Source organism: Myotis myotis, unplaced genomic scaffold, assembly GCF_014108235.1.
Source record: "Myotis myotis isolate mMyoMyo1 unplaced genomic scaffold, mMyoMyo1.p scaffold_m19_p_7, whole genome shotgun sequence".
Classification (NCBI taxonomy): domain Eukaryota; kingdom Metazoa; phylum Chordata; class Mammalia; order Chiroptera; family Vespertilionidae; genus Myotis; species Myotis myotis.
The window spans coordinates 2,153,879-2,442,236 of record NW_023416379.1 but is presented as its reverse complement, the minus strand read 5'-3'; the positions used below and the strand labels follow the sequence as shown (position 1 = coordinate 2,442,236).

The 288,358-nt window shown below is 47.6% G+C and overlaps 2 protein-coding genes, 1 long non-coding RNA gene and 1 other non-coding gene across 17 annotated transcripts in view; 3 read left to right on the top strand and 1 right to left on the bottom strand.

Annotated features, from left to right (window-relative positions):
• The window catches only part of PACRG (parkin coregulated), a 303,333-nt gene extending 273,660 nt beyond the window's left edge, over window positions 1–29,673 (top strand). The window contains exon 5 of the mRNA XM_036316019.1: window positions 29,209–29,673. Coding sequence (XP_036171912.1) covers window positions 29,209–29,369 — 161 coding nt within the window. The 3' untranslated portion in view covers window positions 29,370–29,673. The remainder of the gene's footprint in view (window positions 1–29,208) is intronic.
• A 60,227-nt stretch (window positions 29,674–89,900) lies between these two features.
• Window positions 89,901–95,368, bottom strand: LOC118660575. Its single transcript, XR_004968977.1, has 3 exons — window positions 94,871–95,368; window positions 93,070–93,544; window positions 89,901–90,751 (listed from the first exon to the last, which is right to left on the bottom strand). It is a non-coding gene; the product is annotated as an uncharacterized LOC118660575 (long non-coding RNA).
• A 692-nt stretch (window positions 95,369–96,060) lies between these two features.
• Window positions 96,061–232,958, top strand: QKI (QKI, KH domain containing RNA binding). Of its 14 annotated transcripts, none has more exons than XM_036316015.1 (9): window positions 96,061–96,585; window positions 139,836–139,978; window positions 154,720–154,836; window positions 169,613–169,711; window positions 203,181–203,324; window positions 221,570–221,657; window positions 223,052–223,351; window positions 226,053–226,127; window positions 230,002–232,958. In XM_036316015.1, the coding sequence occupies exons 1-9, from the start codon at window positions 96,444–96,446 to the stop codon at window positions 230,016–230,018; spliced, it is 1,125 nt and encodes a 374-aa protein (XP_036171908.1). In that variant the 5' UTR covers window positions 96,061–96,443; the 3' UTR covers window positions 230,019–232,958. The 14 variants fall into 14 exon arrangements, 12 of the variants coding, with proteins under 12 accessions (XP_036171908.1, XP_036171909.1, XP_036171911.1 ...); XR_004968679.1 differs by having other exon boundaries at window positions 96,306–96,585; window positions 225,278–226,127; XM_036316007.1 differs by having other exon boundaries at window positions 96,306–96,585; window positions 223,076–223,351.
• On the top strand, window positions 166,181–166,287 carry LOC118660936. The gene has a single exon (XR_004969099.1). It is a non-coding gene; the product is annotated as a U6 spliceosomal RNA (small nuclear RNA).
• Window positions 232,959–288,358: the final 55,400 nt, after the last annotated feature.

Here is a 288,358-nt window from a genome sequence, read left to right as displayed (position 1 = left end):
TCCTGTCCCTACACCCTCCATGTGCCCCGTGCGCCTCATTTCCCATTGTGCTCCTCAGCATCCTGCATGGCATCCTCCGGTCCCCTGCACTCTCTGCTGCCCTGCTGGCCCCCGTCTCCGGCCATCCGCAGAGCCTGAGGACCCGGCGGTCAGCACTGCTGGGTCTGGGCTCTGTCTGGGCCTGGGCCTGGCCTTCCGCCATCGGTGCCGCCTCATTTCCTGCCACTGGGAGCCCTCTTCAGCCCCCACGTTGGTCCAAATTGGTTTGGTTCCTATTCAGCTTACAACCAGCTCACAAAGAACAAAGGCCGGTTAGTCTAACTCTGCAATCACTCAAAGTTCAGGCTTTAAAAAGGAGGAGATTTTTCTGCTCCTTCCACCCACAGCTCAGCAACTGGATTTCCACAGCTATTGTTATTCTATTTCTGCTCCTAATTGCTGTTACAGAAGCGCTGAGCCTGCCGAGGCTTCCAGCCTGTGAGCTCCCTTCAGATGTAAATGAATTATGCAAATGTCTCCGGAGGCTGGGAGTGGGGTTCTGTGGTCCCCCCTGATGGAGAAGGGGAAAGAATGCTCTCTGGCCACTGAGAACCCACACCCCACTCCCTCCCGATTTAAATGCGCCCCACACCGCACTGCCCAAGATGCCTCCCTGTCTCCGGCTTCCTCTCCCACTCTGCAGCTGAATGTAAAGTACTCGATGCCAAATGCTGCTTCTTGGGGATCCTGCTGCTTAACTGTTTCCTGTCCCTCCCTGTGGGGACACATGTTCGCCAGCGAACTCCCTTCCCTGGGGGACGCAGGGCGCATTAGGGAAGATTAGATGTTCTTAGAATCTAGGACCTCCTTTTTTTTAATATGGAAAATCACTCCTCTGAATAAGGTACTGAAGAGGCTCAGGGACTGTGTCAGCAAAACCTTAAAACATCAGTACTGCCGGCTGGCAGGGCTCAGTGGTTGAGTATCGACCTATGATCCAGGGGGTCATGGTTCCATTCTGGTCAAGGGCACAGGCCCGGGTTGCAGCTCGATCCCCAGTAGGGGGCATGCAGGAGGCAGCGGATCCATGATTCTCTCTCATCATTGATGTTTCTATCTCTCTCTTCCTCTCCCTTCCTCTCTCTGAAATTAATAAAAAACATCTTTTTTAACTAAAAAACATTAGTGCAGATGGAGCTGTCCCCATCTGGAGCAGTTACAGCCTTCGAAAGGCAGCAGAGAAGTCAATGGAGGCGGCTGATGGCATAGGGACCCATCACCAGAAGTGCCTTCCTCCTTCCCACCTTTGGGGCTCTCGGGGCCCTCAGCCCAGCTGCCCTGTCTGTCTTCTCTTGCCTTCACCTGGGCCTCCCCCACCCCCTGGAGCTGGGCACGCTCCTCCCCGCGTCATCTCTGCACCATCTCCCGCTCACTCACTCCTCTCCTGGCCCGTGGCTGTGGGTGCGCAGGGAGGCCCGGCTCCTGAACTGCCGAGCCCCTCGGGTACCTGACCCCACACTCGCTGCGCCCACAGGTGGGATTTATGCGCCTCCTTGACTGTAGCAGTGGCTGCTCTAGTCCATGCTGCCCTGACACTCCAGCATGTGGGGAAGTCACTGCCAGGGACAGAAATGTCGTCTGTGCGCTCTAAGATGGCCCCTTCCAAACGCCGTGGAAGTGCAGGCCAAGCAGAGGAGTGGGAGCCAGCCGCGCCCCACGTCCGGCTGCTCTTCTCTCCTCCTTCCTCGCTTGATCGCATGACTATCCCGCAGCTTGGCCGCCTCTGAACTTCTGAGGGAAGAGACTGATCCCCGAACAGCGTTTCGGTTCTAAAGGCTGAAAACACTTGGCAGCGCAGTGAGCTCACTTAAGAGGCAGATTCTCTGGTGCTGCGCCCGCCTCCCAGGGTCACCGGGAGGGTCACTGGTGGGGGCAGGGGAGGGGCACAGGGAAGGGTAACGGGTGGGGAGCACGTCAGTGCCGTGAGCCGTGGGAGATCTCGTGCAAAACCGAGGTGGCTGTCATTCCAGCAGGAGCAGCAGACCTGGTCAAAGGGAACGCTCGGATCCCCCCAGTTCCAGCACCGTCTCCTCCTTGGTGGTTCCGGAACAGGCGCGGGCTGACGGGGGTGTGTGAACGGGTGTGGCTCGGTGACATCTCCCGGACGCAGCGCCCCTTCTCTGCCCTGGACCGCCCTTCCGGCCAGGTGTGCCCAGTGGCTCGGGTTCAGAGACAGGCCCAGCCCACCTCTCAGGGAAGAAAGGGATCGCTGACTCACCTCAGCACAGCTTTGCCCAAATCGTGCAGAACAGAAGCATTCACACGCTAAGACTTCCAGGCTCTGCTTTTGACCTTTTACCCCTGGGGCCAGGTACCTGGTCCCCTCCGGGCTCTGTGAGGCCTCCGGGCACGTGGCTTGCCTTGTGCCAGGCCCCAGGAGCCCAGGGAGGATCCTGCAACAGCCTGTGAGCCAATCGGGTTCCACGGGGCGGCTGACCTGGCACCCCAGGAGGTGGAGCTGGCAGGAGCTCCCTTCCAGGCCTGCTGCCTCCGCGGGTGGGGCCAGCCCTGCGCAGCCTCAGCCCCTGTGTACCGGGCCCCCTGTGTACCCCGCCTTCTGTGTACCCAGGCCCCTGTGTACCCCGCCCACTGTGTGACTGCCCCTTGTGTACCCGGCCCCTGTGTACCGGCCCCCTGTGTACCCCTCCTTCTGTGTGCCCGGCCCCTGTATGCCTGCACCCTGTGTACCCAGCCCCTGTGTACCTGCCCCCTGTGTGCCCGGCCCCCTGTGTACCCAGCCCCCTGTGTACCCAGCCCCCTGTGTACCCAGCTCCCTGTGTGCCTGCCCCCTGTGTACCCAGCCCCCTGTGTACCCAGCCCCCTGTGCACCCGCCCCCTGTGCACCCGCCCCCTGTGGGCCAGACCAGAGCCCACTCCAGGGGCAGCTCCCCGAAAGTGCCATGGCCTGGAAGCAGGTTGCCTTCTATCTGGATCACAAAAGCCCTGGACAGCTCCCTGAAGAGGCGGAGAAGCTGCGGGAGCCTCCCTGCGTCAGGCGCACAACTCCTTTGGGCACAGAGCAGGTTACAAATGACACTCGCCGAAGCAATTTATGGAAAGCCTATTACCTGGCAATTTCATATTTGAATGCCATTATGTTAATGTTATTAGTACATTATGAATGGCGCTAATATGATTATTGTTTTGTGTGGTATTACAGGAAATTAATTTAAATGGATTTACATATTTCCAGATAAGGCGCGCTGCTAACACGGATAAATAAGGCCGGTGTTACTGTGAAACAAAAGCAAACACTAAGAGAAGGCCGGTGGCTCCCTGCCCAGCACGAGGGCCGCATTATGGGGGGCTGTTCACGCCAACAGTTGCGATTTTGAGTGTTTTTCCTGTTTAAAGCGACGAGCTGGATGGACCCCGGCCCCTCTGAGGGCTCCTGGAGCTGCACGTTGTGGCTGTGGAGTTGACAGGGAATGAAAGGGCTAGTCCCCGATCACACTGAGTCTCAGCTGCGCGGTGTTGGAACTCGGATCGCCTGGAGCTCAGCTCCTGCACGGAGGTCACTGCGAACCCGGCTGTCACCTCAAATCATTCCCAGCTCTGATGACACGAGGCCTAAGGCCTAAGGCCGGGCCTGCGGGTCTCCTACCAGGACTGGCGCTGCATTCCGCAGGCTGGGACCAGACAGGGACAGGACACCAGCTACTGCCTGATTCCCTGTGCACGCTTGACCAGCGCAGTCGGTGCTGAGGTCATCCAAGGGCAAGAGAGAGAGAGAGAGAGAGAGAGAGAGAGAGAGAGAGAGAGAGAGAGAGAGAGGAGGGAGAGGGAGAGAGGTCACTGCAGGTGGTGGGGAAACGCTGCCAGAGGCGGGACCTGGGCTGGGCCTGGACAGAGGAGCCCACGGGCGCACAAGGAGCCGGGCATGTGAGGTCAGGGAGGCTGTGGGTGCAACAGGCAGAGGCGGGAACACACTGGGCACATCGAGGTGAACGAGTGGGGGTAAGAGCAAGTGGTGACGAATTACAGGTGACGGGCACACATGGTGGGGAGGGCTGCTCCGGCTCTTACAAGCATGACATTGACAAAGGGGAAAGCTGCGTTTGGGAAATGAATCTGGCAGCGGCTGGCCTGGGGTGATAGGGCCTGGCCATCGGGGAGCAGGGACCCGGCCCCCGGCCCAGGGACGTGTTTAATCTGATGGAGTATCCACATTTGTATGGGAACAAGGGCTAATGATGGGCAATTTGCTTTTAAACTGGAAGGTCTTGGCGAACCAGGACTCTAACATCTGTGTCTATGTGTGTATCTCAGTGGGAAGTAATTAGGCTCCCAATACAGTGCTGAATGAATGAATGATGACTGGGTGACTGAATGAATGGTGAATGAATGAATGAATGCGCGCACGCATTTCTGCAGGTGTGTGTGGTGAGTGGACTGCAGTTCAGGCCTGGTGGAGGTAACTTCCTGACTGACATAGGCCTTCCAGGCATCCTGGGAATGAGCCTGGGAGGGAGCTGGGGTTGACCTGGTTCTCGGCACCTGCAGGGCTGAGCTCAGGCCAGGGGGCCCCCGGGCTTTGCAGGGACGCGCAGACTTCTCCCCGGTGCGGCAGGGACACTTGCAGCCATGAGTATTCTTTTAATAGTCTGGAGAAATGTAACCAACAGAATCTCCAGCCCGGCTGGCATGGCTCAATGGTTGAGGGTTGACCTGTGAACCTGGAGGTCATAGTTCAATTCCCCGTCAGGGCACTTGCCCGGGTTGTGAGCCGGATCCCTGCCGGGTGGGACATGCAGGAGGCAGCCGGTCAATGACTCTCACTCATCATTGATGTTCCTACCTCTCTCTCCCTCTCCCTTCCTTCCTGAAATCAATACAAATATTTTTTAAAGTTTTTAATATATTTTAAAATAAATAGTTTCCAAGCACAGAATGAAATGAAAGTGACACTATTAAGTTCTACTTTGTAGGTGAGGATCAAATGAGCTAATAGATTTTAAAAATGTAGGGTAGTCACCAACTTGTGAGAAGCATACATACGTATTGGCTGTTGTAATCATATTTTTATTATTAACCTAACAAGTAGCCACACCTATTAAATTCTAAATATTTCCCTTCGAGGTTTAGGCTACATAAAAATAATTACTTCTTTTTTTTCCCAGCCATACAAACTTTCTTACTTTCCCCTAAATCAACAGCTGATTTCCTACGTAGCTAATTGGTAAGTTGGTGATTAAGGTTAAATATACCACCGGGGTTTTGTTTTATTTTAGTGGTTAAAAAGAAAAAAAAAAAACCTAAATTTTTATAATTAGCATTTATCATAATCGCATATTTCTCAATTCTGATTTAAATATTAATATCATAATATTTTGAATACTATACAATTTACTCTGCAAATAATAATTGGATCCATAAATTTAAATGGATATTGGTGTCTCTGTAATTATTCAGCATTAAAATGATTCTATCATCATTTTTCAATTATCTTTTCATGGAAAAAAAATAGTAACATACCAATTCCTATACTCATTTGTGTTGAATTGAATTAGGTAGTTATCTTTGGTTAAAACACCCTAAAGCCATTATAACATTCACTTCTTGCATATCCCATATTGGTGGGGTTTTACCTGTGCGATCAGCATGGCTGGAAATAGCTCTCGGGTTCAGAAGCGGGAGATGAACAGGGCCCATCCACTCCTTCAGAGCAGCGGGGGGGGCGTCCTATCCAGTCGGAATGTAGCCTTCGATGGTAACGGTGTTAGCAACAGCCCTGCTGGTAAACGGGCTATTTTCCAAGGGGATGCCCAGCGTTAGGAGGTTAATGCATGTGAGCGGAGGGTACCGTTGGGTCGGGTTAGGGTTTCACCCTTGCTATTCAGCGGGGAGTGTGGGGCAAGTTACTTATTTGCTGTGAAACCAAGTGTCTTGGTCACCGTCGTGAGGACGGGACGGAACTCTGGGGAGAGGAGTTGGACGGGTGCCTGGGAGGAGCCAGAGGGGACAGGAGGCGTGTGCAGGGCCAGGACCGCGGCCAGGGCTGGTAGCATCTTGGGTCTAGAGCAGCGGTTCTCAACCTGTGGGTCGCGACCCCTTTGGCAGTCGAACGACCCTTTCACAGGGGTCGCCTAAGACCATCCTGCATATCAGATATTTACATGACGATTCATCACAGTAGCAACATTACCGTTATGAAGTAGCGACGAAAATGATTTTATGGCTGGGTCACAACATGAGGAGCTGTATTAAAGGGCCAGAAGGTTGAGAACCACTGGTCTGGAGCGTTCTGCAACCTCCCTACTCCCATATGTTCCCCGGCCCGAGACCCCTGCCGTACGGCTTAGCTTTAAAGAGAAAATGTCTGTAACGGAGAAGACCGAATGCCTAGAACCTGGCCAGAGACCCAGAGGTCAGAGGTCACAGAAGCCAGAACACCAGAGGGTACCAATGACCAAGCAAGTGGTGGCCGTGGGCACTTGGAGAGGCAGGAGGAAGGTCTGGGAGGGGCGCCAGGGGTACTGCCCCGCAGACTCACTTCCCGTCCTTGTGTCCGTGCCCGCCATGGGTGTACCCAGGAGCGCCATGGAGCCATGGGGCCACTCGCCGCACACTGCTCCGGCCCCGCGTGGCGTGGAGACGGTGAAAAGCCCGGAACTCGCCACTATGGAATTCTGCTTCCTCTGCTTTGTTTGTTTCTTACAAATGAAGGAATGCCGCTCAGAGGTTAGGCCTCCAGCCTCTTTCTTTCCTCCCTACGGAGCTCAGATTCATCCGAATAACATTCATTTTGTATCATCTTTATAGAGTGGTTTTTTCAAAACAGGAGAGATTCGGCCTGTGATGATGGCCATTTGTAGAATTTCAGGTCACCCCACCCCCCCTTGGAGTGCAATTTCATCTTCTTCCCTGAAAATTCCAGGCACCCTGTCAGCCCCAGGATTTTGGACTGGTCACTTCCGGCTTCTCAGCCTCAGTTTCTCCATCCGAGCAGTGAGCATACCGAGCTCGGTCACGTGGGGTTGTGGGGAGACCTAGACTCAGTGTGTGGAGGGCCCATCTCTGTAACTCACGGCGGTTATGAGCACGGCTCCACCTCTGTAGCTTAAAGTGGGTGTGAGGGGCTGGAGTAGTATCGCACCTCTGAGTGGCAACTGAAAAAGCTAAAATTTCCATGTTGCCAGCTGGATGGTGGCGAATCGTTTCATTAGCACGTTTCATTAGCACCTGAAATTTGCACATCAAATTAGTTCTCGATCATCTAAGAAAAGTAATGCATAAGGAACGTTGTGTCACAAAGCAAGCACCCATCGGTAGCACCAAACGCTGTGAATGCCTTTCCCCCGTTACCTTCCCTGAATCCGCGGGGAGCATCCATACGTTTTCCATGAAACCGAAAATAACTACAATGTGGTGGGTGCCCACGTCATCACATGCATTCCAAAGAGGAACCCAGGGAACTGAGGACTCTGTGCCCCCTCGGGGTGACCTGCTCAGCGGCTCCCTGCATTAGTGCAATTAACTGCGAATTGCCAGGGAAGCTCAAAGGACCGTGACCAGTACAGTTGGGAGCGAGTGATAACAGCAGGCCTCCGCCGGGAGGGCAGGCGTCAAGGTCGGCCCCTCGCTGGCCACTGTGATATCAGGCTGTGGCCCGCGGAGGAGCTGAGGATTGGCGCTGGACACCTGCTTGCGCTGACAGCTGGGAATCTCTGTGCTGTGTCCACCGCGCGAGGCGAGGCGAGGCGAGGCAGGTTCCGGCGCGGGCTGACCTCTGCTGCCCGGGGCTGACCTTGCCTGCGCTCTGATTTCCTTTTCATTCACTAACTTTTCTGACTTGGTGTCAGGTGCATTAGGGCAGTGATGGCGAACCTTTTGAGCTCGGCATATCAGCATTTTGAAAAACCCTAACTTAACTCTGGTGCCGTGTCACATATAGAAATTTTTTGATATTTGAAACCATAGTAAAACAAAGACTTATATTTTTGATATTTATTTTATATATTTAAATGCCATTTAACAAAGAAAAATCAACCCAAAAAATGAGTTCGTGTGTCACCTCTGACACGCGTGTCATAGGTTCACCATCACTGCATTAGGGCCAAACCATTTTAAAAATGTGTTTCTTTGTGCAATTCCTTTTCTTATTCCCAAAACACTAGACTTAGGATGTCACACATTTTAAGAGTCGTTACAGTTCTCTTGTTCATCTTGTGTCAATTTTTGTAAATATCTCCTAATGTTTTTTCCATTGACTCCCTCAGCATTTATGTTCACAAATGGGTTTAATTTTTTAAACACTTAGGATTATATTTGAAATAGAATTAGATGAAATCTGAGAAAGCCCTGTAATTAATTTAGTTTCTTGATGCTCTATTAAATAATTCCCTGATGACTCCAGTCTAAACACCAACAATGACATTAATATAGCCATATGCTGCCCGGCCTTGAGCATCAGCCTAGGAACCAGGAAGTCACAGTTCAATTCCCAGTCAAGAACATATGCCTGGGTTGTGAGCTGATCCCCAAGGTGGGGTGCGCAGGAGGCAGCTGACCAATGATTCCCTCTCATCATTGATGTTTCTTTCCCTCTCTCCTTCTCCCTTCCTCTCTGAAATCAATAAAAATATTTTAAAAATAATCCTATATAATAAAAGGCTAATATGCAAATCTACCGAACAGCGGAACAACCGGTCACTATGACGTGCACTGACCACCAGGGGGCAGACACTCAATGCAAGAGCTGCCCCCTGGTGGTCAGTGTGCTCCCACAGGGGGCGCGCTGCTCAGTCAGAAGCTGGCTCATGACTGGCGAGCACAGCAGCAGTGGCGGGAGCCTCTCCTGCCTCTGCGTCAGCATGAAGGATGTCTGACTGACGGCTTAGGCCCGGGAGTCCTTGGGGGATGTCATTCAGACATCCCCCTAGGACTCCTGGACTGCGAGAGTGTGCAGGCTGGGCTAAGGGATGCCCACCCCACCCCCCAGTGCACAAATTTCATGCACTGGGCCTCTAGTAATAATAATAATACAAGCATGTGCCATTGAACGTCGAGTATATCCTGAGAAATGAGTCATTAGGCAACTTCATTGTTGTGTGACTCACAGAGTGCATTGCTCAGACCTAGGTATACCGCCTCTGGCTGCGTATGTAGGTGCTGTGCATGTAGGCACTGCATGTATACATGCTGCACGTGTATGTCCTGTGCTTCTCTACGACTAGCAGCAGGGTTGTCTACACCAGCGTCATCACAAACACATGAGGAATGCATTGTGCTGGAATGTTCCATGGACTATAGCGTTACTAGGTGATAGGAGTTTTTCAGCAACATTCTAATCTCAATGGGACTTCTGTCGTAGATCTGCTCCGTCATTGACCAAAACATTGTGACAGGCTGTGTGGTGCATGTCAGTCAACTGAGTAGACACTTGTTGGTGCCTTACTCATGCTGACATTGTCCCCCTGGCCCTGTGATCCAACCATCCGGCGCAGCAGGCGGGCAGCCCCTCCGTCCTGAGCAGCATTACTCCGTCATACTCCTTCTCCCAACATTTCCTAAACACCCACCGTGTTAGGATGGATACCAGGGTTCAAGGGACCTAATTCTTACGAACGAGATATGTCTATTCTGCCTGTAAAATGGGCGGTGGGGTGATACAGCCTGCAGGAGGAGCATAAGCCCGCGTCAGTGGTTAAAGGACGGTCTTCATGGACCAGATGACCTTCCCAGACGTTGGTGAGCAGAGGCGGGGAAGGGCCCAGCGTGACGGACTGGCGTGAGGAGAAGGGAGAAGGTGAGGAGCCCTCACTGTGGTGTGGGGACCACTGCGCTGGGCCTGGAGCCTAATGCTGCCGTGGGAGGGGTCTGGGAGATAGGATTGGCCTCGAGCCCATTAAAAAAGGCTGAAGCCAGGCCAAGGAAGTCGAAATTTATTTAACAGAAAATGCTGAATTTTTGAAGGGCTTTATCAGTGGAGAAAAGCAACACAGGTGAGTTAATGAAGGCCTAATGAGGTGGCTGCAGAGGATGAGGGCGGGGGCAGAGGACAGAGGCAGGAGGACTCTTTGGCGGCAGATCCTACGGGGGCAAGCGTGGTGGCGGCGATAGAAGCGGAAAGGGCGCCCGGCCTGGCCCGCAGTCGGGGTGTGGAGGGTGGGATGCTCCCGCGTCATCCCTCTCACACTCTACAGTGGCAAGTCCGAGTGTTGATAACATCACCCAGTGTCTAGCATTTTGCTTAGAACAGCATTTCATAAAATACAGCAAAATACATTCAGCGTGAAGAAGGAAACGTTAGGGAACTATCGCTGGGCCAGTGTTTGTCTTGGTGCGTAAGTCAAAGCTGCCCCTGCTCCCTCATGGGCTGTCTGAATATTCTTCACCGACAGTGAGGAACCGGCCCCCGATTAAGTCCAAGCCCTGCTTCCTCCAGGGCCTCGAAGCACATTTCTCTCCTTCCTGTGGAGTCCACTTTCATAGAAGAGGGCTGTTTCCGCGCACCAGGGCTCATCCAAATGACTGCGATCGCATAGCCTTGCAAGGATGTTCTCAAAGCCAGACGCAGATAGAGATCGAATGCAAAGTCAGACCTAGAGCTGGTATTTATTAGCCATCTTCCCAGTGTGTCAGTGAATTATTCAAGTTGCTGGAAAAGATTTCCCGTGACTTCCCTTTATCCTCAGTATGAAAGCTTTGAGAGCGACTGAAGTTTCTAGGAAATCCGAGGAGCCGTGCAGTTCTTTGGAGATCTTACTGACACTTAGGTCATGAACAGCAGTCAACAGTGGACGTTGATTTCCGCTCCAATGACAGAATGGAAGGGCCTTGTGCCTTCCCGCCGGCGACCACAGCATCACACACACACTAACATGCACATGTACATGGGCGCACACGTGCAAGCACACATGCAAGCACACGCCAGGGCAGGCTAGTGTGGGGGCACTGACGTTGCCTCCGTGGTTGGGAACAGCTAGAGGCCCAAAGCCAGCGCTGGTGTCCGTCCTGGCAGGCCGGCAGGCCTCACAAAGAGCAACGAGCAAAGTCCCACAGAACTCAGCCTATCACGTCAGCCTGGGTAACTCACAGCAACGGTCTGACCAGCACAACACAGCTCCTCAGTCCGACTGCTGAGCGGGTGACAGTTACATCAGGAGTTATGGAAACACTGTAATTTTGGGTAATTTCCATTGTTGCTTATATGCACAGCCCATGAGATAAGAAAGATGTATAACTAAAATGCTTATTTACCTCATAAAGAGTTAGGGAATTAAGAAGGTGCTAGAACAACAAGACACACATACATAATGACAGTCCACATGACCATTAGAGAAAGTTAACACAAATATTCAAAGTATTGCATTGGATGTGCGTTAGGTCTAGATATATAAGGAATATGGACTTGCAGTGTTGTAAAGATTTATAAAGGAAGCGTCAATCATATTTAAAAACTAAATTACTCTAGAAAATTGTTTTTTTCTCATCATCAATGAAGATAAAAGAGATAACTCTGAAAAAAAATAATTAGTACTCTAGTATTAATACCTTCTAGCACTTTCCTAATTTCCCATTCCAACCCAGATCGATACCTAGTCTCATACCTCCAACAGCAATGGCAGAATATTACCCCAATTATTTCTTTAAGAAAAAAAAAAGTGTTTTTTGTTAGGAAGCAAGATATTTTAATGAAAATGATCTGAAACAAAAAAAATGCAATTGTAGCAAAATAGATGAGGAAATTGTACTTCTTGTATTAAAATATTTTTCATAAAACATTAGAAATATATTAATGAGAATTTAATCTCATATAAGAACGTTAATCTGCTATAATGTTGCTTTATGTGTGCTTATATGAAATTGCATGGGTGTAAAACAAATCATGTCATCATAATATTGTTTCATTTTCCCTGCGGAAATACTTTTATAAAACAGTTTAAAAAGCATATTACAAAGGGAAAAATCTTAGACTTCGTGAGAATGGTACCTTTAAACAAGTTATTTTTATGGAAAAGCAAGGAAAATTTCTAAGAACAAAACTTACATGTAAAATTAGTAGTGAAAGCCATGTTGTCAACATTGATCTCAGTTTCTCCAAATGTAAAGTGGCAGCCCCAGGAAGGAGAACCACTGGGGGAAGCTGGGAAGGAAGGAAATACTTGCAAGGACCCGGTATAAACTTTTCACTTGACGGTGAATTTGCTGGCAACCACATCTATCCTCACATTTATTTTCATCAGTCATGGTGATTCAAATGACAATGTGAACACTATTAATGTCATAGATAACTCCACAGCTCTCTATACGGGGGAAAGCCGTTTTTATTTAGTAGAATAATATGTCCACTGCTAAAATTTTGTTTAATTTGACATTTTATTTTGTTTTCATATATGACAAAACTTGCTTAAAATATCTATAAAGACATTTGGTTATTTTGCATATGGTAGTTAAATTTTTATGCGTGGAAGTCAGACCTAACCTTTCCGTATCACACGCTCCTTATCTGGTTAATAGTATTACACTGATTAATAGTATTACCAACTTCACAAAGTTGTTGACAAAATTAAATAAGCTAAATGTATAAAAAATGCTTAACACATCTAGTGCCTAACACATGCAGCTGAGAAAACTAGCTCCATGCCAAAGAATGTAACCAGACCACTATCTTACACCACACACAGACATTAACTAAAAATGGATTAAAGATTTGAATGTAAGACCTGAAATCATAAAACTCCTAGAAGAAAACCTAAGTAGTAATCTCTCTGACATAGGTCTTGGAGATTATTTTCTTAATTTGACACCAAAAGCAAAAATAGACAAGTAGAACTACACTAAACTAAACAGCTTCTGCACAGCAAAGAGGCAACAAATTGTAAAGGCAGCCTACTGAGTGGGAGAGAATAATTGCATCTCACACATCTGATAAGGGGCTAATATACACATTTCGTGAAGAACCCATTCGACTCATTAGCAGAAAAATAAAAAGCAATAGGCAGAAGATCTGAGGAGACATTTTTCCAAAGAAGACATATGGGTGGCCAACAGGCACATGAAAAAAATGCTCAACATCACCCATCATCATGAAAATGCAAATCAAACCCCAATAGGATATCACCTCCCATATATTACGATGGCTATTATTAAGAAGACAAGAAATGGCCAGTGTTGGTGGGATTGTAAATTGGTGCAACCACTACGGAAAACAGTATGGAGATTTCTCAAAATATTAAAAATATAATCCAGAAATTCCACTCTGGCTACTTATCTAAAGGAAACAAAGACACTAATTCAAAAATATATATGCACCTCCACTATCTATGCAAATCCAAAGGAAGCAAAAAGCGCCTCCCTCACCCCACAGCCCCTGGGCTACAGGACACACTGAGAGCCGTGTGGGTGGATTTCCAGTTTCACTCTGCAGGAAAAACAGCCCCAAGGTCTCTCCCTGTCCCTACATTCTGATTTGCCATTTTATACTTGTTGGGGTATTTAAGGGGACCAGCAGCACAAATTAAAATGTGAATCAATTTAGCCTCTTCAATTGTAACAGGACTTAGAGGAACTTAGAATTGTGAGTAGTATTTTTTACCATCCGTCTTTTTATATCGGTAACATTTGGGGTCCTCGTTCTGTAGGTTTTTAACACTAGAAAGACGGAAACTTAGTATGTACCTATATTGCCCAGAAGCAGTCAGAATGACTGCATTGTGAAAGAATGATATCGGAGCACTCTTCACTCATGTTCCTTAGCTTTTCCAGTAACTCACTTCTAGTCGACATTTCTTTCACGAATTTAGGGCGCAAAAGAAATACAATAAACAACCTATTAGAACAAGTATCACTGCATAAAGATTCGAATAACAAGTACTAGTTTAGCTTATTGAGCAACTGCAACTTATCAAGTATCGACAATTTATCATGTACTTGTATGTTATGTGACGGTAATCGAAAAAAAATGAAAACTGTTATTTCAATACAGAGCCGAACTGGTCATATAAGAAATTTACTCAATTCAATAATAAGAGTCTAAAATTTCCCCAAGCAGTCAAAATGACTGCTTTTGGGCAATATAGGTATAACACATATATATATATACCGGAAATGAAGGAGGGGGAGGTAACTACAATTATTAATAAACGCATTTATATGTTGTACAAAAAGTCACAAAATTCTAAGACATTGTGTCCTTATATACATAATTGTTTTTCTAATTGAAATTAAAAAGCAGTCAAAATGACTTCCTTGGGCAATCTAGTGTTAATAGGAATTATCAGCGGTTTCCTAACAGACTCAATCATTACTTGAGCAATGACTGTGGCAGGGGGTGTGTATCTTATTTTACCTTGTTTCGCAATCTCATGCTACTGTCTATGGGGTCTCATCCTACCATGTATGGGGTCTCATCCTACCATGTATGGGGTCTCATGCTACTGTGTATGGGATCTCATGCTACTGTGTATGGGGTCTCATCCTACCATGTATGGGGTCTCATGCTACTGTGTATGGGATCTCATGCTACTGTGTATGGGGTCTCATCCTACCATGTATGGGGTCTCATGCTACTGTGTATGGGGTCTCATGCTACTGTGTATGGGGTCTCATCCTACCATGTATGGGGTCTCATCCTACCATGTATGGGGTCTCATGCTACTGTGTATGGGATCTCATCCTACCATGTATGGGGTCTCATGCTACTGTGTATGGGGTCTCATTTTACCATGTATGGGGTCTCATCCTACCATGTATGGGGTCTCATCCTACCATGTATGGGGTCTCATCCTACCATGTATGGGGTCTCATGCTACTGTGTATGGGGTCTCATCCTACCTTGCTCCTTCAGGTAGGGCCATTCTCAGAACCGCCGTGGCTTTTCAATACGAGAAAAATAACCTTAAATGCTTCACGCTGATCTCTGTAAGGAGTTTGCTTTTTCTTAATTTATAACACCACGTCGTATACCAGGCTGTAGCTACATAAAAGAAGCGACAAAGATAAAGAAATGCCCAGATAATTCAGAATTAAAGTTCACACGTACTGAACTATCTACCCAAATAATTATATTTCCCTTCATTAAAAGGCGTGTCCATTAGCAGCCTGACCTTGCCATAGCTCCGCGCCAATCGGAAATTCCAAATCCTTTGGTAATGTTTGTTTTCATCTTAAAGTGCTGCTGTCAGTGTCACACGCAGCTTTCCTCCCACTCCAAAGCTTTGTTTTGTTAGTTAAGTGAAATAAGAAAATACAAAATTATCATCATTATTAATTACTAACTAAAGAGGGCGGGCAAGGTCACCATCTGACCTCGAAGCAACGTGGACACACCTTGCTTGTTTGTGCCTGCAGGAGTGGTCACTGAAACTTGTCTCCGAGTGGAGGTCACGGCTAAGGTGACGGGCTGGGAGTACAGGGGCTCGTGTTGCCGCTGTCTGCACTGGCCGCAGCCTGGAGATGGATAGCAGACCAGTGTCCACCGCGCTGGGCTCTTAACCTTCAGGCAGAACAAAAGCTCTGGCTCGGCCCGTCTGCGAGCTCAGTGTCTTCGCTGTCCGCACCCCACACCGGCGCTTCCTGGGGGCCAGGGTTCCGCCGCTTTCATTTGGGGGCGGGGGGGAGCGGGAAGCTCCAAATATTTTAAAATGTAGAAATGCCAACACAGGTTAAATCCATCACAGAACATCACAAATGTTTACAGTAACGCTTTTCACACACAAACCAAAATAATGATTTTGTATATTATTTGTAAGTAAGCCAATTTGAGGGTAACCCCCAAAATCTTGATTTAAGGCGCTTGGTAAACATGAGGGCTGGACCAACCAGAGCCCCGGGTCTTGCTGGGACGAGCCTGGCAGGTAACAGTGAGGCCTCCTGGGATGAGTGAACTGAGGAATGGTGGGGGGGGGTGGTATGGGGGGGGGGGGTGGTATGGGGGGAGGGGGTGGTATGGGGGGGAGGGGTGGTATGGGGGGGAGGGGTGTTATGGGGGGAGGGGGGGTGGTATGGGGGGAGGGGTGGTATGGGGGGGAGGGGGTGGTATGGGGGAGGGGTGGTATGGGGGAGGGGTGGTATGGGGGGTGGTATGGGGGAGGGGTGGTGTGGGGGGGGAGGGGTGGTATGCGGGGGAGGGGTGGTTTGGGGGGAGGGGGTGTTATGGGGGGGGGAGGGGTGGTATGGCGGGGGGTGGTATTGGGGGGGGTGCAGTCACAAGGAAAGGACGTCAGGAAAGCTTTTTAGAAACCTAAGCACTTGCAAGTGTTCTTCCTACTGGAAGTGATCAATTTCTCTAAGTAATTTATTGATTATGGATTTCCTCCGCATTTCCTAAGAGCCCCTCGGGGTCTTCCAGTTCCCAGGGACGGCGGCCCAGGGGAACCTGGAGAGATCCCAGCAGCTCCCAGGCCACCCCCGGCTCTGAGGCGGCTCGCTGAGTCGTAGGAAGAAGCCGGGCTGCGTGTCTTGTGCTGCAGAAAACTCGCTCCCAAACCGCCTGCGCCGGCTTCCAGGGCACAGAGCTGTTTCTCTTATAGAAACGACCCAACAGATAGACAAATAGGCTACAGCTCGGAACACCCCCTTCTCCTAGGAAAGAACAACCCACAGAGCCACAAAAAAAAAGGATTGAAAAACGTTACTCCTCCTCAGGAATTAAGAAACGCGAACTAAAGCAGCGTTTCAGAACCCGGCTCCTGATTTCCCCTGTGGATCTCCCACCTCATTCCCCTCGTCCTCCAGCTGGGAAGCCAGTGTGCAAACATCCCGAAGATGGGGCTCCCGGTGTGTGGGGTGAACCAGGTAATAAACTCCCCCTCCTGCGTGACTTGAAGACAAAGGGCTCGACCTGCTCTGGTTCCGAGGCTGTAGAGTGAGCCATTTTATTCAACAACTAGATGCCCGATGCACGAAATTCCTGCAAGAGTAGACCTTCCTTCCCCTGGCTGCTGGCACCGGCTTCCCTCTGGCCACCGGCAGAAACCTGGGACCCAGACTTCCCTCACAGCCCCAGCTTCGTCCAGAAGAACATCCAGTCTAATTAGCATATTATGCTTTTATGGATAAAGCAGAAAGCTTGCTCATGGTGTCCTGTGGGCAATGCTGCTTGTCTGTCGGAGGAGAGTGCAGTCGGGGACAGGCTGGGGTGCTGATCAGAGTGGCTGCAGTGGTCACAGTTGCTGCCGGAATTTACCAGCGGCGTGTCATGGTCATGAGACATAACATGTTCTCTTACTTCACCCTTGCCCTGTCCCTCCAGGCAGGGGCGATGGCACCTGTTTCCATCAGAGATTCAACAACGGGCGAGGCCCCCTGAGCTGGAGGCAGCGCTGTTTGCATTCCACAGGGAGCCTGTGCCCAGGCCGGCCCTGGGGGTACAGCGCTTCCTTCCCACGCGGCCCTGGGCTGAGCTCGCCTCCTCTTCAAACCCTGAGGCAGGGAAAGCAACTGTGTGCACTAAACACTAAACGGAGGAATTTCAGTGATAAAAATGTAACTCCGGCAAATAAACACCCTTTATTCAAAAGTATCCACCGTCAGCACATTTCTCCTATCGGCATTTGCAAAAGCTTTAGTTTCAATTCTTGTGCAAACCCAATTTTGCTGCTCCGGCAAATTACTGGACCACGTTTTCATCTTCCGCCCACAATTTAAACACCTCTCTCTCTCTCTCTCTCTCTCTCTCTCTCTCCCCTCCCCCACCCCCCCCCACCCCCCCACTCTTCACCATGTGGTAAGAATTTGATTGGACTTCAGCAAAGCCCTGGGCGTTCTCGGGCAGGCTCGAGTCTTTCCGGATTGTGTCGGCTCTAATGGGCTTGGTGGCCACGAGGCTGTCCCTGGCCACATTCGGCTCCCCAGCGTAGAAGCTGGTAAGAAGTGGCCGTCGGGGCTTGGAAAGCTACCGCGCGGCTGTTCTCAGCTGAAACGTTGAGAAAGGTTTCTCCGCCGTCACTTTGACACAGTGAACTCAGGTCAGCCCGGCCGATAGCTTTGACTTGTTCATCAAATATATTATTTTTGCGTTCATCGGGCTCATTTGACGGGAGAGGTTCCCGCTCTGTAGAACGTCCAGCTAACTGCTTGGAAATGTGTTCCCATTTCCCACCCAATAATTCATTTTAGAAACGTCAAAGGGCAGACAGCTCCGGCAAGCTGGGGTGTCTCCCTGAAGCGGGGGGCTGGTCTGCGGAGACTGTGCATTGCGCTCCTTCATCGGAAGCAGCACTGGAGAGTGTATCTATTTATTTATGTTCTGCAGTAGAATAGACGTACGCGGAGGCCGTGTGGTCCCCGCCCCTGTGGCTCCACGCCCCTCGGTGCAGGCTGTCAATCACTTTCTGCTATGACGGCATGGCCAGTGGACGCACCAGCTTCTCAGTCCTGAGTTCACCACGTCGATGAAATTCCAGATTCCACTAGAGATCATTTGAGGAGTACATTTCCCCATAGTTTACTGCATTTGCTGACGACACTTGTTAGAAATCTGACATTTCGCCCTGGCCGGTGTGGGTCAGTGGATAGAGCATCAGCCTGCAAACCAAAGGGTCCTGGGTTCAATTCTGGTCAAGGGCATATACCTCAGTTGCAGGCTCCACCCTGGCCCGGGCCCTGGTTGGGGTTCATGCAGGAGGCAACTAGATGTGTTTCTCGCACATCGATGTTTCTCTTTCTCTTTCCCTCTCTCTTCCACTCGCTCTAAAAACCAATGGAAAAATACCCTCAGGTGAGGGTTTTTTTTAAAAAGAAAGAAAGAAACCTGACATGGCTCTTTTCATTTTGGTGCCTTAGTCACACACAACATGAAATCAGAGCTGAACATAGGCCGTATCATTAATGTTTCCTGAAAACGGAAACCTGTGCCAACAGCTGTCATTCTGGCTCATTTTTTAGTTTTCAGCATCAGCCTCAAGTAGCGAAATTACTTCCAACAAGTTTGCATCTCTCCTGAAAGCAGACATCAATATTTCCTTTCCAGCAGAAATCATTATTTGGCTATTTCTTGCGTTGGCTGGAAAGTACCATGTAGCTCCATAAGAAATTATATTCACCCAAATTTAGATATTCAGTGAAGACACGATTTTAAAAATCCAGTATTTTTTTTTTTTTTTTCATCTTAGAGCAAAGGCTGCTCATATAGTGAATGGGATAATCTGGTTTTTCATTTTGGAAAGAGAAAATTTTTCCTCTCAAATTTAAGGGTGACTCGGGTAAACCTCACTTTAAACCAAGGTGGACTTTGGAAAAGAGAGGAGGCTATTTAACCGCCAGCCCCTCTATGTGCTTAAACTCACCTGTTCAAATTCACAGAAATACTATTGCTGAGGGTGAGAACTCATAAGTATGTGAATAGCAAATAAAGAATAAGAATTAGTTTAATTACAGTCATCACATTTAACATACAATGTATTTAGAACTGAATTTACTTATATAATACTAGAGGCCCGGTGCACAAAATTCATGCACTGGGCAGGTGGGTGGGATGGGGGTGTTCCTAAGCCTGGCCTGTGCCCTCTTGAAGTCTGGGAGCCCCACAACCAATGCCCCATGGAGGGAGGCCCTGCCCCATCTGCCACAGCCCGCTGGCCAGTTGCCTGAGCCTCCCTCTGTGGCATGATCATGGGGCAATGGCGGGGCCCCCGACCAATGGCACCCGCCTTGGCTGGCCTGGCGCCAGTGGGTGTCATAGCGTGGTCATCTGGGTGGTTGTTCCACTATTTGGCCATTCAGTCGATTTGCATATTACTCTTTTATTACTATAGATCTGGATTCAGAAACCCCATGACGTGGGCATTAGTTTATTCATGTATCCCTTTCACAGTTGTCTCGTTTGCACTTGATGCCAGCACGTGAGGTTTACACCTCGTGTGATCCGCCTCTCAAGAGGTGGGGAAGTGTCGGAAAACTGCACAAACATAAAACACGGCCCCAGGTCTAGAGCAGGGTGGGGAGCGGTTTTCCTGCCAAGGGCCATGTGGATATTTATAACATCATTCGCTGAACATAATTCACGTCATATAAATTTATGTTGCTACGAGGAAAGCTCCTAGAGTTTTTTAATTTGTAGTCCTGCCTGCGGTTGCCTTGGCAGGGCCAGACCAAATGATTTCACAGGCCCGACACAGCCCATGGGCCGGACGCTCCCCACCCCTGGCCTGGAGTGGCGTGTGCACGAGGCAGGTGGGGGTTGCTGACTACGGCTCCAGGAATTCAAAGGAAGGAAAGAGGATTGTGGGGTCAGCTCCACAGAGGAAATAAATTCCAAACCAGCCTTGAGAGCGGTCGGCTTCGACTGCCCAGGAGCGGGAGGGCAGTGTATTCCTACGCGGAATTTTAAAGACCTGAATAGAAATCTCACACCTCGGGGCTGGGGAGAAATCCATTCGGAGCGGAGAGGAAGGTCCTGCTGGGAAGAAGCAAAATACAAGACCGGTCTCAGAAGGGAGGGCAGGTGACAGAGGCCCCAGGGGACGGCGTTTGAACCTGATCTGTCCCGCGACAGGGCGACGCTGCTTGTTAATCAGGAGGAAGTGTGGTTGGGAACATTGATCTGCAGGAAACTAGGAAGAGGAGAGCGCGAAGGTGGGAAGCTCAGGTAGGCGACGACCTACATCGGGCGGGCTGGGGGGCCAACTGGAATCCGATCTATGGGACCGTCCACGGTGCTCCACACAACAGCCAACCGAACAGAGCGAAGGCGGAGACAAAGAGGACCTGAACCTCTTAGCGCATCCCGGGCTCCTCACGGCATCGGGCTCCTTCAGGTTCCACGCAGGAGTCCAGAGAAACCGTTTCCTGAAGGGACATAGAGACCCACCACTCTTCCTGGAGGCTGGGAAGCTGGACTCAGATTCAAAAACTGCCCCAACATCTGTGGCTTGAATTGGGCATGTTTTTGGGTTTTTTTTAAGGACAAAGACCATTCAGATGCCTCCAGGACGTCTCCTTTTCACCACCTCCGCCCCTTCCCGCGATCCTGCAGAGGCAGGTTCTCCCAGCGCCTCGGGCCTCACTCTACCAGGCATCCCTCCACCTGGACAGCGGCTCTCAGCCGCCGCTCCGTCTCGCGCACATTAAAGCCCTATCACTTCCCCATCCGAACACCATGAAACTCATACCCAGAGATCTAGAAACAGCACGTAAGCCCTCATGAAGACTGGAGGGACGGGATGTGAAATTAATCCTCGAGTCGCCCATGTTCCTGGTGTGTTCTATGAAAAAGTCCTTGAAATCAGGCAGCCTTGACTTGTGTCTTTCTGCTTACATCTCTGCAAAAGATGTCATGGCTTTAAGGATATACAACGAAGCAAAGAGAGCGTAATAGTCTGTATATAAAGGGAAGTTAAGATGAACCAGTTCATTGGCTGCAGGTGGCGGGCTTTCTCCCCCACATCTCACACCTAGGCCCTCTCTCCTAAAGATATTCCTTCTCTACGGGGTTCAAGTTCTTCTTCCAGGTACCAAGGCCACGTTACTGCTCCCTGGCTCACTCTCTGTGTTGACTCGGACGTTCCCGTTACCCTCCTGTCACACGTCAGCAGACCCCCAGTCTCTCTGTTTCCGCCACCCCGGCCTCAGGTCGTGCCTGGGTCATGTACCAAGGGCTCTCACCTCTCCACACCTCCGCTTGCCCCTCTGAGCAGGGGAGCCGACCATAACACTCAGCTCCTAGGGCTAGTCTTAGTTTCAGGTGGCGTTGTGCTGGCATTTCTGTTGTTGTTATGATGACCCGCCAGGAGATAAGCCAGGGGGAATAGGTTGAAGACGAGAGTTGGACCCAGAACTCTCTCTTCCTTTTCAGACCCGGGCTTCCCAGTGAACCATGTTGGCCAAGTCCTTACCCAGAGAGGAGCGTAACCCACCTGTCCGGAGTCTGGACCAGACTTCCGTCAGCTGAATCTATTTTAAAAATCAATGTGTACATTTGATTTTTATTCTAAGGAATCAGAGTCTACACAGGCCTATTGAAATAGCAGACGAGAGTACTGTTGGGTGGTGTGTCAGCAAATACTTTGAGGCTTTGACAGCGTTCTCTTCCTTAACGAACTAATTACATAAACGTTGGTCCTTTCGGGTTTTCTTGGAACTTGATTTGAAAGCTGGATTTGATGCGCACGAGATTTGTGACTTGCTCTGCAGAATTATACCGTTGCTTTGTGAACACTTTCAGTTCAAAATACATTGAATAATCATCATTTCCAAAGCGCGTTTCAAAGTTATATTGTGATATAAAACGTGATGTTGGGAGGGGCAGGAGCCAGAAACCACCCAAAATTTAGTCCCTTCTTTGTACAGGGGAGGTGACTGAGATTCAGAGAAGGTAAGACACCTGTCTATAGTTAGACTGCTAGTAAGCTATTGAACATTGCAGCTACTAAATTATTGAAATATTATATGACAGGTTATGTGCCTCAAAGTCCAGTTTTCCCCGCTATACCAGTACACTCCCGTGTTATCATTGCTACTGTCTACTTTGCAGTTGGAAAATGGCAGTTGTTTAGAAATTTTCATTGTGTAGCTGATGGGAAATTTAAATATTTCATTGACAATTGGGCCAAGATGATCATCTTCAGTTTCACAAGTGATCAATGCCCCCGTTCGGAAGGGGCAACCCTTTCCCTGAGCTTTCAAATCTACGGTGGCTTGGCAGCCTCTTGCTTTAGTCACCTGCCTCCTGTGTCAGAGAAGGAAGAAGCAAGGGAGACATCCGGCTAGGAATCGGGGTCTTGCTTCAAAGCTTTTATCTTCAGAGGAAAGAAACCCTGTGAATCCCATTCATGTCAACAAGACCTGAGGGGATTTGAGGTACTGAAGCCCGCGGGCACCTCTGCATGCCAGATGCTGCGGTTATAAGTTTTTGGTTACAAAACCATCACAACGTTGATTCGCACCACCCCGCCATGAACCAAGGCGTTGGCACCGCCCATCGTAAAGTCGTGCTGAAGAGTCTGTTGGAAACGGTCACTTCACAAGAGGATATGAGGTCACCGGGAAGTGCGGGCTGTGTAGGCCAAACACGGGAACACCCGAGCTCTGAATGGGATGTCACGTTATGGTTAAGAAGATAAAAAGAAAGAGGGGAAAAAAGGTCAGTTCCCTCAAAGTATGGACAGCAAAGCCAAAAGCAGAAAGTGAAGCCTTTGTTCAGGATTCTAAAGGGGTCTAACCTCAACACATCTCCCAGAAGGCTCGCCCCTTAGAGTGCAGAAGAAGGAACCCAGGCCTTGGTTTTCTTCCCGTCTCCCCTTTCGCTTCTGTTCTCTCATCTCCAGAGACGACCACAGGGGAATTCATAGTTGTTGCTACTGTAATTTTCCAGACTTTATGGGAGAAAGGCTTTTATTCCAAAACAGATAACACTGTTTCTATAAAGTAAATTGAGTTCAAACTAACTCCAAATAAACAGACATTTCCAACAAAACAAATGTTGACAATTTAATCTAGGTCTTGAGTTGAACATTTCTTACAAGATCAAATATCTCCGTGCCTCTCTTTTCTCCCTATCTTAATTCTGATTAAATAGGAAAACAAACTCAAAAGCAACCATTTCCAAACTCATAAATATCATGAGTTATCTTTTTAATGACATCTTGTTAGATGAGTCATCTTTTTAATACTTCGATCTCAGAAAATGTCAGCTTATGTGCAAACGGGGAATGAGTTTGGGTCATCGCAATCTCATAACTGCGAGGCCTGCTAAACCCAAAGGGGGAATGTGCTGAGTCATCCAACAGGAAGTCTGCGATGGTTTAATGGCACCAAGACATAATAACAGCACTTGCTGCAGGCTCCACCTGCACACACCTGCCAGGACCTGAACCCAGGCCCCACGGGCTCCCCCTCTCTCCAGCGATGTGGGCAGGGGCGGCTCCAGCTGTGGCTGATGCCGCGAGGCTGCAGGTCTTGGCAGGTGAAACTCCCTCAGCTGGCTCTGAGTGCTGGACATTTTTTAGCTCAGCGTTTGAGGAAACCAAAAATGCCTTTTCTGATCCAAAAAGAAACAATTCGGTGCGTCCTGTGAGTATTTTATAAACTTCCGCTCGGCATTGCTTCATGGGGACTGTCCGGCCCAGGTGGGCACGCACCAGAGGACCCAGGCCCTCCGGGCACACGAGCGTGCCACCAGCCCTCGGTCCCCTGGGGACATGCGGGGGGGAGGGGGGGGGACAGCGTGCGTGCTGTCTGCCGGCTGCTCTGTCCCAGGGACACTCTTCTCCCAAGAAGAGCTTCCGGCCGGACTTGGCCTGGGTTCTCTCCAGATGCCCTGTGTGCAGAGTGGCCCAAGGACAGCCCCCCCGAGGGACAGCGACAGGCTCCCGGAGGGTGCAGCCGCCGCCCCGCAGCGGCCACGGATGTCAGAGCCCGGCTCTGCGGCGGTTCAGCCTCAGGGGCGGGACGCGCGGGACGGTGGGTGTTGGCGGATGTGAGTCATTAAGTGTGTTGCACGCGGGGGCGCACAGGAGCCGCTGCTGTGGAGCGTGGCGGGGACAAGCGGGGCTGGCAGGTCCGCGTTCGTGCGGGGCAGAGCGGTCCCGACCGGCCGGACATCCTGTGACCATCCCTTCTTTCCTGAGTCACGGGGGTTTCCATCGAGCTTCCCACGCTCGCGTTTTCTTTAAGAATGTTCGGTCCGCCCGCTCCTCCCCCGCCCAGGTGGGGAGCGGGCCAGGCTGACAGGTGGAGGGGTGCCCGGCGCTCCCCTCCTGGGGCCCTGCCCTGCCCCGGGCCCCCCTGCGCCCCTCCGAGGGCGAGGCTGTGCTTCCGGGGCAGATTCGCAGTCAACGAAAGCGCTTCTCCTCCCGAAATCACACTGAGTGGCCTCCCTATGGGGGCCGATTCCCCCCGTCGCTTCCTCCGTGAGCGAGGTGCGTCCGCGGCAGGTCTGCGGGAGGAAGCCTGGAGCAGGCAGGCGCGCGTTGGCGGTTCCGACGCCCTGAACGATGCTCTCGTTTCCAGACAGCCAGTGTGCGTCCCCTTTCCCACAGCATGTGTGTGACGTGTGACGTTTAACGTGAGAGGCAGATCCAAACTGCAGTGCACGCTCCTCGGGGCCCCGGGGCCACCGGTCAGTGCTGCCCTTCCCGTCTCTGAGGTGGAGGAGCCGAGGGCCCCGCCGACTGCACCTCACACACATCTGGTTCGGACGCAGGTGCTGGAGGCAGCGGAGGCACCAGGGGCCGCAGCCGGGCTCCGGGCTCCGGGGGCACCATCCGTCCTGGTTCATGGCGGGTGCGAGTGACCACTGTGTCCTAAGTCCTAAGTTAGGCTTCCCCGGCGAGAGGACACCCCCCCCCCGCCGCCGTCCCCCCCAAGCAGGGGCCTTTCCCTCGGGCGCCCGCCGTTGCCCGCAGCGCCTGGCTGGGTGCGTGGGCTGCAGGCGGACAGCAGGCCACAGCGACTGCCACGGACGCTGCCAGCGGAGGTGCCATGTGCCCGGGTGGGAAGTCCTTGCTCTGGCCGCCCACATTGTCCCTTTTTCAGTTTTTCCCTTTTTCCTGTAATAGTCATAACTTTAAAAAGAAAAAGAATAAAAGCTTCTACACAGCTCAGAAATTGCAGAAAAGCTCAGAGGACATTTCATCAAAACCCTACGTGACACATGTCTGCCGCCTGCCCACGTGTGCTGCCTAGCAGACGTCCTGTGACGTGCGTGTGCGTGTGTCTGTCACCTCCCTCTGCCGTGACCCTGGTTGACGACATGTCATGGCAGCCACTTCCCCCATGAGCCGTGTTCATGCCCAGGAGGATGCCACCGCCAGCCCCGAGAGGGGCAGGGGCCCGTCCCAGCACGCCCACTTCGGCCCAAGTGGCATCTAGGGAGAGACGGTCCCCGGTGGGGACAGATTAAAGAGGGCGAGGCAGAGAGCGTGCCAGGGTGTTAGCCGTAGCGCCTGCGTCATCAGAAACCATCTCGGAGGAACGAATGCGCTTACAGCAATGCCCATGCGGGAGCAGCGGCCCAGCGCTGGGCACATGCTCCCGCAGGCGGGAGTCTGAGCGGCGCCAGCCCCGCTCCGCACCTTCTCCCTTTGGCAGCGCACTGTCCCCTCCCCCTGCTGCAGGCCGGCGGGTTGGCTTCTAAAGAAAACGCAGCTTTTGCATCATCGATGTGTCTTTTTAGCCGCGGGACGTGAAGCAGGCTCCTAGCTTCCCACACTGCACTGTCATCTTCCTCCTCAGAACGGACGATTGTAAATACCCACCCCTTCCACGCGCCCGATCCTGGCGGCGTCCTTTCCCCCAAAAGTGCAGACACACACTTAGAATGACGATAAAGGCAGTGTTTACTCAAATCCATTCCGTTTTCAAAATTGAGCTCTCAGCTGTTGAAGGGTGTATACATTTGGGGGACGGGGGGACACCCTGTATTGAACATGGTGAGCTCACACGAATCCCCTCAAGTTCAGATTCTCAAAGACCCGGACCCTCTTGCCCGTTTGAAAGGGGGGCCCCCCTTGCTCCCCACCTCTCCCTGAGCTGTCCCCCCATCGTCTGCTTGGGGACACAGAGGGACGTGTTCCTTCTGCCTGTCTCCCGCCCAGCGACGCTTCTGCAGCCACAGAGCCGTTCAACTCCAACCCACTTTCTGAACAAGCAGCTTCCATTCTGCTCTGCTCTTTTTATCACTTGGACGGACACACTGTGGAGGAACAGAAAAGCTACACGGTTTGCTCACTCCTACAGTTAAATGTTTTCTGAAAAGTAAGAATGGGTTATTATTGAACGAAGGGGGTGCTCGTCAGGGCGGCATTCTGCAAGGCCGTGGAAAACAGGGTGGGTGAAGCTGCCTTTGTGTGCGGACTTTCCAAGCCCCTCGCCTCCGCCGGGAAAATATGCCACATGGTCTATTCAGTGCTTGACCTTTGCCTAATGCGCCAACAAAAGGCACCATTTATTCGTGATCGGTTTGCGTCGCTTTGTCCGTAAGGAACTGGCTCAAGCCTGTCACGACTCAGCACCGTCACCGATGACATTCCCCGTGCGCCCACCCGGACATCTGTGCCCTGGGCTTGGCTGTCCTGTGCCCACGTAGGTCCTGCCACCTGCCCCGCAAGTTCATCAGGAGTGTCACCTGGGGGGTGGGGGGGGGAAGCCCTTGAAGATCAGCCCCTCTGATTGGAACCCTGGGACGACGAAGCTGTTTCTAATAGATAGCTCTCCAATGTCCACCTCCCTGGTCACACGGGGCCCCGTCTGTCCCTGTCCCTCCTGCCCCTTCCTGGCACCTGTCCTGCTTCTGTCCCCTCTCTTTTGGACTTTCTTCTCTAACATGTTTTCTCTCCACACACACCCCAACCTCTTCCTCCTCTCAACTCAACCCAAAGACCTCCAATTGCAAAGTCCCCCAAATGGACCAAGACCACTTGCCTTCGCTGAGGAAGGGACTCACTTAGACCACCGTGTACATCTTTAAAAAAAGGAGAGAGAGACAGACAGGAAGGGAGGGAGAGAGGGAGGGAGGGAGGGAGGGAGGGAGGGAGGGAGGGAGGGAGGGAGGGAGGGAGGGGAAAGCCTTCTTGCTTTAAGAGTGTATTGGTCTGCTTTTTTTTTAAGTTTATCTTTTGCTCAAAAACAATCGGGCATGAGCCCTTGGGTCAAGCATTGTCTCTTCTGCGTGTTCTTGGTAACTGTCGCCTGTGGGTAGTTTAGCCCATCAGCTGCTCTGTAACTCAGACTTCCACCCCCCCACCCCCACCCCCCAGCTCCCCATGGGAGAGCAGAAAACCCGCCTCCTTGCCAGGCTGTGGGAGCCGCTCTGAGCTCCCTGTGCCGAACCTGATGGGCGCTATAGCGTGAGACTCCTGTCTCCTCTCTGCCTGCAAACCGGTCCTGATTCCGCTGCCCTGACCCCCGCCCGAGGAAGTGAATCAGGGACGATCTGTGTGCGCTGTGCCGTGGAGACGGCGATAAGAACTGCTAATGCATGCCGTGTGGGGTTGTAATTGTCGCTGTATTTCTGATCTGAGCCATTACTCAATCTCTTTTCAAATGTCCCAAAAAACCAGGGAGAAAAGGCTTAAAATCCCATTTTTCCCTCCTTAACAGTATTTTCATATATGGCTCCAGAATGCTTATCTTGCTGGGATATGAAATAGTTTATCGCATAAAACGCACACATTCCAGGGGCTCTTCCCGCCCAGCCTCCTCACTCTCATCACAGCTAAGAGGAGCCTGTGAGCAGAGGTGCAGTGACCACTCGCCCACTGGGAGAGTCCGCGTGGACGTCCTGGGACCCTGAGTGACATCCCGCGAATGTGGGCAGTGACTGTGACTGTGACTGTGACTAGAGAACAGAGCCGTGGAGGTGTCAGCCTCTGGACTGAAGCGAAGGTCCCCGTGTCTGTCAGGTGCCCGTGCACTTGGGTTCCCAGCCCAGGCCTCTCCCGGGCCGGGCGGCCACATGCTTGCTCCCAGCGAGTGAGAGTGAGGGCCCTGTGAGGCCTGGGGAACGTCCACGCCGGGTCCCCCTCGCAGGCCAGCCCGAGGGGTCCCTGCCTTGGGCCGGCTGCAGCGGCCACGGGGAGGCTGGGCCCCCGTGGGGACCTCCGGGCACCCGCCCCGGGCTGACCGCCCGCCTGGGCTTAGAGAGACTCCCAAACCAGCAGAAACTCCACGTGAAGCCGTCACTGGAACTGCCATCCAGATGGTAGGGATCAGTTGGGAGCCGTCACAGCGGCAAAGACACGTCCCCTAGCCCCCTGCACCCAGAGGGTGGGACCCACTCGAAAAGAGCTCTTGGGTTAGGGACACGGCCCTGGGGACAGAGATAAAAGCTGTACAAAAGCCACGCCGACACGGGGAGGCCCAGCCTCTCCCTCCAGAGACCATCCGGTGAGCCGCACGGGCCACACTACCCTGCCCGAGGCTGCTCCTTCCAGGCCCCGTCGGGGCTTTGAAGGACTCAAGGCCCAAGAGGACGGTCTCCGTGTCACTGTTGATTCGAGGAAGAGGTGCCCCGACCCCTGAGCTGTGCTGTCGCCATGACGACCCACAGGGCCTCCCGTTTCTTTAGATGAATTCGCATCCGCTCCCGCCTGGGACGTGGTGCTTTTGTACGTCTGTCTGTCACCTCTCCCCAAACCCCGCAAGGTCGCGTGCAAATGTGCAAGCAGGCGATGCTGGCGTCCCCTAACCAGCCCCCAGAGGCGGCGCCCAGGCTGGTAGGCTGGTGTGCGGGGCACCGCGGGGGCCGCAGGGCAGTAACGGCTCTCTGTGTGTTTCCCGACCCAGTGAACTCCGGGGACGGCATCGACTACAGCCAGCAGAGGAGGGAGAACGTGGGCGACCTGATCCAGGAGACGCTGGGGGCCTTCGAGCGCTACGGGGGAGAAGAGGCGTTCATCAACATCAAGTACATGGTGCCCACCTACGAGTCCTGCCTGCTCAACTAGCCGCCGGCCGCCGGGCGGGGCCGCCGGGGGAGGGTCCCCGTGCTCCGGTCACGGGTCTGCGTGGGGCTCCTCTCCTTCTCCGACTCCTCCAGCCGCTGGGACAGTGGCCTCGGCCGGGCGCTCGCCCGCTGGGAGCAAGGCTTCCCGATACATAAATTGTGCCTGTTTCTTAGATTACAATAGTGTCCTGTGCTCATTTGTCCCCGAGGAGCAGTGCCCCTTTCTGCAGCCCGGACAGCACAGGTGTCCCAGCTCAGCCTCCACTGTATGGACAATAAACAACAATTTCCATACGCGACCCAGCCATGGCCCTTGTGTGTCCGCCGGCCCCGGGGGTGGTGTCCGGGCTGGAAGGAGCGGTTATGCCGACTGCTTACAGGTGTTTGTCACAGAGACACGCACCAGCTAGCAGCACCTCTGGGACCACCGATAAACCCGAGAGCCCGACCGGCAGGGCTCAGTGGTTGAGCGTCGACCTATGACCCAGGAGGTCACGGTTCCATTCCCGTCAGGGCACAGGCCCAGGTTGTGGGCTCGATCCCCAGTGTGGGGCCTGCAGGAGGCAGCCGATCTAGGGTTCTCTCTCATCATTGATGCTTCTTTCTATCTCTCTCTCACCCTATCCCTTCTCTGGATCAATAAAAACATATTTAAAACAAACAAAACCCCCAAAAAGGTAACTCTGTGTCCCAGGGACACAGCCCTGAGCCTCGGCTGGAACCGTAACCCAACCTTCCAGCCCAGAGTCGGGGCTGGCAGGAGCTCCGGGCCGTGTGGGGCGGGGGAGGGAGGAGCCTGGGTGCGGGGGGCGCAGGGTGAGGTGTGAAAGGTAGCCCGGAATACGTGACTTCGGACAGTGCCGGTCTGGACGCTTGTCCCTCCATGTGGGGCAGGCATGCTGCTGACAGATGTGGTCCAGCGGCTTGTTTAGGGCTTGTCTTCACATGGGGTAGTGACTTCTATGCGTTGTAATCATTTGATTGTCATGAACAGGCCCTGCAGCAAACAAATCAGCTTCCTTCCTCGGCACTTCGCCTGCCCTTCCTCCTCCCGCCGCCTGCATGGTTCTCCGGCCACGCTCTGGAGGTCCGATGGCAGGATCTGGGAATTTTATTGAGACCCCAAAAATAGACAAAGAACATGCACTTTTCCCTTCAACTGGAAAAGGAAAAAGGGCCCGAGAGGAGGGCCCACCGGGAGGCACTCAGCCCTGACCGCGGCCGCTCAGCTGGCCCGGCGGGAGCTCGGGCGTTGGAAACTCCGCCCAGGAAGCCGCCTTCTGCAGCCATTTCTGCATGAAAGTGGGTCTAGGAGATGCGAACCCCACCCACTGAGCACGGCCTAGAGGTCATGGTCACTCGTTGGTTGAGACCAGTTTCCGAAGGCAGACACCGCACTTGACCCCTTGCTCCTGGCCCATGCTCCTGGGTCCCTGCTGGGTGCAGGAGGGCCCGCCAGCGTCCGGGTGGCCACGGCACAGCTCCTGTGAGCACTTTTGCGGGTGAACAGAGATGCCTGACTAGGTAGGACACGTTGGCCGTGGTGTGTAATGTTTTGAAAAGGCCTCGCTGGAGCCAGCGCCAACAGGTCACGGCAGGTTTTCCTTAAACGATGCTACTCGGTGGCGCCCATCAGCGCGCCTCTGGCGTCGGGATGTGGGCGAGGGCACCGTGTCCGTGTGCTGCGGGGAGATGGGGGCTTGCCGGTGCCTTTGGCTGTTCCTGCAGGAATTTCCCACGTGGCTCTGTCAGGGCTCAGGAGCGAGCCTGGCCTCGCGCTCTGGGCCACACTCACAAAAACTGCCTGGCGTGGGAGTGAGAGGACCCCCCCCCACACACACACACACACACGCGCGCGCGCATGCACACACACACATGCACACACATGCACACATGCACACACGCATGCACACTTAGCCAAGAGCCTCGCCTTGGTTTGGGATTAAAGCCTCGGGGTTCACTTCCCAGCTCTGTGACTGTAGCTACGCTGCCCTGGGCGAGCTATTGAACCCCCTGAGCCTCTGGCTCCCGGCCCGGCCGACAGCGATGACGCCGGCCTGCAGGAATGCTGCCCGGCCCGTGGTGGAGCGAGCGCCGGTGCGGTTCCTCATGCCCGCGGGCCCTGATTTCAGAGAGAAACAGCAGAGCCACCATGGCTCCCCTCCTCCCCGCAAAGCCATACCCACCTGGGAACTCTTCCGGCCACACGGGCTCCCTCCAGGACAACGAGGGGGCTTCGGCAGCGACAGGTCATCTGGCAGGAAGCCCAACTGCCTGCCAGGCAAGGCTGGGTTTTCTGGAGACTTTGAGGCAAACACTCTCCCAGCAGGAAGCAGGGGCGGCCTGGCCTCTGCCTCTCCACCCCCAGGTACCGTCTCATCAGCTCCGCTCAGCCCCTCGCCAAGCGGGGACGGGGTCAGGCTGCCCGCTGAGCCCACGGGAGAGGGCGCCGCCCTGCTGCGCTTTTACCTGGAAACTTCCTTTCAAAGGGACGGAGAAGTGGGCGCGCCCGTGGGAGCAGGTCTCTGTCCTGTGGGACCGTCTTCTCTGCGGGAGGCCACCGGCCAGGTGCGGGTGTCTGGATGGGCCCAGACCCCGTGACTCAGGTGCTTCAGAGCCCGGAGCTGGTCACTGAGACCCGGCCTCCCCGCTGGGCAGCCTCGCTCCCGAGCGGCTGCCAGGCCCAGGGCCGAGCCAGGAGGGGGACCCACAGAACTGGCTTTGAGGTCTCTTTCCGCAGAGTAGCTGCCCTGTGACCTTGAGCTCATTATGGAAACTCTAAAACTCAAATCCCTCACCCCGATGGCTCAGCCACGTCAGCCTTCAGGTCTGTGACAGGCCTCCCAGCACAAAGGCCTGTGAGGAGAGGGCTCGGCGGGGAGCCCAGCGGAGAAATGGAAACATGGGGGGCAGCGGGGTCCCCTGTGACAGCAGCTAGCCTGGCGCCTGGAGCAGAGAGGTGCTGCCTCATTGTGTGACACGGGGGGCAGGGGGCTGGTCCAGTGAGGCTCCACAAGCTGGGTGTGGTCCCTGGCCCCACCAGGTGTAGGTCTTGGCTCTAGCATGGGGCCTGCTGAGGAAGATGTCAGGTCTCTCAGCAGCCTCCCTGCCCCCCTGGAGGGCGCCCCTCGGGCACTGCCTCATCTGTGAAGGCTTCCCGCCCATCACTGGAAGGACCGCGCCGTTTCCATGGGCTGAGTGCGCGCAGAAATGGGACGTTCAGAAACTCTGCGACATGGTGGCAGGCTGGGGTGCGGAGTGGGGCTTTTAAGTGGGAGGTTTCTTAAACCAGCACACACACCCTTAGGCCCTCGGGGGCTCCCAGGGAGCCCTCCAGGAAGCCTGGGTGTGGGCCGCGGACCTGTCGGGGCGCCGTCCTGCAGAGAAGCGGACACCAAGCAATTTGAAGTCTACTCCAATGCCCCTGCGTCGCTCGCTGCGTTTAGCTATTTTGACATGTTTATCGTGAGGCCTTTGCGCACAAAGTCCGGTCTCATTGTGCAAAAGGGATAGACTGGGAGATGGAGTCAGAAGATCCCAATGTTTGTGAACGGTTCCCTCCACTGGGTCCTGTCCCAGGCCATTCGCTCCGGGCTCGCCCCCACTGCAGCAAAATGCCTGTCCCCACCCCGTCCACGCCCCGTGAGGCTCTGTGCCTGTGCCCACCCCGTCCACGCCCCGTCAGAGGCTCTGTGCCTGTCCCACCCCGTCCACGCCCCAGCCGGAGGCTCTGTGCCTGTGCCCACACCGTCCACGCCCCGTCAGAGGCTCTGTGCCTGTCCCCACCCCGTCCACACCCCGTCAGAGGCTCTGTGCCTGTGCTCACACCGTCCACACCCCATCAGAGGCTCTGTGCCTGTGCCCACCCCGTCCACACCCCGTGAGGCTCTGTGCCTGTGCTCACACTGTCCATGCTCCGGCCAGAGGCTCTGCCTGCAGCCAGAACTATGTCCTCGCTCAGCAAGGCCTGTGTCGCTGGATTCAATTCGCTGCATAATAGGAGCATTTTAGAACCAGAGCTCTGAATGGCCCTTTTGTCTCCTCCCTCATGCATCTGGGGCAGCAAACATGACATTGAAATGCAGCAAGAAACATGCCCCATAAAGAACTTGATTGATAAAAAGGTAAATTTTTAATAACCCCTTGTAGGCCCCATTCGAGAGGGGGGCGGAGCCGTCTGAGCCGGGCCTGTCCAGCTCTCCCAGGAACTCCCGCAGTAAAAGGACGTTTTGGGGGCAAGGGCACCCCCACTGCCAAGCATGCTGCACTGGGACAACCTCGGCCCCTGATCTAACCTCCCGGGGGACCTTTGCTGAGCAGGGCGTCAATACCCGCCCCCCAGCGTGCTTTTCCCCGTCACTCAGAGCAGCAAAAATGACCCCGACGACAACACGCACGGACATTCTTTACAGGAGGCGGTAGAAGGGTCCTTCGGACTTGCCTGAATTTCTGATAGCGCCGCTGACGCAGCAGTGGCTGCTCCGCTAGTAAATCCACGGCAGTGGCTGCTCCGCTAGTAAATCCACGGCGCTGCAGGGTCCCGACCGAATGCAGCCTTTTTCCGGAAAATCGCCGTCAGCATCGGCAAAGCCAGACAGGGCAGAGGGCTTCTGCTTCCCGGGCAGCGAGAGGGGCCACCCCAGCCCCCCCTCCCGGGCTCATCATCAGGGGCCCTAATGGGACGATGCGTGTGACACTCAGGGCCCTGGGCGGCCTGGGGATGGGGATGCTGCTCTCAGTGAGGGTCAGACGTGGTGCTGGCTCCCCGAGCAGAGCTGCGGACACGCAGACCAGGACGTCAGGGCCTGGGACACCTCGGTGGGCATCCTTGGAACTGCGAGGGCTGTGGGTGTAGGCACAGACACTCCGGGCTGGCCTGAAAAGAGAGAATCTGGTCCCAACCTGAATCATAAAATTAAGTCTGGGGGGTGGGGGTGGGGAAGGGAGAGCTAGAAGTGGGTGAGAGACGGTGACTCGGGATTTGGCTGGGACTCAGGCCAAGGCCAGGGTTTGAATGGCAGCTCCACCACCATGCGACGATGTTCGCCTTCCCGCACACCCTCCCAGCCTCAGCTTCCCCATCTGAAGAATGGGCGGAAAGCACACTTCAGAAGGCCCTGAGGAGTAAATGAGGTATTTTGTGAAAATCAAATAAAACTGAGACTTAGTCTTTCCACGGAAGGCCTCTGGCCTGTCTCACTATGAATATTTGATAAATGCAAAACCAGTAGCATGAACATGAACCCACACACAGAGACCCTCACCCGCACCTGGAGCATGCGGCCGTCTGGTCACAATGACCGTGTGGGTTGTGCTATGAGGTGCAGGTGTGACTTCAGGGCTGTGTGAGTGTTTCGTCACCCCCGCGCCCCGCCTTCCCCCCATCCGCCCCTTCGTGGACAGGCCCGTGTGCTCCTGGCTGAAAGGACCAAGGCCTGAAACTACATGTTGTGTCCACGTTTCGCACCTGGCGGTGGCTGCCGTGTCCCTGCGAAGCGGCAAGCACTGCCCTTAGCCGTGGTGAGCCCAACGCCCCGACGGACAGAGGGACAGTGTCACACCCAAAGACGGCCCCGCCCGACTCCTCATGGCCGTGTCTCGGTGTCCCCCACCTTCCTACGTCGCGTTTCTCCGGAGCTTTCAGCCCCTCCTGGTCTTTAAAACCCGCTCCACGGTCTGTGGCTGGACAAACACATTTTACTGTCTGAGAGCCACAGGCACAGGCGGGGGAGCGGGAGCGGGGGGAGCGCAGTGAGCTGTGATTCTCCCCTCAGAGCTGCTCCTTTGGTGCCCTCGCTCCCTCCCGTGTCCGGGGCCTGGAGGGGGGGCCTCGGATGGACGCTCCCTCTGCAGAGGTGCACGGGGGTCCCTGGGGGGGAGGAGCAGGGGCTCCCGGGGCCTGTGCTCGTGTTGACCTGGGGCCTTTGCTTTATGCACGGGCCACGGCCACTCTGCTCCGTCACCCAAGGCTGCTTCGTGGAGGGGGGTCTGGGCCTTGGGTGACCTCCGACCTTCTCCTTGGCTGAGGCTGTGCCCCGGCTGCTCACGGCGCCTCCACCCCCGGGCAGGCCCAGAAGAGCCATAAGTGACATCAAGGGCACGAGGAACAGGACACGTGGCCTGAAAGTCCCTGGGCACCGCCCACTGCTGACACTCCCAGCCCCCCGGCAGCGGGGCACGGGGAAATGGGGTTCAAAGACACACGTTGGTCCAGGGCCACCCAGCTAGCCACAGTGAAGCCCAGGGGCCAGCGTGACTCCAGGCCCCGTCACCACCCGGCTCCGGTGTGTCTGAGGAGGTCATGGGGACCGTGGTCAGGCTCCCCGGCTCCAAAGAACAAAATCCCCCGAGCTGGCGCCCCGGGGGACACCGAGGCCCGGGCCACACTTAACCTGCCCCGCGGCTGCGGCGGCCCAGGGCCTGCAGACCCGCCTTCCCCTGGAAGCTCAGGGCGCGGCGGGGCCCCGCGGAGACGGTCCGGCAGGGTCGCCGGGCACGTGGGGCCACGGACACTCAGAGGTCCTCCCTGCCCAGCACTCCCGGAGTCCTCGCCCTGAAGTTAACCCTTCGAGAAGTTGGTGACACAGTGAAGAGCGTTCACCTGAAGGACACGGCACAAAGGTGTGTGTCTGCCCGGAGGCCCGCCCCCCACTCCCCACGTGGGCATCCCTTCCTGCTGCCTTCGCCCCGGCCTGGCCACCGGTCTAGCCAGGACTTTCCTCCTGGGGTTCGGGCCTGGGCGGCACCGCTAACTGGTTCAGGAACTCCCCACCTCCATGTCTTCCTCCCTTTCGAGTGGACGGGATCAGCCCCAAACCGCTGGGAGCTCTTGGCCCAGGAACGGCCGTGCGGGGGGCTGTTCCCCTCCTGTGCTCTGAGGGGTGAAGGCCAGCTCTGGACCGCAGGGTTCCTTCCAGGAGTAGACTCCAGGGTCCAATCGGGACGACGAGGCCCCTGGCCACACAGCACCTCCCCCGCATGGGCCTGGGAAGAGGCCACATAAAGCCCGACCATCGAGTCAGCTCTGCAGGGAGCAGCCGGGCTCCCAAGATGCTGCGGCCCCTGCCTCCTGCAAGGGGCAAGCTTTGCCCGGGAGGAAGTGGGGCTTGGCCCGAGGTTGTGCCAGGGCCTGGGAACCGCCCTCCCAGGGAGGGCAGGCGAGCTTCCTGGCCAGCCCGCGGCCTCCCAGGCTCCGGGCCCCTTTCTCCAGGCGGAGGGGCGGGCTCGCTTTCTCACAGTCCTCTCTGCCGGAGGCACTTGCCATGGCGGTCACGCCAGGAAGCCGCTTTGTGCTCACTCGGCCGCTCTTTGTCCCCCGGCCTTTCTGCTCCCTCTAATCCTTTCTGGCCGGTGCGGGCATCCCCGGGGGCTGGGTCCAGCCTCAGTGACCTCTCTGGCAGGGCCCACACTGGGTCCTCACACCCCGCAGCCTCCTTCCCCCCTCCTTGTTGTCCCTGAGTTTTCCAACCTCTTTTCTCTCGTGAATCCTAACGGCCTGGGCGCAGTGGGAGGCCCGGGGAAGCTGAGACAGGGCACCCGGTTCTACCGGGACAAGCACCATGGTTTGGTCCCAGCACAAACGGGCCCGTCCCGGGAAGCAGGTCGTGTTTCCACACCGCAGGTCCCCGCCTGTGAGACAGGACGTGGTGCAGCAGGTCTCCTTGGGTTGCAAACTCATGTCCTCCTCATGTCCATCCACCCATCGGCCGGCACCCCTTAGAACTGCTGCGGAAAGTCAGGCCACACGACCACAGAGCCGATCGCCACGCTTGAGGCGGCCCGACCACGTGCTGATCATTCGCCGAACACTGCCCACCAGCGGTCACTCTTGGGTAAATGCAGACGATAACTGTCGCTATGTGATGATGATTTATGTCGGCAAAATTACTACGTGTTTTTTCCAACCTATGGCCCATGCACTGAAATTTGTTCAAAATAACAGTGAGTCAATACCAAAAAACCAAAAACCTTTGTTACTTTAATTTTAAGCAGATTTTGGTTAAAAGCCTTTTAGAATTAACAGGGTGTTCATTGTCACATATGACACAGGGGCCGGAAACTGTGTCCCTTTAGTCTGAAGTCCCTTAACTCAAGGTCCACAGAATCGAGGGTTTACTGTGTAGAAATGTGAACGTGGCTTCTCTCTTTGGGGCTGGTCTCCATTGTCTGATGTCTACAATGTGCGTGTCCCACTCCTGGTGGGGGTTGCTTGTGCCCCGCCCCCCATCCCCCCTCCCGCCCCCATTTCCTGGTGAAGCCGACCCCGCAGGAACCGAGAAGGTGACCTGCTGGGAAGTGGTCATCGCGCGTCAGTAGGTTAGGATGAGCTCACCCCGCGGCAGGGGGGCCCATGCCAAGGTCAGGGCTCCTTATGGAAAGAGGAAATGTGCACCCGGAGACGCACACAGGGAGGACACGTGAGGAGGAGGGCGGGGATCGGGGCCGGGGAATGCCCAGGGCCGCCAGCAGCACACCCAGAGCGGGAGAGGCCTGGGCAGGGCCGCCCGCACAGCCCGCGGCAGGGACAGCCCTGGTGACACCCTGTCCTGAACTTCTAGCCTCCAGACTGTGCGACATTCATCGCCGTGTTCTCGGGCCCCGGTTTGTAGCACTCTTTGCTGCAGGCTTTCCAAGGAATACAGCATCTATCATAAATAAGAGATGACTTAAATTTAAAAATTAAAATAGGATTACGGGGGGGTGGGGGGCGGCTGAGGGGGAGGGGGCCCCCGGATACGCCAGTGGGAGCTCTCGGCGCCTCAGGAGCCTCTGTCTCCCAGGGCAGTAGGTGCCATTTCATAAACAGCTTTAATTACGAGAACATTCTTCCTCCGCTAAGCCCAGGGCTGCCTCTCTGGCTGTGCCACCTCCCGCCCGGGATCTCATGAGTCACTCCCTGTGAGTCATGGCTCCCGGAGCTGAGCAGAGGACGGCCCGCTCCTGGGAGCCACGGCGCTCAGCCGCACCCTCCTCACTCAGCCTCCCCTTCTCCCGCCCCAGCACCCCAGCACCCCAGCACCGGCCCAGCACGGAGCCCCCAAGGGCACCTGGGCGGACAGGGGTCCCGGCCCAAGCGGTGCCACGCCGCCTCCATGAGCTGGGAGTCTATTATTGTAATGAAACGCCTCGTCCTCCGGGGACGCGAGGATGTGCACAGAAACCTGAGCCGCTGGGGCCGGCGGGTCGGAACTGCTTCCCAGAATAACCGCGCTGCTCCGTGCCCGGCCCTGGAGGCCGCCGCTTCCTGTGCGCAGGCCCGGGAGTGAGGCGATGGTGTCTCACACACTGAAATGCAATCACCCGGACAATCGGAGGAAGTGTGGGCTCCCTCCTCGCGGCCAGCGCTGCGGAACCTGCTGATGGAAGGGACGAGATTCACTCCTCCGTTGCTGCAAAGGCCCCAAGACTTCCTTTCCCCAAAGGAAGGCCGGGAGGAAGGCCGTGGCACCATCTGCTTCGCTTCAGGCCACTCCATAGGCAGAAGCCCAGCCCCCAGCCCTCCTGCTCCCAGACCCAGGGCCACGGAGGGAGCTCCCATCAGTCCAGAGGGTCAGGGGAGGGAGACAACCTCCTGAGGGAAGAGGAGGGAAAGGCAGATAAAGGGGGATAGAGAGAGGAGGAAGGGCCTGGGGGTCTGGGCGGGGGGGGGGGGTGGATGGCCAGGCCCCCCAGCAGCCTCTGTGACCCCCTCTGTAAAGACCCAGCCCAAGCCCCACATTCTCCACGTGGTTCTCCCTGCCTCTGGGCTCCCCCTGGCCCTACGGTCCTGCTCCGATGCCTTCCCTGTGCTGCAGTCTATCAGTCAATCAGCTGATCAATCAATATCTACTGAACACCCTCTGCAGAGATCTTGGAGGTGGGGGAGCTCAGATCCATCTGTCATCTCATGAAGACATGTTCCAGCGGACGCCATCCCCTGGATCTGGGCAGGCCCTCGTGGTCCCAGGCCCCTCCCCTGCCATGCCCTGTCCTCTCCTCGTCCGGGTGGCCAGGCAGAGCCTCCTGACAGCCTCACGGAGCCCAGGCCTCTGCCCCAGGCTCCCTGTGCCCTTCCATTTGGATGTGGTTAACCTTGCATTCCACACCCTCCCACGGGCATCCAGGTGAGCAGAGAGCACCCCAGAGCTGGGTGTGACTGGAGCAGCCCCGCCCTAGCCAGACCCCCAACTGTGACCATAGTAGAAGGGGCATCCCTTTGATCTGCACCAGGAACTGGGCCCTGAGGCACTTCCCCACGGCCCCTGGGCAGAGGAGGCCCGCACTGGGGCGAAGCTGGTCCCTCATGCACAAGGTGCGTGGAAGTGATGTCTGAAGCACGCAGCTGGGCAAGGCCTCACCCTTCTCCTGGCTCTGGAAAGACTCTCGTCCGCGCCCTCTGAGGACGAGGCTGCCGGGGTAGGCGGGAATCGGTTTGCCCAGACCGAGCAGCGAGCCTGAGGCCGGTCTATTGGTGTCCACGGAGGTGGAATCGCACCTTCCCGCTTCCTGCAGGACACGGCCTGGGAAACACATCCTTTTCCCACAGAGAAGTACCTCGAAGGAGGCCGGCCTCTCTCAAGAGACACGTGAAGCCACTCTTGATGGCCTCGGCTCTGAGGGACTCCCTGAGTTTCTTGATCCGAAAGCCGAGACCCGGGCCCGACCCCTGAAGGGCAAGTACCTGGCACGAAGGCACCGCTTCCCTTCATTTGTGTGTGCGGGAGACGGAAGCAAAAGTCAAGCTTCATGTAGACCCAGCATCAGCACCGTCTCCACACAACAGGCCAATCAGAACTGGCCTGTAAGCTGATGTCTGTGGGCCCTACATGCTCTCGGGGAGGACTCTACCGTGTCTACCTTCCAGTGGTGGTCCCCAAGCCCACTGGTCCTCGCTCGCATGTCTCTGAGGGCTGCACCCAAAGACCCCCCCACCCCTTGCTCTAACTCCTAGGCCCCTCTGTTTCTCTCTCCCATGGCCTGGCAGCGCTAAGCAGTGGGCTTGAGCATGGGAATGGCTAGCTCCAGCCAGCAACGTCCTCTAAACACGATCGGCAAGTTCCCATGGCACCTGGATAACCCGGACGCATGTCCAGAGCTTCTCTGTGCTGCAGTCTATCAATCAATCAGCTGATCAATCAATATCTACTGAACACCCTCTGCGGAGATCTTGGAGGTGGGGGAGCTCAGATCCATCTGTCATCTCATGAAGACTTAACGGCCGCATCTACACTACGGGTATCAGAGACGGGACCAGAGAAGATGCCATTAAAAGTACCCTGAGAAATGGCATGTGTGGTGTCGCACAAGCTCGGAGTCAGGCACCCAGGACAGGTGTGAGGTGATGGCTCGTTGTCGTTTTAATTTGCATCTCTCCGATGATCAGGGACTTTGAGCACTTTTTCATATGTCTCTTGCCATCTGTATGTCCTCTTCAGAGAAGTGTCTATTTAGGTCCTTTGCCCATTTTTCAATTTGTCTTCCTTTGTTGAGTCCGTTGCATGAGCTCTTTACACATTGTGGAGATTAACCCCTCTCTGGTGTGTCGTTGGCAAATACGTTCTCCCACACAGAGGGCCGCCTTTGCAGTGTGTTGCTGGTTTATTTGCCTGTGCAGAAGCTTGTTAGTTTGATGTGGTCCCATTTGTTTAGTTTTTTCCTTTGTTTCTCTTGCCCTAGGAGATGTTTATGTGAAAATTCTGCTACCTGAGATGTCTAAGGTTTTGCTGCCTGTGGTTTCACAACTTACAATTTTTATCCCTTTTTTGTGTATGGTGTCAGTTGGTGGCCTAGTTTCTTTTTTTTTTTTTTTACAATTACCTGTCCAATTTTCTCAACACCATTTATCGAAAGGACTGTCTTCACTCCGTTGTATGCTCTTGCCTCCTTTGTCAAATATTAATTGAGCGTAATGGCTTGGGTCGATTTCTGGGGTCTCTGTTCTGTTTCATCGATCTAGACGCCTGTTCCTGTGCCGATACCAGGCTGACATGGGTATTTTAAGCCCCAGTGGCCAGTCCCATTCCTCCTCTATGGAGGGCTTTTAACATCTAGTCATCTCTTGAAGACTATCCCCGGACGTGGAGATCTTTTTGTTACATACGGAGTTTTGAATTAGAGGGACTTTTTAAAAAAATCGTAACTCAAGTCCACCCTTCTTCATCTTAAAGTCAGCATGAGTAATATCATTGTCCCGGTGGGAGACGGAAGACGAGGCCGTAAACAGTTGTGCTTTGGTCCGAGAGGGGAAGTGCGTGGAGTGTGGAGAGCGACATGGTTGTCCCTCGCCATCGTGCGGGTCACTGTGCCAGGGCCGGGCGTAGGCCCCAGGCCTGGGGGTGGACGGTGACCCTGGGCCCTCTGGGGCAGCCCCGCAGTCACAGCATTGAGAGGACGAGTCCCCAAACCCCTCCTTGGCTCCTGCGTCCTGGCTGCTGTTTACCTCTGGCCAAGTTCAGACACAAGCCTCTGGAACCGTCTCATCTAATGCCAACCAGGCCCCCGGCTCTGGCTTGGCACATGCCCCGCCCTGGTGAGCTGCCCGCATCTCGCCGCCGGCCAAGCTCCCCCCGGAGCCCCCTTCTGCAGCCCGAGCTGGCGGCTCACACTGACCACAGGCCATGAGAACCGCGGCCCCGGCCCGTCTCCGCGGTGACAGGGGGATTCCTGAGCCGCACGGGCTGTCGCTTTGGGATACAGACCCTTTGATGGCCGCACACGGGCTGCTCTGTCATCCCCGGCAATTCTGGGACAGAGGTGCTATCACAGACCCCGATCCTGCAACTGTCTGACCAGACGTCCAAGTCCCGACGGGTGGCTCACGCTCCTGCTGCTGGGGGTAGCGGGCGGCAGGGAACCCCACGTGACCCCCCGGGCCTGCTCGCCCCACTGCACGGTCCCGCAGGCTTGGAGCCCGGCTGCCACGGCACACCAGCCTCTGCTGGGACTTCCTGGACCCCAGCGAGGCCTGCCTCTCCTCCCGACCCCCACTTCTCAGAGCGTGTCTTCTGCAGCTCTCCAGGCCTCGCTCGCTCCTCCCGTCTCTGTCATTGCTGCGCGCATCTCCCTGGCCGTCCATGGCCACTCCCACTGCAGGGCCATGGCATCCTCCGTGGTGCACTTGCGGGGTGAGCGCCAGGCAGTGTGCTCGGCCTGCCCCCCTAGTCCCTGCAGCTGAGGTACGTGCCCTTGACCGGAATCGAACCCAGGACCCTTCCGATAGCAGGCCGGCACTCTATCCGCTGAGCCAAACTGGCGAGGGCCATCCCTCCCTTCTGACCTGAGCTGCCTTGGACACTCTCACCTGTCTGGCCAGCAGATCCACCCTCCGCCCCGGCGGACTCGGCCTCTGCCAATGTGAGCCCACGCCCCAAACCCCGCTTGGGAGGCAGGGCCCCGTGCCCGTGCCGACCCCGACTGTGTGGCAGTGGGAGCGGAGTGCGCTGCTCCGGGTGACTTGTTGGCTGGAAGGCAGCGGTTGGCTTGGGGCTCACTCCCCCTCCCCCCGTGCCCCCCCCCCCAGGCCAGGCCTGGTCCCATAAAGGCTGCCCTATGACTGGCGTGCGTCGGGCGGGGAGGAAACCTGCCCTGTGCCCGTCCGTCCTCGGGAAGCAGCCCCTGCACAGCGGAGAGGGCGGGAGACGCGTTGGGGGACCAGGCCCAGAAAGGGGGGGGAGCGGGGTTGGCAGGGTCTGCTCCACCTCGCAGCAGCGGTGACCACGTCCCGCTCCGAGGCAGGAGCTGGGCTGGGGGAGGCTGTGCAGACCTCCCAGGCAAGGGTGACAGGTCCAAGCCTCACTGCTCCAGCTCCGGGGAGTGGCAGCCCGGAGAGGACTGGGCGGGCAGCTGTCTCACCTCACAGCCCAGTGTGTCCTGGGGTGTGTGGGGGGTGTGTGTGGGGGGCGGGGGGGGCTGTGCTGCTTCATCGAGGTTCTTCCTATAAAGGAACCATCGCACCCGTTCCCTGACCTTGACCGTTAATGGGGCCACAGGCTTATCCAGGTCCCTCTCTGCCCTGTGTCCGTGTCTAAGGCGCCTTGTGACGTCACCGAGGTAACATCCGGCCTCCGCAGGACAGAGAGCCTCAAGCCGCCTCGAGGACTCAGACCTGGGAGCCCAAAGGTGCCCTTCGTGCCTTTGCTGGGACTTTTCTTACGGTGACAACGTGGCCAGCAACATACAAGCACCTGCACACGGATGCAGGTGGGGGGGCCAGGGCGGGCGGGCCGGCCGTCACGGCACCTGGAACCAGAGAGAGTGGCTGCTGCGGGCCTGTGGGGCCCTGGAGCCAGCCTAGCCGCCCCCCTGCCCTCCCTGCCCCCCCCTCCGCCCTCAGGAGCCCTGGTGGCTCCCGCCCAGGCCCCCAAAGGCCCCCAATGGCTCCGGCCCCCAGGACAGGCAGCAGCTCTCAGCTCCAGTGCCCTTGGCTGCCCCTGCCACAGGCTCCGATCTCAGCAACCTGTTCAACATGTCACATCAAAACATCCTAAAAATAAGGGCTGATGTCAGGGGGCTGGCCGCGGAGAGGGAGGGGGTGGAGGGAGGACAGAAACAAAGAGCAACCCCAGGGGTGCTTTTCACTCCTGAGTTTCTCTTCTAGGGGGACCCCAAGAAAACCATCGTAAACCAACGGTGCCCTCCAGCTTCAGAAATTCCCTGACAACCTTACTTTCCACTTAAAACTGTACAACAGGAAACTTTCAAAATGTCTTTCTTCTGATTTGAACTCAGCACACGGGTGTCCCTTCTCCGGGGGCCACACACTTCCCTCCTCCCCCCGTACTCCTCCCTTCCCCCCCCCCCCCCCCCACGCCCCAGCTGTCAGGCCCTGTGGGTTTGGACCGGCACCAGCGCTGCTCCTGACTCCGGGGCCGGCCAGCCCTGCTGTTATCTCCAAAGTGTCCTCCCAGAGGCTGCCCAGCAGCCCAAGCAGCAGCCGAAGTCTGACCAGGACAGAGGCCCAGTGGCAGGAGCAGGGCCGGGCCCAGGCGGCCTGCGCGGACCTGGCCCCGGTCCGGCACCGAGGAGGAAGCTTCCGGGGGAATGGACCGGACCGCCTGGGAACCTGAGCGCCCGCCTCGGACTGCTCTTATTTTACAAATGTTAACACGCTAGAAGCTCATGACACAGCCAAGTGGTTCCGAGCTCAAAAGCTTTGTGGGAGATTTTCTCTGAGGACTCGCTAATATGGTCCTTGGATGGAATACTTCCAACTCCGAATCCCTCGCCGGAGCTATAAACAGGCCGATAAGTGCTCGACGGAGAAGCGGTCCCCGCCTCCAGCCCTCCTGGTCCAGGGCTCCGCTCGCAAAGACGGTGGAAGGAGACGGGACGGAGTGGAGGGGACATAGGCCGCGCTGGGACATGTGTGTCTTGGCATTAGAACACACAGGAGCCCGCCGGCTGGCTCAGCTGTTGAGCGTCGACCTATGAACCAGGAGGCCATGGTTCGATTCCCGGTCAGGGCACAGGCCCAGGTTGTGGGCTCCATCCCCAGGGCAGGGCGTGCAGGAGGCAGCCGACCCGTGATTCTTTCTCATCGTTGATGTTTCTCTCTCTCTCTCTCCCTCTGCCTTCCTCTCTGAAATCAATAGAAATATATTTTTCTAAAAAGAACTCGCAGGAGCCGGGCAGGATGGCACTGCACCCGGCAGCGGTGTAATGGGGAGCTTTGAGGCACCATGGGGTTGCCTCCCGGCTCTGCCGCGAACTTGGAAAAACTCCATAAATTCACCCAGCGATGAACAGCGCTGCCCATGCCGCCTGCTCCCCAACCCCAAGGCCTCGAATATTCAGGCATCACTTGCCCAGTGACTCACAGTGCACCTCCCGCTCCACCCTCCGCCGATAGCCCTGCTTCCTGTGACCTTCCTGACCTCCACTCAGCGGAGGGAGATTCTGGGGGTGTTTTGGGGAGGCAGCTGTTTGTGGTTCTAGCCAGATTCCGAGTGACATTGGCAGAGGGGCTGGGCAGGGGACTGGGGCTGGTGAAGGCGGCGGGGAGAATGTGGGTGTGGGGTCCCCTGCTGATGGGGGGGGGTGGTGTAGGGAAGGGGAGAGAGGATGAATGAAGAAGAAAGGACTGACTTCTCATCTGCCCTGAGGGCGAAGTTCAGGTCGACCCCATCCTAGGCGGACATCTGCAAGATGGAATTTCAGATGGTAAATGAGGAACCCGCTTCCCCACACAGAGCATGCGGGGGAGGGCGGGGTCCTGCAGAGAGGGAGAGCGTGATCCCTGTGAAATCACGGTCCGACAAGAGCCTCCTTGGGGACCTGTCTTCCCGACTGGGCTGCACTGTTCCTCCTGAGCCCGTTCCCCCTTCATCCTGAAATGTTTTCCATGGAAAAGGGAGGGTCCCTGGTCAGACAAGTTTGGGAAATGCTGCATCCTAAACAAAATTCTTCCTTTTTCTTGGATTCTACAAAATGCATTAGCCTATTAAAACCTCCATAGAGTTCTGCAATAAAAGCAAACCGATGCCCATTTAACGTTCTTAACCCAACATTTCCAAAATTTGTTTAAAAAGAACGTTTTTTATTTTACTTATTTTATTTATTTATTTATTTATTGCTGTGTGTGGTAGACAGAACCATGCCCCGCCCCCAAGCAAAGACGTCCACCTCCTTGTCCCTGAACCCGAGAATATCTCCCCCCGGGGCGGGGCGGGGGGTTCTGCTGGCCCGGTGAAGAACCTGGAGATGAGAGGATCCGGGGTAACCCAGGGGCAGCATCTCATCCCCAGGGTCTGGATGACAGAGGCCGAAAGGTCCCAGTCACAGGAGAAGGGACCACAGAGCAGAAGCTGAAGCAAAGCTTTTGAAGACGAAGGAGGGACCCACACGCCAAGGAATGTGGGCGCCTCCGGCTGCTCTTTTTTAAACCAGCCCGCCAGTGTGGCTCAGTGGTGAGCGGCGACCTATGAACCAGGAGGTCATAGCCGATTCCTGGTCACAGCACGTACCCAGGTTGCGGGCTCCATCCCCAGTGCGGGGCGTGCAGGAGGCAGCCGATCCATGATTCTCCCTCATCATTGATGTTCCCATCTCTCTCTCCCTCTCCCTTCCTCTCTGAAATCAATAATAAAATACATATATGAGCTGTGAAAGTCTATGCCCCAGTGAGACCTCCCCCCCCACCAGTGGGGCTGGAGGACGGAGCACCGGCAGGTTCCGTGAGGAGGGATGGGTGACGGGTCGGCCGCTCAGAACCTCTGGCGCCTCGTGCTGCTTCCCCAGCGCCTCTCCCTGGAGGGGCACGGAGACACTCCCGGCTCCTCCTCCGGGAATGTTCTGGGAAGGACCCTCCCGGGCTCTTTCGGGAACCAGTGCTGCGTCAGCGTTAGGCCGAGAGTGAACGTGCCTGAGGGGCTGAGCCGGGCCCTGATGGCTGGGTGGAAAGGAAGGTCCGTGGGGCTGCAGAAAGGGTGCTGAAGCATCAACCCACTCCGCCCCCCGTTGTGCAAAGGAAATGTTTACGAAAGTGAAATTGCTGAGATAGAAGAATAGCTCCCATTCTCCACTTTTCATGTGCGGGGTCTTTTGTGCAAGAATTCAGCCAATTTTGTGCAGGAATGGCCGCCGGCAGCCTCGGCAGTTCCACACAGGGACCCATTGTGTGCTGCCTCCGGCCCTTGTCCATTGTTCCCTGTAGGTTCTCCCCCGGCTCCAGGCAGCCGAGTCCCACGTCCTCAAGGCCTGGCTCCTCCGAGCCGTCCCTGACCCGAAGCAATCTTTCCCTCCCTGGAACGGGCGCGCCTGTCCGTGGCCCTGCGCCACGTCGAGTATCAGAATGACACCCGTCCCTGGGCGCCCTGAACCACCAGGTCATGGAGGGTCCCCTCTCCATCAGGCTGTTCAGTTCGCAGGCCCCAGGAACCCCTGCGCCCAGCTTCCTTGGAGAAGGAGCTGCCACAGCCTAAGGCGCGGGGCTCAGACTTCCTTCCCCTGGAAATGCCTGTGGTGAAAGAATTCTTACAAATGACATCGTCAGCGCCCTGGGGCTCATCATAGCCATTAACGCCACTGCCGGGCATGGCCTTGGGGAAGGAGGGATCGTTTTTTTTCTAACGAAAATAAACAAATTTCAGGCCACCCCTTCCCTGTGACTCCCTCGGAGCAAAAGTGAGGCGCACACACATCCCAAAACCCTATTAGCAAAACCCAGGTGAGAAAAATCAAGGGAACATTTGGTAAACGGGACCCCAGGCCCTTTCTACGCCTCCTCCACCAGGAATTCCAGCCTGGACTTCTCCCTCTTTTCCCAGAAGAGCTCCAAGGTGTGGGATTTGGGGGGAGGTCGTGGGGGGGGAGGGCGGAGAAAAGAGCAGGATGCAGCCTCGTGGGGCAGCAGGAGGCAGGCACCGTCTGAGCACCTGAAGCCAGACGTGAGCTGCCCCGAGCCCGGGAGCAAGGCGCCCGCGGCTTCATCCCCACAGCTGCGGAGGCCGGCGCCTGTGGGAATGTGCATAGCTCATCTGCTGCAATTTGCATAGAAATGTCTGGAATGTGAGGGTGTGAAATATTAACAACTCTTTATATAATTATTAAGGGATTTTTTTTTTCAGAGTAAAAAAATGGTTATGGAGCCTAAATGAAGCCTGGGAAGAACATTTCATTCATTTCTAAGTTTCCTTTAGGCCAGCAGGAAGCAGAATTTATAATAACGGAGGTCTCCTTGGTGAAGGGTGATGAGGCGGAGTTTCTGATTATGGCCACGGAGGCCTTAAGTAGCTGCCATAGGTAATTATTCGAGGAGGGGCCTTCTTCCCCACACAGGAGGCTGACATGGTCGGAAGAGAAAACGTGAGGTGTCGCACGTGGTCTTTGGGGGCACAGGAGCTGAGGATGGCCTCAGCCTTCGGCGTCGCAGGATGGGGGGCCCCTTTGAGGAAGTGTCTCCGGGCCGGGATTTTGCCCCCGAGAAGCGCTGGTGCTGCTCCACTGGTGCTGCTCCGCGCGGGGCCAAGGGGGCGCAGACACTCACGCCCGTGTCCCCGCCCCGTGGCTCACAGACGAGGGTCTGATGGGCAGAAGACATGGGCCAGAGGCAGGAGCTTGTCTTGCAGCAGCCCGCCAGGGTGCAGACGGTGCCTGGGGGCAGCACGCCCCGTGCGGAGGGTGAGGAAAGGGGCGCAGCTTGCTAGATTCATTTCCTTTTTTCTCATTCTTGGGAAGCCGACTTTCATTTCCCCAAAGTGCACGCAGAACTGGCATGGAGCGCCCAGCCTGGCAGCCCCGCAGGAGCCAGGGACAGACCCTGAGATTCGGAGCCAAGTGCTCAGGAGCACGGGGCACTGCGAGCTCCTCCAGACCTGGTGGCACCGAGAGTGGGGGCCGCTCACTCCTGGAAACGCGGTGGGGGGAGGGCTGAGTAACAAAGCCGGCCTCGGGCTCGCGCGTGCATGTCGCATGCACCACCTCGCATCTGTGTGTGGTCATGTGTGCATGTGGCGAGCACCAGCTCACATCTGTGTGTGGTCATGTGTGCATGCAGCAGGCACCACCTCGCATCTGTGTGTGGTCACGTGTGCATGTGGCGAGCACCAGCTCACATCTGTGTGTGGTCATGTGTGCATGCAGCAGGCACCACCTCGCATCTGTGTGTGGTCATGTGTGCATGCGGCGAGCACCACCTCACATCTGTGTGTGGTCATGTGTGCATGTGGCGAGCACCACCTCACATCTGTGTGTGGTCATGTGTGCATGCGGCGAGCACCACCTCACATCAGTGTGTGGTCATGTGTGCATGCGGCGAGCACCACCTCGCATCTGTGTGTGGTCATGTGTGCATGCGGCGAGCACCACCTCACATCTGTGTGTGGTCACGTGTGCATGCGGCGAGCACCAGCTCACATCCGTGTGTGGTCATGTGTGCATGCGGCGAGCACCAGCTCACATCCGTGTGTGGTCATGTGTGCATGTGGCGAGCACCAGCTAGTATCCGTGTGTGGTCATGTGTGCATGTGGCGAGCACCAGCTCACATCTGTGTGTGGTCATGTGTGCATGTGGCGAGCACCAGCTCACATCTGTGTGTGGTCATGTGTGCATGTGGCGAGCACCAGCTCACATCTGTGTGTGGTCATGTGTGCATGTGGCGAGCACCAGCTCGCATCTGTGTGTGGTCATGTGTGCATGTGGCGAGCACCAGCTCACATCTGTGTGTGGTGCGTGTGCATGCAGCAGGCACCACCTCGCATCTGTGTGTGGTCATGTGTGCATGTGGCGAGCACCAGCTCGTATCCGTGTGTGGTGCGTGCGCGCTGTACACTGTGCGCAAGAACCTTCACCATCAGGGCACTGGGAGGCTTCAGTGTGACGTGCAGCTCCCTTGTATTTATTTATCGTATTTATTATTTTTAACCTCCTGCCTGGCACCAGCGTCGGGAGGAAGTGAGTCTCCACTTGCTGATGACCCGTCTCCACCGTTTCTCAACCATGGACATGGCCAGGAGGAGGCTTACTCAGCCGGCCCGCGGGCGGAGGGCAGCGGAAGAGGCCAGAGGCACGGACTGCAGCCAGCGTCCTCCCTTCCGCTCCGCCTCGCACACAGGCCCACCCCGCAGCCCCCCACCCCCCATGAGGAGCAATTGGCAAAGTCATCGCCAAGATGGCGCGTTCAGGTGACCGTCGCGCCCGAGTAATGAAGAGCCAGGTGGACAGGATCCCGCTGACGGGAGCGCCGTTCGTCATGTGCAGAGACCGGAGCCGGGACAGGGACAGGCCTCCTGTGACTGCGCCATGGGAGTGACTCACCCCCAGAACCAGCAAGACATCTGTTATCGATGACATTAGCCAAACTGCAGATAAATTGGTGCTTTATCCTGACCCAGTGGCAGTGATGAATGACTGTTATTAAATCGATAGATCAATCCAAAGCCAATAAGTCAAGATATCCAGAGGCGAATCAGAGCAATGCGCTGCCCCCGGAGCCCAGAGGTCAGCTGGCCTGGAAGAGGGAGCTAGGGATGCAGCGAGCCAGCCTAGCACCGGCAGACAGCTAAACCCCAGGCCTGCCTTCCTCTGCCCATGTCTTCCCTTCCACGGAGACAGAAGCAGCCCGTCTGCAGTTCCACACGTGGTATCCACGAGGCACAGGAGGGTACAGACGCCGCAGGACCCACAAGACCGCTCCCCAGTGTTCAAGCCCTTTGGCCACAGCGCACGCACCTGCTCCTACCCTCTCCTCCAGGCCTCGTACAGGCTGTGCCCGCTCTGTGGTGGCAGTGTCACCATTCTACACGTGAGAATCTCAAGGCTCCCGGGGGGAGGTGGCCGTGCTGCCGACAGGAGGGAGAGGGTAAAGCCTGTGTGGGTGCGGGGCCACATTCCCGACCACGGCCAAGCCTCAGCCGGGCAGTTCCCCTGTGTGGCCGCCGTGAAAGGAAGTGTGCGCGTCTGCAGACGGCAGCCCAGCCCTCTCCACCGCCTCACTCTGCACCACCGCCACCCTCTGCCCCTGGCTGGGAGCGAGGCCTCTGGGACTGGGGCTGATTCTCTACATGCAGCACACGCACATGCACAGCACACACACACACACACACACACACACACACACACACAGGACATGCACACACACACGCACACACAGCATGCGTGCACACACAGCCCATGCGCGCGCGCACACACACACACACAGGACATGCACACACACACGCACACACAGCATGTGCGCACACAGCACACGTGCACACACAGCCCATGCACACACAGCACATGTATATACACAGTCCATGCACACATAGCACATGCACGCACACAGCACATGCACACACAGCACATGCACACACAAACATACCACTCATACCTATAAACACACATCACAAGTGCACACAACACACATACATAGCACACATACCTTCACACAAACTTACCACTCACACATACACACACACTCACAAATGCACACTCACAAACCTACTCTCACACGTGCACACACGCACACACGCACACGCAGGACAGCACGGCCGTCCCTGGCGGCACCGTGCAGGCCGGAGGTGGCTGGGCTCCCTTCCCACTCCTGCCCAGGAGGCGCAGCCCAGGCGGGCGGTGGGGAAAGACCGTGGCTGGTCCACGTGGACACTGGAGAGGGACAGACAGGCGGGAGGACAGGAGGGCGATGCTGCAGTAGGAGAGCAGATGGGGTCTGGCAGGAAGGAGACTGGTTGGCGCTTCCTTCCGTGCGGAGAGGAGGGTTCTGAATGGGGTTGGGTTGGCCGAGTGCACACTGTGCTGGGGAATTACAGCTCTGCGGTGGCGCCAGGGACTCGCAGTCATGTGGACCCTGCGTCTCCGCTTCAGGGAGCAGCTCGGGGGCCCAGGCGTCTCTGTGGCAGTGACTCAGGCTGACGGGGGTCTCAGGCGGGTGGACTCGGCCCCGATGAGGCTGGGCGACCGAGGCCACGCAGGGACAAGCCCCCTGGCGGGGTGGGCAGAGGGCTCCCCCGCCAGGGAGGGCAGGGTAAAGAGCCACACGGTGTGTTTCATCGGGCGCGCATATGTCCAACCAACACTTCCCCCGTCTGCACACACAGGGACAGAAAGAACCTGTGCAAATGACACTTTCCCTAACGCCATGTATTTAAACAAAATAAGAACTTCTTAAAGGACCCAGAGCCTGAACCCGAAATGCTTAGCTTCAAGCCCAGCGAGCAGGAGTCACTGAGCAGAAGAATGCAGATACGTTCTGTAGCTGCTCACACATGTGCGGCGTCGCTGCGCCCGCCGGGGGGCTGGCGTCCTGCAGGGACTGACTCAGACACTCAGAGGCGGTGTGAGTGTGGGAGGAATGTGGGTGGGTGTCCAGCAGGGAGACGCCCGGCCCAGGAACACGCTGCAGGGAACCGCTGGGCCTGCACATGCGTGGACCTGCGGGGACACTGAGCAGCCGGGTGGCCCTCCGGGTGGAAGGGACCCTTGGGTGGGGCCGGGGGTGGGGGGAGGAGGGAGCTGTGAAGATCGTAATTAAGAGTTGTATGTTTCTTTTCAACGGAGATGAGAGACACTGAGGCTTCCGAGGACAATGGTCCGTTGGCCTGGCAGGTCTGCGGGTGCAGGATGGGGAGGGCGAGGGGCGCATCTAGAAGTTTGGACCACCCACCTTGTGGATGGAGATGAAAGGAGATGGAATATGATCACTGAGAAAGAGGAACAATTGTAACGAGGGAAATAAGGCGGATCTTGACTTTAGTGATGTTTGGCTTGAAATACTAGTGGAATTTCTTGCCCGGCCGGCATGGCTCAGTGGTTGAGCATCAAGCAGGAGGTCATGGTTTGATTCCCAGTCAGGGCACATGCCCAGGTTGCAGGCTTGGTCCCCAATAGGGGGGCGTGCAGGAGGCAGCCGATCAATGATTACCTCTCATCATTGATGTGTCTGTCTCTCTCTCTCCTGCTCCCTTCCTCTCTGAAATCAATAAAAATGTATTTTTAAAAAGAAAAAGAAGTGCTGATTATTGGGCTGAGATTAACGGGCAGAGGCCACTGGTAGAAAACCACAGATGTCTCGTTCTTGTCTCCTGAACATTACTTTCGATGTTACGGATCTTCCTTTGCCTTATTTTTTAATAACTTGGGACAGGAATCACCTTATACAGAAAAGTTGCAAAGATGGTACCATTGGGTTGTCAGGATTCCTCCTTAGCCTCCTCTGCTGTCAGTTTCCCAGGGTGGCCTGAGGGCTTGACCGTTTGGAGGACTGCTGGTCAGTTACTTGTAAACTGCCCCTTAGTTTTGTTTTTCCTGAAACTTTTCTCGTGATCACAGTTAATGGCTGAGGGGGTAGCAGGAAGACCACAGACATGTAAAGACCACACACTATCTACATGACATATCAATGATGACATTCACTTGATCACCTGACCAAGGTCATGTTTAACTGGTTTATCCAGTGTAAAGTTCCTCCCTGTCCATGCACACATGCCAACACACACACACACACACACACACACTATTCTTCAGAAGCAAGTCCAGCCACACTCAAGGGCAGATGGGGTGGGGGTGGGGAGGTTCTACATAAATTATTTGGGATTCTTCTGGAAGAAATATTAGTCTCTTTTCTTCCATTTGCGTATTCATGTATGTCAGCAAGGACGCGTGGAGCTTTATGTGACACTCAGAGCTATAATACAGTTACTGACTTCTTTGCCCCAACATCACACCTCTGGCCGCTGAGAGCGTCTTCGGGTGGCTCTGTGTCCCTCTGACCTGCCCCACCCTTAGGTTACTTGGGCACCTCCTCGCTTTTTGCGACTACAAGGTGCTCCAGGCTCGTCCTATATTTTCCCTGACCCAGTCCTAGAACGAGCCATTCCTCCAAGGAGCCCCAGTCCCTTTTATAGGAGAATTGCATTTAGAATTGATGCCACTGGACTGCCCCTGCTCCTAGGCCCACTCAGCAGGCAGAGGCAGGAAAGGTGTGTGTGTGTACTGACTCGGAGACACACGCCTGTAATCATCTCCGTGTCCATCTCTCACGAAGCTGAGCCTAAGTCCACAGGTGAGTCTCACTCTAATCTAGCCTCCCCTCCCCTGTGTGTGTCTAACTCTCCGGCGCTGAAACCTGGCTCCCACCAGCCATTCACCTATTTGCACACGTGAAGCTACCGCAGCGCCGCAGCGCCGCAGCGCCCCGCTGAACACTTCCATCGAGGCTGTTTCACAAGGCATCGACCCGTCGACCTTGTGCACAGTGAAAGTTTGGGGAAATGCAAAGACACACGAAAGAATAGGGATTCAACGGGAATAAGGAACCCAAGCGAAAACATGAATTAACAGGATACACAGGGGCTTGAAAATAAATCAGAACCATAAGCAGAGAAAGGCAGAGGTGAGGCTTCGCCGCAATTTGTGGGGAAGGGGGGCGGGATGGATGCGTCGACCACAAGCTCCGGTATGGCCGTGCTAACAAGCAAAACCGGTGCAGAGAGCGCGCGCGAAGGCAGATAGAATATTCCAGCCAAGGCGGGGGTGCACGGCGGCCCATGGACAGTCAGACCCCAACTCTGCAGGCACCGGCGTCTGCGTCCATCTTCCCACAGAGAGCGGGAGTGAAGCAGGGCGTGCGAGAGGGATGGGCGCACACTCCCGCAGTACAGCAGGGTTAGCCGCGCCAGAGACAGGGCTAAGGCCTGGAGCGCCCCCAGACCGATGGGCGCAGCGAGGGAGGGGCAGGCACGGGCCCCACGTGCTCCCAACTGGGGACAGCAAACAGCATAGTCAAGGTGCAGGCGAAGGGAGGGCAATGCTTGAGGTCGGACCCTAGAGACACCTCCAAGGACGAGCTAAAAGGATGTCCAACTGGGTTTCTAATGACAAGGCTTCGGTGAAAAGGGCCAATAGAAGGAGGAACCACATGACGAGGTCAGGGCCCTGGAAGTCAAAGAGCTGGAGGCCGAGGGCCCGGACCCTCCACAGGATAAATGCCCTCTCGGCCCGGCCCAGCAGACCTGCAGGCCCGTCCGGTGGGAGAGCGCAGAGCAGACGGGCCGTGAGGACAGGAGGAGGAAGGGACACTCCCTAACCATCAGAATTGACTTGTCCAAAAACAAAGCCCCATCCTGATCCAGAGCCTCCCGGCAGTCGGCGGACAGCATAGCGCGCGGGGCCGATGGCAGATGAAGGCAGACACGCCACAGCTGTGAGGTGAGCAGGTGCTGGGAAGAGCGCCCCGGGCTGTCGGGTGGGAGGGCCACTGAAGTGGGGTGAACTGACGGGCTCCCCGGAAGTGGTGACGCCACTCGGAGGTTCGAGATGCCTGGGATGCAACAGCGTGTTGCTGCGCAGAGCCCTGGGCACCTGCTTGATTTGATGTGGACCAGGAGTTGATGAAGTTCTTTCTTATTTATACATAATCTTAAAACACACACACACACACACACACACACACACACACACACACACACACACAGAGTCCCCCACGAAACTGAGTCGGGAGGCCAGGACTCACGCCGGCCAGGAGAGCGTGGGCCAGTCCCAGGTGCCCTGCACCATGACCCCAACCCGGGCAGGAGCGGGCTGGCAGGAGCCCTCCCAGGTCTCATCCAGCTCTGATGTTTCTTTCTTCCTTTTTTTTTTTTTTTTTTTTTTTAGAAAAGAGTGCGTTATTTAAAGTGAAACTACGTAAGTCCTGACTCTCCAGGAATGTAGCCGCCCCTGTCCCACCCCCAGGCGTGGTTCCTCTGACATCTTCGTTAGCAGAAGGAAAATGGGTCGAAACCCACACGTGCCTGACTTCCCACCCGGGATGCAGTTCCAACAGTGGCGAGGAGGGGAAATGTGAATGGGCCCAAAACTTACAAATAAGGTGCACAGGGTCACCGAGGTCTCAGCAGCACTGCCGGTTCCGCCACGTGTGCCATATGGCGGCCAAAACGGGCGGCAGGTGAGGCTGGCCAGCGGGCCAGCAGGGGTTTGGAAGGGACTCAGCCCGCGGGGGCCAGCGCTGTTTGGTTTGCACGTGGAAAGACGCCGTTCTGGGACATTGGGTGCTGTGTGGGCACCTCAGGGCGCGGAGCCGAGGCCTTCCTAAGGGAGGGCCAGAAGACGCCAAGCTGAGAGCTGGCCCAGGAGCTGAGGTGAGTGGCATGGCCCAGCGTCCCCCGGGAGCCCCGCAGACGCGGGGGGAATGGCTCACTCAGACACGAACGGCAGCATGGAGGGGTGGGCAGAGGAAGGACTGTTGAACCTGTGAATGTGAATAAATAAATGACTGTGCGCCGCGGCTAACCCAATCTACTTGCATTGACATTTGCATATTGCTGTTTGCAGTCGTTTGTGCACAGGCGGACGCTGAGCCCAGATGCTGAGTGTGAACATTGCAGACAGAGCCAGTGCGTGCGGATCACACCCAGGCAGTGTGCACGGCTCCCGGGACTGCGACGTGATTTCCCGGACGGAGCAGGGCGGCCAGAGCACAGTCAGAACCAGCCCAGAAAACCCCACGTCCACCTGTGGGCCGGCCCGGACGTCTGTCTTCTCCAGGAAGAGGCCAGAGCCATCTCCTGGTCCTTGCTGTGTCTCCGCAGGCCACACCCTCTAGCACTGAGTATCCCGCGGCACACCTGGGCCCCGGGCCTTTGGGAGGGAGAGGGAGGGGGTGATCTCAGAGGTCCCGCCAGACCCTGCAATTCTGGGGTTCGGGGGAGACAGTGTGAGCAATTTAGAATGAAAGAATGGGCTTGGGTGTGGGACCTTTTGCTCACTCTATGAGTCTCTCAGCAAACTCCCTGAGCTTCCAGGGTGGATGAAATCCTGAATTGATAAGGGAGTTGAAAAAGGAAAACATGTCCTTTTAGAACTCAAATCACCATGTACTCGCATGGGGAAGAAAAAAAACATAAAATTTATTAAAATTTGGCAGCTTTATTTAATAAACGCTAAAATAACAAAACAACAAAAATATTTTTAAAACAATTAAGAAAATAATAACACAAGAAAAGGATGTATGGACAGGATTTGCAAATAAGATCAAATGATGATTGGGCATTTGGGGATGACCAAGGCCAGTGAGTTCAAACACAGCTGAAGACCTTGTCCCTGGGGGCTGAGGGCGGGGGACCTGGTCGAGCACCGGCCAGGACCAGACCTGCTGGTGTCACCCCCTCTGACCCCACCTGCCCTTCTTGCCAAAGATTCGGCCTGTACATCAGAGACCGGAGCCTAGGAGCAGAAATCTAAGAAAGATTGGCTTTCCATCTGTACGTTGCCTTGACTTTGTTAGCTTGGAACTAGAAACGCCATCAAACTCCACAGATGGCCTCCTGAGTGGGACCCCCACCCACGGCCAGAGACCGCGGCTGCTGGTCGGGGCTGGTCTCCTCTCTGCGGCTCCATTTTGTTGTGTGTCGCCTTTTCCCTTCCCCCTGGAGAGCAGGGCTTCATGGACAATTAACCCTAAAGGGGAGCAGCTTCTCTTCTCCGCGTGGCATTTGCTGCCCGCGTCAGGTGGCACTGAAGTCAGTTCTGCAGGCAATGTCATGTTTAACAGCCGGGAGGTTCTGATAGCGCCATAGGAGCCTTCCCCAGGAAACACCACGTTCTGGCGGTAAGCAGGCCAGAAGCACTCTGCGTGGTCACGTTCCCAGGATGATGCTATGTATTGGCTCCACATGCCTTTATACTTTGGTCAGAGGCCTGGCCCGGGGGTCAGACCTGATTGCCTGTATTTTTTTTTAATTGATGAGAGAGAGAGAGAGAGAGAGAGAGAGAGTTGTTGTTCCACTTATTTATGCATTCATTGGTTGATTCTTGCATGTGCCCTGACCAGGGATCAAACCCAAAACTCTGGCGTATCAGGACAACACATTGCTCTAACCAACTGAGCCACCTGGCCAGGGCCTCGATGCCCACTCGCCTACCTGGTGCAAGGTGCTGTGGGACAAGCCACCTACAGTCTACGTGCCTTCCTTCCAGCTCTCAGATCTAGAAACTCCATGACTCCATCTTCAGAGCCTGGGCTACAATGCCTTTATACGGCGTTCTGCACAGCACACGCACACAGGTAATTAAATATCTCATTACTTATATGTCGAATGAAGGAACGAGTGAACGCCTGCCAGGGCTCTGAAACATTTTCTTGCAAACTTTGAAAAGACAATCAAAGGCAAAGTTGAGCAACGAAAGACTAGAGGCTCCAATTTCCTGTCACCCAACAGGTTGGAAACTCTCAGTGAGAGAGGTTGGAACCTTTTAAGTATCATCTTGTGATTAGAATGGCCTCGCATGCATATTTATGCCCCTGGCTTTATAACAACCACTTGGAAGTCTAGCCTCCCTCCCCCCCCCCCCCACCCGGGGAATGCAGTTATGTGAAGTGGGACAAAGTATTCCAAGTTCAAAGTTCCAAATACGTAAAATACTAAAGGGTTGGCACTTCTCCCACAGGTAGAAGCACCTGAGGGACTATTGACTGGGGCAGCTTTGGGACACTCAACTCATCCTTGAAAGCCATGGAATGGGTGCCCCTCCTTCAACTCAGCATTCCTTCCGAGGAACACGGGCTGGCCGGCCGGGCGCGGGCCTGTAGTCTGGCTCATGACAGGTAACGTTCGGAGCTGCAGAGAGCCGGTTGGCTGCCGACCCAGAAGATCAGGCCGTGCAGCCAGGGTTGCCGTGCCGTGCCGAGCCGGCTCGTTCCCTTGCTCAGTGCCATTCGTTACCCTCGCAAAGTAAAACCATGCGGCCCGTTTCCTCAGGAAGCTAATTGTTTCATTTCATTGTATGAGACAAAACACTACTTTGATCGCTAATTAATACGCTAAAATTAGCTTATTCCGTTCTGAACATGCGACATTGAATTCAGTATATTCAAATAAATGTTGTAAAAGCTGGTTTACAAGAAATGCCTTCAATGCCTGTCTTTTTCCCACCGAGCACACATGTCCTTCCCGTGACGTCGCAGCTATCCCTGCTGTTACACATGACCTGCCGCTGGTTTTCCAAGAGGGTGGGGGAGGGTAATAGTGATGAGACAGTCAGTGAGCATTTGGAAATTCGGATACTTAATCATTGAGGGAAAAAGGGGGGGGAGGAGAATGCAACAAGAAAGAAGTAATCATCCATGGATTTCAGGACCAAAATAAATGAAAAGAAAAAGAGAGAATTCTTCATTTGGGGAGTGACTTCAGGCACTTAAGATTTTTCTTATCTTCTTTCCTGTCCCATGGGTGGAAGTGGAGATACAACAGGAAATGGAGGAGAGACGAGAAGTAACACGCCCATCTGAGGAAAGCCAGCATGGAGCTCCACGGACGGACAGCTGGACACAGTGACACCCCACTCTGCTGCTCTCACTGGATTCCAGCTGCTCCAGCACCTCTGCTAATCACTCCCTGTCACTTAGCAGCCCGGAGGGGAAGGCAGTCAGCTCCCAGGACTGTTTGCCTCCTATGCTAAGCAGACGACATTCCACATTCCTATCCCGTGAGGTTTATCTCATAGCCTTGACAATTGGTGCTCCCTGGGCCCCATTCAACCAGGGCTGGGGGGTTGTTTGTTTGTTTGAATCTCTGCAAAAGGTTGATAGTTCTTATGAGTCAATTAACTGATACCGGGCATTCTCTGCTGTCAGCCTGCTTCTCTTCCCCCGGAAAGTGATGGGAAGGACTAACTGGAGGGTTTAGGAGGCGGGAGGGTTCTGGGCTGTGATGTGTAATGTGCTCTTAGGAGTACACCCTGCCCTGTCTTCCGGGACGCAAGCAAGAGTGAGTGCACATCCGAATGGCGCTGGAGCCCGAAGCCTGTGCCCGCTGTTCCCCTGCACCAGGCTGCCGCCGAGCAAACCTGTGAGCTGCGCCGCCTCACCGCCTGCCTTCCTTCATCACCTGGGTCCTGTGGGGTCAGCTCAGAGGAAAGCAGTTCTTAAGGCAAACGGAGAGAAGCACACATCCATGAGCGCAAGAACAGCCCAGACGCCCCCCAAGCAGCGAGTTCCGAGCTGGAGGGGCAGAGTCAGAGTCAGATGCAAGTCTAGAACTTTGAGTTGCGACCTGACACAGTGACCACGCGTCCCCGCTGTTCCCATCCAGGCCGGCCCAGGCCCTGGCCAGGGGCACCTCCTTGTAGCCCCTCCGGGCCGGCCCTCTGGCCACAGGCCTGGCCGCTGCCCTTCCCACTGGGTCACCAGGAAAGTAAACAAAGAGGTCTCGCAGGGGATCTAAGAGCGAGGCTTCTCTCTCTCTCCCTCTGTGATTCTGCGATCTCTCTTAGCGCTCGTAGCTCTCCAAGGAAAAAAAGGCTAGTCTCTCCTTTCTCTCTCTTCTCTCGCCTGCTCGCGGTTCCGTCTTCTCGCTCTCTCTATCTCTCTTCTCTCTCTCTCTCTCCATCTATCTATATCTTCTCCTTCTATCCATCTCTCTATCCTCTCTCTCTCTCTCTTCTCTCTCTCTCCCTCTCTCTCTGCTCTCTCCTCTCCTCTCTCTCTCCCTCTCTCTCTCTCTCTCTCTCTCTCTCTCTCTCGGCTGGAATCGAACCTCAGGCCCTTCAATCTCCAGGCCAACGCTCTATCCACTAAGGCAAACCAATCTGCACTCTTCTCCTCTCTTTTTTTTAGGGCCTAACGTAGAGGGTTTCAATCACCTTCTTTTTTCTGTAGATTCAACTAAGACCACTTGTTGAGGTGAGAGAGCTGAGGCACTCACATTTGCCTCTTGTTGATCCCTGAGAGAGAAAGAGTTCGACAGGGCCCTAGTTACGTTGTGAAATCCCTCCATGAGGAGAGACAAAAGGAGAATATGTCATTTCTTTCCATGTCTCTATTATTCAGAAATATTCCCCTGAGAAAATGGGGGAGAACAGGCAGGGAATGAGGTGATGTGTGCCTAGCTCCTGAGAAGCCTTCTCAAACTCTGTGAAAGAATCACGGGAGAACTCCCTGTGGGCTAAAAGGCGTCTCTGCTCAGCCTCGGTCTTGAAGGAAGTCTTGGCTTAGTGGTCCTTTTCCAGAGAGCGGGTTGCCTCACTTAGTGAAGAAGTTGCACCGTGGGTCTGTTTTCCATCCCCTTCCTCTGACCTCATCCTCTTAGGTTTCTTCTCCGCAAAGCCAATTGAACAGTCGTATCTCAGACTCAGGCTCAAAAACCACTCGGATGAGTTGTCACACCTGTACCCTGCTCTCACCTCACCCTGGCATAACCACGTGCACATGTTAATGTAATTAACAGATGATGAGAACATCAAGAGACAGTATTGGGAGAGAGATGGGTATATTGACTACTTATTATCTCATTCTAATCTCTAATTTATTACTACAGTTCTTCCAGAACACTAGTATTTTGCTGTGCTTTTCTCTGAAGTTTTCCCTGCCCCTGGACTTCACCATGGACTGCACCCACTCTACAGGGACTGTCATGTGTTCAAAGCACAGTGTAACTAAGAGAAATAAACAGTACAATGCCCTCTCCCCTAAGGGACTCCTTCTACATGGAGTCTCTCACGGATGGTCAAAGACAAACAACGGGGTAGATGGGTGGTAGAGGGTTCAGTGGGAATGGGTAGCAATTGGAGAAACAAAACCTGAAAAGAATGGTTCTTTCTCTTGTTCTTTTCCCTTTCTCGCTTTGGAATGACCCACCTGTTGCAACTCCAGTGTGACTGGTTGAATGAGAAGGGACTGGGATCTTCTTCCACCTGTAAGAATGAGCTTCCCTTCGGAAATGCTCATCGACTAAGACTTTATGAAACGCTGACGGTGGGGTGGGAGGGAGAAGACTGCTGAGACCTGCCAGCAGGGGAGGGAAATCATGTGGAAAGGGAGAGGAAGGTGACGTTATGTCCTTCTTGTGAAACAGTCAGCTCTTCCTTAGATTCTGAGAATATGGGGTCCTCTTAACAGAAACAGGGTGGGTGAACAGCTTGGAAAGAAAGTTCTGAGTTGGATTATAGATATGTTGATTTTATTAATCTTTTTGCTGGACATAAGTAGGTGGATTGTTGGTTCCCAGTAAACTTCTCATTGAAAATACCCTTAATAACTCACCCCTTTCTCTGGGGAATCCTTTTTCTTCCCCCCACCTTCCCCTCACACCTACACATAAAGCAAAAATGCAGTCATGTGATTTGTCTGGAAGCAGCCATTCTCTTACTTGACCCTGTCTTCTTGACTTAAAAAAAAAAAAAAAAAAAAAAAAGAAGCATTTCCTGGCTCATCAGGGCCCCACAGTGACGCCTGGCCCCCCGTTCATGGGCACTTAGGAAGCCCTGCCCCCCATCCTTACCAGCTCGTACTTGCTTGGAAAACAGGCGTCCCATGTCCTACCAGACAGGGTCCTGGTGCCACAGCCTGTGACCCCAGAAAGGGAACGAGGACCCCAAAGCATCAACCTGGAAGCCCCAGGGCGGGTCCGCTGATGACCCACTCTCCTTCCTCCCTCCTCCCTCCGGTGGGGCCCGGCCTCCTGGCTGCCACTCCCCAGCCAGGCCTTCTCCCTGCTGCAGGGCTGGCCCCGGCCCCCGGGCTCTACGACCAAGTCTGTCTCCATAGCATCCAGCCAGGCCTCTGGGAGAAGGGAGGGCAAGGGCCCTCCCAGACCCCCTTCTCCCGGCCGACCCCACCCACCTCCATCCCCTCCAGCTCAGACGGTCCGTGTGCTCATCACCTCCTCGCGGAGTGCTCCTGCTGCGAGGCCTGGATCAGATGCTCTCTCTTCTCCCGGTGGGAGAGTCAATTACGCGTCCGAGTCTATTAATCTTACAAACAGTTATGGAGCTGAAGAGGCTGGATCGAACAGCTGAGTTTTAAAGAAGCCAGCGCCGTGGCCGTTATTATAATGAAGTCCCTGATGTATGAGGTGTCTCTGGGTGACCCACATGACTCTGTAAGTCTGAGGAATTGTAAAGGGTGTGAGGGTGCTTTTTACATGTACAGAGCAGCCCCCGAAGGGTGTGCTCATGGCCAACATCCCCAGGTCCCCTGTTGGGGGCGGGAGCACTGGCTCTTCGCGGGATGGGCAGGCCTTCGCAGGCTTCCCTAAGCTGGCACACCCTCGGGCTCCAGGCACCCCCCCCCGCCCCTCCCTGCCCCCGCGAGGCCAGGGAGACAGGACACCCAGCCTGGGAAGAGGGATGCGCTGCTTCCCCTTCTATGAAGACCTGTGTGTTTGTCTGTCTCTTAAATTTGGTTTCAGTGGCATAAAAAGGGGAATTTATCTGCCTCCCCAGATGCAACAAACAGATGCTGGGACCAGAAACCTTGCATAGTCAATAAAAGGAAAGTTATAAAAATCTATAAAACTGCTGAGGGAAATCAGAATTTCAGCAAATTCCAGGGTTTTCTCCAGGCTGTTCCTGTGACGGGCTCCGGGCGAGGGGAAGCCAGTGGTGCAGCCGCGGCTGGGACAGCGTGAGGGGGGCGGCCATGCGAGCCGTGACAATGACGAAGGGGACACGGCACATGCTGCCCGTCATAGAGACAGCGCTGCCACAATCAATCACCATGTAGCTTTTTGTAAAGATCCCCCAGGCGATGGGCTCTTTAGATTGTAATGTGCATCTTCAAAGTGATCTTGTAAGCTCCTTAAACGATGCTCCCTTTTTACAGGGCCCCATCATTGGATTATACAAACCATCCTCTCATACTTGGAGATGCAGATGCCGCATCAGAACGATTCTCCCCATACTCTGATGGAATTCAACGTTGGCCGCAGTGATGAGAAGTGACACCGCTTGCCGCCGGGTGTCGGCACCCACTCATCTGGCGCCCTGAGGACATCCCGATTTTAAACGGCCACTTTTCAAGAGACGCCCTTAAGGATGAAAATTTGAAAATGTAAGACAGCACAGTGACGGAGTTTGAGGTCAAATCCCAGGGTGCTGGGTGTGCGCGTTGAGCTCTCAGGGCCTCGGTTTCCCCTCCGTAAAATGGAAGTCCTGACGCGTGGCTTACGGAGATGTGAGAAGGGTTAGCAATCCGAGCAACGAGCAAGGACACTCCCCTGGCAGCAGCTGCCGCCATGGCTCCAGCACTGCCACCGCCTCTACTGGGCACATCTGGGCCATTCCTGCGGCAAAGCGGTCTTCCAGCGAGGACCAAGCGACGCAGGGACGCAGGCGGCCTTCGCCGAGGACAGAGTTGCGGTGCTTCCCGAGGAGTCATCCCAGGAGGCGCCAGGTGGCCCGCTCCGCTCCTTTCCTGGGTCAGACATGGTGCCAGGGGCTCGGGGTTGAAGGCTATGGGTTTGGAGGCACCCAGCTGGGGCCTCTCGGAGTTCGCAGCCTTCCCGGGGGAGGAGAAGACACTCAAGCAATTGCGCTGCCCCAGAAGCACCAAGTGGGGTGCAAACCCATAAGGCTTCGGAGTCCACATTAAAAGGACACCCCACCCTGCCGGCAGCTACAGGGGCTCCGCGATAGAGATGACGTTGGGGTTGAGACCTGGAGGAGTATTTGCTACAAAGACCAGGTCCAGAAGCCGTTCCCCTAGAGAAGTGGTTAAGGACCAGGGCACATCTGGCAAAGTCTGGAGACATTTTCGATGGTCAGGACGTGGGGTGCGGTGGAGATGCTGCTACAATGCATGGAAAGCCCCCCACACCAAGAAAGCATCCGCCCCAGTGTCACAGTGCCCAGGCGGAGGCCCTGAGCTGAGGTCGCCCGGGAGCCGGCAGGAGGGCCGGAGGGCGCTCGGCGTGCCTGGGAAAGGCCGGAGACGCTCACCTTTTGCGGAGAAAGTGGGGAGTCTGGTGGGCAGGGCGGGCTGGAATCCCGAAGGTCTCGAAGGTCATCAGGAGCTGAGGTGTCGTCCCGAGTCTGCGCTCCTTAAACCTCCCCCGAAGTGGCCCGGCGTCAGAGCAAACTGAACTCAGCACCCATCTTGGCAGCAGTCGCCCGAAAGGCCCAGTATCTGCATCATCCTGAAAAGTCAAGTACATTTTGCTTCTTTCCTAATTGAAATTTGAAGAATAGCGCTGTGGTCTTTTCCTCCCAGAGGCCTGAAGTGGGTGTCTGGGGAAGGCCAGCGCATGTGTGGCCAGGACGGGGCGCTGGCATGGGCAGGGCTTGGAGGATTTTGAGCCAGGACACCCTGAGCACAGGGGTGGGAGTGGGTCCTGTCACAGGGGCTGCCCCAGGGTGGGTCAGTGAGCAGTGCTGACTGATGAAGCCAGGCCCCAAAGGCCTGAGTCACATATGGTGCCATGGGAGTCCGAGGTCACAGCTGAGCGTGAAGTGTCCCCCAGGAGGAAGCAGGCGGGGCTGAGACACCAGGGCCTCCTGCCATCATAAGCTGTGTGACCAAAAGGACACGACCTCACCTTCCCAGCCCAGGTGACAAGAACCACCTGAGTAAGGAATGCTCCTGGGCCGGTGCCCTGTGCCTGACTCCCACCTCCCCACCTCCCCACTTCCCACCTCCCCACCTCCCACATCCCCGCCTCTGGCCGCAGGGAAAGCTGTTGGGCCTGGTGGTCACAGGACGGTGTGAGCTGGGAAGTCACCTGTGCCCGCTGGCCCTTGCACGTGAGCACAGCCCAGCCGTGGGCCGGGGGGAGGGGACTGCAGCAGCAGCAGCTCTGACTCCCCACTTTCATAACTTCATTCCGGGGAGTGCCGAGAGCCCTTCTCATTGCACAAACCTCCCGGATCCCTTATCAGCTGGCGCCTGGCTTCAGAGGACCCTTCACCCTGTTACCAGGAATGAGGCAGAGAACAGGAGAGAGATGCCACCGTGGGTGAAAGAGCATCAGTACCTGCCCGGCTGGGGTGACTCAGTGGTTGGGTGTCGACCTATGAACCTGGAGGTCATGGTTCAATTCCCAGTCAGGGCACGTGCCTGGGTTGCTGGCTCCATCCCCAGTCGGGGGCGTGCAGGAGGCAGCCAATCAATGGTTCTCTCTCTCCATTAATGTTTCTATCCCTCTCCTTCTCCCTCTCCCTTCCTCTCTCAAATCGATAAAAATATATTTTTTAAAAAGAGTGTAAGTACCTTCCACGTCTTCTCAAGCACCCCTGCTCACCTGCTCACCGGCTCACCTGCTCACCTATTTCCTTAGGTGCCGCAGAGCATTTGACAGCGAGAGGTGCGGCTTGCGGATCTGCCCAAAGGCCCCACGTTGGGTGCAGGAAGAGAGAGGAGGGGCGCGCCCGTGCGCAGAAGCCACCTGGCGCCCTGTCCCCGCACGAGGTCAGGCTCCGTGATGTCCTCCCGTTACCCACTAGACGTGAGAGACTCCAACTCGTCATCTGCAAGCAAAGGCGCTGGGATGAATGGCTCTCCTCGCCTGCCATGACTGTGGGAGGTGAGCGTGGCTCCAGGCACTGCGTGGGAACCAGGGGTTAGCCAACCCCAGGCCTCTGGGTATGGGGGGAGGTGAGGGTGCTCCGAGGGTTGGACCTGGACCAGGACCGAGAGGCCCAGGCGAGGCAGGCGGGGGGGGGGGGGGACGGGGTACAGAACCTGCCTCCGGGGCTCGACCCAGCTGAACCCACAACCTGGGGAGGATTCAGGAGGTAGGCGCTTATGGACGGACACTGAAATCATTTCTTAAAATTTATCTGTATTGTTGAATGTATTACAGACGTCCCCCTCTTTCCCCTTACGGACCCCCCTCCACCCCGCCCCCTCCTCAGGCCTTCATCGCACTGTTGTCTGTGTCCAGGGGTTATGCTTATATGCATTGAAGTTCTTTGGTTACTCTCTTCCTGCCCACCCCCCATTTAAATCAGTTTTGAGCATTACAAACTTAGATTTGTCACATATGAAATATTCATAAATTGGCCCAATTCACATTTGTATCGATTGCTGCGGAGAAGTAATGGGGCTCAGCAATACAAGTCATGGGTGCCAGACAAAAAGGTTTTGTTTTTGAGAACTGTCCCTGCTGAGCCCACGGCCCGTCACTTCTCCCCTGTGGAGAATGAGACCCCCGTTGAGTCTGGGTCCCAAGGCCTGTCCTCCAGCCCCAGTCCCGCCATCGGCCCGGACCTGGTGGCCTGGGGGTGGCCTTGTGTTCCTCGAACCAGGAGGTCGAGGTTCAATTCTCGGTCAGGACACATGCCCCAGCTGCAGCCTCGATCCCCAGTGGGGGGCGTGCAAGAGGCAGCCGATCAATGATTCTCTCTCATCATTGATGTTTCTATCTCTCTCCCTTCCTCTCTGAAATCAATAAAAATATATTTTAAAAAAACAAAAAAATTAATAAAAAATAAGCAACCCCCGGCGGGCTCGACTCCCCAACCCTGTGTGCTTCCAGCCACCCCCCCCCCCCCCCAGGCTGGGTTGAGCAGCCTCAGGAAGAGCTGCCGCTCCTCACGTGATGGAAACATGCCCGCTCTGCTCTCCCACCCGCAGGTCGTCCCCACCTTCGTCCCTTCACCTGTAGGCACACGGGGAACAGGCCACCGTGGCCCGAGCCCTCCAGGCCCCTCCCGCACGGGCGGCTTTCAGTCTCGGATGACCTGCCAGCCCACCCGCCAGGGACTCTGTGTCACTCCCCTCCCCGCGCACAGGAAAGAGGCCCAGCGTGGGGAGCCGTCCTGGCTGACCACAGGTCACGGACGTGGGCATTCCTGATGCCTGCGGCCCCTCAGCGGGGAAGTACTCTGGCTTTGTGTCTAGGTGGATGCGTGTAGCTGAATGTGCAACACAAAACGTAAAATCCAAGTTCCCGAGGAAGCGAGAAAAGCAAAAACAGTGAACAGGGAAAATGGGAGCCCGGTGCCCGTGGCCACCCAGGTGGGACGCTGGGAGTTGCGCCCTGGGCGTGGCTGGTCCTGTGGTTGGCCCCCAGGGCCAGGGGAGCTGGAAAGTGCCCCACGCCAAGGGCAGAGCGCCCCGAAGTGAATAATGAAGAACCCCAGCTTAGTCCTGGTTGGATCGGGATAAATAACATCAAAATTGGGGAATTGGTTTTAAATCGGTTGTTAATTGCTGTTGATCTTAAAATATTTGAGCTTATTAATTTCTCTCTCACCCCCTGAATTATATTTCAGCAACATCCCCCGTTATTAAATCAGACGTAGCAAAAAAGGAAGCATTTATTTATATCTTCAGAGTCGTGTACATCTAATTAAGATCGTGTTACTGCGCGTATTTTATATTAGGCAAATGCCGCCTGCGGTTCCCGTCTCCTCAGCTCTGACGGCCTTAGGGAGCGTTGGGGAGATCTGACTTGAGCTGCAAGAGCAAGACGCAGCCCTGTCTCTCTGTGAGCAGGGGTTTCTTCAGATCCTCCGCCCTGAGGCCGTGGTTGGTCCGAGATGTCGCAAAGCCCCCTCTTACCGAATCCCAGTGGCAACCGCCAGAAAACAAGAGATTTGAAAATGGGCTGCAGAATGCTTCTGTGTTAATAAAAATGATGCAAGTGGCCAACAGTATTCATAACCTTCCTCGTGTCACCCTCACACCGGGGGGTTGGGGGGGAAATTTTTACCCCCATTTTACAGAAAAGCAAAACTGAGGCTTAAAAAGATGAAGGAATGTGCCCAGGGGCGGAGCCAGCACTAACACTGCCTCCCCCCCCCCCCCCCACAGGCCTTTGACACTTGGCCTCCCTTCCCTGCCCAGACGAGTTCGTCCATTCTAGAATATTCATAACCGGGGGCATCGCCCCTTCTCCCTGCAAGGGGACGGGAATGAGTTCTGGGGCGAAGGACCCCATGCTCTTTCTGTGTGAAGCACAGGCACTCATGCAGATCAGCAGCTCGTGGTGCTAAAGCTTCACACGAGGTCACAGGAGAGATGTCTGAACCTGAGGATGGGAAGGTAGAGAGGGACTGCTTTAGGGCAGCGGCAGTCACGTGACGCCCCACAGGCCCCTCATCCTGTGCCTCCTGCATCCCATGGCTCTCGCCGTCTTATTTCAACACCTCGGCTGCAGGGGTGGACCTGACGGCCCCCGTGATGGCGGGCGCAGCACGGCTGCGGGCTGCAGGCTCCTTACAGCAGAACACCTCCTCCTGCAGCCCAGACTTATCCCTTCCAGCGCATCCGTCCTCGGGCAACAGTTAACTTTAAAGAATCCGTTTCCTCGTTGGTAAACCCAGGTTCTCACTGCACGTCAAGCATTTTATTCCTGCCTCTCCCTAGACGCACACTGCCCAGCATGGCAGCCATTCGTCACATGTGACCATTTCAAATGAGATTCATTCAAATTAAGTAACATGCACAGTTTAGCTCTTCAGCCACACTCAACAGCCGCCGGAGGCACCGACAGGACAGGGAGGATAATGAACGTCTCCCTCATCGCAGACTTCTGGCCTCAGACGGCAGCACCTAGAACACAGGCCTGGTCGGCCAACGCATGGTTCCTCTCCACTGGGCAAGTTTTCAATGAAAACCACCTCAGGACGCCGAAACCGGTTTGGCTCAGTGGATAGAGCGTCAGCCTGCAGACTGAAAGGTCCCAGGTTCGATTCCGGTCAAGGGCATGTACCTGGGTTGCTCACATCCCCAGTAGGAGATGTGCGGGAGGCAGCTGGTTGATGTTTCTCTCTCATCGATGTTTCTAACTCTCTCTCTCTCTCTCCCTTTCTCTCTGTAAAAAATCAATGAAATATATTAAAAAAAGAAAAAGAAAAAGAAAACCACCTCAGGACGGCCGGGTTCTCGGTACAAGAGAGGAGGTGTGATCAGACCCGAGTTCCTGCACTTCAGCAAGTATCGCTATTACTTTTATCACAGGTTTTGCGATGTCCCAGTGAAGGGGCACCAAGTGTTTAAGAATGTTTGCATGGGTCAGAGTGGCAGGGCCTTGAGTCTGAGTGGAGTTACTCGTTCTCTGTGAGAGGCTTTGTCTCCCCGTCTGTAAAATGGGCGTAAGCTTCACAGTGCAGTCGGCAGCTAGAGAGGCGTGCGCAGCGGAGGAACGATGGGCGGGTGCGGAGGGGGACGGGGGGGGGGGGGGGTGGTCAGCGCCAGCAACGGGTAAACCACAAGCCCGTGCAGGACCCTCCCGCAGCCTGAGCCCCTGGGAGGACAGCTAGGCCGCAGCTGTGTGTCAGCGCCTGGCCCAGCACAGCAGCAACAGCAGACGGAGGGATGCCATGGCTGACCTCAGGACCAGCTGCCTTGCCTGATGACCCCCAGGCTCTGGCCAATCCGTGGAGACCACGAGGGGGCACACCTGAAGCTGGTGAGGGTTCTATTGGGCCCGCCTCCGAGGCCTCCAGGTAAAAGACCTCAGACGGAGGGGCCAGTGAGGGTCTCTTTCTGGAGTAAACGCCTGTCTTTCCCCAGCCCCATTCTTTCCCCAGGGTGAGCTCGGTCTCCCTCCTCTCCCTCCCCCCCTCCCTTCCCCTCCTCTCCCTCCCCACCTTCCCTCTCCCCCACCCTCCCTCCTCAGCTCCCAGGGCCCTTCTTTTGCTGCTTGTCTGTGAAGCTCCAAGGCTGCTGACCCTGGATTGCTCCTGGGCCACCTGGACGTTCCCACCTCCAGCGACAAGGTGGGTCTCTACCTAACTCCCCAGTTCAGGCGCTGAGGGCTAGGGCTGGGGCCTGCTTCCCTCTCCTCCCTCCCCTCCGCAGGACAGGGGGAGGGGGAGGAGCAAAGAGAGGCCCTTTCCTTGAACTGGAAGACAAGGGGGAGCCTCAGCCTTTCCAACCCAAATTCCATAGAAACAAATAGCCCGTCACCAAACGGGTGGAACCGCCAATGTGTGCGGGCTTCTGATCGCCACCTGTGTTCCGTGTTCTTCTGTCCAAAATGTTTTTAAAAAATTCAACAATTTAGTGTCTGAGTAATAGGACCAGCCTAGGTTTGCCTGTGTATGAGCCAGGTTCATAGTTACAGGTCATTGGCATTGTAGAGGCGATTCGATTCTACCTGGGTTCTGAAAATAACTTTTTAAGGAGGATGGTCAGTGTTGACGGTGATTGAACGGCCACAGCAAGCCTGGCCTCGCAGCGGCCGCTGATTTGGGTCAGCCCGCAGGGCTCACACTTCCTCTGGAATCTATGGCACTGCTGGGTGCGCACAACACGTCCCACAGGAAGGGGAGGGAAGAGGAGGAAGTGTATGGATGGTTAGATAAAGCCCGGAAGCTGTCACCAGATAGCAGCCCCCGACCCTCACACAGGCAGAGCGAGCGAGCGAGCGATCACAGACGCAGGTGTCCGTGGTCCGGCTGCAGGAGCACCTTGACCCGTGGCCTTCCTCTAAAGGCCCCTGGATGCCCTTCAGGGCGACACGATGGGTTCTATTTGGGTAGAAGTGACGGGATTAAGCCTGGAATCGGCTCTGTGTGTAGCACGGCTTGTTTGGGATTCAAATGACCACAGAGTGGAAACTCCCTCCCGTCTGTGAAGAGCTTCCACTGGAGTTCACTGGGGGGGGGGGGGGGGGGGGTCCCACAGGGGGCAGGCGGGCTTCTGCCCACCGCGCCCGCAGACCCAGAGGCCCCCGCCCGCCAGCCTGCCCGCAGCACGCCTCGCGGGCCACCTGACCTCTGACAGCGGGGCCTGCCACTCTTCTCCCCCGCCCGGCTCTTGGATGGCTCTGTGGCTCAGCACCATTCATTTTGGCTTCGTAACTCGGCTCCCAGTTTTCCAATAGGCACTTAATTTATGGCCTGGTTTGGACACACTCGCCGGCCATGACCTTGGCCCTCGCCCCAGAATATTATTTTCGGCATTTATCCTGTAGCTCTCATTGCACCCGGGGGGGTGGGGGGGGGCCTCCACCCTGTCCTGTCGTGGCCCCACATCCCAGGCCAGAGGGACAGAGGCCAGGGCGATCCTGCTCCGGTTCCCACAGAGTCCTATGGGCAGTCAGGTCGGGGACCCCAAAGTGTGTGTGGCGGGGAGACGGGATGAGGCTCAGGCTGTCTGCTGTGGCCCTGCTTTCCGGCTGAGACGCCAGCACGCCCGGCAGCACTGACGGCCCCTGCACTCCTCCTGCCCAGCATTAGGGGCGCCAGGCTTTCCCTGTGGAGACAAAACACACACAGGTGGTTACCTGAGAAGGCGCACAGAGCTGTGCCTGAGAGGTGCCAATGGCTGCACTCACCCTCTGAGCAGATCCATTTAAGAAACACTAAGATCAGGGCTGACTGTCTCGTCCAGGCTGTTCCAAAGGCTTGTCGCAGCCGTCAAAGAAGATAGGGCACGCGGAGCTTCACTAATGACGCAGATCGCGCCCTAAACACATGCATGGTGTGTGGCATCGCCGCCCCATGAAGAAGCGCTCCCCAAGGGAGAGGCCGGAGGTTGGGTGTCTAGAGCCATACGTTCAACCCAGTCTTAAGGGACAGGATGGACACAGCCCACCAGTGGGTGGGGAGACGTGCGCCCCAGGTAGGCAGCACCCACCGAGCCAGTGCAGAGGTGGGTCCGGGTGACGCTGCCGTGACTGACTGAAGCCTGGGATGCCAGGCCCCCCTCACACAGAACCAGGTTCCCTCACAGACAAGAGCCACCCCAGAGAAAACGGGTCCAGAGCCCTAGAAGGAGGGGGGAGCAGTGGAAACGGCTGCGACAGGAAAGCGTCTGCGTCGGCGTTATTCTCCTGCTGTTTCTTCACGTGACCCCCTCAGACATCGTCGGCTATGTGTACCTTATAAATAATGCATTTTGTAATTTGCATTTTTCTAATTGAAAAAATGTCCACAATGGCCCCAAGTCAATCGCATGCATGATTTAACAGGAGATGAATAAAATGTTCACTATGGGAAAGAAACCCTCTGAAATAATGCGGGTCCCTAACGAAACAGCTTAGAGAGTGGCTGTGACCCTGGGTTCTGCACTTTTATAAGATTACAAACCGGAACCATTGAGGTGGTGACCTCAATGCAGACAGGGACTGAGGGTAACTGGTCTACCTCTCGTGGTGGCTCTTTGAACTTGGAAGGCACCTCTCTGTATATGCTGTGGCTTGTCCTCCCATCGGCCATGAAGCAGGAGGGGGTTTGTTTGTCCATGTGACAGACGTTCCCAGGAGGGGCAGGAAGGCCACGGCTGGGCCAGCCCTCTCCGCTTCTGCGTGAGCATTTATGGCTCCCACTGCCTCGGACCTGTCCTCATTCCTGGGGACGCCATCTCTCTTCTCAGGGGAAACTGCTTCTCTCTTGCTCCCACCTTCTGGCCCAAGAGAGGGCTACCTGTTCCACTCCCATCAGGACCCCTGACCCGACCCGAGACTGCTAGACTCCTTCCCGGGACTTTGCAACCGTGTCAGGCTTCAGGGTGAGAGGTGGGCAACTTTAGTCAAGTTTTTCCTTCTTGTAGCAAAATCGTGAGTGGTGCTGCCGGGGGCTGAGTGTCCAGCCACGTGAAGGAAGTCTGAGGAAATAATAGCATCTGCAGTGAGAAGGGAGAAGGTCTCCTTAGCATTCAACGTCCTGGCGCCAGTGGTATTTGAGGCTCAGCTGCTGTTTTGCCATGGTTACTGGAGACTTTCAAGAAACACTTCTTTTTTGCTTAAACTATTTCCAGTTGAGTTTATGTTCCTTAAAAAAAAAAAAAAAGGAGCCATAGCTAATTCTCTTTCCTCAATGTCACCCTTCTATCCCCATGAATCCATGAGAGCCCTCTCTCACGTGAGAAGAACTGAGGCACGTCGAAGGGTCGCCCCAAATCCTATATTGAGTCATTGGCGTAGTGATGCCATGCTCTTAGGACAGTATCTGTGTCATTAATAAAGTTTCACATCCCCTACCTCCTTTGATGGCTGTGACAGCCTTAGAAGCAGACCGGACATGCATCCTTAGCCCTCATTTTAGACAACAAGACTGAGGTTCAGATACGGCAGGTGGCTTCCCTACTGTCAGACCAGCAGCGAGGGGCGGCATGGGCCTGGAGATCATTTCAATGGAAACTGAATTCAGCAAAGTACCTGTTGCTGTTAGGATGAGTTTTAAACAGGATTTCCAGGTCTTGCTGCCCATGATGATCTGTGCTTCTATTGCCTGCCAGAACATTGGTTTTCTGTAGACCCAACGGTGATAGCATATTTTTCATTATCTTGAGAGCCGATAAAATATCAATAAGCGCGTACGTTGTCTCTCTTGGTTTTGATACCCAGTGAGACGGGAAAGGCGAGACGACACATAAAAGAAAAGCAGATCACCAGGCAGATTCAGTCGGGGGAGCTCCCCAGTTAGATCGTGTGATTAGTCCGCCGTTTAGGAGCCTTTGGTGGAATCAGATTTATGCAAACAAGTCCGTTCACACAGTTTCGGAAGACCGACAGATTTGACAGGTGAGCTATGCTTAAACTCGAGGATTCCGTAAGTCTCGTTCCCCCTTTTCTCTCTGATGTCACTACTGGGTTTTTGACAACCCAGAACCCCAGGAGCGGGCGCTACATCGCTCCCTGGAGCCATCCATGGCGGACAGTGGACTGGTGAGCGGACGGCGGCCACCAGCTGCATTGCAGCCACTCTTTGAAAAGGTCACACACATTCCTCGCAGGCGAGGGGCCAAGGTTGGTAGCTTCCACGTTTGATCTGCTCTGGCGTTCCCGTCTGTGTGTAATTCTGTACAGGGGTGAAATCAGAGGCTAGGCCGGATCCCTGGCTTTTACGTTATATTTTTATTGTTGTTGTTTCTGGAAATTCAACATTAAAAAACAGTCAAAGGTGAAGCTGCCGTCCTGGTGGGGGTCAGGGAAGGACACAGAGGCCGAGGGCCCTTGGGCCGCCACTGGCCACACACTCTTGGCGTCTTTCCCATCAGCACGTGTGTGACTGCATTTCAGCGGCACTTACCCGTGTGCTGAGGTGGTGATTATAGTCGTGGGGTCACAACTCAGAACACATTGCTCAGTGGGAGTTTCCCCTCAGATGATGGAAATGCAGGTTTAAGGTTCAGTTATGTAGATAACTCCATAGCTAATTCATATAAAAGAAAAACCCATGCAATTGAATAAGCCCACTCATCAAATATTAAAAAGAAAATGTTTGCTCTTTTTTCCCCATCGAGTTGACCGGTTGTTTGTCTTATAGACGAAACAAGGCGTTTATTTCTTGTGCGAATACAGCTTGGACCAATTCCGCCCTATTTGCACACTGGCTATTTTCAGACGAGTCGGGACACGCACAGCCTGTCAGAGAATGGGGAAGACAGGTCAGGGACGAGCTGAAGCTGGTGTTTAGCCAGAAAACTTTTCCATTGAATTTGGATTCGGGCTCAGCTGTGAAAAGGGTGTTGCCGGGTGGGACGAGGAGAGTGTTGGGTTGGAAAAACATCCTGAGCTGTGCCCACAGCCCGTGTTGCCAGGAGAACGGCCGGCTGTGTGTGAGAGCTCAGTGCAGGCATTCCGGAGCAGGCAGCATTTTTACGCTTTGCTGTGAGTTGGGTGAAGGTTCAGGATCAAATATTTGAGAATGTTTGAGAAACAAACATCAGACCAGGAGCCGACCCCGCATGAAAATGAGACGGAGCGCTAAACTGTTGTTTTTAATATTTCAGTTCTGAGTTCACACTTCCTACAGACATTTCTATTTCTTCCTTGCTGTTTCGATGCAAATTTCGATCAGTTCTGGTTTGAGAAAAGATCGGTTCTGCCACGCTTGCCTATGTGCACGAAACTCGGCGGGAGTGAAGTTGCACCAGGAAAAGCCGAGGTCGGAGAGAAGGAGACCTCCAGGGCTTGGGGAGCGGAAACGCCAGCTGCTGCCTGTATGTCGTGTGTACTTATTTAGTGGCATTTTAAGAAGCAAATGAGAAATTATAAGCCACTTTCAGAAGTACATATATTTGAGTTAGTTAAATTTTCCAAGTTTGTCTGCACTTTTTGAAACGTGACCATTTCACTGACGTGTTGCATGTTTGTGTCGCTGTCCGGAGAGGCAGCGTGTCAGCATTGGCAGCCGCGCTCCGTGGGGCTGGGGGCTGAGCGCCGCTCCGACCCCGAGGAGCTCGCCGTCCGGGAGGGCCTCTCAGGCAACAGCCACTAACGGGGTGCGCTGACCACACCCCAACTTGCTTCTTAACAAATTTATTGCTGATTTCATATTACATAATTAATTAATTTTTAGTATAGAAAACATAGCTCGGCAATAATAATAACAAAAGTAACATCTTCTCCTGAGTCTTCCATACGAGAAATAATAACATTGCTATGTCTTTGTCCATCTCATAGTATTTCTACAAAATGAATGTTCAGAATGGAAAGTATAGCCCAAAGGCTCTCACATTTCTAAGTCTTTTGTCATGTGTCATCAAATTTATAGTATTTTCATCAGTGGATGAGGATGTGTGTTTCCTCGATTTAAAAGTGGATTATATCATGGAGACATATTTTTCAATTTTGTAGATAAAAAATAGTTTTTATATTTAGAAACGAACTTCTACATGGTACAAAGTTAGACCTCAGCTTTCTCGACCCTGCTAGAGGCCTCCTTAATGTCTAGTCTCCAGGCAACTGCAAAAACGTGCCTCAGTTTCCCAGGGTGCCCTGTTCTAGTACATTCTAGTGCATTCTAGTATGTTCCTCTTTGTTTCAAAGACCTGAACTTTTCCTCCTTTAGTGTATTCTGTGTTTTAAAATACAGATTTCCCCCCCCTCTGCCAAAGTGAATCCACTATAATAATTTCAGTCAGAACTTGATGAAGCCATCCTCCCCAAATAAATGCACGTTCTTTAAGACTTGTAATTAATAAGAAGTTTAAGAAGTGACTTTTACCAGTGAGGGAAATCCTTCTCAAAGACCCTCAACTTGCTCCGTGCAGGTCATGGGCTGTCGTGCGGTGTTGTAAACAGCCAGCTCTCCTGTTTCCTGTCCCCTGTCCAAGCACAGGATGAGCAGGGCGAGGGGGCTCCCCAACCCGAGGCCGACGTAGAGCCATGCCACGCCGCCCACAGCGCCTCCAGCAGCTCGAAGCCCGGGGCATACACTGGGCTTGAGCGATCACCATCACTAGGGGTAATGGTTCTGCTTACGTATACTCATTTATGCATGAATTGATGACATAATTCACGTGCATTTAATTTTTCTATCAAAGCCATGCACCTTCATTTAAAACCATGTACAGGGGGGTTGGGGGGGCAGGGGGGATCAATGGGGCAAAAGAGACATGTGCTACTATTTGTAATACTTTAAACAATAAAACACAAAACCATTTACTGACAGTACACACTGATTTCCCAAGTTTTGTACAAAACGCCCTTCTGAAAAATCTTCCAATTATATATATATATATAATTTATTTCTGGGAGAATTTGAGACAACTTGGTGAACTCTCCACTACATTTTTCTTTCAACACGTAGATACAGTTTCTTTCCACTTCTGTCTGGACAAGTGCCCGCTCACTCAGGCAAGCGAGTAAGAAACGGCCCGGGAATAGTGCTGAGCTCAGACAATGCTTTGTCAGCGCGGCAGGCGAGGGGCTCAAGAACTTCCGTGTGAACACTGTGTCTGCTTGTCACTGATGAAACCGATGTGGAGACACTCTGCTTGTAAGCTAAGCGTATGCGGTGCTCAGATGTTAACCACAGCTACGTGAACAGACTCTAGTCAGTTATTAGCGGGACTTCCAATAACTAAGAATCAAGTGAACAGATTTTATTGTGGGGGTGGGGGGGCGTTAGGAGAGTCGGTTCTGTATTTTATTCTAATGTAAAAAAAAGAAATAATAGTAACAACCGACAACTAATTGTCAGTGTGTCACAAAAACATGTCGGGAAGCCCTCGGTGTGTTTGAAGAGATGCTGGAGGGAGGCTTCTTTTCGGCTGTGGGTGAAAGAGAGGCCACGCGCTGAGCAGGACAAGCTCAGGGAGGCCCGCGTGGGGGCCTGACAGACTCAGAGGCAGAAGGTAACCACACAGGATGGGCGGAACCAAAGCATGCCTCACGGAGAGCGGGTCGCGGCAGGTAGTCATGTGCTAGGCCTGCAGCCTCCTTGACAAAGGTCAGCCTGGACCCTGAGTGAGCCTGCCGGTGGCCTTCGTGCATCTAAGAGAACACATGCTCGGGGCACAGAGCCCCTGATTATTACCTTTTAAAAAAAAATACATTTTTATTGATTTCAGGGAGGAAGGGAGAGGGGGTGAGAGAGAGAAACATCAATGATGAGAGAGAATCATGGATCAGTTGCCTCCTACACACCCCACACTGGGGATGGAGCCCTGACCACAACCTGGGCCTGTGCCCTGGCCGGGAATCAACATGACCTCCTGGTTCATAGGTCGATGCTCAGCCACTGAGCCACACCGGGTGGGCCCCCTAATTGTTATCTTGTTCCCCCAATACCATCTGTATGTGCTGTAAATGTTAACTCTTGGCCATTCTGGACCCCTCCTTGTGAAAGAAGTGTGTGTCTCTCCCTTTTACCCTTCAGCCAACCTCAGAGGTTTCCCCACTTTGCTGCCTCCCGCCTCCTTAATCCTCCACCAATGGATTCCCTGTACCCCTCCTTCCTTACGTCCCTCCTTTGATGCTAATCCTATATAATAAAAGGCTAATATGCAAATTGTCCCCTCAACCGGGAGTTCGACTGAGAGTTCAACCAGAAGTTTGACCAGGGGGTGGTGCCGGCGGGCCCCTCCCCTGGCCAGCCCTGCCCCTGACCACCCCCCCCCCTGCCACCCCAATCAGGGATGAGGCCAGCCCGCCAACCACCCGCAGCCCCTCCCCCCAGCCAGCCAGGACCCCACCCATGCATGAATTCGTGCACCGGGCCTCTAGTGTATAAAATAAGCTGTAAAGCGGCCATTCTCAGGAGCTTTTTCTCAAACCCTAGAGATTGTTGCTTCTTGGCAAACTGCTGTCAGTTTGGCTCAAGTGAACTCACAGGAATTCTCCACGGGTTTTCCTGCTTCTTCCACGGACATTGTTCTCCCCACTTCAGCCGGAGGGGCACGTCTTGCTGTGTGGGGTCTGAGGCGGGGCCCCTGCATCTCTTTTGTGCCCTGTGAACACAGGTGAGGCAAGCCAGCTCCCAGATTTCTTGAATCCAGCAAGAATCTGCCAAACTTACAAACACAGCCTTAATCTCTTTGTATGTTACAACTTGCAAACGAGGGGGGATCTTTTCTCAAGTACAATTTCCACCCTACTGTCCTGCCACACGGACAGGAAGATCCCTGCAGAGCCTGCCTCCTTCCCTCGCGGGCCCTGACCCACGGCCCCGCATTCTGTGCTCACGGGAACCAGGAAGGGAGTCGAGGGACATGGTCAGGGTTGGAAAGATGGCTTTTGGTGGGGTGACATTCAGGCCATGAACATGTCTGCGTTCACAGCTAGTGTGTGAATATATTATTCTGTCTGTTAAAATATCCCAAAGATGGCCTGTCATTAAAGATGATTTACACCCCAAGCCATAACTAGGTATAACTCCAGGCAACAGATTTAGGGCAGATTCACTTCTTAGCCAGCCTACTGCAAGCAGTGTCCACGAGGCACGGAAAAGACGGGGAGAGACAGGAGTGCAATCCAACCCCCAACAAGCGAGTCATGGATTCATACCTGAAAAGTCTCTGTCGAAGGCACATGTGTGAGGCGCTGCTGGAAGGACCTCGGTCTGTTCTTTGTGTCCTAAAGAAGGACTCATCGCCCTAACTGGTGTGGCTCAGTGGATAGAGCATCGCCCTGCAGACTGAAGGGTCCCAGGTTCAATTCCGGTCAAGGGCATGTACCTTGGTTGCGGGCACATCCCCAGTGGGAGCGTGCAGGAGGCAGCTGATCGATGTTTCTCTCTCATCGATGTTTCTAACTCTCTATCCCTCTCCCTTCCTCTCTGTAAAAAATCAATTAAATATATTTAAAAAAAAAAAAAAAAAGAATGACTCATCAGCAGCATGGAGCCTGCCTGGGTCCCTCCTCCCTGGGGAGAGCCGGGTGGCCAGTGCTCGGTGCCCAGCCCCATGTTTCATTTCACATTTGTACCGGCTGGAACAACAGTTGCATTTGCAACTCCAGAAAGCAAAGATGAAACTTTGTTCTTGCTTTTGTGTTGAGCTGTACACTTTCTTCTCTCCTGGCAACAGATTTTACATCTTGCTTCCCCCCACCCCTCTCTTTTCTTCCTGCCCCTGGGAACTGTTCGGTGAGTGCCGTGCCCACAAAGCTCTCTGTGTGCGTTTCCCCCTTGGCCGGGTTTCTGCGTGGGGTGTGCAGGCACGCATTCATTAACGCAATCCCTCCACCTCCAACAAGGGTGCATCCTAAACCCGGGGAAAAAGCCTCATAAATATTTAGCTGCTCCTTCCACCTTCCAATCTGGAGTGAGAAAGCCCAGCGTTTAGCGAGGAGCTGCTCTGGCTTCATCTGCATGTGAATCAGGAAGGGGACAAAAGGTGATGGAAACTCACACACGAACCCTGGGGTCTCCAGGGGGCCATTCATCTTGTTCTCCCCAATGCCAGGCGGCTTGGCTGTCCTCTGCGCATGAGCAAACAGAGTGGCTTCCCAAAGACCGCTGGCAAAGGCTGTGTGTGCTTTGTTCGGCTGCTCCATTCTCCGCCGTTGCTGCGATCCACGGGAGCGGGCGTCTGTGTTAGTGCCGCGCACAGACATACAGGGCAGGGAGCGGGAGCGAGATCTGGGTGCTGTGCTGGAACACGCGTGCGACTTGCCGTTTTCACCAGTGTTAAGAGTAGGACTCAGGGGCGTTCACGTCCTTCACCAGGTTGTGTAACCCTCACCACATTCCATCTCTAGAACCTTCTCCTCGTCCCTAACAGAAGTCCTGCCGAGGCGAAACAGTAACCCTCGACTCTCCCCTCCCCCCAGCACCAACTCCACTGTGTAAAATTCCATTCCTACGGACTCTCCATGGAGTCCGACCTCCCCTCACTCGATTTTGGAGGGGCAGGAGGTGGGGGGGGGGGGGCGGGCAGAGCAAGTCCCAGCAACCAGGGGCAAAGATAGAAATGCATCGAGCTAGAATGGCCTGCTCCCCTGAGCGTGGCTGCATGGGGCTCATGAGCTCAGAGCGGGGAAAGAATCTGGGAAAGGAAACTCGCATGCCTCATGGCCAGCCTGGCGTTCGCCAGACGAAAGAAAACGACAGCAAAGCTTTTAGAGCCTTTAAGAAATTGTCCATTTCCATGAGAATTTTAAATGAAAGTTCAAAGATAAAGCCTTGTAATGCTGGTATTTTCTGAGACAGAACAAGTGGACGATAGTTTTCTGGAACATTTCCACCAAGGCCTGGCGGGTACTGGGTCGCCTACGTGGCCAGAAGGCTGAAGGGACCCGGGAGGGTGGGCTGTACACCTGTGAACAGCAGTTTACGGTGTGAGCGCCCACGTGCAAACCTCTGGGGTTGCAACTCTGTTGCTTTAAATGAAAAACATACCCAAGAGTTATCATGGATGAAGTCCATTACACAGCCACATGAGCTAGAGCAAGCATGCACTCCCAGCCCCCAAGTTTATCATGACCTTCAGAAGCCTGTGAGGATAAAAGCGCAGCGCCCTGGGGCTGGGGAAGGGCCCTGCTGCCCCTGTGGTCTGGTCGGAGAATTTAAGCAACGCGCAGCAGGTGACTGGGACAAAATAAAGCTGCAATACCTTTGCGTTTTGAATTCACGCCCGCATGGAAAATTCCCAAGGCGGTGAGGCAACATTGGGAGAGAGGCATATGACATTTTGGGCAAAGGAGAAAAAAGGGGGGACAGGGACTTAGAGTTCAGAAGTGAGGAGGGGCGGTTTACAGGCGGTTGAGGAAGCGGGGAGCTCACCTGGCAGGCCGCCCCTTGCTGGGCAGCTCAGAAACCAGGCCCGGGGTATCTGGGACGCACGCTGGGAGCCCCCTGACTGCCTGGGCGGATGTGCGTGAGGTGCCTGTGCCGAGGCTCCCCCCTGAAGCAGGTCTTTGCACTGAAACTCTAAGGAACGGGAGTAGAACCTCTCCCTGAGTTTGGGGGGCTTTCCTAGATTCCAGTTTGAAATAATCTGCAGGCCAGGCTGGCGCGTTCCTGGGACTCTCCGCCAGCCCCCACAAGTGCAGTGAAAAGCAGGGGGGCTGTCCTAGGGAGTGTGTTTGCGTGGATCTTTCTCCAGCACATGCAGCCAGGCCCCTCCCTGCAAGTGAGTGTTATCAGCCCAGACCACCTGTGGTGACTCACACCCTTCTCCCTCCCTGGAAGCCATGCCTGTTACTGTCACTGGTTGTTTAAGAAATGTTAAGCCCTGGCCGGGTGGCTCAGTGGAGAGAGCATTGGCCCTTGGACTGAAGGGTCCCTGGTTCGATGCCGGTCAAGGGCACGTACGTCGGTTGCAGCTCCATCCCAGGCTCTGGCTGGGGCGCGTGAGGGAGGCAACCAATGGCTGTGTCTCTCTCACATCCATGTTTCTCTCTGTGTGTCTCTCCCCCTCCTTTCCACTCTCTCTAAAAATCAGTGGGAAAATGTCCTCGGGTGAGGATTAACAAAACAAAACAAAAAGACATTTTAATAGTTTAAATCATGGGATTATGGCTTCTGGGGCAGGTGCTGGCAGAGGAGGGCCTGTGAGGAGCCAGAGGCCCCAGGGAACTAGGGGAAGGGGTGAAGTTCCCAATAAAGGGAAACCAGCTCTAATCAGTTTCACCCAAAAGGAGGCTCGCTGGCCAACGTGATTTCGAAATAGGAATCAGACATTAGCAAATGCAAGCCTTCGACGACGGCGGGCGTCCGAGAGGCCCTTCCACCTTGAAGCTGCTCTGCTGGTGCTGGCTTCTCCATCGGGACATTAGCACGCTGCCCAGGTGTCCTTAAAACAGCTCCGTCCTCTCAGTCCAGCAAGCTCATTACAAAAGAGAGAAAGCTGGCGTGGCGCAGTGGTTGGGGTGTGCAGGAGGCAGCCAACCAATGATTCTTGCTCATCATTGATGTTTCTCTCTCTCTCTCCCTTTCCCTTCCTCTCTGAAATCAATAAAAATATGTTAGAGAGAGAGAGAGAGAGAGAGAGAGAGAGAGAGAGAGAGAGAGAGAGACACTGTTTTGCTGGAGTGTCAGTGGGAGTGGAAGCAGGATTGTCAGGTGGCATCAGGAGGGCCCGGAGTTGGGCTCCCTGCCTGCAGGTGAGGTGGAGGCGTTCACTGCACCAGGGTCACGCTAGATTTCACACCGAACAGGAGAGTGTTAAGGAGAGGAGGAGGAGAAAGGGGAGATGCACTGGGTGGACCCCTATAGCTCCGACAGCTCACTACAAAATTGATCCTTCATTGAGCTCGTGCATTTGAGTCGCACGGGTAAGGGTTGGCTAGTCAGCTAGCCGAATGCAGGCTAGTTCAAATGCAATGGAAGCGTGTTTCTTAGTTAGTAGAAGAGGTCTGCAAAGTGACCTGTTCCCGGCAGGCCTTCAGAGACCCACCTCCTCAACAAGTCCCCATTCCCTTGGCCCCTGGAGCAGGATGGCGGAGGACCCCGGAGGCTCTTCTGGGCGGGGCCTGGAAGGGGGCGCATCACTTTGTTCTTATTCTACGGATGAGAATCCAGGCACATGGCCACGCCTGGGCTCTGAGAGGTGGGACATGAAGGATAGCCGGTGGCCGGGAAGAAGAGGAAGTGTCTCTGGGTAACCACTCGCAGGCTTTGCTCCTCCGCCAGCACCTTCTGCAGATGGTGGGAAACGCAGGCCCCGTGGTGGCATAACACCAACAGGGCCTGCCCCGAGGGTTTGCGGGCATGGCCTCACAGGCTCCTCTCACCAACCCCGGGGAGGGGGGCGGGGGAGCAGGCGGAGGTGGTGGCAACAGGTATCCTCAGTGGAAGATGAAGAAACAGAGGCAGAGGCAGAGAGTGGTCACCGCACTTGCCCGAAGCTGCAGAACCAGCAATCGCTGGAGCCAGGCTTTGGTACAAGGCCCGAGGGCTCGCGGGGCTGTTGGGGGCACACTGAGATGATGTTTGTCAGGCCTGGGCCGGGCGGCCTTAGGGGTCATTCCCCTGTTCCTCTGGGAAGCCTCCTCTGGAGGCCTAGCTTGAGGCTGAGGGGTGCGGGGGGGGGGTGCGGGGTGGAGGGCGGGGGGTGTCCACAGAGGCAGCCTCCTGGACGCTCCTTCCTCCTGAGGCCGAAGGGCCGCTGGGGAGCGGGGGCCGCTCTCTGCATGAGCGCAGTTGCTGAACCGCGGTTCGTGCTCGGGCAGGACAGCCACACGCACCCGAGCAGGTGCCGCACGAGCAGCAGCATGTTTCCCCTGGGACACCCGCCCTGCGCTGCCTGGGGCGCCCTGCCTCCGCCGGCGTTCCCGGGACTGAACGTGCCGTGCCGTCAAAGGACCTTCCGCTGCTCTGTCCTTTGGGGCGGACTGGCCTTCTTTGCCAGGGACAGTGACCCACTTTGTATTCCTGCTGCCCCACAATGTGCCGGCGCAGAGTAGGCCGTCTCAAAGTGGTACAGGGACGCCAACCATCATAGCCAATGCTCCCTGAGCAGTCGCTAAGCTCCAGGCAGAGTCGGGGCCTCATCCTCACTGCCGAATGTCGTGCGCGCAGGAGCCCTGTGCAGTGACTGTAAGCAGTAGCCCCATTTTGCAGCTGGGAACACTGAGGATTGCTGGGATCAAGTCGTCTGCCCAACATCACGGCAGAGCCAGAGCTTCTCATCGCCGGCTCGCCTGGCTGGGCCGGCTGGGCCACCACCAGAGGCCCCCACCCCGCACCCTTCCAGAGGCACGGGCACCGCCGGGGTTTGCAGGGAAGCGCCTACACGTTGCGTGGCGGATGGCCTGGTGGGGACGTGTCTGGCGTGAGAGGAGGGGCAATAGGATACGTCCCCGAGCCTTCAACCGGGCGCTGCTCCATTAGGGGCCATGGTGGCAAACGGAAGGTCAGAGTGAGAAGCCTGAAGCCCAAGGGGGAAGCCGTGGAGGGGAGGGGAGGGGTTCCTTGGTCAAAGGTCAGAGATTGGGCCTGGATGCCCCTCCATGAGCGAGGGCAGCACACCCCAGGGACAGAGAAGGTGCCCCAGGACCTCCAGTTACAGAGAATGCCGGTCAGACCGGTGGGAAGTCTCTGAAATGGTTGCCTGGTCTCCACCGACATGTCACCGAGGGCCCCGGCTGGATGTCTCTGCGGTTCTTCAGCAGCCCCGTCATTCCCCCAGCGTTTGCCATTTTAGAGACTGGCCTTTCTAACACTGAGATCCGAGGGCTCTTTTCTCACTGTGATGTGTGGGAGGGAGAGGGGACGAGGAGAGGCTGCGGAAGCTGTGTCCGGCCCGCCGTGGCCCTGGGCAGAGGACGTGGGGCGAGGGAAACCGAGGCATAGCTGGAAGGGAGACGTGGGCACTGAGGCCGGGTTTGGCGCTGGCCCGGGGTGCAGGGGGTGGAGGGCTTGACACAGTCCCGGGGATAATTCTAGGACTTGACTCTCAGCCCCCAGAGGATCTGTGTGGCACAGAGGCTCATGCCAGCCTTCGCGGGAGGCCAGGGCACGCGCTTACCTCTTTATTACAAGTGCAGCTTGAATTAAATTAGGAGGGAAGACGACAAGCTTTGCAAATCTCCTTTGCACAGATCTGGGGATCAGAGGCGCTTGACGGCTGGAATCGCTGGAGGCTTCTCCTAGCGCACGGTGCATGCGGCTCCCGAGCGACGCGGGGGAACTGCTGGGCCATGGAAGCTTCTGGCTGCTGCGCAGACGAGGCCCAGATGGAGCAAGCTGTGAGGCTTAATTAGCGGGAAGGTTTTCTCCCCGGATCTGAGGCCTCCTTTTGACTCCGAAGGAGGGAAAATAAGGAGCGGGTGACGGCGTTTTCTAGTTTTGTGAAGCTGACCACTAATTTAGTTCGATTCTAATAAAAAATAAATACATGGCAGGTCCTAGGACTCTTACTGTTTTCTTCTCTGACAGGCTTTCTAATATTTTCCTACGGTTGACATGTTACAGAAAGCAGGCTCTTGGCTTCAACAATGCAGATCTTATCTTGCAAACAATTTCAAACAGAGCGCAGAGTCCTCCTCCGGGCACCTGGGGCCAAGCGGAACTTCAGGACACAGAGGAGGACCGAGCCGTGCGCACAGGGCGGGGTTGGGAGGCAGGGGCGCGAAACCCTGAGCTAGCTAGCTCGAGGAGTGAGAGTTTGTGTTTGGGGGCCTGAAAAATGAAAGTGCTCTTAAGCCCCTTCCTGGGAAGTGTGGCCCCTGGGATGTCTTCCTGCTGGCCTTCCCTTCCCCGTGCGCCCCCCAGCCTTCCTGTGCGGAGGGACGGGTTGAGGGATGCTGCACAACGTTGAGGCAGCTGGATAGAGTGTCGAGGAGGGATCAGTCCTGGTAAACCTTGTGACGAGTCGCTTCTATAAAACTTTACTAAAATGCCAGCAAGGTTCGCCCCGGACGCGTGACGATGGACATCAGGACAGAGGTCAGGGATGCGCCTGTCATGGTGCTGGCAGGCATGCATCACATTATGAAGCAAAAATGCTGTCACCTCACACCAGCAACTGTCCAGACCGCAGTGGCTCCGGGCGCCTCTGGGACTGAGCACAGAGGCTGCTGGGCTGCTGGACCGTGACCCTGGTCCAAGATGACTGAGGAGACGGGAAAAGGCAGAGGCAGAGGAGAGCTATTGAACTTGAGACCGGCTGGGGGAGGGCCGAGCCCTGAGCTCACACGTGGTCACTCACGCGACCGCTCGGCGACATGACCAAGGCGTTGCCTTGGGGGAACCTGGCATAAAAATAGGCGGCGTGCTTTGCTGTGACCTCTGACGTGACCATCATCGTGCGGCGTTGTTGTGTGTGTTATGATCAGCCACTTCAGTAAAAATAGATATCGAGAAGATTCTGCCCAAGCCCTGACCGTGTCAGGGACTCGGACCGAACCACCCCAGGCGTCCAGTGGTAATGCGAGGCCCTGTTTGTACGAGAAAGCATGACGCTAATAGAAATCGTGCTCAACATGCGTATTGTAACGGGGTATGTGGTTCTCCGTGAAGCCGCTCACAGTGATAAACTGTTTATGACAAGATCCTCTTTCGCTGCTTCAGTTTCGCTGTGTGTTCCAGACTCGCTTTGAAATGGGGCTGGGAAACCACCGGGAGCCCCGAGAGCCACTGGGAGCCGGTGTGGGCGCCCGAGTGAGTGTGGCCTGGCGGCAGGGTGGTGGCGACGGGGCGGTGGTGGATGTTGGGGACGCAGAGGGCTCGCTTCGCTGGAGGTGGAGGCCTCTGGGGGCTCAGCCTGGGGCGGGGAACCTGGAGCTGTCTTTGCTTCGTGTGTGACCCAGCAACGGAGCGCAGAGCCAAGGTGAGGGTGTGCGCCTGGGTAACCTCCCGGCCGCTTTCTGGCTTACACTCCTCACAGCATGGCCTGGTTCCCCCCAAGTAGCTGATTTGAAAGGGGGAGGGGGCTCCCTGCTTTGCTCACCGTAGGCCCGCGGCCCTCGGAAGACAGCATGGCTTTAGGGAGGGCAGGTCCCTCACCTGTGCCGCTGGCTGTAGGTGCCGTGCCGGGCGCCGCGGGGAGCCCAGGCCCTGGCGTGATGCTGGGTTCAACACATGACATCACACGGACAGCCCCCGACTGTCAGAGCTGGAACACAGAGTGGGCGCCATGCAGGGGTCCTGGCGCGCCTGCGAGGCCTGCAGGCGGGTGCCTGGCCCCCCGGCCCTGGTCCTCCCGGAAGAGGCGCTCTTCCCAGGACCCCTCAGTAACCGCCAGCTCAGGGGTTTACGGGGCAGGGGTGAGGAGGGCAGGCTCTCCTTCTCACACCTACTCACAGCTCAGAACTGTCCTACTGTGCGCAGCTGAGTGCAGGCTCTAGGGGGGAGCTGTGGGGGCCGGGCCCGCTGCAGGTAAACCGGGGCCCTGCCCACAGCGCGGCCAGCCTGGCCAGCTCCTCACCACCAGGCTGCCTGTCCTTCACTTCCCAGTGTCAGCAGTCCTGGGAACAGGAAACGGCTTATGCAACAGGAAGCGGGGGAACTGATGACTGACTGCTTTTGAGCCTGTGGATACATTTTCAGCTCCAGCAGAGATATGCACACATCCCCAAACACATGTGCACTGGTATGCGTGAGCTAGTCCCAGGCCTCACTCCCTTGAGTTTTTCAAACAGTACCGTGCACTGAAGGTGGGCTGTGTGCCAGGGGGTCGCTGGGCACCTCACGCCCACTCACTCCCGTGTCCTGACCGCAGCCTTAGGCTGCGTGATCGCCTTCACAGGGGAGGAGAGAGAGGCACAGGAGGTTGCTGGCAGGACCGAGATCAAACCCAGGACTTCTGAGCCGCTACCCCGGAACCCTGTGCTCAGCTGCCTCCCCCAGGACCAGCAAACTCTCCAGGGTCAATGTTTAGGACTTGGTTTCACCCCTTGGGGTTTAAAGATAATCCGTCCATGTCATCGGTAAGAATAGCATTTCTAGGCCTGAGGTATCACTCCATCTTCTCCCGGGGCAGAAGGAAGCACTTAGACCAGGGGTCTGAGCCTCCTTCCCCCAGGCTCGGGCTCAGCGCCCTGACCCCAGACAGGGGGCCGCTGCTGCCCGCGCAGCGACAGGGCCTGGTGGAGCGATCAGGCGCCGACCCAGCGGGATGTGGAAACCTGGTGGCGGAGAGAGAGGGGACAGTCAGGTCTGGTTGTGGGGCCCTGGAGGCCACGGGCCTGGCGCAGAGAAGGGCTGCGCCACTGCTCACTGGCACCGGCGGTGGCGTGGGTACTGGAGGCGCGGGGTATGGCTGGCTCAGAGGCCTGTCTTTGAGCTCAGTGACCCCAAATCTGTTTTCCTTCATTTCACAATTTAACACTGAGTGTGTCTGCTTCTCGCCTCTCGGTCTTGCTGCTCCTGTGAACTCACCTGGACAGAGACAGGGTTCCGGCACCAGTGGGGCCATCCCACCATCTGTCACAGCTCGGGGTGCGGTCCCCCCCACCCCAACTCCAGGCTGGCACTATCAATAGCACTGCTACACAAACAGCGTTACTCCCACCCAGCCCAGACGTGTTAACAGAAGTGTTACTCATTTCACTGTACATTTTATTTCCATCTAAAGAAGCGATGCTTAACCACCAGTGAATATTGAGGAAAACAGAGTGTAATTAAGGCCGCTGTGTCACGTTGGTGGCCCTTTGGAGATCTGTGAAATGTGACCGTAACATCCTCGCAGATGGGCTGGGATGGAGGATTGGGGAACAGGAGGTGCTGGCGTCAGCAGTGTGGCTTGTGGGGTTCCGCAGAGGAGCGTGAATGGTGTGGAGCGGGGGAGGGAGCGGCGGTGGACTTGCTTGGTGTGAGATATAAAGCGTTTACTTAAGGAGGAGTAACCGTGTTGCAGCTCTGGCAGCAACCTGACTATGAAAACTTTATTAAAATACAAAATAGTGAAGCTGGAGAGTTGGTATTTTGATGTAACTGGGTAGGCATGATTTGCAGAAATCTTTCTGAATTTGGTTACATGCCCAAAGAACCTGTGCCTATTTTAGACAAAAATAATAATAATAACCATGTTAGTTGCAATTAGAAAAAACTAGTCAGTTCAGGTTTAATAGACAAGAAATAAACAGCTTCCTGAACGTGTGCGTGAGCTGCAGCCGGAGGTCACGGTCAGGGTGGCTTTCAGCTGGCGTGGCAGGGACACGCGGCCGACCGGGGCTGCAGCCGGGGGGGGGGGGGGGGGGCGGGGGGGGGGGAGCAGGCTGGCCGTCGCTGGGTCAGGCGATTCTGGAGGCTCGAGGGGGGGGGGCTGGGCCTGTGGCTGAGTGGTCACTGCGCCGGGGGCCGGGGGGGGGGCGGGAATGCTGCCAAATCCAAAAGCTGATGAAGCTGTGTGTGTGTGTGGCTGACCACCAGGGCGGTGAGGAGGCCCTTTCACTCTTCAGCCCACGCAGGTGATGCGGCCACAGTGATGGGGACACGCCCCACCGCTGGGAGCCCTCACTGTGCTGAGAGCGCTGGCTTTCAGACCGTTACAGGCTCGGGACGATGGGTGCTCTGGGCCTGTTGCCCCAAAAGGCGTGCTTCCTGTGGAGGGAGACAGACCTGGCATCGCAAGCACTTCTCAGGAACCACCGAGTCACACAGCAAGCCGGTTCCCAGGCTCCCGGGGGCCCGGCCCGACCCTCCTCCTGCTCTGCCCCTGTCCGGAGGCCGGGTCCCAGAGGCCCCTGTTTACTCAGCTCCGTGTCCTGGGCTGTGAGCCGCTTGCACAGCTGCTTGCCCGTCCTACAGCCCGCGCATGTCTGTGTGCTGCTTTCTTTGTTTTTGTCGCTCGTTCAAACACGGGGTTATTGAAAGTAATTATTTATAAGGCCACTTGTAAAGCGTTTTTAAAGCGAGGGCAGAAGAGAGGAGCCTGGACACTGCCCTCCAGGAATGTCTGCTCTCCCGGAGGCGAGTTTCCCCCCAGGCGCGCTAGCTGCAGGGTTTTAGTGCCCTGCTTTTTATTAAGTTGTAATATGGTGTGTGTTCTTAAGGATTTGATTTAATCCTTTCAAAGTTATAAAAATGTAACATCTTTCAGTCAAATTTATTGTTCAAGGGAAACAAAAATGCGTTAACAAATGTTTTATTTTAATAAGGAGTACAAAGTCGAACACAGACCATTTTTTAACACATTTCTTATTGCCGCGACATCACCATGTGGACAAGTGGCTATCCCAGACACAGGAATTAAATCACAGCCCGGTCTACTTGCCGACAGGATGAGAACATCTTATTCAGAATCACAGGCTTAGAAAGATTTCCATGACCGCTGTGTTTGAACCTCAGAGAGACCGAGGGATTTACTCAGTGTTGCACGGCTCACTGGGATGGGACTCTCCTAGTGCCGTGGTCGGCAAGCTGCGGCTCGCGAGCCACCTGCGGCTCCTTGGCCCCTTGAGTGTGGCTCTTCCTAAGCCTTAGGAGTACCTGAATTAAGTTAACAACAATGTACCTGCCTATATAGTTTCAGTTTAAAAAATTTGGCTCTCAAAAGAAATTTCAGTCGTTGTACTGTTGATATTTGGCTCTGTTGACTCATGCGTTTGCCGAACACTGTGACCTAGTGGACTAATAAGGCCTTTTTATACCCAGCCCAGCATCTTTTCCCGATCTGACACCAGCAGTATTCCAATTAGCGCACAGAGCTTCATGTTGGAAAAGATTCAACATCACCACGGGTTAGAGTCCTGAAAAAAGAAAAGACTCAAAGGTAACAGCTCTTGGGGTGCACAGAGGTCACTTACAGGAAGGCCAGCATCGTGCCAGCCACCACTCAGGGCTCGGAAGGTCTGGTGTCCATCTTGTCCCCAGGGTTTACTAGCTGTGTCACGAGAGTCACGTCACTTCGCTAACTCTCTGAGCCTCGACTTCACTGTAAATGGGGGTAATCATTAACTCGGAGCTGCTGTGCATGCAGTGGGGGTAATTAATAACTGAAGTGCCCGGCAGTTTGTAGGGACTCCCAAATGGCAGCCCTCTTTTGTCTCTCCTGCCCCACGCGGAAGTCTGTTTAGAAAGCAAGAATATAGAGAAACTACTGGAAAAATGCACGTTCAGGTATAAGTTAAATTTTAGTAAAGGATAAAGGCACTTGATTAAATGCCTAGGACATGAGTAGACAATTCCTTTGCTCCTGAAATGTTTCCTTGCCTTACTTATTTAAAATGAACACAGAGATTATGAACCAAACAGTTTCTCTTTAACGTGTGAAAAAAAATCCAGGCACAGGTTCACCCTGAAGGCACCAGATCCCGAAGGAAATAAACGGGTCAGCCCCGTCCAGGGACACGCTGGGCACTGGTCTGCAATCATAAACTATAGATCGCCTGGCAGCCGATCAAAACAAAATGCATTCTCAGTGCTCTCTGATTCATATAATAACAGACCATTATTCCTAGCTAATGTTTCTGTTTAAATGTGGGATGAAGGTTGGATTACACGCACAGGAGCCCGCCTCTCGGCCGAGAAGCTTTTTGCCTCTAACGTTTCATTTAGGGTCAAATGTGTGGAACCCGACCCGGTCAGTTAACGTTTAACCGCTGTGCCGTGGTGTAAGCTCCATGTTAGTATCACACCGGCAGCCATGTAGTGGTTTACAAGCAGCACAGCCGGCATCAGGATGGCGGAGGGAGCGCCTCCCATTTGACCAGGCTTGTACTTGCGCTATCAGGTATCGGCGTGCTCACTCAACAGAGCCCATCTGACTGTTTTATTAACTTCCTTGTATCAAAAAAATTCCTATTGTCAACGGCGGGGGAAAAAAGGAGACATATGTAATACTCTTTGTAATACTTTAAACAATAAAACAATAAAAAAAAATTCCTACGTCTTCTCTCCATGAACACTTTAGCTTGGCATTCGAGGCCGAACAAAACCTGGCATCTACTACTCTCAGAGGAGATTCCTGCCCGAAGCCCGCACGTCCCCCTTCCCGCATTTCCGCCACCCGCCCTACGCTTTCCTCCCTGGGAACCTGGGCTGTTGCTCAGGCCTGAGTTGGACGTGTCCTGAGCAGTCTGGCCTCGGCTCCCCGCCTGGAATGCAGTGTTCATTTCCATTCCCACAGCATTTTGTCTTTAGCATTTACTGTTACCAGTTAACTTTTTAAAAATACATGTTTTTATTATTGATAGTATTACAGATACCTCCCACTTGCCCCCCTCCCCTCCCTCCATCCCCTAACTAGTTAACTACTTTTCATCTGTGTAGGACATTAATGCTCAGCTTAGCCCCAGCGAGCTGTGGGGTTAATGACGGGTACTTCAATATTTCCTGATGAAGATATTCACACTTACAATGTGCCATTTCAGCTTTTTAAATAGACCTATGAGCCCTATCATAATTTAAAAGAAGCCTCCAGAAATCTATGAAGGCAATAAACAAAGATTTACTTTACAGAGACTGGGAATGCCCTATTCCCTTTTAGAAAAAGCTAAGGATTGTGATTTTTTGAAAGAACGTTTGAGACAAAAAGCCATCAAATGTTGATTCTTAAGTCCAAGGAACATGTGAGTTCCTGTAAGAACTTCACGGTGATGGAAACACAATGTTTGGAAAGACTGTAATGTTATGTTTGAAATGTGAAGAATAGCAATAAGCAAAGAGAGTCAAATGGAAGAGAACCTGTGAATTACTGATGTCAGGAATGGAACCATTTTTAGGGTCAACATATTAGAGGACGTCCTTTTTCACAAAAAACGTTGTTATACGGATTTTCAACTGGAAGCTCACCCATAGACATGTTCTGCGTACATTGTAACTTGTCAATATCGTAATAAGATGATGTTTGTATAAAGAAGTGACGTGGGGAAGGACTCTGCATGGCTCCTGGTGCACGACCAGCACCTGACACCATCTTGGAACGTATTTTTAATGGTCCCTACACGAACCACATGCCGGCCTAGGCGCTGGGAGTTACGCATAGAACAGAATTAAGTCCTGGCTCTCAGGGAGCTGACAGTGGGGGCGGGGATGGGGGTGGGAGGGTGGTGACAGACAAACTTACCCGTAGACAGAATGTGTCAGGAGGAAATAAATGTTATAAAAGCAACTAGAAGGAGGGTAAGGCGACAATAAGGAGGCCGTGTGTTCCCTCCGGTGTGGCTCACTGCGGTGGCAGAACACCTGGAGCGGCCTTGCCGGCCTGTGGGCAAGGAGAGGAAACACCAAGTGCAGAGCCCAGCTAAGTCAGGAGGAGTTCTTACTTCCCCTTTTCCTTGAGATTCAGACAGAAAGAGCTGCTGCGGAAGGGAAGCTTGGCATAAGCTCGTGCCCTGGAAATCCCGGGTCCCCCTGCTCGCCTGTTTCGGGGTGGGAGAGGGGCTCCAGCCACCTTGACAGGGGAGGCAGTGGACATCAGGTCAGCAAGGGGTCAGCGGGTCGGAGCACCCTGGGGCTCCAGGCCTTGCTGAGGTCCGGGTTTTTCATTGGAGGGGGAGCCAAAGAACGGTGAGCAGAGCGGTGAGGCGATCCATCTGAATCTGAAAAGGGAATACACAGTAACCCGTCAAATGCAGTTCCCGTCAGAGTTTTAATACACGGGAAGTGAATACTGCCTAACATGTTCTTTTTTTTTTTTTAAATATATATTTTATTGATTTTTTTTAAAGAGAGGAAGGGAGAGGGATAGAGAGAAACATCAATGAGAGAGAAACATCGATCAGCTGCCTCCTGCACACTCCCCAAAGGGGATGTGCCCGCAACCAAGGTGCATGCCCTTGACCGGAATCGAACCTGGGACCCTTCAGTCTGCAGGCCGACGCTCTATCCACTGAGCCAAACCGGTTAGGGCCTGCCTAACATGTTCTTAACATAGAGCGGGTGAGCTATGTGACATCCCAGTTTCCATGGGTCAGACGCGGTCAAACACTGTCCACAGTTCAGTGCGACTTACTGGACAGGGCGAGCAGAAGGGCAAAGAATGAGGGCTCTGAATAAAATATGAGTGGTTCTGAATCCCAGATCCAGGACTCATGAGCTGTGTAGTCTTGGGCCGGTGATTTAACCCCCTTCTGCTTGGGTTTCCTGTTGTGTGAAAGGGGGATACAGCGTGCCCCAAGCCACAGGCTGAACTGAAGGTTAAGAGTTAAACATGTACAGCATTGATTTAGCACAGGGCCTAGGAGGTTAGTGTAAGAAGTGAACCCAGTAAGAAGGCCGGTGGAATCTTTGACACTCGCAGCTCAAATGAATACCTTACCACCTGAACCCTTCAAACGACCCACCATGTTGCCAGGTACTGAAGAAGCATACCCACTTTAGAGACAAACGCTTTCAGATATAATTATTATTTCTTATATCCACCCAATCGGTCCTTTAAGCAGGCAATTAGCACCCGAATATCCTATGGCTCTTAGCGACGGATGGCTGTCGGACAACTTAAAACAGTTGAGTGCAATGGTTTAACTCCGCCTGCCAAGGCAATTCCATTTCCTCCATCAAACCTGGCTTAATTTAGAAAGCGAGCTCAGTGTTTTCCAGACGAGCAGGCCAGAAGTTACTCGCCACTCAGAGCATGTCTGAGATTCGCTTAGGAGCTTAATGCAACTCAACCTCAACAGCGTTCCTAGGAATGTGCGGGAAGCAAGTTCGCAGTTAAACACGGCAGAGACGATTACCAGCCATCTCCGGGGGGCGTGACCCTCACAGGGTCCATGGGGGTGGTAAGCAGCTCGGGTCTACGCGGTCAATGGCACGCGTCCTAAGGGGCTGGCAGGACACGCACACCCAGCAGCTGATGGCATCCGGGGAGACCTGTTCGCGGCAGCTGGGAAGGCTCCCCCACCAACAGGGCTGCCGGAACCCACCTGGCTGCGGGGAACCCGCCTGCCCGCCACGCGTGTATATATCCCCGCAAGTTCGCACATGCAAATGGTGGCTTTCGCGGGGCCGGAAACCGGGCACGGGCGCTTTCCTTCTTTCTTTTCTACGCGGCGGCTGCATTTTGTGGCTGGACACCGAGCCGCCACGGAGCAGAACCCTGCAAGCGCCATTCGGGACCCTCCGGGTTTCGTGCGCACTCCGGGCCCGGGCTGTGGCTTTCGGGATACCGGGCGGCGGCCGCCCAGCACGCCCCGTGCCCGGCCAGGTCGCGGCATGCGCGGCGGCGACGCCGTCGGGGCGACCAGGCGCGCCCACGCGGGACCCGCTGCTGCTCCGGGAGCCGGAGGACGGGGTTGGGGGACGGGGTCGTCGCGCGCTCCCACCCACGACCCGCGGCAGCCGGCGCCCCCCGCGATCCAGTCGGAGGCGACCAGGCCCGCAGACACGTCCCAGCCGCGGCCTGGGAGCTAGGACCCCCCCGCCTCCCGGCCCCGCCCCTCGGGGTCCCTTGGGCTCCGCACCCCGCGCCCCGCTCGGGGCGCCCCCTCCGGCCCCGGCCCGGCCCCTCCCGGCCCCACGCAGGCGCGCCAGGCCCCTCCCATCCCCCACCGCGCGGGGCCCGGGTGGGGGCGGGGCGACCCTCGGAAGGGGCGTGGCCTCCGGCCCCGACGCGCGCACGCGCTCTCGCCCCTCACGGCTACGTGTCGGGCCACGTGACGACCACCCCTCAAGTCCCCCGTGAAGCAACAGGACGTTAAAAAAAATCAAAAGAGGGTTTTTTTGTGGGGCGGCGGGGAGGGCGGGAGAGGCTCTTCCACACGGTCGCGCGGGAGGGGCATGCGGCCGGGCGGCGGCGTCCGGGGGCGCGTCCTGCGGGGAGTCCCCGTCCCCTAGCGCCCGCCCGCCCGCGGCAGCCCCCCCCGCCCTCCGCGCCCGCCCGCGGCGGCGACCCCGGCGCGGCCCAGCGCCCACCCGCGGGAGGAGCCGGCCGGCGGCCCGGGCGGGCGGGGCGGGGGAGGAGCGAGCCGCCGGCCCCGCTAACGGCCGCCCTGCGCGGCCCCGCCCGCCGCCCGCCCCCGGCCGCCCCTCCCCCCGCCGCCGCGGGCAGCGCCGCCTGAACTGAGGCGAACTCCGCCGCCAAGTGAGTGAGGAGGCGGCGGCGGGAGGAGGAGGAAGAGGAGGAGCGCGGTCGGAGCGCGGCGGCAGCGGCACAGCGGCGCCCGGCGAGACCCCGACCCGCGGCGCAGGCGGCGGCCGAGCGGGCGCGACCGGCCAGCGAGCGGCGGCGGCGGCGGCGGCGGCCGGTCTTCCTCGTCCGGCGCCGAGCGGCCCGCGGAGACCCGCCTCCCCGCCGCCTCGAGAGGGAGCCGCGCCGAGCGGGCGGGCGGGCGGGCGGCCCGGAGCCGCGGCGGAAAGTGCCTGCGGGGCGGGGGCGCGCGGTCCGGCCGCCCGGCGCGGGAGCAGCGGAGCGGGACGCCGAGTCCCGAGCGGCCGGCGGCCGGGGCTCCCCGCCCCTCCCTCCTCGCGGGCGGCGGCGTGCGCGGCGGAGCCTGGAACATGGTCGGGGAGATGGAAGCCAAGGAGAAGCCCAAGCCCACGCCGGATTACCTGATGCAGCTCATGAACGACAAGAAGCTCATGAGCAGCCTCCCCAACTTCTGCGGCATCTTCAACCACCTCGAGCGGCTGCTGGACGAGGGTGAGCGGCGGGGGCCGGGGCCGGGGCCGGGCGGGCGGGAGGCGGCGCGGGGCCGGGGCCGGGCGGGCGGGCGGGACTCGCGGCGGGACGCCACCCGGACCCCGCGCCGGGACCCCGCGCCCCCCGGTGGGCGCCGGCGAGCTGGGCGGGCCGCCCGGGGAGGAGCCCGGCCCGCGCCCCCGGGCGCCTGAAGGACACGGCGCGGGCCGCTCCCGGGGGCTCCCCGGGGACGCGGGGCTCCGGCGCGGGCCGGCGGCGCTTTGTTGGAGTTTGCGCCGCGCGGACGCCGGAGGGAGCCGCGGGCGGGGCGGGGCGGGCGGCCGCCGGGCGCGGGGGCCTTTGTTTGGGGAAGCGGCGCCGCGGGACGAACTTCCCGGGGCCCGGCCGGGGCGCCGCGCGGGCCGAGTTCCGGCAACTTCGCGGGGGCGCTCGGGACGCGCCCGCGGCTTCGGGACGGGACCCGGCGGCGAAGGGGGCGAGGGAGCCGGGGGCGGGGGGCGCCGCGGGCGGCGGCGGCTCGGGGCTCGGGGCTCGGGGCTCCGGTCCGGCCGCCAGTCCCGCAGCCGCGCCCGAGGGTCCGCTGGGCTCCGGGCCGCGCGCTTCTGCGGGGGTGGCAGCGGGCAGCGGGCGCTCGGCGGGACCGGGAGCTGTTCGGGGTGGGGGACAATGGCTCTGGGTCCCACCGGGCCTGGGCGGGGGCTTCTCCCCGCGGCGCCGGGCCAGGGGCCGAGGCCGAGAGCCGGTGTCAGTGCAGATAAAAGGCCCGACCCGTTCCCGTGATGAACATGGTTCCCGAAGAACCGGAGCCCCGTGGCCGGGAAGCCGGGCCGACAGCCCTGAAAGTGCGAACAGGTCCCGCCGAGCCCTCGCCGCGCTGGCGCCGCGGCCCGAGCGCGACCCTGTTGGACGGCCGCCCGGTCGGCACGGCGAGCCCCTCCCGCGGCCGGAGACCCGCTGTCCCTTTAAGGGGCTGCTGTTCGCGGCACTTGAAGGATCGTGGAGGCAGAAAACTTTCTGGAATGTCAAAAAAAAAAAAAAAAAAAAAAAGCTGGCCGCCGCCGCCGCGGCCTTCCCCGTGCGGGCGCGAGGGGGCGCCCGTCGTCCTGGTCAGCGGGAGGCTGGTCGGAGCCGAGGGCTGGACTCCCCCCGGTCCTTGCGGACGGGACTCCGCGGGCACGCCGCCCGAGTTACACCCGCGCCCGCAGACTCCGATCACACTCAAACTCGGCTCACACTCAGCTCACACTCACACTCACACTCAGACACAGCTACCCTCCTCCCGCCGCGGGTGCGGGGCCGCGGGAGCGGCGGGGCCGGTTCCGTGACGGCGGTTCCTTCCTGGGAGCGGGCAGCCTGTAGGGACGGGAACGTGAACACAGGCCGGGCGATGTTGAGGGTTCAATCCTGTGACGTTGCTCTCCCTGAGTTAAGATCTTGAATTCAGTCTAATGGCATGAGATTATTTTTAAAGCACTTATGCGCATTATGTTAAAAAGTAAAGAACGAGAGCCTCTGATTAGTTCTAAAATGCTTCCATGTTCCTGTGTTGATCTAAAACTTCCGATAATTGGGGTTTGTTCTCTGTTAGGAAGTTGCTAACCTTGGACTAGATCATTTTAACCTCCTAAGTCTAAAATTCTAGTTCTGTCATTGCCTCAAACAAATGTTTGTTCATTTCGCTGTGGCTGGACATAGTGCCTGTTGGAGTGTTAAATGCCGGGCAGGTAGTGGAGGGCGATAGGTCCTAGGGAGCGTGGTTGGTTGGTTTGGTGTGGACGTGGTTAACCGTCAGCGCCGGCAGAAAGGCGCTTCCCCGTGGAGCCGGGCCTCTGAGGCCGAGTGGGAAGCGGGTTTATCAGCACAAACGCAGGAAAGGGGCTGTTTCTCGGGTGGATCAGCTGCTTCCCGTCATTGTTGGCCTCACTGTCAACTCCATTGGCCTCAAGGAAAAGCTGGTTTCTGAAGCATCACTTTTGTTTTCGTGCCGGTTATTTCGTTCTGAAATTTGGCCAGGGGGGCTTCCCCCCTTTGTGGCCTGTCACTGTCCAAAACAAATTCATCAGGACTTCTGTTTGGGATTAGGGGTTACATTTTCCTTTGGCTGGAAAATTCTTTTTCAATTTAGATAAAACTGTGAATTTTACTTGAGTGATTATTTTAATCACGGTACTGTACTTAGTTCCGTTAGGTGTAGTTTCTGGTAATTAGACATTTTGAGAATTTTGCATTTTTGAAGTTACATTTTAAAACATTTTTCAAAAGTAAGCTTTAAAGATTTTTGCTTGTCAGTGTGAGAATGCTTATTTGGCGAGTTCCACATTTGAGATTGAGGCTCTGGATTTCCTTCGTGGATTCACGCCGGGATGCTTTAGACAAGGGTTTTAATTCCAGGCCAGGTTAGCCTTCGCCTGCGCTTGGACTGTGGACCCTCTTTTGGGGGAGGGGGGAGGGGTGTCAGACCTTCCTCCCAGGCTCTTCAGCATGGTTGCTTTTTAAAGTTGTGAGCACATTCTAAGTTGGAACCGTCATATAAATGTCATATAAATATAAAGGGTGTACCTTAGTTGATAATTCTAGTACTTAAGAATCTTTTATTGAAGATAGGGATGATGACAGATAAAACCCAGGCCTTAAAATCTAAACTACTCCCTCTTCCGGGAGTTTTCAACTGAACTTTGGGAATATCCATGGGAAAGAGCAGTTATTATGAGGTTGTGTATTGTTTGATTTTTGCTTTTTTAAACATTTGTCAGGAAAATGAAACTTAAGCAGTAACAGTACCTGAATGAAAATTCGGTTTTTATAAACTATTGCAATTTACAATTGAGAAGAATTTTATTGAAAAATTAAATCAATTTGACTTAAAAATTCCAAATAGGGGAAAATGGAGAGCTAGGGATTTTAAAACCAGATTTTGAGTTTTTTATTTTTTAGGCAGAGGGGATGTTAAAGCTGCTGGTAATGAGAATTAACATGTATAATGTGGTTTATGAGGAAGGCCAGCCTAAATCTTTTTATTGTGAATATCTGAAAAATTTGTGTGTGGCTTAGAAAAAGAGCAAATGTGTTAGATTAGATTCTGCCATTACTGGTTTGGAAAATGCATTTTCATTTTCTCATGCTCTTTTTTTGGCGGGGGTGGGGGGGTGGGCATTATACATTCCCTTTTTTACCTCAACTTACTCGGCTCTCCCTTAAAAGTGGGGGGGCAAAAGTATTTTAAATTAAAACCTGCTTTGCCAGTTAACATTTTTCCATGCTGATGTTTACTTCCACTTATTATGCATTCATTGTTGAGTGTATTAAACCCTTAATTTTCTAACATCATTTTTAATTTTTTTTTTTTTTAAATTTTGCTTCTCTACAATAATTTTAGTTTAAAATTTAAGTGGCTAATAGTTGGTATTGCGAGGCCTCTTGCTGTATACATTTATACTTAAGGTTTAGGGTTTTCTTTCCAGATGGATTGTTGACAGTAATCAGTATCTGTGACAAACAGATTTTACTTAAGTTAAAGCAATTAATGTATATTTTTAATCAGTCTGTTTTTCAGGAGCAAAGATTTTGCTTTTGTACACAGTTCTTTGAATTAGTAGTAATAAGAAGGAAGCCAATATTTATAATCAGTTCTTTCCATTGTCCTTTTTTCTCCTCACCCAGGAGGTGTCACCAAATGTATAAAATAATAATGGGAGTAATTTCTATCATAGACCATTTATTCAACATTCATTCTGTATTTTTGAAGCTTAACTCCCCCACAGGCAGAATATGTATTCAAATACTGTGAGGCAGAAGGTGACTCCTTTTTTAAACTTTATCCAGTTTACATGTTTTGTAGTAAAAAGCTATACTCCCCAGGATATCATGTGATGGAGTTCATAGAAATAGGTCTCTTTGCTAATTGCATTTTCTAGTATGTTTGGTATGAGCATTTTTCTAAAATGGCTTTGGGAATATCAGTGAAAACAAGCCGACTTTTTAAATATTGTGCACACATATTTCTGTTATTAGCTCCTCACTAAATCATTGTCCTGAAGCTGATTGAAGTCATCCTTTTTCCATAAGGACAAGCAGTTTTGATTTGCTTCTTGAGGGATAATAGAGTGCTGCAACAGAAGACTCCAGTATTGCCCTATCCCTATGCTTCGACCTTGTCTTATTGAGGCCCGATACTCCTTTTTGAGGCCAGGATACTTAGATCTGTAAGGTTTTTGTTTTAGAGAATTACACCAGTTTGATCATAGGGACAGCTTTTAATAATCTGGAATGGAACTACATTTTAATTTTCTTGCAGTTCCATGTAGTTAATACAATTTGTTTGATTTATGGTGTACTTACAAGTAAAACTTGCCTTTCTCAGTTGGAGATGGAGAATGCTGTGCCATTGTTGGTTATATTTGTTGATAACATAAACACAGCCCACTGAGCAACTTTCGGTTGTTGGTCTGCCAACTATTGTGAAGGTACCCGAGGTCTGCTTTGGCCAGCGGGTAGGGCTAGTGCGTGGGCCCATGTCAGGAAGTCATAATTGGAATTATGTGTCAATTTTTTACTTACATAGTGACAGGACTTAATTATTCTTGGGCCCCTCTATTTTTTGACATTAAGACAGTTCATTGTGAATTTTAAGTGCAATAAGTTATTTTTCCCTTAATGAGAACTTTTAGGGGATGCTTATACAAACCCTTTTAAAAATTGACATTTCAGTTTTGGGGCCCAGAATAGCTACATTGTTTGATGTCCAAGATTTTTACAGCTTTATTTTCATTTGTCAGCAAAAATAGCATCAAACTTTTCAGTATGAGCACAGTTTGTTAGTGCAATGAAATGTGACTGGGGCGGGGCTAAAAATATTAATACTTTTCCTCTCACTTTCTAAGTTCTAGCTGGGCAAATTAAGCTAAGAGACATTACCAGGAGACAATCAGATTTTAAATACATGTATGTGGGGAATTCACACAAGCATGAGAATTCCAGAGACGGGAGGCCACATTGGGATTCATATTTGGACATTGGGAGGCATTTTGGACAAGAGTAAAGGGGGGAAGACGGGTATTAGGGTTCATAATTTAGAAAGGGCCATTTAGAGGTAGTTGAGGAAGAGCTGAACACAGATGGCAGGGAAATTCTTGTAGGCAACTCAGAAACCATGGCACACAGGACCCGTCCAGCTAACCGGGCCCTGTCTGAAGCCCCTCTGTCCACCGCACTTAATTTAAATGAGGCTCAGGCTGCATCCTGAGATTCCCTCCCTGGAGCAGGTTCTTATACCTGAATCTCTTGGGCAGGAAAGAAGGGAGGGCAAAGGTGCTTTCTCAGTCTTGTTTCTTAATAATCAACTTTGAATCAATATCCTCGAAGGCAGCTACGGGCGGCAAAACGTTGGTTCCTTTCAGCTATAGATACAACCCAAATCTGTGTTGGGTATTACTCTCTATGTAGTTATCCTGCTTTCACATTGTGATATTATCTTTTCTTGTCTGTCTACCCTGTTAAAATTAGTTTCCTGAGGATGCCCACCTCAGCCTGTGACATGTACACTCTCAGATGTTTGTTGAATTAATAAATTAGGTTGACACTTTATGTTCTTTTTTATTTCTAGTTCCTCTAAAAATATGGGACTAAGCAAATTGTATAACAATTGGTGATGGTTTTGGCAATTAGAAAAAAATGACTTTTTTTCTTAGAAGTGACATTTTTTAGAAATCTTACAATATTATTTACAGTAATTGCCCTCAGGAACTTAATTTTACTTTGCTACTATTGGTGTGAATGAGAATTAGAAAGATAAAATCGCATAAGTAGCAGTTTCTAGCCAGTTCTTACACAAAGCATGTCATTCCATAAGTAGAGAAAGGCTCTCAGTGCCCATTTCAGTTCTTGAAAGTTTTGTCATTTATGGAATTACATAGATCAGTGTTTTCCCTAGACAGTTGCCTACAAATGTCAACTTTCAACCGATATGTAGGCCTTGTACTCTGTGCAAAGCACAATAAATAGGAAAGGTGCCCGTCCGTAAGTGCTGCTTTGCTGTGTTCAGGATAAAAAAAGACTATCTGAATGGTTTTAGTTAGAAGAAAGCTGAGTTTAAACTCATGCGGCAGTTACAGTAATTTAACACAGTAGCAATTTTTTAAAGCACAGGTGTTTCAAGCTAATTTGAAACCGTGCCATTACTTAGAAAATAAATTGAAATTTTCAGTTAACTGAAACTTAACCCTTTTAAAAGGAGTATATTTTTCTGCTTTAGTCTTAACAGTGTTTTAAATAAATGTCATGAGTGTTTAACAATATAGATTGTACTAGTTAAGTGATTTGTGCAGAAGTCTTATAATTAACAACTTAATGTTTTCACCATTTCTTCAGTTTCCTGAAGCAGAAAGTCTAGTTTGAAAATCCAACCATCCTATCAAGTCTAACAAAATAAAATGTTGTTTGTTTGTAATGCTGCTTCATACATTGATTCTAACCTAGTTTTATTAAACTAAATTTGGTGACTTGAATCAGTTTGCTGTACCATTTCTATTACATTATTTATGATAAAGCAGAATTTGTCAGTTAGTATGTTTTTCAAGGGTATCAAAGTGTCAGGAAAACAACAAAATGCAAAGATGGGCCCATTTTATATGGCCATGGGAATAAGGAAGAAGGCATGTGTGCAAGCGTACATGTGTGTAATGGGGAACGGGCAGTGGGTGGCACTCATGCTGGCCTTGAAATCCTCGGGAGTGGGTGCTGAGGATGGCGAAGTTCCGAAACAAGGTAGGCTTTGGAAGTGATGAATTATCTGCATGGCCCCAGGATTAAAATGATTATATAGCAACAGTGTAAAGGGGAGTGGATCTTAAGTAAACACCTTGCTTTTTGCTTTTGTGCAGGACAAGGTATTGTAAGGGCATGACCCCTGGTCAGTTACAAATTATTGGGGGAGCCCTTGGCTTTTGAGCTAAATTAACAGATTAAAATATATTGGAAAATTGAATATAAAAAATATGTAAGTGGACATATATTTACTACATTTAAGGGAAATGGGAAAATGCATGGTAAAAGCAAACGCATTACTTGAAACCTGCTTTCATTACCTCTTAATGTCATAATATTTTATGGGTTCTCAAAAGTGTTTTATAAAGAGTACATGAAGAGATGTATATATGAAAACCTGAAAAGTAATAGGAAAGATAACTTTTTAAAGGAAAGTTAAAGTCATGGAAGATCATGGAATTTCAGAACTGCAAGGAACCGGAGAGTCCTGGGATGCTATTCTCATTTCCCAGGTGCAGGACCGAGGTCTAGAGGGGTTGTGACTTGTCTAAATCACAGGGCAAGATAGCGCCAGAGCTGGAGCTAGGTGCTCAGTGCTGCGGTGCGATCTGTTGGGTGAATGTGCCTGCCGCATAGGTGAAGCGAGAAGAAAAGCCCAGAGGGGTTCCATGTGCCAAGAACTGCTGAGGCCTCAGGTTGTGAACATGAAGAAAAGGCAGATGGGGGTTTGCTTCATTCTGTGATATGTGGAACTTGAGCAAATGCTGATCAGATTCTTGGACTAGAATGTAGTTGTTGTTTTTTTAATGGTAAATCTTTATAGTTAAGAGGCTGAAAGTGAGAAAGAAAGTAAAGGCATTTTTAGAGATTTAAACTCATTCACTTAAAAGTTCTTAGTAACCAAAGGATAGAGTCTTAGCTCTTTAAATAATATGGTACAGATAAATCTAGTATGTATTTAGTATTGTTGCTGTTATTACTACAATAACAATTTAATTAACTATGCAAGGAAATTTAACATTCTGACTGGAAGATTTAATGTAGAAGTTTAACATTGATTGCTAGGTGATTCATATCAGTAAGGTATTATACTTGCATCAGTTTAGATTAGTGTAGGGTGATTTATCAGGTAGCAACTTTGAAGAGTGACCGCTAGGAGGTGGATGATGCTGAATTGAGTAGAAATGGGAGCTGCCCTAGGTAGCCACTGCATCCATTCCTGATGCCTGCATCTGAAGCATGGACCGTTTCTTTCAAGTGTGTTCAAAACAAGTATAAAGTACAGTTCTTTGCATGCTGTATTACGGCCATTGTATCCCTCTGATAGAATCGATGCTATGTGATGGCAGGTGAATAAGATTTTTAAGAAGAAATACAAATGTCAAATCAAGGCCAAATACAGTTACTCTGTAATAAACTGCACCTAATCCTCTACTATTGCTATTGCAACTACCATTATTGCAGTTATGCTCCCGTTGTGCTGACGGGCACTCAGGTGTCAGTTCTGTAGATGTGTGTATACATGTGCACACGGGAGCCAGCACACAGATGAAGACGAATTTGTCTTTCTGTCTACAAGGAGCAAAGTGGTAAACGTTTTTTTGACGAGTAGACCTGGGTTCAAATTATGACTTTGCAGTTAGCTAATTATTTGGTCACCTTGGACAAGATATCTAACCTCAGTTGCCCTGCTAACCTCAAATCAAAGTACTCAGAGGCTACAGAGTATCATATGCAGAAGAGTCTCCCACTGTAAGGCAGCATGTTTTGGTAGGGTTGGTAATCAGACACAGGAATTTATAGGGAATAAGAAGAAAACAGAGGCTGTTTTTCCATCTGTGCAGGAGAATCACTCACGACAGTCACTGGGATAGTTCCGAAGTCCCTTTGAGCTGAAGTTTCCAGTAAGGTTTTGTTGGGAAGTGGAACCTGAATTGGTATTAATACTTGGTAGGACTTACTGAGTGACTGGGAGGGTGGCAGGGAAGTGCAGCAGTGTCACACAGTGGTAACGGGAAATTGAAAGACTTTGGGGAATGGCAAATGCATGTGGAGAATTAGAGCCAGAAGGAGGCGAGAGCCCTGTTGCAGTGGACCCTGAGTGCCAGGATGAAGAGTGTACATTTTATTCTAGTTTTGAAAGGAAATGCTGAAGGCTTAGGTTATATCAGGGTGTCATAATGGCTCTGGGGTAAACTAACAACAGTGCATAGAGTAGCTCCAGCTGGGTGGCTCTCTCTGTTGGTTGGAGTATCGTCCCCTACAAAGAATGGTCATAGGTTTGATTCCCAATCAGGGCATCTACCCAGGTTGCAGGTTCAATCCCTGGTCTGCCCCTGCAGGAGGCAACCAATCGATGTTTCACTCGCACATTGATGTTCTTTGCTCTCTCCCTCTCCCTTTTTCTAAAATCAATAAAAGCATGTCCTCTGTGAGGATTAAAAAAAAAAAAAGTAAAACATTATCTTAGAAAAAAAGAGTATAGAATATATGGGTTCAGGGAAGTAGAAATTGGACACTGTGAAGAGCTAAGATAAAATGTTAATAAAAATATATTTTGAGCTTTCTGTATTTTAAGTGTAAACTCTAGAGGTTTTTGAGAGATGTACTTTAAGTAAAAATAAACATACACACATTGTTTATTTCTTACCCACAGATTCTGTCTGTATTCATACTGCAGTATTAAAGATGTCGGGCTCATTTAGCTGTCAGCTCAATTTTTGATTACTTAGATTTGAGCTTTCATTTCTCTGAATTAAAGAGAATTGAAGAAATTCTTCGTTTGAGGGAATTTTAGGAATTCTTAAGTTAGTTGGACTTGGAGAAAATTTTGTCCCAACCTCACTTATCTATTGTGAAATCTGGGTGTTATAAAAGTACAATGTAGACTTTCTGAGAACTTTATACTACACTCATCATCCATTTTACTTTAATTATATTTATTTTTTAATGTTGATTGTTTTAAGTCAATTAGAAATATCTGACATTTCATCTCTAAATGTTTATATATCTTTAAGTGCTAGCATTCTCCTACATAGTGACATCACAGAGCCAAATGGGTTAATCCTACATGTGGTGTAATAGCCAGTCCATACTCAGATTTATGTAGTTTTCCCTAAAAATGTAACTGCCTTGTCCAAACCAGAAGCTGACTGTGGAACTCTCATTTAATCTGGTTCTTAGGACTGTAAGTCTTAAGTCTAGAACCTCCTCTTTTTTTCCGACACTGACTGATAAACTTCCTTGCCATTGGGGCTTGATTCTTTATCCCTGTGTATACAATACTTTGGAAGTTAGGTCTAAAGGAATGAGTAGGTTCAGGTGTCACGTCATAGGTAATCCAAAGTTGGGTATTCAAGAGGTAACATTTTTTTTTGTTGTTTGTTTGTTTTTACCAGCAGGGAATATATTGCTATTCTAAAATAATTTTCCAATGGAAAAGCCAGATCGACGCTTATTCTTATTAATTGTCGGTTGGTTCTCAAAGTAAAGTTGATTTGCTGCTGCCTCAAATGGTGACTAAGGACTTTCCTCTTTCTCTTTCAAGATCATCCTAAGGGCTCCTAGATTTTCATAGACTTACTATGTTCACTAGACCACAGTTACTCTTTTTGATGTGCCAATTGCCAGGACTTTGGCCAGCTGTGATCTACCTGGCTCCTGTGTCTATTGAAATCTGACTTTGTGGAACAGCTTGCTATCCCAACCTCATTGGTACCTTCCCTGCCCCACAGCTAGACTTGGCCATTTCTCCGAAGTTCTTTTTATTGGGAGTGTTGTTAGAGATGGGAGTGTAGGCACTAAACCTGTTCCTTGCTGTCAGGGGAGGTTACTTTTAGGCTACTTTCTGTGGTTGGAGCCAGACAGTATTGATATTAAAATTCATGAATTCATGTTTGTATTTTCAATTCAATTTTAGCATTACATTTTATTTTATAATCCTATCTTTCTACCACCACCATAATAACATGATTTCTGACAGTGACAGTATTACTTAATAAACCTTACCATACAATATGAGGAAAATACTTTTAAAATAATATTAATAGCCCAGTGGTTGAGTGTTGACCCATGAACCAGGAGGTCATGGTTCAGTTACTGGTTAGGGCATTTGTCTGGGTTTCAGGCTCCATCCCCAGTGTGGGGCATGCAGGAGATAGCCAAACCATGATTCTCTCTCATCATTGATGCTTTCTCTCTCTCTCTCTCTCTCTCTCTCTCTCTCTCTCTCTCTCTCTCTCTCTCTCTCTCTCGCCCTTTCTCCCTCTCCCTCTCCCCCTCTCCCTCTCCCTCTCCCTCTCCCTCTCCCTCCCTCCCTCTCCCTCCTCCCCTTTAAAATCAATAAAAATATATTTTAAAATAATATTAATAATAGTAAAATACTGAATATGTTTAAACTTTTAAAATACATTTTAGACACGTTACAAATTATAGATGCAGCCAGTGACCTCTTGTTCTTCTAATTTGATGACATTTAAGAATCAAACTTAAAAATGCATACACAAAATAGGCCTTTGCCTAAAAAAATATAAAATTTAAGAATATTATATTATTTTTGTTGGCCTTACTCTGTCTATACTAAGTGTTTATTTTTTACTGATTTTTTTTTTTTTTTTTTTTTTTTTTACCTTGTGATGTCACTTATTGGCAGAGTTCTTTTGTTGTACTGATTGCTTTTACCCCATGTTCAGCAGGAGTTAGAGGAAATGTACATATATTTTAAAATCAGGACTTAGTGTTTTTTATGGAGATAAAAAAGTTTTGTGTAGACTAGTACTTAGTATCTTCAGCATGATGAATAGAAAAAAGAGAACATAATAGGCCAATTGTTTTAATTTGGTGAATTCTTCTGCAGAATGTTGGTAAAAAAAAAAGTATAGCTGTTGACGCTTTTAAAGTCCTATGAGGTAAGAGAAAATCCCAAGGTAGAAATCAAGTATTAACATTTTGTTTCTAAGTAGTTGTAAAATTTCTACTCGAAAGTTTTTATCCTTAAGAACTTTTAATAGTAAGGAAGTTATGTTCCAGCAGATGGTGATATTAGTACACAAAAGACAGTGTTTAGTGATTAAACTGTATTCAGAAACAGCCCTTCGGCTACAATAGGATTTTTTTCTCCTTTAAATTGTAAGGAGAAGAGTTGATTAGGAATATGACTGATAGCTGTTACTGAGTTTAGTATTTGAGGAGGCATGTAAATCAGTTGTGATACTACTTTAAAGAACTTGTCTTTTTCAGAGACTGTATGTGAGTATGTTGACTTCATAAAATATAACTGGTTTAGGATACTCTTTCTGGTCTTTACAGCTTAGTTTGGAGGGTTTTGTTTGTTTTGGCAGGGGACTGAGTCCAGTCTGCTTAAAGGTATCTTATTTGTATATTATCTTTGCAATTTTAAAGTCTTGAACAGATGATTGATTTCTGTTGAATAATACAAGTCAGAAGATAATGTGTGCCAGAGTTTACTATTACATGTTATTTGAAGAGTAATCTCTTTAGGGGATTATAGTTTTATTGTAGTAATAAAAAATTATCAGCAGTATAAAGGTTATCTTATCTCACTTTATTATAGTTTACAGCATTCCTTGTCAGTTGTTTTAGTTAGGTAAATATTGTATATTTTGCTTTAAAATATGCCTTAACAGTTGTCGAAGAAATTGCTTACTTAAGTTCCTTCTTAGATATGATTTGGAAGTATATGTTTTTGTTAATAACATCTAAGTTATATTTTCCTAGTTTTTGAGCTTTTTAAAATTGCCAAGTCAGATAAATGCCCCCTTTTCCCTCAGTTACTTGGAATTGAATTCAGGCATGGGAGAATATGTATGTCCTCTTTGTTTCTATGTAGAGGACTAGGGGTGAAGACATTCTTTGGATCCCTTTGTAGGACTGCCCCCCCCCCCCCCCCACACATACACACTGTTCTTTTTCTCTTTTTCATTATTACTAAAATGTAGAGAATTGGAGATGCAGACATTTTCAATTCACTTGTGGCAGTAGCATGATTTGTGGTCTCTGAATTCTGGGAAAGGTAGTGGTGAAAGTAGAGAGGTATATTGTCTTTGAACCTTTGAATTTTATATTTTTTTTAGGCAAAGGCCTATTTTGTGTATGCATTTTTAAGTTTGATTCTTAAAGTCTTTTGAGCATTTATAAGAAGTTTAGTTACTCTGAGTAATCATTAAAAAATGTGTTGTAATAAAGAGCTACACACATTTGTTTTATTGTTATCGTTAAGTGTTTTTGATGGAAAAACTCTAAAATGTATTACTTAAAAAATGAAAGTCACCCATAATTCACTGATGATCACTCTTAACATTGTGATGGAATTTTTCTAGTTGCTTTCCCCCCTCTACTTGGGTATATAATAACATTTGGATTCTATTGTACTACTATCTTTGTATTTCTTAAAAAAATAGATTGCATCATGAGCATTCCCATCTGCCATTTCATATTCTTTGACAATATATTTTTATGATAGCATAGTTTTCATCTTAGAGTAATAATTTACTGAACCGTTCTCTATTGGACATACCACTTTGTTTTCAGGAAGCTTGTGTGATATGAAATGGTTTCAGAAGATTATTACTCACTGCAAAGCCTGAAGTCACGAAGTATTGTAACTAGGTCCTGTGACTACCAAGCTCTTTTACTTTTGCAATGCGATTAATTGGAAATAAGCATTCTATGCTGCATTCCAGTGGTGATTACTATTACATGACATGTAAATTTTTTTATTAATGTCAGTTGCATATCTTACATTAGTTTTTAATGACATATTTATTTGAAATTTTTTATGCTATTTGAAAATGTTTGAATGCATGCTGTATTGTATGTCAGGTGTAAGAAATACAACAAAGTTTCAGATTCTTTTCCTGCCTTTCAGTTGTCTGAGTAGTAGAGTAAATAGTACAAAAAGAAAAGTAGTATAAGGTAATATAAACATACCAAGAGAGAGCTGGAGACTGATGCCAGAGGTCACTTGAGGCTGGAGCGGTTATGGCATGTTTCAGAAAAGGTAAAGTTTCATCTGGCTCTTGCGGCGGGGAGATAGGATTGAAGTGGAGAAAGAGGTAAGGAAGTAGGGTTCTAGACACAGGGAACAGTTTCCTTGAATGTGAGAACGTTTCAAGTAGGAAAAGAAAGGCATTCCCTGCTGTAGAAAGCTTTAGATGCCCTGCTGCCTATTGATAATGGCAGACTCATTGATATTTTTCTCTTACTTGACTCCCTGTTTCTGCTTAGTATGTATTGTATAAAATGATAGATTGTTATGGTAACTGCACATTGTCAGTTTTTCTTATTCTTGACTTCCCAACTCCCTGTATTTTGCTACCTAATTTCTATTCTAACTATTTAAAAAATCAGTGTATACTTTGGGTTTTCTATTCTGTTTCCGTACTACATTTGGATTTACTTAACTCTTTATTATGATGCCATTTCTTTTAGTTTTTTTCTCTGTGTATGTTGGTGATGTGTTGGGGTCGGGTGCATGGAAGAAGAGGTACATCTGAATTAGTGAATGTGTGAGTTGCTGCGTATTTTGGTCCATGGGGTATGGCCTGAGTCTAGCCCTATGCCTGCCTTTCATCATCCTCGCCTTTTGCTTTTCCTCTAATGCAGTGGTTCTCAACCTTCCTAAGGCCACGACCCTTTAATACAGTTCCTCATGTTGTGGTGACCCCCAACCATAAAATTATTTTCGTTGCTACTTCATAACTGTGATTTTGCTACTGTTATGAATCGTAATGTAAATATCTGATATGCAGGATGTATTTAGGCGACCCCTGTGAAAGGGTCGTTCGACCCCCAAAGGGGTTGCGACCCACAGGTTGAGAACTGCTGCTCTAATGGCTTGCAAAACTGCAATTTTAGGTTGGAAGGGAGAGATTGAAGTGGCTCATTTAACTCTGAGTTGATGGAGGGTTTAGGAACATGTCTGCTAAGTGTGTTCCGTGCAGTGTTGGCCTCTTGAGGTGGGCTGAGAACCAGGGTTCTGCAGTCCAAGTGCTGCAGCCACCTTTTGTGGAATCAGCATGTGTTGACAGGTGAAAAATATCCAGGATTCTGCAGTAAAGAAAGCGAAGTTGATTTAACTGACTTTTTCTGGAATTACTTGGTAAAAAGGAATGCCTGCCTGCCTGCCTGCCTGCCTGCCTGCCCGCCCGCCCGCCCGCCCTCCCTTCCTTCCTTCCTTCCTTCTTTTTTTTTGGAGCTAATGGTCTAACCCAGGGGTGGGCAAACTTTTTGACTCGAGGGCCACAATGGGTTCTTAAACTGGACCGGAGGGCCGGAACAAAAGAATGGATGGAGTGTTTGTGTGAACTAATATAAATTCAAAGTAAACGTCATTACATAAAAGGGTACGGTCTTTTTTTTTTTTTTAGTTTTATTCATTTCAAATGGGCCGAATTCGGCCCGCGGGCCGTAGTTTGCCCACGGCTGGTCTAAGGATACATTATGGGAAATATTAGAAGGATTATGAAGAGCTGTGGATCCTAGGGGAGGAGGGTTTAAATAATAATTGTTTGGGAATCCTATTTTTTAATGAGAATTCTGGTTCAAGTCAGATCAAAGTACCCTTTGAAAAAAGTAGTTAAATTTCATTTAGTTGGGGATTATTTCAAATTTTATCTAAAAGGAATCAAGAAAAACTGCCCTTTTTGGTTTTAAGTATATAACAGTTCAGGCAAAAGGTTTCAATAGCAACTTCTGTTTTAATTCAGTGTATTGTTATTTAAGTAAAAATTTGAACTTGCTGTTTTAAAACATATGATTCTCCAAATGAAAGAAAGTTAATGTAGAATCCCAACAATGTAAACATAAAATTGAAAATACTTTGAAATAGATATGCATAGAAAAAATACGTTCATGTTCTAGCATATGCCTGACTTAAGCATAAATTTTTTTAAACTTGGGAACTGTTAGGTGAAGAGGAATTGTTAAATTTTGAAAAGAAAACTATTTACATTTGTTAGATTGCAGTAGTTTACAGCTGTTAGTCATAATAAAATGACGTTTTGATGAGATTTAGTTTTCAGCAGCCTTTACAAAGCAGGAAGTACAAGGGTAGATGGTAGAATAACATTTGACCTGGAAGGCGCAAAGGATTTTTATAAAGAATAATTTGTGTCTTTGTTCAAGGAAAAAAAACCTATAATTTTGAGGTTTTACATCTGGAATGGATCTTAGAGATCACAGTTCCATTCTTTCATTGTATATGTCAATGCAGTTTATTTACAAAGGGTATAAAGAAATTTTACATATTAGAAACAGCTTGTTTGAGGAATGGTTGCTCATTTGGCTCTTGTGACAGAAATATACTTGTATGTGATATTAGCCAGTCAGAATATCTCTGGATCTGATCTGCTCTATGGAGAATTATGTCGTGACTGATAATATATGTGATGTGACTACTTTCTGATGTGAGTAGCTTTAATTATTTACATTTTATTTCATTTCTTGAAATACCTAGCCAGGGTATTTTTAACTTTTCTTCTAAATAAGAAAAAATCAAGTATGGAATGCACAGAGTGATAGGTCATTAAATTATACAAGTCAAAGGCAAAAGACTCTCCTAGCTTCATGGTACTCTTCATTAGCCTTCTCCAGCAGGCTGAATCTAGGTCTAGGAGCGGCTTAGTGTACCTTTACATAAGAACTTTCACTGTCCATATTTTACACAACAAATACTTGTTAGCATAAGCTATTCATTTTCCCCAATTCTTCATAGGTTTAGGTCAGTGGTCGGCAAACTCATTAGTCAACAGAGCCAAATATCAGCAGTACAACGATTGAAATTTCTTTTGAGAGCCAAATTTTTTAAACTTAAAACTATATAGGTAGGTACATTGTTATTAACTTATTAACTAAGGCTTAGGAAGAGCCACACTCAAGGGGCCAAAGAGCCGCATGTGGCTCGCGAGCCGCAGTTTGCCGACCACCGGTTTAGGTCATTTGTCCTAGAATAATGTGATAAAAGACTAAGACAAAGATAAGGGAAAGTAGGAAGGCTATTTGTCTTCTAAATATTCAGTTTAGATCCTCATTGGTAGACTAGTAGGTGTTTGTGTTGATGTTCCAAACAGGTTGTAGTTTCATCGGCTAGTGTAGGTCTGTCTAAATTCTGAAGGGTGATTAATTTAGTGGAGATGCCTCTAAAAAAATGCTTGGCTGTTCTAACACTCTTGATTTTCTTATTGAAATATATTAACTGAACATGAGAAGTATATCATAGCAGCAGTTTTATCTTGTTGCATGGTGACTGCCAGATGTGTCTCAGCTGTCCAGATTTGTCTCAAGTTGTCCAAATTTTTAGTTACTTTATTTATGGATGTTTAAAGGTGGATGGGTTGGGGCCTGAGAAGGGAGAAAGAGTAAAAGTATTGAAGCAAGTGGTGATAATTAAGAGGATTCTCAAAGTAGAAGTCTTTGATTTTGAGAATCAGGAGTCTCTTTGATAATATTATTTATTGAATAACAGGTACATACATCCTGACAGTATAAACTAGAAAAATGTTATATATATGATCCAGAAAAAGTATGCATCTTAAATTTTTTAAATACTACCTGTAAAGAATTATATATTATGTACATACACACATATTTAGACTAGAGGCCCGGTGCATGGATTCATGCACTGGTGGGATCCCTTGGCCTGGCCTGTGCCCTCTCACAATCCGGAATCCCTTGGGGGATGTTGGACTGCCGGTTTTGGCCTGATCCCTGTAGGCTAGGCCGAGGGACCCCACTGGTGTGTGAATCTGTGCATCGGGCTAGTTTCGACCCGATCCCCGAAGGCCAGGCTGAGGGCCTCTAGTATGCATATAAGATCTTTGGTTAATCTCTTCTCACTCTCCCCCTCCCCCTTCCCTCTGAGATTCATCAGTCTGTCCCATGTTTCCATGCTTGTGCATTGAACATCTACCCCCTGGTGGTCAGTGTGCGTCATAGTTACCGGTTGAACGGTTGGACACTTAGCATATTAGCCTTTTATATATAAAGACTAGTAGCCTGGTGCACAAAATTCATGCACTGGGGGTGGGGGGGGAGGGGCCCCTCAGTCTGGCCTTCACCCTCTCCAATCTGAGACCCCTCAGGGAATGTCCAACTACCTGTTTGTGCCCACACTTTTAACAGATAACAGCTCCATTGTTGTTTCTTTCTTATACTTAAAACCATTGGAATTAGTAGGTATTCAAAGTGTGTATACATTTTGGGGGGACACCCTGTATATCTCTAGTCAGCGGTGAAAGAAACCAACAGCAGATTTGGAACCCCCAGACAGGGAACCTCGCTCACTCCCCACATGTCTCTCCACTTCACTTTCCACCTTTGTGGGCAGCAGGAGAATCAATGTTTTCTCTCATTAATTCGGAAAAGCACGTCCTGTCACCCGCTGCCCGGCAGGAGTGCGCTAGACCCCAAGCAAGCGAGGCTCAGTCAGGGCAGCCTTCGCTCATGGGTGCTGGCACCCAAAGTGCACATTCCTCCTCTACAGTCGCCCCGACTATCCCACTGTTTCACTGAGAGGACGGAATTCCTCTCAGCCTCTGGGTTCTTGATCTTGAACACTGACCGAAGGCACCTCAGCGAGGGCCGCCCGTGCCCACCAGGTGTGTCTATCTGCACCTGCTCCCGCCTGAGCACCTGCATTAACCCCCCAGAGGTGATCTCGTAGCTGCACTGGCCTCCGTGGGAACAGGGCATCACCACTCCGCCCTCTCACTGTCATCTCACCAGCGCCCACCCTCAGTACCCAGAACACCCAGACACTCTCCAAAGGACGTGAGCGCATCAGAGGGGATGTGTGCACATCCTGTTGGGGGGGTTAGGCGTGCTGGGTTGATGGAAGTGCGGTGGAGAGGCAGGGGGAACTTGTGCACGCCTTGGTTTGCAACTGTTGCAGGCGCGGGTGGGTGACAGTGTTCTGGGGGATGTTCGCACACCAGGGGGGGATGTGCACACCGGAGGCCTCTGGCTTTGCAGATCCGCAAACCCCGTGGTGTGGCCAGGAGGATGTCAGTCTGGCCCGCCACGGTGGCTGTCCCTGCGATCCTGCACCTTCTGGGCCAGGAGGCGGATCTTGTGCAGCCACTCCTGGGCGCTGATGGCCTGCAGGCGCCACTTCAGCTCAGCCTGCAGGCTCCGCTTGATGCGCTCACAGCTGTCACCACTGCCATGTGGGGAGTACAGGCTGCCCTCCGCCGGCCTGCCTCCCCTGTCCAGAGGCTCTCTGCGCTGCTCACCTGCCCAGAGTGACTGGGGCTGGGTGGAAGCCAGGCGTCCTGCCCTGCCCAACTCTGGCCGATCCGGCCCTGTGCGAGCTGCCGCCCCGCCGGGAAGGGTCACGGGTCCGGGTCCCGGGACCGCGGACAGCCTCAAACACTGCCGCCCCGCCCGCCAGGACATGGATCCGGGTCCCAGACCACCGACAGCTTCCCGCGGTGCCCTACGCCCGCCAAGTCACGGATCTGGGTCCCAGACCGCCGACAGCCTCAAGTGCTGCCCCCGCCCGGCAGGGTCACAGATCCAGGTCCCAGGACAGCGGACAGCCTCCTGCGGTGCCCCCCGCCCACCAGGTCACGGATCTGGGTCCGGACCGTGGACAGCCTCAAGCATTGCCGCCCCGCCCGCCAGGTCACGGATCCGGGTCCCAGACAGCGGACAGCCCCAAGCAATGCCCCCCGCCCGGCAGGGTCACAGATCCAGGTCTTGGGACAGCGGACAGCCTCCCGCAGTGCCCCCTGCCCGGCAGGGTCACAGATCCCGTCCCGGACCGTGGACAGCCTTGCCCGCTGCCGCCCGCCTTCAGTATGCAAATTAGCCGCCATTTTGTTGCTTCAGGGTGGGGGTCCCTACTGGGGTGCCTGGCCAGTCTGGGTGAGGGGCTGAAGGCCGTTTTCAGGCTGGTAGGCGACTGAAGCTCCCAATCTCTCCTTTTTTTCTTTTTTTAATTCTGGGATTTATTTACCTTCTATGGCTGTTACTGGAGCTGAGAGTCGGCTTTAGCTCTGAGGCTCGGCTCCAGCTCTGAGACCTCGGCTGCTGAAAGCAGGGATCTGGGTTTGTTTGGCTTCTATAATTGAAACACTGTTGCAACTCCAGCTCTGAGGCCGGGCTGGCTGAAAGCAGGTTTCTGGAGTTTGTTTAGCTTCTATAATTGCCACATAGTTGCCTAGAGTGCAGCTCAGAGGCCTGCAGCGGCAGGCGAGGAACCTTGGCTTCCTCCATCATGGAGCAAGCAAGCCTCCTGTTCGCTTCAGCTGCTTGCTGCTGGCCGCCATCTTGGTTGGCAGTTAATTTGCATATCACCCTGATTAGCCAATGGGAAACATGTTGGAGGTACGGTTAATTATCATGTTTGTCTATTATTAGATAGGATAATGAAACAACTAAAATGGAAGTTTCATGAAATAACATTTGTTTGTATTACCTATGACATAATCTAGTATTTTCTTGTTCTGTTCCATTTAAAAATTGCTGGTTGTGAATATTTTAGATTTAATAGGTTGTGACCTATGTAGTTTTAGCAAAACTGATGTTGACCTCCACTGCAATTTAGGCTTCAGCAAGCATTAAAAAAAAAATTAAAAATCCAGCACTTTGCCAGGTGCTGGGATACAAAGATGAACAGCTTTAGTTCAATCCTTAAGGAGCCATGCAGTTTGGAGAGAAAGGAAATAAAAAATCTCTACAGTGCTTTAACTGCTCTGGCAGGCACACACAGGTTAAGGTGGAAGGGACCACATCATTTTCTAGCAGGAGATGAAAATTCCTCCTAGGTCCACATATTATGTAATCTGATAATTCCTCTGATTACCGGCCTTACTTAATGTGAAATTTCGTTCTTTGTTTCTCCCCCATAAATTCTAAAATGAATACTATCTAGTTTACTTAAAAAGACAAGATTGCTGAACTTTTGGCATTCAGGCCAAGATTGTAGAAGTAAATGTTACATAGATAAATCTTCAATAAATCTAAATCTCACAGATGAGTAATATTGTTTTCCTAAATGTGTCATGGTGACTAGCTTTAATGTCATTTATTTAGGAAATGTTTATTTTCTTGTTTTTCTCTTGGAAGCTACTTATTAAGGATGTAAACTCAGGAAGAAGTGTTATATAAATACAAATATATATATATCTTATAATTAATAATTAACTAGAGGCCCGGTGTACGAATTCATGTTCCAGTGGGGTCCCTCGGCCTGGCTTACAGGATCGGGCCGAAACCGGCTCTCCGACATCCCCCGAGGGGTCCCAGATTGTGAGAAGGCGCAGGCCAGGCAGAGGGACCCCACCAGTACACAGTCGGGGCTGGGGAGGGACATGGAGGTTGGCCAGCCAGGGAGGGACTGTGGGAGGGCTCCAGGGCATGTTCGGCCCATCTCACTTAGTCCCGATCAGCCAGACCCCAGCAGCAAGCTAACCTACCGGCCGGAGCGTCTGCCCCTGGTGGTCAGTGCACGTCATAGCGAGCAGGTGAGCAGCCTTAGCATATCATTAGCATATTACGCTTTGATTGGTTGAACGGATGACTGGACACTTAGCATTTTACCTTTTACCATTGGCTGTTTGCCCAGATAGTGAAAGATAAGCTGCAAAACAAACCATGAACTTTAAAATAATAGAATAAAATATGGATACTTAATTATCCAACATCCAGAAATTATTTTGTCATCTTACTGAAATTTGGAAATATTCTGTGTATTGACCTCTTATCTTGTGGTTAGTTTATTCACAATAACAATGAATATAAAAACTAGGAGTTTGGTTGCATTTTCTCCAAAAAAAACCTGAAAGTTCACATGGCATTTTTATAGAATTTAGTTTCTCTGAGTTACACGATTGTTACAGGTTTTTCCTGTGAGTGATAGGCCACTACATCAGGTTGAGGAAGCTAATGTCTGAGTGGATGTGGTGGCTGCCCTAGAATGATTTTGCCGTTAGCAATGAAAAATGTTTTCCTTATAGTTCTTGTGCAGTAGGCCATGGAGTAAAGCACATTTTTATAATAAAGGTGATGAATTTAATCGCAAACTGGCAGCCAAATGGAAATTGCAGACCTTGATACTGGGAGAAAATTGCCTATAAAGCAACTCTTGAGAGAACAGGCTTTAAATTTATCCACCCATTTCGACATTGAGGAGAAGAACATAGGAATCACAGGATATTTTGCTTGGCCTGCTTAGTTCAGATGAATGACACTTTTGTTTCTATTTAAGAGCTGTAGATGGTTTAAAGTTGCTTATACTTTGTATATAAAGCTGTTAGGACATACATTTTGTATTTTAGTAAATATCTAAAATATATTGCTGCCTTTTTATATTTTAGTACATGATACACCTAAAGAATTGACATCCACTTAATACATTTATGGTCATATGCTATGTAATTTTTTTTCCTGCATTTATATCATGGACTACCATCTTAAGGGATGCAGAATACTCTGGGTTTATAAGGAACATTCAATTGATAGAAGCTCTGCCATAAACTACCAGTCTTTATTGTTTTACATTATATTTAAACAGTTTATAAAATTTAGGTACAGAATGGTAGAATTTCTATTATAGGAAATCTGGACTTTGTTACTTTTTATTCCAAGTGACTAATGGTTGTCACTCCTAGAAATAACCTAATCCTTGATCCAGTATACAGACTTGAGTATTTAACTCTGAATCTTTGTATATTGTAGCATGTATTTGGAGGTGCACTTCCCCCATAATACACATATTTGTTAGCAGATATCTATGTTCAAGTTGAGGATTATTTAGAAAGTGAGACCTATTCGAGGGTGGTAAATGTCTAAAATGTAACAGTACTACTGTAAATGTAAAAATGTTCCTTAGTATACTTATTGAAACTTGGGTTTTGAAGGGAAATAAGGATTACTTCTAGGATGTTATTAGGCTTTGTTTAGACACACGACTCTGATGTGATAGATTATATTTTCTGGGCTGCATGGTACATCTATATCATAAAAGGCCGGTGCGGCTGGGCTCTGCGGCGGGGCGGCCAGCTGAGGCAAGCTGGAGCGAGCTAGCTGGGCCTCTGGTTGTATAATAAGAATGTAGCTGTGCTAAGTCTGTGTTCTTAAGTATAGAATTATTGAAGCATTTAATTTTAAAGTAAATGTGGGAATTTAATACTTGATGGCTGAGAAAGCAAGGATAGAAGGAAGGAAAAACTTGTACAAATTCTCTATTTAGGAAAGAATTTTTTGAGGTTATGTATATGCATGAGATTGCAGGTATGAAAACCAAGAAAAACTAGGAGCATGATATTTTTCTTGTTAAAATATGTATAAGTAACTGTACCTTTGTCAGAAGCTTCATTTAAATTACTTTAAGTGGATTGTATTATATCCATAGGAGAAGTAAGCTTAGTATATAATGTTGAAGATAAATTAGAATGTTTAGCCACCTCTGAAATTCACAAAGTTTAAAATAAATCAACTTCTTTATTCCCATATCAGTGATTAGCTGCTTGGTCATTTGGTTTATTTGGCATAAGGTAAGCTGTGGCAAGTTTAGTATTCAGAGATAGAGTCCAAAAGCTAAGCCTTTGTGAGAGAAATAAAGTATACTAATATTTTAACTAATGCTCCTCATTCAGTAAGTCAACATGTGGAAAGCTTTATTTTCAATTTCAAAAAACACAAAGATTTTATATATCTTAACATAAGATGAAACTAGAAGAAGTATACTGTGGGGTTCTAATGTACAGCTTATTCTGTTGCTTATGAAATTATTCAACTAAAGATGGTAGATATTGCTATATGTAGTCTTCCTAGAAATGTTTGATTTTAAACCACTATTGAGAGATTCAGTGTGAATGACTGGATTTCATTCATTTTCCAAGGTGATGGTAGTGGTGTGGAGTACTGTGTGAAATAAGGTGTTTTTTTTTAGATTTTGTTTAAATCAGTAATATTCTACTTGTCCCTATCAGTTCAGGTCTTGTTGAAGACAGAACTTTGTTCTTATAAATTCTTTTCATTATGAGCTTTCTACTGGGAATATGTAGTGGTTTCAGGGAACAAATACCTAGGTTGAATGGTAATGTGCGTATCTTTAAACCTTAGTCTGGCTACTCTAAAATACACAGCTGTTCATTGGCCTCTGTTTTTGAGTAAATGGAGGAAGTACCTTGAGCAAGGAACACAGTACCACTTTCCTGGATAATCATAGGCATTGCTAAATATATCAGTGTGGTATAGAGATGGGATTAGGAGTCCAAAAGCTAAGGTTTTGGTGAAAAATTTCGAGGGGCCAGCAGCATATATTTTAAGCTTTTTTTTCGTATATCAGTTCTGCCAACGCATTCACGTGTCATCAGTGATAAATAACACATCTATGTTTTTTCCACTTTTATTCTTCTTTCCTTCATAATAATTAAAATGAGGGTTTACATACCTCAATCCAGTTTTCCCTAGCTTGGTCTTTCTTGCTCTGTCTAGTGTTCAGGTCCAGGTATTCATATCCCAGGATACTCGGTCTCATCTATCAATCACTCTAGCCTTCTAGGCTGTTTACATAGAAACCAGTTCCTACTATTAGAGGAGTTGTGATGACAGAGACCATGTTGCTTACTAACTTCTCCCCGGCACCCGGCACCGCGCCTCATACCCTAGAAATTCAGGATTAGCGGACTGTTAATGTGCCAGACAGTCTATAAATATGTGTTACTCAGTGAAGTGATTTATTTCTCTCAGACTCAGAAGTTTAGGTCTAGAGTTATCTTAGATGTCCTTATAGATGAAAGTAAACATAGACCATGGAAAACTTAAATGACTTGTTGAAGGACGCGCAGCAAGTTCCCGATAGATGTTAAATGAGAATCTCATCTGACTTTTCATTCTATGTTTACTTTGGATTATACCATTCTTTTCTTTTTACTTTTTCCTCTTTTTGTTTATCCATATCTTCAATTTCTACTCTCTCCCCCATCTTTTTTCACTTCTCTTTTATTGTCTGCCATCACTGCTTTTCTCACTAGTAAGACCACTTGCTCTAACAGCAACCAAATTTAATTGGGGAGATGGAGCAGTATTGTTGAAGAGGCAGTGTGGTTTGAGTAAACGAATACAACGTTTGGAGTCAGACCTAAGCTTGGATCCTGACTCACAAGTTATGTGGTATTTGGTAAAGTGCATAATCCCAAAATCTCAGTTTCCTAACTATAAAATGGAAAAAAGGAAAGTACTTATCTGTTAGGAAATCCATTTAACCAGACCATGATTAAAGTCTGCAAGGTAGACTTTGAAGGGACTCAATCACTTGGACAGATGTTAGACCTCATTACTCTAAATTCGGCGCTTAAAAGGTGCTTCTCTAACTAATTACCATCACCAGTCTGTCAGCTCTGTTTCATTCCCAGTAATGGGACGCTGTGGCACTTAAATCAGCCTTGGGAAAGGGGTAACAGGAGAAGTAGAGATGGAGTAGCAAGTAGCTGGATATTTGTTTATCAAAGAGAATTCATTTTAAACTGTGTCCTATAGAGATGCCTCCTTGGGCAGTTGTCTGGTTGGCTTGGCCTCCAAGGGGTTTTGACAAACAAGTCTACTCTTAGAAACTCAGTCTCAAGCAGGAATGTGAAATCTAGAGCAGTGGTCGCTAACCAGTCCACTGGTGATCTGTGAGGTCTGAAAGATTGGCGACCGCTGGTCTAGAGGAATCAGGAGCCCTTCTTGGCTTCCTGTCTGAGGACTCAGTTTTCCCTGAATAATTACTTCTCAGATGTCTATATCCTCATCATATAGACAACATAACCACTGAATTCAATATACAACTTTTAGTGTTTTCATAATTCCATAGATTATGTTGTAGGATAACTAGAGGCCCAGTGCACAAAATTTGTGCACGGTGGGAAGAGGTGTTCTTCAGCTCAGCCTGCGCCCTCTCTCAATCCAGGACCCTTTGGGTAGGGTCCCTAGGCCTGGCCAGCGATCAGGGCCTATCGGGGCTTTCCTTCCCCCGGCTGCCAGCAGCTGGCCCTGCCCCTGCTGCTGCCACTGCTTGCCATCTGTGCGGTGCTGCTCCCCCATCCCCCGCCACCGGTTGCCTCCCTCTGTGGGCAACAAGCGTGGGGTGCGATCCTTTGGCTGGCCTGGGGCGATCGATCACAGGGCCCCCAGATGGATTGCCCTGCATAGGGAAGCCCAGCCCACCTGCTGCAGTGCCACCATCTGGGTTGCTTGAGCCTCCCTCTGTTGGCCGCTGGCTGGGTAGCCTGGACCTCCCTCTTTGGGGCGATCGATCACCCAGCAGAGGGAGGCGCTGCCCACCCGACTGGGGCTCTGTGATCGACCGCCATGCAGAGGGTGGCCTGGGCCTCGCTCTTCAGGGCGATCGTGGGGCGATGGCGGGGCTCCCCAACAATCACATTGCACCCATCTTGGCTTGCCTGGCGCCAGTGCGTGTCATAGCATGGTGGTCGGGACGGTCGTTCTGCTGTTCGGTCGTTCGGTCGATTTGCATATTTTGCTTTTATAATTATAGAAAGTGAGGATAGAAATTCCATTTAAGTTAAAATTATCACCGCTTTGCTATATGAAGTATTGTGAGAGGTGCTTCTTTGAGGCCGTACCTTAATACTCTGCTTCAACTATTATTTTTGTTTACTTGGTTTCTGAAAGAGCAGGGACCATGTCTGTTTTTGCACGTGACAACATCCTTAGGACCTCAATCAGTGTCTAGTTCAGTGATGGCAAACCTATGACACGTGTGTCAGAGGTGACACGCGAACTCATTGTTTTGGTTGATTTTTCTTTGTTAAATGACATTTAACTATATAAAATAAATATCAAAAATATAAGTCTTTGTTTTACTATGGTTGCAGATATCAAAAAATTTCTATATGTGACATGGCACCAGAGTTAAGTTAGGGTTTTTCAAAATGCTGACACGCCGAGCTCAAAAGGTTCGCCATCACTGGTCTAGTTCATAGTAAATATACAATACAAATTTGTTGAATGTGTGTATTTTTGAAAAACCATTATATTGTACGATGGATTGACAGTTTTTAGAAAAACTCAGATTATATTTTATTCAGGTCAACCTATTTTATAAACAGTTTGCACATTAGGGAATAAAATCTTACTCTTAAATTTTTACTAAATATGCTTTAAATAAAGAGTTGAACTATGCAGACTGTAAGTATTGAGGTTATACAAAACCTTGAGGAATGACAACCCTTTTGGTGCTATCCCAGCAGGGGCAGGGCAGTCTTTTCCTTAAGATTAGCTGGGTTTTTTTCTTTAAGGGAAAGCCATTCATATTGAGATGCTTGTGCATTTTATCTTCTCATTTAATCTAAAATACATTAGAGAGTTTAACATTGATATAACGAACATATATTATTAACCAAGTGTTTCAGAGTCTCACAAATCCAGAGTAAAGAGAGTCAAGCCCTAATCGGTTTGGCTCAGTGGATAGAGCATTGTCCTGCGGACTGAAGGGTCCCAGGTTCGATTCTGGTCAAGGGCATGTACCTTGGTTGCAGGCACTTCCCCAGTAAGGGAGTGTGCAGGAGGCAGCAGATGGATGTTTCCCTCTCATTGATGTTTCTGGCTCTCTATCCCTCTCCCTTCCTCTCTGTAAAAAAATCAATAAAATATGTTTTAAAAAAGAGAGAGTCAAACCCTTTTGAGGAGGAAGGATTCATTTCTGATACTTCTCAAGGATAAAGGAATGAGGATAGGAACATAGAATCATGGAACAGACTGACAGATTTCAGAGGGAAGGCTGGGGGTGGGAGGGTAAGGGCAGTTGTGGGGAGAGGAGGAGAGATTAACTGGGGAATTCATATGTATATATGCATAGCCCATGGACACTGACCATAGCGTGGTGAAGGCTTGGGAGGGGCGGGTGTGGGGTGGAAGGGGTCACTGGGGATAAAAACACAAAGGGGGCATCTGTAATACTTTCAACAATAAAGATTTATTATTTTTTTAAGATATATTTTAAACTAAAGGAATGAGGAATCAAACAAATAAACCTATTGATGCTTGAGTAAAGTTTTAAGAATGCTTTGTAGCTTTGCATGTTTTTGTGGTAATAGTCCTAATGAGTTTTAAGCGATGTTTTTTTCCCCAAGGATCTAGATGTTGGGAATATAGCAAAAGACAAAAATCAAAGCTATCTGCCATCCGGATTTTACATTCTTATGTAGGAGACAGCAATACACAAGAAATACATTCTGAACCATGTTAGGCATTGTGAATTATGGGAATACATTGAACAGGATAAAGGGGATCAGAGTTTTCTGATGGATTGGGGGCAAGGTGCAGTACTACACAGGGAGGTGTGAGAGGGTCTGTAGGAGAAATTGACATTAGGGCAGAAATTTGAAGGAGGTAATGGAGTGAGCCATACTCCTCTGGGTAATAGCTTTACAAATAGAGGGAATAGTCAATGCAGAACTGGGAGGACAGGGCCTATAATTCCTTGTGTGGCTGTAGCTGTGAACGATCAGGGGCAGAGGGGTTGGGGGAGGGGTAGATTGGTTAGGAGAGAGGGTCAGAAAGATAAGAGCTGCATGGTAAGAGGAAGCCTCTGGATGTTGTGGGTCCTTGCAGATCTTTGTGAGGACCTGGGCATTTACACATGGGAAAGCATTAGAGCAGGTTCTTAAACATGGTCCAGCACCCTTTTAGGGAATCAGAGGCCAAGTGTTTTCATAATAATGTCACTTGACTTTTTCATTCATTCTCACATGAGTATACAGTGCAGTGTTCCTAGAGGCTCTGTGCTGCGTGATATTGCAACAAATTGAATTTAGAGGGAAGACAGATTGAATTCTTTAAGGAAGACAGTTAAAAGATTTGCAAAAATATAAAACAATGTCTCTTCTCACTGTTTTGTTTTGTTGGAAAATAATCTGTTTTCCATAAATTGCTTTGTTAGCATGTAATGGGGTTCACTTTTATTATAAAATGAATCAAAAGTAATTTAAAGTTTTGATTTCTAGTACAATAAATATTAATAGATATAATTCTGACCAATATAAGTTCTTTAAGCTTCCTTGTAGTAATTTTTTTAAAATATATTTTTATTTATTTCAGAGAGGAAGGGAGAGAGAGAGAGAAACAAACATCAGTGATGAGAGAGAACCATTGATCTGCTGGGCTGCCTCCTGCATCCCCCACACTGGGGATCCAGTCTGCAGCCTCCAGGTTCATAGGTCAACACTCAGCTACTGAACCACACCAGCCGGCCCCTTGTTGTAATTTATTAAGTATGGGCTCCTGAGACCAAAAAGTTTGAGAAGAGCTCCATGGGAGAGTTTTGAGCAGAGGAGTGACATATTGCTTGGATTTTAACAGGCTGACTCTGGAGAATACAGACTAGACCAGTGGTTTTCAACCTTCCTAATGCCGCGACCCTTTAATACAGTTCCTCATGTTGTGACCCCCAATTTCATTGTTACAAATTGAACATAATTAAAGCATAGTGATTAATCACAAAAACAATATGTAATTATAGATGTGTTTTCCGATGGTCTTAGGCGACCCCTGTGGGGGTCGCGACCCACAGGTTGAGAACTGCTGTACTTGGCTGACAAGGGGCAGTGGTGGAAACAGGGAGGCAGGCTAGTTAGGTTATCAGTGGTTTAGGTGAAAAATGATAGTGGCTAGAACTAGGGTGGTAGAGGTTAAGGTGGTTGAGAAGTGAGTACATAGTATTTTAAAAGGTGAGTACATAGTATTTGCTGGTGGATTAGAGATGATGTGTGAGAGAATGGACTTGCATTTTCTGGTATCAGTAGGATCAATTTGGGGGACAGATGAGTTTGGTTTTGAATGTATCAAGGTGACATATTTAAAAGACATATGGATATGTTCATTTGAGTTCAAGGAGAAAATTGGTCTGGAATGTCTTTGACCATGGTTTTTTTTGTTGGATTTTGATAATATTTTTATGTAGCAATTAGCTTTCATTCTAATAAATTTCTATGATCTCAACAAGAATGCTGTATTCTGCATTTTAAAACTCATTAAAATCGATTTTCAACAATATTTGAGGCCCTAACCGGTTTGACTTAGTGGATAGAGCCTTGGCCTGTGGACTCAAGGGTCCTGGGTTCGATTCCAGTCAGGGGCACATTCTTGGGTTGCAGGCTCAATCCCCCGTGAGGGGTGTGTGGGAGATAGCCGATCAATGATTCTCTCTCATCATTGATGTTTCTATCGCTCTCCCTCTCCCTTCCTCTCTGAAATCAATAAAAAATTATTTTTTAAAAAGTGATAAAGAATATATGAGAACATATACTTTAAGCGGCAGTAAAAATGTAGTAAGTAGAGTTCTGCCAGTAGCATAACATAGGTGTTCTGAATCTAGCGTTTTTTTTTGTATTGTAAACAAACATTGGCTTACTTAAGGAGATCATATACTTTCGCCATTTAAAAATAATGTTTTTAGTTCCTGTCATGTTGATATCTGTTGCTCTTGTTAAAAAATGGAAGTTTTCTTTTCTAATTTAATCTCAACGCTTGCTATAAAGGACCTTTTGGAATATTGTTTATAGTCGATTATCTATTGTCATTCATTAGCTTTTGTTCATGAAATTAAGGTGATATTCATGTGGAGCATGATTACAGATCTTAGATTTTTCCTCTATTGAGCTTAGGTAGAATTTGGAATACAATTGAAAAGGATAATTAAAAATCAAAGAAATTGTTATCTAAGAAAAGCAAACCACCCCTCTCCTACACAGATATAATTCCTTCAGAAATTTTGGGATTTTTTTCATTCCAAAAAAGAATATGTTTCATTTTTCTGATTTACCAAATGCCTTTGACGCCCTTAGGGATTTGGAGCTTGAAGAGGATAAAATGCACAGGGACAGATCTCTCACTTCCTCAAATACAAATGTGTACAGCATAGTTCTATTAAGATGTAGTGCTTCCCAAGGGTATCAGTGGTTTAAGACATTTTGGAATGTGTGATGCCAAGGAATAGGATTGACCCTATGAGGTTCTCAATTGGTAATGGAGCAAACACAGTCCTTTCCTGTGGGGCATTGACACAGGCGACAGAAACGGGGTCTCTGTGAAGAAAAGGAAGATGCACAGACCAAATATGTGATCTGGTCTAACTTCATTTTACAGAAGAGGAAACAGACCCACAGGGTTAAGTTCAAAGCCACACAACTACATCGTGCAGGGAATCAGGAGTAAAATCTAGAATTATGTAAACTCATGTCCTTTTTCCTTACCACATGCAGTTACTAGATTTGCTTTCTACAAAAAGGTCATTGTTGATGGATTGTAGTTTTTTCTTTATGTTCTTATGGTGGGTTTAAAATATGTGTGTTTTGTAAGCAATGCATGTTAAACATTACATTGCATTAGAGATTATTTTGAATGCTTTTGAGATCCCTAGTTTTACTAAGCAGGCTTTTTTTTCCAAAAACTAGAAAAGACATTTGCATGGCTTTCATTCTTTCCCACTATCTCACCCCCAATTAAATAACTCAGCAGGCCAAAGTGAAAGCTTTTATTTTAGCTTTTTATTTTGAAATAAATATAGGCTTTGATAAAGTAGAAAAAAATAGTTACGGAAGTTAATGTTAACTCATAAAACAGCAATACTACAATTATAGGACCCAGGAAATTAACATTGGTAGAATATTATTAGCTAACTCTGGTGATGTCTTTTTAGTTTCTTCAGTCTGTGATAGTGTCACATTCTTTCATGACACTTTTATTGACAAATTTGAGGATTATTGGTGTGTGATTTTGTGGAATATTCTTCAATTTGGATTTGTGTGGTGTTTGCTCATGTTTAGATTGACATTATGCTTTTTTTGGCAAGGAAATGGCAGAAATACTGTCTGGCCTTTCTCAGTGCATCCTACTAGCGGTATATGTCTCTTTGGTAATACTAACTTCGGTCACCTGGTTAAGGTGGTATCTGCCAGGTTTCTCTACTATACAATCTCTTTTTTCCTTTGTAATTAAATGTCTTGTGGGGAGATACTCTGAAACTGTACCAATATCCTATTTCTCATATTTTTTGTTCACTAATTTTAGCATCTGTTGAATGGCTCTTGCCTGAAACAATTATTACTATGGTTTTCTTTTTCTTTTTTTTAAAAAAATATTTTTATTGATTTCAGAGAGGAAGGAAGAGAGAGAGAAAGAGAGAAAGAGAGAGAAACATCAATGATAAGAAAGAACATTGATTGGCTGCCTCCTGCACGCCCCATACTGGGGATCCAGCCCGCACCTGTGCACGTGCTCTGACTGGGAATCAAACCATGACTTCCTGGCTCATAGGTCAACTCTCAACCACCGAGCCACACCAGCCTGGCTACTATGGTATTCTATTGGTGATTTTCTCTACCCATCTTAAGAGTGACCTGTCCCTTCTCTCCCATATACTTATTTTATTCAGTTTGTGGCATTGTGGTCTTATGAATTATAACCCATTACTATCACTATCATGTTACAAGTAAGAACTTGTAAGAAAAGTATTTTTGAAATGTTCATACATTGTGATTATCAAAAATTCAAATGACCTATAACTATATGCTGAAAAAAGTTTCTCTTCCACTTCTATATCCTGGGTATCCATTTCCATTGTGATGAGTTTATTTTTATTCTTCCAGATATATTAAAAGGGTTCGGAAAAGAGTCATTAATAAAAATCACCAGATTCTCAAGTATTATTTTTACCTGGTTTCTGATGATACCTACTGATTAATTTACTGTTGCATCTTCAGCTATTTTCCATGAGTATTTCTTAACCATCAAATTTTCATGTAAATTTTCATACAGTGCGTATTATATGGAAACAAGGACTGGTTTCCCCTGAGTATTCTAAATGAAATGACTAGAAGGCAAAATTTTTATTAAATTATACTTGATGTTTAATTTACTAACATAGTTTAAAAGTAACTAACCTCCAAACAAAATTCAATTTAAATGAGAAAGAAAACCTATTCCAATTAAATAATAGGTTTTTAGTGTATTCACTTTAAAAATATCCTTTCCTCCATTCTGTTCTTTTTATTTTCTTCTGGTAACCTATTTTCCCTTATATGTACACCAGCAGTGTCCATGTACTCATTCAGGAAGCTGGGAGTGAACGGAGGCTACAAAAACTGGTTTTTGGTGTCACCAGCAAATTGGTGAACTTACTCTAGTACAGCTAGTAATACACCAAAAGTTGGTTTATTCCATTTTTTTCTTTCACATTCTCTAATTATTATCTCTTAAAGTGAATTTTAAGATTCTTATTTCAGGAATTCCTTTATGAAACTGTAAATAAAAGGTGGTTGGACTTACTGTTACCTTGGACCAATTTTTTAAATCTTTGAGCATTATTAGTATTATTAATATTATTACAGTATTCTTCAGATTCTGATGAGGATCAGGTAATAATTCAGATAAATTATTTTAGCATGGTGGAGTTGCTCATACAGTAAAAAATAATTAGCTAGGTCTCTGGGGATTTTCTTTTAGATTTGGGAGTCAATGACTTAATCCTTATTATAATTTTGTATAGGGAATTCAATAATACGTGCAACATTTTGACTTAACACATTGTTTGCGGGTAGTTTTTATCGCGCGCTAACAGGTGGCGCGGGCCATTTTTGCTAATTTTTTGCGCAAATGGCAACATTCAGTAAAATTACGATAACTTTAGTTTACGTATTTATACGTTACCCGCATTCTACCGCTAGTCTATAAAAAACTTATTAATACGTATCCCGCGCTCTACTACACTGGTAGAACGTATAAATACGTAAAACGTGTAAACACGTTTCCTGCATACAATGTGTTAAAGTACTTCCTATTCTCCAAATGAGAATATCTTTATTTTCTAAGTGATAACACAAAAATACTCACATAATAATGTGAAAGCTAAATAGTTCCTGTAAATCCATCTCTCAGAGATGACTGTTAATAGTCATTACATCTTTACAGTTGACATATAACATATTAGTTTCAGGTGTACAGCATAGTGATTAGACATTTATATAACTTACAAAGTGATCACTGGTAAGTCTAGACCAGACTGACATTTTACAAAGTTATTACAACATGATTGACTGTATTCCCTATGCTGAACTTTACATCCCCACTGCAATTTGTACTTGTATTAATTCCTTCACTCCCCCACCCCCCAAGTCTGGCAACCATCTATTTGTTCTCTATATGAATTTGTTTCTGTTTTGTTCATTTATTTTGGTTTTTAGACTCCACATGTAAGTGAAATCACACGGTATTTATCTTTCTTTGTCTGACATTTCACTCAGCATAATATCCTCTAGGTCCATCCATCATGCTGCAAATGGCAAGATTTTATTTACTTTTTACTAGGGGCCCAGTGCATAAATTTGTGCACCTTGAAAGAAACTGTGGGCTGCGAGGCTGCAAGTAGGCACAGGGGCGGGTCTCGGCCCATCCTCCGCGCCCACACCTGGTCCCTCCCGCCACAGCCCCTGGTCCCCTTGTCTGCCGGCAGCCCAGCTCCTGCCGCCGCCACTCCCACGCACTGAAGGTGCCGGCTCCACTCACACCCGCTGACAGTGTGGAACGATCGGGGCTGGCGCCAGCAGCAGGTGCGAGCGGTGGCTGCTGCCTCAATTGCCCCTCAGGAGCAGGGGGAGGTGGAGAAGCCTTCAAGGGCGATCCGAGCCAGCAGCCGCTGCTCTCATCTGCTGATGGCGCCGAGTGAGTGGTGGTCCCGGCTGCGGGTGCGAGCAGGGCCAGAGTTGGCACTAGGTGCGAGTGGCAGCTCCAGTGCCAGCAGCAGGTGCAAGCGGGACCGGGGCTGGCAGCAGGTGTGAGTGCCAGGCGGGATGGCTGCACGCAGGAGCAAAGAATTTTCAGTGACCGCCAGAGGCTCGCCCTTATGACAGCGACTGGCGGAGCCTCTCCTTGGTCTGGCACCCCCACTCACCTGCTCCACCATCCCACTGCGGCCATCACCCGCCATATTCCATGCATGCCCCCTGGTGGTCGGCGCACGTCATAACGACTGGTTTTTGGTTGTTATGCTGTTTGGTCTATTTGCATATTAGCCTTTTATTATATAGGATGTCAGTCATATCCCATTGTATATATGTACCACTTCTTTTTTATGCATTCATTTATTAATGGACACTTAGGTTGTTTCCATATCTTAGCGATTATAAATAATGCTACAGTGAACATAGGCGTGCCTATCTTTTTTAATTAATGTTTTGGATTCCTTCAGATATATACCCAGACATGGAATTGCTGGGTCATATGGTTGTTCTATTTTTAGTTTTTTGAGGTGTAATAGCTTTGTTTGTTTTCTTAATCCTCACCCGAGGATACTTTTTCCATTGCTTTTTACAGAGAGTGGAAGGGGAGGGGGGGGGGGGAGGAAGAGAGAAAGGGGGAAAGAGGTCAATTGGTTGCCTCCTGCACCCCGTGGGGATCAAACTGGCAACCTAGGTGCTTTGGTTGACATTCTAACCACTGAGCAATACCGGCTAGGGCGAGGTGTGATGTCTTTTTTTTTTTTTTAACTTCTCTGTGTCTATCTAAAAATACACATACTTAGTATACATTGAATCATTCATTAGACATTTTTTTCTGTAACTTTTGAAAGAGTTTTTTGTTTTTTTCAGGAAAATGCAGCTACTGTTACATAACTTTCAAAAACATAAAACAGCTCCTGAGAACAGTCATGGAAATAGGATAGACATTTTTATAAGACTTGCTGTTTCACATTTTTTATGTGAAATATATCAACAGTTTTGCACAATTGTTGATTTTGACAATTTAAAGGAGGGTTATGAAGTTGAATTTAACTCTAGTTTTTCTTTTTGTGCTTATAGTTCTGAAGTACAAACACAGTTTAACCTAAAAATAAGGTCCCATCTAGAGATTATTGATAGCTTTTTTTTCCTTGCCACTTTCAATAAGTAGTTACCTCAAAGTTAAATCAGATTTAATTTATTCTGTTGTTTGAGTAAGCAAAACATATTCCACTAAATAGTGCATATTCTCTAATAATCAGCTTTTTAATGCATTTGCTTTCTGTACCTTGTGAATATGGCTTTTTAAAATGAGCACAGTGAAGTTATGTTATTCTATGGGTTTTGCTATGCTCAAAATATCTTTAAAGCTTTTCCCAGTATTTAGTAAACCCTGAATTAGAGGTTTCTTTTAACAGAAGAGAGCTGTGTTGACTAAGGGCATATGACAGCACTATGTAGTGGCAATTGTTCTGTGGTTATAAATACACCCTATATTTTTATGTTAATATTTAATGAATATCTTGTAAATAGAGACTAATACGACTAAACTAACTAAAATCTCACTGTGCTCTTTGTGGAAGTGTGCCAGGTTAGCGTCCAGCGAGAGATGAATTGCAATAGTGAGGAAATAATAGAGCTCATTTAAATTTCAGTGGAAAAGGTAAAAGCTGGCATTTTAACTTTGCTTATAAAATTTACACTATGAACATCAAAGCATAGATATTTTTATAAATAGTTGGCTCTTATTTTATTGCAGAAATTAATGGAAAATGTGAAATTTAAAAACACAATAATGGTCAAATGATACCATAACTTTTTCATTATAGCTCCAGCTGTATTACAGTGATGTAATTTTTTTTATGGATTTAAGTGTAAGGCACAAAGAAATCAGATAGATGCCCAAATATATCTATAACATCAGAATAGCCAGTTGAGCAATTAGAGTTAGCTGCCGTAACATTGAGTACATGACATGTTTTGTATGAAAATTTTTTCAGTTTTATAACAGTCATCGTTTAATTTGGGATGTTGCAAATCCTAAAAATGGTACTTTCATGCATTTTATTTGTATATCATTGATAGTTTTTTATTTATTACTGAGCTAGTTAATATTTTTATTATTTCTCAATTCTTATTTTCTTGATTTAAATTTGTTGAAAAATTCTAAGCCAGAAAGTGAAATAGGGCTATGTTTTATTCTTTTTACCTAGTCTTCCAACATTGCAGTATTGAATTTATGCAGTTATTATCTATGTGGGAAATGACTACTTAATTTTATCAGTTAGATTTCTTACCTTATATTTTCCTATTCTATATTATTCATGTTATCTTGAATTGTGACATTGTACTTTTCCATAGTCTGTTAGTTAATCAATAGTTCATATTTTAAAAGGATGTGTAAAATTTTAAGGTGGCAAAGGGTAGGATACATATACAATAATTCAGAAACAATAGAAGAGTGGTGGTGATAGAAAACCATAGGCAGAAATGAACTTGAGGCTTATGAAATGCAAGAATGATTTTGGAACAAAGCTTTTACTTAAAGTCGTAGTTAGAGGAATTAAGGGGAAGGAAAAAGGCTTACGGCAGGTGATGTATATTAACAGGTCACAAAACAGAACTGTGCAGTGACTGTTTTCCCTTCTATAAACAGAATTTATTTACCGATAATTGAGCTTTAGTTTGCAAAAGGACAAACATCAAGATAATTAAAGCAGAGAAATATGACTAGACAGTAAGTAGCATAAGTGAAACAAAGTTTTAGTCCTAAACAAAAATTTAGTTTTCAGGACATTGAGATTTGAAAAAATGTGATGACTGTTCAAGAAAACATGGAAAAATTAGAGGAGCTGAATGGTGGAAAGGTGACTATTCCCCAAAACTGAAAAATTTATATTCTAAACTTGATGACACAACCTGTATATTCTAAAATAGATTATTTCCTGTTTAAACTGATAGATCTGGAAGGAGGTTCAGGTCCTAGTGTGGCTTCAGATTTTTGTCAGGTAATTCATAAGTTGTGCCTGCATTTTAGCATGCAGGCTAGAGAAGTGTGTGTTCAATGAAATTGCAGTTAGTTGGATCCTAGACTCAGAATAATCATTCCTAAAGAATGTCAACTGATAAGATTAACTTAAGTCTGAAGGGCTATGTCTAGTAGAAAAGAACCACAAAAAATTTTTTAATTGACTCAGTAGGTATGCATCTGTGGAGACAGAATTGTATCGATGGTGGAGGCTTGGATTGGGACCACCACCAGCATGTCAGCAGTGTTATGTGCTCAGCAAAGAGTATAGGTATTCTTGAACGCACGGGAAGGTGGGATATTTGGGACTGGATGGGGAGGGTAGGCAACCTCAGTCTTCATACCTATCAGTTGTTAGGGAAGGCTGTATGGCATACAGGATTTTCTGTATTAAAAGGGACGACAAATTAACCATCTAGATATCTAACCATCTAGGTGTCTAGATGAGTGGGAGGGTATAAAACCATGCTGTTATGCAGGTTAGAGAAGAAGACACTAGGTATTACAGAACTCTTCAAATATTTGTAGGACTGTCATATGAAAGAGGCATTTGACCTATTTTTTTAAAAAATATATTTAATTGATTTTTTACAGAGAGGAAGGGAGAGAGATAGAGAGTTAGAAACATCGATGAGAGAGAAACATCGATCAGCCGCCTTCTGCACATCTCCTACTGGGAATGTGCCCGCAACCAAGGTACATGCCCTTGACCGGAATCGAACCTGGGACCTGTCAGTCCGCAGGCCGATGCTCTATCCACTGAGCCAAACCGGTTTCGGCCATTTGACCTATTTTATGAGCTTTGGAGTATTGGGGTGGGAAGAAAGTTTAGGAAAGATTTTGGTTCTGTAAAATAAATTTGTAACATTTAAGAACTTAAGAGATGCCTAAAACAAAATCGTCTTGATCTTAGAGATATTTTTGGGTCAGTGTAGTGGGAATTTTTACTTATCTATTTTTAAACTTTGGGAAATGCTGATTTATTAATGGGAAAGTTTTTTTTAACTAAAATTTATTGGGGTGTCATTGGTTAATAGGGTCGTATAGGTTTCAGTTGTAGATTTCTATGATACAAGATCTGTATGTTGGTTGCACTGTGTGCACATCACCCAAAGTAAAATCTTCAGTCACCATATATTAGACCCCCTTCAGCACCCCAGCCCCCTTTCCTCTGGCAACCACCATACTGCTGTTTGTGTTCACCAGTTTCAGTTTTATATCTCACGTATTAGTGAAATTATATGGTTCTTAGCTTTTTCTGGCTGGCTTATTTCACTTAGCATAATATTCTCAAGGTCTATTGATGTCACAAATGGCAGAATTTTTATACTAGGTGAGTAAACAAAAGTTTCTGAACTTTCAGTTCTCTGAACCACAGCTGTGGTTTGAAGTAGGTAGTGAGTGTGGAGATGAGGGAACATTTGAGCATTGTCATGTTATGTTTGATGTAACAGAAGAACATATGAAACATACTAATTTTGAAGCACTCCTGTGTTTCATAAAGAAGCATCTGTGAATCCACCACCTATGAAGGAATTAGAGTGTCACCCATACTCATGACATGCCTTTTTGACTGTGATTATATCACTTGATATCAACATAAACCAAAGCTCTGACCACCAGGACTTAATAGAATGAACAATTTTGGAGACAGAACTTTTTATAACATGAGGGTAAATAAATGGAGTACTTGTATACGGAGGTTGGAAACCAGTGGATTCAACTGAGTCACTCAGAAAGCAGCCTCTAATTACTAGTATATGAGGTACAGGCACATAAAGGTTAAATAAGAAACTTGTTTAAAATCACACAAGCAGTTGCTCTTAGAACTCAAACCAAAACTTGTTCTAACTTGAGTGTTATAAATACCATGCCAAGAAGTGCTAATGATTTTCTGGCTAGAAAGTTGCTGTTAATAAAGGGTAGTACTCATTCTCAACTGGTGAGATCCACGATGCATTGGATTGTAAATTCTTTGAGAACTACCACTGTCTTAGTCATCTTTTATGTACTGTTTCATATAGAATTTGTGTTCATTTATTATATTGAGTGATATATTGTAGGAACTGAAAGAAACATGGTAAAAAGACTTTATCTTAAGAAAACAGAATTTTAATTATACCGAGTGTGCTTTTGCTTTACATGACTCCTTGTCATTAGAAAAATATCAGACTTTCTTTCCTCTTGACTTCTTTCTTGACCCTAATACCTGCACTAGTTGATGACTCCTGCTTTTGTGCTACCACTGTCTCTGTACCCTTACTGTTCAGAGGCGTTAGGTTATCTGTTTGTTTATATGCCTTTCATATTACATACCTTTCATATTAGACTAAGTTCTTTGAGAGCTGGAACCTGTGACTTGTTTACTTCAACGCCCTAGAACCTAGCTCATTCCTCCCTTCATTCACCCACCTATCCATCCAATCTACTGAGTAGTAATTGAGGACCTGGCCCACTATGTTCCAGGCAGGATTCTAGAAGCTGGGAAGACAGAGGGTAACAGAGTCTCATGGAACTTTCAGTTATTAATAAAAGAATCACACAAATGTTTATAGAAATATAGCTTAAGTTGGAAATATGTCTTCCATTATATCATCTAGTTGGATATGTGAAGGTTACTGGGTTTTGTATGTTTATGTTTTTAAAAAAATAGGTATTTTTATTGATTTCAGAGAGGAAGGAATGGAAACATTAGTGATGAGAGAATCATTGATTGGCTGCCTCCTGTACGTCCCCTACTGGGGATTGAGCTGGAAACCCATGCAGGTGCCCTGATCAAACTTTGACTTCCTGGTTCATAGGTCAACAATCAACTATTGAGCCACACCGACCGGGCACTTTATGTGTTTTTTAATCTAGGCATCTGAATTTTCTCATTTATAGTTGATTCTCTTGTGTGTGTTTTAATTTGATAAAATGTTTACCTGGAAATCATTCCCCCTCTCAAACTATTGTAGTACTGTGGGCAGTTCAAAAAGAGTATTTAAATGTAATAAACTAATACTGAAGGTGCTTTTGTATAGAGACTGGGACCAAAGGATATATGTTTACTTTTAATTAGATTTAAAAAATTTTAATTCCCTTTGGTTAAATACTTGTTGTAATTACCTAAGCAATATTTATGTTTCACTTGTTACTTGGTTGTTGAAAACTTGATTAGAGAATGACTGTCATATGCTAATTTAAGAAAAACACTAACTTGATACTGACCATCTTTAGGAAAGATTGTATTATGAAACTGGAAATACATAAATAATTGAGATCTTGTCCTTATAATATAGTTCAATCCAGGATACCTTCTTTTGATTTTTTGAAAATTTCATTTGCTTTCAGAAACAAATATTTGTTTAGCTCTGATAGGCAAATTGTTTTTTAAGAGAGAAAATTTGTTATAAAATGAATATTGTCATCATTGAAGTAGAAACTGTATTAGAGTAGTGTTTTCACTAATGAAGACTTAATGACTAAGTAAGAACAGTTTCGATAATGCCTTTTTGCTGTGTTGGATTTTATTTAGCTGAAAGTGATTTTAAATAAAGAAAATTAAAGTGATATTTGATAGTTCCTTAATAACAGTATATTGAAATTCCATGTTTGGAAGACAAAAAAGTACATTTTAAAAATAAATAAAAAGGATTTCATTTTTAAATCCTACTGGACACAAACCTTTTCCCCAAGGAGGTTATAATCTATAGTATGGAGAGATGGTTACAGCTCATTTAATAATGACAACCCTGCCGAAACCGGTTTGGCTCAGTAGATAGAGCGTCGGCCTGCGGACTGAAAGGTCCCAGGTTCGATTCCGGTCAAGGGCATGTACCTGGGTTGCGGGCATATCCCCAGTAGGAGATGTGCAGGAGGCAGCTGATCGATGTTTCTCTCTCATCGATGTTTCTCACTCTCTATCTCTCTCCCTTCCTCTCTGTAAAAAATCAATAAAATATATTTAAAAAAAAATTAATGACAACCCTTATTATCGGGTACCAGTGATCAGGAGCCTCTAGCACAGCGGTTCTCAACCTGTGGGTCGCGACCCCTTTGGAGGTCGAACGACCCTTTCACAGGGGTCGCCTAAGACCATCGGAAAACACATATATAATTACATATTGTTTTTGTAATTAATCACTGTGCTTTAATGTTGTTCAATTTGTAACAATGAAATTGGGGGTCCCCACAACATGAGGAACTGTATTAAAGGGTCGCGGCATTAGGAAAGTTGAGAACCATTGCTCTAGCACAATGTGGAAGCTTAAAGAATTCTTAAAAGAATTAATCAATTTCTTTGTACAGGACTTGACTCATTAAAATAGATTTCTCATACTTTATTTTAAAGAAGTATATTTATACCTGGGATGTAATCATAGTTATCTGTCATTTATTAGGTTCTTTGACACCTCTTCCCTACTTCTATCTACTACGATTTCTTCTTGGTTTCCCTCTTCTCCTTACCCCTTAAATGTTGCTTTTCCAAAGATTCGTTCAGTCCTTCCTTCTCTCTATATACCCTCTCTAACATATCTCTTTTATTCCTAAAGTTTTAAATACTAAATTTGAGTATCAGACTTCTGCTGAACTTAAAAAAATCTGTGTATCTGAAGTAGAAGGCAGCCTTTGGTATTAAGTTTTGTCTGATAGGCATTCTTATGATGCTTATTTGACTGAAGTTATCATTTGGAATTTCTGGCCTCATATATGCATGGAGAATTAGATAAAATAACAGATTTATATCACAGTGGATAAGAACTTGGGCTCTGAGGTTGGTTTTAATAAAATGTATTATTTGGTCTATAAATTTAATTTCTAGTAGAAACAAATTTGAGGCTTTAGTCCTGTAGACTTAATCTAGGGCAGGGGTGGGCAACCTTTTTGTGAGTGTGTGCCAAAACCAGCAGAATCTCTGACTCAAAATTCATTTGCGTGCCAACTCTAATTTTTTGAGAACATGTTATGCCTACTTGATATCTCTTAAGGTGTACGTATGTGAAGAACCTTGAAGAAATAATAAAATTCATTCGAGCGACAAAAAACACAGTATATGATGATGAAAAATACATTTATGTTTTAATGTATACATGTACACTGATAGTCCGACAGAAAACTTTATGACTCCGTTTGATATTATCAATGGGACTTTTGCTGCTGCATCACTGATGACAGAGATTTTACATCAGGTTTCTATTTCGTGATCTTCAGAGATATGCACGCGCTACTACTTTCATCTGTCAGGGTACTCCTATTACGAGACTTAGCAAAATTCATCACTGAGAACAAAGATTCACAAGCGTATGTGGATGAAACCAAAACACTGGTCGGATCTAGGAAGGCAGGGAGAGTTAAGGCAGAGGCATAGAAATTGCTCTTCCCCTCTCTCGTCAATCCATGTCTATGGTCTTTAAGATAACTTGTTATGTAAAATTACTTATCTAAGATGCACCTACACTGAATTTATCTGAAAAATAAAAAAGTCGGTATTAGAAAAAAATTGTGAATGGAAGATTTTAAGAGAGGGTTTTGCGTGCCAGCAAAAGTTACTGGCGAGCCATGTTTGGCACGCGTGCCAGGGGTTGCCCACCCCTGATCTAGAGAATGGTAGGTCAACAATTCTTTACTTCTTTGAATTTTAACACTTTACCAGTGAAATCCCCCTGCCCCCTTTTCTTTCCTGGACTAGCAAGAATATTTTTGTCTAACTCATTTAAAATTTTTACTTTTAACAGAAATTAGCAGAGTACGGAAAGACATGTACAATGACACATTAAATGGCAGTGCAGAGAAGAGGAGTGCGGAATTGCCTGATGCTGTGGGACCTATTGTTCAGTTACAAGAGAAACTTTATGTGCCTGTAAAAGAATACCCAGATGTAAGTATATTTTGTTTTATTCAATATTTTTTCTGTGTACATACTTTGGAATGCGGTATATTTGATGGTAAACACTTTAGCATTGTCAGCCATTTTGAAATAATTTCATGAGAGGACTAGAGGTAAACAATTTGGCATGGATAACTTTAAAAAATTCTAAGTATGTTTTCATCTGAATGCTGCTAGGTCACTTTTGGAAATGCACATGGTAAAGACTTAGTTTTAGATTTCAAATCAAGGCAAGAGTTATGTAAAGAGCTTTGGCCTGAATGTTCGAGAGCACTAAGTACAACTCTCAGCTCATCTGTGACCTGACCTCAAAGAAGCCACAGCCTGGGCCACATTGTCTTTTTAGTAAAATGTGAGTTGGGACCGTGTGACAGCTAAGAGTCTGTTCGGCTCTAAAATTTCTATGATAACAGCTGTTTGCAGCTTATTGTTTGTTCTTTTTAATCCCTTGCTCAGCTGTTCTCTGTAGGCATTTTGTTGCAGATAGCCGCCTTGTTCTGTACAGTTCATTTATAAACAGCTCCAAACTCTGCCTTTTGTTACAAAGCCCTACTTGGTATGGTCCTTTCTATCTTTTTGGCCTTACTGTGAATGACTTCCTCTTTTTCAGTACACTCTGTAGTTACCTTGACTCTTCGAACAAGTTGAGCCTGTTCCCAGCCTGACACCTGTCTGTGAGCTGTGCACTGATGTCTGCTGGCCGGCTTCTTGTCGTTAAGGTTTTAGCTTAAACGTCACTTCAGAGAGGCCTCTCCTGAGCATCCGATCTAGAAGCAATCTGGTTGCTCATTTGTTTCACATTCAGTTTCTTCCTCTGAAATAGCTTTTATTAGCTGATATTTTTCTTGCTTATTTTTCTTTCTCTACCCAGCAAGGTATTTAAAGGTACTTAACTCAAGAACCTGTTTTTGTTATTAATTGCTATTGCAGGTGTGCATGATATTGGACATAATAGGCATCAACTACCTATTGATTAAATAAAGGCAAATTGGTGGCTTTTTGCTAGGTTTTAGAGACTTTTCTGAAATACGAGAAAGAGTTGGCAGTATAAGGTCAGAAATTATGTGTAGTGTACTCTTAAAATTCAGTGGTTATATTTACAATATACTAATCTAGAGTGCCGTAAGTTGGAATAATGGAAAAAAGCTTTGATATTTCACAATTTGCTTTACCAATACAATTTGTTACAAATTTAGCACATTTACTGGTTTTTATAAGTAATTTTGGTTGCAAATATACAAAAATTATTAATGACGTAGGAAAAGAAAGAATTTGGGAGATATTTGGGTGAAGTAAAAAGGATTCGGACGGAATCAGGGCAGCTATGAGAATCTTAGGAAGACTTTGGACCTTCTCTGTTGCAAGCCTTACTCTTAACATAATTTGGAATCAGTGCCTTCCAGACTTTATCTTACTTTAGATTCTTAGAGAATGTGTTTTGGACCAATCTGCCATGATTAGGGACATACCCTAGTTCTTGGAATGATTCCTAGAGATGAGAAATTGTGATTTGGGCAGCTGTCTCAACTGAAGTCAACTATTGGTATTTTATTGTCTCCTAAAAGGGGTCAGCCTTCTTATCTGCTTGTTTAGTCATTAACATAGAATTCTTTTAGACCTTGTTAGAGCATATAACCTTGATCTGCTTGGTCCTCATTTTTCTTTAAAAAAAAGGTGGGGGGGTCATAACATTGTCTAGATGAGTGGTTCTTAAAATGTGGTTCTAGGACTATGGTATCTAGTTGAATCAGAAACCCTGGTCGGGGGAACCCCAGCAGTCTGCCTTCCAGCCCCATAGAGGATTCTGATGCATTCAAGTATGAGCAGCACTGCTTTCATTTTATATCGCCAGAAGGTGGATAAGCCAAGCAGACAGGTGATGACATGTGGTCCTTTTGCCGGGCTTTTTTCCAGGAGGCAGGTAGAGGGCAAACTAAACAATGTCTCTGCTTTTGTGAAACAGGCATTGCATTCACAGAGACAGACAGTAAGCAAATGAATATTTACTTCAGGTGCAGTCAGTGCTGTGGAGAAAAATAAAGTGGGGTAAGCAGATCCATGGTGAGGATGTGTTTATAGTAAAAAATGGGGGAGTGGGCATGAACATCACCTTGGGGGAGAACATTCCAGACAGAGTGAGCAAGTGTAGTGACTCATTGGCCATAGCATGTTGGAAAGGGTGGTAAGTATGAGGTTACAGAGTACGCAGAGGGGCCATACATATTATGTAGGGGCTGAGGGCTCCAGTAGGGATGTCAGCTACTATCCTGAGTAAAAGGAGAAGACATTCAGATGTTTTGAGCCAAGGAGTGAATGAACTTGGTTGGGTTTTAATAGATTCATTCTGGCTGCTGTGTGGAGAAAGGCCTTTGGGTGATGGTGGCAGGAAGGAGACCAACTAGGGAACAGAAGGGAACTTGAACAAGAGAATTTAGAAATGCTTGGATGCTACATAGATTGTTAACTTAAAGCCAAAGGACTTGTTGATTGAATAATGGGGTGTGAAGGAAAGTCATGAGTAGCTCAAAGGTTTTGACCAGTTGAAGTTACAGGAATTGCCAGTTCCTGAGCTAGGAAAGACTGAAGAGGAACAGGTTAAGGAGGTGGGGGTTCAGCAGTTCTGATTTAGAGGTGTTGAGTTTGAAGTCAGATATCCAGGTACAAGCATGTCAAATAGGTGGGTATATGAGTTATAGACAACTCTTAGCACCTCAAAATGTCTATTTTAACAAAGCAGTTTAAATGAGAAAATTAGTATAATTCATAGGAGCAAAAGTTTATTAATATAAAGCTATTTTGGTTCTCCAGGTAACTTTTTTTAATACCTTGATTTTAAATTTGTTAAAAGAATTTAAGTTTGGCCCTGGCCAGTGTGGCTCAGTTGGTTGGGCATCATCCAGTGCACCGGAAGGTTGCTTGGTTGTAGTCCCAGTCTGGGCACGTATCAGTTGCACCTCCATCCCCGGTAGGAGGTGTGTAGGAGGCAGCCTATCACTGTTACCCTTTCACATCAATGTTTCTCACTTTTCTCTTCCCCTCTCTCTAAAAATCAGTAAACTATTCTAAAAAATAAAAAAAGAATTTGAGTTTGGCAAAATTGGGATCTGCATGTAGTTTTTGAGCTTTTCTTCTTTGGGGTTATTAATACACACCAAAAGAGTAGTATTGTTTTGTGGTATATATTAGGAACTTTATCTCACCTCTAAAAAATATAAATATCAAATAAAACAAGGGAGTCTGTCAGATTTTGGCAGTGTGGGAAAAGATTTATTTCAGAATTATGAATTAGATATTGGCCACTTAAATCTTAGAGGTCATCACATATGCTCCCCCATTTGTATATAAGCTTGACTTTGTGAGTGAATTCATTCCACTTGATTAAAAAATGCTTATATTATTATTAAAGTTTAAAGGGGCAGTGCTGCATAGTTGTCAAAAGTACAGACTCAGACCAAGACCTCTGGCTGGCTCTGCTATTTGTTTTCTGACTTTGGGCAAATTACTTACCATTTCTGATCCTCATTTTCCTTACCTCTGTAGTGGAGATAGTAATAGGGTTACTCTTCCACGGGATTATGAAGAGTTAGAGATGAGTTTATGCATGAAAAGCATTTGGAAGATGCCTGTATACTGTATAAGTGTTACCAGAATGTGAGCTCCTTGACGGTGGGGATTTTGTATATTTTCATATCTCCATTTACCTACCAGGTAATGTTAGATGGACAATAAATATTTTTTGTGCATATCTTTGTGACAGCCTCATTCCTTGAAATATTGGTAAATCTTTAAAAGAAACTTCCGTATCTGCACATAGCACCTTGTTTATGGCAGTGTTCATTGGAGCTCTGGTTGTGGGCTTGGCTGTGATAGCTCTGGGGTGACAGGAGAAGAAAGTCTCAGATTCAATGTTTCAGAAAGGAGGTAGTACGTATAATGTCCTTCACAGTGTTTTTAAATCAGTGGCTTGATGTGGGAATGAGAAGGTGGTATCAGTAGCCCATTGAAAATGTACTCTAGAGGAAAACCAAGGTGGTGGCATAGGTAAACACCGGAAATTGCTGCCTCCCACAACAAATTCAAAAATACAACTAAAAGACAAAACGGACATCATTCAGAACCACAGGAAGGCTGGCTGAGTGGAAATTCTACAACTAGAAGGAAAGAGAAAAGCACACAGACTCAGAGGAGGTGCGCAAGTGTACAGGTACGGAGGCGCATGCGGCAAGGGCTGGCAACTGAGGACACCGCTCTCGTTTTGAATCGGGAGGGAGTCACAAGCCCCCGACTGTTCTGAACTCCAGTTCCAGGTGAGTCTTTTGGGACCTAGACTCATATGGGGAGAAACTGGACTGTCTTGCAGCAGGCAGAACTCGGAACTTGAGGACGGCTTTCCCGCTGAGGTGCTTGCAGCGATTACCAGGACACTGAGACACAGGGCCCCTTAGGGCAGGGCTGAGGATCAGCCATAGCTGCTTGCTCCGCCCTGTTGATTCCCTGAGACCCTGCCCCACCCAAGCTGTGGGCAGAGGCTTTTGCATATGAATGCCCTGGTCCTTTGCAATCTGAAAATTACCTAACAAACTGCAGCTGGGCCAGACAGACCCAGAACTTCCAAGAGAAGGCCCAAGGCCCCACAGCAGCTTGCATTGCTTCACAGCTGGGCCTCATTTGGGCACCCCCAAACCCCAAACAAGGAAGGGGAATCTGCAGATCTCCTCGTAGCTCCTGCTGGGTAGCCTCAGGCAGAGGCTAAATTAGCACTCCTTAGATCCAAGAGCCAGTGTACCCAGTGGTCAGAGTGGGACCATCCAATTACAACTCCTCAGATCCATAAGGGACACAACTCAGGGGGCAGACTCAGTGAGCACCAATGCTCCACTGAAGCAAGTCTTGCCTTATAAGAGTGTCTTCAGCACAGAAGTTCTCCCACCATAGACACAGCTGATTCTCACAGCCAATTGGCCTGGAGGTGAATTCCTCCCAGTGATATCTACCACAATCAAGGCTTAACTACAACAAGACTGTGCACAAAGTCCACAAAGGGGTGCACCAAGAGTGTCCACCTCAGGTAATTGGGGAGGCTGAGCCGCTGGGCCCTATAGGACACCTAGCACACAAAGCCACTCTACCAACACAGGGAAGCATAAAAAAATGTGGAGACAAAGAAACAGGTCACAAATGACAGAAATGGAGGAAAGCAAACGACTGGATATAGAGTTCAAAACCACACTTTTAAGGTTTTTCAAGAACTTTCTAGAAACGGCCGATAAATTTAGTAAGACCCTCAAAAAGACTGGTGAGACCGCCGATAAATGTAGTGAGACCCTCGAGGTTATGAAAAAGGACCAACTAGAAATTAAGCATACACTGACTGAAATAAAGGATATTATGCAGAGTTCCAACAGCAGACTAGAGGATCGCAAGAATCAAGTCAAAGATTTGAAATACGAGGAAGTGAAAAACACCCAACCGGAAAAGCAAAATGAAAAAAGAATCCAAAAATACAGAGATAGTGTAAGGAGCCTCTGGGACAGCTTCAAGCGTACCAACATCTGAATTATAGGGGTGCCAGAAGAAGAGAGAGAGCAAGATATTGAACACCTATTTGAAGAAATAATGACAGAAAACTTTCCCTACCTGGTGAAAGAAATAGACTTACAAGTCCAGGAAGAGCAGAGAACCCCAAACAAAAGGAATCCAAGGAGGACCACACCAAGACACATCATAATTAAAATGCCAAGAGCAAAAGACAAAGAGAGAATCTTAAAAGCAGCAAGAGAAAGAAACCCAGTTACCTACAAGGGAATACCCATACGACTGTCAGCTGATTTCTCACCAAAAACTTTGCAGGCCAGAAGGGAGTGGCAAGAAATATTCAAAGTGATGAATAGCAAGAACCTACAACCAAGATTACTCTACCCAGCAAAGCTATCATTCAGAATTGAAGGTCAGATAAAGAGCTTCACAGATAAGGAAAAGCTAAAGGAGTTTACCACCACCAAATCAGTATTATATGAAATGCTGAAAGGTATCCTTTAAGAAGAGGAAGAAGAAGAAAAAGGTAAAGATACAAATTATGAACAACAAATACACATCTATCAACAAGTGAATCTAAAAAGTGAATAAATAATCTGATGAACAGAATGAACTGGTGATTATAATAGAATCAGGGGCATAGAAAGGGAGTGGACTGACTATTCTTGGGGGGTGAAAGGGGTGTTGGGGATACGGGAAGAGACTGGACAAACATAGTGCACCTATGGATGAGGACAGGGGGTTGGGTGAGGGCGGGGGTGGGGTGGGAACCGGGTGGAGGGGAGCTATGGGGGGAAAAAAGAGGAACAACTGTAATAATTTGAAAAATATAGATTTAATTTTTAAAAAAATGTACTCTAGTGTGTACCAATCACATCCTGGGGGTGGGGATATTAATTCAATTGAGAAAGCTTAAACATAGTGGAGATAATAGTGGGTTTTTGAGCTAGACAGGCCTAGATTTAGAATCCTGACTTACCCCCTTACTGGTGTTATTTGTCAACAGGTGCCACAATAATGCTCCATAACAGGCTATCCTAAAACACAGTGCCCTAAAATAACACAAATTGGTTTCTGTGCGCTCGAGTGTGTACTGTATGTTGGCTAAGGCTCTGCTGATGAGGCTGAGCTGAGGTTATCTAGGCCTTGATCTAGGCTGGTTGCTGGTGGGTGTTCCTGTTGGACTCAGCTCCAAGTGCCAGCAGTTCATGGCAGGTCACTGGAGTGCCGGAGACAAGCCAAATTGCTTAAGCACGTGTAAGGCTTCTGCTCTTGTCCCATCTATTAACATTCTCTTAGCTCAGCAATTGTCAGCTAGGTAGGTTTGGCCCCTCTGGAACATTTGGCAATGTCTGGAAATATTTTTGTTTGGCAAAACTTGGAGGAGTTACTAAAGGCATCTAGTGGGTAGAGGCCCGTTATTGCTGCTAAACATCCTACAATTTACAGACCAGTCTCCCACCACAAAGAATTAGCCTGCCTAAGATGTCAGTAGTGCTGAGATGAGAAACAGCATCATCAGGTCCCCCTGTCTACAGTGAGAAGGAAGTGGGGTAGATGTTTGTGAGAATAATCGAGGCTGTCCCGTTGGCTTTGAGCACATGTTCCTTTTCTAGAGTCTGTGTTCTTGTCTATGAAATTAGAAGGTCTGCTCAGAATTGTTTGGAGGCATCAAGATAACAAACATATGGCATCTGATAGAGCACTCAATATGGTTCCCGTGAGTGAGTAAGAAAAGAAATCCTACCCTTGAAAGAGCCCACAGTTTTATATGAAAGATAAAAGATATTGCATTAAATCATTTAATACTTAAGTTTATCATACATTCATAAAGTGACAGACACGAATGAAGATAAAAGCTATACATAGGCCATCAAACGATAGTTTGGCCCCTTAAGTTAGTAAGGACTTGTTTGTGTCCATGGAGCGCTTATAAGCAGTGTGTGAATGGATTTAACTCTGACTGATATAAGTAAAGATTTATATTTCAGTGAGTCAGTAATAATTCTGTCATTAAATGTTCCTAGGTATCAATTTTGAATTATTGAGTAATTGTTTTATAGGACCTACCAGAGTGGTAGATAAGTTTCAAATATGGCAAGGTCTAGCTATTAGATATTAGTTCTTCTGTGTATACCTGAACAGATTAGATTGCTAAACTGTTTGCTTGGGATGTGATATGATGAAATTGTACTGAGACTTTTCTCAGATTTTATATGAAGATATCTGTCTTTTCTGATGTTTGTAAAGTGGGTTTTAATTTTGAATGATTTTAGCCTTGAAAGGTATGTGTTGGATCTAGGCTATTATGATGACATGCATTGTCAAACGTTTATAAGTTGGATACATTTCTGTTGAAGTCTTTTTCAAGCTTATAGGATCCAAGCATGGCAACTGTAGTAATATAGATTTATAATGTTATTCACAGTACTGTTGTTTCATAATAATACTCTTTGTTGATAGTGGAGCAAGAGTTTTATATTCCCTTTTAAAGGGTTTTCCTGGGTTTGCAGAGAAAATTTGGCTAGTTATAGCTTCTGAGTTAGTATAGGTTTATTGCTGTTTTTTGTTTTTGGGGTGGGTTTTTTTTCCCGTTTTTAAAGATTGTCACCTGCAAATTGGCAGATGAATTTAGTGAAGGTCATTTTCATTACTTTTGGTTTTGGTTTTGAAGTTTACTTTTTATATCACTCTGCAAAAGTGTATTGAGAGCCTTCAAAGTTTAATAATGTTAAGAATAATAAGCCTTCTCAGAGTCTTAAATGCTGATACTTTCTTTTTAAAGTAATATATTTTAATATTTAAAAAGCTAGCATTCAGAAGGACAAATTAAAAGATGAGGTTAGTTTTTAGGGAAAAATTATTGCTTATAAGCAAGTGTTTTCAGCCTCAGTTGAGATACAATTATGTCTGATTTTTCTATCCAAAACGTTTGCTAAGATCTGCTTTGTTAAAATTACTGTTGCAAAAGATTTATAAATCAGTTAGATACCTAGTCCCAGGTATCTAACACCCATATTTTTCAGATTCTCACTGAAATAACAAAAGTAATATAATACAAACTTGGAGAGAAACCTGCTTCTCAGTGCTGTTTATATTTTGGAAACATTGAGGTGTTTGTTGGATATTCAGGGGAGGGGAGAGGTGCTGGTCTGCTCTTGGCCCACCTGAGAGAGCAGTGTCTCCTCACTAACAGCCATTCTCCTCTTAGCCCCGCCTCCAGCCCTGGCAGTGACACGGGCTGTGGAGCAGTGGGAGGTGATACCACTCTTAAGTTGACCACCCATCTTGGTGCCCGCTTATATTAGGTGACCTACATTTATTTTGTGAGTGAAAAACTCATCATTTATGCCTTTTCTTGGTTTGAATTTGGTGAGCAGACAACTACCGTAGTTTTTGATAGAACCTGCCTCAGTGCACCCTAGATACATTGAAATCAAACTTCTAAATGAGAATCTTTGGAACTAAATAGTTACTTATTTCTTTGGGAAAGTATATTGTATGTCTTAATAATAAACCCAACTCTTTAGAACAAATAGTTTATGTATAGATTAGGGACTTCTGAAGTCTAGTTTTGACTCCTGTAGAAAACTGCTTTTCCCAAGTCCAAGAACAATAGCGTTAAACAGCCTCCCTAGCATAAGTCTGTCCATCGTTCTGTTTCACATTGGCATGATAATTTTTCTTCATTAATTGGTAAGGAATTTATTGAGCTTAAAATGTGTCTGTTTTATTGTTTGATATTATAGAACAGTGATCGTTTTGATTAGTTTCTTTTTTATTTGTAAAAAAAAAAGCAGTATAAATTTGCAATTTTGAAGGATAGATAAAAAGAAAAATAAATTTGCAAATTTATTAGGATCATGAAGGCTCAAGAAGAGATCTGAGTATAAACCAGTGAAATGTTGGTGTCATTCTTCCAGAAGGTCGTGTGTGGCCTATGATAGGCACCGGGCACCAGAATAAGAGACATAATCCTTGCTCTCATGGTACTGTTATAGCTCCAGGGCCTAATCTAAGGCAGTGGCAGTTGAAATGAAGAAAAGGGGACAGATTAATGAAAATCTTAAGATTTCGTAGTCTGTTACCTGTGGAGGCTAAGAATGAGGGAGGGCCTTACTGGTGGTGCTGTTCATTGAGAATAGAGAATATAGAAGAAGACGGTTTTATAATTAACATTGTAGAGGAATCAAGAGGAAGAGATGATAAGCATACCATAGTAACAATGTCATTTAGTTGGAAGCCACTGAAAACTGAGTTGTATTGAACGAGGGTAACGTAAGACAGTTACCAGGAGGTCAGGTAGGACTAAAATTTGTGCCCAAAACATGTCACTTTCAGAGCTGAATTAATAATTTTGTAGCAATGTGTGAGGCAGGTAATATTTATGCAGCAAAACTTAGGAAATCAATTTCAGAGAGCTTACGCACTATTTAATGAATGGTCAGAACACATATTTCAACTCCTTGACATATTCTGGGTCTGAGGTGACACTTGTAAGCTCAATCTTGAATTAAATAATTATATTCTCCTCTTTCTCTTTTTTGAGGTTATACATATTTGTCATTGAAATATTCATATAAATGGCTCAATTAAGATAAAAAGGATGTATATGATGCTTATGAAGACAGTGATCCCAGTCCATAAAGACAGATGAAAATACTGAGAATGGCACGGTGTAGTTACATAGAAATAGTGTAATGATATGCTATGGGATGTAGGTGAAGAAGACATTACAAAAACAATAACTGAATCTGAAGAGGGTTGGTTTTTTTTCTAGTTCTTTTTTCTAAGAGAAATAGGAACATCAGTGATGAGAGAAAATCATTTGATCGGCTACAGGAGGCCAGGCAAAAGTTTTTATAAGCTTTCTACTAAACATTTTGAATGAGCAACAAGAATGAGAAAACTGAATGTGAGTTCTGATGTGACCAGGGTGTATGTTTAAGGTCTTTAGGAGAAAGGCATTGTACTATGCTGATTAATCTAGGTATTCTAGGATTTGGGCTACTTTTGTAACCTGTCATGTATTAAGTATAGATTATAATGGTAACTGCCTTCCAGGGTTACCCTCATTAAGGGACTTAATGCATGTAGAGTTGCCAAGCATTAGAAGCTGGCTCATACCGGAACACTCATTAATAAAACATACTTCTACATACTCAACACCTAAGAAATAGAGAGTGGCATGGTCTTTGCATTCATGATATTTCTGTATTGAAATAGAAAGTGGAAATTATAGTTTTGTTTTTATGACATTATCTGTCATTTGGAATTTATCCTGAGATCAGTCAGCCAGGCTTAACCATTTGAGAAATTTCTGGAATGTATTAAGAGTTCTTTTGCTGCATATGACTAAGTAAGTGATTTATTACTAGTGGATGAAAAAAAATCTCATGATTTCTGTGGACATTTTCCAAGTTGTATCATTCAACAATTTGAACAAGTATTAGTTTCTTCTATGTGCTGTATGTTGTGTGAGGTACTGTGAAGTGTAAAAATAAAAATAAAAAAATCAGGTGCTGGTTCCTGACTTGGGAATGGCCTGCCGCAGATCATGGCATTCCATGTGATAGGGGTTCTTTGAGGCTGGATGCCAAGCACTCTGCGATGGTCACTGTGGAGGAGGAGAAAAAGGACAGCTGTCTAGAGCAGAGGGCGCCAGCCGGTGGTCCGTGGACCACTGGTGACCTGTGAGGCCCGAAAGGTTGGCGACCGCTCGTCTAGAGGTAAGAATAACAAGAAGTCACAGAAGAAACGTGAGCTCAGTATTGTGTAATGAGAGACATTTGACATGGTTGGTGAGAAGGAAGGACAGAAGAAGGTGTTACAGAGAAAATTTCAAAGTACCTGCCATTTTTAGAGAACAGTGAATTGCTTATGTGTCTGAACAGAAAGGTGGTAGCAAAATAAAGGTTTGAAAAGAAGTTTAGAATCGTTTAAAGGGTTTTGTGTGTAATAAGAGTTTGTATCTTGAGCTGTCATATATATTGTCATATACTTATATCATAAAACTCTTGTTGGCTTTTATTGCCTCATATTTTTATTTTAGTTGTCTAGGTAATTTTTCCCTAAACACTTGTTATATAGCTTCTAGACTAGAGAATATTTTCTTATTCACCTGATTTTTAAAAAAAATGGTTTTAGATTCTTTCCCAATTATGTTTATACTCAAAAGATGATTTGTCATAATTTAGGATATCTAAATTCACAGATGTCAGGTTTTGGTTATTACTGGTTACTGTTTTCCCCCTTTAAGCTGCTGGTGAAAGTGCCTCTTCTTGCATAGCCAACAGAAGATGTGTATAAAGTTCATATATGTGAAAAGTTTTGCAAAATGATTCCTGTACTAATTATTAGGTAGCATAAGAAGACATATTTGGTTGCTTATCTATAATTAATTTGAAGGTAGAAAAGGAATAAGACATTTGTCTCCCCCAGATGAAGACATTTTGATATATTCATTCTGGTACTTTTAATTAAAAACAGTTGAATAGCCCTCACTTAATGTTATCCATAGGTTCTGTGACTTTAAGCAGAATAAGGAATAATGAAACCATTTTTTACCATGGGTTAATTGATACAAAAAAGTGTTAAGTTCCTAAGGTATCTCATCAATGTTACAGAGAAACAACATTGAACAAGATGATGTTATTGGAGGACCTGCGGGTACTGCTGAGTAGTCATAACTCTCTCCCATCTTACACACTCCATGCGATGGGCTCGCTGCGCTGCTGTTGGTTACACTTGAAGTGGTTCTTTTTTTTTTTTTTTTTTTTTTTTTGTCATTTGCTAAAGTAAAAGGCTTCATCAACAAATATACATGTGGTGTTTCATACCTGTTATGTCACTTAAGTGATAGAATGTAAGGTTTGTAAGGTATCTAACTGAAATTCACTTTAGAAATACTAAACACGCTATTTAGAAACATTACTAATCTGTGTAGAAAATAACCCAAAGAAATGCATATTTTTACAGAATATTCCAAAGTTTTAAGCAGAAGTTACTCTTTAACATTTCTTAGAAGTATTTCACTGAATGCTTTTGGTGATCCATTTTTTTATTAGTTACCTGTTTTGATAGCCTGTCACAGGAAGTTTTATCTTAATTGTAGATATCTTAAAAGGTTAATGGAAAAACTTACCATAATGCTTTGTGTATTGTCATTGGTAGAAATCTGTTAATTCTATTTAAAATGAAGTGAGCATCAGTGAATAACATTAGACATAATTGTTGTTAACCTCTTCTTTAGGCATAAATGCAGGTGAGCCTTGGAAAGGTCTGTACTTAAAATGTAGGGCTAATGAGTGTCTTCTTTCTTGCTTGCTCTTTGGGTGTTTAAAGTTGCAGTTAGCCCCGGTTGTATGAAATTATTATTTTTGAATGTGTTGTGACATTGGTTTAATTGCATGAAGCTGCAGAACTAGCATGATAAATCAACACAATGAATTTTAATGCAAGGCAAATGATATTAAATTGGCTGCAGTAGACAAAGCAGCTGCTATGATTAATTTTTTCATTCTCTGCTTAAAATATTCTGAGGATGACCTTGACAGTTTCTACTGTATTAGAATCCCAGTGGTATGCACTTTAATACACTTCAGCTTTGTTGTTCTTGGGTAATAAAGATTGGTTCATTTTTAAGGTTACAAAAATTTTGTGTTATAGATGTAATATGTTGGTTGGTTTTGACTGCTTTTAAAACATTGCTTATTAATAAGTAATAACTGTAAGGATTATTTAGCTGGTGGTGAAGTCTTTTTCTATATAATTCTAATTCCATGGTTCCAGCAGAAGAGGAAATCTTTAAAGTAGCAAGAAGAGGAAAGGGAGGGGGTACCTTCAAGGGAGCAATAGTTAGGTGGATGAGAGTGCAGGGCTTTCGGCTGGTAAAGAGGTGAAGTATTCTCTGCTGGGGAACTAGGAGGGATAAGGGATAGTATGTAGAGGTGGATCAGGCACATTTCAGAATTGGGGAGCTTGTAGAGCTAGATCAAATGCTTAGAGGACAGTCTCAACTTCGGTGGAAAACGTTGTATCAAAATCTGAGGGAAGAGGACTTTCTTCCAGCTGTCCTCATGCACTACCCATCTTTGATTTGTGAGTCACTTAGGATGTGGAGATGCTGGTCAGCAACTTAGTGAGCAGAGTAAGAGCCATTGAGGCACAGAAGACTGAAGAAGTGCCCTAGCTTAAGCCTTGAGCGCAGTGAATTGTAGCATATGACTTTTATGTAATGGCCTGCCAGCAGTGGCTCATATGCAAGGAAAAAATAGGAAGCTGTATGCATAGGAATCATTACCTTTGGATTTTTGTGGAAGTGATGGTATTTTATCTCATATGCAGACTATATGTGAGTGAGGAAAATTTACTTTTCAGTTTTCAGAGTTAATCTGTGTCTTGTTTCCCCCACTCTCCCTTTGAAAGATAAACTTCTGTATATGAAGGCTAGAAGTTTCTGTTGAGGGATGCTAATTCTTTATTTATGCAATTATTTTTATCACTCCCCTGTCCATGAAAAGAGTTAAGCCTCCTTGCAAAAATAGTATAAGTTAAAGGTAGAAATGGGAAAAAGAAAATAAGTGTATAGGTATAAAACTTGTAAGGAATGTGATGAAAAAGCATTTACTTTCAAGACTTAAATGTTTAGTACCGGGTAGAATCCACATTTGGCCACCAGAGCAGAGTTCTGACAGGCAGCCCAAAAATATGGTCTCTGAACAGCTGCTTGAGAGAAAGTATAGCTCGTTAGATAAGTAATAAGAATTTTACCCAAGGATTTTAGTTAAAAAAACAACAACAAATATTATTTAACATAATGAACAGTTCCCTGAACACCATCATTGCAGAGTTTTGTAAAAGACATTCGCATTCTTGTGTGGTATCTAAGATTTTGTTATATGCTTTGGTTTAGATTACATGTTAATGGACAGTTCAGTGTAGTACCTTTTTCAGGCAAATGTATTGTTCCTAATTTATAATTTGTATTAATACATATGAAAATTTATTGCTAAACAATGAGCTATTATAACACCCCTCCCCCAAACTTGGCAAGAAATTTATAAGGACTCTTAATTTATTTCAACTTACTATTAAAAAGTATTTCATTTGCGCAAGTAAATATATATTTTAAAATAATTTTGATATCTATAAATTCAAGCAAGAGAATAATGTATGATGACTTTTTTTCCCCCCAGTTTAATTTTGTTGGGAGAATCCTTGGACCTAGAGGACTTACAGCTAAACAGCTTGAAGCAGAAACGGGATGTAAAATTATGGTCCGGGGCAAAGGCTCAATGAGGGATAAAAAGAAGGTAAGTTTTTAAAAATGGAGGCAAGTCTTTCTGTGAATAATTTAATTAATTAAACTTTTGCATTCTAATAAAATATCAGGTTTTTTTGTGTATAAAGCACTACACATTATTTCATGTCAGAAGCATGAACATTTTAAAGGCGGTGTCATGATTTTGACCTGCTAGTTATCATTTTTCATTTAGCCAACTAAATTATCACTCAGTCCGTCTTGTTAACTTACTTTGGTCTTTATAATTGAGGAGCTTCCAATTTGGGAATTAGTCAAACTGTAATGTTGTATATATAAAAGTATGTAACTAAAACTTTGGGAAAATCTAAAATGTTTGAGATTTATATGAAAACAGTCAAGTAAGTTTGCATGTATGTCAGATCATTTGTAGAATTAGTAAACAGAAAAAGAAGGCTTTTAACTAGCCTCAGTTTGGTTTCATCAACATTCTGTGTTGATCACAAGTTTTCTAGACATTTTACTTTAAAGTATACTGTGTCTGGTTTTTGTTTTTCATTCTACCTCTTGTTTTTCTAGTTTAATTAATAAAGACCTAACTACTGTAAATACTGTTTTTAGAGAGGTTTTATTTGCCTAGTTTCCTTTTGTCGAGTGAATACTTATGACTTTTTATTTGTGTAGAAAATGTTTGACTTGTTTTTTTTAAATAACCTAGATTTTATTGCCAATTGATTAAACTTATTGTTAGGAAGGGTTGTTGTTTTTTGTTATTTTGATTTTTTTAACACATTGCCTCGAGAGGGCTATCAAATGACACCTGTGGTCAGCTTATGTTGCAGCATGTGCATTGAATTGCTTTGTGGAGCTTATGGAACCAACACCAGACCTAAAAGGTATTCTCACTTGATGCTGATATGCTGCTTTTCTGAGCTTCCCACCTCGTTTTGTTAAGCTTTCTCATTGACCAAATCTCAATCACTCTTTTCTCCCTGTAGATAAAATAGTAGCTAAAAAGTTGGGGGTAAAAAAATCCTCATTGATATTATCTTTTAATCTTATAGCTTTTTTTTGTCATCTGAGTTTAAAGATACTTTAGGCAAGCTTGTAAGTTCCTCTTCAGTATATTTAGGTGTATTTAAAACATTTTATTAGGATCTTAAGTATTAGATTCTAGATTCTGATTCAGTTAGGTGACATGCATTTTTGTGTTGCCATGCAGTTTTGGTTCCCACGCTTGCACTTAGGGTTGCATTGGCATTAAGTATTGCTACTTTCATAGCCTGGTCACAAGGAGGTGAAACCTCGACAGCTGAGGACAAATAAATCTTCACCAAAAGATGATTGTTTCTGCTAGTTTAAAAAGCTACTGTTATCAGGCAGTTAACAAAACATGTTTTTTCCTCTTCTCCACTTCTGTTAATTCTGTAGTAATGTCCTGCGCTTATGGCACTGGTGCACACATAGACATTGTGGACAAGAGCTTACAAGTGTTTAGTGAGATGCGATGAGTCTGTGTGACTAGGATTGAACTTGTAGCCTGAAAAGCATTTTCTGCTCTCTTTGGCAGAAGAACAGAATGGTTAGGAGAGTGAGTTCTGCAGCCAGATCACTTAGGTGTGAATCCTGGTTCTGTCACTTTGGTTTTGTTGGACACATTAGTTAATCTCTTCATGGTTTGTAAAGTGGGACTAGTAATGTCACTTACCTCTTATGGTGGTTGTGAGAGTTCAAATAGTTCTAAAACACTAGGAACTGTGTTTCAGTGTATAGTAAGTGATCAATTAATGTTAATCATTGTTCTTAATAAGTTTAGCTAACACTGTTTAATAGTACATTTTGTGTTTAAACTCATAGGTGTAGTTTTTTAAACTCTGGAAATGACAGTACTTGCTGTTTTGTGCCCTTTGAATGTCCTATATTCTCATGGCTTTTCTATTCTGTGTCTCCGGTTGTTGGTGTGTCCATATCCTGTCTTGTCTACTTTGTTCTTAACCTCAAGTAGAAGCAATTCACACATTTTATTTATTTTTAATTTGTACTATTGTCTACTAAAATTTATTAAAGCTTACAGAATGTACATGCAGGATAATATTAAAATAGGACACCAAAAATTGGCTATAGATTACATTTTTAGTTTTATTAAAAGCTACAGGTGAACATACTTTGGGCATATCGAGTTAATTGGAATGGCTTCCATATGTTCGGTATTAGCGTATGTGAATTTTGTGAAGAATTTATAGATTTAGAATACTAGGAGTACTTTATATAATCTTAATTTAAATTGATTACACATAATAAATTAACCAAATCATCTTGGGTTATGCTATAGTTTATTTATTGAGCTGTTAAAAATGTTAGTAAAAGTAAAGTCAAAATGGAAAGTACTACTATTTGTTTGTTGCCTGTTATTTTGAAAAAAGACAATGACAAACAGATGGAGACAAAAAGAGGTATTGATGTAAAGAATAAGCCTGGTTGAGATATATTTCTGGTACTTCAAAGGAAAGTCCATTGATTACTTTTTTTGCTGTAGAGTTGTCAATTTATGCCAAGTGAAGAAAGCTAGAGATTAAATACCATTTTATTTCTTATGATTGAAATGCTATTTACTGATCTGAGTCACAAGGAGATGAAATCCTTTACTCGTCTGGTAAACTCAATTTTTATGGAGTATTTCTCTGGTGTTTGATGAATGCCTGCTACATGGTAGGACCTGGAAAAAACTGTCTGGGAAGGAACACATGTTTCAGTTAGGTAATACATGAAGGCATAGATGCCCTTCTGCCCTGACGCTCCAGGTCCCCATAAAGGATTTTGTAAATAGAGAAAATTATAAACCCTATGTGCTTTAATTCTGTTGGGAAGATAGTACTGTATCTTTCTAAGCTGCTGGTTTGAAGCAATGGAATGAATATGCCACTTCAAACTTTATTCTCTTGGATTGATATTACTTTAGTATTATTGATGGCCACAATAGCATTGATTTTGAATAAAATGGAACTTAAGAGCAGGAACTGCAGTCAGACTTCATGAGTGGCGTGGAAGCTTGTCTGTGCCAGTCAACATAGGGCACTGCTCATCTTCAGCAGGTGGACTGGGCTTGTCTCTGACATTAAGTATATGGTAATGGGGTCTGCAAGTGGAAGCCAGTGTCTTATGGATAGTCCTTTTGAATTATAGTATACTCTGTATCATGAATTATTCTAAGTACTTTACACATATTTAATTGATCCGAGTTTCATTATTTCCATTTTGTAGGTGAGGAAACTGAGGCTCAAGGTGGTTGAGTAATTTGCCAAAGGTCAGCTGCCAAAAGGTAGCAATCATAAACCATTTCTAAGAGTGAAATCAACCTAAGAAATATTAGAAGAACTTAAATATTGAGTCCTCTAAACTTTAACTATGAAGTCAGTGTGGTTCCTTTTTGGGACCACAAATAAGCTTTTTGTTTATTCCCTCAGTGATAATATATTTTGAAAATTTTCTGTGCATCATTCTTTTTATTTCCAGAAATCCTTTCTTTAGACAGGATTTAATCCCTTGTTTACTGATAGGAAACAAATACTGAACAGATTAGAGATGCTAGAGAAGTAATTTTGAGGACAGAATATGATTGATTTTTTTTGGTAGGGTGTTTTTTTTGTTTGTTTGTTTTTTTGTAGTTTTTGCAGGGGCCGCATGAAGGGCTGTGGGAAAATGTCGAAAGAATGGTCACCTTCAAAAAACAGGTGGCAGTCGAAACTAGTGCAGCAGGTAAACACATGGGTCATTAGAATGGAAGAATGATGTGTGCACAGTTAGACCCTGGATGAGTTATTGAGAATAGTTAGTTACTACAGTGGTAAATGAAGTACACCGTTGGAAATCTTTAGGAATGGTCTTCGTCGGGAACACTCTTTGGAGACTTTTCTTATCCACATCCATTAGTTTTCTGAGGCCCCCTGTCATAAACAGGAGCTAAGAAGCCATGCCTGTGTTGGCCAACGGTGTTGATGGGTGAAATGTGTACAGTTGATTAAAGCCAGTTCAGTCAAATGTTGTGTCTTCTGGAAACTCCCAGTGAGACTCAGCAATTCCAGTTAGAGCTCTGTGCTTGAAGTGAAGGAATGTGCACTCAGAGGGTCAGATGGCCCTGCAGGGCTGCTAATCACAGTGCCAGATGGTAGCTGCTGCTGCACCTCGTGCAGTGTCTTATTCACACCATCAGCCGCCTCAGAAGAGAGTTTTACGCTTCCAGCCATGGAGGCGCAAGGAGGAGAAGTAACTTACCCAGCCCCTTGTTTCTAAATAACAACTGCACAAAATTCAAACACATGAGACATTCAAACTGTACAAATTATTCTCATGAGATTATGGGCTTTGAATTTAATTCAGTTTTTAACTTTACATTTGTTTCCTAAATATATTTACCCATAGAGTCTCTTTTTAAAGAGATGTTTCTATAACTTCTTGAGAAACTACATTGTTTTGTGGAATATGATTTATGAAATGTTATTAGAGAAGGCATATTTTATAATTGTAAACATAAGTAGACTTTTTAATATTTTTACATGCTATTTTTCATATATGTATATTACACATTTTCTTAAATATCTCACATTTCTATTTTTTATGGTTAATATTTATTTTGATACGTGATATTTTTAGGAAAGTTTTTTTTTTTAATATATTTTTTATTGATTAAGATATTACATATGTGTCCTTGTCCCCACGTTACCCTCTACACCCCCCCCGCCCCCCCCCCGCTCATGCCCTCACCCCCCCGTTGTCCATGTCCATTGATTAGGCCTATATGCTTGCATATAAGTCCTTTGATTGATCTTTCCCCCTTACCCCCACCCTCCCCTACCTTTCCTCCAAGTCCCGACAGTCCAATCAATGCCTCTCCATCTCTGGATCAGTCCTTGTTCATCAGTTTATGTTGTTCATTATATTCCACAAATGAGTGAGATCCTGTAGTATTTATCCGCTCTCCAGTTCCATCCATGCTGTGGCAAATGGTAAGAGTTCCTTTTTCTTCTTCCTCTTCTTAAAGAATACCTTTCAGCATTTCATATAATGCTGGTTTGGTGGTGATGAACTCCTTTAGCTTTTTCTTATCCGTGAAGCTCTTTATCTGACCTTCTATTCTGAATGATAGCTTTGCTGGATAAAGTAATCTTGGTTGTAGGTTCTTGCTATTCATCACTTTGAATATTTCTTGCCACTCTCTTCTGGCCTGCATGGTTTCTGTTGAGAAATCAGCTGACAGTCGTATGGGTATTCCCTTGTAGGTAACTGACTGTCTTTCTCTTGCTGCTTTTAAGATTCTCTCTTTATCTTTGCTCTTGGCATTTTAATTATGATGTGTCTTGGTGTGGTCCTCTTTGGATTCCTTTTGTTTGGGGTTCTCTGCGCTTCCTGGACTTGTAAGTCCATTTCTTTCACCAGGTAGGGGAAGTTTTCTGTCATTATTTCTTCAAAAAGGTTTTCAATATCTTGCCCTCTCTCTTCTTCTGGTACCCCTATAATTCTGATGTTGGTATGCTTGAAGTTGTCCCACAGGTTCCTTACACTATCTTCATATTTTTGGAATCTCTTTTCTTTTTCGGTTGGGTATTTTTTGTTTCTTTGTATTTCAAATCTTTGACTTGATTCTTGGGATCCTCTTGTCTGCTGTTGGATCTCTGTAAATTATTCTTTATTTCAGTCAGTGTATGCTTAATTTCTAGTTGGTCCTTTTTCATGTCCTCCATGGTCTCACTATACTTATTGAGGGATTCATTAAATTTATCGGCGGTTTCCATAAAATTCTTGAAAAACCTTATAAACGTGGCCTTGAACTCTATATCCAGTCGTTTGCTTTCCTCCATTTCTGCCATTTGTGACCTGTTTCTTTGTCTCCGCATTTTGGCAGCTTCCCTGTGTTGATAGAGTGGCCGTGCGCGCCAGGTGTCCTGTAGGGCCCAGTAGCTCAGCCTCCCCAGTTGCCTGGGGTGGACACTCTTGGTGCACTCTTGGTGCCTTGGTTGTTGTAGGATCACTGGGAGGAATTGACCTCCAGGCCAATTGGCTGTGAGAATCAGCTGTGTCTAAAGTGGGAGAACTTCTGTGCTGAAGACACCCTTCTGGGGCAAGACTTGCTTCAGTGGGGCTTTGGTGCTCACTGAGTCTGCTCCCTGAGTGTGTCCCTTATGGATCTGAGGAGTTGCAATCTGGAAGGTCCCCCTCTGACCACTGGGTACAGTGGCTCCTGGATCTAAGGAGGTGCTAATTCAGCCTCTGCCTGAGGCCACACAGCAGGAGCCACGAAGAGGCTCAGCTGTGAAGCAATGCAAGCCGCTGCGGGGCCTTGGGCCTTCTCTTGGAAGTTCCGGGTCTGCCTGGCTTGGCTGCAGTTAGGTACATTCACATGCAAAAGCCTCTGCCGCAGCCTGGGTGGGGCGGGGTCTCAGGGAATCAAAGGGCGGATCAAGGAGCTATGGCTGATTCTCCGCCCGGAGTCGCGCGTCTCAGTGACCCACTAATTGCTGCAAGCACCTCTGAGGGAAAGCCGCCTTCAAGTTCACCCGCTGCCGACAGACCAGCTTCTCCCCATATGAGTCCTGGGTCCCCAGAGACTTCCTGGAACCAGAGTTCAGAGCAGTCGGGAGCTTGTGATTCAAATTTACAGCCGCGTCCTCATGTGCCACCCCCTTTCCTCGTGCGAACGCGCGGGCGAGCCGCAGTACCTCTGCACTTGTACCTCTGCACTTCACCTCTGCAGCTCCTCTGGCTCTCAGCGTGCTTTTCTTTCCTTCTAGTTGTAGAATTTACACTCAGCCAGCCTTCCTGTTGTTCTGGATGATGTTTGCTCTGTCCTTTGCGGGAATTTTCAATTGTTGTGAGAGGCGGCAATTTCCCGGTGTTTACCTATGCCGCCATCTTAGTTTCTCCAGGAAAGTTTTAAAGTACAAATGATCTGAAAAAAAAATTAACTGTACCTGATCCTCTCTTTCTAGATCAGTGGTTCCCAACCTGTTTTTGCCCATCCCCCACCTAAAATTCCCCCCCCCCCCCCAACATACAATTCTTATTCAAAAAGTGAACTCCTATTCACATGGAGGAAGCCTAAAAGGCCATTAAATTGGTCTAAACAAGCTTCCAAAGAACATGGCATCCATGAAAGAGAAAAATAAAAGAATGAACAGTTGAAGCACTGAGGAAGAAATCACTAAGAAATTGTTAAGAAAAAATAATATGAAATGGTATGAAAAATAGCAAATAGTTTTAAAACATAATAGAGAACTGAAATGCATAAATACATCACAATATATATTTATATGCTGTATATGAGGCCTCTAGAACCATAAGAAATGCAAAAAATTTACTGTTAATAACTCATTCTCAAATTGCCCCCCCCCCCGGGGGGGGGGGCGTGTCCCCATGTTGTGAACCACTGCTCTAGATGCCACTCTTGTTGACTGTTTTGGTATGTCTTCTTGTAGATTGTTCTTCATGAAGTTATATGCATGTTCACATGTGCTATCGGATGTGTATCATATTATACATGATGCTTTATCATTAGCGTTTTCTCCTGCAGCTCTATTCTGTCCTGTGTCAATTCACCAAATAGTTGAGCTTTAGAATGTCTTAAGACTTTGTGCTTGGTGATAGGAAGCACAAGTTTTTGGTGGACATACTAAAGTGGCTGTGATCAATATGGCATAACATCAAGTATAAGCATGTTTCCAAATAGCCTGTTGTATTTATCTCTGAATACTTAGTTTTCTTTTAGCATAGGTATAGTTTGTTTTAAAAACTTTCATCATGGTAAATTTTAAATAGTATTTATTCATCACCGAGTGTCAGCATTGCCTGTCTCTTTCCATGTGTGCCCTCACTCCCCCTTTTATTCCCCCAGTGGAATTGGGGAGTAAATTCCAAACATAATTTCATTTGTAAATATTTTATTAGTTTCTAAAATAGAAAGGCTCTTTGTTATTGTGTTTGTTTTTTTATCACATTTTCTTTATGTCATCAAATACCTAGTCAGTGTTCAGTCTCTTCCTGTCTCATAAATGTGCATTTAAAAAAGTTTGTTTGAATGGCATCCAAATGAGGGCTATAGACATAGCTGTTGATTGATAGGGCTCTTAAATGTCATTCTCCCCCTCAGCCCCATTTCTCTTTGCAGTTTATTTGTAGAGGAGCTGAGCTCTTTGTCCGGAGCTGATTGCATGTTCGTGGTGGTGTTTAACAATGTTCCTGTATTCCTTGTAAATGGTAGTAAGGAAGTTTTCCCCACAGTCAGATCTCCTGCCCTCCCTTCCTCATTTTCTCCCTTTCTGAAGAATATTTCACAAGCAGTGTTGTGGTGTTGGCACATAAGATCCAGTTTCCTCTCTGATTTTAGCAATCATTGGTGATTGTTTCTTAGGCTCTTTTTCAGAAGGAGTTACAAAATAGCTATATCCTGTTTTCTTCATTCCTACCAGCGAGATTTACTTTCATAGGAAAGGCTGAATAAATGCTCAGTTCCTTATTCACTAGTTTTAAAATAGAGAGTTGGTTCCTAGGAACCCTGCAAAGGTGAAAAGAGTGTTTTCTTTTGAGTAACATTCTGAATGCATTGAAACAGGTTTGATGTGTTTCAGTTCTTTGCAGTTAATGTTTTTAACTAATTATGATGTTTGGCCTGTGGGCATCTCTTCCAGTTCACCTCAGTCCTTTTGACACAGTTGTAGTAGTTTGTGGCTGGTAACTTTGCTTTCTGGAGTGCTACCATAGTCCGTACTCGCCTTTTACTATTTCTTCTCCAGAACTAGAGCCAGCCATTTCTTTAAGAAGCCTTGGTACTATTAGTGGAAATAGCATTTAGAGCAGCCGTGGGCAAACTACGGCCCGGATCCGGCCCCTTTGAAATGAATAAAACTATTGAAAAAAAAAGACCGTACCCTTTTATGTAATGATGTTTACTTTGAATTTATATTAGTTCACACAAACACTCCATCCATGCTTTTGTTCCGGCCCTCCGGTCCAGTTTAAGAACCCATTGTGGCCCTCGAGTCAGAAAGTTTGCCCGCCCCTGATTTAGAGGTTGCACTCGGGGCTGTAGCTGTGCTCATTATTTGTAGACCATTGAGCACAGAGAGAGGAGATTCATACACACACAGTCACACACAGGAGTATAGATACATTTCTACACGTTCATTCTTACTCGAAACCAAGTTCACAGTATTTTATTTAAGTGATCTTTTTAATTGTGCTGTCTTTCCATCACACTGAAAACCCTGGTTCCTAATGATTCATTTCCTTTATTCTAAAATACACAAAACATGCCAGAATTACAATAAGGACACTAGCCAACAGCACTGTCAGGGGGAAAATTTCTGCAGTTTTTGTTACTTTCTTTGGTTGTTTTTTCTTTACTTGAATTGAGAGAGAAGTTGGGGGCGGGGGTGGGGGGGAGAGGGACACCTCGATAGGGACGATAGGGACGGAACCTGCAACCCAGGTTTGTGCCCCAACCAGAAATCAGACCCAGGGCCTCTTACTGTACGGAAGCCCAACCAACCAGCACACCAGCCAGGGCAGCAGCTCTTACACTTTGAGGTGTATTTCACATGAGAGACAAATTCCTGTGTTTGAAAACAATAGCTATTGTTGTATAAGTTAGGCCATCGTATGGGCACAGGTAAGCTCATTTGTTGCACCTGGTTTTCAGTTTTAAGAATTGCTTAAATTATTCTTCTATTCCTTGTAACATTTACAATGGTTTCCAAGTCAAACGTATAACGTAGGAAATTTTCAGAGAAGTTTAGCTTTTATTTCTGGTTCCTTTATTTATTTCCCCCTGTGCCGTTTGTGTAAATTTTTAATGTAGTTTTTGGTTTAGCCTTCCATTTCCTTTTTTTTTTTATGTAAAGTTACAGAAGTATGACAATTGTGTATTGTATGTGTGTAGTTTCTCTTTTTTCATAGATCATTATGTATTCTACACTTTCCTACACCTTGCTGAGTATATATTTACTTAATGGTATATTGTTGAGATCACTTAATTGGGAGTATATAAAAATAGTTTTATTCCTTTTAATAAGTTCACCATATCTCATTGTGTGGCTATACCATGAATTATTTCAACATTCCCCTGTTAATGGACATTTGAATTGATTCTAGGCTTTGTTGTTAAACATAGGCAGAGTGCTGCCTTGAATAGCTTCATATGTACATCTTTACCTGTATTTGCTACATTATATTTTGGTTAGAATTCTAGAAGTGCTATTACAATATGTCATTTTGCTAGGTAGGGCTAAATTCCTATTTCTAGGGGCTCTTATTTTGCATTACCATGAGCAATCAATTTAACAGATTCTCCAACAGATTTACACTTTTCTGTTTTATGAGATGTTAAAGACATTGTTTAAGAATCTATTCCATGTGTGTGTGTGTGTGTGTGTGTGTGTGTGTGTGTGTGTGTTACAAGGTCATTGCTCTTGTGAACATTGCAACCATCTCTGGTTTCCCACTTAGTCATTTACTTGCAATATGTTGCTATTTTCCCCATCAAGCCCATTTAAATAATGGTTAGACATAGTTGAAATGGTATTATTGTAACAGGGCTTAAGGTACATTATAATCATAATAAATTTCTAGTTGGGCCTAAGATACTAATTACTATTTAAAATGTTTTCAAGAGGAAAAGTAATATGGTTTTCTATTAGATTACATACTCTTTTTTCAGCTAGGATTCCTCATATGAAACACAGAACTTAGAAATTCTTCAGTTTTACTGAGAGTCGTTCATAATGAGTATCATTATAGAAGTGTAGGAGAGAAGTTTGTCATCTATAATTTATGCCTTGGGCCAGGCATTAAGACTTGATTCTCTTATAACCCTATGAGGAATAGTTTTTTTTCCTCTACTTTATTATTATTTTTTTAAATTGACTTCAGAGAGAGTAAGGGAGAGGGAGAAAGAGATAGAAACATCAGTGATGAGAGAGAATCATGGATCAACTGTCCCCTGCACACCTCCTACCAGGGATCCAGCCCGAAACCCAGGCCTGTGCTCTGACCAGGAATGAAACCATGACCTCCTGGTTTATAGGTCGATGCCCAACCACTGAGCCAAACTGGTGGGCTTTCCCTCTCCTTTCTATTTCTCCCTCGCATCCCCTCCTTTGCAGTCAGAAGAGACTGAATGAAGGCCGCAGGCACTAGGCCAGCGGTGGGCAAACTATGGCCCGCGGGCTGGATCCGGCCAGTTTGAAATGAATAAAACTATTGGAAAAAAAAGACCGTACCCTTTTATGTAATGATGTTTACTTTGAATTTATATTAGTTCACACAAACACTCCATCCATGCTTTTGTTCCGGCCCTCTGGTCCAGTTTAAGAACCCATTGTGGCCCTCGAGTCAAAAAGTTTGCCCACGTGCTCGCATCGGCAGCACATATACTAAAATTGGAACGATACAGAGAAGATTTGCATGGCCCCTGCGCAAGGATGATACGCAAATTCGTGAAGCGTTCCATATTTAAAAAAAAAAAAAATAAAAGTTTGCCCACCCCTGCACTAGGCCTTAGCTTTGTCTAGAGCAGTGGTCGGCAAACTCATTAGTCAACAGAGCCAAATATCAACAGTACAACGATTGAAATTTCTTTTGAGAGCCAGATTTTTTAAACTTAAACTATATAGGTAGGCACATTGTTATTAACTTAATTAGGGTCCTCCTAAGCTGGCCTTTGCTAAAAACGTCCTCAATATGATTGAGGTACGTTCACTGAGGTCGACCCCTTCCAACTCTCCTATCCACACTCGTCTTGTATACTTGTTTCGTCTATCTCCTTTCCGGAAACCGACTTCTGCACAGGGGCCACGAAGTTTCATTCGCACTGTACATGGTATTTTGTGGAAGAGCCACACTCAAGGGGCCAAAGAGCCGCATGTGGCTCACGAGCTGCGATTTGCCGACCACTGATCTAGAAAGTTCTTTGTGTTGAGATTAAATCTTTATCTTGGAAATTTAAATTCTTCGATCTTAATTTTACTTCAAATTCAAAACAAATATATTCTCTTGAACCTTAGAGCCTTTGACGTATTGATTACAGTATTTATGTATTAAAGCATCCTACTGGAGCCATAAACTCATTCCCAAGTAACTTGAGACTTTCTTTTTCACTGTAATGGGATATGACATTTCATTCAACCTCAAGTGATTGATTTGCTTTTGTTGTGTTGTTTTGTTTTGTTGTTGTTTTTTTAAGTGAAAGGAAGGCCTACTTTTCTGGAATAGTTTAAATCGGTGCTTTTCAAATGATCTGAAGTAAAAGACCATCTCAAAAAAATAAAATCTAATAACATTTCTTATCAGAGAAATGGAATTCCTAAAATATGTAAATTTAAACCTATTTAGAACTTTTTATGTCACAGGCAAAATTATCCAGTTAGAATGCTGTAACTGTTTCGCACACAATCCTGATTTCTATACGTGGAAGCTACACTGCCAAGCAGCACTGGCTGGAATGGTTCAGATTCCAGCTTGTCACATGCTCTGCCGGGTTCTCAGAACTGTCAACTAGCCCCGGGGTCCTCTCTTCTGCTTCTGTCCACTCTTCTCACCCTCTTGTTTTTGCTGTGCATATTTTTAAAATAAAATTTATGTTAGAATATTGACATTTTTGTTCATTTGGTTACAAGTTCATGAAAATTCAGTGTTTTTTCAGATTGGATAGTGTTTCCATACCCTTATAGTAGAGTCACTGCCCACATTGATTAACAAAGATATGAAGAATTAGAAATAAACACTGTAGTAGTATTTATTTTAAAGTGCAGTTATTAAATTTTGCGAAACACTCTTTGAGGGGTAAAAAGATGTACCCATTGACAATAAACCTTTGTTTTCATTAGTAAAGTAGCACTTTACGTAACCTGTAAAGCTTGAGCTAATTACTCTGCCACAGATCTAATACCAAGAAGAGTTAATTACCCATGCCTAATGAAATGAGGCATGAGTTTCAGTGAACTGGGAGAGTCCATTTTATCACTAGATGCTGTTAATGATTCTTTTAAAATTAAGACTTGATTGGATTGCAGTCAGTTTAGTTAAGGAATATGTGAGCACCTTGCAGTTGTGTGGTCTGTAACAAATTTTCTTTTTAAAGGGCTCAGTTTTCTGTTGACAGAATTGCTAATGGAATGTTGCTTATGTTATATTATTCTGCATCAATTGATCAGGGAACTTCGATTGGAAAGTTTTTCATACATAAATATTTTTTGGCATCTATCTTTATTGTTAAAAGTATTACAGATGACCCCTTTTCCACCAATTCCCCTCCTCACCCTGCTCCCACTCCCTCCCCAGGCCTTCACCTTCATTAATATGACTGAACGGTCTTATCCATTTCAGTCATATTAATGAAAAATTATTAGACTGAAAAATTCATAAGCCTAGTGACCCATCCTATTCTGTGCTAGTTTATTTTTATATTTACTCCTTTGGTTATGAAAGGTCACTGTTTAAAAATATTACATTGTTTTTCTTTTTATTTTAACCCTTTGCGGTCGTATTAAATTTGGACATGGGTTTCGTACTGGTCGGAATTAATTTCCATTGAAAGAGCCGTGATACATAACATGCAAGATTATGAAGGATCAACAAGATTTATTAATTCTTTTTTGGAACTACGTCACCACTAGTAGAATCACTACAAACGTTATCACTTTCTACGTCAGAGTCAGTATTCAAGGTGCCAAAATAAAACTCTTCATTACTTTCAGATTCGCAGTACACTTCTTTCGGTAACTTTCTTTTTGCCATTTTGGAGTATTATTTTGAAATATCTTAACTAGCGAGAATGCCTAATTACAGTTAAACGTAATTTGTAAAGCTTTATTTGAAATTCTTCGAAGTATCTCCGAAGCTTGTCAATTTCTTCACTCTTAAAAGGCGACTCACTCGCCACGGTGTTTTGCATGGCGAGCGTGGAACGACCGCGTTTGTTTATATTGAGTTTCGATATCTCCGATTTGTCGGGGCAATGTTTTGGTTCGTGACAAGGTCGCTCAGACGCTTAAGAGCTTTCAGAGAAATTATGAACTGATACATGAATGAATAGAGTTAAGATTCGTACGGTTCCTTGCTGTGGTGGCTGAGAGCAGACATACGACCGGAACGGTAAAAAAGCTTTGGTGGCTGATAGACAAACGACCGCAAAGGGTTAAAACATGTTAATTTTTAAAATATATTTTTACTGATTTCAGAGAGGAAGGGAGAGGGAGAGAGAAATAGAAACATCAATGATGAGAGAGAATCACTGATTGGCTGCCTCCTGCATACCCTCTGTGGGGATTTAGCTCGCAACCTGGGCATATGCCCTTGGCTGGAATCGAACCTAGGACCCTTCAGTCCATAGGCCGAAAAAGTTGGAAGAGTGCTACAATGAATTCCTGTATACTCTTCACCAGATTTGCCATTTTAAAAAACATTTGTACAATTCTGAGCCCTGTATGTGCTTTGTCTCTGTTTATACATGTATATGTATATACATATACTTGCACACACTGGCAGATTTCATATTTACAAATTCGCCTACTTGCTAAAATTTATTAGTAATTCCTAAATTAATAAGTGTGGCTCATGATTTCGCAGTCATTTATGGACATGTTCAGATTAGCAGAATGATTTGAGTCACCTAACACTCTTGTTCTCAGCTGAGGTTGAATAAGGTGACACCAGTTTTCTTTCTTCAGCTCTCATACTGTGACTAAGAGTCCCTTTCATTGTGCATTTTGTGCTATGTTGTTGCATATTTGTGCTATTTTTTAGCAATTTCAGTGTTAAAATGCCGCCCCCACCCCCCATAGTGGTGGCTGCTGTCCAGTATTTCCGAGCACAAGAAGGCTGCCATGCACGCGCTGGAGAAGCTTCATTCAGGAGTGGCCTTCAGTGCTGTGGGCTGTGAGGTCAGTGTCATGAATCGATAGTACGGGTTAAATGAGATGTCTTTAAACATAAGCACACAAACAGGGTTATATCGATTGGTTGATGAACGTGTGACTAGAGGCTGGCAGGAGCATAACCTTGTATTTCTTCTAGGAGCAAACCTTGTATTTCCTCAGGAACAGTGGTTCAGTATTCTCTAATTCAGTCTTTGCACTGACTTCATAGAACATCATTAAGGAGAATGGACGTGTGTGTGTGTGTGTGTGTGTGTGTGAGAGAGAGAGAGAGAGAGAGAGAGGGGGGGGGGGGGGATGATTCTGCCCCAGAATCCTGGCCAGATCACACATTGCACTGGTGTCTGATTTGGAATTGTTTCTCAGCTTATAGTCCTTCATGATTTGCACTTTTCTTTCTCAGGGTTAGATACAGGCTATGCATTTTTGGTAAGAATATTTTTTAAAAGTGATGTGTCCTCAGCACATCATATTAGCAGATACGTCAGTTCCTTTTTATATGTTAACTTTGATCATTTGGTTAAAATGGTATCAGTCATATCTTTTTACTGTAGAGTTAACTCCCCTTTTAAATTAATAATCGAAGGGGATACTTTGAAACTTTGTAAATATCCCGTTTCCAACAACATCAATTAGTTGACATTCAGTTGTAATGAAGATACTGCCTGTCATTTCTGATAGGTTAAGATCTCTTTCTATATCACATTATTCCTCCTGCCACCCCCCTTGTTGATTTTAGAATTTCTGTCCCCTGACTGGAATCTGTGATTTCCAGACTGCATTTTTCCTGGGACTTGGTGGAGTGGAGGTGAGGGGGTGGTAATGACAGCAATGCTGTGGTGTTGGTGGTGGTAAGGCTGCAACACACTGAGCACTTACTATGACTTAGGTGCTGCTTTATCAGCCCATGTGAATTAGCCCATTTAATCCTCAGGCAGCCCCGTGAGGCAGCTGCTGTTGCTGTTCTCATTTTATCCATGAGAAAATGGAGGCCTAGGGAGGTTACCCAACTTTTGATAAACTGGCTTGTGAGCTGCCTAATAAGATTTGAACTCAGCCTGGCGTGAGTGTACGAGTTTAATCACTGCATTGTGCTTTTCCTTACTTCTGTTCTTTCTGTGTTTCTCCGGCAGCCAGAGCGAATTTGTAAATAAATAATCCTGCCATGTGTTTCCATGTCTTTAGTAAGAGCCAGCTCTTCAGGCTGCTCTGCAAGGCATCTCTTCCGTTTGTCACTTCAGCGACTGAACTCCTGCCTGTCCATTCTTGAATGTGCTGATGCTGTCAGTGTAGGGCTTTGGTCTCACTAGTCCCTTTGCCTGGAATACTCTTACCCTGGTAGCTGTAACTTGACCCCTACTTTATTCTCCTCCTCATAGTGTTACTAGAGGCCCGGTGCATGACATTTGTGCACTGGAGGGGGAGAGGGTCCCTCATCCCAGCCTGCACCCTTTAGTCGGACATCCTTAGTCGGAGGCAGGAGAGGCTCACGCCATTGCTGCTGCTCTCTCCAGCCGTCAGTCCAGCTTGTGGCTGAGTAGTGCTCCCCCTGTGGGAGCGCACTGACCACCAGGGGACAGCTCCTGCCCCTGGTTGTCCATGCATGTCATAGCGACCAGTTGATTTGCATATTACCCTTTTATTATTTAGGACTAGAGGCACGGTGCACAAAAAGTTGTGCACTGCGGGGGGGCGTCCCTCAGCCCGGCCTGCGCCCATTTGCAGTCCAGGACCCCTTGGGGGATATCCACCTGTCAACTTAGGCCCACTCCTCAGGGGATCAGGCCTAAGCTTGCAGTCAGACATCCTTCTGGCAGCCAGGGAGCCCTCGGGGGATGTCCGACTAAAGGCTTAGGCCCCCAAGGGATCGGGCCTAAACCGTTAGTTGGACATTCTTAGTGCTGCCACGGAGGTAGGAGAGGTTCCTGCCACCACCTCTGCGCCATGTCATGAGCCAGCTTCTGGCTGAGTGGCACTCCGCATATGGAAGTGCAATGACCACCAGGGGGCAGCTCCTGCATTGAGCATCTGCCCCCTGGTGGCCAGTGCGCATCATAGCAACCGGTCATTCTGCCATTCAGTCAGTTTGCACATTAGCCTTTTATTATTATATAGGATGTCCCAATTCCCCCCCGTTTTGCCCCTTCTACCCAGCTCTTGCCCCCCACTTCTCTCTGTCCATCACCATACGGTTGTCTGTGTCCATGGGTTGTGCATATATTTTCTTTGGCTAATCCCTTCTTTAAATTCACTTATTTAAATTTTTATTTTCAGATAAGTGCTTATAACTGCACTATTATATATTTTCTATTATATCATTTAGAATTAAGATATTTTTTAATTGAACCCTTGTAAATTTTAGCACAATTTAATAAATTATGCTAGAAGCAATTAGGAGATTTTTCATGTAATGCAGATATATTTCAATTAATATTTTATTTATTTTTAATATTTTAATTTGAAATAATCTCATACATGTAAAAGAAACTATAAAATACTACAGCATATTATATGTACCCTTCACCCAATTTCTTAGGTGTTAATAATTTAAACATAACCATTATACAACAAAATTTGGAATGTATTTTTCTTATAACCTCTTTAATGTTACTTAATCCATTTACTTTGTTTTTGTTAATCTTCACCCAAGGATATTTTTCCATTGAATTTTAGAGAGAGTGAAGGGAAAGGGAGAGACACATTGATTGGTTGCCTCCTGCACATGCTCTGACAGGGACTGGGGATCAAGCCAGCAACTGAGGTACATGCCCTTGACTGGAATCAAACCTGGGACCCTTCAGTTCACGGGCGAATGCTCTATCCGCTGAGCAAAATATAGGCTGCAGCTTAATTCATTTACTTTTAATCTATATGTATCTTTATATTTAAAGTGGGTTTTGTTTTTAATTCACCTTCATAATCTGTCATTTAATTGGTGCATTTATGCCACTGACTTTCAGAGTGCTTACTGATAGTTACTACCGTATCAGGTGGCTTCTGGGGCCGGCCTGCGACCTGGGATCGGATCTGATCGCAGGCGGTAGGCAGGCAGCTTCTGGGGTCGCACACGGGGGCCTGGATGGCGGCTCACGCTGTCCCGCCCTGCCTGCAGTATGCAAATTTAGCTGCCATCTTTGTTAGTGGTTAATTTGCATATTGTGCTGATTAGCCAATGGGAGGTGTAGCGAAGGTACAGTCAATTACCATGTTTGCCTATTATTACATAGGATAGGATTTTCAAATACCTTCCATGTTGTCAATCCCATCTTATCACCTAAACCATCAGACCATTCTTACTGCCCCTTACACGTGTTATTCACAAGTTTTTTAACACGTAGAATATTTCTTCTACCTTTCGAAGTTTGCTAAGTAATTTAAGTTGTGTGGTTTTTTAAAAAATTTCTTTACTCTGGACCAGACAGAAAACTGGGAGGTTCTTATTCTCGAACTTAACTTAGAAAGGAAGACAGGAAATAAACAGGTAAGGAAATGATCAGGACAGTTTAGATCAGGGGTCCTCAAACTACAGCCCGCGGGCCACATGCGGCCCACCGAAAACATTTATCCGGCCCACCAGGTGTTTTTGCCGCTGCTGTGTGCATAGGAATTTGTTCATAGTTTTTTTTTAAACTATAGTCCGGCCCTCCAACGGTCTGAGGGACAGTGAACTGGCCCCCTGTTTAAAAAGTTTGAGGACCCCTGGTTTAGATAGTGACATAATAAGTGTGGTCATTGTAGGTAGCTGACACGGGAGGCTAAGGGCTGAATGTTTCCGGGTGAGATGAAAACAAGGCAAAGGCACTGAGACAGGAATGAGAACTGTCTCAGGAATGACAAGGGCAGAATGGGTGGGGAGAGTGGGAAGAAAGGTTGGAGAGGGGTCTGGACAGACAACCTCTCTGTACACTTGGAAAGGAGTTTGACTTTTATTGGAAGGCATGGAGGGTTTAAGCCGGAGTGGCATGATCTGACACTTTTTAAAAGCATTGTCTTGAGACAATCAGAATAGATTGTACAAGGGTGTGGGGGTTTGGGTAAGGGTTGAAGCGGTGGGATTTGCCAGTAGGTGCTTGCAGTTATCGAGGTGGGAGAGAGAGTGGTATGATCTAGTCCAGTGATGGCGAACCTATGACGCGGGTCAGAGGTGACACGCGAACTCATTTTTTGGTTGATTTTTCTTTGTTAAATGGCATTTAAATATATAAAATAAATATCAAAAATATAAATCTTTGTTTTACTATGGTTGCAAATATTAAAAAGTTTCTATCTGTGACACGGCACCAGAGTTAAGTTAGGGTTTTTCAAAATGCTGACACGCCGAGCTCAAAGGGTTCGCCATCACTGCCCTAGCAGCTTTCTCCAGATTTATTTCGTTTCAGCACTGGTGGAGTACTTCATTCAGCCTCTGCTAGTCTTCCTTCCTGAATTCCCAAAGCCACTTGTTCCCTAGATACACAATTCAGTCTGTAGTTACATTGTTGCTTCCTGTTTCCTTACCAGGTGCAGAAAAATTTACTTAAATATAAACAACTGATGCATGACTTAAATTACAAAAAAGAGAAAGGCAGGGCATTTTGCAAGAATGTCAGTGGCTATAGCAGTTTTTCAAGTCACACCCATAGACACAGGTAACAGTTTTCATCTTCCTGGGGTGCCTCCCTCCAGAACATACATGGTTCTTCACACGATGCCTGCGAGAAGCGTATAAAGCAAACCCATAAAGTAAGATGAAACGAGTTTCTCAACAAATGGTTGGAACATTCAGAAACAAGAGTTTATATTCTGTTAATAGGTGTCATTTAGCAGAAAGTTTTAAATTGTATATTTAAAAATTTTTTCAACACGTCTGGAAGTAACCCTAAACAATATTAGTTTAGGGTGTGTTCTCTCTTCGTCAATTTACCATGCCTCCCCATCCTGCAAACATGTACTAGGTTGACGAGAGATTTATTCTAAGGATGTGTTTTGAAAGTTTTAACATTTAACAAAACCCAAGGCATTTGAGGTAGAGATGGTTTTTTAGACAATAGTTGCTTAATGAGCTGCTTGTATGTACAAGAGAGGAGAATGGGCCTGATTGCTCACAATCTGATGTTTCGAAGTCTTTTCCCAGATCTTATGCATTTGCTATGTAATTAAAACTAAGTGAACTGTAACTACTGGAAACTCTAAAATGAAAGGCAATCATCTGTACTGGGAGGAGGGGAAACCCCTCTACATGCAAGCTAGCTGAATATTAGCATGATAATCTCCTCGGTGTGATTATAGGTGTCTGACTGCAGTAGCTGTCTGTGCTTGTGCAGTGAAGAGGTGGCTGTGACCTGAACTGCCAGCTCTGCTTTGTCCTAGCCTAGCATTGGCTGTGAGAGAAGTTAGCATTCATTGTGTGTTTTGGTGATAAGGGATTGTGCCAGAGTGGCTGTTAATTATTTGCTTTGTTTGATATGGAAAGTAGTGGTTCCACACTTTTCTTCCTGCCAGTGACACACTCAATTAAAAGGTGTATTAAGCAGCTGTAATGCCCTCCTTTATCTGTTGGGGAGACATGAGGTGAAGAAAATTAACTTGACTTTTTCCAGCTGTTTATTGGCAGCTTTGTTTTTGGTAAATCATTTGAGAATAGAAGACTTCTCCAGGGTGTGTCCTTTATGTCTTTATAGACTTAAAAATGTTATTTTATTATTCCTTGCTGCTTCGTAAAAAGGTTAACTTAAAAAAGATATTATATTCTTAATATTCTTAAATGTCCTTTGAAGTTTTGTAGCCATTAATTAGCAGAGTTTCAAGCTAGCTAAATCTCTTTATTTTTTACTCTTTGGAATGTCTATATCTGACAGGCTTAAAATTCTGGTTTGTTTTTTATTTTAGTTTTCTTATTATCATCAGTAAATTACCCATTTGTTTGCTATTAATTCACCTTCCTGATTTGGGTCTCTAATCTGTGTGATTTGGGTGATTGAATAATGACTGAGAACTGCTATAGGGAGATTACAGGTAATATGTGTAAAGAGTGGAAAAGCATAAACACCCCTCTGTTCTGTGCGGTGCTGCTCTACTCAGTGCCAATTCTTACAGTGTTTGTCTCTGCAATAATTTTTTAAAAGTATTTGTAAGTACATTACAGTAAACTGCCAATATGTATGTTTTCCCGTGCTCTGCCTGCTAGCATACATTCTCAGACAATGACAGTTAGTAGTCACTGTGCATATAATGCAAAACACCTACACCCGTATTTCTCAGTGAGCATAATGCCTTGTATCACTGTACTCCCAGCTAGTGGAGTGTTCTGCACAGTGTTGGGTACTTTGCTCTGCTCACTGCCATTTGTATTTTGTTGTGAAATTAGTTTTGGCCTACAGTATTGAAACAGGACAACCAATGGGTCCAGGCTGCCTGTCACTGCTTGAGCCACTGAAGCAGAGACAGGGTTGAATCCTATATGAGCATTTATTCCAATCCTGTCGGCAGTATGGGAGAGCAGCAGGTCACCCACAAAAATCTGCTCTATCCTGCCCCTGTATAAGCCAGCTGCTTATTGGGTAGAAGGACAAAGATTACATGGGGAAGTAGAAAAAGGAATAAGAATGTGTGTAGTGGTTCCAGGTTCCAGGCAGTGCTGGTGGCCACTCTGGGAGCAGATTGTTTCAGCAACAAGGTTGCTGATCTTTCCATGATGATGGGCAGTTGTTAAAAAAGGAGAATGGACTATATTCCGTGTCCTGGGGCTTACAACTCTCAGCCAGGCTAGAATGTGCTTTCTCTAATCAGAACAATGACAGTTAACAGAGCATGATTAATAATTCCTATAATGATAGCTAGTCCCCACTCTTCTATTTCTGCCCCTAACAAAATGCTGATAAACGATGTGTAAGTTACAGTTTTGGATAGTATACTGAATGAGGAAATGGGTTTTAAGAAGAATCCTGGGTATCTTTGGAGGTAGGGGGAATATACAAAGGCTGTCAGCAGGAATAAGTGTATGGCCTAGAAGAATTGACCAAAGATAGCTGGAAGACAGGATTCAGACAGTACTGAATCATTTTATTAGGTAAAATGGTAGAGGTAGAGAAATATTCTCAGTGTTTTAATAAATACAGTGTATACATTAAACATAAAAGCAATGTACTTTTATGTTTACAGTTAGCCTACATAGAATTTTAGTGGTCAGAGAAGATTTATTGCATTAAAAAAAATTGGACATTAAGCTCCTAAATTTTTAAATAATTTTTGCAGTCATTCTCAAAATATTTATATTACCTACTGTAAAGGTATGGAAGTAGGGTAGACATTATTGGTGTATAGCTATTTAAGTTTTAATTTTGGAAACACAAAGTTAAGTTTGGAATATTTAATGGAATACTAATCTTCGAAAATTTTAGAGACAGTTGGAATTTTTATACATCACTAAGCATAAGTATATAAATCTAAAGTTGCTTCTTGATCATTTAAACTCTGAGACAAGAGAACAAGTTCAGCCGGGGCCAAAGTTAAATTAAAATAAGGTATTTACAATTGGACAATATAAACTATCAAGCACTTAGGTAAAACTTTATGATTTCTTTAAGAACTTATGATATTTGTGCTCTCGCGACGTTTTTGTGCTTAAAAAGGAAGTTCACTGTATTTTGAATTTAATAGAAAAACATGTTCTGTTTAGGGTGAACTTTTAAACATACTGTCATTTTAATTGTAACTTATACATAAATACACATATTTTTCTTCTCTTTTAAAAAAGCTTATTATTTCTGAATATAAACATTCTCCAGCTTCATTTTTAAAATGCTGCCTACTCTTCTTGGCCTTCTGAAAATTCTCTTTCCTAACAATTTGGGAAAAAAGATTTATATTTTAATAAACTTCATTAATTGAGAAAAAGTTATTACAGAGAATTCAGATTTTCTTGTAAGGTTTTCCTAATTGAGTTCACATTTCTGTTGGTCTTGTTATGTAATTAATATACTTGAAGCATTATTTTATAAAACTGTGTAATATGGTTTCACTCATATGTGGCATTTTGTGAATAAACTGAGCTACCAAGCAAAATAGAGACAGACTCCTAGATAGAGAGCATGCTGACAGCTCTGGTAGGGATTGGGGGGGGGGGGGGCCCTTTGGGGGTTGAGTGGGGGGGGGGATTGAGCAAAAAACAGAAGAAAAAGAGGATCGTGTACTTGGACAACAGTATGTGTAGTGAGTGTGGGCAGAGGTGGAAGAGGGCATAGAAGAGATAAGTGGTGATGGAAAAATAAAATAAATTAAAAAAACACTATGTAATTGAGGTATTAATCAGTAAAACCGAATGTATGGGTTTTATGGTTAAAGAAAACTCCTAAACCTTTTGAAGGACAGGTATAGTCTGAATAAGTTTCATTATACAAACAAGGATGAGTACCCGTTAAAAATCACACCATTCATGATCTGCAAAATTTTCAAGTGCCTAATCTACAGTTTGGATCCTATTTGCCTTTTTCAAATTCCTTTTCTAAGTCTTAGACAATATATTCAGACTAAATAAGTTGTTTCCCACTCCGCTGATTCCATATATTCAGATTCCCATTAAAGCACTTAGTATATTTTTTGGTGGATCACAAGTTCTTTAAGAGTGGTCCCTTAGTCTTAATCATCTCTGTAACATGATAGTGCCTGGCACATTGTAGACACTCCGGAATACTTACTATGACCTTTAGTATCTTGTATTTGAGTTAATCACTGGAGTTCTTCATCTCTACTGTTGAATTAATTTTGTTTCTATACATAATTTTAGTTCTCTCAGTGTTCTAAGATTTATACTGCCCAATAGCAATGTTGGATAATATGTATGAATTTTTTCCCCTTGTGAATCAAACACATAGCTATAAGGAAGGACTAAAATGGAAGACTCAGTTCTGGCCAGGAAATGGACTCAGCATGGCTTATGGGCACTGGAGTCAGTTTCACAGAAGTAAACTGGGCTTTGGAGTGGACCCTGCCACCTATGGACAGAGGCTAAAAGCTATGACTGCCACCTAGGAAATGTTTCTGGTGGCAGGAAGAAGGAGAGGTAGAATTGTAACTAGAGCCAGAGCCAAGCTGCCCGCTGATTTGCATATTGGATCATTGTTATCCCTCTGAAAAAAAAATTAGCCTAGAAACAAGAACTTGTGACCTTCTGTTTCCAATAATGAATGAATGAATTACTATTAGACTCACTGACCTGCAGAAAATAACTCTACAATATCTGTACTAATAAGAGGGTAATATGCTAATTAGACCGGGTCAACCAGTCGTCTTCTGGATGTCCGACTTCCCTCCGGGCAAAGCTATGGTGGCGGGAGCCGAGGCAGAAGCGGTTAGGGGCAGTCAGGCCAGCAGAGGAGAGTAGTTAGGAGCGTGATCAGGCCAGTGCGGGGGAGTGAGCAGTTAGGGGCGCAGTCAGGCCGGTGTGGGGGAGCAAGCAGTTAGGGGTGCAATCAGGCCAGCATGGGAGCAGTTAGGGGCAATCAGGCAGGCAGGCAGGTAGGCAGGTAAGCGGCTAGGAGCCAGCGGTCACGGATTGCAAGAGGCATGTCCGACTGCAGGATCGGGCCTAAACCGGCAGTCGGACATCCCCTGAGGGGTCCCGGATTGGAGAGGGTGCAGGCTGGGCTGAGGGTACACCTCCCTGCCCCCCGCACGAATTTCATGCACCGGGCCTCTAGTGTATGTAATAAGGCTGCTTGTATTATTCAAAGCCCAGGGCATTGGGAGGGAATACAAGCAGAGCTAGAATGGAGTTAGCTCTTGGAGTTAGCTCTTGGAGTTGAGAAGTTTATACTTATTTGCCTAGCTTTTAGCCTGGGGCCAAGCACAGTAGGTGCACTAAGTTCTATATAAAGTATTTCATAAAAGATACAGAATGGGATACTTTATTACCACATATTAATAATTACCAGCATTACTGTGATACCACCAAAAAGGAATCAATATTCTTCATAGATGCAGAAATTCTTAACACCGTTTTAGTAAATTGAATCTAATCCATATAACAAAAGCCTAAGCGACCATCATGAGCTGCCCCCTGGTGGTCAGTGCGCTCCCGCAGGGAGCTGGGCTCATCATGGCTGGCAAGCGCAGCAGTGGTGACTGGAGCCTCTCCCACCTCCCTGGCAGCACTAAGGAGCAGTGAGCAGGCAGATGGTAAGGAACGAGGAGTCCCGAGCTAAGAGAGGGATGTCGCCTGCCAGCTTAGGCCCACTCCTGAGAGTGGTGTCCGCCGGCTGGCAGGCGGACATCCCCCGAAGGGTCCCGGACTGCTAGAGGGCGCAGGCTGGGCTGAGGGACCACACACACGCACACGCACAAGCACACGCACACAGTGCACAAATTTCATGCACCAGGCCTCTAGTAATATATAAATAGGAAACTACATTAATACTAAATAGGGTATATCTTGGCCCAGTGCAAGGTTAGTTTAACATCTGGGAATTAATCAGTATAATTCAGTATATCAGAATAAAGGTTAAAAAGAAAACTATGGTTATTTTAATAATTGCATCAAAAAGGAATGGACACTTTCATAATAAATGAAACCAGAAAACTAAGAATAGAAGGAAACTTTCTCAATTTGATAAAAGTTCATCTGTGAAAAATAGTCGTGCATCATTTAATGACATGGAAAGGTCTGAGGAATGTTTCCATAAGCAATTTTGTTGATGTGGCACATCACAGAGTGCACGTACACAAATCTACATGGTATAGTCCACTGCACATCTAGGCTAAATGGTCTAACACTGTCTTTGTTCAGTCTGCCATTGACTGAAACGTCCTTATGCAGCACATGACTGTGTAACATCATACTCAGCAGTGAAAAGCTCAGTGCGTTTCTCCTAAGAGCAAGGATGTTTACAGTCACCATTTTTATTCCAGTTTATATTCAAGGTCTTAGTAAGTGCAATAAGATTAAAAACAGAAAGAAATAGGCATACAGGTTGGAAAGGAAGAAGTAAAAGTCTATTTTCAGAATTCCTGATTTATATAGAAAATTCTAAGTTAGGTAGAAAGTCAGTACACCAAGAAGAGATTATGATCTTAAATTTGTAGATATCAAATACCATAACTTAAATATGTGTAAAGTGAAAATTACCAGAACTTACAGGAGAGAAACACAAATTCACCGTCATAATTTTAAGATAACTCTAAATAACTGGTACAGTAAGTAGACAAAACTCAAGAATGTAGAGGATCGGAACACAACTAGCAGACTTGACCTAATTTCACAAAACAGTACATTGTGTCCAACAATTGTGTAATTTACTCTTCAAGTGCATGTGGAACATTTTGTCAAATTGACTGAGTGTTGGGCCAGTAGAGCCTCAGCAGAGTCCAGAAGTCTGAAACTACTCACAGTGTGCTTCAATCACAGAGGAACTGAGCTGGAAATCAGCTAGCCATTAAAATTAAGGGTTGGTAATAAAATAGGTACATCTATCTATATATATAAAAGGCTAATATGCAAATTGTTCCAACGGGAGTTCGACTGGGAGTTCGGTCACTTGCTATGACATGTGCTGAACACCAGCGGGTGGTATAGAATGAAGGAAGGAAGGACCCGATCGGCCCTGATCGCTGGCCAGGCCTAGGGACCCTACCCGTGCACAAATTTCATGCTCCGGCCTCTAGTTTTAACATCGGATCTAAAAGAAAGCAGATGAAAGCAAAGGGCAAGAAAGAAGTAAAACAAAGCAAAATTTAATAAATAGAAAACATACTGAATATTATTAATGATTTTAAAAAAGATATTTCTTAGAAAATTTACAAAATAAACTTGTATAAAACTGATTAAGAAACAAGGAACTACCTTTCGACCCGTCTACCCCACTTCTAGGAACATATCTGAAGAAAACTGAAACACTAATTTGAAAGAATAATACCCCCCTATGTTCATTGCAGCATTATGCTAGTATATGGTAGCTGAGATTTGGAAGCAGCTCAGGAGCCCATCAGGAGATGAGTGGATCAAAGAAGCTGTGGTGCCTGGCAGGCCTGGCTCAGTGGTTGAGCGTTGACCTACGAACCAGGAGGTCACAGTTCGATTCCTGGTCAGGGTACATGCTCGGATTGTGGGCTTGAGCCCCAGTGTGGGGCATTCAGGAGGCAGCCGATCAGTGATTCTGTCTCATTGGTGTTTCTGTCTCTCTTTCCCTCTGCCTTCCTCTCTAAAATCAATAAAAGTATATTTTTAAAAAACCTGTGGTACATTTACACAGTGGAATACTACTCATTCATAAAAAAGAAGGAAATCTTATCCCCTGAGACAGCATGGAAAGCATTATGCTAAGTGAAATAAGCAAGTCAGAAAAAGACAAGTATATGTCAGCTGAGGGGAGAGGTGTTGAGGGGATTAAGAAAAAACGCTGCATAGATAAGGACAACATTATTTCCACAGGGAAAGGCAGGCTGGTGGGAGGTAGAAGAGGATGTAGGGGGGATAAGTGGTAAGAGAAGGGGAAAAAAAATTTAAAAAGAGCTAATCAGAACTGAATTTGATGTCATTATTTGTAGCACTATTATTTTATGTACCACCACCAAGGGAAAAAAGCAACCAAATAAATAAATAGAAAGCTTGCTATTCACATAAAATTTGCAATTATATGTAGACTTAGTCCTGTCTTTATTATATTGTGTGACATATGTTAAAAGGAAAATATAAGTGACATTAATAAATTCTTAAGACTTTCTCAGAGTTTTTTATACCTTTTTACTTGGTCGTGTTTTTTATGGCACATAATAGTCCATGGTCGCAGGCATGTTGGTGATGTAGCTTTTTTAAGGGAGTAGTCTGTTATTCTTCCCTAGAGTTTTTCCCCTAGCCATCGTAAGTTTTAATACACATCATTGTCAAGTACAGTAAAAGTCTCATTTATCCTGCTTCTAAGCCTACTGTATTAACTGCCACCAGTTGTAAGGATGCTGGTGAAAGACCTGAGACTTGTGTTTTTGAGACCAGACTTTATTATTCACAGCAAAAGCAGTAACAGAATGTGGAGCATATTTTACTGATCTCTGGACCCCAATCCCCGGTTTACTAAACTTTCATTGAACTGCATTGCTGAAGACCATCTAGGGCAGCAGTCGCCAACTGGTGGTCCATGAGGTCCGAAAGGTTGGTGACAGCTGATCTAGGGCCAACGTCCTAGCCCTCGTGAAAAAGCAGACAGTACAGTCTCCTCCCGCAGGGGGACCCTCTTAGTTACCTGTGGCTGACTGCAGGGTTGTGAGGTGGGCAGGGACATTGTGTCCTGCTGCTGCCTACCTCACTGCATTAGTGAGGCACATCAGGTGGCAGAGATGGGATCATGTTATTCTAAAAGTGTCTTAGAATAGGTGACATACTGTAAGAAGATACTAAGAATGGAAATGGGGGCCAAATTAAAAATACTGGACATACTTTTAAACAACGGAAAATGCCATCTAAATTCTGTGTTTTGGAGATATAATATGTTTGTGAATCAATCTCTATAGTCAATAAAATCTATTAAATTCCTTTTATTAGAAAATAATAAAACTTTTTGTTTGTGGAACTGAATTGATTTCAGAATTCTTACAATAGTGAAACTTTCCATTAATAATGGAAACAATTTTAAAAGGAAAAACACATTAGAGGAATGACTTGAGTGCATTTAATAGCATAATTTTATTAATTGTTTATGTTATTGAGGGACAGCAATTAGATCAATGGGAAAAATAAGCTAAGTGATTTCATATAATATTTATGTGTATGTTGTGGAAAGAAGGGGTAAACATGGTGGAATGACAAATGAGACGTGACTTATTCAGTAAGTGATAATTAGGATATTTGGGTTTGCATGTGCAAAAAGAAGTTCCAGATAAATTAAATGCCTAAAAGTGAAAAGCAGAAAATTTAACCATTAGAAGAAACTGTAGGAGAATGTATTTGTGACTTTAGGGCAAGTAAGGATTACTTACTAGGAAACTCATAAAGAAATCTGGATATCTATATAAGCTACATTAGGGGAAAAAACGTGTTATGCAAGACACCATAAATTATTAAAGGGTAAGCCACATAAAATGTTTGTGTTCAAAATATATAAATAGTCACTCAACAGGAAAAAGAAAGTCACAGGTCCAGGAGTGTCTAGGCAACTCACAGAACAGCAAATGAGAACGAACAGTGAACACATGAAAGCTGCTTCACTTCAGTAATACTCAGACATCACTCTTCAGGGACATGCACATTACAGTGAGAGGAATGTACCACTTGATACCACTGAGTTGTCAAAAACAAAAATGCTACCAAGGTCTAGGATGTAAGGGGACATCAACTCCCATACATGAAGGTCAAAAGTGTAAATTGGTACAGCCACCTATTAATAGAATTTTAAAGACATTTTATCTATGCAAATTCCACTATTTGTCAGTTTCCTAAGAAACCCTTACCTATGTGTTTTGGAAGATGGATATAAGCGGTTTCCCTGCAGTATTATTTATAAGTGATAAAAAATTTGAAATAGCATAAATACTCATGGAATTTTGGCTTCTTCATGTAAGAGAATATTATATAGTAACTAGAGGCCCGGTGCACGAAATTCGTGCACTCAGCAGGGTGGGGGGGGTGTAGGGCCTGGATTGTGAGAGGGCGCAGGCCAGGCCAAGGTACCCCCACTGGTGCACGATCAGGGCTGGGAAGGGACGTAGGAGGTTGGCCATCCGGGGAGGGAGGGACCGTGGGAGGGCTCCAGGGCATGTCTGGCCCATCTCGCTCAGTCCTGATAGGCCAGACCCCAGCAGCAAACTAACCTACCGGTCCAAGCGTCTGCCCTCTGGTGGTCAGTGCACATCATAGCGAGTGGTTGTGTGGCCTTAGCACATCATTAGCATATTACGCTTTGATTGGTTGAATGGCCAACTGGACATTTAGCATATTAGGTTTTTATTCTATCTAATAATAGAGAAAGATGGTAATTAGCCGTACGACCGCTACCCTTCCCATTGGCTAATCAGCGAGATATGCAAATTAAATGCCAACTAAGATGGCGATTAACCGCCAACAAAGATGGCAGTTAATTTGCATATGTAGGCACAATGCTGGGAGGCGAAAAGGACGGAAGAAGCCCCCTGCCACTGACGGTGATCGGAAACCCATGTGGGAACTAAGAGCCGGGGGCAGGGCAAAGGCGGCCCTGGGGGCTGCCTTTGTCCTGCCCCCCAGCCGTGATCAGAGAACCGGGCGCCTTTGCCACCCCCGACCAGTGATCCCAGGAAGCAGGGGTGGAGCCGGCGATGGGAGCTGGGCAGGGGTGGAGCCGGCAGTCCGGGGAGCTAGGGGTCCCTTGCCCAGGCCTAAAGCCTTGGCCAAAGACGTTAGGCCTGGGCAGGGGTGGAGCCTGCAATCCGGGGAGCTGGGGGTCCCCTGCACAGACCTAACACCTTGGCCAGAGGCGTTAGGCCTGGGCAGGGGCGGAACCAGCCATCGCAGGGAGCAGGGGCGGAGTCAGTGATCCTGGGCAGAGCGGGAGATCGTGGGGAGCTGGGGGTCCCCTGCCCAGGCCTAATGCCTTGGCCAGAGGCGTTAGGACTGGGCAGGGGCGGAGTCAGCAATCGTGAGCAGCTGGGGGTCCCCTGCCCAGGCCTAACGCCTTGGCCAGAGGCATTAGGCCTGGGCAGGTGCAGAGCCTGCAACCGCGGGGAGCTGGGGGTCCCCTGCCCAGGCCTAAGGCCTCAGCTAGAGGCCTTAGGCCTGGGCAGGGGCAGAGCCTGCAACTGCGGGGAACTGGTGGTCCCCTGCCCAGGCCTAAGGCCTCGGCCAGAGGCCTTAGGTCTGGGCAGGGACGGTGCCAGAGATCGTGGGTAGCAGGGGAGGAGCCGGGGATGGTGGGAGCTGGGGGTCCCCTGCCCAGGCCTGACACCTCTGCCGGAGGCCTCAGGCCTGGGCAAGGGGCGGAGCCAGCTATGGGAGGGAGATGGGGGTCCCCTGCCCAGGCCTTACACCTCTGGTGGAGGCATCAGGCCTGGGCAAGGGGCCAATCTGGCAATCGGAGGGTGATGGGGGTCAATGCCTCTGACCAAGGGGTCAGGCCTGGGCAAGGGTAGAGCCTGTGATCGGGGGAGATGGGGTTCCCCTGCCCAGACCTGAAGCCTGGGGCAGAGGCGTCAAGCCTGGGGCGGGGGTGGGTGGGGTGCCAAGCCGCAGATTGGTGTGAACTACAGAGGAAGCACCTTTTCTGACCGCTCATTGTTTAAGCTCCCTGTATGCCACTGGTAATATTCTTAGTAATTTGGGTAATAAGAATCCAAAACGGTGATCTAGGGTTTTTAACACACTCCTGGTGAAAAAAATGAAGGTCCGCTGCTAGAGGGCTAAGAAATGTCGTATCCTGCCCTAGCCACTTTGGCTCAGTGGATAATGATGCCTTGGCCTGCCGATGGCAGGGTCTGGGTTCAATTCTGACCAAGGGCATGTACCTAGGTTGCAGGCTCCTCCCTTGCCGGTGCCCAGGTCAGGGCTCATGCAAGTGGCAACCAATCAAAGTGTTCCACTCATTTTGATGTTTCTCTCTGCCTTTCCCTTTCTCTTTCACATTATCTAAAAATCAATGGAAACATATCCTAAGGTGAGGATAAAAAAATAATAAAGAAATGTCATATTCTATGAAAGACACATCTTGAAAATGCCTAAAGAAAGTTGTCATTTTTTCATGGTGATGGGACTGGAGTCCGTGTTGATGAAAAAACCTTGCTGGCAGTGGCTGCAGCAATGGGGTGATGGGGCTGGTGCTTTCCCCTGATCAGCCCGGTCACCTCCCACAAAGGGAGGCCAGACTGCGGCTTAGGCCCGCTCCCCAAGGGGAGCTGGGAGAGGGCCTAAGCCGTCAATAGGACATCCCCTGAGGGCTCCCAGTATGTGAGAGGGGGCAGGCTGGGCTGAGGGACACTCTCCCCTCCCCCCCCCCAAGTGCACGAATTTTGTGCACCAGGCCCCTAGTATAGGATAAAAAGGAATACATTTGATCTAATACAATTGATTTAGCATATACTCCATCTTGAAATTGTGATATAAAAGGCACAGTTTAAAAATATGGACACTTTCTGTTCAGTGTAAAAAATATATTGATGTTTTCTTTACACATATAACAATTTGGAAAGGAAACTTTTATTATATGGTGATTTGTTGATGGGTCATGCCATATATGAGATGAATTATAGGAGATTTTATGTCTAATTTATTAAACTACTAAATGCCCAGTGGATTCGTGCACTGTTGGGGTCCCTCCACCTGGCCAGTGGGGATTGGGCCGAAACCAGCTCTCTGACATCCCCTGAGGGATCTCAGATTGCGAGAGAGCAGTTCTCAGGTGATGCAACCCAGAGTCAGAGTCCCTCCTCTCTGGTTCTGGGTGCATCACCCTAGAACTGCAGCTGCTAAGTCACCGCAGCTCGGCAGTTCCTGCTTTGAGTGTCTGCCCCCTGGTGGTTAGTGCGCATCATAGCTACCAGTCGGAGCGTCTGCCCCCTGGTGGTCATTGCATGTCATAGCTACCAGATGGTCAGCTGGTCGCTTAGGCTTTTATATCTAGATTAAGCATCATAAATATTGAATACTTGCCTTTGGGGGTGGGGGGCATAGGTAATTAGCTAGTTTTTTCTTTAAAGTACATATTTAGTTCAGCAATTGATAGTTAATTAATGACCAAATGTTTTCACTTTTTTTCTTTCTCAAATGTGTCACCTCATTCTGATGTAATCTCTTCATTTATGTAGAAAATTGTTTTCAAAGACTGTCCTCTCCTGATTGCATAGTAAAAAACTAAATGCAATTTTATTCTGGAATGTTAAAGTAAAAATGCTGCCCTAGCCGGTTTGGCTCAGTTGGTTGAGCATCATCCCATGCATCCAAAGTCACAAGTTCGATTCTTGGTCAGGACACATGCCCAGGGTGCAGGTTGGACCCCAGTTGGGGTGTGTGTGGGAGAAACATCGCACTGATGTTTCCTCTGTCTCCCAGTCGCTCTCCCTCCCCCCTCCCCTCTCCCCTCTCTCTCAAATCAATAAAAACATTTTAAAGTAAAAAAGCAAATACTATATTTCTGTGGGTTTCTAATGCAGTCTGTAGAAAGTTAAAAATATGTATGTACACTTTCAGCACACATAAATACATTCTATTGAGGGCTCATCTGTTGCTTGCAATTCAGTGACATGGAGAATCTCTTGGCTAAGGCAGAACATTTACAAAATTAATATTAAATTACTTGTTATATCTAGTTAAATTTGGGGTTTATGGTCTTTTTGGTATGCCTTTATGTTCTTGATGACATTTTAAGGAAATCTTTTATTTTCCCATCTTAATTACTTTGTCATGTTTGTTGAATAAGGATTAACCTAACATTTATTAAAGAAGTTGTTTTTCACACCAAAATGAATACCTCTTTCCTTCTTAGCAGTGTTGATTAGGTCCAAATTATTGTACATTCTGGAATAGATTTTAATTTATTTAGCCTAAAAATACTCCTAAACATATTATGACTACTTCAGAACACGCATTAACCAAGGTTAGCCCCTTGCTTTCATGGCATAGGCTATAATTATGGCTTTAGTCACTTAATGAGATACTTTGAATTTTATTTTATAATTTGTATGATGGTGAAACTTTAATGGAAAATGTGTAAGTCAGAGTTCAACTGGAAGAGCAGCAGGAGAGAAACACACAAAGGGGTGTTTTATGAGGCATCGGGCTTTCACAGTTGGGTCTGTGCCCACTCCAGGGTCCCGAGCAGGAGTCAGGTAGGGAAATGCGGGCGGAGGGAGAGCAGCTATAGGCTCACTTGGTGTTTGGAGTAGCTGGAGTCCAGGGAAGGCCTAGTCCCTCTTTTCAAGGCTGCCATTTGAATCAGTGAGGCCCACCCAGGGTCCCCACCCCTTTTGATTAAAGTCAACTGCTTAGTGACTTCAGTGACAACTACCAAATCCTTTCACAGTGGCACCAAATTAGTGTTTGATTCAATAGTGGACAGATGGTGTGTGCATCCTACAAAACAAACACTGTCTCCCTTTGTCCTCCAAATCTTAGGAAGGAATACACCTTGCTGCTCATCTAACTAGAGACACACTGGGATAGAATTCTGGCGCTGTATTGAGTTCAGCTTAAGTTGCCATACCTAGATAACTAACTTTTCTTATGTAGAAGTTTGCATTTTATGAGCTGCAGACTTGGAGAGTTAGGATTTAATGCATTGTGTAATAGTTTCTACTAACTATTTAAAAATCAGTTCTTTTAGCATGGAAAAATTTGAGTAAAATGTTCTGTTTTTCTAAGACAAATTAATTCAGTTTATAAATGCATTTTTCCCCCATAGAATGTCAGTTTTGTATTTTGGCAAGATCCTATAAGGTAAACCTAGGAAGGACCCAATAATTCACCTGCTTCCAGCTTTTCCAAATGCAGCAGGTGTTTACAGAGGCTTGCATGTTCTTTAATGGCTGCATGAAATTACTTAGTATTTTCTCTTGTTAGAGTAGCAGGAAAGTAGCTATCAGGCTTTCTGCTCACTGAGGATTTATTGGTACCAGTTCTGCTCTTTATATAAAACTGGAGAGCTTAATTAGGTATAGAGATGGTATTCATTGAACATGTTATTTTCACTCCCATTACCCATGAGATTCTTTTCATTTCACTAAATATCTGAGTGTGAAGAATATTCTAAAAAGTGTCGGGCAGGAATCCTAACTTTAAGTAGCCTATAGTATAAATGAAAAGATGAGACTTGTGGTTATATAGAGTTACTTTATACAAATGTGTCATTAATAAGAATCAGATGAGGTAGGATTGCTAGAGAAATTCAGGAAGAAAGAGCTCTTGAGATAACTGGACAATAAGGGGACCTGAGAGGTGTCAGGTCTCACCTGGGCCTGAGAAAAGAATGGGTTCAGTTATGATGCTTGTGTTGTGTCTCAGTGGAGAGGACATGAGAGATTCAGATTTGCTTTTAGTTTCTGGGTCAAGTACTTAGTGGTTGACGGACTTAAGACAAGTTGGTTTCTCTGTCTAAATCTCATCTGTAAAACAGGGTTAATGCCATCTGCCATTAAGGACTACTAAATACTAAAGGATTGTCTTCAGTATTTCTTACATTTATTGTTTCAGAATATAGGTAATGATAGTTCCTTAAGCATCATAACGGTGGCCATTTTTCTGTTACATCTGTTTCTTTGTTAATTAAGAGGAGGCGGAGCCAAGGGAATTGAGAGAGTCCCGCCCACGCGCACCTGTGTGTGAGGCGGAAGGTGCCTTTACTCACTAGTGGACAGGAAGGCACTGTTACTCCTTGGGCGTTGCAAACATTGCCTTGGTCACCGTGGAAACATTTTAAAGCTCTTCTCAAGACTCTGAAAGAAATAATAACTTTTTAATTATACAGCTAAATGGATGTCAGTTGATAAGGAAAGAAATTTAAAAGAATTTTACTTTAGTTCAATATTTCTGAAACTTGAACATGCTTGAAAAGATTTCTAATAAATGAAACAAAACATGGGTTCTGTGAACTTTTATTTTTTATTCTGAGAGAGTACTCTTCTTGGCTGACATAGTTGAATTAGGTAGTTACATTGAAATGTAAAAATAATAATAAATGGTTTACATTTAATTTGAACATCAATTATAGCAGTGGATAGTGCATAAAACAAAGTGACCATTTGTAGAGGTAAAAAGTCATTAGTGTAACAGGCCAGGTTTTAGTTAGCAAATAGGAATTTTTTAAAAATTATTTTTAGGGAAATTATAAATGTTGGATGCATCACTAATTCATTTTAAAAAGGCATTATGCGCCCTAGCTGGTTTGGCTCAATGGATGGAGTGTCGGCCTACAGACTGAAGGGTCCCAGGTTCAACTCTGGCCAAGGGCACATGCCTGGGTTGCAGGTTTGATCCCCAGTGGGGAGCGTGTAGGAGGCAGCCAATCAATGATTCTCCCTCTCCGTTCCTCTCTGAAATATTTTTTTAAAAAAAGAAAAATAAAAACTAATAAAATAAAAACGGCATTATGCAACTAGCTGTTTTTACCTATTAAAACCTCTCCCCATAGCGAGAAAAAAGAAAGATAAGAGGCTATTCTAAAAATTACCCTGTTTTATCTGATTAGATGCAGATGTTTGAAGTGGTACTGCTGTGAGCTGTGCTCATGCTAGCTTGTATTCAGACTGTGGAAACTCAAGTCATACTAGCATCATCCCTGAAGAATAATTTTTTTAATGTTTTCAATTTATTAGCATCTTTGAATGTACTTACCACTTAACTCTGGGTTGGTTGTTTTTCAGAGATACCCACAAGAAATGAAAGTAGTTTAGCATCTTTAAGAGAAAAGGAAAATTGCATTATATAATATACTGTGCTGCATTAACTACATCACTTTTATGGTTATGTTTTGCTTATCAAATTATAGTGAAGGGTTATAAAAAAGATATCACTTTAGTTAATTCAGTCACAGGTCACTTAATGACATGGATACGTTCTGAGAAATGCATCCTTAGGCAATTTCGCCATGCTTAGAGAGCACTTACACATACCTTGGCTTCATGGTCTAGACCAGCTGTGGGCAAACTACGGCCCACAGGCCAGATCCGGCCCATTTGAAATGAATAAAACTAAAAAAAAAAAGACCGTGCCCTTTTATGTAATGACGTTTACTTTGAATTTATATTAGTTCACACAAACACTCCATCCATGCTTTTGTTCCGGCCCTCCGGTCCAGTTTAAGAAGCCATTGTGGCCCTCGAGTCAAAAAGTTTGCCCACCCCTGACCTAGGCTATTGCTCCTGGGCTACAAGCCTGTGCAGCATGTTACTGTCCTGAGTGCTCCAGGCAGTTGTAACACAATGGTAAGTATTTTGTGTATCTAAACATAGAAAAGGTACAGTAAAAATAACAGTATGAAAGCTAAAAACTTGGGTAAAGGCAACTTACCAGGAATGGAGCTTATAGGACTGGAAGCTGCTCTGGGTAAGACAGTGGTGGATGAATGTAAAGGCCTGGGACATTGCTGTACACTGTTGTAGACTCTAAGCACTTTAAGCTTAGACTACACTAAGTTTAGAAAAATATTTTTTCAATAATTCAACCTTAGTTTACTGTAACTATATTACTTTATAAATGTTTTAATTTTTTGTGAAACGTTTAACTCTTATAACAGCTAAAAGCAACACACCACTGTACAAAAATATTTTCTTTATATATTAACTAGAGGCCCAGTGCACAAAATTTGTGCGGGGGGGGGGGGGCTCCCTTAGCCCAGCCTGCACCCTCTCCAATCTGGGACCCCTCGAGGGATGTCCGACTGCCCTCTCACAATCCAGGACTGCTGGCTCCCAACCGCTTGCCTGCCTGCCTACCTGATTGCCCCTAAACGCTACCCTGCCAGCCTGATCGACACCTAACTGTTCCCCTGCTGGCCCGATTGCCCCTAACTGCCCTCCCCTGCAGGCCTGGTCACCCCCAACTGCTTTCCCCTGCAGGCCTGGTCGCCCCCAACTGCCCTCCCCTGCTGGCCATGTGGCGGCCATCTTATGTGTTTGAGTGATGGTCAATTTGCATACTGGTCTGACTAATTAATTAGCATATCAGGGCTAATTAGGATATTCTCTGTTTTGGAGTGGTCAATGTGCACACTGGTCATGACTAATTAGCATATCCCTCTCTCATCCTATCTAATAAAAGAGAAACATGGTAATTGGCGTATGACCGCTACCCTTCCCATTGGCTAATCAGGGCGATATGCAAATAACTGTCAGCCAAGATGGTGGCCGGCAGCCAGGCAGCTTGAAGCTAACATGAGGCTTGCTTGCTTCAGTGACGGTGGACTCCAACGTTCCCCGCCTGCCACTGCAGGCCTCTGAGCTGCAAGCAACTATGTAACAAACATAGAAGCTAAACAAAACCCCAGAAACCTGCCGGGCTTCAGCCAGCAGGATCGCAACATTGTAAGCAAAGGCCAGAAACCTGCTTTCAGCAGCGGAGGCTTAAGAGCTGGAGCCAAGCCTCAAAGCTAAAGCTGGCCCAAAATAAAAAAAAAAAAAAAAAAAAAAAAAAAGGAGCGGTTGGGAGCTTCAGTCACCCCCAGCCTGAAAACAGCCCTCAGCCCCTCACCAGACTGGCCAGGCACCCCAGTGGGGACCCCCACCCTGAAGGGTGTGTGACCAGCTGCAAACAGCCATCATCCCCTCACCCAGGCTGGCCAGGCACCCCAGTGGGGACTCCCACCCTTATCCAGGACACCCTTCAGGGCAAACCACCCGGCACCCACCCATGCACCAGGCCTCTACCCTATATAGTAAAAGGGTAATATGCCTCCCAGCACCGGGATCAGCGGAGCCGCAAGGCCTCCTGGCACCGGGATCAGCGTGACAGATTGCCCTGCGGCTTTGTGTGTGACTGTGCCCCAACCCCCCCCCCCCCCCAACGGGCCCTGCTCTGTGTGTGATGGGGTAGAGCCATAACCTCCCCATTGGCCCTGCCCTGAGTGTGAGAGTGCCTCACCTCAACCCCCTGATGGGCCCTGCTCTGTGCGTGACAGGGGGCTGCGCCCCAACCCCCTGATTGGCCCTGCTCTGTGCGTGACAGGGTACAGAGCCCCAACCCCCCTGATGGGCCCTGCTCTGTGAGTGACGGGAAATGCCCCAACCCCCTGATTGGCCCTGCTCTGTGCATGACAGGGGGTGGCACCGCAACCTCCCCATCGACCCTGCCTTGAGTGTGACAGGGGATGGTGCCCCAACCCCCCAATCAGCCCTACCCTGAGTGTGACTGAGGGTGGAATCACAACCTCTCGGTCGCCCTGCTCTGTGTATGACAGGGGGCGGTGCCCCAACTCCCCAATCGGCCCTGCTCTGAGCCCGACCAGGGGCTGCACCTAGGGATTGGGCCTGCCCTCTGCCACCCGGGAGCAGGCCTAAGCCAGCAGGTCGTTATTTCCTGAGGGGTCCCAGACTGTGAGAGGGCACAGGCCCGGCTGAGGGGCCCCCCTCCCCCCCCTAGTGCACAAATTTTTGTGCACCGGGCCTCTAGTATGTGATAAGCTTTTTTCCTATATGAAATTTTTTTATTTGTTTTTACTTCAAACCCGTTGTTCTTAAAAACTAAAGACACAGACGCACACACACTAGCCTAATTGTACACAGGGTTAAGGACATCAGTGTGTGTGTCTCCTGCCTCCCCAGCAGGGGCTCCTGGGAGGGCTGCAGGGCAATATTCTGGGAGCTGTGTCTCCTGGGCTGACCACGTCTCTGGAACACCTCCCCCAGGCCCTACCGAGGCTCTTCTGGAGGAGGTGTCACCCTTCAGAAATATGTCCGTGGTGGTTTGCTTGGTTGGTTTCTTTTTTTTTCATTGATTTGCTTGTAAGCAGTTAATGCATCATGAGCATTCCCCTATTAATGAAAACCTTTCAATGTTGGGATTCATGTTTTTAAAATTTGTAAGGAGCTTATAGTGGTGCTGAACCTTTCATTGGGATTTTTTGGTGACTCTTTTTCTTCTGCATTTTCTCCCGTGCCCTGGTTGTGAATCAAATCTGCAACCTTTTGGTGCACGGTATAACACACCACTCCAACTAACAGGTCTGTACCAAACTCTTATTTTGGCATATTTCATGCACTGTGAGTAATAGAAAAAATATAAAGGAACCGTCTTGCTCTTTAGTAACTAGTAACTTACTAGTAATTCTGTATATGGGATGCAGAAGACCCAGTACAATATTAAGTTTTATTACAGCCATAAAATCCTGTGGAAAGAATAAATGGGGAAGATGAATTCTGATAGAGGGGGTGACTTGGGAAAATATTGTGGAAAAAGTAGTGTTTGAATTCATTCTCCAGTTTCATTAATTTTTTATAAATTCCTTCTGCTCTTTTAGTCTGGTTTGTGTAGATTCCTGAAATAACCATGGTTTTTCCTGTTTCTGGGAAACTACTTGTCCTTTGTTCTTTGTGCGGATCCAAGCCCTGGGAGGAGCGGGGTCATTCCGGCCAGTGCTTTGATCTGCTGAGCTCTCCTCCAGTCTACAGCCACAGATATGACGGGGGTCTTTGTTCAGCTTCTTTCTACTCAAAATTATATTTAAAAAGAATGTCATGTTTTTATTTCATATGTTTAGTATATTTTATTGACTTCGTTAATTAACAAATAGGTTATCTTAAGCTAGTGCTCTTTATCCCTACAGTACTTTTTTCAATTTTATTTTTGTAAAGTATAACCTGTAGTCTTTAAAATGTTAGTTTATTTGTTGAATTTGTTATCCCTTCTCTATATTTATGCTTATGTCATTTCCTGCAATCATTTATCCCTCTTTGATTTTAGATAGCCTATTCAAACCATGTTAACATCAGTTGCACAGCTCTTATGAGACGCTAGGCACTCTTCTATGTGCTGTACAAACACTTAGAACTCATTACAGTGCTATGACATTAATACTATATTTATCTTTGTTTGATGAAGAAACTAAGATATTTTATAATAGTAACTCAGCCCAAAGTTTCCATAAGAATTCTCCACCACATACTATTTTTCTGTAGTTTTTAAAAATCCTCACCCAAGGATATGTTTTTATTGGTGTTGGGAGCGGAAGGGGGAGAGGAGAAAGAAGAGAGAAGGAAGGAAAGGGGGAGAGAGAAACATGGATCGGTTGCCTCCTGTGTGTGCCCCTGACCGGGATCAGATGCACAACCCAGTATGTGCCCTGACCAGGAATCAGATGCACAACCCAGTATGTGCCCTGACCAGGAATCAGATGCACAACCTAGTATGTGCCCTGACCGGGATCAGATGCACAACCCAGTATGTGCCCTGACCGGGAATCAGACTGCAGCCTTTCGGTGAGTGGGAGAGCGCTGGAGTCAGCTAAGCCGCGCAGCCAGGTCTGGTCTCACTGTGTTGGTGGCCACATCCACTGTTTTCCCTAAGTGGCTCTATCTAGAGAAATCTGAACTTCGGTCATTATTGTGACAGACCAGTGCTATTTGTCCACAACTGGGGGATATATAAGTTTAGTTTGGACATGCATTAATTGCAATTAAATAGTGGAATTAATTTGCGAAAATTACGAGGAGGTCATTACCTGGCAGTCTTTTAGTATTGTGATCGTAGGAGAGAGATGTTTCTTGGGAAGGGAAAGTATTGAGAATAGTCCTTTTGTTTTTAACTTGGAAAGTTATTGACATAAAATAATAACATTCTTTGAATTTAGCAAATTGTTCCATTGTGTTCCAATTTAATAAGCATTTATTGAATTTCTGCTGCCTGTAAAGACTTTTCTAGATGATAATTTCAATAACCTGAATATAAAATTATTCTAACCTTCATATATTATTAGAAAATAATTTGCTTTGAGAACATAATTGTTCGTGGTACTTAAGTTCAAGTTAAAAATATTTTGAGGTCAACTTTATATAACGAGTCAGTGAACAATTATGTAAAATCATTTTATGTCCAGTTTCTCAATGAATATTTCCTAAACTACCGGACACTGTTATATATGTGAGCTCTATCACCGGGATTAAATGTATATATTTGTAAGTGTCATTGGAACCTTGCTTTACTCACTTGAGTTCCTGTCTGGGAGGTTCTGACATTAAGTGCACAGTAGGGGAGAAGTCCTGTGCTCGTTTGCTTGACTACAAATCTATAATTAAAAGTCTCTCAGCAGGGGTGGGGACAGTTACTGTGTTCTGATGCTTCATGTTATAGAATTACTTTGTTGTTCAAACAGATACTGTAATTAGCACAATTTAAAACTTCATAGGGCAATGACTCATCAAGTGTTTTTTGTTTTTAATCAAAGAAACAATAAATAATAGTTTCTTAAAAGTTGAGAATGATTTTTTTAAAAATCCTATATAATAAAAAGGTAATATGCAAATAGACCAAATGGCAGAAGGCCGGTGGCCCCTCGCCGTGGCTAGCCCCATCCCCCAACGGGCTCCCCTACCCCAATTGGGGGCAGGGCCAGCTGGCAAAACACCCAGGGCCCCTCGCTGCAGCCAGCCCCGCCCCCCGTTGCCCCCCTACCCCAACTCTGTCCCCGGCCCCTGATGTCCCCCATTGGGGGTGGGCCGGCTGGACCCCACCAGTGCAGTAATTTGTGCACTGGGCCACTAGTATTTTCATGTTACTGTAAACAGCAGCTTCAAAAAGGAAATGGTTGGTGTTTTTATTGAAAAATAATAGTTAGAACTTGTTTCAGAGCAATGGTTTTAAATATCCCTCACTTAGTAATAATGTTCGAGATATATATCTAGACCCGTGGTTCTCAGCCTTCTGGCCCTTTAAATACAGCTCCTCATGCTGTGACCCAACCATAACATTCTTTTCGTTGCTGCTTCATAACTGTAATGTTGCTACTGTTAGGAATCATCATGTAAATATCTGATATGCAGGATGGTCTTAGGTGACCCCTGTGAAAGGGTCGTTCGACCGCCAAAAGGGTCTCGACCCACAGGTTGAGAACCGCTGATCTATACCTATATCTATAACTATCTGCATACATTTTGTATTAAGACCAAATTTTAGTTTTAAGAACGTTGCCTTATTGAAACTTTGGAGGAATTCTGTGTAAATGTGTCATTGAAATTTGATAGGCAATTCTCTGATCTCGATAAAAAGCATTTTTGTAGATGTAAGAGATCTGGTTAGCCAGTGCTGCTTTGCTAGTTTTTGATACTGCTTTTCATGCGACTTATTCAGGATTTATTGAGAAAGAGCACTTGACATCAAATTAGGAGACATAGGACCAGTATAAAAAAAAAAAAAACCACACACACAAAACCCAAATATACCAAATAAGCTCAATTAATTTGTTTCTTCATCTCCATCCAAAGTCCCTACCATGTCTAAAGTTCTTTGAGGACAAGATGTGCTTAGAAGTTCACAGGAAAAAAAATGCTTAAAGGTAAATAGTAGAGTAGAAAGATTTTCTAAAGATTTATGACCTCACTCTTCTGTTTCTGTCTCTTTCACTATTACATGAAGCTAATAATGGGGGAAATTTTATTAATTTTGGTGCTCTTGTGTAGGTGATGTGTCTTGTATTAGAAATGAGTTGTTGAGAGTACACGCTCTACAGTTCTGCCCTGTGGAACATTTACTGTATGTATGACTTTGGCAAGTCATGTCTGCCTCACCCTCCTCATTAACATGTTAGTAAGAATAATAGTATTGCCCTCATGAGAAGATTAAATGAGGTGGTGTGTTTATGTTTCTTAGAATGCAGTGTGTTTAATAAAAGTTTAGTTGCTGTCATCATGATTTTCATTTCTTTTTGTGTGTGTGTGTTAATTCTCACCTGAGGATATTTTTTCATTGATTTTTAGAGAGTGGAAAGAATGGGGAGAGACAGAGAGAGAGAGAGAGAGAGAGAGAGAGAGAGAGAGAGGGGAGGGGGACATTGATGTGAGAGACACATCAATTGGTTACCTCCCACACACACCCGACCAGGCCAGGGATCAAGCCTACAACTTAGGTATATGTCTTTGGCCAGAATCGAACCCTGGACCCTTCAGTCTGCGGGCTGATGCTCTATCCACTGAACCAAACCAGCTAAGGTACCATTTTCAGTTCTCAGTTTGTTTTTTATCATCACCTGAAAGACTAATTGTTATTTGGAATTTCTTTCTTTATAGTATACTTGTCAGAAATGTAGACCTATAACAAAGTATCATCGGTAATTGTGTCTAACTTTTATAATCAGGTATGGGTGGTATTATAAGATTGTTTAGTATATTATTAAACTTTAATTTACTATATAAATAAAGCTATATTCCATTTCCTTGAGTTCTGTCTTGTCATTTCAGCCTCCCTTAAATCAAAAAAGGTTAGCGGTTTTGTGCTTTGAACATATTTATACGCATAGTAATTATATGTATAAATTTGTTTTTGTTGTCACTTTGCTCTTATGTTAAGATATAACTTTAGTCTTATAGTTTATAAAAGACTTTAACCCTTATACTCTTTCTGATACATTGAAACAAGGTGTAGTTTAGAGGTGATAGAGTAAAGGAAAAGCAGTGTCTTTGGTGGGATATGAAAATCAGACCTCATCAGAATTATTGTAGAAAATCTAAGAGAGTTGACTAGAAGTAAGAGAACAAGAATAAAAGAGGACTACACACTGTCAAATGTAACTGGCAACTTAAACGGGGGCAAAAAGAGGCAGGCCCAGAAACCACATATATGATCACGGGAGGAGACTAGGAGGCGTTTAATATAATATAGGCAGACACAACAGTTTTGAGGATAGCAGAGCACTGTGGGGAAAGCTGCAGTATTTTAATGCAAAATATGACACTTGATTTTAATGATGCTCCTCAATAATAAAAGCTCAGCTGTTGAATTCAGTAAATATTTGTTTAAGGCTGGGAATGTGTAAAGCCAGTGTATAGATACTGTTAAGAATAAAAGAAAGTGGCCTGGCCGGCATGGCTCACTGGTTGAGCGTTGACTTATGAGCTAGTAGGTCACAGTTCAGTTCCTGACCAGGGCACATGCCTGGGTTGTGGTCTCAATCCCCAGTGTGGGTGTGTAGGAAATAGATGATCAGTGGTTCTCTTTCATCATTGATGCTTCTATCTCCCTCTCTCTCTCTTTCTTCTCTGAAATCAATAAAAACATATTTTTTAAATAGAATAGAAAAATCAGTGAGACATGGTTCTGGCATTTAACTGAAATCAAACTTTCGAATAGCAAGAATAAGACAGACACAACCATAAGTTATGGTATGGTTTTTAGAGCAAAAGGTAAACTATTAAAGAGGGGGAGAGAAGAGCATCTGGACATGGGTGGTGACTCGCATAGAGTTATGGGCATCAGCATCCATGTTTGGGAACAGGCCAGTTTATTTGCACTGTGGAATGAGGTGCAGCTGTTGTGGGACAGTATGCAAGAAATGGCACCTGAAGGCAGGTGGATTGAAATGAGGCTATAGCAGCCCCTCCCTCTGTCAAGGCACAGGTAAGCTTGTGGCTGCAGTTCAAATAATTTTCTACAAAATCAATTGGTCCTTGTCCGCAAGTTCTAAAAATCCACACGTATTAAAAAAACACCTCAGAACTACTAATAGCTAAGACATAAATGGGGGCAGTTTGGAGGAGGGGTAGATGAGCTGCCGTTCGGACACGGGGGGCTGAGAGAGCTTTAGAGACCATGACAGACACGTCCACTCGGCAGTCTAATTTGGAGGCCTGAGAATCCGCCAGGAGGCCTGTGCTGGAAATTTAAACCTGATGTTCTGTATTGCTGAAGATTTAAGAGGCACAGAATCTGAAATGACATTGTTTTGGGTAACCATAAGACAGATGTTATAATAATTAGTAATAATGAGCTGTTTTTCTACATTAGTATCTCAGTTGTTGACTCCTGAAATATAACTAAATGGAACTAAAAAGAAATTAATGCCTCATAGACCCCTGTTTCTAAGGGGAACCATTTTTCATGTGTGCCCTATTTTTTATTCTGCTTCTTTGCTTCCTTTCCACCTGTTTTGTCCCAAGTCATTTTTTGAAGTGAGAAATTCGAGGGGTGGATTCTTAATGTAGGTGTTTTGGAATACAGAAGTATGTATCACATAGTCTTATTCTAATTCTTATTTGTTTGTGACTGAAATAGAACCTTTATAGGTATAAACATAGACTTCTATAGTATTTACCAACTCCAGATTTCCTGTATTATCTGTTTAAGAAACAGAGAACACAGGGAGAAATTATATTTGTGTTGAATAATTACTAGGCTTAAAACTCAATGTTGAAAGAATTTACTTAGCCATAACTCTTTCTGAGTTAGAATGGATAAATGCAACGTCTGGGCAGAATTATTTTAAAACCTTTTTTTAAACCAGGGGTGGGCAAAGTTTTTGACTCGAGGGCCACAATGGGTTCTTAAACTGGACCGGAGGGCCAGAACAAAAGCATGGATGGAGTGTTTGTGTGAACTAATATAAATTCAGAGTAAACGTCATTACATAAAAGGGTACGGTCTTTTTTGTTTTTTTAGTTTTGTTCATTTCAAACGGGCCGTATTCGGCCCGTAGGCCGTAGTTTGCCCACGGCTGTTTTAAACGAAGTCTGATAAGGTTATAGTTTAAAAATAGGAAATTCTGTAAGGACTTAATGTGGAATACATGATTCCCCCCCCCCCCCCCCCCCCCCCGTTGCTGCCTAACCGCCCCCTGCCCCCCAACTTCCTACTCTTGAAGAGATTCTTTGGTATTTATTCTCAGTTACTGCACTATGTACTTACTGTGGGGAGTGTGTGTGTGTGTTTACATTCCACACAGAAAAGTCTTCCCATCACCTGCCCCCAGCTTATGGGCTGGCAGCCTTCCCTGGGGGTGGAGCAACAGAGAAGACAGGGCACCTCAGACTTCAGTATAGAAAGGACCTCATCGGCTGCCCTTCACACCTCGTTCCAGAAAGTGCACCTGTTCCGGAGTGTGTTTCTAGTGTTTGGCTGGGAGCTAGGGAGTGCTAGGCCACCAGCTATTTGGGGGCAAGGATGTAGTGACGCACCGTCTTGTCTATAAGTGTTCGTTCTTTCAACAGCTTTTAAAAACTGTTGAAAAGTTTTAATAAAACTTTTCTTCTGAAGCAAGCGTTAGGATAAGTATTTTAATCGGCACTTAAATTGTTGAATTGAGTTTACATTTACCTAGGTGTTCTACAACTCATAAATGTATTCCTTTAATAAAGCACAATGTAAAGTTATACTGCAGCTCGGTTCTGTTCCTGTTATGTAAGTCCTTCCCTTTTTAAATCCTCCAGCTTTTGTCTGCCTGCCCCATGTATAAAAGTTTTGTAGAAAGTCACTTATAATTTTAGTTTTCATTTTTAGGCCTTTCTAAAATATTTTGATGTAAGAATATTCCTCATCATTTTATGTTAGTATCTTTATGCATTAGTGTCTCTGTTTCTATTAATTATAACATCTGTGTTCGAGGTTGGTTTTGATTGATTTTTTTTTCATCAGATGTTTTAATTTTCTGCTTCTTTGTCTGCCTATTAATTTCTGATTAGGTGCCAGATAGTGTGAATATTACTTTTGGGGGCAATTATTTGTGTGTCTAAGTGTTCTTGATCTTTGTTCTGGGGTATTGAGTATTGCTGTTGCCCGTGAAATACCCCCATGTGAGGCCTGTGAGCGACTGTGGTGGCTCCGGGCTCACTCTTTGGAGTCATGTTGATGGCCTTGCAATGGCTGCTGCGTTTTGTCTGGTTTCTCATTCCCCACACAACATTTGGGATGCATTTCCATAGTAATGTTATGAACAGAAAGTAAAGACAGAAGCATATTATTTCATTTTTACAATTTATTTCTGTTCTTGTTGACTAAGCTACATAGATTTTTTTTCTCGCATGGCCTCTGCAGACATGTGAGTTGTAATAAACAGCTGCTTTCATTATACCAGTTGTGTTCATTTATACCAGTTTTATTTTCTTTGATTACAATTTCACAATTTAGTACCCTTCAAGAGGCAATTAGTTATTGCTTATATGGTACCTTGCACTAAGCCAGGTCCATCTATTTATACCATTTTTGTATTTAAAATACGTTTATATTTTTTTATTAAAATTGTATGTATATATTACAAATGATGTATACATGTATTTATATTTCTCTGAAATGTAATAAAGAAGCAGTTCTGAATTGTTGTATCTTCGGTGAAAGGGAAATGTGGCAGCTCTCCCTGCGCCTCTGTGTAGCTCACAGCGCTTCCGCCTGGAGAAGAGGCCTCCTGAGAGGAGCTCCAGGGAAGGAGACTGATGTTCTCTGTCCAGCTAGTACTTGTGGGTGGGTGTCACTGAGGAATAACCTGACAGCTCACTGCTTTTCCAGTAAGCTAATGATGGAAACAGAGTTTATTACTGTAATAACGAAATATTTCCATAAATACGACTTGAAATACTTAAAACAAATGGCATTTCTCTTATACAATGTCTATTTGCAAAACATTTTCCCTAATCTTGAATTCAGTCAATGCTATTAAAAAGTAATTGTAAAAACTTCTCTGAATTTGTGTTTTTCTAACTTTGAGCTCCTAAATTGGCAAGTTACCAGCTATGTGACCTTGACAATGACTCACTTAAATTTATCCCAGTGACCTGGTCTTATAAGCAAAATATAGAAATAACAACATGTTTTTCATATTAACCGAAGGCTAACAGCATAAATGAATTTCTTAGTGCACATAAGAGCACACAGGGGTTCTGGTGGCTTGCTCACTGTTGAATCCTAAGCAGCTGGCTCCATGGTACAGAATAGGTGCTCAACAAGTGTTTGTTGACTATCAATTGATCCACTGGGCTTCCACACAGGTTTTTTGCCAGGAAAATAACTAAAAATATTTATAATGTCATCATAGAAAAATAATGTAAACATATCTTAAATAACTGCCAACAGATTAGTATTATGAAAAGTATACTTACTTTCTTGAAAAGAAACATGTAATGTTTTACTTTGTACATTTTTTAGGAGGAGCAAAATAGAGGCAAGCCCAATTGGGAGCACCTCAACGAAGACTTGCACGTACTGATTACTGTGGAAGATGCTCAAAACAGAGCGGAGATCAAGCTGAAGAGAGCCGTTGAGGAAGTGAAGAAATTACTGGTACCTGCAGTAAGTAGTCATTTCTGAGTTTTAGATTTGGGTTCCAACCCCCTTTCCAGTTTAATTTTAAATTGTTGTAAGATTATTGTAATAAACAGGTATTGTTAGAAGTGTTATTTAAATAAAAATACAAAAATTATTAACTCCTTTACTATAATACAGTAGACAACATAGGCACGAGTCAGATCTGTAAATGCAAAAGCCTGTTTGTTCGTTTGTGAAGGGAGCAAGGTGAATCAGCGGTCTACTTTTCAAAAGTTTTATTAGCTTTTGTATCACTCTGTCATGGGGTAAGACATCAGTAGGGAAATGAGAGCTTTCTTTTTTTTAGTGGGACAACTTTTCTGTAAGCAGGTAATGAGTGCACAGAGTCTACAACTGATACTTACGTTGGGTGAGCTGTGTGAGTAGGGGCACATATTGGACGGGCCTGTGGGTTCCAAGCACTCTTCCTGGCACAGCATTGTCTGCGTGGAGGAGTTGTCCGTCCTGTGACAGAATAGCTTGTGGAAAAAGAAGAGCACACTCTTCCAGTGTGCCAGGCACCTTTGTGTCCTCACCCTCCCTGGGACCCTGTCCTCCTCACTGGCCCCGTCTGGTTCTCTCTACTGCCTCCTCCCTTTTGTCATTTCCTCGTTGTTCCAGAAACCTACAGTAGCTTTATAATTTCTAAAAAATCTTTATTGCTGAAAGTATTACATATGTCCCTCTTTTCCCCCATTGGGCCATTTCTAGCCCACCCCCGGCCCCCACCCCAAGCATTCACCACCCTATACTCTTTTAAATTTTTTATTTATCTTTATTGTTGAAAGTATTATAGATTTCCCTTTTGTTTTTCTGTTTCCTCCCCCTCCACACTCCCTCCTCCTGCACCCACCCCTCCTAGGCCTTCACCAGATTGTCATCTGTGTCCATGGGCCTGTAGTCACTTTAGCAATGATACTGAGTTACCAGAGTATCATCTTCTTCAATGGAAAATAAAAGATACGTTATTGGTTTTCTAAGACGTTATTAGAATTTTTTACGTTAGTAAAATATATGGAAATGTGGACCCTAACTTGCTATTGAAAAAACTAGGAATAATGTTAGTAGTCTATCCAACAGAAATTAGTTGACATTTACATGAATGAGTGGAATGCTGGCTGTTCTCTATTCCCCAGGTAGTTTCTTCTACAAGTAAACTTACAAAACATAAACATTTCTATTTACTTGACAAAATTATCTCCTTGAAAGAAAAGAATTCCATGTAAATTCTGTTTGATAGGTTTTATAAGGAATATAAACTAAAATCTGTAATTGTACACTTATGCCATATAATTTTTCTTCTTTTATCTATTACTCCTATGATCAGAACAACTTACTTAACATTAGGCCTTTTTTTGCTACATATAAATGAAAATAGCTCATATCATATACTAAACAAATGATTTCACCTAATGTATTAAGTAGACCACCCTAATATATTATTCTAATTATGCTGTAAGCTACTTTAATTCTAAATATTATTAACGTGGGAAAGAACATTCAATTAGAAACCTGTTACTAACTATTATGTGTCTTTCAGGAAGTAAGTAAACTTCTCTCTGTTTTCTTATTTATAAAATGAGAATTGGAGCAAATGTCCTCTAAGGACCATTTTGGTTTTAAAATTATTTGTCTTTGAATATTAAATGATGTACTGAAGCTTTTTTAAAAACTCATACAATTTATATTTTAAAGAAAAATGGCACTTTATTTGAAATTCAAATTCCATTGTTCATTAACAAATGATACTGAAACACAGCCATGCTTTTCATGCACACATTGTCTGTGGCTGCGTTTGCGTTTCCATGGAGGAGCCGCGTAACTGCACCACAGACCATATGCCCAGAAAAGCCATCTACTGTCTGGCTCTTTAAAAAGCTTGCCAATTTCTGGACTGTTCATTAATCCAGATGACAGATGATAATGAGTGGAACCAAGGTAGCCATAGTGGTAAAGGTGTGAAGCGTGGTCGTATGCTAAGTACATTTTTAAAGTGACTCAGGCCTGTGAAATCATTTGGTCTGGCCCTGCCAAGGCATTTGGGGTGAGTTAATTAAATGTTTGGTCAAATATAGCAGGCTAATTTTTAATTTGATAATTTTGTATGGCCCACAAATGATGTTATAAATACTCAAATGGCCCTGGGCAGGAAAAAGGTTCCCACCCTGGAATATGGGATATTAGAAACAAGAAGGAGGTCAAGGTTTTTAGCCTGAACAACTGGAAGGGTAGAATGCTGTTACCTTGTTGAAGATGATATTAGTAGGAACAGACTTGGAATTATCAGGAGTTCAGTTTTGGACCTAAACCATTTGAGATGCTTGTTGCCTGTCCAAGTGTAGCTATTCGAGTGTTATTTTTCCAGATTGACAGTGTTTTAGGTTGATAGAGTACAGACAGTCATTTAAGGTAAGATTCTTAGAGCAGTTGGCATTTCCCTTACTGTTCTGTGAGACACTTTTCATAGGTATTCTGAGTAAAGGAAGTTTTAATATGCTAGTAAGCATTGCGAACCTCTGGTAGGAACCATTTCCACATTTAATTGGCCATCAAAATTTCTGGGAATAAATTCACATTTAGTGTTCTACAGATGATCTGGGAAATAATATGGAAACTCCTAGGTCTGATTTAAATACAATTTGAGCTACATTTTTTTAAAATGCTAATGGAGTTATTTTGAAGACATGAAGAAAGAAAACTCTGCTTGAGGTTTCCCCCCCCCCATTCCTTTTTAAACATACAATGGAGCACATTCATTTTAGTGTACAGATTGAGTTTGAAGCTGTATACACTTACAATTGCTACCTCAATCAAGATTTCCTATCACCTGTTTTCATACTCTACCATCAATTAACCACCTCTCTCCCGCTGTCCCCAGACAGATACTGGGGTTAATTTTGCCTCAAACTATATTTTTATTTTAGTTTTATTGACACATGATTGCAAAAATTGTACACATGATGGTTTGACATACATAGAAATTGTGAAATTATCACAGTTAAGTTAACCACATCTGTTACTTCACAGTGACCAGTTAAGATCTTCTCTCATAGCATTTCCAGAATACAGCACAGTATTATTAACTGCTAACACCATGCTGTACATTATTAGTTCCTCATAATTTATTCATCATATAATTGACCAACATCTCCCCATTCCCCTTTCTCTCACCTCCCAGCCACTACCTTTCTGCTTTCTCTGGTTCAACTTTTTTATATATTCGGTTTACTTTTTCTAATTTCATGTAGATGAAAATTATTTTCTGCCTGTCTTGGAATAAGCATGGATTTTTTTGAGGTTCCTCCGTGCTGTTTTTTTGTTGATAATTAGTATTCCATAGAATAAAGAGGCACAGTTTATTGATCCTTTCGCCTGTTGTGGTTTTATTTTCCATTTATCTGCAGACAAATGATGTTGAGCATCTTCCCATGTCCTTTTTGGCAATTGGTGTTTCTTTAATGAAGTATCTGTTTAAATCTATTTTATTGTCTTCTCTCATACTGAGTTATAACAGACATTTGTAGAGTTGGGTAATCTTTTATCAGACAAATATTCTAATCTGTGGCTTTTGTGCTTTTGTGGAAAGGCTTTTAATTACTAATTCAATTTATTTGTAAAATATAGAACTCTTAAATTTTTTTCCTGTTTTTCTATTTTTTCAAGGCACTTATTTATGTCATCTAAGTTGATGAGATTTCTGCCATGAAATTGTTCATAATATTACCTTTTTATCTTTAAGGTCTGTAGGATCTATAAAAGGTTTCTTCTCCTCCTCCTCCTTCTTCTTCTGCTTCTTGTCATTCTAGCTCTAGAGCTTCATTAATTTTATGGATCTTTTCTAAGTATCAACTTTTGTTTCTGTTGATATTCTTTATTTGTTCTTTTTTATTTTATTGATTTCTCCTTTTACACTTTACTTCTACCTGATTTGGTTTCATATTATTTTCACTCATCGCACAGATAGAAGATTAGTGATCTAAAACCTTTCATTTCTACTTTTGAGAACTATCTTTTAAAGGCATAAATTTTTATTTGAAAACTGCTTTAGCTGCATCACCAAAATAATATTATATTGTAATTTCATTACCATTTAGTTCAAAATATTTTCTAATTGCCATGATTTTTTTCTTTGACCCATGGGTTATTTCCAAATATTTGGGACTTATCTGTTATCTTACTATGACTGATTTCTAATTTAATTTTGTTCTCAGAAATTATGATCTATAATATTTCAGCCTTTTTAATCTATTTAGGACTTATTTATAGTCTAGCATATGGTCTGTTTTGTTGAATGTCTCATGTACATTTAAAAGCATGTGCATTCTATAGTAGTTGGCTATGTGCTGTGTAGGTGTCAGTTAGGTGAAGGTGGTTGAAAATGTTGTTCAGGTCTTCTCTCTTTTTTTTTTTTTAACCTTTTTCCCCCTCCTAGCTTTGTTAATTACTGAAAGAGTCTAAAGATCTCCATTCATTCATTGTAAAAATGCACACACTAGTGTGTTCTCCTTGATCTCACCGAAATGGCAAACTAATTTGGTATACGCACACTCATTCCCAAGTGTATATCTGTGTATAAATAGCTTACACAACCTACATGGCCAGGATTTGGCATCATTAAGAGATTTCACTTGTTTTTTATATAATGGCAACTTTGGTGAGACTTGAGCTGGATGATCAATATACAGATTCATGGAGACAAATTTAGTGTATTATATGCATTTTAGGGTTGGCAAGTTGTGCACTTCAGGTTATTAAAAGAGATGATAAATACAGTAGGATTATATAAATTGTGGTCAGGGACTGTCACTTTCCTCATTTGTAAAATTGAGTTATTATTGCTTACTTGCCTTAGAAGTCCTTGGGAAGGTCATAATTATTTATGTGGAAGTACAGGACACATGTTTCATCTTTTCTCCTCTTGTATATGGACTGGTTGCCTCAAGTACATCATTGACCATATCAATGACCACCTCAGCTCCTGGGCACAGATGCACCACACCAAAAGAAAGCAGTTCTGTTCCCTTCCCACAAAACCCTCATTGGTAATCCCAATTTCAGTATAGGCTTTTGTTTACAGTGGCATAATAAGCAAAAATTATGGAACTATTCATGTTACTAAAACATAACATTGTAAGTTGCACCTCCCTCCCCCACACACATACAGATTCCTTCTTCACTTACTATGGGTATGTACCACCATCTCAGCTATTAGGTAACATCCCTCTTTCAATTCTCATCTCTATGAGTTTGAAAATCATACTGCTATTTGTAGTCATTAGCTCAGACCTTATGGATATGTATTCTGTGATGTTTTCTAATCTCCAGAGAACCTATAAACACTAGAAGTGGAAGTAGGGGAATATTGTCCTGGACTCTGTTGACTGAGAAAGGAGAGGTGAGGATACTGGCCTGAGTCTCCCCTTCCTTGCTGTAATTGTTCCTCCCTTTCAGTAGGAACGAGGTCAAGGTTTCTGTTGAGGAGATAGAATACTCATCTCTAAAGACTAAATGAGTAGCACTGACCTGTCCTAGAGAAATTAAGTGGTTTCAGGCCCGGAAGTTTATGTGGTCTCATAATTCAAAATGGGCCTGGACACACAAGATGCCACCAGTCCCAAGAGAATTCCTAAGTGTTCATTTCAGGCTTTTTTACTTTCTGGTGGGTATAATTGTTTCTTTTCTCTTTATATTTATTTATAGATGTTTGAGGACTTGAACATGAGTCAGTTTTAAATATATAGCTGATCTCTTTATGAAAGCATTTATATACATAGAGTTCAGTAATATTAAACTAAATGATGATCTAGTAGATTCTGACAAATTTCCACCTGGAGATTTTGAAATTTAAAGTTGTTGCCAGTTATTTCAAAAAATACTATGAAAATTGAAGACATGTATTAAAACAAAAGTAATTTTAATCCACTTATTTAAAAACTGCAGATGTCATCAGAATTTGATAGAGTAGTAGAGAGAAGAGGAGAATTACAAAATACTTTTTTAGGTTTGCTTTTTATATTTCTCAAACATTCTTTTCTGTCTAAATGCTATATGCATTTGACTCAGTTAAATATGTTTTGATTATAACCTGAAAATAGATAAAGAGTAAGACAGGAAGAGAGAGAATGACTCACAGGATTGTTAATGAACTGGTAGCTCTGCATTTAGTTCTTGACCAAGTGTCAATAATTAAAGTTTGTGGTATTATTGGCTTCCTTTTCATTTTCTTGGGAAAGAAGGCAAGGTATTAAAAGATACAAAAGACCTCTAGCTATGATGCTTCTCCTTGATAGAGCTGTATTGTGAGAGACCATCTCTGTCATGGAAAGAGAGGTGTTGGTACTGTTTGCTGCATGCACAGCCATTTTAATCTGAATGGGGAATCTGTCTAGGGACCCAGAGTACAGTAATTAGCAGTCTCTTCAGAGTGTCAGAGCAGAATTACCATTGTAATGGTTTAGCTGCAGGATAAAAGGATTGCATTTGGGTTTGCCAGTCTGCCAAACTAAATGAGTTGCCATGAGAATTTTCAAATGTGAGAGGCGTTTACTTAAAGCATTTTGGCAGGTTTGAATAAACTCATAAATTACAGGTTCGAAAGGAACCAGTCCCGCTTTCTCTCCTAGAAGAAGGGCAGTATAGCAGGCCAGTCCATGCCTCCATGCAGACAGTTTGCTTATGAAGGCTTGTCTCCTCACTAAATGTAGTACCGTAAACACATCTAAGAAAAGGTATGTTGTTCCAAATCCCTGAGGGAAGAAGATACAACTCTACATGTAATATTTCCTTCCTAAATTATATAGTCTTCAAAGGATGCTAGTAAAGTGATTATTTTGTTTTAATAAACATTCATGTGATATTAACTTTACTTTTACTCAGTGCTTGCAATCTATGTCTTTACACTTGTCACATTTGTATCACAAAGTAAGATGAACATTTATAGTTTTTTTTGAAAACAAATAGGGCACTGAAGCGCATGAACTGGATTATACAGGTTGCGTGCAAGTTCTTTGAGAGAAAGCTGGGAAGCCCCGGGTCAGTGATGACTTTCCAGTGAGTAAAGGCTCCTTGGTGCCCGAGGGGATGCCCAGCACTTTCGCTTGCATAACCTCACAGGCCTCAAGACAGTAGTGATCCTCACATTCCTTGATTAGTGGTTTATAGCTGCCCTCCAGAAAAAGACAGAAATTTAAGCACTTAAAACTTTGAGCCTATAAAATATTCTCTCATCCTATCTAATAAAAGAGAAACATGGTAATTAGCGTACGACCGCTACCCTTCCCATTGGCTAATCAGCAGGATATGCAAATTAACTGCCAACCAAGATGGCGGCCGGCAGCCAGGCAGCTGGAAGCGAACATGAGGCTTGCTTGCTTCAGTGACGGAGGACTCCAACGTTCCCCGCCTGCCTTGCCGGCCTCTGAGCTTCCAGTTTGAAACATTGTAACAAATATAGAAGCTAAACAAAACCCCAGAAACCTGCTTTCAGCCGGCCGGGATCTCAGAGCTGGAGTTATACATTGTTTCGATTATAGAACCCAAACAAACCAGATACCGGCTTTCAGCAGCAGAGGCCTCGGAGCTGGAGCCAGACCTAAAGTTGGCCCAGAATAAAAAAAAAAAAAAGAAAAGAAAAAAAGGAGCAGTTGGGAGCTTCAGTCACCCGCCAGCCTGAAAACAGCCCTCAGCCCCTCACCCAGACTGACCAGGCACCCCAGTGGGGACCCCCACCCTGAAGGGTGTGTGACCAGCTGCAGACAGCCATCATCCCCTCACCCAGGCTGGCCAGGCAGCCCAGTGGGGACCCCCACCCTGATCCAGGACACCCTTCAGGGCAAACCAGCCGGCCCCACCCATGCACCAGGCCTCTATCCTATATAGTAAAAGGGTAATATGCCTCCCAGCACCAGGATCAGCGGAGCCGCGAGGCCTCCCGGCACCGGGATCAGTGTGACAGGGCAGCGCCCAAACCCCCTGATCGCCCTGCGGCTCTGTGTGTGACAGGGGGCGGGGCCACAACCTCCCTATCTGCCCTGCTCTGTTCGTGACAGGGGAAGGCGCCCCAACCTCCTGATCAGCCCTGCTCTGTGCCTGATACAGGGGAGCTCCCCAACCCCCTGATCACCCTGTGGCTCTGTGTGTGACAGGGTGCAGCGTGCCCCCCCCCCCCCCCCACGGGGCCTGCTCTGTGTGTGACAGGGTAGAGCCATAACCTCCCCATCGGCCCTGCCCTGAGTGTGACAGTGGCGGTGCCCCAACCCCCCCCCCCCACACACACAGGCCCTCCTCTGTGTGTGACGGGGTAGAGCCATAACCTCCCCATCGGCCCTGCCCTGAGTGTGACAGTGGCGGCACCCCAACCCCCTGATCGGCCCTGCTCTGTGGGTGATAGAGGGCGGCACCCCAACCCCCTGATTGGCCCTGCTCTGTGCGTGACGGGGTGGCACCGCAACCTCCCCATCAACCCTGCCTTGAGTGTGACAGGGGGCGGTGCCCTAACCCCCCAATCGGCCCTACCCTGAGGGTGGCATCGCAACCTCCCAATCCGCCCTGCTCTGTGCATGACAGGGGGCGGCGCCCCAACTCCCCAATCGGCCCTGCTCTGAACCCGACCAGGGGCTGCACCTAGGGATTGGGCCTGCCCTCTGCCACCTGGGAGCAGGCCTAAGCCAGCAGGGCGTTATCTCCCGAGGGGTCCCAGACTGCGAGAGGGCACAGGCCAGGCTGAGGGACCCCCTCTTCCCCCCTCGAGTGCACAAATTTTTGTGCACCGGGCCTCTAGTATTAAATAAAATAAGGTCTTTGGCGAAGTCCATTAACATTTTCAAGCCACTAGGTTACAGTTTCATAAGGAAAGTAATAATTTGGTTGTTGCTAATTTTTGTGGCCTAAAAATGTAGATGCACTTTTCATTTTTGAAAGATGCATCTACATTTTTAGGCCATAAGGAGATGCAGGTATGCAGAATGATTGTATTCAGGGGAGAAGGTATACAATATTCTTAGAAGTACAGTAAATATAGCATTTATACGTTAATCTTTACTCCTTAAAGTATAATTACACATCAGAATAATCTGATTAAAATCCTGTAGTAAATTAATAAAACAACACAATGACAGATAAGATTTTCTGAAATATTTAAATTTGGAATACAAAGACCATCATAGAAGTCCTTCTCAGAGATCTAGAACTCCTGGAATCAAAACGGCATATGTGTTGTATACGATGTGTTAGGTACTCTGCTAGGAATGAGAGATGTTTACGGCCCTAGGAAACATGATGAGAGAAAAAGACATGTACAGAAATTGGCATGTGCTGATTAATTTTTTCTTGCAAAGAAGGACAATGCTAAAACTTAACCTGATTCTAAATCAATAACTTTTTATACTCCAGTCCATTTTGTGGCTTGTTGTTTATTCTGCTTTAGGGCAGCCACAGGAGCATTGTTTCAACTAGAATTTTCACAAATAATTAAAAGTACTGTACCTTAGACATCAGTTCATGTGGATATGTGAAGAAGTTTGACAGGCGTAGTTTTTAAGACTTAATCACTGCCATAGCAAAACCTCGTACATCCCTGAGAGCGGTATGAGCTCTGCACTTCCTGTCCAGCCGTACTGCTGTCTGGCCGTGAGTCAGCTTTTCCCCAAACTTGGAGCTTCAGTTTGATGAAGCTCCTCGGTGATGGTAATAAAATGCGCCTTGTCTAGGGTCATTGATTAAACTCTCACAAATATGGACTCGGTGTAAGAAACATCCTCCTTTTGATTCTTATTAAGGATTCATTGAGGAGTAGCTTCTCCAAACAAAATTTTGTTGAGGTTGACATTTTAGATAGCCTGCAACTATAAAAAACAGGGGTGGGGGTGAGGGGAGTTCCGGGCATAGAATGATAGGGCTCTATATTGGTTTCCGTAGCAGTAGGTTTGCAGTTCACATAGGCAGTCCTTCTATTTTAATCTTGTATTCCATGCCTCCCTCAGGATTTGTATGTTGAATTTATCATAATGAATGTTTCTATCCCTTAAGTCAGTGGTTCTCAACCTCGGCTGCACATTAGAATCACCTGGGAATCGTTTTAAAATCCTGATTTCTGGGCCTCATCCTCCGGAAATTCTGTTTGTTACTAATGTTGTGGCCCCACCCCACAACAAAGAAACAGAATTTCCGGAGGATGAGGCCCAGAAATCAGGATTTTAAAACGATTCCCAGGTGATTCTAATGTGCAGCCGAGGTTGAGAACCACTGCTTAAGTAAATATGCTCCTCACTGGCCAGAATAATGCATTTTTGTTTTTAATATATTATTATTAAATGTATGATACTACACACAGATACTCTAAAATTAATTTTAAATATAAATTCATCAAAGAATTAAAATGATTTAACAGGAAAAAATGAGTGATTTCTCATTGTATTTTCTTTAGTTCAGTTATTTTCATACATCCCTTTAATTTGTTTGCATGCCCTTCTCATGGTTGGTAAGTAGCATCATGTTCCTTACATACAGGCAAAGCATTTGTCATCCATTCACTTTGTATTAATGAACATTGAAATGGAATTGGTAAAAATTAAATAAACCATATGCCCCTTATTTTATTTAATTTGCTTGTAATCTTAACCCTTATATTTAATTTTTCTTGACAATATTTCAAGTGTTGTGATATTTATTAGTAAAATTATTCATACACTACCATTGTGAAATTTTAATAGTATATTAACAATTCAGATGAGCATTCAATATTATATTAAGATTGTTTCAGATAAACTTACTTGGTAGCTTATTTTATGACTTGATTTTCTTCTGTGTTTTGGGTAACTAAATACTGAAAATTCAACTTCAAAAGCGACACTTATTAATAATAGACTCCTCCTTTGTGAGAATTACTCTGAATCCAGTATTGCAGAATTATATAAGTGTACGTGTGTGGGGGGGGTTTTTTTGTGTGTGTGTGTGTGTGTGTGTGTGTGTGTGTTTAATTCTCTCAACCCCTAATGCTTTTGTGGGGGAAACATTTAATCTTTAATATATATTTCAATTATAAAATGTAAATTGAAATGTTTTTAAAGTTCTGCCTTTAAACTAACATAGCATCAGTTTTTATTTTGTTAACCTGCTTTATAGAATACTAGATCTCTGAGCAAGCCAACAGATTTATGAATTAGCTTACTTTGTGATATTAATTTATTTTATGAATTCACCTGTGAATGAAGGCAGTATACTCTTTTTAAATAAAGTACTTTGATTACTGAATTTGGATTCTATGGAATTATAACACACTCATGGAGATTTTTTATAAAAGACTCATTTAATGACTGCCAAGCAACTCAGTTCACAAATTTCTATTGAGAAGCTGTTATTGAGTAGCCTAGAAACCAGGACTTCAGTGCATAGAAAGACCTAGACTTAATAATATCAATGAGTTTTGGACAAAATTAATGAGTTTGCTAATTACTTATTTGATCACTTGATGCTCGCTCTTCAGAAATGTTATGCTCTCTCACTGAAGGTAGTACTTTTCTAGAGTGATCGTCTCTCCAATTTGTTCTTCTTGGGCACACTCATCCATAACTGTATCTCTAGAGACCAATGCCATTGTGATCATTCTTCAGTGCACTTCTAACCTTGAGCTCCAGGTCACCAATCCATTCAGTACCTCCCCTTGGATGACTTATATCCATCTTAGACATAACATTTTCAAAACTACCTTTGCCCTTATCCAGTGATTCCTCCATTGTTTTCTTCAGGGGAACGGCATTAGTTGCCTGGGAGTCACACAGTGTTCATTTTACCTTCTGGTTTCCCCCGCCCACTCCTTACTGTCTAGCCTGTCGCACGTTCTCTCTGGTTCTGCCTATTAGTAGCATATCACTCTGGCTTTTTAGTCTTCACTGCTGGACTAGAGCCAGGGAGTGCTCTGGTCTAGCGATAGCCAGCGCTTTCTCTGTAATGGTAGGAGTGCCCTCCCACTGCGGGGTCAGGCTTTCACGTGTGTTCTTTCACGCCTGGCCACAATGCAGACTGGTTAGCAGGACGTCCTAGCCCATCTTCAGCTCATGTGTGCCTCCCTTTCCAGCTGTTTCGTGCAACCCCCTTACCTACCACACTCCCCTCATCTGAGATAATTTGCGGCTTCAGCACACTCCTCGTTTACTTGGTGTGTTATAGTGACTTCTGGAATGGACGTGGAGGAAGCTGATAGTAGATTTCACATTAGAAGCTAAGCTTCAGCAAAACTGTAAAAAAGATTAGTCTTAGTAGTCCAGTGGTTTTAAAGCCACTTAAGACTTCCAGTGAAAGATCAACAAATAAAAACGTATTGCCTAAAAACGTTACACATTTTTTTATCAAGTTTCTTAAATGGGTGCATATTAATATGCAATAGAAGTAGTCTTCATTTTGTTATTCATAACCTCTTAAAACAGTGGTTCTCAGCCTGTGGGTCGCGACCCTTTGGGGGGTCGAACGACCCTTTCACAGGGGTCGCCTAAGACCATCGGAAAACACGTATATAATTACATATTGTTTTTGTGATTAATCACAATGCTTTAATTATGTTCAATTTGTAACAATGAAAATACATCCTGCATATCAGATACTTACGTTACGATTCATAACAGTAGCAACATTACAGTTATGAAGTAACAACGAAAATAATTTTATGGTTGGGGGTCACCACAACATGAGGAACTGTATTAAAGGGTCGCGGCATTAGGAAGGTTGAGAACCACTGTCTTAAAGGAAGAGTTCTATTTTTTTTTTTTTAATATATTGATTTTTTACAGAGAGGAAGGGAGAGGGATAGAGAGTTAGAAACATCGATGAGAGGGAAACATCAATCAGCTGCCTCATGCACACTCCCTATTGGGGATGTGCCCACAACCAAGGTACATGCCCTTGATCGGAATCAAATCTGGGACCCTTGAGTCCGCAGGCTGATGCTCTATCCACTGAGCCAAACCGGTTAGGGTTCTATTCTTTTTTTAATCCAACACAGTACTGTGTTATTTAAAGCACCTATTTAAATTTATTGACCAGTAGTTAATTGTGTTACCAGGAACCTAATAGTGTAGTTTTATATGATTTGTTCTCCACCAAATGGAGAGATGTGCTCCTTCTAATATGCAATCAGAACTTTGGTCCTGAAAGTGTTTTCATGGGAAATTAGAGTTCAGTAAACAAAGATTTTTGAAAGCGCTCTAAAACTAATACTACAAAACCAATATATAACAGGAGAGATCCAGATAACACTGGAACCAGAGCGATAATCTTTGTTCGCACCATTAGTTAATTGTTTCTTAAATATTCATACCAAATATTTAAAGCACCAACCACCTTCATTAAAAAGCTGCTTCCCTGTGGAAGATCAGTCAGATTTAACCACCAGTATAGTAGCTAGCCGTTGTGTATGTTGTTCTCTCATTCATTGCTTCCTAATTTCATTTTTTATCATGAAAACTCATCTGAGAAGAAAGATACCAGTGACTGTATATTGATGCCAGTGGTAAGAATTGTGCCGCCCCTCATAATAATTAGAACTAAGGCACTAGAGTCTACTGAAGCAAAGAAATACTGCTGGAGTTGAAACACCAAGTCCATCGGTGACTTTTAGAGTGGCTCGCGATTGGAGGCACTCGCCAGTAAAAATGTCTGACCATTCTGTGGTGTTCCTAAACGAAAGAGATGTGTCACGGCAGTTTCTAAGGCAGACTTCTATTACATGAATTCCATTTTTATAGATTGGGAGTATTTCAGTATAAAAGTCTGTCACTGGAAATATAACATATTTAAGAGTATACTAATTTTTATATGTATGATGTTTTCCATGATAAAAAGAAAAATTATACAAGTGCAGGTAATGTTTAAAAACTATGTATGATACATACGTATGTATTCATACACATATTACACCTACACTACATATATATGTATATTATATATACACACACACACACAGTAGTGCTTAAAGCTGAGTCCAAACACAAGCGATATTAGTGCTCTCTAATCTTTTCTGTGGGCTTACTAGGCTAGCTTGTCAGATGAGTCCACCAGTCCCAAAGTGACCAATTATACCATGTGCATAGCCTCTTTAGTGAATTGAACTAGCATATTTTAATACAATTTTAGCAGACAGTTTTCATAAAAAAGACAAAGTGGGGAAATCACAGCTCTTACAAAGGCCTGAGAAAGGTCCAATTTTAGCCTTCATTCAAGGAACTCAGTGGCATTTTCTCATTCAGTTAGCAATTACTTTGCTTAGATTAAATTTTTAAAAATAAAGTTATTGAAGGGTCAATAAAGTTAATACCTGCACCTTTGTGTAGCCATGCGCATTGGAAAAGCCTGTTCAGAACACAGTTTAATAGTGTGTGCATCTTCTGGAATAAAGTAGAGTATGAATAAATCAGTTACTCTTCTTGATATCAAAAGAAGTCATCCTCAATCAGAAAAGCAGTTTGTAACAGCAGTGCTGGTGAAGGCGGCAGGTTAATGTTAAGCAGTAGGGACTGCTAACTCTGTCTCCCTGAACTTCTCTCAGTTAGGGTATCAGTTACATATGTTGTCCCTGTGCTGTCTTGATTTTACCTTTTCAAATACAGTTGTCCCCACTTATGCACAGTTTCGGTCGATCGTGATCTAGAAATATTAAATGGAAATTCCCAGAAATAAGCAATTCATAAGATTTAAATTGCACACTGTTCTGAGTAGTGTGATATTCTTGTGTTGGCCTGCCCTGTCCCACCAGGCACATGAATCAAGTGCGGCTAAACCAAGCCTGGCTCCCTGGCTCTCCTTGGATAGCTTGAGCGTAATGGAAAGCACTCAGTGCTTTGTTAACACAGTGGCGCAGGCAACTTAAGAAACCAGCAGGCTTTCTTGCCTGAGATTATATTTGAAAAGGAGGTGGCATACACCTTCCACAGTGTTCAGGGAGGTGTCTACTGTAAGTTTCATTGAGAAAACCAGGACAAGAGGGTTAAAACAATCCCTTGAGTCTGAAAGGGAGTCTGTAATGAGACACAGCATTATGCTCTGAGTACACAGTGGTGGGAGTGGTGGGGCACCAGAGTGAAGCTCATTCTGGAGTGAGCCACCAGGGTCAGGTTCGAGCTTTGCCAACTAAATTCTGTGTCTGCTAGGAGGTGCCATGTAGCCTGCCATCGTGTGATACAATCCAGTGAACACACCGTAGTAGTTCGTAATCTATATGTCTCAGTGGCCTCTAGTGACGTCATTGGGCACATCCCTTGGCACCGCCTGGTGAGAGCTGTGCTGCTCTGGTTTCCATTCTCCGCTCAGAGGGTCTCTGCTGACGTCACTACATCTTAGTTTCCTGATCCTGCAAAAGGCGCACATGCGTTGCACACCCCTGGTGGGCACACGTGTCTTCCATCATTTTGTCTTCGCCTTTCTCCCTTGTTGGACACTGCGTCCCGCTAATGAGCGCGGGAACTTGGGGATCCAAAAGAAGCCGAGGGAAACACGAGTTCGGGCGCCTCTTCTATACGCGGTTCTGAGGCATGATGTCCCATCATCACTTATTCCACCTTTAGTTCTTAATTTGCTGACATTTTCAAACAGGTACTGCTTTCTCACTGTGGAAGGTGACCTTAGTATGGCTATTGCTTTTCTTCTGACTTATATAAAGTATAATGTATATACTTTTACTGGTAATCACTCTATTATGTAGAGAGATTTCAATTTGAATTACATGATTAGCTTTAATTTTTGGTATTACTAGTTTACAATGAGCAAGTAAAAGGAGTTTTATTATAATAGATTTCCAGTTCTTCCCTTCCAGTAATAGTGCTCACTTCTTTTTATCTTTAACAATTAATTGCTGCACTTTCAAAGAAATCATGGTGCTTTTTTTCCTTCCATCTGTACAAGTTCGTAGGAATCAAGGAACAGTAACTTCACACGCATGCAACGTCTTCTTCGTTTTCTGTTAAGTGGGCTTTTGCAAAGGTGGCCGTGGCACATTAAACATCTTAGGGCAGGGGTGGGCAAACTTTTTGACTCGAGGGCCACAATGGGTTCTTAAACTGGACCGGAGGGCCGGAACAAAAGCATGGATGGAGTGTTTGTGTGAACTAATATAAATTCAAAGTAAACATCATTACATAAAAGGGCACGGTCTTTTTTTTTTTTTTTTTAGTTCATTTCAAACAGGCCGGATCCAGCCCGCGGGCCGTAGTTTGCCCACGGCTGTCTTAGGGCAAAGGTGGCCGCGGCACATTAAACATCTTAGAATGTTTATACTCATCTTTTCCTTTAATCTCTTTGTGTTTTGTTTACTCCAAATTATAGACCAGTTCTCTTTACTAAAAAGTACAGCACCCCATTTTCTGCGTAGTGCTTGGGGCAGCGAGTTTGTATCATTTACAATTGCTGTAGTAAAGGGGGCTGTCCTACCAGTCCCACTCCTGTCAGAACAGTGCACCATCGGATGCTTTTAAATATTGACCCTGAGCATTAGATAATGCGTAGAGACTATGAACACCAGAGTTCCCTTCTTACCTCCACTGTCAGGGTGGACTTAGTAGGTGGACTTCATCTGCTTCTTTATTTTGCTGTGATAAAGTTTATCCTGTAATATTTCCACACTTGAGATTAGAGAACAAAATTAAAGATTTCTCATACCAATCATTTAAAATAGAAAGCTCCAGCAAATCACCTGGCATTTGGGAGTGAGTGGGGAGGTGGTTCGATGGGGAGTGAGTAGTAGTCTCTATTCTCCGGGGGCTTCTTTGTTGATGATGATGCACAACACACGATAATTCAGGGCAGGAGCCATGTAATGGGGGGACGGCTTTGAGAAGGTAGCATTTGTGTGGCAGTTTGCCGGGGTCAGTAGGGTTTGGGCAGTAGTGGATAGAGTGCAGAGGAACATTCAAGATGGAGGCACATGCATACAGATGAGTAGAGTAGTGATTTGGTTTGATTTATAACAAGATGTGTTTTTTAAAATGGTAAGATTAGTGAGTTTAACTTGAGAACATAGTTTGGGGCCAGATCATAGGTAGCTTAAATGGTTTATACTTGTAGATAGTAAGAAACCCTGAAAGGTTTTGAGACATAAAATTGTTAAGCATTAAGATGAAAGTTGCATTTGGGGCAATTAATCTGGCCATTGTGTATAGATTGATGGTGAACAGACATCATTAACATAATTTTGTAGTAGTTTTGATAAGACCCCAATAATGACTAGAACAAGGGTGACATCAGTAACAGGGAGGCATGGGGTGAATCCAAGGTAAATAGGATGGCTAACCATTTTGATAATCTGATGGTCCTGGGTTATACCTGATATTAATAGTACCCCTGCTGGCTTTCACATGTTTAATGGTTTGGACATCAAATGATAACTCTAAAGGTAGATTTGCTTAAGAGTTGATAGCATTTGCTAAATTTAGCAGGGGAGAGAGGGATGTTGGCCATGTATATATACACAACATATATACACATACATACATACATACACACACACACATATAATTTTTAGAAATTTTTAGAAGTTCTCATGACTATTAAATTTTTCTTTTTGAGACTTAAACAGACAATTCTCTTATCTGAATGCCACAATCAAGTCTTACATGTTTAAAATCCCTATTTTTGTTTTGTTTTGTCTTTTTGTTGTTGTTAATCCTCACCCAAGGATATTTTTTCCATTGATTTTTAGAGAGAGTGGAAGGGAGGGAGGGGAGAGAGAGAAACAGAAGCATCATTGTGAGACGCTTCGACCTGGGCTAGAGATCAAACTTGCAACCCAGGTACATGCCCTTGACTGGGAATTGAGCACTCAGCCCTTTGGTGTGTGGGCTGATGCTGTAACCACTGAGCACACCAATCAGGGCTATTTCTGGTCTTAATGAATACATTTGAGCTTTGAAATCTTTAACAAAATAATAGATGCTAAAGAGAACATACTATATTTAATCTCATCTAACATTTTCCTTTATTCCATTTAAAAGCAAAGCCTTTTAGGAGAACTGTAATAAATCAGTGCAACTTATATTTTAAAATTCCAAGTAGAAAAGCAGCCAGTGTCAGCTGAGTGTCCCATGTATCCACGTGCCCTCAGTGAGAGAGCAGTCTTCCTAATTGAAGGAAGATCTTCCTAATTGAAGCAGGTGGCTAGAGTCACGATGTCTCTTTTAAGGCTGGAGCGTGGATGTGGCTCTGATGTATGTGGACCACCTTAAGTGCTCTTGCTCTGTTTCCATATATAGGCAGAGGGAGAAGACAGCCTGAAGAAGATGCAGCTGATGGAGCTTGCGATTCTGAATGGCACCTACAGAGATGCCAACATTAAATCACGTAAGAACGCGACTGGGGCCAGGCTGACAGCATCTCAGCTGTTTGTCCACAAAGCTTTCTCCTTTGGTGGCGTAACATGAACAGTTCAAACAAAGTGAGGAGTTGAAATGACTGTAACTGGATATGGGCCCACAGCCCCTTTACTGCATAATGAATTGTGGACACTCTCCTTGGTTTTATTTTATTCCAGCATGTCTTTTCAGTTCTAAAAGGTTTATGAACTTTATTCTTTTAATGAAATTTCAACTTCTAAATATAAGAGTTTAATGAAATTTCCTGTGTTGTTAACTACAGATTTAAGGCTTCTAGCTTATTTTGTTACATTTATGAAAAGGACAAAAAATGCAAAGCTTTTTGAGAGTCAGTTGGGAGTGTGTGCGTGCAGCAACCCTCCTGTCGCACTCTGTCCCTTCGGCATGTCCCCTCAGTGGCTTAGGCAATGCTTTGCGTTCACGGAGGGCGGTAGTGATAACTGTTTTAGCCCCATTTCCCGCTTTCGTTGTATTTGCGCATGCTCTCATAAATGCGTTGAGGATTGCTTTTTTATATTTAAAATGAAATCCTGTAAAATTTTTATTTTTGAGAAAATCTAAGGGTAAATTACTAATATTACTAATTTTTTTGAATGTAGACAACCTGTTGGGTTTAGAAGTATTTGCTTTACCAATAGTTGGCTTCTATTTACTTATAAGAATGGGTCTGTTAGGAATGGAACGTTTACTGTGCAAGGTGAGCACAAGTAGGTTTACAATGGTATACGCGAAATAGCTTATTCTTGTACTATTACTTATTATTGTATTATTTCCCATACAAACAACTATAAACCTACTTGTGCCCCACCCTGTGTTGTTTTTCTCTGAGAAGTTAATTCCTACATATGCAGGAACTTTATATATAAGTCGTAGTTAGTTGGCTTACTTAATACAATAAAAACGATTCTTTAAAAACAATTCTTTAATTTGAAACTGAAGCTACTCTATTAGAAATTATAGCAAAACTGTTTCTGGGGACTCCAATTACAAAATATTTTTTTAAACATTTTTTTAATGCAACTTTTGTGCTTCTGCATGCACCTTTTTAGCCTCATGAGGTCTTAAAAACATAGACATATCACATACATGCACTAAATATAACCTATTTTAATGGTCTCTCTCTTTTTTTTAACAGTGGCTTTTAGTTTTTGCACATTTGTTCTTAATCACATTGGGAAAGGGAAAGCCGTTTGCAGTTGATTGGTGTGCTTGGGCATTGTGTGTGACCAGCGCATGTACTAATGATTTCCTTTTATTTTTCTTCTTTCCTGCTTTTTTCTTTCTTTTTCCTACTTCCCTCTCATTTCCTGTATTTACACCGCTTTCTCTGTACTTCCTTCTAAATTTCTTTGCTTACTGTAGCAGCCCTTGCCTTTTCTCTTGCAGCAACAGCCCAGGCTGCTCCAAGGATTATTACTGGGCCTGCGCCTGTTCTCCCACCAGCTGCCCTGCGCACCCCGACGCCAGCTGGCCCTACCATAATGCCTTTGATCAGACAAATACAGACCGCGGTCATGCCAAATGGAACTCCTCACCCCACTGCTGCAATAGTTCCTCCGGGGCCTGAAGCTGGTTTAATCTACACACCCTACGAATACCCCTACACGTTGGCACCAGCTACGTCAATCCTTGAGTACCCTATTGAACCTAGCGGCGTATTAGGTAAGTTGTTTTCTCTGTGTGGTTAACATGTTTCTTCAAAACGTTTTCTGCCCCAGACTTTGAAATTATTGTATCAGTTTTAGAGAGACAAGTTTCCATTAGGAAAGACTGAAGACTAAATTTTGTTTTATTTCAGCCCCCCATAAGGGTTCTCCTTTTAAATAATTGCATCTTAGATTTGTTCAGATTTGCTTTGGTATCTCAGATTCGCTCTGGATGGGTAAATTTGAACATTTCAAATAGGAAATACTTTTCACATTTGACATCACTGACCCTATCCACTGGCATATTCTCTCCTTCAGTTTTGCCACAAAGTCAGATTCTTTTCGTCTCAGAGATTTCTTTAATTGTTAGCTAAATTTTAATTACCCATGTGAAAATATTTTGAGATTTTAAAAACTGCTATAATTGTATGTATTTTCTAATATTTGTGATAACTTAAAATATGAAAGGGTCCCAGTGAATAGCTACATTCAGGTTTTTGTAGTTCTTCTCTTTTGAAGTCCAGGTTAATGTTAAACATAAGAGAACTCCTCATTTCATAGCACGGTTGGAATTGATAAGTAAATACCAAATCACTGCAGTAGAATCCCTCTTGAGGCAAAAATTAAGATCATACTATAAACGCTCCGTTTTACATGAACAAAAGTGGTGGTTGGAAGACATTACTGACGCCTTTTCTTTATAGAGTGGATTGAAATGCCAGTCATGCCTGATATTTCAGCCCATTGACTTGCGGACGAAGGACTAGAGCGCAGCAGCTGTTGTAACACGACCAGTCACTGTGGAGCAGGCTGCTTCCATGCTGCCCTTTGTGTTACAGACAGAATCTGAATCCTCTTTCCTTGAATGGTGTATGACCTTGGTGCTGCTTGCATGCTCTTGACTTGTAGGACTTTGATCTTTTAAGGTGTTTTTTTCCAGCATTCATATTGACTTACAAAATTTGAAAGCCTTTAATGAACCCGGACAAAGATTTAAACTTGAAAATTCATTGTTCTATTAAAGCCACAACACTCTGTATGTTATCTGTGTGTGTGCATGCACTCAAGTGCCTTCTGTTTCATGAGCAAATACATTTTATTGTACATGTCTTTGGTTATCTCTAAACATTGTATAAAGTATTCCAGGTCAGAATTATACCATAGAACTGTTTATGAAAGGCTTGTTTCTGTTGCACATTTCTTGAAGCATTTTTACAATAACATGTAACATATAACCTGTTTACGTCTTCTGTTCTGTTAACGCTCTGTCCTGCGGCCCCATGCCTGCTCCTTCCCCAGAGCTCCTCTCTGCTGCACGCACAGCGTCTGTTGGAGGAGTTGGACTGTTGCTTCCTGCAAGGCTGGAGCTCTCAGCCACAGCTGCTGCTCCAGCTCCGAGCAGGGTCTCACTGAGCTTGCCTCGAGGCATTAGACTTGTAGTGATCACTTATCTGAAATGTCAAGGGATGATGGACCAGTTTACTGCTTAGAAACAACAAGGGGCACTGCAGAGTGTTTCTCATTGTAAAGCAATGTATTTTTGGTTGTGTTGGGAAATTTTTATTTGTAATACTTAATTCTTAGACTGACAAAAGCAGAACATACCGATACCTAATTGGCAATCATAAGATGAATAATAATGAGTACTAAATGAGAAAAATCCATTATGATCGATTTTATTTCTCACTTTGCCACCTAAGCAGTAAAACATGATGATTGACCATTTGGAGAATTGAGAAAATTACTTCAAATTGCTGTTATAGTAAATTTGCACACAGATAACATGCATGCTCTATATCAAGTCTCACATCATACTATTTTAAAATAAGCAGTGCCCTTCAAAACAGATGCAGACATGTGTGTTGGTGGTAGTGAGGAGATTGGTAATAGCATCAAATCTTCATTGGTGACTAATTTTTAATTCCCTTCCTTTTATCTTCAGGTATGGCTTTCCCAACGAAAGGCTAAGAATTCAAGAACGGTCTTAACTGAACCCTCATCAGATCTGAATTTAACAAACGCTTAGTCTCAGCAGCGGGGGGAGGGAAGCTTAGCCTAGCAGTCAGTGACTTACTTGCACTTTTGCACACTGATAGAAAGTAAACGTATGTTATTAATTTGGTTTAGTCTGTAATCTTACAAAATAACGGTAATTTATAAAGGAGTGTATAGTAGTATACTGACTGCTAAGTGTACTATACTGTTTGCTTTACTAATCACCTAATTCATTGCAGTTCATACTTATTGACTCAGAGTTTAAAACCACAATCTGTAGGCTTTAAGAATTGCTTATAAACCTTTTTAAGTAATAAACTCTGGAAGCGGTCTTAAGGTTAGCAAGTAATTGTCAGTATTAAACATGGCATTATTTTTCATCCTCCTGCAAGAAAGGCACTTCAGTGAATATGTGACTAGTAAAGCTTCAAGGTTGGAACTAGTGGAGTTCATGAAGTACTGTGACTTGGGATTGTAAATGAATGGATGACATAGGTTAAGGCCAAGATGTTTGAAGTGAATGCAATATTAATAGACGCATATATACGCAACATATTATGGTTAATTTTAAAACTACTGTGCCTTAACGTGTTTCTTAAAACGAAATTTTTGTAGTAAATGAACATTTAAAATCCCATTTTGATAAACCTGCTGTTAATGTTTGTTTTCTTTTCCCTTGTGAATGTTTTCTAACTTTGTCTTGGTGATTGCAATTTAACTAGGTGCGGTGGCTACTAAAGTTCGAAGGCACGATATGCGTGTCCATCCTTACCAAAGGATTGTGACCGCAGACCGAGGTTAGTTTAGTTCTGCAGTTCTTGTCTATGAGAAATGCGTGGGGTGTCCATACCATTTGCAACACCACACCTGATGGGGAAATGTGTACCTGCTTACTGCACAGCGTTTCCTTTCCTGTTCTGAATTAATTTATGATCATTGACAGATTGAAGGGTTGGGTTTTTTGTTCTTTTCTCCCTTGATGTTTTAACTTATTGAATTCTATTAGTATGTACTATGATTTATTCTTACTACAACATAAATTAGTCCATTTGGGGAGCTATTAAATTTTGTTTTCACCTTAATTATTTTCAGTAAAAATTTTTGCTAAAAGTTACCTTTTAATTATTTTGAAATTTTGGGTTGGTTTTGCAAAATGAACAGAGCGGATGGTTGCTTTAATGAGAGAAGTAAAGGACTATATGCCCTCCTGTGTTCTTTTGGAGAAAACTGAAGATTTAGTTTCCCATTTTCCTTTTTAATAAGATATTTGAGCCACTGTATAAACATGAGGTTAAACATGTCAAGTACTTAGCTGAACTCAGCAAAGTAAGGACTGTGAAGCTAACTTTGATGCAGTTGGATCTTTTATAAGTCAGAAAATCAGTTCCCTTTTATTCTTATGTTTTATTCCAAAATGGATCCTTTGATTTTTGTCATTTGCTGCTAAAATCTATTATCTAAACGTAAACTATCTCTTGAAGTTCTGTGGTGGCATGAACCCAGCTGTTTGAATACTTTCTTTGACTAACCTGTGACTGGAAAATAAGTCTTCATTTTTCTCCTTTTCACCATTTGTAATTTGTGTCCTGTATATGCCCTTGGACCCTTTTATAAATTATTTATTTTTATTGAGGAGTGATATTTTCGGTTTATTGACATTGAATTATTTTTCTGAGCTTGAAATCACAAAGCAAGAAATCTGAAGCAAGGTAGAAGAGGACTTTTACAAGCTTTATTTATGGCACATTTATTACCTACTGATGAAGTTGCTCTAACTATCGGATACTGGTGGGGAAAAGTAATGGATTACACTCCAGTTCTACATCTTAGATGAACTTGTGAGAGGCCTGCCTTCTTCGCATGGTTATCTTGTATACGAATGATAAGTATTGGACACAGCTGTTGTCCTCATCAGAATAAAATACCTTTCCAAAGATATCGACCATCTGTGTTTAGCATCATATATGATTAAAGAGCCTTGAAGACTTTTAACTAATACGTTACTTGTAGTGATTGTTTAATGAACAAAGTAAATAGGCCCCCAAGCTCAGTGATCCTCTGTGAAGACCGCACTCCTGTGAGTGTGGCATGTACAGTGTGTCCTGCTGGCATCAGAGCAAGTCCCTTAGTGAAGGAGGACATTTTCAAGAAGCAAAAATACCATTTAGATTTAAAGAATCCAGATAATTCCATGAGTAATTTGAAGCTTTTTCCCATAGTTATTGGCTGAAATAGTTATGAGTATTTTAAAGTAGTTTGTCTTTTGTTAACCTTTTATTCCCCTTTGAGATTTTCATAATTTTGTTTTAACATAATAATTATTGGCCTACTCAATACTCCAGTACCTTAAGATAGTTGAAAATATTAGGAAGATTTTATTGTATTTCAAAACAAGAACACATTCCATGCATGGCTCTTTTGTAGTTATAAGTGTTTTGATTAGTCTTGTCACTGTTTTTATTCAAAATGCAATGTCAGCAAACCGAAATGCTACCTTTTCTCCCTCTTTCTAAATAACAGAACACTCTGTATACTCTTGTACTGTCACTGTATGCACTCGGGTCTGAGGGAGATGTCTGGAGTCCTTCATTTAAATTATTTTATGATACTACTGTTTTCTCTATTTTTGAGGTTTTTTTTTATTCTTTTAATCTTTTGAAGGAAAGATTAATATGTGTTCACTTAATACAAGGAAATTCAGCCCTTGGACCTGTAACCATGTAATTCTATATGAGCATTTAGAGTATGGCATGGTTGACAAATACCTAGTTCTTTACTAAAAGTAAGCCCACCTCTACACATTTCAGAACTGAATTCGAAGCCTATAAAAGACCAACTGATGTTTTAGTTGAAATGAACCATAAGTGATTTTGCACAGTTGACACACCTGTGTGTACTGTCGAGGCCAGGACTGGGCAGAGGATGTACTGGAGGTGTACTGGTTACAGAAATGGTGCTGTGCTTTGTCTATGGATTCCACATTCAAAACACATGAGGGTTTTTCTGAATAATAATTTTATAAAATCCATTATTTACACAATTTCTATAAGAAACAATACAATTTTAAACAAAAATTTAGTTAATATAAAAATGCTTTAAGATTCTCTATTTCTGAAATACCTATGAAATCGTAGGACTACATGTGAAATATTTATTTTCTTCTTTGATTATGGAATAGCCGCTTTTATTTTAAATAAAATTCTATTTTTAAGCAGTTCAAGGAAGATTTGGTCACACTGAAGACACAGTATTTTTGTAGTATTTATAAACTATCCTACAATGATAGACCATAGAAAGCACTTTTGTTACATGAGGGTAAACCAGTCGATTACGTAGATCATTTAACTCTGTGAAGCCGAGACTTGACTGGGTTTTGATTTACGAAGTGGCACAGACTCTACCTTTGCACTGAAGTATTTTGTATCTCCTCTGCCATAGTCACAGTGGCAACAGTACAGAAATTTCTATCAAACCTCAGAATATAGTAGAAATAACTAAGCTGTTGAATGAGTCTTAAAAATCATACTACTGTTAAGTGGACCAAGTTTGGTGAAGCAGAGAGTGACAGGCTGACTAAGGAAGGAACAACTCAAGGACATTGGGGACGATAACTTTTCCACTTGAGAACTACTTTATGTTTTACTGTAATTTTTTAAAAAAAATTTGTTCTGTTTGTTATTTTGCAGAAGAAAATAGTATTTACAGGTGGCTTCTTTTAAAATATATAAAGCAGGAATGTATATGAAATGTCAGATTTTATTGTATTTGCAGAGAATTAGCTTTGAAATCGAGTAAAGAAAGCTGTAGTTTTAAAATGCCTTATTGGTATCAATTAGAAATTTCTTCTATTTTTTGATGTACTTAGAGCTTTTTGAGTATAGAATTTTAAATGGCAGGATTTTACAGTGTTTACATGCAAGTGCATTTTATAAGTGTCCTATATGTGTAAAATAGTATTTCCAACTGGAAAGTGTTGGCTAGCACAGAAGGCCTGGCCTTTTCCTGGTTCCCATGATGTTGCCTACACTGCTACACTCCAGTTTAGTACTGCTTTGTATCATGAGGCCAAGAAATTCCATGTTGTTTGTAAATAGAACATTGAAAAAGCAATAAACATTTATTGAACAAAAGAAACCTTGTTTGGCCCAGAGTTTATGTTGAACCAAATTGTTCATAGAAATTTAAATTTCTTTAGATTCATTTCTGTTAATCATCAGTTATTAATAATCACCTCCATCATTAATAGCTGCTTTAATGCTTGCATCTGAGAGAATACTAATGCTTAGTAGCAGTCAGATCCTGACAATGCACTGACTGTTCCAGAGTTCTGTATACGGACTATTCATTGTCGCCGTTCTCAGTTCCCTTCATCGAGCTACTAACTATTAGTTGTTAGTTATATTTTATTTCTATTTTTTCCTGTTAACAGTTTTTTTGTGGGAGAGGGCTCTCCTTCATTTGTTCAAATCATGATGTGAAATTGTCATGATTTTTATTGTATTCTGTAGATGGTGTCAATCAGTTCGTCAGAATTACACATGCTTTTTTTTTTTTATTAGTTGTGATTAGTTTTTCATGTTGTCATTAAGCCGTCACTAGCTGAGACTAATCTCTTCTCTATCTTTTCTTTTCTTTTTTTTTTTGTTTTGTTTTTTGTTTCTAACCACCCAGCCGCCACCGGCAACTAACCTATGACCTTCTGACCTCTGAACTCTTCACCCAATGATGACCTGACCATGCCTGCCTGCTGATCAGTTAACTGGTAATCGCCTTTGCTTGCCTGTCGTCAGTGCAGCGAGCTGAGGCACTTGTCCGTTCGTCTTACCATCTAACCAAACAAAAGACAAAGAAATTGTTGTCCTCCAACTCAGCTTTTGGTTTTTGTTGTTATTTTTTCCTGTTTGGGTGAAAATGGTTCTAGAACCTGCACTGAAGTAGTAAAGCAATAAGGCCCAATTCATCCCACAGCCCTGATCATCTTTCCATGCCCCGCCCTAAGCGAACGGTAAGAAGGCCTCCCTTCTGGAGGGAGGCGGACGGCCCCGAACTACTCAGTGACAGGCGGTTACTGTGAGGGACTTCCTAGGAGCCCTTTCCTCATAGCGAGTCCAGCTCTGAATGTACTGTGTGCTGATGCATCATGCATGAACCTTCGGTCAGGGATGTCAGTGGTGAAGCGATTTCACAAGTATTCAAAATTGGATATGCTGTTTAGTCACTACAGTGCCCTCAAAGGGCAGCATCGCAGCCTTTCATGTTGCCTGCCAAATTGGAAGTATCGGGAGTGTGCCATGAGAGAAAAACTTGAGGAATTTTGAAAAGTAATGCAAAGAACAAAACTGCAACACTATTTTTAAAAAGATAAATATCTGAGTTAAAATTACTGAACCTTTATTTTACAGCTCCTTAAAACATATGAGAACAAGGTACATGCATTATGTGTCACATTACTGGGCAAACTGTTCAAATATTTTTTTTAAACCTCCCTGTATAGAAAAAAAATCATTAAGGATGTAAAAGCCATGCTTGCCTATTTGCTGTATACATGTAATGAAATTGTAGATAAAGTGTAGTGCATTGAAACAAATGAACAAAAAGTAGATACTTTTACTATACAAGGGTGCTGGTGCAGAAAAAATATATATATTTTTGGAAATGTAGCATTTTATACTTTCAAGTGTTATAAAAAAAAAAGAAAAAGAACAAAGAAACCCTTTATTTCATTAAATGATTTTTTCTGGTGGTTGTCAAGAAACAAAAGACCAAAAGAGCCTTTTTGTCTTTCTTTTTTATTTTTTAAGTATTGGAATAAGTCTAAAGAAAAGGAAGTGCCTTATTTTTCTTCATGGTCATTTAGTCAAGTGTCTCGTAAGATCAGCTCCTCCCTCAGAATACAAGTTAATGCATGTTACTCAGTCGCCCAGTATGTGAAAGAAGATGTGAGGGAGACAGATGAGTTGATGGTTTGAATTTTATAATTTTTGCCACTTTACCTTGATACAAATTTGCCAAATCTGATACTGTGAAAAAAATGGATAATTTTTCTAATGCCTGACTCATAAGTTTTGAAACATTCTTTTAAAATCATAATTGATTGCTTTTTATTATTGCAATATTTAATGTTACCCCAAAGGACTCTGAGATAAAAACTGATTTGAACATCAGTTTACAGACAGAATTCGAGCTCTTTTTTTATTTGGAGACGAGGGTGTGTAATTGACCCAGACTTGATCAGACTTCTTTCTGCCACACCAGGTCCCGGGGGCAGTTTCCCCTGCTAGTTTTACTAACCTAATCTGCCCCCACACACACCCTAACACACTTTATTTTAACTTTAAAAGATAGTGAAAAACTAGCATCATTGTGCACATGTACAAGTACTCCAACTACAATCTGAGTTGAAGCTTCCAGTTTCTCATGAAGTTCAGTTAGTGCTGTAGTTGAAGTGGTTTGTGCACAGAGCCTACATCTATCTAAACCCTCAATGAACTGCTCAGTACCAGGCGTGGCAAATATCAAGGGGCAGTGGGTCCCCAGCTCATCAGTCGTCCCTCCTACGTACCTGCACAGTCAAGGTCAGCAACAGCTCAGTGAGCACCGTGGTGACCGGCACCCTCTCTCCCTTGGAACCGGTTCAGTTCATTTACTATGCAATAGACTCATTGTTTTATAGCCGCCAGCTTCCATGTCATGTGCCACTGCTTCGTCTTTCTGTTACACAGACAGTTGTTTTGATTTATTTACAATATGTGCTGTGCCATTTTGATTTTGATTTTGGTTGGTTGGTTGAATAAATTTGCGACACTCAAACACTTGAGGTGATAGTAGTTTAAAAACAGTACCAGTATTTGATCCAGTTTCATCTCAGCTGTGTTATACCTGGACATTTTAGATGTTTATCAAAGGTCTTTTATGGGGAAGAAAGAAAATGTATGAAATAGATGTGTGACATTTATGAGTAAGGTTGGCTCTGAACAAACTTTTGAAAACTTAGTTGAAACAATTTTGGATCAACTAAAAATAAGCATGACTTTTGAAATCTCTGAATGCCTTGGTTCTCAGTATTATCATTCTTTATTGAATTTATTTCTTATTAAAATATGTAGTTTTTAAGACTTTTTTTGACAGTATTATGTAATTTTCTAGCGTGGGTAGATGGGAGTGTCGCTTGTATGTTATCGTACAGCTGACATGTATTTTTGTCTATTCTTTATTATCTTAGTAGTTTCATGCTATGTATGTACCATAACCAACCTATTGCCTATGAGAAACATGTAAGATAATGTATTTACAGCCATTGTTACAAGTTTATAATGTATTTTTCTATCTTGTTTTATATGTATGTTATATAACATTCAAAAAGAATTTTTTTCTTGATTGAGAAAAGGATACAAAATGCAAAATCCACAATTTTGATAACTGAAAATTGCCAATTGTTTTGCAGTACTTTATTATATTGGGTGTCTTGTCTTTCTTGGGCTTTTTAGTTAGCTAATGAATGAATACATTAGATACTTTTGGGTTTTAGTTGGGATTTTACATAGCTTGCGTTTTAATTCTTTGGTTCTTTGCTGTTTCTATTAACCCATGGCATTATTTTAATAAATGTTATAATACCAACCTACTAACTCTGGACTTTGTCTGTTTATTAACCTTTACGTGTTTAATTGAAATAGACAAATAAAGACACAAGAATGTCAAGTCTTTAGTTACTGGACTAACCCTGAGGAACGTGACCACAGATAACACAGCGTGACTTGTGTTTGTGTTTGTCAGCTGACAGTTCCGCACACTACGTTACAATGGCTTTGTTATTCTTTCACTTTGGGGGAGTGGGGGGTAGGTGCCAGTAGAGATGGGAACAGAGTAGCTTTGGTGTGAGGCAGTCTTCTAGTCTTGCCACTTGGCTTTGGGCCTCTGCATTACTAATTCCACACTTTATCTTTTCTTCTCCAGAATAATCACTGTCTGCTCCCAGCATTGAGGGGAAAGAAGTTCATTGTCATGATCTAGCCCAGTGATGGCGAACCTCTGACACGCGTGTCAGAAGTGACACGCAAACTCATTTTTTTGGTTGATTTTTCTTTGTTAAATGGCATTTAAATATATAAAATAAATTTCAAAAATATAAGTCTTTTACTATGGTTGCAAATATCAAAAAATTTCTATGTGTGACACGGCACCAGAGTTAAGTTAGGGTTTTTCAAAACGCTGACACACCGACCTCAAAAGGTTCGCCATCACTGCTCTAGCCCAAGAAACCAGTTTGATTCTTTGTTGAACCATTTCTTGTCATTTCTGCAAGTAGGTAGTGTTATGTTTACATCACAAAGCAAAGAATCTGCTGATGTTTTGTCATTTTAATTGGACACTGGGGGCACTCAGCAGGGGTAAAGCCAGAGGCAGCACAGCTGGATGCTCAGTCCCCAGGGGTCCCTCCCTCCCTCCCTCCTCTGGGTGCAGTCAGAGCTGCACATCAATACAGGAAGTTGAGGGGGGCGGGTTAGGAAACGCGTCAGAAAAGCTATCCATGAATTTCTTGCATGCAAGTCAACTTAAAAAGAGTTATTAAATGTCTCCATGCTTTTCCCAGCTGCAGCCCGGTAAACTGGCCTGTGTTTATGAATCTTTAGTTCAGCCCTTGGAGTGCATTTCTGCTTCACAGATACTGTTACTTTCTTCTGCGAAACATCTCCTGGACAATAAAAAATTCTTAGGGTGAATGTTTACATTCATAAACACGGCTCATTTTTATAAATTACGTTTTCTTTATTGTGAAGTTCTGAAACTTGGGGCTGAAATGAGTCACGTGTTGCAGAAGACATGACTCTACGGGTATGCTTTTCATGCTCCGGCAGTGTTCTCATGTTACAGGCATTCCTTCCCACAGTGCAGGTCGCATGTCACACAGGAGCGTGAGCCCAGGGGACGCAGGCAGAATCCAGAGGGTCGTCCGGTCCCGGAAGCTCAGCGGCTTCTCGTGGGGTGTGGTGGGCGGGCGGCGCTCATGTGCTGGTGCTGTCACTGCAGGACCCGGACAGCATCTGCCCGCTGCTCATACCCGTCCCCGGGGCCGGCGTGACTCCGTGCGGGTTCCCCCCCTCTGCAGCCTCGTCCCAGTCACACTCCAGGGCGCTCTCCGAGGGATCGGGTCGCATCGCCACCTTTCACGCCGGAGAAGTTGTGCGAGGCTGTGGGCGAAGGGGAAAGCATTGCAGACCCGCTTCTGTCCGGGCTGTGATAACGTTAGACACGGAGCCGCTGCCTTACGGTGAGGAGTGCTAGTGTCGCTTTAGTTTTCACTGTTTGATAAAATGCAATAATTGACACTTAAGCTTTCAGTCTAGAAGTTGGTGACATGAGTGTACTTGGTAGTGACGGTGGAGCGCCACATAGACGCTCCCACGCGCCCGCGCGGTCACGGGCCAAGCAGCCGGGGAAGCCCGCTGGGCGTGTGCGGCCACCGGTACGTCAGGTTTCCTCAGTCCGTCCTCGGTGCGTGCAGACCTACATGTTCTAGGGCAGCGGTTCTCAACCTGTGGGTCGCGACCATCGGAAAACACATATAGCATATCAGATATTTACATGACGATTCGTAACAGTAGCAACATTACAGTTATGAAGTAGCCACGAAAATAATTGTATGGTCGGGGGTCACCACCACATGAGGAGCTGTATTAAAGGGCCGCGGCATCAGGAAGGTGAGAACCACTGCAGGGCATCGAGGGCAGGTAATGGGCTCAAGTGGAAATGCCCATCAAATCAAGAGCCCTCTTTACTGGCGAAGCTAACGCTTTAAACGATTCTAAGCTTTCTCCAGTTTGGGGGGAGGAGGAGGGGTGTTTGCTTGTTTAGGGTAAGATGTCTGTCTTTATTCCTTGATAACAATTACTTCTAGTATTGATAGCAAGGGATTTTTTGTAGAATGAAATGTCTGGCTAAATTACAATCTTATTTAATAGCAAAAATTACTTAGAAAACATTTCTAAGTGATACATGAGGTGATTTTTTAACGTTACAAATTCTTGAATACCTTTATTTAAAAGAAATGTTCTCTGTCACATTCATGGTACACAGATGTAGTTTTCCCTGTGGCTTCTTTAACAAAGTCTCCATTGGAATACCTTCGTTCCGCACGAAGAGACGAGCTCGTTGACACTGGTCCTCAATTTAGAATCAAACTGGTTCTCCCACGCGCAGGGCTCTACTGCTGTGTCTGCCGCACTAACTCCGGGCCGGATGGGGCGTGGGGGCCTGGGGGCCGTGGCGGTGCCACCGGGCTTCTGTGGCCTGCAGGGTTGCTGTCCTTTCTAGCAAGATGCCACGCTGTGGGGAACAGCTCGGCTCCCGGGGTAGAATGTGAGGACCTCCTAAAAGGCTGCCTTTTATGGGTGGTGGTGTGGTGGCGAGTAAAAGACGTGGACCTGTGGACATGGTACACGGAGAGGAGAAGTGGAGTGGCTCCTCCCCGGTCCCACGTGCCTGCAGAACCACGTGCGACTGAAGGCGATACCAATAGGAGATCCCCCACCCCCAGCATGTCTGAATCAACACACATGTTCATTTATTGTTTTTATGGGTGCTTTTCCTGCTTAAGCATGAGAACTGACCCTGGAGCTGTAGTATCGCCTCCCTGGCAGGTGTCAGGATGCGTGCCGTCCCTGCGTTAGGGAAAACTCGGCCAACAGACTTCCACGGTGTGCCCAGGGGGTGCGCACCCACGGCGCTACCGTGTCCGGCTGAGGAGCAGACTCGCGTGGGGTTGAGATGCAGGGCAGAGGGAAGGGGCCCAGCACCCCGTGGTGTCTGCGTGGGGAAAGGACTCGTGTCGCCAAGTGCTTGCGCCAGGAGAGTGGGTGGTAGAGCCGTGTCCGCCTTCCTGGGGGGTCTGAGCTCTAAGCTCTGCCTCCTAAGCCCCCATCCTTTGCACACACCCCAGGCCGTTCCTCTCAGAGCCTCACTGGCACCCGAGTCTTCCTGGGCAGCCCCCTCTCCCCACGCTTCTCAGCCTGCGCCTCCGAACACTGAGCTGGAGGCTGAGGCCCTGCCCTCGTGGCTCCCGTCGGAGACTTCTGTCTCCTGCCCTTAACTTAACCAAGTGCTGCCGCCCCCCTCCCCACCCTGCCCAGCTCACCCTGGGACTGGCGTTCCTCCTGTTGGGGTGCAGCCTGTCCTCACCTCCCTGCTCCCCACATGTCTGTGCTCACCTCTCCTGGCCCGTAGTGGAGACTGGCTCTTCAAACACCTGTTGTCTCAAAGGGTTAATGGCTTTCCCCCTGAAAAATCAGTTGAATATGGTTTCTCAATCAGAAGTATTAAGTCCGTCGTGATTTGTACATGCAGGGGCCCGGTGCACGGAATTCATGCAGGGGCCTTGGCGCAGCTCCACCGCTCTGTCCGGAAGGAAGGCCATGTGGTCTCATTAGCATATTACACTTGTTTTATTACAGATTTCATTTGAGTGGAGGCACTAGCTGACTTGGATTTCCTTCCTAATGGAATTTTTTCATAATCTACCTTCTTACCATCACTGGTTTTGTTAGAAAGCAATTAAGTTAATGGAATGTAACACTTGTGTTAAAAAATAGTCCACATCTAAAAGAAAATATTAGTGATAGTGAGTTTGGGATCAAACTTCTCTAAAATGAGATTATTTCAGTTAACTGCTATATTGAGACCACCTTGAAAGTGCCTGTTTTTATGTGCCGCACAAATTTAACCACTAGGGTTGGTAATGTATGCTCCGGCTACGTAATTGCATACTAATGAAAGTCATGGGGGTGGTTAAGAGCAAAATAAGAAAGCATTGCAAGTGAGTCTACGAGTATTGTCTTACAAACGGTTGAAGTTCGCACTGACACATTCATGCTCACACATTTAACCTAGAACTTGTACCGAGCCTGGGGAGGCCGAGGCTCGAAGCCTGAGTTTTAAGTTGCCTCACAACGTGTTCAAACCAGTCAGTCTGTAGAGTTAAAATAGGAAGTAGCTCCGAATACATTTTAGTTAAATGATGTTCATGAGCGACGCTTTTGCCATTGTTTTCCCGCTGAGGTGAAGGGGCATTGAAAAATTATCCCGAGGTTAGCCTAACTCTACATGGTGGGAAAAGGCAAAATGAAGCTAGTGCGTGGGGCGCCGTGCTGGGAGACACCCGAGGTCTGAGATCCAGATTGGTATGTGGGGGAAGACCTAGATTATCCAACAAACCAAATGTACAGATGCCCCAACCTAAACTTACTCCAGCAGCTGGGGTGGGGGGCGGGGGGCGGGGGGGGGGGGTGTATTAGCACTAATGGTGATTTTTGTGTCAAAGGTAACAATGCAGAAACCAGAAAAGTCTGATACTACATCTAGAAGTAGCCTGTCGTCACTCATTGTCCCTGTTCTAAACGAGTTAGATAATTTCCCATTGCCCTTGGAGCTTTCGTAATAAAAGCAGCCTGGCCAGAGAGAAGGAAAAGGGTATGTATTCCAAAGGGCATTGCATTTCCATGGACTTCTGTGAATACTGGGTAAAGAGTGCATGCTGCTCCAGGGACACCCGGACATGGATTCCATTAAACTAATGAAGGCCAGGAGGCTTTGTAAATACGGACTCCTCCTCAGAGGTGCTGCCCTGACTTTTTCTGAACCGCTGCCGCAGTCTAAACGCCCCCCCCATCACACACACACATCACGAGGTCCATCCCAGAGTCCAGAACAAGGTTACTGAGTCACGGGCGTAGGTTGCATCTGATCTAAAAAGAATCACCAGGAGGGGTGACTGCCTTTAATCGCTGAAATACTTCCGTAACATTTTTATAAAACTCCAAATCTGAGTAAATACACAGCAAGCTATGGCCAGAGCTTGAAGAGAGAGTGGCAAGCTCGTGCTACCTCTGTGGCCCCTGAATTCAGAAAAGTACTTTCTTCAAGACGGCATTGAACAGACTAATTGAAAGGAAACAGGAAAGACATAAATTTAATGCAAACAATATGAACTTGAAAATGGAGTTGGTTACCACATCAACTTGCATTCCTTTTTTTTTTTTTTTGCATCCTGTTGGACCCGAAGGTGCTGAAGGGAAAGGCATGTATGCTGCGAGGTCCACATGCACGCTATGGTTATTCGCAGTGAATTGGTATAGTGCCAACGTGGCCATCCCGGTGGGAGCCGGCAGGTCCCAGGGGTGCCTTGAAGTTGCCATACATAGTAGACTCTCGCCTCTCCCAACTGAATTGCTGCCTAAGTTTTGCAAGAGTGGGAATGAGAACTGTGGTGATGAAATTGAAATACTGAGATGCCAGCAGGAAAGGTGTTGGGCAGGCGGAATATTAGCAAGGAATTGTAGTCCAATCACCATTAGGCAAAGGACACTAGAAAGGAGCCCCTGGGGGTCATGTCCGTCATGCACCGGGTGCTACTCAAATGGGCCCCTCGTCCAGCTTAGCGAGCCTGACCCGCTGGACAGGTGCTGGTGATCGGCGGCAGCCAGTGTGCGATGCCATAAAATCAGGAACACAGTTAACAAAAGCAGCCATTTCTCTGCGTATGCAAGGGTGTCACCTGGGCTGCCACGACGGGAAAGCCACGTGGTAAATTAGGTCAACGCTTTCGAGCCAGAAGCCAGGAGGACACATGCTTTGAACAGCTGCGTCCTTCCGAAGCGGCTCCGTTGGTGGCTGACCTGGGAGACTTCGCTGCTGCTACTGATGACCTCAGCGGTGTGGTCGGTGACAGGGAACTTCCAACCAGACAGCTTTCACTTCAGGGTAATGTTTAGCCTCTTCAACATTTACAGAGGTTTTACTGTCACCCTTAAGGCTCTTCCAGCAAAGCTCTAAGAAATTTAAAGGTAAAACATTTGTGAAAAGCCGTAAATGAAAAGCAAGCGTATGAGTTTGCTGTGCGTTTTTACTTTTCAGAGCCACAGCGCTTGCCTCCCACAGTTGCACTGTGGACTCGATTTGCCGAAAGCATCGAAGTGTCTGAGAGCTCGGAGTATTGTAACGCAGAATGCAGACCAGCTTCTTGTTAGGCCTGCCCGCGCTTGTCACAGGCTATAAAGTGTCGGTCCATTGCCCAAGTACAGACTTCAATTCCACATTTACATTGTCACACACCGAGTTAACTGGGAATATGTGAGTTTACAGAGATGCGCTCATATCCTTATTGCAGGTCAAAGCCTAACCCTGACACTAACCAAACCTGAAACCTAATACAGGTCCAACCATAACCCCAAACCTAACACAAACCCTAAACCAAATGCAGGTCCAACCCTAACCCTAACCCTAATGCAGGTTCCAGCCTAACCCTAACCCTAATCTTAATCCTAAATCTAACCCTAACCCTAATGCAGGTCCCAGCCTAACCCTAACCCTAATCTTAATCCTAAATCTAACCCTAACCCTAATCTTAATCCTAAATCTAACCCTAACCCTAATGCAGGTCCTAGCCTAACCCTAACCCTAATCTTAATCCTAAATCTAACCCTAACCCTAATGCAGGTCCCAGCATAACCCTAATCCTAATCCTTTCTGCGCCCCTGGGCTACTCCCCAGTGACACTGACATGAACCCTCTCCTTTGATTCTTGGCCAAGGTCATTGAGAAGAGGGGTTTTATGGAATAACGGGGCCTGGCATTCAGTCGTGATAGCCTCTAGACGCTTTCAGAGTAAGGTTATTCTTCTTAAAGGCGGCTCTGATCTGTGAGAGGACATGTGCCCGGCAGCCTGAAAGGCAGGGCTCCGCACACTTTTCCCTCTGTCCCACAGCTCTGCCTTCCACTGCGATGGAAACCTGCGCTCGATAAATATTCCCGGGGGGCATGGCCTCTTTCCAGCGCTGACCCTGGAGAACTGTGCCCTCAAGCAGGAGACCTGGCCTGGGGCGGCGTGGAGACCTGGCGTCTGAGAGGGCACCGGGTGCCCAGCAGGTGGGAAGCGCACCTGAGCCTGCGTGCAGCCTGCTGGGGGGCGGGTTGGGGGGGGGGGGGCTGTTCCTGCCGCTCGCTCATGTTCTGATCTCCCCAAGGCCTTCAATGGTCACTTTAAGCACCGCTTCATGCACGTTCCTGCGGCCAGGCAGCCAGAGGCTGTCCAGTGTCCATCTCGGAGGGACAGCAGCGTCCTCTGAGCGCCATGGAAACGTTTACAGCCAGAGGAAGGCGCCTAGAGGGCAGCGCCTGCGGTGCTCACAGACCAGCACCCTGGGCCACAGAGGAGGCCTGGAGGGTCGGGGGGGGGGGGCTCGGAAATGACCTCCCCAAGTGCATCCCTGCGCCGTGAGCCCCCGCAGCCCCCACCCTCTCCCGCCTCCTCCTTACCCCCGACAGGGCTTCTCAGAACGTGGGGCGCGTTCACCCAGCACAGACTGCTCGCCTCCGAACACCCCGCCACCTATAAATTGAGCCGAAAACCTTGTTTATTTAACCCAAAATCACTCATAGCGTAATCACTCGGGAGCACAATGCCTCCTGTCAAACAATTGTGAAGGCAGCCTCCTCCCACTGTGTGAGACACAGAATCCGAACGGCGCCCTGTCCAATAGCTGCCTCATCAGTTTGCCTTAAAATGGGCGGACATCAGACAAAAACAAATTCGGGGTGAATTATACAGGCGGCCCTCGGGGCACCTCGGACTCCACGGACGCCGTTTCCTGGTTACGTCGCCATCTCCCATTTAAGAGCTCCGTCATTTCGATGTATGTACATGCGTGCTTCATGTTTTAGTATTTACCACAAGTAAAGGACAGGAATTGTTATCTTTCTTTTACATTGTTTTTACGGTTTCACTCATTACTGCTGTGTGTGTGCTCCATGTGAGTGGCGTAGGCGCTTATGGAGGTGGGTTCCGACTTAAGGCGAAAACCGCGTTATGTCCCGGGAGGAACTGATTTCCACCGTCACCCGAGCCTACTGTATTTAAAAAATGAAACAATAAAACACATCAAGAAAAATAAATGACTATATAAGAAAGAGGGAGATATTTTTATAGGATGACCTACAACAATATAAAAACCCTAAGCAAACAAAAGTGAATAAATCAGGAATTGTTGAAGAAAGCGGCTAATCTCTATAATAGAAAAAGAATTCTTAATTCTTAATAATAGCAATGTACACTGCACAATTAAAAGACACCAAAAGGAAATTCCACTTTAACCGTAACCTTAATCCGAATCCGAACCCGAATCCTAATGCAGGTACAACCCTAACCCTATCCCTAACCCTTACCCTAACCCTAACCCTTACCCTAACCCTAACCCTAACCCTAACCCTAACCCTAAAGCAGTTCCAACCCTAACCCTAACCCTTACCCTAACCGTAACCCTAACCCTAACCCTAATGTAGTTCCAACCCTAACCCTAACCCTAACCCTAAAGCAGTTCCAACCCTAAACCTAACCCTAATGTAGTTCCAACCTTAACCCTAACTCTAACCCTAATTCAGGTCTAACCTTAACCCTAACACTAACCCTAAACCTAACCCTAATGCAGGTCCAAACCTAACCCTAACCCTAACCAAACCCTAATGCAGATCTAACCCTAACACTAATGCAGGTCTCAGCCTAACCCTAAACCTAATCTTAACTCAACCCTAACGCAGGTCTAACCCTTACCCTAATGCAGATCCAACCATAAGCTTAACCTAACCCTAATGAGCGTCCAAACCCTAACCCTAATGAGCGTCCAAACCTACCCTAACCCTAACCCTAAATCAACCCTAATGCAGGTCTAACTCTAACCCTAACCCTAACCCTAACCCTAATCCTAACCCTAACTCAACCCTAATGCATGTCTAACCATAACCCTAACCCTAATGCAGGTCCCAGCCTAACCCTAACCCTAACCCTAATCCTAAATCGAACCTTAACCCTATCCTAATTTTTACTCAAACCCTAACTCTAATGCAGGTACAACCCTAACCCTAATCCAAACACAAATCCAACCATAAGCTTAAACTAACCCTAATACAGGTCCAAACCTAACCTTAACCATAACCCTAACCCTAACCCTAACCCTAACCCTAACCTTAATGCAGGTCCCAGCCTAACCCTAACGCTAATCCTAATCCTAAATCTAACCCTAACCAAATGCCTAACCTTAACCTTCACACTAACCCTAACCCTAATGCAGGTCCACACCTAACAATAAGCGAAACCCTAACCCTAACACTAATACAGGCCTAACCCTAACCATAACCCTGACCTAATAACCCTAACCCTAATCCAAATCCTAATTCTAACCCTAACCATAACCGCAACCCTAACCTTAACCTCAACCCTAACCTTAACCCTAACCCTAAAATTAACCTTAACCCTAACACAAACCCTAACCCTAAACCAAGCCCTGGCCCAAGGACTCACCCTAACCCTAACCCTAACCCTAACCTTCAATCTAACCCTAACACTAATGCAGGTACAACCCTAACCCAAACCCTAACCGCAACACTAATGCAGGTCTAACCCTAACCCTAATGCAGATCCAACCATAAGCTTAACCTAACCCTAATGAGTGTCCAAACCTAACCCTAACCCTAATCCTAACCCTAACCCTAAACCAAGCCCTGGCACAAGGCCTCATCCTAGCCCAAGCCCAAGCCCTAACCCTAACCCTAACCCTACCCTAACCTTCACTCTAAGCCTAACCCTAATCTAATGCAGGTCTAACCCTAACCCTAACCCTAACCCTAACACTAACACTAACCCTAACCCTAATGCAGGTCCAAACCTAACCCTAATCCTAACCGTAATGCAGGTCCAACCTAACCCTAACCCTAAACCTAACCCTAATGCAGGTCCAAACCTAACCCTAGGCCTAATTCTAACTCTAACCCTGACCCCCTAACCCTAACCCAAACCTTAACCCTAACCCTAATGCAGATCCAACTCTAACCCAAACCCTAACTCTAATGTAGGTCCAACCCTAATTCTAACCCTAACCCTAACCCTATCGCAGGTCCAACTCTAATCCTAACCCTTACCCTAACCCTAATGCAGGTCTAACCCTAACTATAACCCTAATCCTACACACACACACACACACACACACACAGAAGGCCAGAGGCTTGTAAAGGCAATTCCCTAAGAAAAACACATTCAGAAGGCTCCTGCCCCAAAAGGAGGGGTCAGGTGGGTTCCCTAGGAAAGGCCTTCCAGAAGTTTCTCCTGTCAGAGCCCATGTAGAAAACTATTGAAGAGTTGACTGGAACCAACTGAGAAGGCTGTTTACAGCCCGAACCCCAGACACTGGGTCAGAGGATAGCAGCAGAGGGGACAATATTTTGGATGTGTTCATAGTCTGCACCACGGGCAGGAATGGGGGGAGTGGAACCTGGGGTCCAGCCATCCGTCCCAGCGCCCACAGCCACCCCTCCGCATGACACCCCTATCCATGAGCCTTGAAGATGCTGGCTCACTCAAGCAGCACTAGAGCCCCATGAGTGTGTTTGTCGCAGAGGTTGCAGATGCGTAATGAGATCCCACGCTATGTCTGTGCAAAGCTCTTCAGAGAGCTGGGGTGACATTGGCTCAGGATTCCACGGTGGTGTTTTCATTAAAGACAGTTTCTAATCACGGGGCGAGCACAGGCGATTAGACAACATCAGTTCATCGTCCAATCCTCGGGAGTAGGCGGGTCAGGAGCCCGTAGAGCTCCCACTCCGGGTGTCGGGAGAGACATCCCCCCGAAGGTGCTGTGACACCCACCTGGGACCCTTGCATTAGCTGTGCACTGCCATGGGGTCAGTGGCTCTGTCCTCGTGTTCCAGGGGATGCTGCTTGGTCAGCACTGGACAGCAGCGCTACGTAAGTCCCCCAGCCAGAGCCGAAGGGGTGGGAGCCAGGCTGCGTGGGTCCCCTGGGTAGCACTTCCTCCCGATGTTAGCTGGCCCAACGTGGAAAGAGCAGGAGCAGGGGCCAGTGCCACGGCCCCACACACGTCAGGGCCCTCTGTGGCCTGGAGAAGTCCCCCGTGGTGTAGAGGCCGGATGGATGAGTGATGTCAGGATGCAGGCAGACCTGAGGTCTGGTGGAAAGCCCATGCATTGGGCTGTTGATAAGTAAGGCCCACGCTTGCTCACATCTTGCTGAGTCCTCCCCATGACCGTTTCAGCCGCACAGTGAGCAGGGCTCTGAGCACTCGCTGTCATCCGCCTTCGCCGACTCCGGGGCGACAGGAGCGCAGGCTCCGCAGAGTCTCAGTGGGAGACGATCTCTGAGGACAGGGCTCCTCCTCTCATCGCTGTGCTTCCCTCCTTCCCTCTAATGCTGCTCGTCCCTCTGACCCACAGCGTCTCTGTGGGCCTTGGACACAGCTGTCTGGGAAACAGCTCAGTGTACGCGCCTTTGGCTGGGGCTTGGGAGTAGGGCCTTGTGGGGTCCGAGCTCCTCTGCTAGGGCTGGACCTCCTTGGACCTGGGAACTGAGAGAAGATGCAAGCAGTGGAGGTATACGGGCCATGCTTTATTGCAGACCAAGCAGCCCTTGCAAACACAGCAGCCCCCACCGGCTGTTCAGCAACACATTTTATACTCATTCAAATAAAAGGGGCTTCTCGCAAAATAGCGACATCAGGGTGGCATAAGACAGAGGGGCACCTGCACAGTGCGAGCAGTAAAACTGTGTGCACGTGTGTGTGGCACAGGGGCCTTGAACATACGGCGTACTCTGGCCAGAGCCCCACAAGCCTCCAGCATGGTCTCCTCTGACCTCTGACCACGCTCCCTGCCTGATCCCCCATCACCATCATCTCTTCCCAATCAGCAGCCGGAAGGCTCTTCTTAAACACAAATCAGACCAGGTGAGTCTCCTGCCTCGGTCCTCTCCTGGCTTCCATAGCACCAAGTCAGGCGTCTCCCTGCCTACCTGGGAACCCCCTGGACTTCACCTGGACCCCACCTGGACTCCATTTAGCCCCCATCTGGGACCCCCCTTGACCCTCACTGGCCCCACCTGGGGCCACTCTTCCTCTGGCTCACCAGGCTCTCCACCCCTAGCTCTGTCTGTGGCTGCACGGTGCCACGCTCACTCCTTTGCAACCAAGGGCCTTGGCCCAGAACTTTCTCCCAGTGCCCCAGGGGCTCCCTCCTTGCCAGTTAAGCCTCAGAACCACTGTCTCCTGCTCCCTGGTGTGAAGCAGCCTTTCCAGCCAGCCCACCTCCTCACCAGGGTTATCTATGAGCACTTCTGGGAGAAATGGTCTTATTCCTCATTTGCTAGTTCACTGCCTGCTTCTGTCTACAGCAAGCATGTCAAACTCGGGCCACGGGCCGCATGCCTTGTTTATTTGGCCCATGTTAGCCTTTGAGTTTAACATGAGAGCAGAGACCTTGCTCTGTCCCTTTGGGGGTCGTGGGCAGAGCCTGGTGGCCGGCTGGTAGTCACTTCCCCACGCAGGGATTTGGGACTTTAAGAGGATGGGGGACCCAGCCCTCCCTGCAGCGCCACTTAGAGCAGGGACATCAGTGGGACCCTGCCCCAGGCTTGAAGACTGCCCGCCTCAGCAGAGGGCTGACGCAGAGCCGTGGCGGTTGGGCAGCAGAGACAGGTGCTGTCCAGGCCCAGCTCTCATCTCCTTGATGCTGCTGCTATGGGGTCAGGTTAACGCTCATGCAATGAACTGAGCGAAACACTGAGAAACAGGCATCTTCAGGCATAGCCTCCACGAGTCTGGGAAGCGAGGATGCGCACATGTATTTGATGGAAATGATTTATAAGGGTTTCCTTGCCTATTTGCAAGCACAAAGCACTAGTCTGTATGGCTGTTCTGGGACTGTCCTAGACCCACATATATACTGATGAGCTCTCCCACGCATGTGCGTGTCACGGAAGAAACACCTCAACGAGTCACCAACACCCGTGCCAGGCCTCTGGTTTATTTATGCCACAGTCATTTCATTATTAACTAGTGGCCCACGGAGGGGTTCCCTCAGCCCAGCCTGCAGCCTCTCTAATCAGGGACCCCTTGGGGGATGTCCGATTGCCAATTTAGGCCCGATCCCACCTAAACCGGCAGTCGGACATCCCTCTTGCAATCTGGGACTGCTGGCTCCTAATCGCTCACCTGCCTGCCTGCCTGATCATCCCTAACTGCCTCTGCCTGCCTGCCTGATCACCCCTATCTGCCCTCTCCTGCCGGCCTGATCTTGCCCCCAACTGCCCTCCCCTGCAGGCCTGATCTCGCCCCCAACTACCCTCCTCTGCTAGCCAATTTGGTTCTGATTGTTCGGTTTCTATGTCAGTCAGGGTCAAAAGCTCTGTCTCCTAGGCAGCCATTGGCTCCTCACACTTCACCCAGATTTGGTTCTGATTGGTCGGTTTCTATGCCAGTCAGTGTCTCTGGGCCTATCAACAGGGCCCAATCAGAAAGGTGGGGCTGATCAGCAGCCCCGGTGGAGGCCTGGAGAGAAATGGAGGTCCGGCTGCTGGCCAGACTGGGAGAGAAAGAGAGAGGCAAGTGCTGATCAAAAGCTGCCACAAAGGCAATGGATCAGTCCCTGCTTCTCTCTTCAGGCCTCTCTCTGGCCCTGATTCGCAGCCCCCTCAGCAGTCAGTGCTGGGGCACTGAGCCTGCAGTGGAAGCAGTAACCTAACACTGACTGCAGGACTGACTTCTGGTTGGTCGAACCTTGGTCTATACTGGTCGTTACGACCCAGGGTTTTTATATATTAGGATGATCATTACTTAACATCAGCTCAAGTAACATGCTTGTGCGTGTGAATTAGGCCTGTAGGTGAAAATGAGGTTGAAATTAAAACCGGATCTACCTCCTCTCCTAACCTAACTTAGGGAGGTGATGGATAAGGGGGTGCATGCTAGAAGGAGAAATCTGGGTGGTTTACACAGGGCACAGTGCACCTGCTCTCCTGATCTCAGCCCAAGTCCACACTAACATCCCGGATTTCCAGTTCCTAAAGTACTCCTGTTCCAGAACACACTCCTAGGAGTGAAGTCTCTCACTAACATGCACATTTCCCCAGCAAAGGAGCACGGTGGTCCTTGTGGTTCAGTGAACAAGCTGGTCCCATCTTTCTCAGAGCAGAGCTAGGAAGCAGAAACTGAGGTGCTGAGGCAGGGGTTGCTGTGGAGGGGAGAGGCTGGGCCTCCCTGCTGGCTGCAGAGCCAGCCACGGCCCCCACACCTGCCCATGGCCCCACACCTGCCCGTGGCTCCACACCTGCCCGTGGTTCCCACATGCGCCCATGGCCCCACACCCACCCACAGCCCCCACACCTGCCCATAGTCCCACACCTGCCCGTGGCTCCCACACCTGCCCGTGGCCCCACACCTGCCCGTGGCTCCCACACCTGCCTGCCCCATGCCTTTGTCTTGCATGTCCTGATTCTGAACGTTCCACTATGATGCTTCATTCAAAGGATAACATCACTTTGAAACTACATCCTCGATCTTAATGGGTTAGTTTAAACCATCTTTTTCTCATTTTTGTCTCATTTGTGCTGTTCCAATATAGAAAGGCAAATAATTTTCCCATTTTCATGCATGATAGTTACTAAGATGATTTAGCTGTATAAGTTAATAACAGTCTGCCATCCAGAAAACTAGCTTGCGTTTCATTTGGGAAAGAGATTTTAATAATTACGTATAATCGATAGTGGAATTATCATTCCAGCAGCTATGGAGTCTGAGAAAGAGGCTGTAGGTGTGTGCCTACAGCCTCGCTAGTTAGTCCACTACCAGCTCTCAGTGTAATAACAGGCTTAGTCATTGTACAGGTTCCCCTGTGCCTCTGGCGCCTTTGCCTTTGGATTGCTTTGCTCACGTCAAGTCCTCTGTGAGATAAGAGGGGGCAGGATGGAAATGGCTTTCCCCACTCGATATTAAAATGTCAGTCCCTTTGTGAGAGGCGTAACAGATCTACCTAATACAGAGTCACAAACCCAAAAGGCAGCCAAAACAAGGAGACAAAGAAACAACCCCCAAAAGAAAGAATAAGAGAACTATCCAGAGGAAGAGGTAAATGAAACGGAGATAAGAAATTTATCTGCTAGGGAGTTCAGAATAATGATGGCAAGGATGCTTAACAGCATGAGAAAAGATACAGTAACTGCGAAAACAGAAATAAAGAGTGACATAGCACAGATAAAGAACACATTGGGAGGAATGTACAGAAGATTAGGGGAAGCTGAGGATCGAATCAGTGAATTAGAAAACAGAGTTGAAAAAATCACTCAATCAGAGAACCAACAAGGAAAAAAAAATGAGAAAAAGGAGGACAGCTTAAGGAAGCTGTGGGACAATGTGAAACGTAACAATGTTAGGATAGTAGGTGTGCCAGAAGAGGCAGAAAGGGAGAAAGGGATAGAGAAAGTGTTTGAAGAAATAATGGCAGAAAACTTCCCTAACCTGGTAAAGGAAAAAGTCACACAAGTTCAGGAGGCACAGAGAGTCCCAAGCAAGAACCCAAACAGACCCACGCCCAGACACATCATAACTAAAATGCCAAAAATTAAAGACAAAGAGAGAATCTTAAAGACAGCAAACTGTTGTCTGCAAAGGCGCTTTCGTAAAACTGACGCCTGATTTCTCATCAGAAACTCTACAGGTCAGAAGGGAATGGCATGAAGTCTCAAGGTAATGAAAAGCAAGGATCTGAAACCGAGATCACTATATCCAGCAAGGCTATCCTTCAAAATAGATGGTCAAATAAAGAGCTTCCCAGACAAAAAATAAAAAGGCTAAAGGAGTACATCACCACCAAGCCACCATCACAAGGATTGCTAAAGGGACTGCTTTAATGAGAAGAAGAAATAGAGAGAGAAACCTAGGCAAACAGAATTAAAATGGCAATAAATAAGTACCAATCAATAATAACCTTAAATGTAAATGGATTAAATGCTCCAATAAAAAGACATAGGGTAGCTGAATGGATACAGAAAACATGACCCAACTCTATGCTGTCTACAAGAGACCCACCTCAGAACACAAGACTCACACAGGATGAGCGTGAAGGATGGAAAAACACTTTCCATGCAAATGGAAAAGAAAAAACAGCTGGAGTAGCAATACTCACATCCGACAAAACAGACTTCAAAATGAAGGCCATCTCAGGAGACAGCAAAGGACGCTGCATAATGCTGAAGGGATCGATCCAACAAGAGGATATGACCCTGGTAAACATATATAGGAGCCCCTAAATATATAAAATAACTTCTAGAGGACTTTAATGGAGAGATGGACAACAACACAGTCATAGTAGGGGACATTAACACCCATTGACTTCACTGGATAGATCTTCCAGACAAAAACTTACCAAGGAAACCGTGACTCTAAAGGACCCACTAGATCAGATATATTTAATCGACATTTATAAAACATTTCACCCCAAAGCTGCAGTATATACATTCTTCTCAAGTGCACATGGATCATTGACAAAGATAGACCACATGTTAGAAAACAAAACAAGTCTCTACAAGTTCAAGAAGATTGAAATCATACCAAGCATCTTCTCAGATCACAGTGGAATGAAATTAGAAATCAACTACAGTAAAAACATGCAAAAACATTCAAACACATGGAGGCTAAATAGCATGTTATTAAACAATGAATAGGTTACCAATGAGATAAAAAAATAAATAAAAACTTTCTGAAAACAAATGAAAATGAACACACAACAACCCCAAATCTCTGGGACACAGCAAAAGCAGTCCTGAGAGTTAATAGCACTATAGGCCTACCTCAAAAACAAAACAAAACAAAAACACAAGAAAAATTAATAATAAACTATTTGACCCTACAACTTAAAGAACTATAAATAGAACAACAAGAAAAGCCCAGAGTAAGTAGGAGGAAGGAAATAATAAAGATTAGAGTAGAAATAAATGACAGAGAGACTAAAAAAACAATTAATAAAAATCAATGAAACCAAGAGCTGATTCTTTAAAAGAATATACAAGATTGATGAACCATTAGCCAGACTCATCAAGAAACAAAAAGATAGGATCCAAATAAATAAAATCAGAAACAAAAGTGGAGAAGTAACCACTGACATCACAGAAATACAAAGGATTCTAAGAAAATACTATACCATCAAGCTGGACAATGTGGATGAAATGGAAAAATTCCTAGAAAAAGATAATCTCCCAAAACTGAATCAGGAAGAATCAGAAAACCGGAACAGGCCAATACAACTGATGAAATAGAAGCAGTAATCAGAAAACTCCCAGCAAACAAAAGCCTATGTCCAGATGGCTTCACAGGGGAGTTTTACCAAACATTCAAAGGAGAACTGACACCTATACTCCTCAAACTATTTCAGAAAATCAAAGAGGAAGGAACACTTCCAACCTCTTTCTATGAGGCCAGCATTATCCTAATTCTAAAACCGGATAAAGACACAGAAAGAAAGAGAATTACAGGCCAATATCTGTGATGAACATCGATGCTAAAATCCTCAACAAAATTTTAACAAATCGTATCCAGCAATATATTAAAAAGATCCTACACCATGATCAAGTGGGATTTATTCCAGGGATCAAGGCTGATACAATATTTGCAAGTCAATAAACATGATACATCACATAAACAAATTGAAAGATAAAAATCACATGAGCCTATCAATAGACACAGAAAAAGCATTTGACAAAATCCAACACCCATTTTTTATAAAAACTCTCAGCAAAGTGGGAACACAGGGAGCATATCTCAACATTATAAAGGCCATATATGACAAACCTACAGCCAACATCATACTCAATGGGCAAAAACTAAAACCATTTCCCTTAAGAACAGGAACAAGACAGGGGTGTCTGCTTTCACTACTCTTATTCAACACTAGAGGTCTGGTGCATGAATTTGTGCACAGGGGCAGGGGGGGTCCCTTGGCCTGGCTGGCAATTGGGGCTGATCAGGGCCATCTTGCCCAGTCCCAATCAGGGCCCATCGGGGCCCATCGGGGCCAGATGACGGGGAGGGACCACGGGAGGTTGGCCAGCCATGGAGGTTGGCTGTCGGAGCACACTGACCACCAGGGGGCAGCTCCAGAGTTGAGCATCTACCCCCTGGTGGTCAGTGTACATCATAGCGACTGGTCAACTGGTCATTTGGTCATTCGGTCACGTACACTTTTATATACATAGATAGTACTGGAAGTCCTAGCCACAGCGATCAGACAAGGAAAAGAAATAAAAGGCATCCAAATTAGAAAGGAGGAAGTAAAACTCTCATTATTTGCAGATGACATGATACTGTACATAGAAAACCCTAGACTCCACCAAAAAACTACTAGATTTAATAAAGGAATTTGGCAATGTAGCAGGATACAAAATCAACACCTAAAAATTGATGTGTTTTTTTTATATACCAACTAGGGGCCCAGTGCATGAAATTTGTGCAGTCGGGGAGGTCCCTCAGCCTGGCCTGCACCCTATTGCAGTCCAGGAGCCCTCGGGGGTGTCTGACTGCCGTGGTGGCGGGAGAGGCTCCTACCACCACCGCTGCACTCGCCAGCCGTGAGCCCGGCTTTTGGCTGAGCAGCGCTCCCCCCTGTGGGAGCGCACTGACCACCAGGGGGCAGCTTATGCATCAAATGTCTGCCTTCTGGTGGTCAGTACATGTCATAGCAGCCGGTCGTTCTGCCTTTAGGTTGATTTGCATATTAGCCTTTTATTATATAGGACTAGGGGCCCAGTGCACGAATTCATGCACCTTGAAAGGAACTGTGGGCTGGGAGGCTGCAGTGGGCACAGGGGTGGGTCTTGGCCCATCCTCCACCCCTCCCACCTTGGTCCCTGGTCTCCTGTTTGCCTGCTGCCCCACTCCCACTGCTGCTGCTGCTCCCACATGCTGACAGCGCTGCCCCCCTCACACCTGCTGATGGCAATCACCCCTCAGGAGCAGGGGGAGGCGGAGAAGCCCTCAGGGGTAACTGGGGCCAGTGCTGGGCACCAGCAGCAGGTGCAAGGGGGCCGGCGCCAGCAGCAGGTGTGAGTGCCAGGCGGGACCGCAGCGCGTGGGAGCAAAGAATTTTCAGTAACCACCAGAGGCTCACCCCGATGCCTGCGACCAGTGCCCCACCTTGGTCTGGTGCCCCTGCTCACCTGCTCCACCATCCTGCTGCGGCCGACGCCCACCATGTTCCATGCGTGCCCCCTGGTGGTCAGTGTACATCATAGCGACCGGTTGTTCAGTTGTTCGGCTGTTTGGTCTATTTGCATATTAGCCTTTTATTATATAGGATAATGAATTATTAGAAAGAGAAACTAAAAAAATCCCATTTACCATTGTAACAAAAACATTAAGATACTTAGAAGTAAACTTAACCAAAGAGGTAAAATGCTTGTACTTGGAAAACTACAGGACATTGAAAAAAGAGATAGAAGAAGATATAAACAAGTGGAAGAATATTCTGTGTTCATGGACTGGTAGAATCAACAACATTAAAACGTCCACATTACCCACGGCAATCTACAGATTCAATGCAATCCCCATTAAAATATCAACAGCATATTTCACAGATCTAGAACAAATACTCCAAAAGTATATACGGAACCAAAAAGACCCCATAGCCATGGTAATCTTGAGAAAGAACAAAGTTGGAGGAATCACAATATCAGATATCTAGTTATACTACAAAGCCACTGTTCTCAAAACAGCCTGGTACTGACACAAGAACATGCGTATAGATCATTGGAACAGAACAGAGACCTCAGAAATCGACCCAAGCCATTATTCTCAATATTTGACAAAGGAGGCATGAACATACAATGGAGTCAAGACAGTCTCTTCAATAAATGGTGTTTGGAAAATTGGACAGATACATGCAAAAAATGAAACTAGACTATCAACTTACACCATACACAAGAATAAACTAAAAGTGGATAACAAACCTAAATGTAAGTTGGGGAACCATAAAAATCCTAGAAGAAACCACAGGCAGCAAAATCTCAGACATCTCTCATAGCAGTACGTTTATGGATACATCCCGTAGGGCAAAGGAAACTAAGGAGAAATAAACAAGTGGGACTTCATCAAAATAAAAAGCTTTGCACAGCAACAGACACCATCGACAGAATGAAAAGGGAGCCCACGGTATGGGAGAACATGTCTGGCAATGACACACCTGATAAAGGGTTAATATCCAATATATATAAGGAACTTGTACAACTTAACAAAAGGAAGACAAACAATCTATAATAATAAAAGCGTAATATGCTAATTAGACCATACATCCTTCCGGATGACCCTTCTGGACAAAGCCGGGGCTGTGAGGGAAGCCCGGGTCCTGGGTGCCAGAGGGAAGCCGGTGCCGGCAGCCGGGGGAAGGAAGGCCTACTCTTGCTTTGGGCATCGGGCCTCTAGGCCAATTATAAAATGGGCAAAGGACCTAAAGAGACACTTCTCCAAAGTGGACATACAGAGGCCAAGAGACATGAAAACATGCTCAAGTCACTGGTCATCAGGGAGATGCAAATTAAAATGACAATGAGGTATCACCTCACAGCTGTCAGAATGGCTACCACCAACAAATCAACAAATGACAAGTGCTGGCGAGGATGCGGAGGAAAGAGAGCCCTGTGCCCTGCTGGTGGGAATGCAGGTTGGTGCAGCCCCTGTGGAGAACAGTATGGAGTTTCCTCAAAAAATTAAATATGGAACTTCCTTCTGACCCAGTGATCCCACTTCTAGGACTCTATCCCAAGAAACCGGAAGCACCAATCAGAAAGAATGCATGCGCCCTGTGCTCACGGCAGCACAGGTCACAATGGCTGAGATCTGGACACAGCCCACGTGCCCATCAGTCAATGAGTGGATAAAAAGCTGAGGAACATCTACAGCAGGGGCCCTCAAACTACGGCCCGCGGGCCACATGCAAATACAAATATTGTGTTTGTTCCCGTTTTGTTTTTTTACTTCAAAATAAGATATGTGCAGTGTGCATAGGAATTTGTTCATAGTGTTTTTTTAAACTATAGTCCAGCCCTCCAACGGTCTGAGGGACAGTGAACTGGCCCCCTGTTTAAAAAGTGAGGACCCCTGGTCTACACCATGGAATCCTACGCAGCGGTAAAAAAGAAGGATCTCTACCCTGTGAGACAGCATGGAGGGACCTGGGGAGTATCACGCTAAGTGAAGTAAGTCAGTCAAAGAAAGACAAGTATCACATGATCTCACTCACGTGTGGAATCTAAGTGACAAAATAAACTGATGAACAGAGTGGCTGCAGAGCCACGGAAGCATGGAACAGAGTGTGGAATCTCAGAGGGAAGGCGGGAGAGGGTGGGTGGGTGGCAGGTGATCAACCAAAGACCTTGTGTGCATCTATGCATCACCCATGGATGCAGACAGTAGGGGGTGAGAGCCTGGGGCGGGGGGTGGGGGCAGAGGTGGGCTGGAGGGGGGAAAAGAGACATCTGTGATAGTTTCAACAATAAAGATTCATAAAATAACATTAATAAAACAAATAATAAATACAAACACATTTGATTCAGGAAAACAGAGTAAGTTATGTGGCCTTGGTTTCCAGACGCAGTGACAGTGGCTGTGCCTGGCACCCGGCCGAGCACCCATTTCCTCCTGGCCCTGGGTTTCGGTCCCGGCAAAGGCAGGGTGTTGGGGGGCAGGTGGTCAGCGGGCTGCGGTAGGCTGAGTCCCCCCGGACCGTGGCCCTGTTAACGTAAGAAACATTCAAACCTGTAAAGAATGGTTGTGAGTTTATTTGGGCCAAACCGCCGATAATGACCGGGAAGCAGGACCTCGGCCTGTGGCATGAAGCTCCGGAGAAGGCGGGTCGTCCCCCATCACCTTCAAAGGAGACGGAAGCGGGTACAGGCCCTCCCCTGGCGAGGGATTAGGGAGGCGGGAGAAAGCGAGGGGAAGCTCTGGTTGGAGAGAAAGGACAATGACGGACACCTGCTTCTGTTCCCCAGGTGGACGCAGGAGGGTTAACAGCCAACGATGCAATAACCGGGAGGGGACCTGTGGTCAGCCCCGGGGCCATTGGTTGCGCCCCGAGGGGTCCAGAAAGAGGGAAGTGACAGTGACCCTGACCTTCCACAGGCTGTTCTCTTAGACACAAGACGCAGACAGGCTCCGTCAGGGTAAAGGCTGACCTGTGTCAGGGAGGAACCTGACCCAGGACACGACTGCCCGCCACAAACACCTGCTTTTAGTTAAACGTTTTGGTTTCACCCTTTGTGGTTCCTGTAGGTTCTGAGTTTGCAAGGCTGCCAGGCAGGCCCCTCGCTGGCCCGGTGAGCAGGGACCCGCACTGGTCCTCAGCCCGCAGGGCTCCCTCCCCTGTGCACCCACCTCGCTGCGCCTTGCCCTGAGGCTCGCCACGGGGTGTGACCCCGGCTCTTGTGGACCCTCCTCTTCCTGAGGGCGCAGCCTCTCCTCCCTCCGGCTGCCCACACCGCCTGGGAGAGCCCCCTCCCTCCGGCTCTAAGGCCTCACCACGGCGGGTTTGCAGCCCGAGGGAGCCTCCAGGGTGGGCGGGTGGCCCTCTGGACAGGGGGTGGCCCGAGGAGCCTGGGCCATTCATCCGCGGAGGCTTGTGCAGGACTATATTCTGGAATGTTCTGCAGGCCCCGCGACCCCTCCTCCTGTTGAAGCTTCCAGTCCGGCGTTGGATTTCGGGGCACGGACTGCAGAGGACGCGCGGGACCGGCCTGGGAGCCCCCCAGGGAGCCCCACCTGGCCTGCCGATGGGCTTTGAACAGTCGCAGCGAGAGCACAGGGGCTTGAACCCTCATGGGCAGTCCCTGTCGCTTCAACTCACAGCGAAGGCCAACGGCATCTGCTGTAGCCTCTGCCGGCAGCAGGCTCGCTGGTGGATTTGAAATTGTCTGAGATCAAGTCAGCTTGTAAGAAGCACGTGTAGGCCTTCCCTCCTACACCTGTGCCCAGAGCTCTGCGGAGAGCCGGGGGCAGGGGCGGCAGGGGCAGGGGACGGCAGGGGCAGGGGACCGTGGGGGCAGGGCACCATGGGGGCAGGGGACCATGGGAGCAGGGGACCACGGGGGCAGGGGACCACGGGGGCAAGGGACCACAGGGGCAGGGGACCGCAAGGGCAGGGGATGGCAGGGGCAGGGGGACCATGGGGGCAGGGGACCATGGGGGCAGGGGACCACGGGGGCAGGGGACCACAGGTGTAGGTGACTTCAGAAACACATGGACCTGGGGGTCAGGGGACAGTGCCTCGGGGGCAGTCTGACCTTGAAGGGTGCTCCCTGCAGGAAGGCAGCCAGGCAGAGCGGCGTCTTCTCTCGCTGCTGCCCAGGCAGAGCTTTGAGGGGCTCTAATAACCAGAGCGTCGTGTGGGGGTGAAGCAGGGAGACGGAGCTCTCTGCAGAGCTGGTATTCACCCCTTCCATGCCGTGTTGCTGGTTCTCGGGACGCATCCTGGTGGCCTGTGGCCGGGGCTTTGCAACGAGCCATCCGGTGGTGCCTGCTCAACCTGAAAACCCACCACGAAGCACAGCGTGGGCGACTGCACCCGAATCTGCGTGGGGAGGAAGCAGGCCTTCCTGATTATTGAGGAGCCGGAGGCCCGATGCACGAAATTCGTGCAAGAGCAGGCCTTCCTTCGCCCGGCTGCCGGCACTGGCTTCCCTCTGGCCCCGGGACCGGGCTGTGTCCAGAAGGTCGCCGGGGAGGACATCCGGTCTAATTAGCATATTACGCTTTCATTAGTACAGACTGCAGACTTCCTCTTAAAGATGAACTCTTCAGGAAGTAGAATAAGCAACAAACAAATTAAAAAAATCAAGTGGGAAACTGGGTGAGTACATAAAGGGTTAAGTCCTTAGCATGCAAACCCCCAAATCAACTCTATAGCGATGAACTCAGTGGGAGGAAAACAGAGGCAAGAACGACAAATTCACAAAACGAAAGACGCGAATGGTCACTAGGCCTTAACTAGTTAAAACCCTGGTTCTTAAAAGTGTAAATTAAAACAATGACACGATTTCCCCACCAAACTAATGATTTTAACATCAATATACCGGTGAGAATGGCAGGAACCGGGCCATCACCTCCGCAGGAAGGCGCACCCTGACCGCCCAGGAGGGCAGCTTGGTGGGACCCGCCAGACGCCTCCGTGATTCCCTTCGCCCGAGGAATCCCACTTTCCTAATTAAGCGAAACAAATGTAATAACCACCATTCGATCATGTTGACCGACAAAAATTGCAATTTCCCGTGGGTCGAAAATGTTAATTTGTTCTCAGATAATTAAGGGGGTGGGCACGAAGGTTTAGGAGCGAGATATCGGCAGTAGCATTCCTTACAGAAAAGAAAAATGAGAAGTCAAACATCAACGTTCAAGAATACGAACCCGTTAGTGAAACACAGAAGCGCAGGGGGCGGGGCTCGGTACATCTACTAAATTACTCTTGCAACGCACGATCCTGGTTAGATTCTGGCCTGGGAAAAGAAAAGTAGCTGTGAACACAGTCCTAGGACAACTGCAGGGATTTGGCAGTGGGCTGGGGATTAGATAACGGCATTTGTACCGACGGCAATGCCTGGACTCGGATAACGATGCTGTGATTTTGTAAGAGAAGGGTCTGGTGCTCAGGAAACACACCCTGAAGTATTTGGGGATAAAGGAGCATGATATTTGCAATTCACTCTTGGGTGCTTTGGGGGGGCGGGGAGTATATACATTTCTTTGAACTTGACTTTGAATGTGTCTTGAAGTTTTCCTATAAGTTTGAAATTTCATTAAAAAAAAACCTACAAAAACCATGTTGTCAAGGTCATGATATGAAAAAATTCTTACTGCATTTTTAAGCAAAAGGAGCCATCGAGCCTACCACGCCCTGGCTGTCTGGCTATGGCTCTTCAGACGCCCAGTCTCCGTCTGTCAATGAAGATTTCTACCCGCAGAAACGTCACTGGGGGGCGGTTCCCCAAAACGTTACTAATGCGTGTGTTTTTCCCAATGAGTGAGGGCCACCTGGCGACTGCTTCCTCCGTTTTCCTGTATTTTCTAAAATTTTCAATCACGGGGAAGCACAGAGATGAAATTCCACTTTAAAAAGAAAGGAAAAAACAAAACACAAACCCCCTTTCATCTGTAACTGGGTGGTTTCTCTCTTTGGCTCTAGTCTCATAGAGGAGGGGGGGAGCGGAGGCCATTCTGGATTATCCAGGTGGGTTTTAAACCCAGTGACAAGTGTCCTGATAAGAGAGAGAAGAGAAGCCACACACACACACGCACACACGCACACACACACACGTGAAGGTGGAGGCAGAGGGTGGCGTGGTGGGGCCACAAGCCAAGGAGCACTGGAGGCTCCGGAGCCGGAAGAGCCGGGGACGGTCCTCCTCTGGGCCTTCGGGGCGAGGCTCTGCTGGCACCGTCATTTCAGAGGGAACTTGGGCTCAGAACTCTGAGGGGATAATTTCCGTCTCCTAAGCCCCCGAGTTTTCGGGAATTGGTTACGGCGGCCCCAGGAGACAAACACATCCTGGGGGAGAGACAAGCTTTTAAGCCAGCGGCTCTCAACCTGTGGGTCGCAACCCCTTTGGGGGTTGAACGACCCTTTCACAGGGGTCGCCTAAGACCATCGGAAAACACATCTATAATTACATATTGTTTTTGTGATTAATCACTATGCTTTAATGATGTTCAATTTGTAACAATGAAATTGGGGGTCCCCACAACATGAGGAACTGTATTAAAGGGTCGCGGCGTTAGGAAGGTTGGGAACCGCTGTAATTTAAGCATTTAAAGGAGCAGAGTCAGACCTGTGACTTCTCTCTCCTTCCCACGCGCGGGCGCACGGCTCTCCTGGGGCTCAGCACCCAGGCGGCAGCGGCTCCAAGGCTCAGCACAGGCACATCCCGCCTTCCTTTTTCTTTTTTAAAAATATATATATATTTTATTGGTTCCAGAGAGGAAGGGAGAGGGAGAGAGAGAGAAGCATCAAAGATGAGAGAGAATCATGGATCGGCTGCCTCCTGCACGCCCCCCACTGGGGATCAAGGCGGCCACCCGGGCCTGTGCCCTGACTGGGAATTGAATCGTGACCTGGTTCATAGGTCGATGCTCAACCACCGAGCCACGCTGGCCGGGCCCGCCTTCCTTTCTGGTGACTTTTCCAACGACATCCCGCGTGCTGCCTGTCTGCTGGTGTTCTGTCTTTCTCTCTAAACGTCTCTGTGGATGTGGGGGGTTTTGGAGACTCACGGTGCAGAACCTCATGTGTCGAGGTTTTGGGTCACGTCTTGGCCAACGCATGTGCAGGAAGAAGGCCTGAGCGGATCAGAAGGAGGAGAGAAGGAGCTGGAAATCTATGGCGTGATTATTCAGCGGAGAGTTCCTGGCAGAGTTATGTTGGAATTTTTTCAATAAATTAATTTTACAGACTTTTAAGGGATAGCTTTTAGATGAATGGAGATATTGCTTGAATTTAAATTCAGCCCATTAAGTCATCAATTATATTACTGTTGCAACATCATGCATTTAATGTTAATGAGACGCACAAATAAAAAAGAACCGACACGAGAAAGCTCTTTGCTTTACTGTTTTGGGGGACCCGAGCCAAAACCTTAAGGAGATTTGCCCGCAGAGGTTAAAGCGGGGCTGGGGCCGCTGGGGACCGGAGAGAACAGCAAAGCCACCGGGGGTGTCGGCAAGGGGAGCGGCGGAAGACGCTGCCCTCGTCCCCGAGTGACAAGGACACCACCTCCTCCCACGAGTGTCTTTGCCATCTCCCTCCGTCCTGCCTGCCTCCCACCCTCCAACAGGGAAGTAGCCCTCTGGCGCCGATCCCAATCCGCTGTTCATTTTATTTCCTTCCCCGCTTCCTTCTTCAAATGCCACCCAACTCCCAAGTCTGGAAGGCTGACATTCTCTCTGGCCACAGCCCCGTTCTCTGGCTCAGGCCATCCTAGCCCTTCCCTGTGACCTTCAGCTCGGCCTATACAGGGCTTTTATGCAAATCCCAAAAGGTGTCCCCTGTGGGCAGGCCAACTGGAAAACGGTGCCGCCCACATGGCCACAGGCCCCCAGGCTCAGATGTCCACCCCACTCATGCGAAGGTGGCCCCGTCAGCGGGTCCCCGGCTGTGGCTGCCTCGAGGTCCCTTCTCCACGCATCGGGCCGCGTTGGTCTTCACCGGCCTGTGACCGCTGCACCCAGTCAGCCTTCGATTCCTCTGCTCCTGTCCTGGCCGTGCCGGACGCACCCAGCAGCTTAGAGAGCACGTCCGTCTGCTGTGCCCCTGGGTCTGCCGCCGGCGGGACGGCACCGCCACCGGCAGGAGTCCTTTGCCAAGCGCTCGATCAGTGAGGCTGAGCGGCTGAGCGCATTGTTCCCTCCAAGCAGCCCGCCAGGCAGTCTCCCTGACCGCTCCCCGGGCTCCTGCCTTCTGCACGTCCAGGAGGGCTGGCGTCACCGCAAACGATGGCTCTCGGTACTGCTGGGCGACCCATCATTATCTCGTCTCGAAGGCCCTCTGCTCATGGGCCTCACAGGGTCGTTACCAACCCCCCTCCTCTCCCACTCCCACCTGAGTCTCCAATGGCTTGATTCCCGGTAGGGGTTGTGCAGGAGGCAGCCCATTGATGATTCTTTCTCATCGATGTTTCTATCTCTCTCCCTCTCCCTTCCCCTCTCTCTCTTTTAAAAAAAAATCAATAAAAAATGGTTTTGAAAATAAATCAATCAGAAGGCTGAGGGATGGGCTTCCCTTCACCCAGCGGGCAGGGTGGAGGGCGGGGGGCAGGCTGCTCGCACGCCTCCTTTACAGAGTCTGGGCCCTAAAGGGGAAGCGCGTGTCATTTCACTCGATCCGACACAGGCACGTCAGACCAAGCCCAAGGTCACACCGTCCGTCTGTCCTCTCCCTGCGCACGGCTCGCACAGCTTCGCAGGGGGGGAGCCACAGCAACATGCCATCGTCAGAAGGGTCCTCGCGCTGAGTCGGGTGTGAGCACGCTGTTCCCCTAAGGACGGGGTTCCCATCACTTCCCCTCCACTGCCACTGCCACTGCCGCTCAGTGACAGCGGCTTCTCATGCCCCGGTTCCACCTGGTGCCGTGGACACTCCCTGTTCCGCCCTCGGGAGTGGGGGGCCGCGGGGGGCGTCGGGCCTGGCTCCCCCCGGCCACGCCTTTTACATGTTCCTGCGAGAAGAGAGGACACAGAGCGGCCCCTGGACGTACGGTCCCCGCCTCGGCTCCATCCCGCACCCCGAGAGGCGGAGAGCTGTCCCAGGGGGCCGGGCGCGCAGCCAGTGCTGCTCCCTCACACCAGCCCGGCCCCTGCGTGTGGCGCCCGCGCTCCTGCGTGTGACGGTGCCTCCTGCGTGTGGCGCCCGCGCTCCTGCGTGTGACGGTGCCTCCTGTGTTCACACAGCCCGGCCGCTGGGCTGCTGTGTCTGTGTCACAGCGTCTCTCTCTGTTCTGCTCAGCGACCTGACTGACCCAGCCCTTCATCGATTCTACCGTCATTGCTGCCTGATGGCTGCGTGCCGGCACGCCCATGTGAGGTGACAGTCACGTCCTCCTGGCATTCACGTGCGAGTGGAAGTAGGTGCCAGTGAGCACGCCATTGCGGGAAGTGAGGGGCGGGCGCGGACTCGAGGGAGGACTGATCCGGACAAGGACAGGGGGATGGAGAGCCGGGGGCACACTGTGCAGGACGGGCGGGAGGTCGCAGCTTCCGGGAGGAGGGAGGGCTGCAGGGGGAGCTGGGGAAGCACAGAGGGGCCAGCAGGCCTCCCTCCCGCCCGCCTCTCTCTGCACGGAGGCCAGGAGCCTGGGCACGAAGCGCACCCCACAGCATCCAGCCCAGGGCCCCCCTCCTCCCACAGAGAAGAGGGCCCAGCCCAGCCGCAGGGCCCGAGCCACCGGTGCTGATGGATGGAAACCCTCCTCATGCATCCTTTCTAGAAATTACCCCGGCGCCCCCAGCACAGGCAGCTTGTGAGGGAGGAGGCACGTGGGCGCCCAGAAGGCCGCTTCGGGTTTCCACGGGGTCTGTCGTGGGCAGAGTGGGACTCAGAGCCTCCTTTGATGAGCCCTGTGACCACTCACCCGCTCTTTGCAGAAAACACCCAAGACCGACGGCTAATCTGACCGCCGCCGCGGAGAGCAAAGCTGGACTCGGGGCTGGACTTCGCCGGCTGCTGGGTGAGGCTCAGAGTGGCCGCCCGCGGGGCAGGAATGAGAAAAATGTCATGATCCCGTCATCCCCCCGCAGGCACCGAAGCCTTAATTCACCAAATCACAGCTCTTTGGAACCTGCGCAGGATCGCACTGTGGGAACCGCTAGAGCCGGAGGTCTGAGAAGGAGCAGCCCTCCCGGCCGCGGGGAGGCGTCTAATGGGACCCCGACAGGCACGAGGCTGAAGCCGGACGAGGCAACACGCTCCCTGTGGACAGAGCAGGAGCTGTGAGCCAGAGGAAGGGTCTCGGCTCTTCTCTGCCCCTCACTTTTAAGACTTGAAAAGGTAAAACTTGAAATGTAAGGAGGACGCGTTAACGTCCCGTTCAAAGCAGGGTAGGACCTGACGAGGTGATTTGAATGGCAGAGGCTCCATTTGTCTCTTTTTTACAAGCAGCTCACAAAAATTCTCACCGAGTGAAAATTAAATGAATAAATAGAAGGCGATTCTTCCTCAACGTAGGGAAAAGCTGAAGCTATTTTTAACACGTTAACACGTCCTCCTTACACTGCCTTCGTTATCTGTTGTGTAACACATCACCCAAACGTAACGCATGTAAATACTGAACACCGGCTATCTCAGAGTTTCTGGCGGCTGGGACTCCGCGTGCTGCTCAGCTGGTGCCCGTCTCCAGGTTCCCCACGTGGCTGAGGCCCCGTGACCTGGGCTGCGGTCTCATCAGAGGCTGGACTGGGGGAGGATGATTCCGAGCTCATGGACAGGTTGCTGGTGAGCTTCTCTTTCTTGCTGGGTGCTGGCCAGCAGCTGCCCTCATTCCCTGCCCCGTGCCCCTCTCTGCGGGACAGCTCACACCACAGTGGCCGGTGGACCTCAGAGTGAGTGTGAGAGAGTAGAGGGCGTGGAGGCCGGAGGAATCTCAGAAGTGACATCCTATACCTCCTGCTTCGTGGTCACCAGAGCTTTCCGAATCTTGGTCCGTTTGTGTTAAGCATAGAAATTTGCAGGGGTGCACGTCACTATGTGGAGTGCCCTAGGGTGCTCTGGGCAACTCTATGTTTCTGAGAGTAAGAACGCGGGGAGGCGGGCGGGCCTTTGCGGGAATCTAGGCTGAGATGAGGCCTCAGGACACCTGGGTCTTTAAAATGGGCCCTTTCACGCTGCAGTGCGTTCCCCTCGAGGCTCTCACCAGGCCTGGAGGCCACACGTGGTCCTTGCTTGTCAGCGGGTCCTTGGCATTCACCGTGCCCTCAGCTCCTGGTATTCTGCTCCCATCGAACATTGTGAGTGCGGGAGCGTGTGCCTGTGATGTAATGAGTGTGAGTGCGGGAGCGTGTGCCTGTGATGTAATGAGTGTGAGTGCGGGAGCGTGTGCCTGTGATGTAATGAGTGTGAGTGCGGGAGCGTGTGCCTGTGATGTAATGAGTGTGAGTGCGGGAGCGTGTGCCTGTGATGTAATGAGTGTGAGTGCGGGAGCGTGTGCCTGTGATGTAATGGGTGTGAGTGCGGGAGCGTGTGCCTGTGATGTAATGGGTGTGAGTGCGGGAGCGTGTGCCTGTGATGTAATGAGTGTGAGTGCGGGAGCGTGTGCCTGTGATGTAATGGGTGTGAGTGCGGGAGCGTGTGCCTGTGATGTAATGGGTGTGAGTGTGGGAGCGTGTGCCTGTGATGTAATGGGTGTGAGTGCGGGAGCGTGTGCCTGTGATGTAATGGGTGTGAGTGCGGGAGCGTGTGCCTGTGATGTAATGAGTGTGAGTGCGGGAGCGTGTGCCTGTGATGTAATGAGTGTGAGTGCGGGAGCGTGTGCCTGTGATGTAATGAGTGTGAGTGCGGGAGCGTGTGCCTGTGATGTAATGAGTGTGAGTGCGGGAGCGTGTGCCTGTGATGTAATGAGTGTGAGTGCGGGAGCGTGTGCCTGTGATGTAATGGGTGTGAGTGCGGGAGCGTGTGCCTGTGATGTAATGGGTGTGAGTGCGGGAGCGTGTGCCTGTGATGTAATGGGTGTGAGTGCGGGAGCGTGTGCCTGTGATGTAATGGGTGTGAGTGCGGGAGCGTGTGCCTGTGATGTAATGGGTGTGAGTGCGGGAGCGTGTGCCTGTGATGTAATGTGTGTGAGTGCGGGAGCGTGTGCCTGTGATGTAATGGGTGTGAGTGCGGGAGCGTGTGCCTGTGATGTAATGGGTGTGAGTGCGGGAGCGTGTGCCTGTGATGTAATGGGTGTGAGTGCGGGAGCGTGTGCCTGTGATGTAATGAGTGTGAGTGCGGGAGCGTGTGCCTGTGATGTAATGAGTGTGAGTGTGGGAGCGTGTGCCTGTGATGTAATGAGTGTGAGTGCGGGAGCGTGTGCCTGTGATGTAATGAGTGTGAGTGCGGGAGCGTGTGCCTGTGATGTAATGAGTGTGAGTGCGGGAGCGTGTGCCTGTGATGTAATGAGTGTGAGTGCGGGAGCGTGTGCCTGTGATGTAATGAGTGTGAGTGCGGGAGCGTGTGCCTGTGATGTAATGGGTGTGAGTGCGGGAGCGTGTGCCTGTGATGTAATGGGTGTGAGTGCGGGAGCGTGTGCCTGTGATGTAATGGGTGTGAGTGCGGGAGCGTGTGCCTGTGATGTAATGGGTGTGAGTGTGGGAGCGTGTGCCTGTGATGTAATGGGTGTGAGTGCGGGAGCGTGTGCCTGTGATGTAATGGGTGTGAGTGCGGGAGCGTGTGCCTGTGATGTAATGTGTGTGAGTGCGGGAGCGTGTGCCTGTGATGTAATGGGTGTGAGTGTGGGAGCGTGTGCCTGTGATGTAATGGGTGTGAGTGCGGGAGCGTGTGCCTGTGATGTAATGGGTGTGAGTGCGGGAGCGTGTGCCTGTGATGTAATGGGTGTGAGTGCGGGAGCGTGTGCCTGTGATGTAATGAGTGTGAGTGAGGGAGCGTGTGCCTGTGATGTAATGAGTGTGAGTGCGGGAGCGTGTGCCTGTGATGTAATGAGTGTGAGTGCGGGAGCGTGTGCCTGTGATGTAATGAGTGTGAGTGCGGGAGCGTGTGCCTGTGATGTAATGAGTGTGAGTGCGGGAGCGTGTACCTGAGAGTGTAATGAGTGTGAGTGCGGGAGCGTGTGCCTGTGATGTAATGAGTGCGAATGTGGGAGCGTGTACCTGAGAGTGTAATGAGTGTGAGTGCGGGAGCGTGTGCCTGTGATGTAATGAGTGTGAGTGTGGGAGCGTGTGCCTGTGATGTAATGAGTGTGAGTGTGGGAGCGTGTGCCTGCAAGTGTAATGGGTGTGAGTGTAAGTGTGAGGGTGTGTGCCTGTGAGTTTAATGAGTGCGGGAGCGTGTGCCTGTGATGTAATGAGTGTGAGTGTGGGAGTGTGTGCTTGCGAGTGTAGAACATACCTGTGCTCTTCATTGCAACACAATGTTGTCCTTTGAAACCTGGGGATGGATCCGAACGTGTGTCAGTCTTGCACTTACTCCACGGCAGGTGTGCATTATAAGTGGTGCAAATGTGTCATGCCCCATCGTCAAAACCTTGACATAATTCACTTCCCCAGAAAGAAGTCCCATGTTTATTATGTGGCCTCACATTCCTGCTGTCACTCAGTCTCTTTCCTGGGAGACCTTGGGCTAGATAGAGCGAGGTCTGAGGGACAGCTCTCCCTGCAGATTCTATCTCTGTTTTCTTGAGCGGAGGGCAATGCACCCCATGAACATGGTTCTGCATGAACGTGGTTCTCCATGGTTCTCCAGTTTCTCTGTGACTTTGAGCGGAGGGCAATGCACCTCATGAACGTGGTTCTCCATGAACGTGGTTCTCCATAAACGTGGTGCTCTATGAACGTGGTTCTCCATAAACGTGGTTCTCCATAAACGTGGTTCTCTATGAATGTGGTTCTCCATGAATGTGGTTCTCTGTGAACGTGGTTCTCCATGAATGTGGTTCTCCATGAATGTGATTCTCTGTGAACGTGGTTCTCCATGAACGTGGTTCTCCATGAATGTGGTTCTCCAGAGTCTTTGTGACCTTGAGCGGAGGGCAATGCATCCCATGAAGGTGGTTCTCAGGGACCCAGCTGCCCTGACCGAGGCTCAGGATTGTATGAGAGCTACACTCTGCTAGAGACACTGTCCACATCTGTGCACGACCCTTTTATCTCTCCTGGGAATGGGGTGCAGGAGGAGCTTTATATCCATGAAGAGTGGATCTATAACCTCTCTGTGTGGCGCCCCAGGAGACTCGGGGCCCAACCCGGAGCTTTGTTCATCCTAGTGTGAAATGTCATCGCACACAAGCTCTGCCAGGTGGGTCAGGCACCTGGGCAGCTCCCCAGCACTCCCAGCGTTGTTTGCACGTCCCCAGGCGGGGATGCAGGGTGAGCCTGTTCTACATCCTTCCAGGGAAGCGTGCGGGGTTGAAACATAAGCGTCAGCACGTCACCATTTCTCTCGCAACCTAGCGCTCATCCTGTAGGCCACTGTGTCATGAGGTTGGCTCAGGTGGCAGGACTCACATTCTGTGTCTCTGAGCCCCAGTACCGCAGGGGTGAGCCAACGAGAGTGCAGGCCAAAGTGGGCCCGCTTCCTGTTGTTGTAAATAAAGTTTTATTTGAAACACAGCCACGCCCATTTGTTTATGTTGTCTCTGGCTGTTTTCGTGCTGAAATGGCAGTTGAGTAGTTACCGTGCGTCCCTGTATAGAATAGGTTTCCTGACCCTGAAATCGCCTGCACAGTGAGGTGCCAGGGAAGCTCATGTCTGGAGGCAATTTCAGCTGAGCCGAGGGTGAGGGAACATCTCCATCCTGATGCCCTTGCGCTCGCTCACAGTGCAGGGCAGGGTGTCCTGGCTTCGGAGAGCGGGTGGGCCAGGGGGCTCCCTCCCTGCAGACAGCAGGGCCTTGGGAAGCCCCTCGCCTCCCCATAAACCTTAGCAGCTCTACGTGCCCTTAGCAAGGAGGCGGGGCCAGAAGACAGCAGAGCGAGCTTCACGCTAAGGGCTCTTCTGTGTGGCGTGTGGTGTCAGAGCTCCGTTTAGTCCTGAGCCATGAGATTGTCCAAAAGCAGTTGGTCCAAGGACCCACTTCAGCCAGGGGTGGGGAACGGAATCATTTCGTGCGGCCCTGCGAAGGAATTAGGGGTGAGTTAATTAAACGTTTTATGAAATACGGCAGGCTGCGTTTCAGGTTGATCATCTTATCTGGCCCTTGGATGATGTTATAAGTATCCAAATGGCCCCCGACAGAAAAAAGTTTCCCCACCTCTGAATTAAAAAAACATATCTCTGCACCTTCCCCAGCCCGCCCTCATTTAGATGAGAGTCATCTGGTAAATTATCTGTTTATTATAACTTTTGGTCCAAATTACGAGTGTGGGAGAGGATTAGGATCCATTTATTCTGGAACTTGAGGGTGAAGATTTGACAATTCGAGCCGCAACATGGAAATAGTGAAGCATTGAAGGCGTCCTGTGCACAATTAGGATAACTCTACTTGAAAACACTCACTTTACCCAAATAACTCCCCTCCTGGCCACTTTGTCTGTGAAGACATCGCCTTAGTTAGCTACACTCACAAAAAGTCACCAAGATGAGAAAAATCGGTATTAAGATGAATTTTCAGCAGGGACTGAAGGCAAGAACCCATAAAGATTTATTGCTATTATTTCAAACATCATTGAAATTAGACTTAATTATCTGTGCAATTTGCTGAAAATAGCATTTTTGATCAAGTACATGCCATTAATTTTAAAATAGAAATGTACCAAGCTGCTTTCTAAAAATTCCTCCAAAACATTTGCTAAATTGCCTGTTTGAAAAGTGTCCCTTCGTCCTTCCTCCATCCCCAAGTACATGAAACTGGAAAAAAAAAAGTCCTTTTTGTTTGTTGGCCGGAGGGGTCCGCATGAGCGCTAGGACACGCCCGTTAGAGGGAAAAGGAGAAAGATTTGGTTTCCAGGACGTCGTGGGGTTTGAGGGGACACAGGCTAATGGCTTTTTATCGCTGGGCTTGTCCATGGGGAGCAGGAGGCTGGTATTCCCGGGACCTGGCTCTGTCTACACAGCGCAAAGGAGAGCTGAAATTTATCAAGTTAATTAACTTGGATATTTCAAGGGGGTAATCAGGCTCCCAGGATGCTTTCTTAATGGCTCCTTTTCATCAAGGTGACAGTGTTAAGTGTGTGTCCCTCACCCTGGGGCTGCGATTTGGTTTGCGCTCATTCCTTCTGCCCGGAACGCCAACCCCACAGGGGCACCTGTTCTACCAGGAACAGGTGTGCGGGACGGTTCTCGTGAGCCCCAGGCCTGGGCGTGTCTCCAGCCTGCGTGTCAGACTCACGTTTGCACCGAGGGCTCCAGAATCGCCTCCCCGGCCTCCGCCCCTCCTGCCTGGCCTGACATCTCAGCGTCCATCTGCCCGCGGCCCTGCGCCGTGTTCTGTTGCTTCGGGGCCCGAGTCCCGACTGGGTCCCTTCCATGTCCATTCAGCCAGGTCCTGTCACCAGCTGGTGCTGCCTCCGCCTTCGGAGCGGGCGCGGCCCTGCCTCCGGAGATGGCCCTGCACAGGGAAGGGGCCATCCCCCACTTCTGGGAGGACCCGGGGCTGTGAGACCTGCAGGCGTGGGGGCACACCTGAGTCGCTGAGTCAGACGCCCCGGGTGGGGCCCAGCACCCCGCTATGGAGAACATTCCGGGGATTCCGGCCCACGCTGCCATCTGAGAGCAGCCGTGAGCGTGTGTGGCTCCCGGAGTTGTGCACGCAAACCGCACAGCGAATGAGGGGCTCTGGGAGGCTCTGACACTGGAGGCCGACTGTCTGGGCTCAGCTGGGGTCCCACTACCGGGCCCTCAGGTCAGTGTTTCTGCAAGAGGGGCCCGAGCCTGGACGTCCGGGCGCCCCACCGGGTGTGGCCTGCCGCCCGCTGCGCCCCTGGAGCTGGGCCCCCCCTCCTTGCACCAGGCCCGCCCAGTGCAAGGAGCCCCCGCGACCTTCTCTCTCAACCAAGGCCAGTGTTTCCTCCACTGTCTCCCCCACCTGCGAATGGTCTTCACTTTCCCCATTAAAAGCTGGGCTGGAGGTGCCGTGTCACCCACATTCATGGCGTCTCGGGCCGTGCCCACCCTCGGGCTGGGAAGTCCCACAGGTGTCTTCCACAGACTGGCCAGCGACTGGGCGTGCAGTACATTTAGGAGCTGACCCCAGCTGATGGGCCCCCTCCCACACGGCCTTTGTCTCAAAGGGCGGCTGGTGTTCCGAGTGGTACATGGCGTCCTGAGCCGGTGAGCAAAGGCTTCTTTGTTAGCCTTTAAAAAAAACACACATTTTCAAAAATTCAATGTATTGGGGTGACACTGGTTAATAACAGTATGTAGGTTTCAAGTGCACATCTTCATGTGGCATCGTTTGTATCCTGCAATGTGTATTCACCATCCAAAGTCAAGTTTCCTGCCCTCGCCGGTTTGGCTCAGTGGATAGGGCCTCAGTCTGTGGACTGAAGGGTCCTGGGTTTGTTTCCGGTCAAGGGCACATGCCCAGGTTGTGGGCTCGATCCCCATTAGGGGCATACAGGAGGCAGCTGAGTGATTCTCTCTCATCATTGATGTTTCTATCTCTCCCTTTTCCTTCCTCTCTGAAATCAATAAAAATATATTTTTAAAAAACCAAGTTTCCTTCTGTCGCCACAGTAAACCCTTAATTTTTCGAAACTCGATTCAACAGACTTTGGATTTAATGGACAAAATATCCGTTCTGTATGTCATATGTGGAGATTAACACCCTGTTAATTTTAAAATGCTTTTAACCAAGATTTGCTTGCAATTAAATTAACAAGTTACTTTTGTTATTAGTTCACTGTTATTTAAAAAAAATTTAGCAAATAGGCCATATGTTGGAAAAAAACACTGTAGTAATTTCACCAATATAAATAAGACATTTCTACAACTACAGCCCACAAACTTGAATCCAGGAGTTACGGCTTATAAACAGCGTTTGGCGAATGATCACACATGATCACACGGCATCAAGAGTGGCAACTGTTTCTGTTGCATGACTTTCTGTGGCCGTTTTAACGTGTGCCTGCCCATGTTCCTGCCAGCTGTGTGCATGTGTTTACTCTCTCGTGGGGCTTTGCTGAAAGGGGGGTGGGCAGCCAGCGTGTCCCAGTGACCACAGCGTGGCCAGTGCCCCGTGACAGGAGGTGCAGGGCCGGTGGGTCCGCGGGCCCCGTGGAGAAGGCACCGTTTTCGGAAGCTCTGTTCACGAGGGTTTGGGGCAGGAAGAACCCGGGCTGGGGGCATGGGCTGTGCTGAAACTGTCTCATGGTTAGCACAGTGCTCTTTCTTAGGGCCAGTGCTGATCGGGGGTTGGAAGAGTTGCTAAAGATTCAGGGGGGTCAGACCCTCCCAGGGCACCAACGGGCTTCCTCTCCGGGTCCCACCAGGGTGTGAGAAAGCCCGCAGGGAGGAGCGGGGTCTGCAGCCTCTTACTTTTGCCCAATGTCAGTTTGCTTCCAAGGGGCTCAGGCCGAAGATGCAGTAACGTCAGGAGTCAGCCGGCCCCTGCAGCTGCGCCCCCACAGGCAGCACTGGCCTCACAGACATGGGGGGGCGGGGAGGGCTGGCTTTTCTCTGCGCTCCTCTCTCCCTCAAGGGCAAGGGCAGATCCGCACTCAGCTCCTTCGGCTGAGCTGCAAACTGACACACATACAGGCACACAGACCACATACAGGCACACACGTGCACTCTGCCCTTAAACATGTTTGCACTGACATTGCTTTGATCTTTTGAAAGATTATATGCCATTGATTTACAGCCACTTGGTTTTGGGGAGGAAAGCGATCTGTCTTTGGGAAGATTGGCCAGGACAAGACCACTTGTTAACATCTGTCCATGCTCGAGCTGGATTCTTGTTCAAGTTGGTCACCACCGCGCCCCTCCTAACCATCCCCCTCGGCCCCCTTGCACCTGAGAATAGGCCTCAATAGCTCTAAATGAGCTATTATGTGCTGCCATATAATTATATATTTAGGACACATGTATGGATAAAAAAAGAACCAACGCTGCAGAAAAACTCCGAGCCGAATTGCAGAGCAATTTCGGTGACGGATGCTATTTCAGCTGGTGTGTCAGCTGTTCCGTCTTTTCTCCTGCGTCCCGAATCCGTGACAGTATCCGGCACCCGTGAGCACTGGGCTTTATTTTTGAACCGATGTCATTTTGGAAACGTGAAAAGCCTGCTTCCCGATCTTTTCTTCTCAGGACTCATGAGATATAAAAAAGCGTTGCGTTTACTTTTCTTGGACAAGTCTTTTATCTGCTTATCCTAGTCACAGAGTAATAACACGATAACACGAACAATAAAAAATGAGAGCCGCTGTTATTTCCCGAGCTCCTCATCGTTGCTAAGTACTGAGGTGTGCCCTTCCTCCCATCTCATTGTCATCTTCACAACGGAATCGGCGATGAGCCCGGAGTTGTGCATGTGTCTCGTTTAAGGACACAGGCCCATGAAGACGGTGTTCGTGATTAGAACCCGGTGGTTCGTCTGTTCTTATTATTTTGAGCAATAACAACAGCTAATATATTTTCATTTTGGAGAGCGTCTTCACATTACTTGTTGACCCTAACAACAACCCTGTGAGCATAGAGCTGGGTATTATTCTCATTTTATTGGTGGCGACCCTGCTGTTCGGAGAGGCTGAGATTTGCCCAAACACAGCTCACTCCCCGCAGGGCCGCGGGGCCACCCTGGGGGAAGCCAAGCGGAATGAACTGGGGTCATCAGAGTCCCAGGCTAGTGCCCGTTGGCCATTCAACACCGAAGAAGCAAAGCAGCCGAGCAACACACACACACACACACACACACACACACACACACACACACGCATACACACACACACACACACACACACACACCTCTGAAGGCGTCAAGAGAGCCCCCCCATCAGCCAGCCTAGAGGGGAGCCCTCTGCTGACACCAGTTGGGTGACACCCAGGTTGCACAGAGCCTTGCTGTCCCCCACCCCCACCCCCACCCCCACCCCCTGGACCAGTGATGGAGAACCTTTTGAGCTCGGCCTGTCAGCATTTTGAAAAACCCTAACTTAACTCTGGTGCCGTGTCACATATAGAAATTTTTTGATCTTTGCAACCATAGTAAAACAAAGACTTATATTTTTGATATTTATTTTATATATTTAAATGCCATTTAACAAAGAAAACTCAACCAAAAAAAATGAGTCACGTGTCACCTCTGACAGGCGTGTCATAGGTTCGCCATCATTGCCCTGGACCCTCCTGGGCAGCCTCAGCACCGGGGCATCTGGCGGGGGCGGTCTGAGGGGGGGGTGGGCGAAGTGCAGGAGCTGGGCTCACCTTGACTCTTCTCTCAGCCAGGGCGCGGGGGAGGAGACACTGAACTAGCCAAGAGGGACGGAGGGTGGGGGAGAAGCTGAGTCCTGGCAGGGTGTGGGGGCGAGGGGCCATGGGGCGGGGGTGGCAGGTGAGCGCTGACGACATGGGGCCAGGTGTGCTGGGAGATGCTGGAGGAAGTCATTTCCGTCATCAGAAAATGAGGGGTGGAGTGGATGTGTGACCCCCGTTTGCCGTGGGGCAGAGTCGTGTCCGTGCAGTTCCATTTTAGGAAGTGGCTCTCGTAATGGGTGTCCTGGCGGAGTTTCTTTATAATCAGCAAAACGGGTGTGGACCCAGCTGGTGCCCTCGCCAGAGGCTCCTCATTTCCGCGTGAGGCTCCACTGTGCGGCCGCCGGCCAGTCAGATGCGGAGGCGATGCAATAAGTCACCGGGGGACATGCCAGTTTCCCCTTTTCCATCTACACCCGCAGGCCGTGGCCATGGGCCAAGCGTGAGGAGCAGCCGGACCCCCTGCCTGCCCGGCCGGGGTGGGGGGTGGGGAGGGATGGGCGAGGGAGCCGTGGGGGCAGCACTGGCTCATCAGAGCAGGTCTGCGGGGCTCCTGTTCTCGGGGTTCCCCCGGGGCCCCTCAGGTTAGCCGGCTCTACGCAGGTTTGTCACACGCCTTGTAAAAAATAGGCTGGGCATTTCGGGGGAAACTGCACGAGGAACTTAAAAATATCCACGTCCCTACCTCGCCCTTTTCTGGAAAGGGCGGCTCAGTGCGCTGAGAGTCCCGCTGCAGAGGCCCTGCTGCCCGGGCAGGCAGACTGCAAATCGGGGCGCGGCTCTGCACCCCGACTCTCTGGGGACTGCAGGGCCCAGCCCCCCTCCTTCCCGCAGTCTGGCTGCGACCCCAAACTGGGCGCTAACCCAAGCCAGAGTCTCGGGGACCGTGGGGCACGCGTGTCAGAGAAGGTGCTGTCGATGTGGCTGAAGAGCTGCCTCTCAGACAACTGTGGGTCCAGAGGCCGCAGCCGGGCTCCTCGCGGCCCAGGAGGCTGGGAGGAGCCGCCCCTCCATCTCCCGGGGGGCAGACGGACCCCCCCTCCCCCCCTCAGGCAGTGCTCCCTCCGCGCCTCTCCCCACGGCCGCGGCTCTTCCTCTCCTGGAAAGGCTTTCCGTGCGGAACAAAGTTGGGTGTTTTGTTGTGTCTTTTTTTTTTTAGTTGAGAAAAAAGACTGATAGGATGGGTCCCACACGTTCTTGCCTCCGGGAATCTGGGGCCCTGGTGGCACCTGGCTCTCCCCCCTCTGTCCTGGTTGAACGTGCGTGGAGTGCTGACCCGGCTCCTGAGTGACGGGACGAGCGGCAAATCCTGCCGGGTCTGAAACGGCCCGTGGGCGGCCGCCTCACCCCTCACGGCTGGTCCTGCCCACGAGGGCGCGGGTTCCAGCTGAGCCTCCACAGACCCTTCTTCAGTGCTTCTGCGCCTCGTGCTCACCGGCACTCGGACCCCCGTCCGAGACACACACACACACACACACGCACACACACACACGCACGCACACGCACGCACACACACACACACACACACACACACACACACACAGAAAAGGCAGGGAGCAGGACCGCTTTGCCAGGCTCCGCCTTCTTATTGGGAAGGGCCTCTCCGGGGTTTGCACGTCCCTGGTACCCAATTACCTGGAACCTCGGGCAAGAAGAGGGGGTGCTTGTCTCCCTGAGAAGCGACCTTCCCCAGGCCTGTCCCCAGGCCTGTCCCCAGGCCACGGGAGAGGCGCCAGGCCGGTCCCTGTTCCCTGGACGATCGAGGCCTCACCAGGCGTTGACGCACTAGGGCGCGGCCGGCTGTGGCCGGGGGACGCGCGTGGGAGCGGACGGCGCGATGGCATGGAACGCTAACGGCTGCGGCAAGGCTTTTAACTGCGAACAAGCGGACCCTGCGGGATGGCGATTCCCTTGCTGCGCAAACACTACCCCGCGCGCCGGCAGGAGCTGGAGTGGCCGTGGGGGCCGCTCGGCTGGGTCTGAGGACGAGGGCGCGGGCCAGGGCCCTGCAGGCGCCCAGCGCAGGAGCCGGAAGGGAGAGGATGCGGCCGGGGAACTGGGCGGACAGTCCACCTGGAAAGCAGTAGAATGGCCACAGCTCCTCGGAGAAGGTTCTACGTCTGGCCTCCTTCAGGAAAATAAGATAATGACGCTTTACCGGCTTCTCTTCCCCGTTAATGGAGGTGCTAACGAGGGACAGGCCTCACTGCGGTGATTTCCTTTGAGATGTTTGCACCGGAAACGCTGGCATGTCCGGGAGGTCACAGGTGCCAGGAGGTCACAGGTGCTGGTGTTATGGGTTCACTCCGTGAGATAGACCACCGACTCAGAATTTAAATTTAAGAGCCTTTATTAAGCTGGCCAGCGACTACAGTTACAGCACCCTGCCGGAGCAGAGGCTGAACTGCAGCGCTGACTGCAAGAGTTACATTTTATTATTAAATTCTGTGGAGGCCCAGAGAAAAATGTGTCTTTCAAATTCTGGGCCCCCAACATGGAGGAAACTCTATTTATACTTTTTCCAGTCCTTTGTCTCCCAAATTTGGAATGAGACTTCGGCCTTCTGAGAAAGAAGGCCTGCGTGCTGGGAAGGGGCCATGAGACCATATCTCAAGGCCTGGCCTGATGTCAGTACCTTCCTATCTGTGTGTTCTAGGAACAGACAGCACAGCATGACCCGTCTGGCCAAAGTGCCAGATATGCAGCCCAGCACACTGGGAGGTCACAGGTGCCGGGAGGTCACAGGTGCTGGGAGGCTGGGAGGTCACAGGTGCCGGGAGGTCACAGGTGCTGAGAGGCTGGGAGGTCACAGGTGCCGGGAGGTCACAGGTGCTGAGAGGCTGGGAGGTCACAGGTGCCGGGAGGTGTACTCTGCTCACCTCACACCTACCCTCTCAGAGCTCCCCTGGACGGAGCCCCTTAGCTGTGGCTGTAAATATCCAGGGTCAGCGATGCCAGATGCTCCAAGGGACCTGGCAGGCGTACGTTTGGCCAAAAGGCCATTTCTAACTTCAAACGACAGGTGGTCTCAGGATGGAGGACGTGGGGAGGAGAGGGGGGAGGGTCTGTGGAGGCCATTGGCCCAGTGGCTCCTCCAGAAACTATAGTGTAAGATCCACTCAGGAGGCCCCGCTGGGGTGGGGCCGCTGCTCTCCTAGGGCATCTGGGGCCTCTGCCCTAGTCCCTGGGGATTGCATCCCTGTGGTCGGGACAGCCCGTCTCCAGCAGGGAGGGCTCAGCCCACACGCACTGGCCGCCAGCCCGGCTGTGTCTGGGGAGGCTGGGGGGCTGAGAGCCCCACTAGGATCTCTGTCTCCGCCTCCTTTGAAGTCGGGTGTGTCTCGCTCCAGCCAATGCCATGCGGTGAGTGGAGTTTGCCGCTCCCTGTGGGAGATCAGGGATGCCCCCTCCTCTCTCTCTTGGCCTCTGGCTGGCCCAGCGCAGAGCGGGGTGAGTGTGGGGACCGCGGTGAGCGTGGGGACGGGTGTTTTCCCAGCTCCACCCGAGTCCTACCTGGGACCCCGGGAGCTCATGCTTGGACGCAGCCTCTGAACCCCTCCGTCCGTTCTGCTCAGCACGGAATGGTCTGATCGCGGTGCCGGTGCCGAAATACTTGCGGAAAGGACTCTAAATATACCTCTGGATACTGAAATTTTCTTGAGAAACATGTAAGGGAAGCGGGTTCGCTTTAAACATCCCATAATTTTTCATGGGCCGTTGAGATAACGGCTTGTTGTTGGTATTATGCGACGTAATTGTACAGTGTGATTGCTTCTTGTAGTCCCACCATATCTGTTCTATAGCTTTCTGGTTTATAGGTGTTTGAAGGTGTACTTTTTATTGATTTGGCATATACACAGCTATGAGCTACTCTTGGATTGATTAGATGCTAGAGTGAAGCTGAAACGTTTAGTGCATCGATTTGGAATCTGCAAAGCTGTTTATTTGCAGTCTGCATAAATGTATTACTACTCGGTAAGCAACACTAACATTAAAAAGAATATGGGAGGGGGTGTTCCTAGGGAGAAATTAAATATTCCCAAGTGAGTTCTTCCAAGGCACTGCCCTGATGCCTCAAGGGCAGAGAACAGAAAGGTAGCCAGCGGCCGGGGTAGGGGCTGGGGGCGCTGTGGGTGCCTTGTCCAGGCTGGTGGATTTCAGGTGCTGGGGAGGTTATTGTTGAATCTCCCGGAAAATAACATGGCCGAGGAGGCATTTCCTCCACCTTTACCTCCCTTGAGCGAAGCTGGGATGATCTGGCTGCGAGGCCGTGGCGCCCATGGTGAAAGAGGGCGGCCTGGCCTGCTGGGTCCTTCCAGGGGTGTCTGTGCTTCTCTCTGGTGCTTCCCTCGCGGCTGCTGCAGCTGGTACATGTAGCTCCTGTCTGTCTTCAGACACTGTTTCATCTTGACCGACCTCTGTGCCTTTTACCACGGTGCGTCCATTGATGGCCAATGATTGCACGCAGGTTAGAGGCTGACTTCCACGGTGGGGTGAATGGCTAGAGGAGGCTTTGAACATGGAATGGAGGCTCATTCTTGGAAATAACGTTAACATTTCAGAGTCCCAGGGGACCATTTAGTGTATTGATTATTTTTTTATTTTTTTGGTTAATCCTCACCTGAGGGTATTTTCTCCACTGATTTTAGAGAGAGTGGGGGGGGGGGGGGGAGAGGGAGAGAGAGAGAGAAACATTGATGTGAGAGAGACATATCAATTGGTTGCCTCCTGCGTGGGCTGGGGATTGAACCTGCAACCTAGGTCCATGCCCTTGACCGGTTACCCTTCAGTGCCTGAGCTGATGCTCCAACACTGAACACAGAGCCACACTGGCCAGGGCTGGTGCAGGGATTACTGCGTCTCTGAAGCGCGCTCATTCTGTCTCCCCGTTTCGATGTGGGGAGTGAAAGTCAGAGTGAGGAGGGAAAGAGGGTTTCTGATTGGAGGCGGAAAGATGGACGGAGACACGCACGCAGGGGGGTCGGCCTGGTCTCGCTGGGTGCCCTCGAGCTTGCAGACGGGTGTTGGCTGTAACTGGCTGGAGGAGACTGACTTGGTTTCTGCCTGTTCGAGGGGGCGATGGGAGGAGCAGGGAATGTTATTCACCGCTCTCTGCAAAGTGAGTGATTTACTCCCTTCCCTCCAACAGGACGAAGGTGGAAAGCCTCTGGGACTCTTTGGACAAAGTGCTCTACGAACGCGGGATGAGTTTCGGTTTTATTGCCGAGGAGCCCGGCGAGGATGGAAGATGGGAGTGAAGTTAAACGGAAGGATTTATTGCCGGAGGGAGCCTTTCTTAACACAATTGTTTTAAGAAACAAATATGTGATAAAGGAGTTGAAATCACCTGCATGCTATAAATTTTATTTGCGATAGTTACATTTGAATGAATGCAGGTGCAACTCATGTTTTGGTAAATAATTAATATTACATCTGGAGCCTTGCACGGCCCATGTGACCGCTAGAATGCAGCGGTTTTTACTTGGGATCTCCAGCTGAGCCTCGAGTTCCTGGGCCCTGTGGGTGTGCCCAGCAAGCACTGCCCGGTCTCTGAGCTCTGGAACCTGGGAAGGCGGCTGGTGTCTGTGTGTGTGTGTGTGTGTGTGTGTGTGTGTGTGTGACTACCGCAGGGGAACGAGGAGGAAGGGCTGTGATGGAAAGAAAGCGGGGAGTATAAGATTTAGAGGAGGCAGAGTTGGGGTTCTACAGAGGAAATTGGTCTCCAAGTTCTCCATTTGCTCCTGGAATTTGCATGTGGCCATAGAGCCTGACTATTGCTATAGTAAGAGTCTGACTGTTGCTATAGGCACAGTGAGTGACATTGAAGTGCCAACTGTAGTGTTGAATGGGTGGGACTGTGGTTGAGCGAACAGCCTTCCTGTTCCTGGGGAATGGTGTCTGGTCCGTGCGGCCCAGCATGGAGGTGGTCTCCAGTGCAGGAAAGGAGAGCATGGGTGACAGACATGTTGTTGGATGAGGCCAGCCTGGTGGTCTGGCAGGTAACTCCAGGGGTAAGAGCTCTTGTCTTCCCTCTTTTATGAAATCGATTTCTTGTTTTTCTGTGGTGGGTTCGGAGTGTGGACCCCACCCGGAGGACCTGTCTCTGTCCCAGCTCTGCCTGTCCCGGTGGGCGGGGGGCTTGGAGAAGGGACTCAGCCTCCCTGTGCTGGCATCACCTCAATTGCATAATTAGGGCTCATACCTACCAGGTTTGTTATGAAGAGAAAATGAGTCCCTATTGGGGTGTGCTCAGTAAATGCCAACGAAGTGTTTGCTAAAATACATGTGACAGACCCCACGATGTTGAATGGAACGAATTCTGAGATTTTTGGACACAAAGTGGCACAGAACTGCTGAAAAAGCATGTGTGTGTGTATGTGTGTGCATGTGCATTGTATGTGTGTGCACACGTGTGTGCATGTGCGTGTGTGCGTGTCGTGGCTGAAGATGACCCTGAGCCAAGGAGCCCTCAGCACCGTCAAACCTCTTCACGCGGCAGCGCCCACGCGGCGCAGGAGGGAGCCGTGCTGGCGGCGGACGTTCTAAATGACTCGGGCTTTGCCACCCGCACCCCTAAGGCCCTCCGGCTGCACAACGGGCAGAGCGGTCCCGCTTACAGGCCTGCCAAGCGGATGGCGGCCCTGCGGTGGGCGGGCGAGGCTCTCCTCGGGGGCGGCTGCTCGCTCCAGTGCGTTTGCTCCGGAGAGAAGCCGGCGCGAGCAGCGCCAGGAGACAGCGCGAACAGGGGTGTTCCTTTTGGCACCCTCCGCCAAGGACACGCTTTTACCGACCTTAGAGAGAGAGGGCGGGGAGAGAGAGAAACGGCGAAGGGCTGCCTCCCATAGGCACCGGCCGGCCCTGAACCCACAACATCGGGTGTGGCGGGCCGGGAGCTGAGCGGGACTGTGGGGGCGCGGCTGCCGCTCCGCCCGCTGGGCGCCCGCGGCGGGAACCGGTGTTCCACTCTGGAAGGGGTTTTACGCTCACGGGCCTCAAGATGCTGGTTTCCCCGCAGCAGCACCATCCAGTCCGCCCGGGCCAAGTGCCAGGGCCGGGCCAGCCCTTCCCCGTCCCCGGGCCGATGGCGCACGAGTGCGTGTCCCCCCGCGGCAGCGGCTGGCGGTGCGCTTGTAGGAACCACCAGACCAGCGGCCTCTTTCTCCGAACATCCGGCCCCGGGAGCCCAGCCCCCGCCAGGGAAGCTCAGCTCCCCTCCTCCCGTCCGTGTCCTCTCCAGACAAATAAACGGGCAAGCAGAGCGGCCCCGGGGTCCCCGGAACCACAGCCGGGCGCCCGCGCGGCAGGCCCGCTGCTCACTGGCAGGGGCTGTGGGAGCCGGGCTCCCCCCAGGAGGGGCCGAGGGTGAGGTGCTGAGCGCGGCCCTGCCCCTCGCGGGCGGCAGGAAGGGTGGGCCGGGCGGGACACGCTGGGCTCTGCACGCAGGGCCCGGCCAGGGAGCTGCTATGCGCAGGAGCCAGTCACCTCCTGGCAGAACCTCCTGGCAGAGGAGGGCGACCTGACGTCCCAGGGCTGACCTGACGCTGCCTTTGGGGGACTAAGGGGATCCGGGCCTCTTTAGACCAACAAGCTAAAGAGCCGGGCACCAGGGTGGTTTCCCCGGGATCTGACCGTCCCGCCCGCAGGCGGCAGCGAGGAAGTGCCTTCTGCTCCGCGCTGGGGAGCCCCTGGCATCGCAGGAGCCGCCGGGGAAGTCGGGTCCTGGTCGTGGCCAAGGAGGCGCATCCGAGTCTTCACTCACTTCCTCCCCCGGAGCCCCGGCTACTTTCTTGGACTTCCTGCTGCGTTTCCTGCTTCTATAAAAGCCCAAGTTTTCATTTTGTAAAAAAGGAAATCTTCAGTCCACGCAGGAAAACACCCCTCCTCCCCCTGCACAGCCCTGGACCCAGAGGGCTCAGGTGTGACCCCCATCAGCTGCCCAGCAGGTTGGCAAGTTGATCTGCCCCGCCCCGCGCAGGCTGCCCTGTGCCACCCGCCGACGCCACACTCTGAGATGTAACCTGGAGCCCGAGACCCAGCCTTCGGGCCTCGACAGACGCTCTGGGGGCGAGGGGAGCCGTCGGGTGAACGGATGGGAGGCAGAGCATGTGGCCTAAAGGGCAGCCCGTGGCGGAGGAAATGGGTCCTTTGCTGCCCTGGAGTCTTCATCGACGGCACAGGGACCGAGACCCTCGGCCTCGCTTTGCAAACGGCCAGCCTGCTGCCCAGAGCACCGCCCTTGGCTGCGGCTGACACACTGTCGACATGGAGGATGAAAGCGATGGTCAGAACAGTCTGGGGGGAGGGGCGGGAGAAAGGTCACGGGCCTGCGAGCATCGGGCAGAGCCTCCACTGCCCGGGGATGCAGTCGGCATCCTAATTGCCCCCTGCCCAGCGGTGTCCAGCGGTCAGCACGGCCCGCCCCCTCTCAGGGCCTCGCAGGGCGCAGCACTCTGAGCGCCAGATGAGAAAGGCGGCTGGTTTTGTCATCTCCACCCACTGCACCCCGCTGTTCGCCAAGCCAGGGGGCTGGGTGGGACATGGCTGGTGGGGGTGGGACACAGCTGGTGGGGGTGGGACATGGCTGGTGGGCGCGGGGACACGGCTGGTGGGGGTGGGGGCACAGCTGGTGGGGGTGGGACACGGCTGGTGGGGGCGGGGGCAAAGCTGGTGAGGGTGGGACACGGCTGGTGGGGGCGGGGGCACAGCTGGTGAGGGTGGGACACGGCTGGTGGGGGCGGGGACTTGGCCTGGCACCTGTGCCGAGGGTGCAGCTTCCTGAGTCACCAGCAGGTTGGCTGTGAGCCGAAGGGTGAGGGCGGGCGAGGGAGACAGCCGTCCAGCTCAAGTTTGACCTCAGGGGCCAGCAAGGGTGGGAGGGGAGGGAAGAGGAACATGGTACGTGGGAAGGTTGGGTGAACAAGATTTGCTAAATGTAGAGCCACGTACACTTGCCAGTTCTGAGTTTTGTAGTATTTTTGAAGCAAACCCAACTCATTTCTTGGCAGGGATGTGAAGCTCAAAAGTAAAAAAATAGAAGTATTTGGTAGAATTAGCATAAACCCCATTGAGGAGAGATGCACTCAATGTCTGTCAGTGAGAGCCTTTACGTGGGAGGAATGCTGGGAAAGTGCTAAATCAGTCTGGGTGGAAGGGGCAGGAAGGCCACGGAACTAAGGACACGCAGCTGCGCCGTGCCACCTCCTCCTCCAGGCAGCCCAGCAGCCTCCTCCTCCAGGCAGCCCAGCCTCCTCCTCCTTCAGGCAGCCCAGCCGCCTCCTCCTCCAGGCAGCCCAGCCGCTTCCTCCTCCAGGCAGCCCAGCCTCCTCTTCCAGGCAGCCCAGCCGCCTCCTCTTCCTCCAGCAGCTCAGCCTCCCCCTCCAGCAGCTCAGCCTCCTCCTCCAGGCAGCTCGGCGCAGGGGCTGAAACACTGCAGAGAAAACAAAAACGAGCCAGACTCTGTTCCTGGGGAATCTCCTCTGCCTGGGGGAGGCGACCGCCGCACAGATAACCATGGAGCCAGGAAGGAGCCGTCCCCGCACACAGAGCGCCCAGGGGGAGGGGGTGCCAGAGGGGACAGTCCGTCCTGCCTGTTTATCTTAGGGAGACAAACACAGGAGCGCCGGTGGGCGTGCCCGCCCCCCTGGCCCCCGGGATCGCTTCCTGTCATGGCCTCCGTCGTCACTGGGTCTCCCCGCGTGTCTTCCCGGGCCTCCCTCAGGTGCGTCTGCCCCCTGTCTGCTCCTCTGCTTCTGTGGACTCCAGTCACATGACCTCCCCGGTGACCTCTGCCTCACTGGCTGGAATTTTCTGAATGAGGCCACATTCACAGGTGCTGGGGCTGGGACTAGAACATGTCTTTTTGGGGCACAATCCAGCCCTTAACCACCTGTATGTGGGTTCAGATAATCAAATCTACCTAGCGCAGTGATGGCGAACCTTGTGAGCTCGGCGTGTCAGCATTTTGAAAAACCCTAACTTAACTCTGGTGCCGTGTCACACATAGAAATTTTTTGATCTTTGCAACCATAGTAAAACAAAGACTTATATTTTTGATATTTATTTTATATATTTAAATGCCATTTAATAAAAGAAAAATCAACCCAAAAAATGAGTTCGCGTGTCACCTCTGACACGCGTCATAGGTTCACCATCACTGACCTAGCGTATACTTCTAATGCTAATGCCACGGCAAAACTCAAACTAATTTACAAATTCAAGGCAGGGGAAATGACAACAAACAAATGAAATCCAGATTAGCATTAATGTCTTGTGATAACTGATGTTTTGTTGCAAAGAAAACCCCAATGAATGTGCTTTTAGCCAACCTATTATTCCAGTAGCCCGGCTATTATATTAGTGTGGCCCCAATATAATACTGAACATTAAAAAAAGCATTTACCCAAAATTCTTTCTTGCATATTCACTGTTATACTCACTATGAATCTACTAATGAACTCTTAGCAGTTGGCAGCACGAAGACGAAATCGAAATAACGCATCTGCCCTGAATAGTCACCTGGCCCAGGCTCACCGCACTCACACGTGCCCGGCCGTGGTCCGGACGCCGACTCCATCCTCCCGCTCTGTTCTCACCCCGACGATGGCAAAGCCGCCGTGTGTGCCAGGAGACTGCGGTCCTTACACACTAAAGCCAGCGGCCTCTGTTCGTTACTCACGAGCCCCTAAGATCATCACCATAAAGATGCTTCCTCATTGCCTCTAGATGCAGCCTGATTTTGTGGACCGTGGAGAGACGCAGTGTTGCCGATTACAGTAAAATACGCATAAAAGAAATTAAAACGTGACAAACACGCATGTGAGAATGAAAGCGATGCGACAGCTCAGCCCATGTTTGTGTAGCTCTTAGAGCGGGCCTTGAAGTGTTGACACAGGCTGTTTGCCTACCGCCCAGCGCCCTGCGGGGAAACGCATCAGCCAGCACAGGCTGTGACGCTATGGTAACAGGCAACACGGGACCCCAGTGTTTAACTCAGCAAATGTTTACCTCTCCTGCCTGTCCAGCCACTTATGATGGCTCGGTGTCCATCTGTGTCACTGCAAAGTCATCTCGAGTTTCTGTTTCTCCAGGGAAGAAAACACGGAGAATTGTGGGCCAGCTTCTCAATATTTCTCTCCCAAAGTCACTCCCGTCTCTTCCACTCATATTTCAGGGGCCAAAGCATTCCATGTGGCCACAGCTAAGTTCAGGGGACGTGTGCCTGGAAATAGAGGAGAGCAAAAAGTCTCGCTGAATGTAATGCTTGCTCCCGTCGATTGTACCCATTTGATAGTCAGGGAAAACCGAGGCATGGTCAGGTAACATTGGCAGTGCTAGGACCGGAACCCAGCTGGGGGTTTGGCTGGGGGGGCCTTTTGCCTGAGTTCCCTTTGCCCATTGGTTTTTCCTCTTCTTTGTTGCACACCCTCCGTGCTTGCAGCTCTGAAGCAGCGAGGGGTCTCTGAAGGGCCAGGCTGAGCCGCAGGTGCAGTAGGAGAGGCAGTGCATGCATGGTGCATGCATGTATACATATGTGCATGTTTGTGCCTAGGAGTGCCCATGAAAGCATGGTGCATGTGTGCATACATATGTGCAGGTGTATGCACACGTTCATGCATATGGGCCTGTGTGCATGGCCATGAGTGCATGTTTGTATGTGAATATGGGTGTGTGGTATGTGCACATGTGCATGTGTGATGTGTATGTGTTACATGTATATGCGTGTGCATGGTGCATGTGTGGACATGCGTGTGTGTTCTCTTGTAGATGTGAGGAGCAGGGAGGTGAATGTGGCGGGGCGGAGAGACACAGGGCACACCCTCCCTGCCTGTGGCTGTGCCCTGTGAGGCCTGCTCCCCACGCTGCTCTCCTCGCTCTGCTCGGGGCTTGGAGGCGCGGGCCCCGGAAGCGCCGTGACTGAGATGTGGGCTCCTCGCTTGACAGCAAGTGTGACAGATACGACGGGTGGGAATGCGGGGGGAGGACGTTAGGGTTAGGGCTAGGTTAGGGTTAGGGTTAGGGTTAGGGTTAGGACTAGTGTTAGGGTTAGGGCTATGGTTAGGGTTAGGGTTAGGGCTATGGTTAGGGTTAGGGTTAGGGTTAGGGTTAGGTTTAGGACTAGGGTTAGGGTTAGGGCTATGGTTAGGGTTAGGGTTAGGGTTAGGGTTAGGGTTAGGGTTAGGTTTAGGAATAGGGTTAGGGTTAGGGCTATGGTTAGGGTTAGGGTTAGGGCTATGGTTAGTGTTAGGGTTTGGGTTAGGGTTAGGACTAGGGTTAGGGCTAGGGTTAGGGTTAGGGTTAGGGTTAGGGCTATGGTTAGGGTTAAGGTTAGGGCTAGGGTTAGGGTTAGGGTTAGGGCTATGGTTAGGGTTAGGGTTAGGGCTAGGGTTAGGGTTAGGGTTAGGGTTAGGTTTAGGACTAGGGTTAGGGTTAGGGCTATGGTTATGTTTAGGATGAGGACTTGTGCCATGGCTTGGTTTAGGGTTTGGTCTAATTTAGCATCCTTTTTAAAACATCCGTCTTTACATGTTGCTGCCACTGAGAGTTGAATTTGCTGATTTTTCGTTAAAATCTGATAAAATTTAAAAAAATGCACTGATGTGTGCTCTTGTTGGCTGAACCTCAGACGCAGTTTTTCATACAATTCAAATCTGAAATGTGGTAGATGCTGGCCCAGGGATGGGAAGCTAGTTACCAATTCCCATCAGGTTCGCCCAGCGATTGGGTGGTGCTTTGGCTGAGATTTCCTGTGCATGGGGAGGACTTGGGGTTCACTGATTCCCAGGGGGTGATTTGGGGCTTACTGGTTCCCAGGGGAGGCTTTGGGTTCACTGGTTTCCAGGGGTGACTTTGGGTTCAATGGTTCCCAGGGGAGGCTTTGGGTTCACTGGTTCCCAGGGGAGGCTTTGGGTTCACTGGCTCCCAGGGATGACTTTGGGTTCACTGGCTCCCAGGGATGACTTTGGGTTCACTGGTTCCCAGGGATGACTTTGGGTTCACTGGCTCCCAGGGATGACTTTGGGTTCACTGGTTCCCAGGGATGACTTTGGGTTCACTGGCTCCCAGGGATGACTTTGGGTTGACTGGTTCCCAGGGGAGGCTTGGGGTTGACTGGTTCCCAGGTTGAGCGGATCCCACAGAACAGAGGAACCCTGGGTGTTGAGCCTGGACCCTGGTCAACAAGAGCCTCCCCTCAGGTGGGAGGTGCCCACTCGCCCTGCCCAGTGCCGCTGCGGGAAGACCCGGGGAGGAGGTACTCGGTGGGGCCCGACCCCGTGAGCTCCACATTCGCTGAGTCCAGAAACTTCCACGTAAGGTTCCTGTGTTCTGAACCCACGGGATGGAGCCTGGGTGCGAGACCTCATGTGAATTCAGTGTTTCCTGAGCCTCGGAGACCGGCCTGGGGCCGCGTCTGCCCCCCTCAGGCCATCTCTTCCTTCTGTATCTCCCACACAGCCCCCCGGGTCCGTGCGCCCCCACGTGAGCGTGTCCCCGGGGAGCTCGGTCCCCACGGCTCCCGGGCCGTGTCAGGCCGGAGCCCTGGCGATGCTCAGGGTATTGCTCTCCCCGCGAGGAGGCGGAGGGAGCGGACATTTAGGGAAACACGGAGCCTGTGAACAGCCTGGAATGGACGTGTGTCCGGGGCTGCTGTGCACACGGGGGAAGGCTGTTTTGAGAGGGGGTTTCGCTGGGGAATCGCTGGCTCCACCTTTCAGGGGGACTAGCGTGGTGCTGCTGGGCGGGTGGGGGAGAGGGAGGACCCGGGGTGGCACCCCAGGAGGCACACAGGGGCTGCCGGGCGCTGGGACCAGGCTTTCCATGCACATAGCCAGGCCTCTGCTCGCTGGGCAGACACGGGCGTCAGCGCTGTGGCAGGAGCGGTGCCGCGTGTCCGCTGATGGCTGCCTGTCCCGGCTGCTCAGCCCAGCATCTCTGGGAGCTGCCGGCGAGTCTGGCGCAGGCGTGACTGAGGGAGCAGCGCCGCCCGGGAGCCCCGTCCCTGGTGACTGGTGCCCCCCCATGACTGGTGGCCCCGTCTCTGGTGACTGGTGGCCCCTGCCCCCCCACCCCGTGACTAGTGGCCCTGTCCCTGGTGACTGGTGCCCCCCCCATGACTGGTGGCCCCGTCTCTGGTGACTGGTGGCCCCTGTCCCCCCCACCCAGTGACTGGTGGCCCCCCCTGGTGACTGGTGGCACCCCTGGTGATGTGGGGGGCCCTGGAGAGCCTCTGTCCTGACCCAGGGGGGCCTCTCGCTTCCTTAGACGTCACCTGTCTCGGGCAGGGGTTGCAGGGAGTTCCCTCTGAGGAGGAGCTTGGAGGGAGCTTAGTGCCCTCTTCGCACTGGGGCCCCAGTTTGGAATCAGGAGACCTGGACTCTAGTCCTTGGCCTGTGTTTCCTGAGCGTTGATGGAGTCCCTATGAGCTGTGACTTAGCTTCTTCTCTTGTTTTGCTAATGCTCACTGGAGGATATTTTCCCATTGATTTTTTAGAGAGAGTCGAAGGGAGGGAAGGAGGAAGGGAGAGAGAGAGACAGACACACAGAGAGAGAGAGAGACAGAGAGAGAGAAACACTGATGTGAGAGAGACACATCAACTGGTTGCCTCCCACAGGAGCCACAATGGGGGGCCAGGGATTGAACCTGCAACTCATTTGCCCTTGACGAGGAATGCCCTTGACGAGGAATGGAACCCATGACTCCCAGTGCACCGGCGATGCTCTAACCACTGGGCACACCCACCAGGGCTTAGTGTCAGTATCTGTGGAAGGAGGGGAAGACGTGCTCACAGGGTCATGCCGGGAGAATTAAACGGGGTGACATTCTTGAGAGAGCTCTGTGGAAGGTGGGACACCCAAAGTCAGCGTGACATTGGATGAGTTCTCAGACTGGGGCGCGCTGCCCCGGGGGTGAGGCACTCAAGTGACTAGCATCAGTGCGGCCAAGGACGTTTGGGGATGTGGATGGGAAATCCAATCTGGAAAAGTGCTGCTGGTAAATGCTCGGGGACAACAGAGCACTGGCAGCGCTTCGCGTTGGCAAAATTAATCAGCGTGTTTTCAAATGAGTTTGCCAAGCACCTTTGCTTCTAAGCTGTGGATCCTTTGTTTCAGCGACAGCGTGGTCTGCACGCTCTGACTCGTTCACACTCATCTGCTGAAAGGCTACTTGCTCGCGGCCGCAGATGTTCCTTCTGGGCACCCGCCCGGCCACCGAACGTCACTCTGCATTCCTTTCCTCAGAAACCTCACTGGACATCGGGGTGAACTTGGACATCACTCAGGCACAATCGTGATTTAAACATTGCCCCCCCACCGCCCGCCCTCCAGAGGACCTGGGTCCCCACAGGCCCCGTGTGACTGAGCGCAGGTGATGTCCGACCCATGGGACAGGCGGGGCGGGCCAGCCGTGGCCTGGCACTGTGGGACTGGGCTTTGCAGAGTGGACTGCAGCCACCGGGCTCTCCTGTTGGCAACGTGGACCCTGGGCATCCACGCCAGGCGCTGGGAAGCTGAGGCGGGAGGTGGGGGGACCGTCCAGAGGAGACAGGGCGAGTTTGCT

Coding starts and splice junctions, on each gene's coding strand:
- QKI (XM_036316015.1), top strand. CDS start 96,444: ATGGTCGGGGAGATGGAAGCCAAGGAGAAGCCCAAGCCCACGCCGGAT. Junction 154,837..169,612: donor CAATGAGGGATAAAAAGAAG/GTAAGTTTTTAA, acceptor CACCCCCCATAG/TGGTGGCTGCTGTCCAGTAT. Junction 223,352..226,052: donor TGAACCTAGCGGCGTATTAG/GTAAGTTGTTTT, acceptor CAATTTAACTAG/GTGCGGTGGCTACTAAAGTT.